The sequence below is a fragment of the Orcinus orca genome, chromosome 19 (assembly GCF_937001465.1).
Source record: "Orcinus orca chromosome 19, mOrcOrc1.1, whole genome shotgun sequence".
NCBI classification, from domain to species: Eukaryota; Metazoa; Chordata; class Mammalia; order Artiodactyla; family Delphinidae; genus Orcinus; species Orcinus orca.
The window spans coordinates 45,137,105-45,387,380 of record NC_064577.1 but is presented as its reverse complement, the minus strand read 5'-3'; the positions used below and the strand labels follow the sequence as shown (position 1 = coordinate 45,387,380).

At 47.7% G+C, this 250,276-nt stretch overlaps 5 protein-coding genes across 22 annotated transcripts; 3 read left to right on the top strand and 2 right to left on the bottom strand.

Moving 5' to 3' along the window:
• Positions 1 to 21,356: 21,356 nt before the first annotated feature.
• Positions 21,357 to 64,362, top strand: FAM117A (family with sequence similarity 117 member A). Of its 9 annotated transcripts, none has more exons than XM_049701511.1 (10): positions 21,498 to 21,625; positions 32,184 to 32,268; positions 46,757 to 46,926; positions 50,490 to 50,799; positions 55,363 to 55,458; positions 56,741 to 56,851; positions 57,272 to 57,406; positions 58,584 to 58,785; positions 60,164 to 60,314; positions 63,136 to 64,362. In XM_049701511.1, exons 3-10 carry the CDS (start codon positions 46,880 to 46,882, stop codon positions 63,434 to 63,436), a joined length of 1,353 nt encoding a protein of 450 aa, XP_049557468.1. In that variant the 5' UTR covers positions 21,498 to 21,625; positions 32,184 to 32,268; positions 46,757 to 46,879; the 3' UTR covers positions 63,437 to 64,362. The 9 variants fall into 9 exon arrangements, with proteins under 9 accessions (XP_004282688.1, XP_049557470.1, XP_049557466.1 ...); XM_049701510.1 differs by lacking the exon at positions 21,498 to 21,625 and adding an exon at positions 21,720 to 21,853; XM_049701509.1 differs by lacking the exon at positions 32,184 to 32,268 and having other exon boundaries at positions 21,494 to 21,625.
• Positions 64,363 to 66,459: 2,097 nt separating this feature from the next.
• Positions 66,460 to 73,107, top strand: SLC35B1 (solute carrier family 35 member B1). Of its 5 annotated transcripts, none has more exons than XM_012537772.3 (9): positions 66,460 to 66,580; positions 67,655 to 67,758; positions 68,368 to 68,473; positions 68,766 to 68,796; positions 69,388 to 69,545; positions 70,891 to 71,017; positions 71,756 to 71,862; positions 72,030 to 72,183; positions 72,875 to 73,107. In XM_012537772.3, the coding sequence occupies exons 2-9, from the start codon at positions 67,727 to 67,729 to the stop codon at positions 72,925 to 72,927; spliced, it is 768 nt and encodes a 255-aa protein (XP_012393226.1). In that variant the 5' UTR covers positions 66,460 to 66,580; positions 67,655 to 67,726; the 3' UTR covers positions 72,928 to 73,107. The 5 variants fall into 5 exon arrangements, with proteins under 5 accessions (XP_012393226.1, XP_004282689.1, XP_033266813.1 ...); XM_004282641.1 differs by having other exon boundaries at positions 66,514 to 66,970; positions 68,343 to 68,473; XM_033410922.2 differs by lacking the exon at positions 66,460 to 66,580 and adding an exon at positions 66,620 to 66,644.
• A 15,844-nt stretch (positions 73,108 to 88,951) lies between these two features.
• Positions 88,952 to 156,933, top strand: SPOP (speckle type BTB/POZ protein). 4 transcript variants are annotated; one of them, XM_033410704.2, is made up of 11 exons: positions 88,953 to 89,132; positions 126,137 to 126,185; positions 136,193 to 136,335; positions 136,961 to 137,082; positions 138,986 to 139,137; positions 139,261 to 139,388; positions 146,194 to 146,371; positions 149,204 to 149,259; positions 149,757 to 149,879; positions 153,903 to 154,045; positions 155,313 to 156,933. In XM_033410704.2, the coding sequence occupies exons 3-11, from the start codon at positions 136,258 to 136,260 to the stop codon at positions 155,455 to 155,457; spliced, it is 1,125 nt and encodes a 374-aa protein (XP_033266595.1). In that variant the 5' UTR covers positions 88,953 to 89,132; positions 126,137 to 126,185; positions 136,193 to 136,257; the 3' UTR covers positions 155,458 to 156,933. The 4 variants fall into 4 exon arrangements, with proteins under 4 accessions (XP_004282690.1, XP_033266595.1, XP_033266593.1 ...); XM_033410702.2 differs by lacking the exon at positions 126,137 to 126,185 and adding an exon at positions 108,301 to 108,470; XM_033410703.2 differs by lacking the exon at positions 126,137 to 126,185 and adding an exon at positions 108,301 to 108,474.
• Positions 156,934 to 172,509: 15,576 nt separating this feature from the next.
• NXPH3 (neurexophilin 3) lies at positions 172,510 to 178,134 on the bottom strand. Of its 3 annotated transcripts, none has more exons than XM_033410900.2 (3): positions 176,624 to 178,134; positions 175,470 to 175,643; positions 172,516 to 174,244 (listed from the first exon to the last, which is right to left on the bottom strand). In XM_033410900.2, the coding sequence occupies exons 1-3, from the start codon at positions 176,675 to 176,677 to the stop codon at positions 173,540 to 173,542; spliced, it is 933 nt and encodes a 310-aa protein (XP_033266791.1). In that variant the 5' UTR covers positions 176,678 to 178,134; the 3' UTR covers positions 172,516 to 173,539. The 3 variants fall into 3 exon arrangements, with proteins under 3 accessions (XP_004282691.1, XP_033266791.1, XP_049558502.1); XM_049702545.1 differs by having other exon boundaries at positions 175,470 to 175,539; positions 176,624 to 178,125; XM_004282643.3 differs by lacking the exon at positions 175,470 to 175,643 and having other exon boundaries at positions 172,510 to 174,244; positions 176,624 to 178,122.
• Positions 178,135 to 223,266: 45,132 nt separating this feature from the next.
• Positions 223,267 to 242,908, bottom strand: NGFR (nerve growth factor receptor). The gene is made up of 6 exons (XM_004282644.2): positions 242,688 to 242,908; positions 235,266 to 235,407; positions 231,597 to 231,956; positions 227,778 to 228,030; positions 226,174 to 226,334; positions 223,267 to 225,497 (listed from the first exon to the last, which is right to left on the bottom strand). Exons 1-6 carry the CDS (start codon positions 242,751 to 242,753, stop codon positions 225,196 to 225,198), a joined length of 1,284 nt encoding a protein of 427 aa, XP_004282692.1. The 5' UTR covers positions 242,754 to 242,908; the 3' UTR covers positions 223,267 to 225,195.
• Between the last annotated feature and the right edge of the window lie 7,368 nt (positions 242,909 to 250,276).

The window sequence follows — 250,276 nt, the reverse complement described above, 5'->3', positions numbered from 1 at the left end:
GAAGCTGTAGCTCCAAAGAATTACCAATTTAGTTCTGTGGTGAGCACATTCTGTATGGGTTTGAGAGCCTTGGGTGGCCCGCAGGGTGAGAGTGTGCGCCATAGCAGAGCCGGAGAAGCATTGAACCCGTTAGCCCAAGTGACCTCTCGAAATGCAGATGCTGGAGCCAGGAGTTGGGGGAAGGGGGAAGAGGAAGGAATATTTTTAGTAAAGCTGGAGCTCAGAAAGGCGTTGATTTTTAAATAATCGTGAGAGCGCCTTGAAAGGAGAAGTTTTGGAAGATGTAAGGCTAGAAGAGTCATAAGAAAAGGCTGGGAAGTGGACAGCAGGCATTGAGGATTTAGCCTCGCTGGAAGAAAAGCCTTGAGAAGACCAAGGCTTGGCCCAGAGCTCATGGGTGGAATCCAGCCCAGCTCAGTCATTAAGTTAGGATCCTGGACCCCAGTTTCACCTGAGGCTAGCTAAGATGGAGATTTCCCCCTGGAGCTGAGCTAAGGAACAAAGCCGCAGAAGGTAAACAACTGATTAATGTGCTGAACAGAGGATTCTGAAGAATTGAAGTTCCAGACCCTTGGTTAGTACTCTCCTTGGAGATATCCTGGGCTGGTGTTAACACAGGAAGCTTTTAGTATTTAGTGTTTAGCTTTTAGTGTTTACTATAAATACCTTTGAATAATTTACTTAGGTTGAATTGTACATAAGAGCTTGTTTGGAAAGGGCTCATGTTTCTTCTTCTTTTGTATCCCCTCAGGACTTAAGCATTTAATTTCACACTATTACTGTTATTTTGCACTTACTGGAGTGTTCCTGAGGTTACTCTTGGATGTTGTGGCTCCCCGACTATTGGTAAGGAGCTCTAATGTTAAGAGCATATCTCATTTTTTTTATACCATCCTTAATATTACCCAGAGCTGGGCTTCCCTGGTGGCACAGTGGTTAAGAATCCACCTGCCAATTCAGGGGACACAGGTTCAGGCCCTGTTCTGGGAAGATCCCACATGCTGCTGAGCAACTAAGCCCATGTGCCACAACTACTGAGCCTGTGCTCTAGAGCCCGCAAGCCACAAGTACTGAGCCCACACGCCATAACTACTGAAACCCGTGCGCCTAGAGCCTGTGCTCCACAGCAAGGGAAGACACCACAGTGAGAAGCCTGCACACCGCAGCGAAGAGTAGCCGCGGCTTCCTGCAACTAGAGAAAAGCCTGCGCGCAGCAACGAAGACCCAACGCATCCAAAAATAATAAATAAATAAATAGTACCCAGACCACGCTCTATGTACAGTAAATTCTTGCTAGTCAATCAGAATATGTTTACTGTTTCACAGTCTCTGAATGTATAGCACTCAAAGATGGTGAAGTATCCCTCCCTAGAAATTAGTGTTTTAGAATAAAATCCTGACTTAGCCATTCAAAATACAAACACCAGCATTACAGATGTTCAACATTAGTTAATCCCTTACACCGAATTTTCAAACACTGCAGGTAGCATTAAAAGAGTTTACAGTTTCCTTTAGACATGATTCTTGTCCTGGGAAGGTGTACCCTCTGGCAGAAAGATGAAAAAACTAACACCAAGAAGGTAGAAATGTGATCGTAAGAAAGGTGTATACTAAAGATGAAAGTCAAACAGCTAGGGGTGTGTGTGTATATATATATATACATATATATACATATATATATTTTTTTGGCTGCATTGGGTCTTCGTTGCGGTGCGTGGGCTTCTCGTTGCAGAGCACAGCCTCTAGGTGCATGGGCTTCAGTAGTTGCAGCACGTGGGCTCAGTAGTTCAGTAGTTGTGGGGCACGGGCTCAATTGCTCCCTGGCATGTGGGATCTTCCTGGACCAGGGATCAAACCTGTGTCCCCTGCATTGGCAGGCGGATTCTTAACCACTGCGCCACCAGGGAAGTCCCTTTTTTTTTTAGCTAGGTATATTTAGAATGGGGAAGGGGAAATCCTAAAAGCTTTTTGCTCTCTTCCTTTCTTTTTTTGAACCAAACATAATCTTTACTTTGAGTTTTATTTTCATCATGATACAGTTATTGCTCAAAGCAGAAACTGATGTTCGTTTCAAAGCCTTTTACCAGTTGCCCCCTGCCCATACTCGTACGCCAGACTTCACATGGGTAGCTCCACTGCTCTTCCTGTTTTATGCTTTCACACAGGCTTTTCTTCCTGCCTTGATGCATCTCGCAACCTTCTTTAATATTTACTTTCTTCGGAAGGTCTTTCCTGATTTATTCTTCCTAAGGTATTAGGGCATAGTGATTTATGTTATTTTGCACTTACTGCTTTATGTGTACTTTTCCTTATACAGTTTGGTAGATGTTCTGTTTCCCTCTCTCCTTCCCTAAAAAGTAAGAGGAACATAACTCCTCTTTGTTTTACTCATCAGGTCTTCTAGCGTCCAGTACAGGGTTTGATGTCAGATCTGGATTTGAATTTTAGCTCTGTCGCTTTCTGTCTGCATTGCTCTTGGACAAGTTATAAAATTTACCTGTGCCTGAGCTTTCTCATCTGTGAAGTGGAGATGCGAATAGCCACTTCACAGGGTTGTTATAAGGATTAAAGGAAATGATTGTTATAGAGAGCTTAGCACAGTTCCTGACAGAGTAAGTGCTCTTACTCTGGCAATAAATGGCTGTTGTTACTGATATTTATTATTCCAGTTACCCTAGTTATGGCAGTAACATCTTAATGTTTGTGAATATAGCTTTATATGGTCTCGATGTTTGATTACCCAGGCATTATATGTCAGGCATTGAGTCAAAGCAAGATGGATAAAACATCGTGTTTCCCCAGGCCAGTAAGCTTGTTGTTCCAAAACACTATAAGGGTATTAATGGAAAAATAGAAAGATGAGCAAGGTTCAGAAGTGCTACAGAGGAGGAAGTGGACGGTTTTATCCGGAGAGTTTAGGAAAGGATGCATAGAGGAGGTGAAACGAGTAGAACTTCATAGGACGAATAAGTTTGCCAGCGGACAAGGAGAGAGGGCTTCCTCTGCAGAGGGAACAGCATGTGCAAAAAGCACAGAGGTGTGGAGCAGCACGGTGTGTGTGGCTAAGGGCATGACTGGATTTGGAGTGGTTGACGTAAGAAGAGGCATGAATGGTTTTGGGAACCAGTTCATGCAGAGCCTTGAATGCCCTGCTGAGGAGCCTGGGCTGGAGGTGAGGGGGAATCTCTGAAGGACTTTAATCAGAGGAGTCCCACGATTAGACTTGAACTTTAGAGATCTTTTTCTGAAAGCTGTGAGGGGGACTGATCAGAGTGGCAGGGAGACCAGTCAGAATGCTTCCATAATAATACCCTTACCCAGAGCTGAGGAGGAACCAAACAGGGCAGGGGTAGCGGGGGTAATCTTTTGTGTATGTTCTTATGAAGTTTCTTTCTCATACCTGTATCTTGTCTCCTCAGTTACATTTGAAGCTCCCTAAAAGATCCTTCAATTTCCTTTCAAATGCTCCCCTTGCCAGTAAAATGGTGGGTACCATATTTCAAATACAAAGTGTAGTTGTCCATTGTTTGCTTCAAAGGCCTGGGAGTTCCTGGAGGTTAGGAGCCTTGCCTGGCTGGCCACATCGTCTCCAGCTTCTCCCTTGCTGGCATCTAAAAGGGCTCGGTAAATGGTGTGGCCTCTGCCAGGTGTTGGCTCAGTTAGGAAAGACTTGCACAGAACCAGCCACCCTCTCACCTCTAAGCCTCTTTTTGACCAGGAGGGGTTAGGGATAGCAGTTTCCTCTGTGTGCAGATAACTGTCCTGTAAGGTGGGAGAGCATGCCTTGACCTTTTAAAGACAATGCTAGTGTAGCCAGGCCAATCTCGCAACTTCTGAGTAAAAGTATTGGCCTAGTCTCTGTCCCTCTGCAAGAATCTCAGAATTTGCTGATGTGACCATAATTCATATTAAAATCTTTTCACTCACAGCTGCCTTAAAAACAGAGTCAGCAGAAATAAACAAATAAGTAAATACTTTTTTTTAATTGAAAAAAATAGAATCAGTGAGGTCATTAGTGGTCCCTCCTTTCTTACTCTTGCTGGAGATGGCCTGAAACTTCTCTTACCTTCTTGGTCACTTGTTAATTTGGTTCTTGGATCACCTTATCCACCACCCACCCCAGCCCCGCCCTGGGGGAAGGTATTGGACAGATCCCAGCAGGCTCAGTCACTGTTGCCCACCTCTGTAGCTGGGGTTATAAATAACGGCCAAAACTAAATAGTCAAATAACTGCATTTTGAAAATTGCTAAAAGTAAAAAAAAAAAAATCACTCTGATCCTGATTCAGTAGCAGTTCTTCTCCCACTCCTGCCCTTCATCTCCCCCTTTCTTCCACTTATCTACCTCCCTTTCCCCATCCAAGCTCCCTAGGGAAGCCAATCTGAGCACAAAGCCCTCATACAATGAAGACATCCTTTTCCTTATTTGACAGGGCCAGAGCCTCCAGGGCTGTAGTTATAGTTACACAATGTTGTTATGGCAGCAGAGGCCTCAGGGCAACATATGTTCCTGGGTGGTAATTGGGTTTGCTTTAACAGACTGTCTCTCCCTGGGTTCTCCATGCCCAAATTCACTTATCAAGAAAACCAGGGAATTGCTGTTATGGACGGGCCTTCTTTTTTTATTTTTAATTCTAGCAAAACCAAATTCTTTATTCCCCAGGATAGAATGTACTCAGTGATCATGGGTTGAGACTTTTTAGACTGCAGACATTTTCATTTATTCATTCAACTTATTGAACATCTGATAAGTGCTAGGCATTGGGTAGGAGCTGAGTGCACACTGTGAATAAACACACATGGTCTTTTCCTTCTCCAGCTGACGATTTAGGACAAGTGTGTATAGGAGGGGGCTGGGGGAGTATGACGTTCACCGGCACCAACCCCCTCCACCTTTTCAAAAGTTACTAACACAGTATAATAACACTAAATAAATGTCTGAAAAAATAAGAGACATCCTTAATCTCACTGGTGCCATAGAGCTATTTTTATTTTTTGCATATTGCCTTCCAATTTTTCTCCACATGTGTACATTTTATTACATGTACACGTTTTCTATAAACGCACTCATTGTTTACGTGAAATTTCATATTTTTTACACATTCTCAATATTTCCCATGTTTCTCTGTAGTCCTCATAATTGTAATTGTAATTGCCGTGTGCCATTGCAATGTGGCTCTGTGACATAATGTGCCCTCACTCCCCTATTTGGGATTATTGAGCGTCTTTTAAGTCAAATAATGCTGCAGTGAGAGTCTGCATGCATCTGTAGCTCTCCTGTTTTTATTTCTGCCTCTTATACGTTGCTTTATTTCTTTCCCCAAAGACTTGCCCAAATTTAAAGTGTCACCATCATTGTAGGAGGATACCAATTTTAAGATGTTCCCAGAACTGAGTGTTACCACTTAATAAAATCTTGCAAGTTTAGTAAAAAAATGAAAACTGCACCTCAAATGTGCTTTTCGTTTTATTTCTAGTTAGGATAGACTTCAGTCTTCCATGTGTTTCTTTACTAGTCCTGTTTCCTCTTCCATGAAATCCTATGTATTACTCATTTCTCTACTGAGGTCTTGATGATTTTCTTTTAAGTTTGTGTGAAAGATGCTTTGTCTGAGCCACATTCAGCTATGGAATCAGTGTTACTAAGAAAGCAGAAGATTTGCTTCATAATGATTTCTCTAGTTGTTTCTCCTCACTCTTTCTCTCTGGCTTCCCTATTACCTCTAGTGGTAAACTCTTTGTCAATTATGCATGCTATTAAGAAGGAGAATGATATTATGAACAGAATGTGTAGATGACATGGATGAAAGCAGTGGGGAGGCAGGTTATGTCTTACCTCAGCAAGAACTGAGGGGCCGCTTTAAAAGCTGTAGTCACTCTTGCCCACTGTAGAAACTTTGAAGATGGTCGTGTTGACACTACTTTCCTGATGACCTAGGAGAAACTGAGTACTAGGAAAAAAATTCGCAAACCAGTCAACTTCAGGAGGATGAAAAAATGACCCTGCCTTCTGCCGTTTGTAAACTGAGGGTCATTTCATTTGTTGGGAGATGCTTTCCCAGGAACTGGGGCCAGGAATGGTTCTCTCTGAGTCACTTACACATGCTCAGTCAATCTCCCTTGTGACTAATTGTACCCAAATGTGAATCAACTGCCAGGGTGAGGGATGCGAGCTACAACTAGGAAAATAATTTCTCTATTTAAGGTAAATCAGCACATAACATGGTCCAAACTCACAACCCTGCTCTTCTTAGTCTTGCTGTAACCAACTGCGATTACTGACCCAACCCAATCTCAGAAGTTAAGGATGATTTTCTTACTAGTCTGGAAATTACTTGAGGATGAGTGGGCATCTGGTCATTTTTTTTACCTGCCTAGCCTTGCCAGTAGATGTCACTACACCAGACCACATTCTCCAAAGATAGGCCTGGAAGGAAAGAGAGAGCTTCAGAAAGGCCAAGTCCAACCATCATGACCCTATTCTCCCATGGCTTCCATTAATAACTCCAAACTATCAGGAATATGTATATACATGGTTCCAGACAGTACTAAGGCCTGAACTCAGAAGGCCAAGACCTCAGGTTCTGGGCAGAGTCAGAGTTCTTATCCAGAGGCCTTCCCCAGATTGGGTGGGGCGCACAGCTGCTGTAGGAAGGGTGGCAGGGTGAGAAGACCATTTAAATGGGGGGGGTACACATGATAGACTTATCAAGGAACAAGAGCCATAGGCTTGGGGCTGTTCCAAATGTCACTGTGGGGCTGATACCTCAGGCAAAGCACTCCACCCACCCTCCACCCCTGCCCCTCTGTCCATACTGACAGTGTCCATCCCTTGCCTGAGGGCTGCCAGGCTGGGGCCAGTTCATCAGCTTTGGGCCTCCCCAGGGCCAGCCAGACATAGCCACACCATGCCAGGGAACTGGGAAAGTTCCTAACAGTTCAGACTATCATTACTGTTCCCCTTCAAGACAAGTATAAGCAGCATTAATAATCTGGGGAAAAAAGCTCTTCTGTAAAGACTTTGGTTCCATGATCTTCTGTAGGATAAAGACTGCAATCCTTACCTGGCTGCAATGACCGCATGATCTGCCCTTTGGTTAATTCTCCAGCCCGTCCCACACAACCTCATTCTCTGGGCTTTAACCTCATTGGCCTTCCTGCAGTTCTCAGGAGTCCCCTGGTTCCTTCCACCTCAGGATCTTTGCACATACTCTTTACTCTGTCTGGAATGTTCTTTCCTCATTCTCTTCTTCACCTCTTTCCACTAATCCTTCAGCTCTAAGGTCAAATGTCATTTCCTCAGGAAACTATTTCCCGAAGCTTCCAGACTAGACCAAAGCCCTTATTTCTATACTGTTACAGCACCCGGCGTTTTTTTTCATAACATTTGTCTCAGTTTATAATTATATATCTATTTATGTGACTGTTTGGATTCTTTGCTTCTGTCCTCCCAACACATACCCAGACTAGGTTTCATGAGAGCAGTGTCCATTTTACTTACCATTGCATTCTCAGCACCCAGCACAGTACATAGTGCTTAAGAGGTACTCAGTAACTATTGGATGTATGAAAGAATGGCAATAATAATGATAAATGAAGGAAGTTAGACAACATAGCATTACTCTCGTACACACATTCATATAGCATTTGTATATGAAATATCGTGTCTAATTCTGGTCACCCAACTCCTAAGAAGACATATCAGAGTCCAAAGAAAGTTATCTAAATTGGTCAAGGGGAAAATGGAGGTTACCATATGAGGCAAAATTTTAAAGATTGTGGAAAGATGGAAGCTGAGACTATGATCCGTGCATATGAAAATATAAAGGGGATAGATGCAGATTTATTTACCAAATCCGAAAAGTCAGTTCGAAGGAAAATCTTTCAAAAACTAGACTGTGGACTCCCCAGAGAAGAGACTGTGTGTTATTTATCTCTATATTCCCAGCACCTAGCACGATGCCTGGCACATAGTAGGAGCTCAAGAAATGTATGTTGAACTATTTTGTTGTTGAAGCTTAAAAGAGGTAGACTTGGGTCTGGGGATAAAGTAGAATACGATTTTCACTTGGGAAATCCCAGAGGCAGAAAAGTATGAATAGGGTCAAGAAGGGTTCCTTTACATGTATGGACAATAGCTATACAATAGACTATTTCAGGGACATTAGGGCTATTTAAGGCCCATCCCTTGACCTTTTGAGATCATCCTTATGAAGGGCAATTACCATACACTCTCACAAAATGCATCTTCTCTCCACCAACAGGGACAAAACTCTAAACTATAAAAAGCATTGATCTCACCCTGCCTCTCACATTGTTATCTCCAGTGCCCTCCAGACTCTTGGGCACATGCCCTCTTGGTTCCCTGGGCATATTCTACTCAGGTTTTCACCAAAGAAGGGAAAATCCCAGAAGGTGGTGCCCTTCAATCAGAAGTAAAAATGGCTGCATCTCTCAGGGCAACCAGAGCCTGGGGCTGGTATTCCTGAGCCCACAGCAGGGAGGCCAATAGCCCTGGTTCCAAGAATCCCTGCAACCAGCCTCCCTGGCATTTAGCCTTCAATCCCTGGCACTTACCCGCCACCCCCCCCCACACCCCGGCCCCTTAAGCAGGGACATTTCAAATAATTTTTCTTAGAGCCATGGAGGGTTCAAAAGAATTCTCGTACATTAAAAAAATAAATCCTCCAAAAACAGCTATTGAGCTGCTCATCCTCACTTATTTCTTCCCTCTCCCAGCAGTGTGTGGCTTAAAGTAAAGGTTGAGGATTTGGTTGTATGTTCATTTCCCAGCCAGCTCTGCTGGTCTCATCCTACCTGGTACCAGAGCGGTAAGGGCTGTATCATCTCTCAGAGATGGGCCCCAAGGCACAGGCATCAGGAAAATACTTAGACTCTTGTCAATGGTGTGCTGATGCATCATGGAAACTAGTCCCAGGGGCTTCCCCTGTCTGACATTCCCCCCCACCCCCTTCCAGCAGCCTATAAATCACTAAGGATTAAATACTGTCTGGAGGACCCTTCTCTCCCACCCTTATTCTGGGGCTCCCTGCCAGGCAGAAGGCTGCAAACTAAGCAGGGAGAAAAAAAGAGAATGGGCAGCAGGCAGGGGTGCCCATCATTTATCAACCAAATGCAGCGGTCAGTGGCTCTTTCCAGCAGCTCTCTGGCAGGCTGGGCAGGCAGTACAGCCAGTGTTTTGTGTCAAAATGGAGAGCACAGTCCGGCAAGAGTTCCCCTTATTTGGCTGTCCCACCCCGGACGTAGGGAGTCAAGGGGTGAGCCCCTTTCTTTTTTTTGGTTTTGGTGGGTTCAGAATTAAACCACACTTTTGGTCCTGGATAGAGTCTGACTTCCTTCCCACCCTTTTCTGCCAAGTCTTCCCTAGGGCCTCCTCTTGTAGCTCCTCTTTTGACCCCAAGAAGAGCTTTCTCACTTTACTTGGCACCTTACAGAAGTTTAAGAGTCCAAGTTCCAGAGCTCTGGCAGTCTTTCTTAAAGGGCAGCACCACTGTTCTACCTCCTTTGATCGTCTCTGGTTTCTCCTAAATGGAAATCCCCCAGCTTCCCCATCTCTCTCCTTCCCCAAGGTAGGAAGCTTGGAGAAAGGAAGTGCATTTAGTCCATGCTTTTTTCAAGGAGGAGTTCCAAAAAATGTTCAACTCCCTCACCAAGAACAGCTGGAACCTGCCAGACTCACCTCCATAATTTCTGAGCACTGCTTCTCTGTGCTATAAACAAAGTCAGAGTTCTAGAGAGTTTAGGGCTAGGGGAGGGGACAGGGAGGCAGGGAAGTGGGTTATAGGATCTGGTCTGTATTCCTAACTCTGACCTTCAACTTCTGGATAAGGGTGGACCTCTAGGTCTGCATCCCTCTGACCTAGTCCATTGAACCCCCCAGTAGTGGTTATACACAGTCTTTGAAAGCAGATGAACCTGTCTTCTCTAGCTAGATAACCTCCAATACATTTCCTAACCTTTCTGAGCCTCAGTTTTCTCACCTGTGAATTGGGGATAGTTACACCAACTGGATAGGATATAATAACTAGGACTGAGGGTTAAATGATATTATGTGTGCAAATTACTTAGCCTATAGGAAGCTCCCAGAAAGCAGAAGTATTCTTTTATGCTGTGTAGTTGGGGCATAAGGTCTATAGCATCCTAATTATATGACCTTCTTTCCGGGGCCCTGATGTTAGTGTCTCCACAGGTGGCACAAGCTTCTTGGGAATTCTGAGGAATGCAGACCCACCACAGATTCAGAGATCCCAGGAAGAATTTTTGGGGAAGAATTCAAAATTGGGTGTATATGGCCAAAAAATTAACAGGGTTGAGATCTAGACCCTGACTTGACATTCTGGGCAAACACCCAGTAGGTCAGAGAATTGGATGGAGCTTCTGGGTGGGACTTCCAAGGAAGGTGCCAACTTGTATGATACTATCAGAGTGGCATGGAAGAAGTAAGACCAAGCTGCTTCCTACCCCAGCAGAATACACGCTACTTTGTAGATTACCAGGCCTTTGCCCAAGTTGAATAGAAGCAGGGGTCACAGAGGCCACTGGTGGAATGTACTGGAACATTCCAGGCCCTTCTGCTGCATAACAATGCAACTCCTCGAGGCTTTGAGCCATCAGGGTCTTCCAGGACGAATTGGATACAAGGTCCTCACCCTCCACCATGCATAGCAAGAAATCACCTGCTCTGAAAGGAGCATTATTCTAAGTGCCTCCAACTTACTAAGTGGGAGGAGTGTTAATCCAGCCCTTTGGGACTTTTTCACTAAATAGAGAGACTTGGCTGCCAAGGCCATTTTGTTGAGCCAGAACCTTCTTGTGGAATAGATGTGCTGGGTACAGGATATCCACAGGAAAAGCCAGGAATAGGCGCCTGATCAATCAGGGCTGAAGAGTTGGATGGGATGTAACCAGGCTTCATTTTTTTCAGTCAGAAACAGATTTACAATGAAGCTAATGAAACTTAAGAGTCAGATCCCCTCACTTACACAGAACCCTTCCAAGTCCTCCCTAATTCTATAATTATTTTACTATTTAACTTAAAGAGGAACCCCCAAATTATATAAGTATTAGACCTCACAGAACCTGGAGCCTTCCCTACTTTTAGTCTGCAGGGCTTTTATTTGTTTATTTTTATAGTGTTGCTTTATTTATTATTTATATATTTGGCTGCTCTGGGTCTTAGTTGTGGCACGTGGGATCTTTTAGTTGTGGCATGTGGGATCTAGTTCCCTGACCAGGGGTCAAACCCGGGCCCCGAGCATTGGGCGCGTGGAGTCTTAACCACTGGACCACCAGGGAAGTTCCTGCAGGGCTTTTAGCCTCACCCTTCAGGAGTGATCAGAAACATTAGTTGGAAAAACAACCAACATTGCCTCAACATCGCCGGACGCAGTGGCTTGCACTAGTAGCGGACAAGAAATAACAGAGCAAATGGGTCCCTTTGCTCAGAACTGGGGAGAAAGGACAAACATATATAAAATGACTGAAGAGGAATTATGAAGCTACCCATAAGGTAGCACAACATAATGGGCTAAAAACCGAATACTTAAGTCCTGGGGGCATCATTAGTGCCTCACAGGGTCAGCTGAGTAATGCTAGAAGGACCTGAGGTCTGATTGGAAGTTGAAGCTGGTGATGAAGATGGTGGAATTGCAGGGAGGGAGGGGGAATATCATATCCAAGTTTCAGAAGATAAAACTGAGGATGCATCTGTGGTGATATTTTACAGTTGTCTATTACAAAAGCCCTTTAGATAATATTCTTGGCTCTGAAAACAAATTCTGAGCCTATGCCCTAGGACTGAAGGAAATTAAACTAGAGACCAACTTTCACATCACTTGTCCCTTCTGTTATATTTATAATATATTTGTACTGGATTTCATGGTACTTGATTCCTGATTTGGCGCATGGTGTGAGGGGAAGGGAAAAGGATTAGGTGTGGAATTAGATGAAGAATGTTTAGGGTATTGTAGCTTATTTGCTCCAGAGGTCATTGTATTTTTTTTTTTTTTTTTTTTTTTTTTTAAGTACGCGGGCCTCTCACTGTTGTGGCCTCTCCCGTTGAGGAACACAGGCTCTGAATGCGCAGGCTCAGCGGTCATGGCTCACGGGCCCAGCCACTCCGCGGCATGTGGAATCTTCCCGGACCGGGGCACGAACCCGTGTCCCCTGCATCGGCAGGTGGACTCTCAACCACTGCACCACCAGGGAAGCCCGGGTCATTGTATTTTTGAGGCTGACCTGGAGAAGGTAAATGGGGACAATAGCAGAGGAGAGAGGTCTAAAGGGGGTGAAACGAATAGGCCTTTTGGTTTATATACAGTCTCCTGAGAATGTATGCAACCAGCATCTCCTCTCCAGAGACTTTACTCTCTGAGGGGCCTGGGAGTGTGTAGGGGATGCAGACTCTTCCCACCGAGGTACTGCTCTAGAAACCAGATGGTCCCTCAAGGTACCCATAATCACATGACACAGCAGAACTAGTTTATTTTAATTCATTTTTTGTGAAGCACCATCTGCATGCTGGTCACAGTGCTAGGTGTAGTAATTAGCCTGAGGACAAAGACACGCCTGTTCTCCTCAGGAAACTTACATATTTTAGTGAGGAGGACACTTTTTAAAAATGAAGAATGCTAACCTGGGTATTTCATAGGTCAAAGAACCAAATCTTATGTCTTTCACAGTGAACTTTTATGGATATCATGGGGGTAGGTATATCTTTTTCATTAGATGTTCCCTTAAAAGATTAGCAGGGTCTGACATACATCATAAATCTCTCATCCATAAACATATCTAAATCCTTTTTTTTAAACAGCTTGATTGAGGCATAAATTATATACCATAAAATTCACTTATTATACATGTATAATTCTATGATTTTTATTAAATTTATAGAGTTGTGCAACCATCACCACATTCCAGTTTTAGATCATTTCCATCACCCCAAAAAGTTCCATTGTGCCTGTTTGCAGGTCATCCCTGCTTCTGCTCCTAGCCCTAGGTTCCATTGTGCCCATTTGCAGGTCATCCCTGCTTCTGCTCCTAGCCCTAGGCAGCCACTGATCTGCTTTCTGTCTATAAATTTGCCTTTTCTGGATAGTTCATATAAATGGGATCATACGATATGTAGTCTTTTGCATCTGGCTTCTTTTACTTAGCATAATGTTTTTTAAGGTCCATCCACATTGTAGCATATATCAGTAGTTTATTCCTTTTTATTGCTGAATAGTATGCCATATAAATCTTTTGGAAGTTATTTATTTATGTTTTGAGGCAACACTGACCAGGATGCAGGAGCCCTGGTCTCCTGTCCTGCCTCTGATTTGCCAAGTGGCCTCTGGCAATTCATTCCCTTGTCTCGGCGCCCACTTCTCCATTTGTAAGATGAAGGGACTGGATCATATACAGTCTCTAATGTCTCTTCCAGTTCTTCCAAAAAGATCTACTTTGTATTTTTCATGGAGCGCCACTAGGTCCTGTATTCCAAAATTTTGATGTCTCTGATCCCACATTTACCCTTTACCTATTTTAAAACATCCAACAAATCCTTTATTGTTAAAGATGAGGAAGTTTCAGTTTTAAAAGGCTGCAGCTTAACAGGAAAATTTGATTCCCACCGAGAGGAAAAGAAGAGTTAAGGAGTGAACATCACCCAGTCTGAAAGAAGGAGAATGAACAAGTGAGATAACTAAGCAGAGGATAGAAAGTAGTGGGATGCAACAAGGGACAAAGTGTGTCAGAGTACTGAAGGTCAAAATCCAGGCCACGGTTACCTCGGGAGTAATGGGGCAGGGATGCAGGGAGAGGGAGGCCACCAGAGTGGGAGAGAGGTTGAGGGCTAGGCCCCCCTCCCTACTCTGTTCCCATAACCTCATTCGTTCCCTCAATACTCCTTCCCATTCCCTCTCAGGCTGCTCTGCTCCTTTAGCTCTGACCCCATTTCCTCAGGATCTCATTCCCTGAGGAACTGGGCCTGACATTTCAGACAGAGGCTGAGGGAAGGAGGTAGGTCAGAAAGAGACACTGTGTGTCTGTGTCATTTTTTCATTTTTATCATTTTGGAACCCAGGGACCAAAGACGTAAGTACTCAGACATTTACCAGGAAGTTCAGAGATAGTCCCCCAGGTACCAAGGAATGTCAAGACTTCTCTAGTCCCTGCTGAACAAGTGCTACTGAGTATCAGATTCTGAAGGGTAAAAATGGTGATTTAGAATTTCCATTCTTGTTGGTTATTATGGCATAAATGCACAGGGTGAGGGTCAAGGTGCCCTGGAAGTAGGGCCGGACAGCGCCTTTGGAACTGGAAAGCTGCTCTTGGCTATGACAACCCCAGCCTTCTCTTAATTCAGTAGCCAGCAGGATAAGGCCTCCCTGTGGATCCTCTGATCTTCCAGAATTCTCCACAGCCTTTCATCCTTGGTAGTCCCTCAGACTTCTGCAGCTTTGAAGACCCCAGGCCTTATAGGGACTGTTTGTGGAGGGGCTGTATCTCTGACTCACACTTGTAGGAAAAATAACTCCAATTCCTTGAGTCTTCATTTATTTGTGACACCTGTGGACATCCCAAGATCAGGCTGGAATCAAGGGACTAAGCATTTGCTGTTGGAACCCTCTAAGGCAAGTAATTCTCCCATAGATGAAAAACAATTTATCGATATACTTGGTGTAGGTAATCCTCCACTTTTGATGTTTTTGAGTGCCTGCCTCTGACCTCCCTGAAAGCAGGACCCAGCTCATGTCTCAATCAGAACAGCATCTAGACCACTTCTGCTTACAGGCTTCAAGGCCTGCTGGGCTGTGAACTCCAGAATAGGAAGTATGTCTCTGAACGTTATTGTCATTCCTTAGTGCCTAGCTCTATGTCTGGCACGTTGTGGTCATTTAAATAAATTTGTGACAGGTGAATTAATTAGTGACAATTATGTTGATAAAGATGATAGGGGGACAGTGACAAAGGTTTTCTTGCAAGCTAGAAGATGCTTTGTAAGGCAAGACATCTCCCCTTAGCAGCATGCAGCCTTCTCAAAGCCATGGCCTTTTTAATTGGAGGAAACAGACAGGGGTTAATCTTCAGAAGAGGACTTTATCCTCCCATCATGCCCATGCCAGGAGAAGCTATCAGTGATAGAGAAGGGAATAAGAGACAGCTGGTTGGGCATGATACCTGGGTAAGGAGAGGACAGGGATCTCCTCTACATGCCTGCCTTTGCATTCCTCCGGCTAGGTCAACTTAGTGTCTTTTGCCAGCTTATCAAGAAGGACCACGACTCTCTGGATTCAGAAGATCCAATTCTTCAGCTGTGCCACCTCCACCAACTCTTCTTCCACTGTCCAGGCTCTCTACTCCTGGTACTTCGGCTTTAGAATAAAATTTAAACTCCATATCCTTGAGACTACCCACATTACCCTTCTCTCCAAGGGAAGAATGCCTCTATCCAATAATATGCCATTTTATCTTTTTTAAAAAGTTAATTTATATTTGGCTGCATTGGGTCTTCGTTGCTGCACGTGGGCTTTTTCTATTTGCGGAGAGCAGGGGCTACTTTTTATTGCAGTGTGCGGGCTTTTCATTGCGGTGGCTTCTCTTGTGGAGCACGGGTTCTAGGCGCGTTGGCATCAATAGTTGCAGCACACAGGCTCAGTAGTCGTGGCTCGTGGGCGCTAGAGCACAGGCTCAGTAGTTGTGGTGCACGGGCTTAGTTGCTCCGTGGCATGTGCGATCTTCCCGGACCGGGGCTTGAACCCATGTCCCGTGAGTTGGCAGGCGGACTGTTTTTTTTTTTTACTTATTTATTATTTATTTATTTATTTATTTTTGGCTGAGTTGGGTCTTTGTTGCTGCCTGCGGGCTTTCTCTAGTTGTGGTGAGTGGGGGCTACTCTTTGTTGCAGTGCGTGGGCTTCTCATCGTAGTGGCTTCTCTTGTTGCGGAGCACGGGCTCTAGGCGTGTGGGCTTCAGTAGTTGTGGCTCAGGGGCTCAGTAGTTGTGGCACACAGGCTTAGTTGCTCCGCGGCATGTGGGATCTTCCTGGACCAGGGCTCGAACCCATGTCCCCTGCATTGGCAGGCGGATTCTTAACCACTGCACCACCAGGGAAGCCCTGCAGGCGGATTCTTAATCACTGTGCCACCAGGGAAGTCCCGCCATTTTATCTTCAGAACAGCTCTGTGAGGTTGATGAAGCACAGTTGATTCTGCCATAGAGAAAGGAAGCCATTTGTCCAAAGTATTTCAAGATTCCTCACTCCAGGGCTTTTACCTCTAACACACACTGTATGGCCCAACCACTAAAAATCACACATCATCTTCTAAGACTGCCTGAGAATTTACATGTTGGGTCCTAAAATGCACAAAGTTGTCAGGTAAGAACAGATTTCAAGAGACTAGCTGGCTCACACTTTGGCTCTCAGGCAGGTTGGTGGTCTAGAAGTTGAGTGTTTGTTGGGAAAACACTTGAATCTGAAGTCAAAAGACCTAGGATGTTAGTCCTGGGTCTGCCTTTTACTAAGTGGAAAATCTTGGGCAAGTCATCTAGCCTCTGTGACTTAGCCTTCTGTAAAATAAGGACAATGATATCTGCATTTTCTACATAATATCTGCATTTTCTACCTATTGTACATGTAATATTCTACCTATTTTTTTTGAATTTTATTTAATTTATTTTTTTATACAGCAGGTTCTTATTAGTCATCAATTTTATACACATCAGTGTATACATGTCAATCCCAATTGCCCAATTCATCACAGCACCACCCTCACACCCCCGCGGCTTTCCCCCCTTGGTGTCCATACATTTGTTCTCTACATCTGTGTCTCAATTTCTGCCCTGCAAACCAGTTCATCTGTACCATTTTTCTAGGTTCCACATATATGCGTCAATATATGATATTTGTTTTTCTCTTTCTGACTTACTTCACTTTGTATGACAGTCTCTAGATCCATCCATGTCTCAACAAATGACCCAGTTTCATTCCTTTTTATGGCTGAGTAGTATTCCATTGTATATATGTACCACATCTTCTTTATCCATTCATCTGTCGATGGGCATTTAGGTTGCTTCCATGACCTGGCTATTGTAAATAGTGCTGCAATGAACATTGGGGTGCATGTGTCTTTTTGAATTGTGGTTTTCTTTGGGTATATGCCCAGTAGTGGGATTGGTGGATCATATGGTAATTCTATTTTTAGTTTTTTAAGGAACCTCCATACTGTTCTCCATAGTGGCTGTATCAATTTATATTCCCACCAACAGTGCAAGAGGGTTCCCTTTCTCCACACGCTCTCCAGCATTTGTTGTTTGTAGATTTTCTGATGAAGCCCATTCTAACTGGTGTGAGGTGATACCTCATTGTAGTTTTGATTTGCATTTCTCTAATAATTAGTGATGTTGAGCAGCTTTTCATGTGCTTCTTGGCCATCTGTATTCTTCTTTGGAGAAATGTCTATTTAGGTCTCCTTCCCATTTTTGGATTGGATTGTTTATTTTCTTAATATTGAGCTGCATGAGCTGTTTATATATTTTGGAGATTGATCCTGTGTCTGTTGATTCGTTTGCAAATATTTTCTCCCATTCTGAGGGTTGTCTTTTCGTCTTGTTTATGGTTTCCTTTGCTGTGCAAAAGCTTTGAAGTCTCATTAGGTCCCATTTGTTTATTTTTGTTTTTATATCCATTACTCTAGGAGGTGGATCAAAAAAGATCTTGCTGTGACTTATGTCACAGAGTGTTCTTCCTATGTTTTCCTCTAAGAGTTTTATAGTGTCTGGTCTTACATTTAGGTCTCTAATCCATTTTGAGTTTATTTTTGTGTATGGTGTTAGGGAGTGTTCTAATTTCATTCTTTTACATGTAGCTGTCCAGTTTTCCCAGCACCACTTATTGAAGAGACTGTCTTTTCTCCATTGTATATCGTTGCCTCCTTTGTTATAGATTAGTTGACCATGGGTGCGTGGGTTTACCTCTGGTCTTTCTATTCTGTTCCATTGATCTATGTTTCTGTTTTTGTGCCAGTACCACATTGTCTTGATTACTGTAGCTTTGTAGTATAGTCTGAAGTCAGGGAGTCTGATTCCTCCAGCTCCGTTTTTTTCCCTCAAGACAGCTTTGGCTATTCAGGGTCTTTTGTGTCTCCATACAAATTTTAAGATTTTTTGTTCTAGTTTCGTAAAAAATGCCATTGTTAATTTGATAGGGATTGCATTGAATCTGTAGATTGCTTTGGGTAGTATAGTCATTTTCACAATATTGATTCTTCCAATCCAAGAACATGGTATATCTCTCCATCTGTTGGTATCATCTTTAATTTCTTTCATCAGTGTCTTATAGTTTTCTGCATACAGGTCTTTTGTCTCCCTAGGTAGGTTTATTCCTAGGTATTTTATTCTTTTTGTTGCAGTGGTAAATGGGAGTGTTTCCTTAATTTCTCTTTGAGATTTTTCATCATTAGTGTATAGGAATGCAAGAGATTTCTGTGCATTAATTTTGTATCCTGCAACTTTACCAAATTCATTGATTAGCTCTAGTAGTTTTCTAGTGGCATCTTTAGGATTCTCTATGTATAGTATCATGTCATCTGCAAACAGTGACAGTTTTACTTCTTCTTTTCCAATTTGTATTCCTTTTATTTCTTTTTCTTCTCTGACTGCCGTGGCTAGGACTTCCAAAAGTATGTTGAATAATAGCAGTGAGAGTGGGCATCCTTGTCTTGTTCCTGATCTTAGAGGAAATGCTTTCAGTTTTTCACCATTGAGAATGATGTTTGCTGTGGTTTGTCGTATATGGCCTTTATGATATTGAGGTAGTTTCCCTCTATGCCCACTTTCTGGAGAGTTTTTATCATAAATGGGTGTTGAATTTTGTCAAAAGCTTTTTTTGCATCTGTTGAGATGATCATATGGTTTTTCTTCTTCAATTTGTTAATATGGGTTATCACATTGATTGATTTGCGTATATTGAAGAATCCTTGAATCCCTGGGATAAATCCCACTTGATCAAGGTGTATGATCCTTTTAATGTGTTGTTGGATTCTGTTTGCTAGTATTTTGTTGAGGATTTTTGCATTTATATTCATCAGTGATATTGGTCTGTAATTTTCTTTTTTTGTAGTATCTTTGTCTGGTAATATTCTACCTATTATATGCCTATCGTGAAAATTAAATGAGATGATGTAGGTGAAAGCTGTGAAGTACTAGACAAGAGTTAATTTTAACATCTCAGCCAAATGCATCTTTGGAGACTCTTTATGTAAAATGTACATAGTAATCCTTCTATGTTCATAAGAAAGTTTTAAAAGAATAGAGATTAGTATTTCATCTCTGGAGTCAGGCTGCCTGAGTAACCTTGGGCAATAAGTAATCTTGCTTCAGTCTGAAGACTCAATGAAGAGGAGATAATACCCATCTCATAGGTATCATGATGAGAATCAAATGAGATAATGTATGCAGGATGCTTAATATATACCTGGCATGGAGAAAGGAACTCACTGAATGTTATCAGCTACTATTACTGATTTTATTAATGAAGATGTGAGGCAGGGTGGTGCAATAAGATCTGATAGAGATCTGTGCTAGGAATCAAAAAGATTTACCTTTTGGGGCCTTAGTTTCTCTACTTGCACCATAATAAGAATCCATGGTTTTCTTTTTCCAGATTGTCATGGGGATTTAAAAAAAAAAAAGTATATGAAGACTTTGAACTAATTGGAATTGAGGAATGTTATAAATTGGAAGATATTTTTTAAAAACTGAGTTAAGTTTATAAAGACTGAATTTTCATCAGTTCATCAACTTTTGTTCATTCCTACCTGCCTTTGGTAAAGTTGTCCTCTTCATGGAAAAGGAGTACAGCATCTCCCTGTCAGTAAAAAAGATTTCAAATGTCAGACCTTGAAGTAAATTTTTCAAATCTGCAAGGATATACTCTTTGCAAAGAAAACCTTTCTTTAGGACGTTCCATTGCCTCAATTTGTTCTCTGTACATAGGCTGATTTTAATATTCATCCAGTTCATGAATTTCCACTTTGGGTATTTTCTGCTTTCAATATTTAATCCCAAGAATGACCTCTCCTTGCCTTGCAGCACGCTCCCAGATTACCTCCTTTTCTCTGATTAGTTAGTATGGCTTCAGGGAATACCTTCATTTTAACTTTAAGCCGGGCAAAAACAGAAATAGAAAGATAAATCTGTAGCAAGATCAAAAATAGATATCATGGCTAAATATAAACCTGGAGGGAATTATCTAATTATTTGGATGGTCCCTTATCACAGACAATCCAGGGTTGATTGCCTTTCACTTTTTCCATATAAGAGAACAAAATGGTTAATGAATACCACGAGTAACAATTTTTTCTTTTGAAGAGTAATAATTTTAAATAGTAACTTAAACCCTCTTTTCTTCCCCAAATCTCATCATGTATATTATAGTATATGATTTTCACAACTGCGTGCATTCTTTTTGGGGACCGTCCAGTCTCATTTTGACTTGTAGGTCAGAGAGCATTGAACTGGGAAGACCAGGACTTGCTTATGGAGTCACTGTGCAAATTTGGTCAACTTTCTCAGTCACTTTGTTCCTTCCACTCTGCTGAGCTAGAGTTGGAAGGGACGACTCTGCTCCTTTTCAGTCTCAATTTAATTTACAGGCTAGCAGCTGCTTTTTTTTAGGTTGGACCAACACCAAGTAAGGACTTGGAAATGTGAAGAAAGACAAATGTGGTGTCACTTGAGGCACAGTAGCCATTAAGTTCACGGATATAATGCAAATCGCATGCAAATGTTATGAAAACTTGGCATTAATTTGTAGAAACTTACTTTGGAGCTTGCAAGCAGCGTTGAGATCCTATGAGGATTCAAAACTAATGTTTTTAGGTTAAACCAAAAGTAAGGCTTTTTGAAGTTATTGGTTTCTCCATACTTGCCAGGACTCAACTGCTGAAAGTTTGACACTCCTCCCTGCCCCCCATAATGATTTCACTACGGCTTGATTCCATTTTACACCCGGTCCCGCCCCCGCTTAGCCTGACGTCACGTGATATCGTATTTGCATACTACCTGGGACTGGGTGTAACGCTCCCCTTTTCTGCGTCTTCTCATTGGCGGCGCCGGAAAACCAGCCCTCTTCCGGACGGACCAATCAGCGGACCCTCGGACGTGGGACAGCAGGCAGGGGTGGGGTGGAGGTGGGGTCTTAGGTTGGATCGCTAGGCATATCGACCAATCGTCCTCTGGTGTGGGAAGATCAAGCCGAGGATTGGTTGGGAGGAGGGGTCTGGGGATCCGTAGGCCAATGAGGGCTCTGGGCTGAGGGGGGCCGGTCTCCACCTCCTAGGGCAGATAAGCAGCAGCAGCGGGGGTTGGGGGGCTGTGTGGGGCTCACTGTGGGGCCGAGGCAGGCCGGCAGTCAGGCGGGCGGGCGATGGCGGGGGCCGCAGTGGGCGGCAGAGGCGGAGGTGCCTGGGGGCCGGGGCGCGGAGGGGCAGGGGGGCTCCGGCGGGGCTGCTCTCCCCCAGCCCCCGCCGGCTCCCCCCGGGCTGGGCTGCAGCCGCTCAGGGCCACCGTCCCCTTCCAGCTGCAGCAGCCGCACCAGCGCCGGGACGGGGGTGGCCGCGCAGGTGAGTCGGGCGTGGAGTGGGTGCGGGGGGGTGAGGGGAGCCGTTGGGGGAGGGGGGCGCGTGACTGGGGGGAGGGGTATGGGGAGAAGTGTGAGGGGGAAGTGGATGGGGCGAAGGAAGAGCAAGGGGGTCGCGCAAAGTCTGCGAGGACGGAAGGAGCAAAAGCAAGGAGTCGTGAACGCGGAGTGCACCGCCGGGACAGAGTGTGCAAGGAGTCGGGGCCGAGAGGTGAGGGAAGGAACCTGGCAGATGGAGGCTGGCTTTGGGGGCGTAACCGAAAAGTGGGCAGAGGTGTCGTGTGGGGGTGAGTGGAAGATGCAGGGGTGGCAGCGAGGTGTGAGGAAGGAGTGAGTTGCGCGTGATGGGGGCGCCCTGTGTAGGGTTTGAGCTGGAGCGAGGAGCCGGTGGGCGCTGGATGTCTGCACGGGAAGGGGGAGGGGCATGGAGGAGAGCCCCGTGGAGCTATGTGTTAGTTCTCCAACTTGAGTTTGGCACCAGCATCCCGTTCTGCAGCTCTAGAGTTCCTTTTCCCACCACTTCACGTGGGCTTCCCTTTCTGCCACCTCCTGGAGCTGATTTCTTCTGAGCCGTTGGAATAACTTAGTTTAACGGCTTTTACTACCGTACAAACGCTCCGCTCCTATTCCCTACATTCCTTTTGGTTGGCCCAGAAGTTGTATGTTCCCAGATCACTGACCTGCTTAATATGGCTTCCAACCATTGCGTGTGTGTGTGTGTGTGTGTGTGTGTGTGTGTGTGTGTGTGTGTGTGTGTGTGTAGAACCTGAGTAGTTTGCCCCCTGCCTTTCCCTCCTCCCCCCATCAAGGCTGTTTTGTCCTGGGCATGTCAGTCAACGTGGCAGTGGGGTGAGGGCTACATTCAAGTACATTGTGGCAAATACCCACACTTTCTGAACAGCACCAAAAAGATGTCTTGATAGCAGCTTAATAATGTGGTCGATATGGGGAAACTAGGGGAGAGCAAGCTTAATCTTGCTTTCACACTCAAAGTTGTAATGGATCCCCTGCAAATGCAGGCAGTTAGGAATGGGAAAAGGAACCTACTTGCATGAGGAGGTTGGCAAGAAGTTGAAAGTGAGACTTGCATTTGATTCACACCAAATGTGAAAAGATCACTGCACACTTCCAAAGCCTCAGGGTCTACCAAACGCACAAAAGTCATGGTCCCTGCCATCTGATGGTTAATGACATTCTCTAAAGCAGAGTTTCTTGAGCTTTTTGTGATTACTAAACTTAGTTTCAGCACACCCCCTCCTGAAAGTGTAGCTGCTACGGTGCCTTCCTAGGTAGGAATGGGATTAAGAGGGTCTCTGAAGTAGAAAATCCAAGTCTGTCTGGACTTCATTGTAAATGTTAGCATTGCATCTTGGAACGCAGAAACTTGGTCAAATCTGGTAGCAAGATGGTAACCAACTAGTAAAAGTATACCTAGAATCTGTAGAGCAGGGCAATGCCCAGATAAACTCATGCCTTTCATGAACTGCTGTAAAGCAAACCAGAAGACTACAAACCTGTTGGTTTTGTTTGAGCTTCCTTGGAGTCCAGGGAAGTTAGTAGAACAGCAAGCACCTGAACCTTAGTTGCTTTTAGTAGAAATCAACAGAAAGCCTGCCTGTGTATTAGTTGGAAATCTATTAGCGGTCATATTTTAACAGCAGTTATTTTGTGTCTACTATAGAACTAATATTTAAAGGACAAACACTGGTGGACACTGTGGAAAGAAGAGTGTAGCTTTGGATGACTGGGTTCTTCACATAGCCTGTTCCTTTTTTAGGGCCAGGGAACCCAAGATACTGGTAAAAACATAGGAAGCTAGAGCTCTGCACAATTTGTTGGGTGATTTAAGGCAGATTGGGTGATCTCTTGCTTATGGATTGGGCTGATGGATTGTTTCTCCACTTATTAGTATCCCAGAGACCCTAATAAGGCACTTACCTGGTCTGTAGTGGGATTATCTATAGTTCTCAGTGAGGCAGGAGAGAGGAAAGACAGGAGGAGGAAAGAGTGGCCTGAGCCTGTGGAGTTCTTTGTGGCCAGACATTAAGGAGATGTTCCTGGCCTTTGGTTTGGGAGCACATCAGGTCTTCTGAATGTTAACTTTTACCTTTATGTGTGTTCAGATTGTTTCCATTCCTCGGCCTTGAGAAGTGGCAGAAGTGGTTTCCTTTGGGCCCATAGGATGTATGTGATAGAAGTAAAAGCCTTGCAGTCATAAACCCTTAAGAGAATGGCTTTGCGTGCCAGTTACCTGGGTGTCGAATCCTTTTACTAGCTGTGTGGCTTGGAGGAAGTTAAGTAACTTCTGTGCCTCAATATTCTCATCTGTAAAGTGTGAATAATAATATCTACATCGTAAGAATCAAATGAGTCAGTAACTATAAAGTGCTTAGAACAGTGCCTGGCAAGTAGAAGGTACTCTGAAGTGTTTGCTGCTGCTTATATTGTTGTTATTCTCTCCACCCAGCCAAGGTGAGAGCACTGTTGGCCAGAGCCCATTGCCTTTTCAGGCTTCAAAGAGCAAACCCATATTGGTCTGAAACCAGTACTGCAGGTTTCAGAATTTCAGGGCCTCCCCTTGCACTTTTATTCGCTCATCTTTTAAAATGAGCTTTCTAAACAGGGCTGTGAAACCCAACTGTTTAAAAAAGCATGTGAGCTGAGACGGAGTTTTAGGAACAATTAAGTGTCGTCACTTTCTGTTTCCCATCTCAAAGTGACGTAGTGCTCAGGGCTGTGCAGTTATCTCTCCACCACACACCCTGTTGTGTTCTTGACTAGGTATATTAGATGTTGTTTTAAAAAAAAAGAGTTATGATGTAAAGAGCAGGATTTACCTTCTGTGGCCATTTATCTGTAAGGGATGTCTTCATAAAGTGAGGAATGGCTTCATTTTTACAAGCCTGGGCGAGGGGTGTGGAAGGTAGAAGAGAGTGGAGAGAAAAATGAAGGTCAACTCTAAGATGCTAAGAGCTACTAGTGGGTAACAGAAATCCAGGATAAATTTCTTACTGCAATTTCCCCTTTAATTAAATTCTCGTTTATGTCTTTAGTCACTTGGAGGCTGCTGACTTTTATATTCTTCCAGGACCACTGATGATGGACAAAACGGGGCTAGGAGGTGAATTGTTCTGGGTTCCAGTCTTACCTATTCTGTTCAGTGTCTCCATATCCATGTCCAGAAGCTAATGTTCAATACAGCTTTGCAAGTTCTTCTCTAGTGGACCAGCCCCACTGGCCAGCTGGGTGCTGGGGGAGTCCAGTGCCTCCTCTGCCCACCAGACTCTTCTTAAACCGGGGTTTGGCATTATGGCCTGCAGACCAAATCCAAGCCTCTGCCTGTTTTCGTAAATAAAGGTTTATTGGAACACATGGAGCCCTGCTCCTTCATTTAGGTATTGACTGTGGCTGCTTCTGCACACTGACAGAATTTGAGTAGTTGCGCACAATGACAGAGTTGAGTAGTTGTGATAGAGACGGAATAGCCCACAAAACCTAAAATATTTACTACATGACACTTTTCAGAAAAAAATTGGCCTACTCGTTGTCTTCAACGATGTTCCTGACCAATACTCCTATTAAAAAGATGAGTTTCAAATGTGTGTAGTTACACCTCTGCAGAAAATCCTAAGGGGGTAAAGAAAACTAAGAAGCCTGTATCCCCACTCATATTTTAGGGAAAAAGAAAGGGGGATCATCAGCTTCCAGTCAGTTCTCAATCTTTATAGAAGATCAGCACATGTGAATCCATGCTGCCCACCCCCACCCTTGTCAGGTGACATGTGTTCGGTAGATATAAACTAGTTTAGATTTACATAAAAGCTTAACTGTTAGGCAAATTTGCATCTCCTCCCCTCTTACCCTCCTTCCAAATCTAACAACCCACAACTGCAGTGAACATATTTCAAAATCAGTTGGAAATTACTTTAGGCTTATCTCCTGTTTTGGATTTTTCTCCTTACCTTTTATTTTTCTGAACAGATCATTGAGAGCTGGTGGTAGTCATGGCTGCCCTCAAGTACTGACTTCCTCACAGGGACATAGGAAGGGTTTATTTCAAATGTCCATTAGGTTCTCCAGGATGGTTGTCTCAATGAATGTAAGGCAGCATTGTTACTAAATGCTATTGGTAATTATTAAACTCCTTTCCTTGCAGTGCTCTTGTAAACTTAGTCCTTAGGGGATGGGTGTTTCGAGAGGTATGGAACCACATAAAGGAGGTTGCTTATTAGAAGCTCTGAGACGAAGCCCTCATCAAACCATGGTCCTTGGTTTGAAACAGCCTGGAGATTAGAATAGAGTGTAATTTTTCTATGCCACGGAGCCATCTTGCTATAATGAAGCTTGGGCTGCAGTTAAAATCCTTTAAGAGCTACAATTGTGCTTTGAAAACCTGTGATTGAGGCAGCTTCTGTTTGGGAGGCATCAAACACCAGGCACTTCCCAGCCTGACACTGCTAGCTTGCTTTTGACAGCTTTGCTAGCACTAGGCACATGGTCAGCAAAATGCCCTGCTGAAATATCTGACTCTTAAATGTTATCACCAATGATGGCATCTTGAAACTGGGGGCTAAGATGCCTAACTACTTTATCTTTTTGGTACCCAAAGGAGAGTGCGTCCATGTGTTCTTCAGTATTTTGGACAGTAAGGGATTATACATACGGAAGCTCTCCACAGGTCACATAGAGCGAGGATTTTTTAAACCATTTGAGGTCAAATGGAGAAGGGCTGAGAACAACAGTGGGGTGTGGCTGTAAGAGGGCATTGTTCTCTCTGGTTCTAGATATAGATTGTCCTCTAGAAAATTTGAGGCGGGATTGATTGCAAAATTTTCATAGTTGTGGTGGCAATATGAGCGTTGCCAAAGTGGTTGGTGGGCTTTAATAGCCAGAGAACACTTTACCTTCATTTTCTGCTAGTTTATAATGAATGATGTGATGGGCACCAAGGCCACACTATTCCTTGGCTCTTTTTTTTTTTTTAATCTATTTATTTTATTTGTTTTAGTTTTGGCTGTGTTGGGTCTTCGTTGCTGCGCACAGGCTTTTCTCTAGTTGTGGCGAGCTACTCTTGGTTGCAGTGCGTGGGCTTTTCATTGCGGTGGCTTCTCGTTGTGGAGCATGGGCTCTAAGCATACGGGCTTCAGTAGTTGTGGCACACGGGCTCAGTAGTTGTATCTCATGAGCTCTAGAGCACAGGCTCAGTAGTTGTGGCACACGGGCTTAGTTGCTCCGTGGCATGTGGATCTTCCCGGGCCAGGGCTCGAACCCGTGTCCCCTGCATTGGCAGGTGGATTCTTAACCACTGCGCCACCAGGGAATCTTAATGGAGCATCATCCTCTGGATTCTTACAGCTCTCACATAGAGCCTTGGTGCCAAAGGATTCAGACTTTAGGGTGTGACATATTCTGGGGGCAGGCCTGGTTTTTGAGTTCTTATTGACACTATCATATATATCAAATGCTATATGACAGTAGCTCAAATGCTTTACTAGACTTACCTGGGCTTACTCTTATTCCACAGGCAGCTTGGAGCCCTTTGAAAAGGCTGGAAGGGAAAACCTTGTGTTTCCTTCCCGTTTCAGAGTGAAGGTGGGTGACCACCAGCAAGTTAGTTTAGTGAGACTGGACTGTCTCTTCGTGAGTTAGTAAGTTTTATCCCCCTCTGAGATGGATAGAAGAGGGAGCAGGGAAGAGTGGAAGCAAAGCAAAGTTGAGTGGGGAATCTGGTCAACTTTCCACCTCTGCCTGAGTTGAGTCTTCACAGAGGGCTCCATTATTTGGTTTGCTGGTTTATGAATTAACCAAACATTAGCCAAATCTAGTCACATTGTTGGGTCCAAAACAAATCCTGATCTCAGAGAGAAAAGCGTTTTGGATTATATTTGAAGCTGTAAATTATCTGTTTCCAGTTCCTCTCCAGTTGTGTGGAGCTTGTGAAGGGGCTCTTGTTCTTGGGAACAGCTGTCTGGTGGGAAGCTCTGCACAGCTGGCTGCTCTCACCCAGGATTCAAGCTCATGGTCCTCAGTGAACCTCCTGGTTTTGAAAACTCTTCCTGGCACTTTGTTTTCTCCTCCACACTTTTCCTCAGGGTCGCTACAAAGCTGAATGCCCAGCTTGGAGTCATTTAAATGTTTATTCTTAGGCCCTGAGTACGCCTCAATCGAATTTTACTGTGTGGGAGCACCACAGCCAATCAAGGGTGGCTTCAACGAACTTAAAAGAATGCTATCAAAGTATTTCATAATAGAAAAACTTACAACTCCAGCCCCTGGGGAACCTGGAACTGAAGTCTGGACTGTGTGCAGACACTTAACCTGCCCTGCTCTTGAGCCCCAGACAGCTGACACCAGGGGTGGCGAGTGCCTTGGGCTCAGCTCTGCCTGCACATTCTAAAAGGGGGGAGGTTGGGGGAGGCCTGGGAAGACTCCTCCGGGGGCTTTGGTCGACCTGAAGCGGCAGGCTTCAGGGGTGAGGGAGTTTTCTCTCAGAGCCTGCCTGAATGTGGCTTCTTAGAGTTGGGCAGTATTTGGCAGGCAGAGTGATAAGTTTGGGGTGTCTCTTCTCTGACCCTGTACTCCCTATCTTGCAAATGGTGGGTGGCTTTTCCGGGGGGAGCTTTGTTAATGAGCGTAGGTCTAGATTACCACCTGCTCTGCCGCTTGCATCCCTCATCATCTGATCCTAAATGAAAACATGCAGGAGAGCATGGAGGTCTAACCTCCTCAAGAGGCAGAGGTAGGATTAAACATACAACTCTAAAAGCAAATTACTAACATGTGCACCAGTGAATAAAAGATAAATTCAAGCTGGAGGAGGTATAGAGTGAAGGAATATTCAGTGTTAGTTAGGGTTAATTAGAGAATTACTGAGATGTCTCTAGTAGGCTTTTTTTTTTAATTGGCCAGTATATTATTCTCCCTACCATTAAATTAAATTTTTACTCTCTCCCTTCCCTTTTGAAAGTGGCACTGGTGTGTCCTTGTTTAGTCAGCTGTGTACTTTAACTTTCTCAGGTCTCTTTAGTCCCTTCTGCCCCATGCTGGAAATTGTGTGCCTGCCTTTTTAAAAGGTAGGCACCTCATGTTTCAAGTTCAAGTGCAATGGAACTCACCCTGCAGCTTGAACAGATTTGAGTGTTTTTGCAGAGGGAGGGCCAGGGCAGATGGGGATTGTTGTGCTCAATAAATGCTTGTTGGATGGAGTTGCTGGAAAGGCAGCAGGGGTGGGGAGAGTGAACCACACTTCCCCAGGCTCATTTGAAATGGTTTTTTCCACTTCTGGCCCCCACACTCTGTGCCCCCTTTATAATACCCCTCTTTAGCTACTTACAAGGCCCCCCCACCCTGCCCGAAGTGTTAGTGTTCTCTCTTCAAATCACTGGTCTCCCATTCATCCTGGTCATTGGGCTCGAAGCCCAGCTGGTGGCGAAGACGTGGCATTTCCATGGATGTCTTCGCTAGGCCTGTAGGTTCTGTTCGCCGCACACTTAAAGCCAGAGGGTGAGCTTGGGCCGTTAGTTACCAGGTTGATCCATGGAAACAGCCAATGTTTAGGATTTTGTTGTGATTTTGTAAAAGAGCCAGAAGACCTGGCTTTAGGCTTATATGTGGATATGGGTGAGAGGCCAAGGAGACAGATGAATGCGGGATGTTCTTTCACTCCAGGTAGATTTGCACCAAATTCCTAGTAGTGCTATAATGTATAGCAAAGGAAAGCAGGAAAACAAAATCTGAATTAGCAGCTTTTCTAGACCAGGGTGCAGAATTGCCTATTGGCTTTAGGGTGGTTTTAGAGGTATGATCAGGCAGGAAGCCCCCCTTCCCAAGCCAGGCACCATCCTTTATATGAAGCACTGCTGATTCCTCTTCTCTTTTCCCCACCAAATGGGGGAAATGCTGGCAAGAGATGCTCACTGTCATTCCCCAGGCCCTGATACCTACACTGTCATCCATGGAGCCTGTGTTCCCCTGCCAACCACGGGCCTGGTGGCTTAGTCAAAATGGTTTTATAAACCTGCTCAGTTGTGGGTAACTTTGAACAGAATGAAAATGTGATTGCAAGGAAAGAAAGGCAGCTTCTCTTCCCTCCTCCCCCCTTCTCTCCCCAACCTGCCACACTGCCTTCCTCCTCCCCCCTTCTCTCCCCAACCTGCCACACTGCCTTCCCTTTAAGAGTTTTCTGTGCTCTATGCGTGTTTGATCGCCCACACGGCTTTGAGAGAGCTGCGGCTGATAACACATGCGCTCCCTGCCCTACACCTGCAAGCTGGCTGAGAACCTGACGCCCAGCCCCTATTTGGGGATTGTCTTTGTAACTCATGCCCATCAGATATGACACACAAATTGGAGTTGAGGGTGGAGTGGATAGCATTTGGCATGACAGAGGGGATGCAACCAGAGAGCTTTCACAATATCATGTCGTCTGGATTTCGAAGTTGGGGAGAGGAGGCCCACGTGAGGCCATCCATGTGGTATGTGCACATCTTAATGCTGAAGGCAGCCCCTGGGCTCTTTCTCATTAGAACCGTAATCCTGGGGAGTTTTGTGTTCACAGGAGAAGTCTAAAGCAGCTGCTTCTGTGGAAAGGAAGAGTCTGTGGATCCCAACCCTGGAAGGCCCCAAAATTCATCTGCATTTTTCAGGGAAGCTGAGAGTGTGGATAGTGTTAGTTTTGACAACGCGTTCTGCGTGTTTAGCTCTTTGTTGCTCGCAGTCGGTACCCTGGAACGTTTCTCATTCAACCTTGCCACAGTCCTGCAGGTGCAGGTGGCATTTGCTTGTTTTTGCAGATAAGGAAACTGAGGCCCCGAGAGGAAGTGACTTGCCCAAGACCATGTGACTAATAACGCCCTTTTGCTCCTGATCCAGGGCTCTTCCCACATATGTGTGCAGAGTCTGTGGGGAATTTCTCCTCAGGCTGGCATCCTCTGCTGCCTGCCTAGCACACACCCGGCCTATTTCCCTTCTGCTTATATACCTGTATTCCAGGAGCAAAACTTCATTTGTTTAACTGACCAGAAGAGAATTGGAGAGGAAAATGGGCTGCAGAGAAGTCTGTTTGTTCCTTCAGCACCCCATAAGTAACTATCCACTTGGTTCAGCTGATTGGAGGGTGATGGTTATTACATTATATGTGTGATGTGGTGACAGCTTTTGAGTGTTTCCAACTGGTTGTAGATATGCAATTTCCACGTGGAATGAGAAGCTAACCAGGGACAGCTAGGGCCCAGGAAGCAGGGTTTTCCTGCCTCGGTGGGGTCATGGTCATGGTTACTGAGCTTGGGGCCATGTCAGGGAGATACTCTTAAGATGGAGCTTACAGGAAAGGGTGTTTTTCTTCTGTGTGACTATGTGGAACCCCCCAAAAGCACTCAGGAGTAAATGTGGGTGGTGCATTTCTGTGGTGGGGGGGGCTAGGTGCAGGTGGCATTGTGTCATAGGTGACACTTTAGTCCTCCATGTAGGGGATGGCTGGTCCAGACCTCTCCCACCCCTGCCATACTCTGCCTGGGCGTGTCTCCCTCTCCTAGCTTTAGGTTAACTGGGAGTGGAGTCGTTGTGATACGTGATAGTGCCTTTATGAGACAAGTGTGTGCCCACTAAGGGGACCAGAAGGGACTTGAACTCAGGAGAAAGTTCCAACTAGGGACGTGGTGTCATGGAGAAGTGCCTGACCTGCTTCATAGAGAGGGTTATGGACAGCTTTTACCTCCTTATTTCTCTTACAAAACCAGATTTCGTGTAGAATTCTTGAATATTCTAATAACCATATGCTTATGTGGAACCTTCCTTTCCCAGTTATTTCCCAACTGCATGAGGTAAAGCCCCATTATAACAAATATTATAAAAATGATTCTACATAATAAAGCTATTTCCATGCTTCATCTAAATGCTTTTATTGTTGTTTTTTGTGGTTTTTCTTGTTCAGAGGAAAAGAGTGACCAACTACCTTATGTAACAAGTACTTTTCCTGGTCCCTGTCCGTGTACTCGTTCATCTCTAAATCAGAACACTCGAGGGCTTGCTGTTTGCATTGGAGGCAGGGAGCGGGTAGCAGGGCTGTGGACCCATCACCAAGTAGCACGGCCCCCTTACTTTCTTTTCGCCTCGAACCTCCCCCCCTCCTGTCCCTCCTGATCGTTTACAGACAGACCACCACACAAACCCCAACAAAGGACAGTATGTGTATGTATCTGGATGTGAGCGTCTGTGTGTGTGTCTTGAGTGTGAATGTGTGGGTGCTGGGTGTGAATGTAGGGGAGAGCATGTGTATGAGTGTGTATGTGAGGAAAAGTGCATGTGAAAGAAAGCAAATGATAAAGCAAATGGGTCAAATGTTTAAGAATAGGCAAATCTGGGTAGAGGGCATATGGGTGTTCTGGGTACTGGTCTTATTCTTACATCTATATGTTTGAAATTATTTCCAAATAAAAAGTTTTAAAAAATGAATATACGCTAGACTAATTTGACTGTACCAGGAGGTCTTTAAAGTTTCTTCTATCATCCTTATAACATCTCTTATTCTCCCCATTTAACAGAAAGAACAACCGAAGCCCAGAGAAGTTAAGTGACTCGTCTTGAGTTCATGTAGCACACTGAGGCGGAGGCAGGATTTGGGCCCAGGTATTGACTGTTATAGTAGGAGACTGCAGCTTGTCCCTGCTGCTCGAGCTGGACAAGGTTGGCATCAGATTCTGAGAACCATTGGGCACCTGCGGCCGTGTGTCTGAGCCCAGTCCGTGCCCCACATTGACCCAGCAGCGGGGTTAGCAGGGTTGCAGCAGGCTGCTGATCCACACTGAGCATGTTCAGGATGTCCAGGTACCTTCTAGGGAAGCCTGCTTCCTCATTCTGAGAAAACTCTCACTCTGCTCTTCACTCAACTCTCTTCATTTTCTTAAAATACATGAAATCGGAAGACTCTCATGTGCCAGAGCCATAGACTAATACTACTTCGCATTTTTATGGTAGAGATCCAAGGGGAAAAGGAGTCGAGTTTTGTCTAGAAAGCAATGTCAGGTTATGGGCCAGGCCAGACAGCTTTTTTGCCTGTGTACCAGTCGGTCTGTTGTGCCCACCGCCTTGTGAATGTACAGGAGCCTGCGGAGTTACAACTTCATACACAAAGGGAGGGCTTCACTCTTTGTCAATGAAAACTTTCCACTAACCGCAGGGCCCCAGAAGGGGTGGATCTGGTAATCACCGCTAAGCAGAGTTAGAGGTTCAGACACTACTGTTTGTTCCCAGCCCCTATTCTCTCCCTCCAAACTGCATGCTCTGCATCTATCTGTGCTCCTTGAAGGCACTAGAATTATTCCTGACATTTTTGCTTACTGACATTTCCCACCAGCTTCCAGAATTGGGGTAAGTGAATGAGTCTGACTCTACTTCTTAACATAGAAAAAACAGTTTTTGGAGAATCTTTACTATGTGTCCTTTATCTAAAATGCCTCCCTGCAGCCGCCCTAGAATGTGAGACTGTGGTTAAGTTAGCATCAAAGGATTTTTTCATGGATTCCAGCCAGTTCTGTGAAATAGACCCATGAGCATTTACTATATTATTACACCAGTTTATACAGTTAGATTGTTTGTCCTTAAGCAGTTATCAAGCTATATAGGCTGTCTCCAGTATTCTCTTGGCTCTGTCCCACTCCAAAATCAGCGCCCGGTGGATGGCATCCAGAATCCGGACAGGTTGCAGGAGGATGAGAAAAGGCTGCCCCCAAGTCTTACTGGGTTGTCTGCAGTGTAGAGGTCTGTGTTAGAGCTGCCGTGCAAATGGCCAGAGCTGTCTGTTTGGAGGGGACTGGGACCACTGCGCTTTCCCTTCCAGTTCTTAGAGGCATGGATGGGGTGTCTTGGTAATTAACACCCCAGACTGTTTCCCTGGATCATATTCTCCTCTTGCTTCAGGAGGATAAGCCTTTTCTTTACCTGACTTATAAAAGAAGGTGTCATTACTATTAAGCAGCTTTTGATTTAAGAGCAGATACAAAGCCCATTGTAAAAGGGGAAGATGGTGTAACTCACCATCCAGTGGTATGTGTTGCCATGTTCTCCTTTGTGCCTGGAAGCACATGTGGAGAGGTGACCTGACAAGCATCCTTCTGTTATGAAGTTATCATTGGTCTCAGGCAGACATTGAGGGTAGGAAAAATCTTCCCAAGGTCATACCTTTCAAGGCTCTTTCTAGAGGGACCATCTAATTTGTGTTTCAGACAAGGTTTACCCTGGAGGCACTATATGGCCTTTGAGCCTCCCTTAGGAGATCTGAGCAACCAGCAAGACCAGGGCTTTAGAGCAGGGGCTGCCCTGGAATGTTGCCCGGCACACACTGGGGTTTTTCTACCAGGCCCAGCCTGGGAATTTGCCTGGGATTTGGGGTCAGGGTGGATCAGTTCCAGAATGCCAGGGGCCAGGTAGGGAATCACTAGGTGGGATGTAGTGGTCTCTCAGGTATTTCCTTTTTGAAACTGGGGACGCAGTAGAAGTTAAGAGATGGACATAACCAGAGAAGATTTTGCAAGTGGGACAAAATGATCCACGCAGGTTTTCAAAGCTTTGAGGGTTGTGCAGAGTTAACCCTAATAAGATTTTAGACCCTGAAGGCAAGGCAAGTTCTGTGACTATACCTTCATGGCCCTGAGGGACATAACTGTGTAACTGCTCCTTTAAGCCCCCCTCCCCACCCCCCAGCCCAGAGCAAAATGAACCAGAGCAGAGGTCCTGACAGACCTACTGAGGTGTAGCAAGTGAGCAAACCTGCCCTCTGAGCTCTGATGTCTACTCGGCAGTTACCACGTGACCAGCCCTTCTGCCTGTGGCGAGCCACAGGTAAATTGAGCACTATTTATACTCTCCTGCTTGGGTGAGGAAGTTTGAGAGATGGTCTGGGAGCGCACAACACAGCTGTCTGATCAGCCTAGGTAAGGCATATCTCCTTTTGACTTGGTGCCTTTTTTTCCCCCTTAACTAATTTTGCCCCGGATAACAGCATGGGCTCTGGGGCTTTCAATTTAGCTGAATTGGTCAGTAGCCATCTCTTATTTACCCTTTAATAGTTGGAGAATTCTAGAACTAGAGGAGGCTCAAACTCTCTACGTACAACCTTCTGCCTTCTGGTGGGTGAATATTGAGACCTCTGGGGGCATGTAATGATCTCTCCCTGGAGCTGTTCAGGGGCAGACTCTACAATCTCCCTCATTCATTCTGATGAGCAGGAAGTTCTTCCTTTTATCTAGCTGGAATCTCTCCTATTCTAATTAAGTCTCTTCTGCCCTTCCTTTTTACGCTCATGCAGAAGAAGACATAAATTCTAATTCACTTCATCTTCCTCTTGGGATCTAGCTACCTTCGCTTTAGCTATTTTTACCCATCTTCCCTGGGATCTCACTGGTTTCTACGTTCCTGTAATGAATGAGCAAATGGATGCCCAGGGTAACTTGGTGGGGCATATCTGAGGTTATATCCAACTCCAACTGTGTTTCTGGATCATAGGAACTCTTTAATTCTTTGCACAATCTGGGTCTTTCTCCTGGGATGACATACCACTTTTTTTTTTTCTTTTAGTATTTTTGGCTGCATTGGGTCTTAGTTGCCGCGTGCAGCCTTTTTCTAGTTGTGCCGAGTGGGGGCTACTCTTCATTGCAGTGCGCGGGCATCTCATTGCAATGACTTATGTTGCTGCAGAGCCTGGGCTCTAGGCACGCAGGCTTCAGTAGTTGTGGCGTGTGGGCTCAGTAGTTGTGGCTCACGGGCTCTAGAGCACAGGCTCAGTAGTTGTGGCGCACGGGCTTAGTTGCTCCGCGGCTTGTGGGATCTTTCTGGACCAGGGCTCGAACCCGTGACCCCTGCATTGGCAGGCAGATTCTTAACCACTGTGCCACCAGGGAAGCCCGACATGCCACTTCTTTTTTTTTTTTTTTTTTTTTTGCCACTTCTTAATTTAAAGTCTCCTTCCCTTAGTATCTTTATTCTACCTTGTACTGATTTACATCCTTCAATTCCTTGCCTCCTAGTAAGCCTCATTGACTGTTTCATTTCTTCTTGCCCACCTTCTCTTTCCCCAAATTAGAAGACCAGAACAGTGAACCAATTGAATTTGACTAAAACCTGCCAAGATTGAACTGCTAAACAGCTTAGATCCTTGCTAAGGAGTAAAGTTAATTCTGTCTTCCCAAATTCCAAATTAAGCCAGTTCTTTTTTTTTTCCCTCACAGCTTTATCTTGGAAAGTTTTAAACCTGCAGAAAAGTTGTAAGCCCAGTACACATCCATTTATCTTTCACCTTAGACTCATTGATAACTTTCGGCCACAATTGTCTAATCTCTCTTCCCTTCTTGTGTGTATTATGTATATGTGTGTCTCGACATATACATATGTGCATCCATAGGCACTTTTTCTGGTGAACTGTTTGAAAACAAGTTGTGAATATCTTGACACTTTGCCCGTTACTTCAAGGGCATCTCCTGAGAATAAGACCATTCTTCTACATAATGATAGTATCATTATTACACATAAGGAAACTATAATTCCATATTATCTAATATCCAGTTCATTTTCAGATTTCCTCTTTGTGGCTTTTTTGTTTTTATTTTTGATCCAGGGTCCAGTCAAGGTTCTCATTTGGTTATGTCTTTAAAAAAATCTGTTTAAAATTCCCCTCCAATCCCTGTCTTTTTGTTTTCAGGTTTTTTGATTACTGACTTATTGAAAGTGTGGACAGCCTTCTAGCTGTCCCACATTCTGGAGTTTTGTGACTGTTCCCTTTCAATGGCACTTGACTTGTTCCTCCATCTCCTGTATTTCCTGCAAGTGGGAAGTTAAGTCTGGGGCCCAATTCGATTCAGGTAAAACATCTTGGGCATGAACATTTCGTGGGTGAAGCTGTGTACTTCATAATACATTGCTTCAGGAGGTACACAGTGTCAGAATGTCCATCACTACTAATGCTAAGTTTGATCATTTGAGGTGGTGACAACCAGATTTCCCTTTGTAAAAGTACATTATTCTCTTATATGTGGTACATTATGTAAGTGTTCTGTTCCCCACAGTGTTTCTCCCAGTTGTTTTGGCATCCATTGCTGACTCCTCCTGACTGAGCTGTTACTTTGGGAGCTGCATAAAGCCAGTTCTAAACTAACACTGAAGGACATGAGTATTGATGTGAGTTCTAAAGAGGAGTAAAAAAATTTTCTTTGGGCTTTTAGAATCATTGGCGGGAAGGCAGCAAAATGAGGCCATCAAATTCTGTCAAACTCTAGGTATTCACACATATGTTGCTGTCTGGCAGTTTACGTAAGGTCAGGGAGAAGGCAGGCTGGATGAAGCTAAAAATAAGTCATGGTTTGTTCACAAAGCAGAAATTATTTTGACTATTTGAACATGATCTATAATTCTATTCTTATTTCCTTTTTTTCTTTCACTCGATTTCCACTGTCCTCACTAGAAAAGGGATCCCTCCTTTTTAATTGTCTTCCTCCACTTGCCCTACATGCCCAGTGGGTAAAACAGTGTCCCCGAGACCCAGGTCTGATTGTGCTGGTTCCCAGTAGGGAAAATAATAGAACTCTTCCAGTCCGTGGGGAAGTTCCTGAACCAAGGCAGCCAGACAGTCATGACAGTTGAGTCTGACAATGAAACACAAGGGGGGAAATGCACTTTGAAAGTCTTCTGTGGGGGAAGAAAGGCCTGTGTCTCAAGTTGCTCTGTGGCGTTGGAGAAATCAGTTCACCTGTCTACACGAGGGTGTTCCTGGGCTCCCACCCAGAGAATCCCTGAGAGTGTGTGGGGCGCACACATTCAGAACAAAAATCAGAGTAGGGTTTCAATCACAGTTGTCCTCTCACAGGATTTACTGTAGATGAGCCTCCCCAATCTCTGGTTCTTCCTTCACCTCTTTTATCTTTAAAGAGCTAAGTGGACATCATGATTTCTCCTCTACTTGATAAGAATCAGATTGTCGTCTGAAGTGAAGATACTGAAGGGTTTATGCCTGTCCTCTGAGTTTATAGCCACCCAGAAATTCATCCCTCCCAGGTAGCCAGGCGGTGAGGATTGCTGTTAGATGGAGAAGGCTAGGCTATGGCTACTTATGCTGTTCTTAACAAAGGCCAAATAGATCCCAAAGGAAAGCATGCTCCAATCAGTGACTGCTAGTATCTTGTCCTGTTTTAAGAATGTTGAAATCCTTCAGAACTCCTCTTCATAGAATTCAGATAAAAGGTGAAAAGTTCACACCACTTCCTTTCTTTCGAACTGCAGCTTCTTGAGAATTGAACAAATGTCTAAGTAACTGCTGTCTACTCTTCATACGCGCGCACACACACACACACGTACGCTTTGGGATCACCCTTTCCCTCCTTGCTGATAAGAAGAGTTAGGGTGTTCCTCATTTTTTCCCCATAGTGACCCCTCCAAATGGGTTTCTCCTGACCCTTCTCTCCAGCTGCCCATGGATGTGGTCTGCATCCTGGGGAGTCAGACACACAGCAAGAAAAGGTTTCACCTGAGCTACACACTTAAATATGGAGACAGTATTAAATACAGAGTTAATATTAAATATGGAGTTAGTATTAAATATGGAGTTAGTATTAAGGTCCTGGCTGAGAAGTTTTTCATGTGTATACAAATATCACTTTTTTTTTTCTCTTTAGGTAAGCCTTCTTGGTAAGGGAAATGTGCTGTTACTCCTTTTTTCTTCCTTCTTTTTAATCTCACTTCTTTAGTTTCTTCTCCCTGTTATGATTGAAATGAGCTATTGCTTGGGTTTGAAAGAAGTGTTTAAAGCCCCAGGTTTAATTTTCCCAGCTGGGATGGATGGGGTCTCCTTGGGCTTTCCAAGGAGGGCTTCTAACTCTTGTACAGTCATATTGAGGATTTCGGTTTGACCACAGCTTCCCTCCAAAACCCACATGTCCCTGAGTTAAGCAGTTAAGCGGCGCAGGACCGCAAGCAGCTCAGAAGACTGCCTGCACTGTTTAATCCCAGCACACATACTGAAATGGAAAAGTAATCCCTGTGAAGCTGTGAGGAGGAACTTCCCCTACTTACTGCAAATCTGGTATTGGGGAATATTTAGAAATTCTGCATCCCTGTTTTACTTTGCTCCCCTCCAGGTTATCATTCCCCCCGCCTCCCCCACCCCCAACAAAAGTGCTGCATCACAGCTAGGAGACGGGACAGGACAGGGCCTGCTCCCTCAGTGTCTAACCGTCTGCCCTGCCTCAGCCTCCTGGGTGGCCCTTTCCCTGCCTACTTCTCCTGAAGTGAAGATCAGTGGCTGAAAAAAGCATATTGTTAGAAAAACGTGTAATAAGATCTCATTTTATTAAAAATACATATGCACACATAGGTGCACAGGGAGAGATCAGGAAGGATGTGCAGAATGGTGATTTCTGAGTGGTGGCATGCATCGTTTTTATTTTTCAGTTTTTGCTAATCTGCATTTTTAAATTTTCCTTTAACTTCCTCCTGTCTATGTACAGCTTCTGTTATAATGAGAGTTATTTTAAAGAGGGAAGGCAAGAAGATTAGTGCTAATAATGGCTCAAAGCCCAGTGACATGAGAAAGTGACTGGTAACTTGTTTGCTGAGCCTGCCAGTTGCTGAGTTTTTGCCACCTGTGAAATCTCATTGGCTGTCTCTCTTCTTCCTTCTGTAGTCCTTCTTGGGTATTTTGCGGTCACTCAGCCTCAAGCTAATGGAGGATGGGTGGAGAGTAGCCTTGTCTGGTTTCCCAGGTTTCTCTCTACTGCATTGCCCCAAAGATAGTAAAGTAAGTGAAGTAGCCCCCCTAGATTCCCAGCCAGGACCCTCTGGTCAGCGGCTGGTCTCTCCTTGTAAGCTGCTAAGCCTCCACCCCACAGTCTATCTCTGGCCAAGTTGAGAAGGGCAGCCACAGATGCCTCACTTCCTGTGTCGTCTGCTGCCTTCCTCCTTTCCCTGACCCCTCCTAAGAGCTGTCGCCCTCCTCCTTCGGGTTCCCGCAGTGGGGGTTTGCTGGTGTGGTCAGGCCTGAGCTGATTTCCAGCCAGGAATATGAGGGAACAGCAGAGACCAAATGGTGGTCCTTCTGAAGAGTCAGTGGCTGGAGGAATCCCCTGGAGGTTGAGCTGGCAGCCTGGCCCTTGGGGCTCGTATCGGCCTGCCCCACTTCAGCTTGGTCAGCAGCTTCTTGTCCTGCTCCTCCTGTGTCTGCAGTGCCTATCACAGGGCTGGTTTGTGGTGGGCACCCAGAACCTGCTACTGAAGGAATCAGTCAGTCTACTGTGGTGTGCCAGGCCCCTCGTCAGCTGTTTGTGTGTTTCTGCCCTATTCACTGTCCCCCAAGGTGCAGCAGACACTTGACCGCTGGTCCACTCCACTCAGAGCCTGCTCTCCCCAAAGCCATACAAATGTAGCAGTTGGGAGACAGGGCCAAGTGGCTCCGGAAGATAGCACCTAAGGCTTCTTATCTCTGGTGTGTGCTGTTTTGTTTTGTGTTTTCCATTTGCCGTTGCCCAAGAACCAAAGCATCCTCCACTGCTCAGCTGTATGGTGAAATGGCCTGGCCCTGTGCCAGGGAGCTTCGCCAGGTGGTTGGGCTGTGGAGGCTGCTGCATGCGATGGGCCGATAATACCCCACAGCGCTGTAAACAGGACACCCCACCCTCCCGCAGCCACCCAGCCAGGGCCCCGCAACTTGCTGCTTTGTCTTGGCCTGTCATGATAGGAGCGTCTCTTCTCAGACAGGGCAGCCAATTGTCCTGTTTCCCAAATCTGAGAGGGGTACTTTCCAGAAATGAAACCAGTTCATCTTCCGACCACAAGCAACCGTTGTGACTTCTCAACACTTCTCCTTTAACCATAATCACACAATTGCAGGGCAGAACCCCATCCCCAGATCTTTCCGGTGGGTGCACCCATGAGGGAGGGATAAGCCCAGGAGCCCCTATTTCAACTGCACTCACTTGTGAGATTTCTTAGAGGATGTTCCCGACTGAGGGAGGTCTCGGTGCTGACAGCGCTGCTGATGCCCACGCCTCCCAGCGGCTCTCTTTCGCCTGCATCATTCACTCTGGGTGCTCTCCTGGCTGGGTTAGACCAACACTAGGAAAGGAAAGGGCTCTGACTGAAGCTGTGGGCCTTCCCAGGGGACAGTGGTGGCTGGAACTCACCCTGCATGTCTCCTCTTCCTTCCCCACCCACACCTTCAGTCCTAAAAGATTGTGGTGTGGGGAGGGGCTGACTGATTGGTAATTGGTAATTGGTTTGACATGATCTATCTAATGAAGACTTTAAAGCCTTTTTGCATCTCATCTTTCGTTGTTTACAGCGTCCCTGAGAGGTAACTGAGGCTGGGACTGTGCTCCTGCCTGCCCGATGGGAGAGCAGGCCTGGTGAGGGGGGAGGGCATGAGGTGTGGGCTGCAGTCACGCCACAGTGAGGGCAGAGCTGCAGTCAGAACCAGATCCCTCACACCTGAGCCCCTCCCAGATATTCGGGGGCCACACTGCTCCAGCCTGTGGCCCCTTCGAGAATGGCACAGAACATGTCAATGTCTGGCTTTGGCTTCAGTTTGTGTTGCGTTTGGAGGGAACCTTGGTTTCGCCCTTAATCAATTCTGGTGCCCAAATTAGCAGGTCATCACCAAACCATTTGGGGTGGGTTTTTTTTAATAAGTGGTAGATTAGTTTTCCTGTCAAAATCTCATCTTTTTATTTTTATTTTTTTTTGCGTTACGCGGGCCTCTCACTGTTGTGGCCTCTCCCGTTGTGGAGCACAGGCTCCGGACGCGCAGGCTCAGCGGCCATGGCTCATGGGCCCAGCCGCTCCGCAGCACGTGGGATCTTCCTGGACCGGGGCACGAACCTGTGTCCCCTGCATCAGCAGGCGGACTCTCAACCACTGTGCCACCAGGGAAGCCCAAAATCTCATCTTTTTGAAGTGCCCCCTCCCTTAGTTTCTGGGCGTGAAGGAAACATGCACTTTCATCACCTCAAAGGGTCTAAGAACGTGGGGGTTTGGGAGGGGAGCTGGGGCTTTGCTGAGCGCTTTGAGACAGAAGGGAATTCCGTCACCTTGCGGCTGGTCAGGAGCTGGGCCGGCACCCTGTGCTAGGATGTAGTCACTGTAGAAATAAGTCTGAGGCCCAGCGGTCTCATTTAAGGAAAAGAAACTGAGGCGAGTCCTCCAGTTTGTCTTAGATGCAGCAACATCCTTGCAGGCCTAGCAGAGAGGAGGGGGCTGGGTCAGAGGCAGCTGGTTCTCTATTGGGGTACTTGGTTTCTCCCCATTCGCCCTTCCTTCCCCTTTTTCTTTTTTTTGTATTCGTGTTTTTGTTTTGTTTTGTTTTTGTATACGGAGGAGCAAGTCAGAACCGACAAAGCGCTCAGAGTCTTTATGAATAACTTAGGTCAGATTTGGATGTAGAGTTGATCAAAATGGGTGGTTGGATTCTTATACCAAATTCCAGGATCCTGGGTCCTCCCCAACCCCGGGGGTGCTGGGGAGTAAAATGTCATCTCTGATTACTGCCCTTGAAATTGGACTCCTCCTGTAACTCGCGAATGAGGTGGGCTGTGAAGGGTATCGATGGGAAGATGTAAAATGGGCATATGGTTTACTAGAATCCTTCCCACTAGGCTTCAAAGGCTTCTCCAAAACACCAACCAACCAACACCCCAAACAAAAAATTGCTATGTGGTCTCCTTCCTTACTCCCTTCCCTGAAGGAGCTGCCAGGCATTTCTTCCTTCAGGTATGTAGGCAGGTGTCCTGCACCCTTGGAGGTGTTCCTGATGCAAAAGGGCCAAGAGCCCTGTGGACTGATGTAGGAAGAAGGAGGCTTGGATTTGGATGTAGGACTGCCTCCTGACTTTCTGGGCGACCAAGTCCAATCTGAGACTGGACTTCTCTGTGCCTTGGTCTCCTTATCAGTCTTTCTGGAGCCCCTTTAGGAGAACAAAAGACTGTACACACACAAGTACTTTGTGAGGAGGGGGCAAAACTTGAAAGTATTATACAAACTTGAAAGTATTATACATACTTAGGGTGCAAGGCACACAAAGTTAGAAGGGCATACGTAGGGCCTCAGGATGGAAACATTTCTAAAGGAGGTTTTTGCAGCAATTTCTGCTGAGGGGCTGAGAGAGGTGGCCCCAAGAAATCTTTCTCCCCAGTGCTTTTTTCTCAGCCCTGGAGTCCCAGCCCTCTTTCTTCCGACAGCAGTGAAGGAGCTGTTAGAATCATGGTGTTCTGGCCTCTCTGCCAGTCTCTGGCTCATCTGCTTCCCACCTGCCTCATTGCTTTTCTGTCATGTAATCTTGTAAACTTGCCTTCAAGGGCCCCTGCCTCAACAGTGGGCTCTTAGAGACAGTTTGGGAGAACCACAGGACAGCATTTTGGTGTCTGGCCAGGCTGCCGGCATGGGTCAGGATCTCCCAGAAGTATCCAGATTGCCACCTTTTGATCTTAAGCCCACGATAGAAAAACGAGTGGTTGAAATGCCGGTGTAGGGGATGCAGTTGGGGCTTGAACCCAGCGTGCCTGTCACTAACTTTCTGGGTGACAGGTGCAGGGAGGGGAGGAAAGAGGTTGGGCCTCCCTGAGCCTCAGAGAGAGGAAAGGGGGCAAGCAGCTCAGGGGGATTTACTCACAGGGAGCAGGGTGAGCATGGATGTGCAAGGCACACAAACTTAGAATCCAGGTGTAATTAGAGCAGGCTCTCCCTGATAGTAACAGGTTTTTGATTTTATGAGAATACTTAGGCATCTGCCAATCTCCAACCCTATGCTCTAGATGCTGTGTGGGGTTCAAAGATAAATTAGACAGCCCTTGGCCACAGGTTGTTTATTAGCTGGGATTTACAAATACTTGTAATCCAATAGAGACTGGGAAGTACTAGAAGAGTACAAAGTACTGGGGAAAATCAGAAAATCCTGAGACATTCCTTCCAGGGGACTCAGGAAGCTCCGTGGAGGTGGAGATGTTTAGGCTGGCCCTGATGGATGGATCACATTTCAGCCCTGAGCACATGTGCAAAACCTCAGAGGAGGGCAGGCCCAAGACATGGGTGGGAAATGGTGCATAGTGTAGTTTGTCCAGGACATAGAGATCTTGAAGAGGAGTGGCGTGTAAAGGAAAGGTAAGTGGGACCAGAACACAAGGCCTATGAGTACTGTCTTTGAAAGAAAGCCTTTGAAGAGTTTAAAGAGTGTTAAGTCATTTAAAAGGGTGTGTTGTAGGTCAGTATATATTGATTTGGAAAGGTGTTTATGATATAAGGTAAAAACTCATTGCAAAATAATATGTACAGTATAATCCCATTTTTCATTTTAAAGCATACACACACACGCACACACATACATGCATGTACATAGAAGGCAAGGCCCCCGAGGATATATATCTCATAGTATTATCCGTGATTATCTCTGGGTCTTGAGATTTGCAGTTTTTTCTGTTTGTTTGCATATTTCTTGAATTTTCCACAATTCACAGTACTTTTTTTTTGGCCGCAACACATGGCTTGCAGGATCTTAGTTCCCTGACCAGGGATCAAAACTGGGCCCACAATAGTGAAAGTGAGGAATCCTAACCACTGGACTGCCAGGGAATTCCCCACACTACTTTTTTTTTTTTTTTGCGCGGTACACGGGCATCTCACTGTTGTGGCCTCTCCCGTTGCGGAGCACAGGCTCCGGACGCGCAGGCTCAGCGGCCATGGCTCACGGACCCAGCCGCTCCGTGGCATGTGGGATCCTCCTGGACTGGGGCACGAACCTGCATACCCTGCATCGGCAGGCGGACTCTCAACCACTGCGCCACCAGGGAAGCCCCCCCCACTACTTTTATAAGTCATTTTTAATTTGTATTTTTTTAATTTATTTATTTTTTAAAATTTATTTATTTTTTAAAATAAATTTATTTTTATTTATTTATTGACTGTGTTGGGTCTTCATTGTGCATGGGCTTTGTTGTGGCGAGCAGGGGCCACTCTTCATTGCAGTGCACAGGCTTCTCATTGCCGTGGCTTCTCGTTGCAGAGCACAGGCTCTAGCCGCGTGGGCTTCAGTAGTTGTGGTGCACGGGCTTAGTTGCTCTGCGGCATGTGGGATCTTCCCGGACCAGGGATCGAACCCGTGTCCCCTGCGTTGGCAGGAGGATTCTTAACCACTGCACCACCAGGGAAGTCCCTTTAGTTTGTTTTAAATGAGCACATACTATATGATGGCTGAGGAAAATGACCTAGAAATATGTAAGGAATTAGATAAAACCTGAGACTAAAAGTTATCCATGCAATAACATTTATGATATTCAAATTGGGGTGGGGGAAACCTCTCAAACCTCCAATAATATGGGAGGGGCTAAGCAAACTACTGTGTATCAACTTGGTGGAATATTATGTAGTCTTTAAAAATGACAGATATGTAGATTGTTGATACTTGGAAATGGGTAGAACAAAGCAGAATATCATGTAATACATTTCGTATTCATTATACTATGTCAAAATGTGTGTAAATATTTAAATGGATTTGGAGAAGATAGTATTATTAGTGTTTCTCTCCTTTTTTTATTGTGGTAAAACACACATAACATAAAATTTACCATTTAACCATTATAAGTTTATGATTCTGTGACATTAAGTACACTTACAATGTTGTGTAACCATCACCACTGTCCATTTCCAGAATATTTTCATCACCCCAAGCAGAAACTCTGTGCCCATTAAATAATAATGCCCCATTCCCTTCTCCCCCTAAGCCCCTGGTAACCTCTGTTCTACTTTCTGTCCCTATGAATTTGCCTATTCTAGGTACCTCATATAAGTGGAATCATACAATATTTGTCCTTTTGTGTTGGTTTTATTTCATGTAGCATAATGTTTTGAAGTTTCATCCATGGTATAACATGTTTCAGAACTTCATCCCTTTTTGAGACTCCATTGTATGTATAGAACACATTTTGTTGATCCATTCATCTGTCAGTGAACACTTGGGTTGTTTCTACCTCTTGGCTATTGTGAATAGTGCTGCTATGAACATGGGTATACAGATATCACTTTGAGACCCTCTTTTCAATTCTTTTGTATATATACCTAGAAGTGGAATTGCTGGATGGTATGGTAATTCTATATTTAACTTTTTGAGGAACCTGCCAACCTGTTAGTGTCTTTTTAATATAAAGCTCTTCAAGTTTATTTATATCTACAGTCCCCAGTTCTTTTGCTGTGCTTAATGCACACATGAATTATCAAGAGATTAGTACAGATGTGAAAGCATTTTGCTCTGCTTAAAGGAAAGAGCCTTACAGACCTTAAGATAGTCGTGTGTTTTGAATGTGGCTGCGGAAAACACGGTCAACCCAGATGACTGAAACTTACAGATGATTCCAGAATGCTTAGACTTTAGCAACAGTTTCAACTTTTACCTTCCCCCAGAAAGCTTTAGTCAAGGTAAAAAGAAAAATAAGTGGATTTGTAACTGGTTTATTTTTGTTCTATTTAGCCAGAAGTCAGAGACAGAGGAGAGAACCAAAAGACTTGGATATTCTCCTGGATCCTGGATAGTTGAAAGTAGTTATGTCGTTCTCTTTGTCTCAATCACCTAGGTTCCCTGGAGCTAATGGTCTTGAAGGAAATAGGAAGAGTCCTTCAGTTAACTGGGTTGAATTTGTACATAGGAGCCTTGCAATCAGTGCTGGAAGAAGGCAGGAGATAAAAGGAAATAAAAGGCAGGATAAAAGATGGAGGAAAACTTGGTTTTTGTCCACTTCCAGTTACTTCTTTAATGATGGGAAACAGTCCTGCTCTCAGGAAACTCAGTGCGGAGACCTGGGAGTTCACAGTCTGTAGTCCATTAGGAACAGGAGAAAGAAGACATGTGTAAAGTAACCCCTCGTCCAGTGTGAAATGGTGTAAATTGTTTCCAGTGACAAAGACCAGCTGGATAAGTCAGGAGAGCTTTCATCACGCTGTATGTGCTTTTATGGGCTGCTTCAAATTCTGTAGGAGGGAGGTAAATATAAGTGAAGATGCAGCAGTCCGGTGAGGCTTCCTAAAAGAGGGAAGGTTGGTTACTGTGTCTGCTGCCTTCATGCTGACGTCCAGGTGTGCGGGCTGTGCTCTCTTCCAGCCAGCGTCCCGTGTTCCGTGGCCCCAGAAAAGCCAGTGTGTAGGCCTCAGCCACCCCAGGTCCGGCGTACGTTCTCCCTGGACACCATCCTCAGCTCCTACCTTCTGGGCCAGTGGCCACGAGATGCTGATGGGGCCTTCACCTGCTGTACCAATGACAAGGCCACCCAGGTAATGAAGCTCTCTGCTAATGGGATAAGGGATAAAGGTGGGGTGGTGGGCTGGCCGAGGAGGCCTTGGGTCGACTTACCAATACTCAGTCATTGATGTGACTTGTCCTGGGTTTTGGCTGTACATACGCACCATGTAGCTTTTCATCATCTCATGTTAACCAACTTGGTTCTCTTCGTAAATTTACCTGAAAATGAGTTTGCATTCCACCTGACTGGTGGGAGAGAGAAGGCAATCTGGGTTTATCAGTTTGGCTTTGAGTATTCATGTGTGGGTATACAAGAGTTGATTTTGGAATTTATCCTAGGTTTTAATAAATGAGATTTACGTTGCTAAAACAGACCAACATTCAAATGAGTATGCATTCCCCAGACAACTGGAAGAGGTGGCCCGAAAGTGTGTTGAGCCAGGATAGATCCCACTAGAGTAACAGGAGTGGAAAGTTCTCAGATAATGGAGAGTTGATCCCTAATCAGCAGCCCTCCTGGGATTTCGGTAGACCCATTTGAGTCTGATGGAGCCCAGGTCCCCTCTTCAGGGTTTTTCTCTTCATTAAGAATCCTAAACTTAGAAGGGATCTCTGTAATCATCCAGTCCATTGGTCAGCTTTTGAGTAAGGTAGTGTTAGCCTGAGCAAGAAGTCATCTCATGTGTGAAATTTTACAAAGATATCTCTTCATCTGACTTAGGACTTCAACATTTTCAGCAGTTAAGTTTTTAAGAGTCAGATCTTCTCCCTTTTGATGCAGTTTAAGCCCATTCCTGTTCAACTTCAGAACAAATGAGTTGTTCTCAGGGAAGAGGAAACAGGGTGGGGAGAACACAGGCTCAGAGGAGAGGCAGCCCATGTCCGGGGGGATGCTGGGCCAGTCACTCTTCCTTTGCATGTCGCTGGAGTATGCCCGCCCCGCCTGATTGGAGGTGGGGTGCCGGCCAAATGGGAAAGGGTTTTGTGCGCTCGCTTCCCTTGTCCTCCTCTGCGGAGCACATCTCCCAGTCCCTTTTATTTATTTTTTAAATGAGATCCATTTTCAAATGTTATTAGTGAATGTTTGAATGCCCAGTACTGTTCTTGGCATGTCAGAGTGGAGAACAAGGAAATGAGAACAAGATTTGACCTTGGTGCGTCTGGATGCCAGTTCCATGAAGGCCAGTGAACAGGGAGCCAAAGGATGAGATGGGGCCAAATGTCTGGCACAGTTTACAGGAGGGGAATTCTCATAGGAATATGCCACCTTGGACCAACAAGAGTTGCTGCAGTTAAAATTAATGGCACTCTTTTTTTAAATTAATTAATTTACTTATTTATTTATTTATTTTTGGCTGCGTTGGGTCTTCTTTGCTCCGTGTGTGCTTTCTCTAGTTGCGGCGAGCGGGGGCTACTCTTCATTGCAGTGCATGGGCTTCTCATTGCGGTGGCTTCTCTTGTTGTGGAGCACAGGCTGTAGGTGTGTGGGTTTCAGTAGTTGTGGCACGTGGGCTCAGTAGTTGTGGCTCACAGGCTCTAGAGCACAGGCTCAGTAGTTGTGGCACACAGGTTTAGCTGCTCCGCGGCATGTGGGATCTTCCCTGACCAGGGCTCGAACCCGTGTCCCCTGCATTGGCAGGTGGATTCTTAACCACTGCGCCACCAGGGAAGTCCAATGGCATTCTTTAGATCTAGGAACAGACTGTGAAGGGAGAGTACGCTCCGGGTAGCACACCAACTTCCCGGAAGCCCCAGACACTGTTGTTCCCTGTGTCCCCTGAAAAGGGCAAGTAGGATAGGTTATACTTCCCCTTCATGTGCCTGAAGCACCACCCCTTTCTCTTTTGAGAGCGTGTTTAGTCCAAATAATGTGTCTAGTCATGGAGGGCTTCCTGGAGGAGCAGGACTTGAGGTTGCTTTGGTTGTGTAAGTTCATGATTACATCCCCCTTCGTCAGATGGCAGGCTTCCATGCAGCCCACCTACCTATCCCCATATCCCCGTCACTGTCATTTCCTGCTACCAGCCTTCTAGGAAGCCTCCATCCCACTCCTCAGATGGCGTTCTCTTTGTCAACTCAAGGCAGGGTTGGCCTCAGATGTTCCCTGGCCGGATTTAGAGGCATGGGCTCTAGGCTGTGTGTTTTGCTCAGGCTCCAGCTGCAGGCCAGATCTTTTATATAACAAGTCCGGGCTTCTTGCCACAGCAAGACAGAGGCCAGCGATGCGCCTCCGCGGGTCTGGCAAGGCCGAGCTGTGCAGCTTTCCTCTTTCCCTGGGCTGGGCTCCAGCCCTCGAGGAACCCTTAGCAACCTGTCAATATTGTGGCTGCAGTCAGGAGGTGGGAGAATTCTGATCAACGTGGGCATCCAAACCCCAGTATGTGCTCTGCCCATCTTTCATTCCTGGCCTTCTGGGAATTTTCTGCTTCTAGGTTTTGGGCTCCATTCAAATTCTCGCTTGAGCACCCTGGTCTGGCACAAGCTGCCTCCTTCAACGTCTCCCAAAGAAATTGGTGCTCCTTCCCTACTGAGCACGGCTACATCACCCAGAAGGGACTGGAGATGAGGGAGAGGTTTTATGGGGGAGACACAAGGGGGTGCAGAGAAGAGTGGAGGGAAGGTAGGAGGCAGGATCTACCAAAGTCCTTGAAAGCTGTTAAGTCACTAAAAATAGATGATGCCAGCACATTTCCTTAATTCCTTTGAGCTCGAGGGGGGCTGTTCCCACCCCTACCCCCACCTTCTGCGCTTTCTCTTCTAGCCACACCAGTGAAGTACCTCCACTGCACCGGGCAGGCCCTCACTTCTGCTCTCTTATCTGTGCCCCCGACCCAGCCCCACACACCCCCCAGCCAGCCGCCAGAGTGTGTGTTTGGAGACCTCATCAGCCTGGCACTCCCAGGGGCAGGACTTGCAGTAAGGACAGCAGCCATAGTCATGGTGTAGGCCGAGCAGCTCGGCTCCCCTCTCTGAACCCCCTAGAGCAGGCAAGAGCCCCGCATGTTTCATATCAGAACACCTGCCATTTAGATAGCCCAGCACACTGCGTCCTCAAGGCTTCTCCCAAGGCAGAAGATGGGTTAAAAGCTCTCGGTTCTCGAATTGCAGCAGGCTGCCAACAGTCCCAGTATTCCCTCCCTGGGCTTAGCTGTGTTTTAAGCCCTTAGGCAGGCACAAAGGATAGCACGGGTGGTTCCCAAGCAACTTGCAGTCTGACATGGAGAGCGGGCTTACCCAAATATTTGGGGCAAGTGAGGAAGAGAGGTGGATGGATCTTATTTGGGAAATTGGTTCTCCTAAGGAGGTGTGAATGTGGTCATCGGGGAAGGAGGGCTTTGGAGCGGCTACATGTTCTGAGCCAGGATGGGTGATGGGAGCAGGATGACCAGGTCTCCCAGAGGTCAGCTTGGTGGGTGTAAGGAACAGCTTGGGTGCAGTGGGTGCTGGGTGCAGAGGGGCCAGTCAGCGAGGACTAGGAAGGCTCTTGTGTGGTGTCACCATCATCTGGAGGTTTCTTTGTGTCTCGGAGGACTTTGTCAGGATCGTCCAGGTAAATCTGAACCTGTTTTCCTCTCTCCTGACTGCCCTCCCCCAGGTCAGCTGGTCACTCAGAGCTGGCCATCAAGTGCTGTGGGCCGGCCACTCCTGGCACTGGGCCCGGGGCCGGGACAGGAGACGGCAGCACATGCTGGTGGTTGCAGTTACCCCCTCCCTTCTTGCTGGGAGTCTTCTCGCACTCTTCTGGAGGGAGGAAGTGGTCTCACCACAGCTGGAATGACTGTTGGAGCCAAGTTCCCCCGCTGGTGTTCTCATCCTGGAGACAGATGGGACCCTGGGTGCCTGCTCTGCCTGGCCCCCCGTTCTGCTCATCCCCAGCCCCATTTCCTCTGCAGGCTCCAGGTGAGGTAGGGATGCCCTTATGAGAGACCTTTTTGCTTTAGGCCTGAGTTACCCTTTGGGAAAAAAAATTAGCTTAAGTCCTTGACCAACTTCATGGAGTGTCCTGAAGGGCAGAGGCAGAGGTGGCATGCTTTGTTTGGGAAGACTTCCCTTTCTGTGACTTTCCCTACCTGTGTGCTGTCCTCCTCTTTTTCCCAATCCAGTGCCTCAGCATTTGGTGGTGACACACGATTCAGTCTGCTTATGATGGGCCTTTCTTTGCGGGTGTGAGGGCCTGGGCACAGTGCCTATTTCCCAAACCGGTGAGCAGGACCAGTTGTTCAGTATATGGTTTGACATCAGCATAGAATATTTGAAAATGGGTCCATGATGGAAAGTCTGAGGGTTGCACAGTCACCGTAGGGCCACAGATGGTGGCCTTGGCCACCTGCTGCTAGAGTTCTCAGCGCTGGCCGGCAGACCACCCTCAGAGCCTTTCCTGCCTCTTTTTCTGGCCAGAGTCCCAAGAGGCTGATTCCCTGCTGAATTTCAGTTCAGCAAGTAGTTACTGAGCATATATGTTAGGCCAGGCACCACGCTGCTCTACACATCCGCATAGGTACACTGGGTTATGTTCCCAGGGCCCAGCCAAGGTCACTGGAAACAGCAAGGACCAGGACTCTCCTGTCTCAGAATCTGGGTAGAGGCTTAGTTGAGTGGGGGGCAGAGAAAGAGGTTCCACTTTGGAGGGTTTGGGCTCCATCTCACCCCTGCCTTCTTGTTAGAAAGCTGTCCTCGCCCTCACCCAGTTATCCCACATGTTGCTCTGGGACTTCAGAATCCCAGGCAAAGCTTCCATGGTCTAACCCACATCCAGTTTTGCATAATCCGAGCATCATCTGCATAGTTGGCTGACGCCACTATGGCCAGTAAGTAGCCCTGCTTCTCCCTTAGCTGCTCCCCCCGGGGCCAGGGTGTTAAAATAAATCTGTTCCAGTGTGTGAGTCCCTTTGACAAACATGACGGGCCTGCTGAGCTCAAGCTTTATCCTGCTTCCAGAGGACTGTCTGGAACAACTACATACGGTGCTGTCACACAGCCTGGCTTGACCCCCATTGTGCCATGAAGGGTCACTCTTTGAAGGGTAACCTTCCTTAGCTGTGACTCTTCTGTGCTCCAAGGAGACCTTGGCCCAGATGTCTGTGGTGAGACCCAGGAGGGAGGGGCCTGTCCACCCAGGGGCACTGGAAATAAGGGGTGGGCATGGTCCCTTTCTTGATGCTCCTAGGTCACCTTGGAGGGGCCAAAGCCCATACCTGTGCATGTGCCTGCCTGAAGAATACTCAAGGCCAGCATGTAAACAGCTTCAAACACAGGATAACCTACTGTATTAGGTTCCTGAGGCTGATGTAACAAATTACCTCAAACTTAGTGGCTTAAAACAATGGAAAGTTATTCTCTCATAATTCTGGAGGCCAGAAGTCTGAATTCATTCCGCTCGCTAGGCCAAGATCAAGGTGTTGGCAGGGCTATACTCTCTCTGGAGGCTCTCTGAGAGACCCATTCCTTGCATCTTCCAGCTTCTGGTGGTTGCCAGCATTCCTTGGCTTGTGGCCACGTCACTCCAGTCTCTGCCTCCATGGTCACATTGCCTTACCTTCTTCTGTGAGTGTCTAATCTCCCTCTGTCTCTCTCTCATAAGGACACTTTTAATGGCATTAGGGCCCACCAGGATAATCTTTGCATCTCAAGATCCTTCACTTAATCACATGTGCAAAAACTACCATGTAAGGTAACATTTACAGGTTCCAGAGACTAGGACCTGATTTCTCTGGGGGGCCATTTTCAACCTGTCACACCTACAGACCTCGTCTCCTCGTCTCCTCACCCACTGCCCCAGCCACGCTGGCCTCCATATCATTCCCAAAGCCACCAGACTGGCTCCTGCTTGGGGGCCTTGGCACTTGCTATGTCTTCCATCTGGGTCACTCTCACCTCTGATATCTGCATGTCTCACTCCTCATCTCCTTTATGTTTTCAGCAGATGTTCCCTTTTCACTGAGGACTTCCCTGACATTTAAAATCATGTTCCCCAGCCCAGCATTCCTATTCCCTTTCTTTGCTGTATTTCTCTCTTAGTACTTATCACTGTTTAAACTGTGCCTCCAGCTAGAACGTAAACTCAAAGCAGACGAGGATTTTTGTCATTTTGTGCCTTGTTATGTCCCCGGCAGCTGAAACAGCGCCTGACACACAGTTTGCATTCAGTAACTCTTTGTTGAGTACATGAGTGATGTGTACCCTGAACCCATCTGATCAGAGAAGATGCAGAGTGAGGCAGCAGGCCTCATGAGGTGGACAGCTAGGAAGGGCTCAGGGAACGCTGGGAAGAGCTGGTACGGCGGGCCGTCTTAGGTGGTTAGACCAGGCTTAGAGGTCAAGGGATAAGGAAAAAAAAGGAGGTGGAGCTACATTTGCCTGTGGGACAGAGAGCCCACGGATGGAGGGCAAGATGGTGATGTCTATGGCCAGGGGTGGGTGTTGAGGCAAAGCGATGGCCTTAGTAGCACGGTTTACAGACTAGGCAATAGTTGCTGGGAGATGCTGGCGAGCAGATTGAGGTGAGATGGACTGAGCAAGGAGACGATCCCAGCTGCCATGAGTTTTCACATGCATTCCAGCCTCCAGCGATAGCCTACACTTCTCCTTCCACCCCCTCACGTATCTCAGAAGAAAGAGGCAGTTGAAGAGTTTGCAAGAGATATTAGTAGAACCGGTGGCGACCTGAATGTGGCTGCTTTTACCTCCTTCTCACCACCCACCTGTGAGTTCAGTATCTTCCCGGAGGAAGAGAAACAAGCATCAACACCTTAGCCTTTGTCACCCTTCCTCTGTAGTCTCTGCCACCTTTCCAGGGACAACAAGCTTGTGTGGAACTCAGCTTTGATGAGCAGACCTAGTTATCTAGAGGTTTGGCTTGGAGCCCTGGGAGGGGAGGAGTGTTCGTGCATCTGCTCCGTTCAGGGGGCTGTGGGCTTCTCCTCTCTTTTCAGTATCTGCAGCAGACTTTTCTGAGGCTCTGTCTGCCAACACCCTGATAGGCATTTGGAAGTAGACCAGCTGCTTGGTTTCTACTGTCAGAGCCAGCTCCACCTTGAGGCTTTGGGGTATAGGCCTGAGGATATGCTCTCTGCCCTTTTTCTAAAGAAGAAATAGTGGGGCCACATCTCTGGAGGGTCTCCCTTGCGGTGCTGGCCTCAGGGAAGGGAGTCCAGCAGTTGTCTCACCCTGACTGTGTCGCACGGCTGGGTAAAGGCCCTGATTGGTGGGCAGCTGGGAGAAGGAGGAGGCAGGAAGCCTCGGCACCCCCGTGGACCCTCTCCTCTGCAGCTGTTGTGCAGGGCAGCCTACTCCCACAGCCCCACTCAGACTGCCATCACCGAGCTCTTCTTAACAGCTGTTGGGTGGTGAGTTGTTGGGCTTTTTCCCTCTTATCCTCCCCCTTTTCTGTTTGTAACAACCTCTCGGGGGAGGTCAGCGGATCTGTTGGAGGAGACAGTTCCCAGGCCCTCATGGTTTTGGCAGCTTGTGCAAAGAAGTTAGAGAGGAACTGGTTCCACCAGAGCCTTTCCCCTTGGGCCCCTCCCTTGGAATGGAAGTAGGGATGCTGGTGGGGGGGGGGGGACTGTGTCCTTCTCTGCCTCGTGCTTAGAGCCAACCACTTCCTCCCTCTGTTAGGGGCTCAGGAAGTGGGTCTACAACTCCCCCTGCCTCCATCATGGGTCCTCTGTCTTCTGTGCAGTGGGGGAGGGAGGATGGCGGACTGAGAGTCAAGTTCTCACAGGGGCAGAGCAGGGCCCAGGAGAAGGAGCTGTGATAAAGCCAAGAGGAGTCAGGAGTCAGGGCTGAGTTCAGAATTCTGGCTCCCTCCTTTGCGAAAATCTCCCCTCCCTATGTATTCAGGAGGACTTTGGGGACCCTAACCCTCTGTGGACCGGGAAGAATCACAGAACAAGCTTGAGGTACTGCACTGCACAGAAATCTTCTGCTTCGGTTCAGGATAGAGCATGGGGCATCTCTGTTGAGCTTTTTCCTGTCTTACCAATTAATGATTCCTTAATGGAGTCCCGTCTGGTAACTTGTCTTCATCAGGCTCCCAGGAACCTGGGCCCGTGCTGGGCACATAGATGGGGAGGGAATCGAGGATGCCAGTGTTGCCCTGAGCCTCCAAAATGTGCTCTTTGGGAACTGGTTGGGAGAGGGAGGGACCATTCTGGCCCTCACTGCTGGCGAGAAGCACTTGGAGTAGCTGGGGCTATAATCCATGTGTAAAAGTCAGGAGAGAGTAAAGAGCAGGTTGGCCTTATTGGCTCATCAGGGAAGGTTTCCTGGAGGATGTGGACTGGGAAAGAGGCAGTGCAGGTGGAGAAGCCTGAAAGAATAAAAGGGGCTGGCAGGGTCCAGGAGGTTGATGAGCAGATGAGAGAAGACTTCAAAGAGCCAGCACCTCTGTCTGGGAAATGGTGTGTCTGTCTCCCCAGAGCCAGCCTGAGAAGCTGCTCTGTCTCGCTGGGTTTCTCTCCCTGCAGACCCCCCTGTCCTGGCAAGAGCTTGAAGGTGAGCGGGCCAGCTCGTGTACACACAAGCGCTCAGCGTCCTGGGGCAGCACAGACCACCGAAAAGAGGTAACTGCCCCCTTTGACTCCCTGGCCCGGGAAGCTGCCTCTCGTCTACCCCCCAGCACCATGGACACATCCGCTCCAAAGTGGACCCACATTTCCAGTCTCATCTGCCTCGACGTAGCCTTTTCCTAATGAGATGGCGCCTTCATAGCGGCCTCCCAGCCTCCTGGTGGCCTGGCTTCATGAGCCCAGACCCTCCTGCAGGCAGGGGCTTGGCCCTCCAGCAGCCTAGCTCAGGGTGGGGGTGGCCATTGTTCTCACTTCACTTTGACGTTGGATCCAGATAAGCGTTTCAGAGACTGGAGAAAGAGAGCGAGTTTCTGGGAGTTGGAAGCCCCCAACCTCATTTACTACTTAACTACTCATCCAGCCTTATTTTTGAAAGAAGAGATAAATAATGATGTGTCCTCAAACACTTCTTCCTGGCCCTCCCTCCCTCTCATGAGGGCCACAGGGGTTGAGGGTGAGAAGAGAAAGCCATAGACTGGATTCCAGGGCTCCCAACCCAGTTCCGCCTGGCATGCTGTGGGGAGCCCCCAGGAGGGCCAACTCACCAGGGGTCACCCTTTACAGGGCAGTAGCTTCTGCCCTCTCGGTTGTAAGAACAGAGAGAGAATATGAAGTATTTAAGGCTAGTGGGAAATACAAAGTATTTACAATTTGTAATTATCAGAGTATTTACACTAAGGACCAGTAGGTCCAGAATTACAAATGCGACTGGGACAATATTTAAAATTGTTGATGATACTCCATAATTGTTACAGGATGTGAAGTTGGGACAGAAGCTGATATTCCTTCTGGAGAGGCTGCTCCTTGCTCGGTGCAGTCTACTTTAAAATGGGGGGAAATCCTTCCATCCTTCTTGGTCCCAGGGCCTTTGAGATAGCTGTGAATGTATTTTGAGGAGTGAATTCAAAAACATCATTTTCCATTTCTATTAATAGAGTAGTATTCCATGCCTTTGGAATCTGTGAAAGACAAAAATGGTTTCAGTGTTGTATATTTTTAATTTTTCGGAACGTGAGCCATCTGTGGAATACATGGTAATTCAAAAAATCCGATAATCTGGTTACTATGGTGTCCAGCTTGCCTGATGAGCCTATCATCACAGTTTTGAACACCACTGAGGTATTTTGAGATGGAATACGTAAAAGGAAGATTAACTTCCATCTTCCTTTTACGTATTTTCACGGGCTTCTGGCAAGAGCCACGCCTGGGAGGGAGGACCCAGTGCACTTTTGCTTTGCTTCACCTGCCTGTCCTCTCCCCCTCTCCCTGCCGCCAGATTACCAAGTTGAAGCAACAGCTGCAGAGGACAAAGCTTAGCCGCAGTGGGAAAGAGAAGGAGCGGGGCTCCCCCCTCCAAGGGGACCATGCTGTGCGGGGAGCACTGAGGGTACGTCTCTTCCCCAGCCTTCACCCCTCTGTCATCCTCTGTGGTGGGCCCCGTGGGGTGGGCGGGTCCTGTGAGCCCTCCTGCACTGCAGGGCCTGTGGCCACGTGGGTGCCGGGTGAAGTTTTGGTGCAACTTTGGAAAGGGTTTCTTTCTGTGCTGCATGTCTCTGTCCTCCATCCCCACCCCCCGCACAATTGAGGCCATGATGCAGACTCTAAAAGCACACTCTGGACCCCTCAAAGCTCTGCCTTCTGGAGAAAACCCCACTGAATGGACCTATTGCAATTGGTAACTGTCCCTGAATTCTCCTCTACTCACTTGGTTTTGCTGTGTAGGCATGACTGTTACCCCCTGGTCAGAACTGATAACTGCATGGGGCTTGGTGGGGTTCAGTGATGGCTTCATTTACCTCCTCCTCAGGCGTCCCCTCCCAGCTTCCCCTCAGGGTCCGCTGTCCTGCGACTGAGCCCCTGCCTGCACCGGAGCCTGGAAGGGCTCAACCAAGAGCTGGAGGAGGTGTTTGTGAAAGAGCAGGGTGAGGAGGAGCTGCTGCGGGTGAGTGGGGGCCGCACCCGGATGCACAGATAGGCAGCGTCTTGCTGAGTCTGGACACAGGGAGTTGGGACTCGTGCTGTCTGGGGGCTCACAGGCTGTGCACATGTCAACAGAGAAACATGCCCAAACCACCCCATGGGAGGAACACAAATTGAGTTTATTAGACTCAGATGGACTTGACCACAAGAACAGCAGAGCCGGGTGGGTGAAGTTGGGGAAGACATTGGGGCATTGAATGGAAAGAGAAGGGGCCAGGGGTCAGCAGGGAGGAAGGCACCTGGCTGGGAGGAAGGGACTAGGCATCACTCTTCAGCCAAAGCACCAGCTCAGTGTTCCTGGCATACTCATCACTGTCACTGTCAGCGTCACCCAGCTGTGCCTCAGTTCAAGTGGCCCCAGTACTAGAGTTATGCTTCCCTTCCCTCCATCTCTACCTGGTGACATGCGTTCATCCTTCATGCCCAGTTGCCTTTGTGCAGCCTTCTCCCCCGCTCCACTCCCAGGCAGAATTATTTGCTCCCTTTTCTGCAGTCTCAGGCACATTTTTATACTGACACAGGACAATTGCGGAATGCCAGTTGGGCAACATTAATATAATTCTAATGGGCACACTCCTCAGTTTATGATTTACTTGCTGGTTGATTTTTAATGTGCATATATGTAGGATTTTACACGTGCACACAGACTGGTGATCTGTGGACACAAGTACCATTGAATGTTAAAAAAAATGAGGGGGGTGTATTTAATACATGGAAGTAATCTGCACATTTGTCCTGCAACGGCCTATAGCTGTTACAGTGTCCTGGTGGTTTGCCCCCTCTTGTGCCCCCATGTGTTATTCACCTTTGTGTTCCCAGAGCCTGACACACAGGAGGCCCCTGCCCTCGTGAGGCTTACAGCCTTGTGGGGGCAACACCTTGATGAAACCATAAAATAAATATGTAGTCATAAAGTTCTATCTATGAGGGGAAAGAATGAAGCACTCTGGGAGAAGCAGGAGGAGGTGTCTCTTAGATTGGGGGCTGTTGGGAAAGTCAGTGACATGAGGAAATGGTGTCCTGCTGTCACTGTGTGTTGTGAGTCGAGGACAAGGACAATGGCAAGGGGATGACCCTAAGGGTTACCGCAGCCCTGCCAGCCTGCAGAGACAGGCCTGACCCCCACTCTTCCTCGGCAGATCCTTGAAATCCCTGACGGGCACCGTGCCCCAGCTCCCCCCCAGAGTGGCAGCTGTGATCATCCCCTCCTCCTCCTGGAGCCTGGAAACCTTGCCAGCTCTCCCTCCATGCCCCTGGCATCCCCCCAGCCTTCTGGCCAGACTAGCCGTGAGGAACACCAGGGTGCAGCCGAGGAGCTGACGTCCATCCCCAGTGACAAAGGTGAGCTGGGGAGGCCCAGGCTGCGGGGCCCACATGGGGTATGGGGTCATCTCCATGCCCTTTTCCAACTCTCATCAATTTCTGGCCACGCATTTTTTTACTTACTAACCAACTAGAATATCTTTGGGAGTCATCTATATTCCATACGTTATAGTGGTCCTTGATATAGATTCTAATTTATAATTTATATGAAGGTTCTGCACTTACAGTTTTGTTTAATCCTCACTGTAATCCAAAGAAGCAATCCCTCCCACCCCCATGTTTGGCTGAGGTTCAGCATGCCGTTGTGGAGAGCCCATGAGCCCGTTCAGGTGTCCACTGGACCCGTCACCAGCAATACACCTCAAGGCGGGTGTGAACGCTGTAAATAAAAGAATGTGGTCTTTTGCCCAGGGTCACACAGTTTGACCCAAATCGAAACCCAAGCTTTCTGACTCCAAATCTCCACTTTCTATTCTGCCGTGGCTGCGTCACTGAGAGGACAAGATAAGAGTCCCTCCTCCCCGTCATAATGATCCTGACATTCTAAAGCACTGTTGCCTGCATCACCTAACTTGATCCTCACAGCAACCCCATGAGGTAGGCTGGTCAAAGGCATGATCTAACAATACCGAGGTAAACAGAGCATAGAAAATAAAGAATAAATGTGAGATAGATAAAGTCAATATTTGCAACCTCGGCAAAGTACATTTGCTGTGTGGAAAGTGAGAGGAATCTTATCCCACAAGTTGGGTTGAGTAAAGATTGCTTGTCTGAGTCAGTGCAAGAGCTCTTCCTGGAAGAAGGGATAGATATTCAAGACATGGAAGGGAAGAAGCTGTGGTATGTTGGCAGGCAGGGCGGTGCAGTCTTGGAAGAAGGCAGAGATAGAGATGTTAGGATTCTTTCAAGTCTGAGACTTGGAGTTCCAGTCGCAGTCTACCTCCGGGGAATATGGAATTGGTATTAGACCCAACTTTTCCCTCAGTTCAACTGTGATTTTTTTTATCCTGTATAACAAGGTCTGTATTTTTTTTTCCCCCTTACAATTCTGGTTTTATTTTCTTTTTTTTTAAATTTTATTTATCATCATTATTTTATTGGGCCTCTTTTTATGGTATTTAATTTTTTTAATTGGAGTATAATTGCTTTACAATGTTGTGTTAGTTTCTGCTGTACAGCAAAGGGAATCAGCCACACATATACAAGGTTTGTATTCTTGTAAGGCTGCCTCAAAGATGTTTTAAGGTAGAGTGTAGACAAACAACCTGGATTAACATAACCACTGCCACCCACCGTACCATATCTCCCAGTCCTGCCCCTTTACACCAAGGTCTGAGTCCCGGAAAGCAGAGACCTTCCTTTAGCACCATGGGACTCAGCCTTACTCTGTTTGCAGCTTCCCCTCCAGGCCACCCAGCCTTCCTTGAAGAGGGCAGCCCATCTCCAGTCCTTGCCTTTGCCTCCTCCCCTCGGCCCAATCACAGCTACGTCTTCAAACGGGAACCCCCGGAAGGCTGTGAGAGAGTGCGGGTGTTTGAAGAGGCCACGTGAGTACCTCAGCCGGTCGTGAGTTCCTCAGCCAGTCGGTGGGGGTCAGGATGTGCGAGGGAGGGACAGGGATGCGGGCTGAGCCCTGTGGCATCCCACCTGATAGGCCTCTCTTTAGTCTGACTCCCTATTGTCCTAGAAGCATTGTCAGCTGTAGATGATCAGTATTGCAGTCTTTCCGTGACCAAACTTGTTGACATTACCTCCTCTGAGCACCTAAGTCTTTGCTTATCATGATCTCCATAGAAACCTGCTCTCTGCCCACATGCCAGCCACAAGCGCAGCAGGAGCTGGAAAGGAAAGAGATCTGAAACCTAAATCCTTTGCTTCTTCTATTTTTTTCCATCCCCGGGGAAGGTGTGAGAATTTGCTAGACCATAATCAGAGAGAGAACATACTAGTAATTCTCTTCAGACAGAGCTTAGAAGCGCCTCATGCCCACCGGTGTGGCAGGGGGAGCCTAAAAAGCTTTCGGATTGCTTCTGAGTCAAATCTTCACCCTGCAGCTGCAGTGGTTCAAGTGTCATGAACTCCCAGACAGAAATTTCCAGTCCTTGCAAGTAAGGACTATGGAATATTCCCAGACCAGACTGGACAATTCAGAAGTCATTCTTAAGTTGATTTCTTTAGTACAGTTCCCTCCCGTTAGCAGAGAGAATCAAGAGCCAGAACTTTCCAAATGTCCCACGGTCCCCCTTAGCAGGAGCTAAGAAGAGAGTTCACCATATTCCCACTGCCGCTGTAATATACATCGGGGCCGATTCACATTGGAAGATGTGGATTCGATGGCAGTGAGGAACTTTAGTTATGGTGTGTGAGTGGAGATTTAGCTTGCACAGGGTGTGGGGCCTTGATGGCTCCATCTGTATCTCAGATAAGGGAGAGGACAGCCCATGGTAGTAGCAGGAGGCACTTATATAACCCAGAGTGGGAATTATGGAGAAAACCAGGGGCACTGAGGGTTTGCTCCCATCATCACTGTTGCCTGGCATCTCTCCAAGAACCCTCGATCCTCTGGGGTCGTGTGTGGGGAAGAGGCCAGATCTCATAGCTCAAGCAGACTCTGGGCTCTTGTACCCTTCCCCAGTCCACAGTATAGCTGAGTAATTACAACCTGGAATTGCTTGTGGCAGTTAGGCTGCTGCTTGTCTTTATTCTTCTGTAGGCTCATAAGGACAGAAGAGGTTTAACGTCATCTCATCCAGCTTCCTGCCCCTATGTTAACCCTTTGAGAGAGGTGGTGATCCATCAGTTACTTTCTTAGATATCCGGGGATAGATATTCTCAGCTCATTGGTGTCTCTTTATTGTATGAACTTTCCTACTGGGAAGTTCTTATGTTTAGTGGTTCCTCTGCCACATTTTCCTCTTCCTGGCTGCCCATCGTGTGAGATTCCCAGGGAGGGAATCAAGCTATTCAGGGTCACGCTGGTTGCCCTCACGTCCTTCGAGTGTTACTTGATCTCCCCTGGGTCACCCTCCTCGTGCATGCATGCACACACTGAGAGCATTCCCTCTCCTGCCCATCCCCCACCTCTTCCTAAAGTGGGATTCTTTTAAGCCCTTCTCAGTCAGGGGGCACCTTGCTGCTGCGGAGTCCTCTGGGACCCCAGGCTTCCAAACACACCCTGCACACAGGCCTTAGCTTCCCTCTACCTCTCCTCCCATCGCTCACGCTGGGCCAACATCCGCCCTCCTCTGCGTGCCTCGCTCTTCTTCCTGGGTTTGGAATGATTAGAATTCTACAATTAAAATAGTAATCAATTTGTCAAGCTGTACACTAAGTGCATTCTTCTGTATGTATACATTACACTTCAAGGAAAAGTTAGGCGTTGGGAAGCATTGGTGCAGAGCTTGACTGTCTTCCCACAATTTTGTCTCCTTGCCCGGAATCCTCATAACCAGCAGCTTCTCAGGGCTCTTCACCCTTGAAGCATGGCCAGACATTCTTCTTCCTTTTTTATCATAAGGATTCCTTACTCTAGAACTGTCTGACCTGACCTCTTTTAATCCTTTCATTTCCCCTACATGATCAGAAGGGTAGGGATTCTTTCCATGTTAGAGGTGAGGCAGGTTAGGCCAGGAGCACATGGTGAATTAGAACCTAGATCTCCTGAGAAGGTCTAGCTGCTGTCCTTTCCTCCCAGCAAGGGTTTTGAAAATCACACCTTTCAAATCTGCTCAAGAATTAGATTCTTGAGGTCAGTAGATTTCAATGGGGGATACTTTTCCCCCCAGGAGACATCTGGCAATGGTTGTCACAATTTGGAGTGGGGTGCTACTGGCGTATGGTGGGTAGGGGCCAGGGATGCTGTTAAACATCCTATGATGCACACGATAGCCCCCACAACCAAGCATTATCCAGGCCCAAATGCCAGTAGTGCTGAGGATGAGAAACCCTGCTTTAGGCTATAAAAAGTCTAAGTCACTCTGCTTGGATCTCTGCTTTCAGGCAAGTGGTCTGCCCCTAAACCACTGTTCAGTGATGAAATCTCTCAAATTAAAAGATCTCTCGGTCTCCTCTTCTAGAATCACACTGTCAGGAAGTTCTCCTTCCGGTCTAGCTTTAATCCCTCCTGTTTTTAGCTCAAGTAGATTTCCTGTTGCTTAGCCATATTTCTAGAACGTGGAGAGCTGAGGGGCCTGCTGAGCGCTGGCGGTTGCTCAGCAGCCGGTCGTTGTTTTGGTCAAGTCACCACCATGTTTGAACAGAGCCCTAGCTCTCTCGCTCCCCTGACGCTGGGACACCTCTCGCCCCTTCTCACCGGCTGTTTGTGTGCATGCACACATGTATGTCTGTGTTTCTCTCTCCATCCTCCAGGTCCCCAGGTCCTGACCTGGCCTTCCTGACTTCCTGTCCTGACAAGAACAAAGTCCATTTCAACCCAACCGGCTCGGCTTTCTGCCCCGTCAGCTTGATGAAGCCCCTCTTCCCCAGCATGGGCTTCATCTTCCGTAACTGCCCCTCAAGCCCAGGGTCCCCCCTTCCCCCGGCCAGCCCCAGGCCACCGCCTCGGAAGGATCCAGAGGCCCCCAAGGCCTCCTCGCTGCCATTCGAGCCTTGGCAGCGCCCCCCACCGTCAGAAGAGCCCGTGCTTTTCCAGAGCTCCCTGGTGGTCTGAGGGCCCCACCCCCACTTCACCATGGAGACCAGTGCCTTGGTGGCAGGCCCCTCCCGAGCTCCCTGAGACGGGGGATGAAGGAGCCCTTCCCTCCTGGCCTTTGAGCACTTTCATGTATTGTGTCAAAGCCCTGGGTCCTCTTCCCGATGGACCCCTGCCCCTTCGAATGTGAGGGGACCTGCCTCCTCCACTAGCAGCTGGGCAGCTCACGAGTCACACCCGTGTTCTTGTCACCTTTCTCACTTGGTGGAAAACTCACCCAGAAGGTCTTGGGTCCCCCACCCCTGGGTGTGAGTCCGAAGGACTGTGTATGGGGCCCTTGTCTTTATCATGGAGCAAGCTGGCCATGATTAAAGGAGAGCGGACACCACAGATTTCCTTACCTCTCCTCCCCAGGCACAGACGAGGAGACCCGATCCTCTCAGTCCCATCCCCCTACCTCCCTCTCATTGGAGGAGCTGACCAAAGCAGCCCGAAAGGGCCATAACACTTGACCAATCCAGCTGCTGGCAGAGGGGGAACCAAGCGTTTTCCTAAGTGGCATTTTCATCTCGCTTTCACCCTAAGATTGTCTTAAGCAGCAGCCCAGCCTGCCCAGCCCCAGGTGGGTAGTAGGGGAGAGGGAGAGCTGGCATTCCTCCGGGTGGCAAGTGGTGACTCTCCACCCTCCACCTGCCCCAGGACTGGGTTGGATTAGAAAAATGCCTATTTTTCTTGTATCGATGTAGAAACTCTATTTTCTCCCAAAGACACTATTTTTGCAGCTGTTTGAAGTTTGTATATTTTCCATACTGCAGAGCTTACACAAAATCGAAGAAGAATGTTAATGTTCAAGTTTTATTATCCTGTGTTTAGAAGTTGTGTTTTTTTGTTTGTTTTTTGCAGATCTTGATGTTAATAGACCAAATAAATAAGTATACCCAGCAGCTTGAGGTTCTGTTAAATATTTTTTGGGGGAGGGAGCAGGATGGAGATTGAGGGTATCATATTAATCACTTCATCCTTGTCTTTAAGAGGAGCCTTTACTTAATACATAATGTTGGGGGGATGGATCCAGAGTCTGTGTCCTCAGGACAGCAGGCTTGCATTCTCTACTTGGACATAGAAACAGTAGGGCCAGGGAGAGTCTGTCCAGAATGAAGAGTGTGGCGGAGGTGGGGTGAAGGAGTCAGTGGGGAAGTCATCCTTTCTTGGGTGAGTCTGGAAAAACACCCTAAGGGAGAGTGGATTTTAGCAGGGACATAAGGGTGACCAAGGGGAGACAGTTTGACATTGTGGGTGCTCCTTGCATCAGCAAGGAAAACAAGATGAGGGAATGGCATTCAGATCGAATCTATGGGCACAGTTTTAGGGAAGCTTTAGCTCCTTGTGAGTATTCTTTGCACATCAGTGAGTGCCCACAACACAGAGGGCGGAAGAAACTGTTCCTCAGCTTTATAGTGCCCCCCGGTAAGAGCTCTTAGGCTTTTGGGGAAAATGAGAATAACCATCCGAACATTCTGATAGTGCTTTGCAATTTACAAAGCATTTTCACAAAAGACACATTATCCCCACTGTATGGGTTAAAAGTTGACTACCCCAAGGGCAGTCATAATAACTACAATTATATCTATCTATCTCATAAAACCTCAAAACAAACTCTTAAGCCAGGCTATCCCAACTACCATGTATTGGCTAGGTAAGCATCAGATACACTGTAAAATGCTTTACATAAAATGTCATTGAAATATCACAAACCATCTGATGTGATAAATCCCACTGTACTAATGAGGGAAAGACAAAAAAAAAAATTGATAAACCTTGCCCCCAAAACACAGGTACAAAGCGTGGAAGCTAGGACTGGGAACCAGATCTTTTGAATCCAATGCCTGTGCTTCTAACCACAGTACTCTACCGCTTGTTACATTTCCATTAATTTCTGATGAGGAAACTTGACTCAGAGGTCAAGTGAATTGTTTGAAGTCCCAGCTGGTAAAGAGGCAGAGCTGGGACTGGAACCCCAGCTCCGTGCCCTGGAATCGTCGGCTAATACAGTAAAGTAAACCACTGGGCAAGAGAACAAATGTGTGGGGGTCCCCCTCCCCAACTTATATAAAGGACACAGGGGGTTGCAGACAGACCCTATCTTCTACTTCTTACCCCTCCCCTGAAAGATGTTTGGCCTACCCCCAAAGTCTTAGTGAGTCAGGCCCGGAGGGATGGGTGTGGTGCTGCCCCGAGTTTCCTTCCTTTGCGTGAGGCTGTGCCAAAGGAGCAGGCTGCTAGAAGGGGAGAAGAAGTCTCTACCCAAAGAGCAACCCAGAGTCCAGTGATTACGGCGGGGCTTGAGCCCGGTAGTGGCAAGCCTTGGGGTCAGTCCGGCCCTAGTTCTTGGTGTCAGCACGTGGAGGTGCAACACTGGGATGAGGGAGGGGCTCCAACAAGGAGCTCATCAATGCAGGAGGGTTTGCTCCCTTGTCGGTGAGTTGTAAGACCCTGAAGAAAATCCACTTCGGCAAGCTTCCATTTCCACCTTGAGGATGTGAGGAAATAAGATTAGAGTTGAGAAAGAGTAATGACTAATAAATACCTTAAACTTGCACAGCACGCTTTACAGTTTATAAAACCGTTTCACAGCCTCAGCTCATTTGATCCTCAGAACAGTCAAGAGGCGACAAGGTGGCTATTATTAGTAATAATATAGACTAGGAAAACTGTAGCTCGGAATTTAGGTGACATGCGTAGGTTACCCTGCCTTTAAGTGACAGAGCTGAAACAAAAGCTCTGCCGCCCTTGGGAGCCTAGTGATGTGCCCTAGGAGGAGGACGGCTCCCCAAAAGCCAGGCCTTGAGCAACGCTCTTCTTGTAGAGGGGTTAGAGTCAGGGACGCTGGGCAGCAGCTAGAGGGCGCTAAGGCTGCATTGCGATTTCCGGGCGTCAGGACCCAGCAGAAGCCTGACAGCCGACCGGGAAAAAGACTCTTGGATTTGCCGGGCCGGCGCACTCCTCCTTCCCGCCCACCTGTCTGCCTTTGCACAGCGCAGCCAATTGGTCACCTCCACATCCTTATACGTCATCATTCCACGTCCACCTATCTCCTAGGCCATCCCGTCGAGCTCCGGGTCTCAGTTGTCCTCGGAGTTGCCTGGTCGGAAAGTCTCGAGGGTAAGGCGTCACCCTCGGGACAGCGGGCTCCCCTGGCCACCAGGGACGAGATCAAGGCCCCAGGGTGGGTGTCCTTTCCTTGGAAGCGGGTTCAGGGTTCTGAAGAGTTTCCCCTCGGCGGTCCTGAGCTGGCAGTTCTGGCGGTGGCTGCTGAGGCCCTGCCCAACGGCGGTCACATGCAGCTCCTATGAGGCCCCTGTCGCCGGTCGGCGATGTCCGGCTGGACTTGTCGCCGCCGCCGCTGCCGGCTGTGAGCGGGTCTCCGGTCGGGTCGTCCGGGCGTCTCATGGCCGCTAGCAGCTCCCTGGTGCCCGACCGGCTGCGCCTGCCGCTCTGCTTCCTCGGCGTCTTTGTCTGCTATTTCTACTATGGGATCCTGCAGGAAAAGATGTGAGCGGATCCCCCGGGTCGGAACGCAGACTTCCGCCCCCCTAACCAGTCCGCCTTGTCTCCCCAGCCTGTGGTCAGGTTCACGGTCCTCCCGCCCCTGGCCCCACGGTTCCCTTTTGCACCCCCACGCCGCCCCGCCCTCCCGGCATCCTGACCGCCTTTGCCGCTGAAACCTCCCTAGGTTTCCAAAACGCGAAAGTTGGTCTCTGGATTCTCGGGAGCTGGTTATTTTTCTTCCCTTGGTTGCTCTTTTTTCCTGTTGGTTCTAAGGAGCTAGGTTTCACAGGCTTAGGTTTCCATGACCTGTGCCGGCCCCTTTTGGGAACTCCCAGATGCTTGCAGGTAGCGGATTCCTTTGCCCTCGGCCCTGCTGCTATAGCCCAAATCCCTTGTTCTGCCCGGGATACCTCGTTTCACCAACTAATTTTTCACGTTTCCTCTTGCTCCATCCTGTACGGATATTTTTTCCTTCGGCTACGGGATCAGCAGCCTGGAATGTCTAGATTTTAGATGCCATAAAATCAGCTTCTGATGTCAATGAGCCCGGTGATCCTTACCAAACTCTCCCTACGTCTAGAGAGGCTAGAAAATTTCAAAGTGTTCAGTGGCTCTGGATTAGTAGGTAGATGGCACTGAGGGAAGTATACTAATTCCTCCCCTCTTTCTCATGCATTTCATTCTTAGAACAAGAGGAAAGTATGGGGAGGGAGCCAAGCAGGAGACGTTCACTTTTGCCTTAACTTTGGTCTTCATCCAATGCGTGATCAATGCCGTGTTTGCCAAGATCTGTGAGTACTTAGATAGTAATCTGTCGTGTGTCCCCTCCCCTTTGTATCCTAGGCGTTAGGTCTAAGTCTCAGCACCCTCAGCCCCTTTAGTGCTTGCAACAGCCTCTCTGTTCGATTGAGAAAACTAGTGGCTTTGGAAAAGGGTGAAACCCCATTTCCTTAGATTAAATCAACTTGTCAGTCAGAAATGTGCAGGGAATGGGTCTTCTGTGTTCCAGATCCCCATGAGAATACTTAAAGCTTTTTCCTTTGTCCTTTTGATTTTCCTTTATGTGTCAGCTTCAAGCATGTTTTGAGCATTCTCTCTTTGTTCCCTGGGGGCTAGCAGCAGGGATAACTAGTCCCTTGAACTGAATGGACACCCTACCCCCACCCCTGCCCTCCATGAGGTCTTGTGTTAGGGTTAGGTGGGATTGGAGAGTTGGAGAATCTTCAGAGATTTCCCAGTCTAAGAGGACAGAAATAGTTTGTGCTTCTCATCTTATTTGACAGGCAAATTCCTTTCATGTGGCTTCAACTTTTGCTCAGTGGTCCATCCTAGGCCCACCAGCTTTCTCTTGTATGTTTCTTTTGTCTTCTCCCAGTGATCCAGCTTTTTGACACTGCCAGGGTGGATCGTACTCGGAGCTGGCTCTATGCTGCCTGTTCTGTCTCCTATCTGGGTGCCATGGTCTCCAGCAACTCAGCACTACAGTTTGTCAACTACCCAACTCAGGTGAAACCTTAGGGTGGAATGAGGGTTGGCTCAGAAGTTGCTTGAAAAGGATGAAAGATGCTTCCCTCTGGCCTGTGACTTAAATAAAAAGAGAGTGTGTTTGGGAAGTTAAGAGTGTGAAGAACCATAGATCTGAGGTTTAGTGGTGGTGGGCTGGCCGTGGTAGGGCTGCTTTCCGAGGCTGCAGTCTCTGGTGCAGGCCTCGCACTTAACTCATCTTATCGTAGCACCTAGTACAGTACCTGGCACATCAAAGACGCTCAGAAATTATTTTTGCTGAATTTAATTTCAGGTCCTTGGTAAATCGTGCAAGCCCATCCCAGGTAAGCAGAAGAAGATGGTCGCCATCTTCCTTCCTCACTCTTCCTGCAGTGAGCTTGATCCTCCTCTGCTAGAGCTCTATGCCTCTGGGCTTTGTCATCTCACCATAGCTATCTCTCGGGTTCCCTCCATCCCTTCCCCCTGCCCATCCTTTATCACTTCCTGTGGTGTTGGGTGTTCATTAGCTGGTAATCCTCACTGAGAGCCAGAGGCTGACCTAACCTGCTTCACATAGTCAATCATTTTGGTGTCCCATGTGTTCACGTTGTCATTAGACACCCTAAATCCCATTTGATCATCAGTTTCCTTTTCCTCAACCTGTCACTCTTCCCTACTGCCCCTCCCCTGCCCTGTTCCTTCCTGGAACTTTCACCTTTGTTCTCTACCTCTTCCCTTCCTTATACTCTTTGCTCAACCTTGTTGCTCAGTCGTCTCTGTCTAGGTGCCAGCGTTGCACCCTCCTTTTGTCCTCTGTCGGCTTTCCTTCTCAGACATTCTTTTTTTCCTGTGAGTCTTTGGCTCCTAGAAGGAGAGTGTTGGGCTCATCAATGCCTATGGGTGCCTGAATTTTCCACTCTGTTTCTTCCCTGTAGTCATGCTCCTTGGAGTGACCCTTTTGAAGAAGAAGTATCCAATGGCCAAGTACCTGTGTGTGTTGCTAATTGTGGCTGGAGTGGCCCTTTTCATGTACAAACCCAAGAAAGTAGTCGGGATAGAAGAACACACAGTTGGCTATGGAGAGCTGCTCCTGGTATGCAATTCTGTTGGGAAAGGAAGCCTTTTCCAGTAATCTTAACAGAGGAGTATCCCCACCTGTGCAGGCAGAAGGCCAGTTATATGTTTTGAGGGAGGTTGTGATGTTTCTTGCCCCACATTTCTGGTCTTTGTCTCTGGCTGCAAAGCCCTTGGCTCTGCTAAGGCCATAGTGGGGAGCCTAAAATATTTCACTATGGGTCAGCTGTCCTTCTGGGGAAGGGATGACTCTGAGGCCTGTGTCTAAATGCTGGTGTGAGGTTCCAGAGACCTGAGAGCAAAGAGGAAAGGAGTAGTGTGTCTCTCACTGTGGCTTTCCAAGGAACATGGAAGCCAGGGTTAAAAATAATACTATAGGGCTTCCCTGGTGGCGCAGTGGTTGAGAATCCGCCTGCCAATGCAGGAGACACGGGTTCGAGCCCTGGTCTGGGAAGATCCCACATACTGCGGAGCAACTAAGCCCGTGCACAAACTACCGAGTCTGCGCTCTAGAGTCCGTGAGCCACAACTACTGAAGCCCGCGCGCCTAGAGCCCGTGCTCCACAACAAGAGAATCCACCGCAATGAGAAGCCCGCACACTGCAACGAAGAGTAGTCCCTGCTCACCGCAACTAGAGAAAGCCCGTGCGCAGCAACGAAGACCCAATGCAGCCATAAATAAATTAATTAATTAATTAATTAATTTAAAAATTACTATAGTAGCTATTACTTACTAGGTGTTAGGCACTTTTCCAAGTGTTCTACGTGTAAACTAGTTAATTTTTACAACAATAACCTTATAACTTAGATAGCATTATCTCCATTTTACAGGTGAAGAAACTGAGGCAAAGAAAAGTTAAATCACTTGCCCATGGTCACATGGCTGTTAATTGGCAGAGTTAGTGGCTTACATTGCCCCGGATTCTAATCCAGGCAGTGTGACCACAGAATCCAGTCTCTGGAGCCCTATACTCCAAGCCAGGAGGCTAACATGCTGGGACTAGATTTCCTCTCTCCAGCTTTAGTGGAAGAATGAGTGTGGCTCACCATGAGCCGTTCTAGGCCCCTGCACGCCAGACTTCACGGCATTGTGTTGGGAAGCGGTAGGCTTCCTGCCCTGCTCCAATCACATTACATCCATGTGGCTCAGATCGCCTGTCGTTCTGAGTGCCTGAGGGGAGGAGGGAGCTCACGTGGTCTCTCCCATCCTCCACCTGTGGACAAATGGCAGCATTTTGTTCTGAGGACTCTGTCTTAAGGCAGCGGCTTTTCTGAGGGGTCTCAGAAAGGTGAGAGTTCTGTGTCCTGCGTTAGGGAGGGTCCCGGTGGCCTTCTCACTGCAGGCTGTACTCTTTCTTTCCCAGCTCTTGTCTCTCACCCTGGATGGGCTGACCGGCGTTTCCCAGGACCACATGCGGGCTCACTACCAAACAGGCTCCAACCACATGATGCTGAACATCAACCTTTGGTCGACATTGCTGCTGGGAGCCGGTAAGGAGCAGTTCTGCTATTCTTTCTACGTATCAACAGAGGGCAGACTGCCCTCATCCACATAATCTCTAGCTCTGGTGCCAGTTGCTAACTTTGCCCATCAGTTCTCAGATGCCTTTATGTCCAGGCCCCTGAGAAGCCTTGGAGAAACCTTCACCAGTTGGCTCTACTTGCTACTTGTTACTGGCACAATCGGGTAGACCTGTGCCAGGTATCATGGGAGGACACACAGTAGTAAAATGCTGGGGTGCCCTGGGAACTCGCCCTCTTCTGAGGGAGATGAGACACTGGTATGTGGTGAATACTGAATATTGTTCAAACATGGATGTATTTGCTTTTAAATCAGTGCTTCCTAACTTTTTTCAAATCTGGGCACACACAGGGAGTATTTTTCATACAACACACTAGGGTTAACAGAGGAGGCTTCTGATGGCTGGAATCGAGCAGTGCTTGGGGCTGCCTTGAGCTCGGGATGTGTGGATCAGTATCTTCACAGCATCTGAGGTTTGCTGCGTTCAATCACTTTGGCAGAAGTAACTCATTAACTTCCAAGTATTTCCCAGAAGAGTCTTTAGTTAGTTTCTCTTATCAGAAAAATAGGAGATGCCTGATGGGACAATACAAACCCACTCCATATGTTTTTCCATGGCCTCCTTCAGAGTGCTTTAGCAGGCCTCTGCAGGGGTGTGAATACAGGCACACAAGATGCACCGTTCATCTTTTGACGTTTCTTCCTAGGAATCCTGTTCACTGGGGAGCTCTGGGAGTTCTTGAGCTTTGCTGAAAGATACCCTGCCATCATCTATAACATCCTGCTCTTTGGCCTGACTAGTGCCCTGGGCCAGGTGAGTGCCTTGATGGAGGATGGCTTGGCTTCCCCAAAAGAGACTGGCCTGGCTGCGAGAAGAGGGGTGGCAAGATTAGCCGTGATGTCCTGTTACAGACTTTAGACCTCTTGGCAGATAGATAGCCAAGAACCAGCCTGACCTAGTCTTTCCCTGTCTTTCTCTAGAGCTTCATCTTCATGACAGTGGTGTATTTTGGTCCCCTGACCTGCTCCATCATCACCACAACTCGAAAGTTCTTCACCATTTTGGCCTCTGTGATCCTCTTCGCCAACCCCATCAGCCCCATGCAGTGGGTGGGCACTGTGCTTGTGTTCTTGGGTAAGTTCCGTCCAGAGCGGGCAGCTCTGGACCACACAAAGGGACAGTGACAGAGCGTTATTCTTTTTCCTTAATATTTACTTGTATATTTGTGAAATTCATTAGGTTACTTTAGAGAAAATTTTTTAAAAGAGAAAAGGAAGCATTACCTCTACTCTAGCTTTCCTAAGGAACATTTCATTTGAGTGATTTCTTTCCAGTGATTCTGCTTTCCCCAGATACTGAGCAGGGTAAAATTATTATACTTATTCCCTACTCATTTATGCTGCTGTGGGTAAGCTGAGAGACCTAGCTTAGAAGTTTGATTCTTAAATTTCTTTCAGTCTTGCTGTATTATTATTTTTTTCTTGGCTGCACCACACGCAGCATGCGGGATCTTAGTTCCCCAAGCCGGGATCGAACCTGTGCCCCCTGCGGTGGAAGCGTGGAGTCTTAACCTCTGGACTGCCAGGGAAGTCCCTGCTGTATTTCAAATATACATGTAATTACCAGTATCTTGGTGATTTTTTTTCATTTGATACCAATCTCTTTTCTCTGAGGAGCTTTTATAAAACCAATGTTTGAAAACTAGTTTTATTTAAAGCTCCAATTTTGGAGAACCAAGGCTCACCCCCACCCCCCCCCACCCCCAAATCATTTGTAGGCTTCATTTCTCCCCATAAAGTTAAGCCCGTGTTCTCTCTCTCTATAGGTCTTGGTCTCGATGCCAAGTTTGGGAAAGGAGCCAAGAAGACATCCCACTAAGAAGAGAGAGACTACCTCCACTCCAAGAATATTTTAAGTTATTTTCTCGAACAGTGACATCTTTTGGGAAAATGGACACAATAGAGATAAAGGACTAGGTCTCAGTCGGCTATTTTGTTATTTTTTTTTTAAGGAAGCAAAATCACGTACTCTAAAAACAGCATTTGGATTTTAACAAGACAGAGTGCCTGTTTCTGTTTTTGATGGCCAGGAGCACAGCCTCGCACAAGTAAAGAAAGAAAGAGGGGGAAGAGGCAGAGCTTGGTGCTCATGGCCCAGGCTGCTCCCTCGTGGGTGTGGTTAACCTGGCTGGGTGGCCAGTTCCCCCAAGAGTTGCTGTGCTTGTGGCTTCTGTTCCCACAGGCCAAGGTCTAAATATCAGGACAGGTAACTGTCAGAGCCAGAGGATGTAGAAATCACTTTCTCTCTTAAAGCTCTGGTGGGCAAATATTTCTTAAAAAACTACAGATATATTCTCCCCTTGAGAAACTTCTCTCAAGGTTGAGCTAAAATGAGCCCAGAGCCTCAGAGTCTGCTGTGCGTTCACATTTCCCCAGTGCGTCCCCTTCAGCCAAAGCTCAACCAAGTCCAGAGTGGAGACCCAGTGTGTATGTCATGAACAGCTTTGGAAGGTCTGATTCCCTTTCTCCACCTCCGCGTCTGTTCTTGGTCCTCTCGGTCCCCTCCTGGGAAGGCTGGATTAATCCTTCCTATTCCCCTGCCCCCTTCAGCTGCTAAAACATTGCAGTCCTCCGCCATCCTGGCTGTGCCCTGGTGTCCCCATGCCAGCTCCTGCCTGTTGAAAGGGATGCTGGTGGAAGGCACGGTGGCTGAGTCCTGGCATAGAGCCGCCGTTGTCGAATTTTCTGTGTGGCAGTGGGAGGGGAAGGCGGAGCATGGAGCAGAGCCACCTGCCCAGTGCTGCCTTCAGAGTTGGAAGTCGAAATCCTCCGTGGACCAAACTTTACACATGAAAGTGCATTTCCACCAGCTGCAACTTTCGCTCCATCTGTTCAGCAGCCCCAGCCCCTTGGCTCTCCAGATGGGAGCCCAGCCTCCTTCCTGCGCGGCTGCCTTCCCACCCCCCGCCCAGCCTTTCAAGACCTGCCTCACTTGCACTCGTCTCACTCTCTAGGGGCCCGAGTTCACTGCAGCTCTGCCCCCAAAGGCCCCCTCTCATCTTGAACTCCTCCTTGAGAGAAGAGGTTTTAAATACAACTGGCTGAACTTCCTTCTTTTCTCCACCCTTTTGTTTTCTCTGTTTCTCATCCTGAAAGGTGCATCAATTAGCTCCTTCCCTGCTGGACTGATAGTTCTTCCAAACTGTCTTCTGTGGATTGGTTAGGTGGTGAGACCACGTTACCAGGGCCAGGGGCCTATAAGCAGTCCTCACGTGGGCCTGTTGTTTTAACCAGAGACGTGTTCCCAGCTATCAGGCCAGTCCCCTCCACCTCTACCCCCTGCCATCCCCAGCCAGGAGTCTCAGGTGTGCCTCATACCAGTCACCAAGAGCAAGAAGGATTTCCAACAGCTCAGCCTGCCTCTCACCTGATACTAGAGCAAGCGTGTCCTAGGTGAACCAGGAGCCCAGGTCTGGTATATTCATTCAGTCCTGTGTCTATTCATCTAACCCTTCCTTCGGTGTGACATGTCCTGTGAACATGTTGTGAGTTCAAAGTTGAGTAGGACCAGTACTTACCCTCTAGGGTGTTCACGGTCTAATAGGGAGACGGGTAGAAAAATCACTGCATCTCAGAAATGCAGAGCTAACAACGAAGGAAGGTGTCTGGGCAAGGTGAGGCTTGAGCTGGAGAGAGCACGTAAAGATGAAAGGAAGTGGAAAGGCAGCTTTGGCTCTACCGCCAAGTGGGAAATGGGGTTTTAAACTGCCTGCTTCTCCCTGTGCTCCTGCTTCAACTCAGTTCAAGTGAGAGCACAGGAGCAGGTGAGTGGCTCTACAGGGAGGCGTCATTTCAGCTCAATTGCAAGATATTTTAAAATGTTGTGTGAGCTGCCAGCTCGTTCGGGGTGGCGTACTCACCTACAGGATCACAGGAACTGAGAGTGCCAAGTCAGACTCGGCGTTGGTAACACTCTGCTAGGTTATAATGGTACCGATAAACGTGAAATACCAGGCAAGTTCAAACAGAAGTACTGTTGATCACTAACCCTGGGCAGCCTGATGTCTCAGGTTTCTAAGCATCAAAGGACTTTCATCTGCAGTTAATTCTCAGCTATGTGTATAAGGGAGGGCACCAGGACACACATTTCCCCAAGCACTGTGTTCTTTTGGGGTGTACTGTACTTAATGTCTATTTTGGTCAAACTATCTGGCTTACTTCCTTAGGTGTTTGTGCTCAGGTTCGTGGTAGAGTGGTTTTTCCATTTCCTGTACACCTCTTAGCCTAGGGCAAGGGGAGCGATGCACAAATGTGATTTGGGGTAAAACCATAGGGAAGGCTATTCTGCAATTAATCATTATAAGGAAGAAAAATTATATGTTGTTCAAAGGACTTAAAGGCAGGAATTAAACATTCACTGTGTATAATCTCTAAAGTGAGTTCTTTAGGATTGGGTGATGTGTTTTCTCACAGCCCTGTAACACCCCTGTGAAGAGGACTGAGCAGGCATCTGCACCTTTTATAAATGGAAAAACAAGTTAGGGAAGGGGGCAACTTGCAGTAGGTCCCTGGGTGTGTCCCAGAGAGATTAACTAGAACTCAAGGTTCCCCGAGTTCCAGTTGCATCTTGGACCTATGCCCTTGGAGGGGGAGAAGCCAACCTCCTCAGGAGGCCCATTGCCTCTGCCGTCTGGTCCCACTTGTCGGTGGAACAGTTTGCACACTTTCTGAGTGGTGCTGGTCACCCTCCCCAGATGTCCTGGCAGAGAAAGTGTCCTGGGTCTCTGCGGGATCATTCAGCCCTTCCCACTGAAAACACACCAGCTGTCTTTAGGAACAGCAATCTCATATTTATTGAGCTCCTTCTTTCCAAAAGCTCTTTTAGTTCATGGCATTTTATCCTTACAACACTCCTGGGGAGAGCTTAGGCCAAAAACAAGTCTCCCCGTATACGGAACAGGGAGCCCAAAGTCCACCAAAGTGCATTGGCTGAAGGTCACACGACTCCGTGGCAGGGCAGGGCCCAGAGTGAGCCTCCACTTAGCACATGTCAGAGGTCAGCAAGCTAAGGCTAAGGCACTGGTTTCCGGCTGTTTGGATTTCCTGATCCAGTAGAATTTTCAAATAATTTGGGGGGCTGATATAAGTATGCTGGCTTTTTATATTTTCAAGTAAGGACTTAAAAAAAAAATCTAATATTATGGCTTACAAAAGGACACTTTAAGTCCAAAAATTTTAGGAAAGGCTATCCACCTCGGAATAAAGAATCCTTCTTCCAAAGAAATGATAGTTGGAAATCATACCACTATATAGGTACTAAGAAAAATTGATTAACTGCAGAAAATGTTCAACATAAAATGTCATCCTATGGTAATACATTGTACGCATATCACTATGATTGCTGGCTTGAAACACCTGGGTCAGTTTGGGGCTTGTATTCCATGATTCAGTCTACTGAAGCTGAATGTCGCATAAGCATATGCTGACAAAGATGGAAGCAGCAGGCGATGAGGTTTTGCATCATTTAGAACATTCTGAGAGTCTAAACCAACATCTGCCTGACCTTCTGCCTTCCCTCTGCAGGGTCAAGAGGAGAGCAGGCTCTAAGGGCTGCGGGAGGGAGAGAAGACGCGGCACCTCCACTCCAAGGTCTGCTCCCAGGATGTTCAGGCCGAAGCTTTTCATCACCCAGCTCAGAGCACCCAGAATTTATCCTGGAAGAACTTCCACCTACTGCTGAAAGCTAATTTCTGACAGTCCTCAGACTGGGAACCAGGGTGCTCTACCTGCCGTGGCAAGAAGGCTGGAAAGGAGAACAAAGAGGGTCTTGGAACGGGGAGCGATTTCATCCCGTGCCTTCCACTCGGCTGAGGGACAAGTCCACAAGGGCTGGTGGGTTTTCTGTCCAAATATGCCCAACTCCTTGTTATTTCTGGGAGAGGTGGAAGAGGGAAGAGGTTCAAGGCATTCTCCAAGGTGGAGGGGGGGACAGGATATTTCTTCCTGCCCACTTCTGTGTTTTGTCATGGTGTGTGGGTGGCCAGAGCTAGCAGAAGCATCATGTTTTAGCTCAGGGGCTGACTAGACACCATTTCCTCCTACTCAGGACCCTGGAACTGCCACATTCAGACCATAGCCCTAGAGGGAACGTCACTCTTACACGAAGGCTGAGAACTCCCTGAAATTTTAATGTACGAATGTGTGTGTAACACAGGTGCTCGCACATATGTCAAGCTAGTAGGTTAGTTTTGCTGTAAAAAGGGTCCACAGCTCTCTTTAGATTCTCTTAGGGGTCCACTGTAATCATGGCCTCATTTAATGAAAACTGATTTCCCAAATAGAGTTATTGTATAACTGGGCAACACTATAAAGTATGAGAAAGTATCATCTCCAGCTCTGTTTAGATGGAGGGGTGAGATTGAGTTTGCAGAGAAACCCAAGGAGGGTAACGCATCCGATTTCATTTCTAGTTTTCTCCTGGCCCCTCCAACACACTTTATCTAAGGTTGTCAGGTTTAGCAAATAAAAATACAAGATGCCCAGCTAAATTTGAGTTTCAGATAAACAGCACATACTTGTTGAGTATAAGTATGTCCCATGCAATATTTGAGACATATTTATACCAAACAATTGTGTCTTGTTTATCTGAAATTCAGATTTAGCTGGTGTTCTGTATTTATCTGGCAACAGTTTGTGGCATTAGTCTTTGTCACCCGTTCTCATGGGCTCCTCTTCATCTAGGAAAGGAAGGCACTCTCAGATGCATCACCACTTGCAATTCCGTGCCCAGGGCTTCCAGATACTTTTGTTCAGGGCCAAAACATTTTGTAATTTCCCTCTTGGCCAGGGGGAGATGCAAGCCCAGACCAAGTCAGCAGGGGGCACCATTTTCTTAAAATAGATCCCCAGTGGCATTTCAAGGGCCTCAGAAAGGGGAATATTGAGTTGAAGTTTCTATTTGCTGCTTCCGTCTTCCCTCTGTAGCTTCCCATTTCTCCCCACCCCACCACCCTGCCAGAGTCATCCGTGTGAAGCAAGACTCTGATCCTGTCACTTCACTCCTTAAATCACTTCCAAGATTCCGTGCTTACCTTCCTAATACACTAAAAAGCCCTTCCGGGTCCCACGGGAGTCTTTTCCCGGCTTCAACTCCTGCTGTTTCCACCCTACCTCATCCCACCCTCCTCATACTTCCGGCACCCCACCCCACCCCCATTCACCACCAACTATTTGCAGCTTCCCACTATACTATTCACTGTCACGCCTTTGCACCCACAGTTCCCTCTGCTTGGAATTCCCTTTTCCACCTGATGCTTCTAGCGGCTCCATTCATTCAACACATTTCACAAGTGTGCATTGAGATCATCCCTGTACCAGGCACTCTGCTGTGGGCTGGAGATACTTGGAGGAGGGAACCGACTGGAGCCTTTTCCTTATGCATCTGACGATGGGGGCAGGGGAGAAACAGTATACAAGTCATCAAATCAACAAAGTCCTTGGACTTAGTTCAAGGGATAACTGATCTGACTCCCTTGAGCAGAGCTGATGGTTCCCTCCTTTGGGTCTTCTGATGGCTTTTCATTCTAAGGGTCCCAAATTCTAACACGTGCACGATGGTGGTAGTGAACGTGGATGAACGAAACGAACCAGTTTAACTCAACAGGGAAGTGGGTGAGGTGGGGTGTGGGTATGTGACCTATGACACTGAGAGCACATCCCAGCTAAAGGGGACAGTGGTGTTTTACCTCCTCCAGATTACTGCCAGATGTGTTATTTCAAAAACAGATGGAAATATTGATTTTTATGTGAACTCTGACAATTTTTTAAATTCCTTGCCAGCTAAACTAAACGTGTCTACAAGTCAGATTTGGCCCATGGCCACCGGTTTGCCACCTCTCATATTGCAACACTGTATCACTGTCTTGTGTCTGATTAGTACTTACATATATTTTCTCCCCCAAGACTGTGTCCGTGTGTCTTTAGCCCCTAACAGTGACTGGCACAGGGTAGGTGCCTGTCAGACATCAATAAGTGTTTGTGGAAGGGTGGAAAGAAGGGAGGGAGAAGGAGGCAAACTGGGAACCACAGTTTGTTGATGGAAGTTCTTATTCCCACTGCTTTGGGCATGGGACGGATGGAACAAGAAAGCCTGAAACAATTTATTGCTGAGTGTGCACGTGTTCATGAGTGTGAGTTCCCACGTTAGCAGGTGTGACAGCTGGAAAATGTGTCTAAGAACCATCGGCTCCTTTCTCAGTGAGCTCCCAAGCCATCCCACCTCATTCTCGGCGGATGAGGGGGTGGAGAAGAATGCAGGGCTCACGGTGGACGCCTGGCTTCCTTCCAGGACCCGTAGTCGCTGGCACGGAGATCAGAAAGAGCTTATAGAGGCTTCTGGCACCAACTGATACATCCTCAGGGGAAGGTGTCTGGCAGCTGCTGCCACCCACTCACTGCCTACCCGCTAGAGTGCCCGCTGCATAGCAAGCAGTTGTGGGGGTCAAAGTAAAATGCTCCCTCTTCTCACTTGTCCAAAGTGAGACCATCAAAATGACCCTTCACCCTGCATTGGGGGGATCAAAACTCCCAAGTTGAAGAGAAGGGTGGGGATGGCTTAGACTCCGCATCGCAGCCCCCAGAGACAGAGCGGGGGCTTGGCCCCTGGAGCAGTCTGCTGGTCCTACTAACGGTATGCTGTCCTTTTTATCAAGAGAGGGTTCTGCCTTGTGCCCACACAAGGGAGCATTCTTGCTGCCCCAATGAATAAGGACATATCTTCAGAAAATAGATATCTGAGGCTCAGAACATATATTTTGTCTGATTTACAGGAGAAGTAACCAGATCAATCAGGAATCAGAACTTCCACCTTGGCCCTGAAATCTCTTGTGAGACCTGAAAAATGTGATTTTCCGAAGCGGAGAGGGTGGAGGGTGGAGGGGCAGCCTGAAGTACATTGGAGTCACTCTTTAAGCGGGATTATGGAAATTTCTGTCCCATGATTCTCTCTCTGGTGAGAGGTATCTTGAAAGCCAAAGATGCATCGTCCAGCCTCCAGTGTGCCCCTTGCTCGCTACCGGCGCTTGGCCAGCCCGAAGTTTTGAAGCAAGACTTTCCAGGAAGCAATCTCTCCCACAGGCAGTGCTGACTCAGCCCAGACTCCAAGCTCTCAGGCTGGTCCCTGGCCCAGAGTAGCCAGCAGGGGCAGAGACGCACAGGGGGCTGTGATCCTGGGCTGTGTGGGTGCTGCTGGGAAGGGGAGATCGGGGTGCAAGACAGTGGGGCACGGATCCTGAATTGTTTAGGCTTTTGCTAAGGGAAAGGGGAGGAGACTCAAATAGTGGCTCGAGTCCTCCGAGTTCCAGCATCCTTTGTCAAAAACTATCTTTCCTAAATTTCCAGAGGCAGGGATCGTGGCCAATTTAGTACCTTGAATCTGGGAGTGAGAACATTCCTTGTCTCATTTTGAGTCTGCCGTGGGGGGGTGTGACTGCCCATCTCTCCGGGGCCTCCACCTGACTCTCCAACATCCCCTTTCCCCAAAGGACCCCACTTGGATTAAAGGGAAATGTGTGCCCCCTCCCTCCTCTCCACTTTACAAATTACCTATGGTTCCTCCCATCTCTGCTGCTCCCTGTTTCCCTCCTGCAGCCTTCCTCCTTCAGTCCTTCATGCCATTTTCCTCTCTCCATACTCCTCCCTTCTCTCTCTCTCTCTCAATCTCCCCCAGTTCTGACAGCGAATCCTTTCCCTGGCACAGGCCCTCGACTTGCTTGCCAGCTCTGCTGGGTTACTCTTCTCATTTCTGTAGCTTCTGTCCAATTATCTCTCTGGCCAAGCTCATCGGGAGCCCTCTCCTCTGGCCACGCGCCTCCTTCCTTCCTGCTGCTTGCTAGCAATGCTATCACCCACGATTCATTCCCATTTGGGAATGGGGGTAGAAAGCTGGTTTGAATAAACTGGGAGGTGTCTGGCAATCTATTCTGTGTTCTTCTCTGAAGGCCCCAGCAGAGTTAAGCAAAGCTTAAGGAAGAGGACACCATTTCCTAGACCACTAAGGGCTGCAGGATCTAGTTCTAACGAATGGGGGACCAAAAGCTTTTTAGAGTCAGCCGGTCCTGAAAAACAAGGGCCCAGTGACCGGGAGGACTGGAAGTCTTGCCACGGAAAACAAAGCTGTGACTCAAAGGCATCACGTAGATGCTTTCTTGCTCATCCACGTTCCTGAGTTTAATGTCGTTGGCTTGGGAATTAACTTTGAGACTTTTCCAACACAGATAAAAATAGAGCTCATAAATGCCATCACTGGTACTTTCCGATAAGGTGGCCTTTTAAGGGAAGACTGGGCTCCCAGTGGATGCAGTGAGTCAAGGAGCCTCTCAAGCAGATTGTTCAGGGTTCTCACAGGCTGCCGACCAGCCTGTGACCAAACAGAGGATGCAGGAAGAGGAAGCTCCTGGAGGCTTCTGTGCCTGAAACGATAGGATCCAAGTTCCTGAAAGGAATGTTTCTTTCACTAGTTAATTCATTTATTCATCACACAAGCATTTATCTGAATACCTATTACATGCTAGGAATGCTTCCCTGTGCTAAAAACATAATAGAGAGAGAGAAAAAAAAAAAAAAAGGGAAATCCCTACCCCCAAAGAGCTTGACATCTAGTGAGGGACAGAGAGGGAATCAGGCAACAACGATACAGGGGTTGCAGTGAGAGGAGAAATATGGGAAGACCTAGCTCAGGGCTAGGGGACATGCACAGCTTCCTGGAGGAACAGACGGATGAATTGAAGCTGGAGAATCAGCAGAGAATTAACCAGGGGAAGGTGAGGGTAGGGGCAGGGAAATCTGTGGAGAAGACTGTTCTGGGAAGAGAGAGCAGTATGTGCAAACAGAGGGGACTTGGTTTACTCAGGGAATTGAAAGTAGTTCTCTGTGTGACAGGAAACCTTACTGCTAGGTGCGGAGGGAAGCATAAGAGACCACCTGGAGACTAAGGCATAGGTCACTGGTAAAGAGCCTTTCACCTCTATTAAGGAGTATGGTTTTTATATTGAGGGCAGTGAAGGGTGGAATGCAAATAAGTGACTCAATCAGATTGACTTTTTAGACATCTCACTCGGGCTGCTGAGCAGTCATGAACTGGAAGGGTGAAGACCAGAGGTTGGGAGCCCAGGGAGGAGGCTGCTGCAATCCCAGAAAGGATTGGGGAGGTGTCAGTGGAGACAGAAGGAAGTAGGCAGAACTGGGAGATAACTAAAGCATGGAACTGTCGGAACTTGGTGTTGAATTAGAAGTGGGATTGAGGAGTCAAGGACCCTTTCCCGTTGCCAGGCTTGAGCTATTGGTGAGGCAAGAGAGCACCGGAGGAGAATCAGGCTTTACATCTGCTGAATCTCAGGTGCCTATGGACCATCCAACTGAAGATATCAGGTTGATAGTTGGATATGTAAGTGGAGCTCAAGAGAAAGACCTGGCTCGAGATAGATTTGGAATATTCTTTAGCAGATGGATGGCAGTGGAGCGGTGAGAATGAAGGAGCCATCTCAAGGCAAGAGAGGACAGTGTGAAGAGGAGAGGAACTGCACACAATCCAAGGAAAGCTGATATTCAAAGGATGAGCCTGTCAAGGAGACTGAGAAGGAGTAGCCAGAGAGGTAGAAGGAAAAACCAGGAGTAATGGTCGTCTGCTGTTGGCCCCCTGCATTCATTTCCTCCTTCTGCCAAGAGGGCCCTGAATTTCCTTTGGGGAATTCACTCCTCCCCTGTTCTCAGTCCTGCGGTTTGGTTCATAGGGGAGACACGCCGGCTGGCTATTCCTAACCCTCCTGACCCACTCCCCGCAGCCCTCCCACTTACTCTGTGTACTCCAGCCACACTAATTTTCCTTGAGTTTCTCAAAAACTCCACGTTCTCTCTGGCCTTAGGATCTTTATCTGCCTGGCCTGCTTTCCTCCTCGTTCCCCTTCTCCACGCTCTTTGCCTACTAACCTTCCTTTCATGCTTCCAACCTTCTTTGACATTCCAGACAAGTCTAGGGTTTTCTGTGGTACATTCATTCATTCAGTATGTACTAAGCACCTTCTGTCCATGTGTCAGCACCGTGCTGAATGCTGGGACATTATGGAGAGCAAAAGAAACAAACAGGCTGGAGCCAACAATGGATTAGGAGAGATTGATAATAAACAAGTAAATACACAAGACAATTACAAATTATTGTTAGTGTTGTAAAGGAAGTGAACAGAGCACCAAGATACCAAGAAGGTCCTTATTTTAGATAAGGCAAGTGGTCAGAGAAGGTTCTCTGGGGCTGTAAAGATTAAACTGAGACCTGAAAGAAGAGGCAGAACCAGCCAATGTGAAGAGTTTAGGGGAAAATTGTTCAAGGTAGGGGGAATAGTAACCACAAATGCTCATGGAGGAAAGAGGCTGATGGGCTCTAGGAATTGATAGATGGCCAGAAGAAGATGAAATGAAGATGGGGAAGAAAAGAGCAACGGGGGACATAGTTGAATGTGAGACTCTTAAAAGTAGTGGTACAAAGTTTGGGTTTTATTCTTGGTACAATGGGAAGCTATTCAAAGTTTTTAAGCAGGGGTGAAGCATGATCTGACTTAAGTTTTAATTAGATCGCCCTGGTTGCTGAGTGAAGAATAGATTGAGGGACAGCAAAGAATTAGGAAGACCAGTTAGGACCCTCTCGCTGTGGTTCAGGCCAAGGAGGATGTTGGCTAGAACTTGAATGGGACTGGGGAGATGGAGAGAAGTGGATGGATTCAAGGGATACTTTGAAACTAGAATTTATGGGAATGCCTGATGGATTAGAGGTAAGGTATTAGGGGAGAAGAGGACTCAAGAATGGTGCCCAATTTCTGGCCTGAATGAGTGGATAGAGAACCAGACTGGCTTGGCTTGGACTGCCCAAGCCCCCTTTGCTGCTCCCCCTTCCTTGGAACCCCTGAGGCAAATCTTCAGAAGCCCAGAGCTTGAGAGGCAAACATTGTTCAAAAACCACTGGGCTGGAGAATCAGTATGGTCCCTTCCGGTTTTGAAATTTTTAAATTCTAAACTGAAAACTTTGTGAATAGGGACACTATTTCTATTTCTTTTGATTTCTCCTGTAGTTACCTCCGTAGAGCTCTGTACCTGGGGAGCACTCAGTAAGTGCTACTTGACTGTTCATTTGGGCACAGACCTTCCATGATAGAATTTTAGTTTAAATTCCCTTTTAAAAATAGGATTCTAATGTAGAATAAACTTTCAGTTGAAATCAATTCACCTTGATAAAGTAGAGCCATGGCAAGGATAATCTAAAGTTGTAAAATCCGTAGTAATTTCTATTTGAGTGGAGGCAGAGAAAAAAAAATGTTTTTCCTAAACAACTTATCTACATTTAGGTAAATGTTATTTTAGGGCAAATATCAAGAGGTAGTGGATCAAGCCCATTCAGAATAGGGCCAAGAAACCACTGAACATAATTCGTAACAGTGAATAAAATCCATTTTTTGGTAATATATTCTCTCTTGAAAGCAAATATTGACCCTCTAAAACTTAGTTTGAAACAGTGACTTTAGGTAATTCTTAGAACCATTTTAAAGATGAACAAGATGGAGATGGAGCTGCGTGGCCAGTCCAGGACAAAAATCAAAGACAAGGTGGACTCAGACTTGCCATTTCCTCTCTTCTCTTTCCCACTGCTTCTCGTCGGCTTGATTCTCCACTCTTCAGACATGATCTTTCCCAACCATCTGAAAAACTCAGAACTTCAATATCTATAAGCACATTGATCAAATCGTCAGATAAGCACACTATTCCAAGCCTTTTATAAAAGAGGGAAGTAAAGTAACAGAATGTCTTTTATATGCCAAGCACTTTTGAACGAACATGTCATATGACGCTGCTTACTACCCTATGATGAATGCCCTGTTTCAAGGATGAGGTGGGAGGGTTGGTGGTCCAGCATCTGACCCCCTTCCTGTTTGGGATGAGTACCCTGCTGCGGACAGCGTCAGTGAGAAGGAGTGCTGAACGTTACACCGTGGACACCGTGGCAAGCGAGACCTTTCTTCGTTTCCCTCCTCACCGCCCCTCCCCCCTCCCCCATGGTGGTCAGGGCCCAGGATATGGTCTAGGATTAGTCAACAGGGTGCTGCTGCCTGGGCTTTGGGTTTGCAGCCTGAGGCACACAGACGGAAGAAAGGTTAAACGTCCTTTTGCAATGGCAGCAGCCGGAGCCATGTGTCTGCTGGTGGCACTTTGTGGCAGTGCCCAGCGGTTGGACCTCCTGGCCAGAAGGTCCTACTAAAGAAGGTTGTCGTTCTTCCTCCACCAGCCCTTGGTTTCTGCCGAATTTCCAAGACTGATTCTTCAGCTCCTGACAATTCTGGGAGCCAGAGATATTTCTTCAGTAAATTCCAGTTGGGGCTGATATAGCCAGCGTTGGGGCAGTTCTTACAACCAGAAACCTGACTGATCTGTGAGGAAACAGACCCTGAGGTCAAGGAGCTTGTTCAGGGACCCTGGCTAGCAAGTGTCAGTGTTCTGGCCGAGAAGCCCGTGCTGCTCTCTTTGATTCCATGCTTCCTGAAGAATTCTAAAGAACGGCATAAAGGAAAGGAGCAAGGATGGCACACCAATTAGAGTGAGGCTTGAAGACCAGCAGGCATGTGAACACTTACCCCCAAATCCACATTCAGTAATACATCCGTAAATAAGTGGGGTCTATTCTATTCTGTGTAGAGGGACTGTGCTATGTTCATATATTATTTCAGTTAATCCTCACAACATTATGATATGGTGAGCATTATTTTCTCCATTGTTCATATGGAAAAACAGGCTCAGAGAACCTCGTCCAAGTTTATATATAGAAAGCGATAGTGCTGGGTTTGAACTTGAGTCTCCGAGGTGGCTGGAGCTCATTCATTAAGCCACAGCTGCTTCACTATGAAATTTAATCAATCAATAAATGTTTCATCGCTGCCAATTTTCTACTAAACCCCATCACAGCCCTAGCACAACCTCATCAGTGTGTTCTTGTTGGTATGCTTCCTTGAGTGTGGTCTTACATCTGTATCCCAGGGGGTGTCATCTGTCACTTTAGACAGGACCATGCCCCTACTAAGGATCTTCCTTCCTGAATTTCCACCTCCTATCCAGGCACTCATCTTCTATTCATTCCTGCCTGCCTCTACCTCCCCTACACCTTCAAGGGAAACCATACCTTTGCTTATTGGACTGTAAAATGGAGCTGAAGATCCTCATTGGCAGAATAAATACCAGACATCTAGGGGTCTTTGGGACAGATTCCTTGCCCAGACCTGGCTCGTGATGGCCAAAGAACACTTTGTCATTTGTGTTTTGGATTAAGAAAACAAGTTCTGTGTGTTTCCTACCATCACAAAGAGCAGTGAATTGAATTGGTACCATTGTAAGGTTGATTGTTGTTGCACAGATAAAAGCCTTATTAAGTCCCTCGTGAGGGGAGAGAAGAGGGGGTTCCTTGCTTGTTGTGGTTACAACAATGAAACAGTAAATGGAGGAAATAATGAAATAACTGCACTTCCTCCCCTCCCAAACCTCATCAAGAGGCTGGGTGAGTTTTTAATTAGTGCTGCGTTTTCAATAAATCCATATCTGTACGTGGTACTGATTCTTTCCTGGATAAGGAAAGATAATAATGAGAATCCTATTTTTCAGCCCCACACTAAAGGGATGCCTAGTGTATTTAATCATGCTGTAGAAATCCTGGCAGCTTTCTCTGAGCCCAGCTTCTGCTCTAATTACATTTCTAGATTTTAGTAAATTGAAAGGGAAAATGTAGGAACAAAATAATTAAAACTGAAGAGGAAGTGCATATTAAAAAGGAGAAGCTGTTTAAAATTCTTCCACACAGTGCTTCCAAGGACATCTACAGTCATTTAATCAGATCCACACCAAATCAAAGTCCTTTGTACAGAGGCTGGTGGGATCACATCTCAGGTGGGCGGTATGGTCCCCACAGTAGAATGGGAGCCTCGTCACACCAGGCTACAGATGGAGATAGGACTCTTATGTCCTTCTAGCTCTCTGGAGATTCAGGGCCAGCCTGGACAAGCTGCTGGCGCAGACTCACCAGCTCTGAGGAGTCACTTCCCAGGTCCTAGGCAGAATCTGACTAAACTGTAATGATTAGCCCCAGTTGTAAGGTAGCTAAAGTATGTTGTCCGTGCCTCCAGTTTCCTCCTTCTGCACCCCTTCCCACCTCCATGCTCCTCCCTCCAAGCAGTACCCCTTTTCTTTCTTCCCTGCCATCCTGTGAGATCTGAAGTCAAAAGAACAGGAACTGAACAGTTTCAGTGACACCAGGAATCAGTTACTTGTAACTGGTTACTGGGTTGCCTGGGGGGCACTCTGATTCTTCCCAAGGACCAAAAACCTCGCTGGCTTCAGCTAACAGAATGAAATATTTGCTGCTGCTGATGAGTGAAATCTAATTGGAAAGTTTCAGGCACCAGCCTAATAGGTGACGAAAGTGCTTTTTGTTTTCAGTGGGGCAGGCACCGTAACCACATCACTGTTGAATTTAGGATCTCCATTTCTTGATCATTTTGGCTGAAATATGGGTTGAGCAAGCTTAAGGAGTTTAGAGTGTTTTGTCTGTCATTCCTAGGACATTTTAAGCTGTGGGATTGTAGGGTGTGCTTGCATATTTGAAAGTGGAAGGCAGCCTGGCACTGTCACAGCCTCCCCTGTGGCTTTGCTCATGGGCTCCCAGCTTTCCCTGCTGAACAGACTCACCAGCCACCCAGAGCCAGGATGCATGTGGCAGGAGACAGTTCCACAGAAGCAGAGCTTCCGGTAGCTATCCCCAAGGCAGGGCCCACACTTTGTCACCCCACGACCCATAGATTCATCTGGTTGCTCCTTTGGATACGATGCCTTCTCGTGCACTTGTGTGCATGTCTACGTAATGGTATAATCTCAGTATGGAAAAGAGACAACGCCTGTTCCAGATTATTTGGCTTGATTCAGTAAGAATAATTTTTTTACAGTTGAAGCTAAAGGAAAGAATTGTAACAATAACAAATATCCCATCACTGACATTATGACTCTAACATAATAACATGGAGATGACTTTTTTCTCCCAGGGCCAAGATGCTCTGAGACTTCCTGTTTTTTTTTGCCGGCACTGCACTGAATGCGGGATCTTAGTTCCCCGACCAGGGATTGAACCCATGCCCCTTGCAGTGGAAGCGTGGAGTCTTAACCACTGGACCACCAGGGAAACCCCTGAGACTTTTTTCTTTTACTCAACTCAGGAATCAACCATAGCCCTTGGGGAGCTAGGATGTGAGACCAGTTGGGGACCCAGGTGTCCAAGACAATAAATTGTCACTAAATCAGCTTCCTTTCAGTTAAGCCACCTATATGCCTGCCTTCCCTCAAAAGAACGGTCCTTCTCCTTTCTGTTTCCAAATGCTCAGTTTTATGTTACTTAAAAGAGTCTCTAACATCATCATAAAGTCTAAAAAATATTTTACTGACAGTTGGTTAGAAAAAAATGAGGTAAAGTCGTTAGTAAACCACACCCTGCTTGTAAGTATAACTTGCTGTTGTTAAATGCCTTTATTGTTACGGCCACCCCACTCCCACTCTTGGTGTGCCTCTATTTCGTCCTCGCACCTCCGCGAAGCCTGCCGCGCCCTGCACGCGACCCCCTCCGAGTTCCCGCCTCTTTCTTCTCAGGCCCCTCCTTCCCCTCAAATCCTCGGGGCCTGGTGAGAACCGGGACGCATGCGCACTAGGGAAGGTAGGCGGAGTCTTGAAGCAGAGGGAGGAGAGGCATGAGAACCCAGAGAGGGGAAGGGAGGGGAGTAGAGGGGGCGGAGGCCGTGCGGGGTGGGGCCTGGCGGGTACGCGCTCGCTGCGTCGACGTGCTGACGCCATGACGCCCCGGCTGGTGTGTTTCGGTGTGTGTGTGTATGTGTGAGTGTGCGCGCTCCGAGTGTGTGTGTATTTGTGTATCGGCGGTTCCGCAGGTCCCGGATGTTGCGGACAGTATGAGGCGAGTGCAGGGGGACGGGGACCAGCAGCTGTCGCCGCCGCTCTCAGGTGAGTGGGGGGAGGAGAGTCGAGGAAGAGGGTTGTCCTGTCGGAGTGGGGGCGGGGCGTCTCCCTTAAGGGGTGACTGACCCCCCCGCACTCCCGCCCCCCCCCCGCCTCACATAACTCTTCTCTGCCCCGTTTCCCACATGCCGGGTTACGTGGCCCGCGAATGCCAGAGCCTAATCAACCGTAAACGCGCCCCCGCCTTCGGCCCCCCCCATAATTTTCCCAGCCCCATCCCCCTTGCCAAATAGTGAGCTGTCGCCTGCGGCGAGATGGGTGACTGCGCATGCGCGAGTGTGAACGAGCCAGGGGTGCTTGTTCGCTGCCCTCGGGGCGCATGCGCATCGCTGTGTTGCAGGGACCTGCGGGATAAAGAGACCCTTGACCACGCGCCTGCCTTCTTCCCGGGCAGTGGGCTAGACTTGGTGCCAGATAGTGAGCCTGTTGCTTTTATCCAAAAGGGAGAATTTAAATTATTTAAGGGAGTTTATGGCAAAGCACCGTTCGCATCTTGTGTTGTCCTAGGGACTCCCAGGCTACAAACGCCTCCCAGAGCCAACATGCCCCACGCTGACCCTTCTTTTGAAACTGTCACTGCAGCTTCTAGTTCTAGCATTATTTTTCTTTCCTCGGATACTCCCATCGTCATGTTGTATCCTTAATGCAAACTTCCCCTAAATTTAGGAGTAGGTGCCCCAACCCATTCAATTATTCTGGCAGGGGATTTTGGTAGCCTTTCTAAGGAGGACTAGGGTCATAAAAACGAAAGTAAGGGGAGTTTTCGTTTAGTAAAGTTATTTATTATTCTCACAGAACTAGATAAAGAGCGAAGGGTATAGGGCTTAGAATAGTAATTGTAAATCAAGACGTCAGGGTTCTCTCATCTCCAGCCCTCCTACTTTGTGTGACCTATTTGCCTCTTTTTTGGTAAAAGATCTTCCTTAGCGCTTTCGTTTTAGCTGTACATTATTGATGCTCTGAACAGCACATGAAAACAAAAGCAATCTGAAACTACTGGTGGACAATAAATTACCCAGTGGACGTTTTAATTTTAAGTAACAAGAGTGGTGTTTCTTTCACATTTGCAAATAACAAAGAGCAAATTTTTAAAAATTAACTTTAAGGTACAGTAATATTTCAGTGATCTAGAACCAGGGTTTTCAGTTGGCAGATTACACGTGGTCCCTTAATTTACTCCTTCCCGTGTTGCCACTGCTTTGGATACTTGCTGCTTCTTACCTCTGCCATCAGAACAGAGTGAGGAGTTAATAAGCTGTTAACAAGCAAAAGGTTTGCTGAATAGTATTGAAATGAATAACTAAATTGTTGGGGGTGTGTGTGTGCACATTTTCTGTGTTTTTCAGTTGTCTTTGCCAACCTTGTCTCCTATCTGGATAACTTAGGAATGGGACATATTAGTGAGCCTTATTTTCTCTTCTCTTTCCTTTGTGTTCTTTCTTTGGTATTCGCCTCTCAAGGCTTTTTTTTTTTTTTTTTTTTTGCTGCCATTCTTAACTCTAGGACCTTATGTTCTTGGGCCTTAAAGTATATATATATTTTTTTCACTTCTCCATTTAACTCTGGCCTTCTCATGGTTCAGCTGTCTTTTGTGCTGTTTTCTGTTGCCATGGTTACAGCTGGAGCCGAGAGAGGACACTGAGGAAGCGCAGGAATTTGGGGGGGCATATATTTTCTTGTGTCCTGTGAAAGAGCTGGAGACTCATCTTTTTTTTCCTTGTGTGAAGACTGAGGAGTGTAAGTTATTGTGACAGCTTCACACTTAGGCTGGGGGTGGCTAGTGTCCATTTGGTACTTTGGGACTTCTCCTTTTAGAGCTCTTCATAGTGGTTAGTTTGGTGCTTGGAGATGTTTAATGTTGCCTATGTCCAGACTTCCATCAGGTAGTGTGGTAAAATCTTGTAGTAAAGCTATGGAGGTAATAAATGTCCATTTCTCTTCTCAGTAGGCTTCTGTCCTGTAGGATGCTTTGTTTTTATCTGATTGAATTCACTGAAGTCTCATGTAAATTTTTCATGGTATGAAGACATGAAATGCTTTTAGGTTAAGATAATATTAATTACATAATTCGAACTGGTGCAGAGCCATGTTTAAAAAAATAACTCTTTAAATGGGTAACACATGTACATACATATGAAATAAAACTCAAACGCTACACAGAGAGAAGGAAGAATCTTTCTTCTGTCCTCCTTTCATCGTTCTAGTTACCTCCCTCAAAGGAAATTGTTGTTACCTGTATTTTGTTTACCTTTCGAGAGGTAATGCTTTTATAAGCATATACAACTATGTATTCGTTGGTATTTTGTTTTTATTTGTTGTTTATACAAATAAGATACTGTACCCACTATTCTGCACTTTGCTTTTTTTACTTAGTATATCTTGGCTGTCATTTCATGTAGTACATAGAGTACCTCTCCCGTTTTGAAAGATGGCAGATACTCCACTGTATAGATGTACCGTCATTCAGCCAGCTCTTATTGGATACTTAGGTTGTTTTCAGTGCTACAATTAACTCCTCGTATGTACTTTTTATGTACATGGGTGTCTGTTGGATAAATTCCTAGTGGAAGGATATATGCGTTTTTAATGTTGTTAGATATCGCTAAATTGCTTTCCATGGAGGTTGTATTTATATTCCTGCCAGCAGTGTATGAGTCTGCCTCTTTTCTCACCAACACTGTATTATCAAATTTTAAAAATCTTTGTGCAGGGGACTTCGCTGGTGGCCCAGTGGCTGAGAATCCACGCTTCCACTGCAGGGGGTATGGGTTTGATCGCTGGTCAGGGAACTAAGATCCTACATGCCGCACGGCGCTGCCAAAAAAAGAAAAAAAAAAGTGTGCACTCTTTTGTCTAAGTTTTTAAAGTTCATTATGTAGCTTGTTAAGATTCATTACACCCAGGAGTTGTGGATAAATACTGTCACTGTTTTGCAGATGGGGGTGGTGGTGATAGACATTGTTGGACTGAAGAATAATGTCATGAGAATAAAGTTGTATGCCTGGGTAACACGGGAAATCCATTAACAACGCTAGGAAGACATGTAGAACCGATATTCTAATTTCTCCCTTTAACTCTTGCTGCTAGTTTCTCTATGTGAAATTCTGTAAGCCCATAAGTGATGTTTGATGATCTCTTTTTGATAGCAGTGACTCAAAATTGTTTATACGAGCGAACTGCCATTCTGTTGAGGAGTTGAAAAGCTAACCCAGTTAGTTAAGGTGCTTTTCTGAGTGCCTGCACAGAATACTGCTACTGGTACTTTTATTTTTTTTAATTTTTATTTTATTTACTTCTTTTTTTAATGGGATAGTTGTTTTACAATGTTGTGTTAGTTTCTACTGTACAGCGAAGTGGAGTTCCCTGTGCTATACAGCAGGTTCTCATTAGTTATCTATTTTATACATATTAGCGTATATATGTCAATCCTGATCTCCCAGTTCGTCCCACCATTCCCCTACTTGGTGTCCAGACGTTTATTCTCTACATCTGTGTGTCTGTTTCTGCCTTGAAAACCGGTTCGCTACTGGTACTTTAAAAAAGTCTGCTAGGGGCTTCCCTGGTGGCGCAGTGGTTGAGAGTCCGCCTGCTGATGCGGGGGACGCGGGTTCGTGCCCCGGTCCGGGAGGATCCCACATGCCGTGGAGCGGCTGGGCCTGTGAGCCATGGCCGCTGAGCCTGCGCGTCCGGAGCCTGTGCTCCGCAACGGGAGAGGCCACGACAGTGAGAGGCCCGCATACCGCAAAAAAAAAAAAAAAAAAAAAAAAAAGTCTGCTAATTGCAGAATTTGTGCTTCGCTATGAGCTGTGAGAAAATAGAAAAGAATTAAAAGATGTCTGTGCTGGAAGGAGCTTACAGTTTTATTGGAAAACCAAATCTGAATATATCAAATTATAAGAGAACAATTAGAAAACAGAACAGGAACAGAAATATACTGTGCTACATGCTGAGAGGACTTTGTAAAGAAGCGATTAAGATTTAGAGGCGCGGTCATTTGGAAGGCCTTCCGGGAGGAAGTACATTTTGAGCCCCCCCCAACAACTGCTTAAGTGAAAAATTTTAAACATACAGAAAAATTGAAAGAACAGTACTGTTATCACCTTTATACCAATTATCCCCTAGATTCAACAATTTTTCATGTTTTCTATATTTGCTTTATCTATGTATGTGTCTTTACATATAATATATAAATCTTTATATTGTAGATATCATGACACCTTAATACTTTAATGCTTTACTTTAGATGCATCTTTTTAAAATAAAGACATTGTTTTAGTTAATTGTTCTTACATTGTCACAGCTGAGGCAATTAACAATACTTTCCTAACACCATCTGATATCCAGTTCATGTTCAGATTTTCCCAGTTGTCTCCAATGCAACGCTTGTTAGCTATTGGTATTTTTTTCTCCAAACATGTCTCTTTAGTCTCTCTCTTTTTTTTTTTTTTTTTTTTTTTTGCGGTATGCGGGCCTCTCACTGTTGTGACCTCTCCCGTTGCGGAGCACAGGCTCCGGACGCGCAGGCTCAGCGGCCATGGCTCACGGGCCCAGCCACTCCGCGGCATGTGGGATCTTCCCGGACCGGGGCACGCACACGTGTCCCCTGCATCGGCAGGCGGACTCTCAACCATTGTGCCACCAGGGAAGCCCTAGTCTCTCTTTTTTTTTTAAAAGTCTTTATTGAATTTGTCACAATATTGCTTCTGTTTTTTTTTATAAATTTATTTATTAATTTGTTTTTATTTTTGGCTGTGTTGGGTCTTTGTTGCTGCTCGTGGGCTTTCTCTAGTTGAGGCAAGCAGGGGGCACTCTTTGTTGTGGTGTGTGGGCTTCTCACTGTTGTGGCTTCCCTTGTTGCAGGGCACGGGCTCTAGAGTGCAGGCTCAGTAGTTGTGGCACACGGGCTTAGTTGCTCTACGGCATGTGGGATCTTCCTGAACCAGGGCTCAAACCTGTGTCCCCTGCATTGGCAGGCGGATCCTTAACCACTGCGCCACTAGGGAAGCCCCCTTCTGGGTTTTTTTTTGGTTTTTTGGTTTTTTGGTTTTGGTTTTTTGGTCACGAGACGTGGGATCTTAGCTCCCCGACCAGGGATCGAACCCACACCCCCTGCATTGTAAGGTGAAGTCTTAACCACTGGACCGCCAGGGAAGTCCCCTCTTTAGTCTCTTTCTCAATCTAGAACCCTTTATTTAGGAGCCATGCAGTATTGCCTTTTTGAAGAGACCAGGCCATCTGTCTTATATAACATATCACTTCTGGAATTTTCTGAGTGTTTCCTCACAGTTTCATTTAATTTATTCCTTTATCTCTGTATTTCCTACAAACTGGCAGTGAAGTCTTGGTTAGATTCAGGTTAAACATTTTTGGTAATAATACTTCATAGGTGATGCTATGTACCTCGTATCACATCACAGTAAGAGAAACATCATGTCATAATGTCTGACTGTTAATGGTGATGAATTTGTTTGTTCAAGATCATAAATACCAGCTCTCTCCACTGTAAAGACTCTTTTCCCCTTTGTAATTAGCAAGTAATCTGTAGAGTGGTGACACTTTGGCGTGATAGTGTTTTACTTCTCCAGCAACCTTTCACCTTCTGATGATGATCCTTGCCTGAATCAGTTATTTCTTTGGTTATTACAAAATGGTAATTTTCGAATTCTGCCATTCCTTTGCCTTCCATCTTCTGTAAAGATTTCCCTCATCAGTTAGGAATAAATCATAATTTCTTCCCAAAAGTTCAGGTAAATTCTTAATTTTCCCTTTAGCAATTTTCTGAGTAAGGAGTTGGTATACCTTTAATGATAGCAAATGAATTGTTTCTTTTTCTTGCTCTCTTGGTTTTAGTATCATTATAAACACGTGGATTTTAATTTAGTCTATGTTTTACCAATAATTATAGCCGTTTTTTGATACTCAAAATGTCCCATATTTGACCTGTGGGAACCCTTAAGCTTGGTGTCTGAATGCTTCTAGTAAAAGAAGTCCCTGGATCATTTTGTATTTTTCTTGTCTCAAATGTCCCCTCGCCTCACCTCTGTACATTTATATATACATTAATTACGTTTTCTTCCCTTTTAATGAATTATGTTGTTCATCTCCCTAGGGAGTTTCTGGCACCAAATTCTAAAAACTAAAGGTGCCTTTCTTTTAACACAATGCACCTAGTGTTTGACTAACTTCTGTGCCACTGGCATTGCTGGATTCTGAATCTGAGACCTCACAGATTTCTTATCTTGAATAGTCTTTGTGAAAGACAGGTAGTATCTCTGAAGAGGGCATTGCTTTCCACCCCAACATCGTTAATATAAGGTTAGCTATAGAGGAGACTGGGGAGTTTCTTCTCTCATGAGCAACCTTGCTTTTTTTCTGAGATTGAAAGGTACACAGGATGAAATTTAGAAACTGATCATTTGTATGTAGTATCTTGGGGATATGGGGTTTTGATTGTTATAAATCTTTGTGTATATATGTATATATGTACAAGTATGTGTTTGTCTTTCCTCCCTTTTCCTCAATTACACACATTTCTCCAACACAGTTGGACTGTTATGTAAGATTATGCTGTAATAGCATGTTTTTTTCATTATCACTAGATTTCATCATAAAAAAGAGACAAATTTTTCTTAATTAGGGGAAATTTTCAGATAGGCCGTGAACTCTGATATCTCGCTGTCTTATCACAGGTTGTGGAACAGTGCTGGATCCTGTGGATTTTTATCGTGTAGTATGGACTCAGAAATGTTGATGCATCCACAGTGTTTTCTGAAAATCCATCACACTAATGAAGGATAATATAAATGAAAGATACAGTGGAACTACATTCTAAAACTGTTTTGGGGCTAAACTAATTCCTGCCTTAGCAGAAAAGGATTTATAAGATTCTTACCATTTAGTGGTATTTTGAGTAACTTACTGATTTCAAGTTACTCAGAGCCTGACAATAACAGTATTCTGATATTTATCTGAAATTCATTTTTCTTTTTACCATCTTGTCATATTTACTTTCAGATTTTATAAGGTTATTCTTAACCTAGTTTCATAACAATACTGCCTCCATATTAAATTCTGGTTGTGTATTCAGGGAAGCACACCTGTTTCTTGTGTTTGTTTTCAGTCATGGTGAATCACTCTGAAAGGCTATGCTGATACATTTGCTCCTAAGATCCAGTAGCTTCTTTTACTTTTGTTTTTGACAAGCTCCCATTATAGGAAAAAAGATTCTGAAGTTTAGCCTCTTTAGGGAACACTTGGGCCTTCATGCTTACAACTATGGTCATGTTTTAATAGAATTGGCAGGAGTTGTTTAGTTGCTCTGTGTTGCAGAGTTGGTCATGCTGCTTTGGGAGAGCTGGATGCAGACCGCAGAATGGGAATTTTACATTCGGACAGTAACTGTTGCTTGACTGTGAAGACCTTTATTCTTTTTTTTTTTAAACACGTAAAAAAAATTTTATTTTATTTATTTTTGGCTGCATTGGGTCTTGGTTGCTGCGTGCGGGCTTTCTCTAGTTGTGGCGAGCGGGGGCTACTCTTCGTTGCAGCGCACAGGCTTCTCATTGCAGTGTCTTCTCTTGCTGCAGAGCACGGGCTATAGGTGTGCAGGCTTCAGTAGTTGTGGCACGTGGGCTCAGCACTTGTGGCTCGTGGGCTCTAGAGTTCAGGCTCAGTAGTTGTGGCACATGGGCTTAGCTGCTCCGCAGCATGTGGAATCTTCCAAGACCAGGGCTCGAACCTGTGTTCCCCGCGTTGGCAGGCGGATTCTTAACCACCGCACCACCAGAGAAGTCCCAACAACTCTTTTTAAAAAGTTTTTTTATTTTTTGGCCACGCCGTGCGGCATGCCGAATCTTAGTTCCCTGACCAGGGATCAAACCCACACCCCCTGCAGTGGAAGCACAGAGAGTTAACCACTGGACCACCAGGGAAGTCCCAGAGACCTTTATTCTTTTTTTTTTTTTTTTTTTTTTTTTTTGCGGTACTTGGGCCTCTACTGTTGTGGCCTCTCCCGTTGCAGAGCACAGGCTCCGGATGTGCAGGCTCAGTGGCCATGGCTCATGGGCCCAGCCGCTCTGCAGCATGTGGGATCTTCCCGGACCAGGGCACAAACCCATGTCCCCTGCATTGGCAGGTGGACTCTCAACCACTGCGCCACCAGGGAAGCCCCAGAGACCTTTATTCTTGACTGTTGCTTTCTAAGAAGCTGTTGGCATAAATCTTCAGGCTGTGGCACCAGCTACATCAAAGGAGGGCTTGCAGTAGTTCTCTGAAGACCTCTAATTCCTCCTATCAATCTGACTATTTGTTTGTAAGAAAAAAAAAGATGTATATGTAATCATTCGTCTCCTTAATTTGAGATTTACATAATCCTTTTCTTGGTATTTAGAAACAGGTACTACTTTCTGTTTCTATGACTTTGGCTACTTTTAGATACTTCATGTGAGCGGAATCATGCAGTATTTGTCCTTTTGTATCTGGCTTATTTCACTTAGCATGGTATCTGTGAGGTTCATCCATACTTTAGCATGTGTCAGAATTTCCTTCCTTTCCAGGGCTGAATAATACTTCTTTGTATGTATGTAATTACATTTTGTTTATCCATTCATCCACCAATGGACACTTGGGTTGCTTCCACCTTTTGCTGTTGTGAATAATGCTGCTCTGAACATAGGCGGGCAAATATCTCTTTGAGACCCTGATTTCAATTCTTTTGGGTATATACCCAGAAGTGGAATTGCTGAATTATATGTTAATTCCATTTTTACCTTTTTTAAGGAAGCTCCATACAGTTTAATGTAGTGGCTGCACCATCTTGCATTCTTACCAGTAGTGCCCAAGGGTTCCAGTTTCTCTACATCCTTGGCAACACTTGTTATTTTCTTCTTTTTTAAAAAAATAATAGCCATCCATAATGGGTATATTTTAATTTGTTTTTTAACTTTATCTTTTATTGAAACTAAATTTAAACTTTAAAGTAGGATTTTTTTTTTTCCTTTATAGTGTGTGTTTCTTGTGAGGTAATAGTTACATCCTGTATTTTCTTCTACAAGTTTTAAAGTTATGCTTTTCACATTTAGGTTTCTAATCCACCTGGAATTTATTTTGATGCTTGGTGTTAAGTAGGGATCTAATTATTTTCATAAGGATAACCCAAAGTAGGGATTTAATTTTCTTTCCATAGGATAACCTGATATGCCACCATCATTTATTGAATAGTCATATTTGCCCCCTACAACTTGAAATACCACCTACATGTTTCCAAATATATGAGGATTTGTGTCTGTGTTCTCTATATTCTGTACCATTGGTCTGTTTACATATCTTGTGCTGGTACTACACTGCCTTAATTATCATAGCTTTATAATAGTTGTTCATATCTGGTGGGGCAGGTCTCATTACCTTGTTCTTTTTCTGTTCATCAACCTCTCTGAAAAACCCTGTCAGATTGGTATATTGCAGTGAAGCCATTTGCTGTCTAAATTGTATTGACATGATATATAATGGCCTTCTCCAAAAGAGAGAAAAAAATCAAGCCTCCCTTATCTGCAGCTGGTCATTAAGTTTGTCTCTTATTCTGAATGAGCCGCTAATTTCCATTCAATTTTTAGTTTTGTTGGAGTGATAATTTTTTTTTATATGGGAATATGGTCTTCAGATGGAGGAGAATCTTGTTATAATTTGTTGTCTCATACAAGGACACCAGATGAAACACTTCTGGTAACGGCATTGAGGTTCTGTGGTGTTAAGGCTTTCTTGATCATAAGGAAAAGAAGCCTATTTAAAATAGCTCATATAAAAGATTTATCAGAAGGAAATAGCTGTCGTCGAATCCAAGGAAAAGGTGAACAGCAAGGCTTCAGAAAGGGCTGGCACCAAGACAGTTCCAAGTGCAATACTTCAGCAGTTAGAGTTAATGGAGTCTAGTGTTCCACCATAAACAGACTTCAGTATCCATGAAGCTTAATTCAGATTCCTGAGCAATATCTGATTTGGTCAGTCTAAGGCTTGATTTCCCCTGGGCCAGATATCTGCCCCAGGTTCAACTCTGGTTGAGGATACAAAAAACAATTTGGGGTTGGAATCAGAGGCAAATTCTCTTAAGCAGTGGTTCTCAAAACTTTTTGATCTCAGAACTCTTTACACTTTTTTTTTTAATATATATTTGTTTTATTTATTTATTATATTTTATATTTGGCTGCGTCAGGTCTTATTTGCAGCACACGGGATCTTCACTGTGGCATCTTTTGTTGCGGCACGCAGGCTTCTCTCTAGTTGTGGCGAGCAGGCTTTCCCTAGTTGAGGTGCGCGGGCTTAGTTGCCCTGCAGCATGTGGAATCTTAGTTCCCTGACCAGGGATCGAACCTGTGTCCCCTGCATTGGAAGGCGGATTCCTTACCACTAGACCACCAGGTAAGTCCCTCTTTACGCTCTTAAAAATTATTGAGATTTTCTTTATGTGGTTTATATCTAGTGATAGTTACTAAATTAGAAATTAAAACAAAAAACATTAAAAAAATATTAATTACTTAAAAAGCTATCATATTAACACAAATAATATATTTTTATGAAAAATAACTTAAAAAAATTAGAAGAGTGACATTTTTAGATTTTTGCAAATCTCTTAAATATCCAGCTTAATAGAAAACAGCTAGAATCTCATATCTGCTTCTGTATTCAATCTGATGTGATAAATTGTTTTGATTGAAATACATGAAGAAAATATGGCCTTAAAGGGCTTGTAGTTGGAAAAGGGAGGAGTATTTTCAGACAATTGTGCATATTATTCTCTGATACTACACCAAAACTTGATAATTGGTAGTTTGTTTCTTCACAAGTTAGGCTGCAGTGTGGAATCTGAAATCATACGATGTTACTGTTACATTAAAATTCATTTACATGAATTTTATAATATCATGATACATGATTTTATAATATCATGCATTGGCTGTTTAGGAAATGTTGGTTCATTGAGTTAAGCAGATCTTCCAAATGACACGTTTCATAATATAATACCAAAAAACCCACATTAGCTAATATCACTGTCCTTCTTATCAGAAAAATTTGTAAGTATTGGGCGTCTATTAAGCAGCTACAGTATTTCCAAAATTTTAATTTTTGATTGAAAGCTTGGACTTTATCATTGGCAACAAATACTATCAATTGTTTTCCTTGAAGGGACAGAATCACTTCATTTTCAAGAAAATGCCTGCTAAATATTCATGTCTGAATAACGACAGTTTGCCCTTTGTTCCAAGTAAAAGTAGTGTTCCATGAAAAAAGCAGTTAGTTTAGCTCACTAATCAGAGTCACAGTTGCTTTTCCTGGAGACAACCAATGTACTATCCCGTGGAAGTGCTTTTTGCGTACTTCCCATTTCATCACGCAGAATATTTAAAAGACCTGTACAAGGGCTCAGATTTAATAAAATTAGTAATTTTTATTGCTTCATCAAGAACATTTTTAAGTGAAATTGACTTTTTAAAAAGATCACTAGTCCATGATGGTAAAAGACACACATAACTCTAGTACAGTTTGATGCCGTCACCTTGATTTAAGCTAAGGCATCCACAGTTATACCCATTATTGATTTTGTATCACCAGTGCAAATGCCAACACAATGAAAAAGGCAGTAGTTTCTTAGTATTATGAAAATAGTTTCAACTTAACAGACTCAATGAAAGGGACTTTTCAGGGATCTCTGAACTACACTTCGGGAACCCCAGTGGGTAGGGAAACAAAAGTCTATTATTTGAGGTACAACAAGTGCTTCATGGTAGAGTTTTACTGGATTGCTGGTAGTGTTACTTAACATCATTTAACATGATGTAGAAATGAGTGGGATACTTAAAAGATCATAAAAAGTTTCAGATTTCTTGTTGAACAGAAATATTTTCCTAGTAATTATCGTTTTCAAACAGCAGAATTTAAGGTATTCAGATTTTTAGCCAGATAGTCTTTCAAATATGTCATAATCTTAGGGTAACCCATTTTAATATGGCATATGGAATTTATGTCATCATAGTAGCACGTGCAGCTTAACATTTTTTTCAAGCAGTTGAGTACATTAAAAAATCTGAGCTCCAAAAATTACATTTGGGAAGATCTTGCCTTTTCAGAAAAAGCATGGAAGGGAAGGTTAAGGCTAGGAATCTGCTATTTCAGCTTTAAGTCTTTTTGGTCATTAAAGAGTCTTGTGAAAGAGGACACCCCCTCCCCCCAAATTTAAATATGTTTTATGACAGAGAAGGGGGACTAGTGGTGTTAACTGACTTCATTTCAACAAATATCTATTGAGTAATTATAAGCAAAAGAGTTTGTAAAAGGTGGGGGAGGGTATGTTCCGAAATGAGTGGGGAATTAAACCAGTATTATGTGTTTTGGTGTTTAGAAGAGGAAGAGGGACTTCCCTGGCGGTCCAGTGGTTAAGACTCCTCACTTCCACTGCAGAGGGCACGGGTTCGATCCCTGGTCGGGGAATTAAGATCTCACAAGCCCCATGGCGTGGCCAAAAACAAAAAAAGAAGAGGAAGAGACCATTCAATTGGGAAAGTTAGGGTGGGAGGACTATCTTTGTGAAGGTTACATTTGAGCTGGGTTTTGAAGGGTAGGTATTTTAAAGGCTGGAATTTTGATAGGCAGGAATAAGAAGGGAATTCAGGCAGAAGGAATGTCATGAGTAAAAATGTGGAGGTGAGGAAATGCAGTGTTAGTATAGGGTGCGTACTGGAAATAATGAGCAGTGTAGTGTAGCTGAAGCAAAAGACACATGGGAAAATAGGAGCAAGACAGGAAAGTAAATTGGCCCAGAATGTGGGAGGTCTTCTACCAAGGCCAGGCAGTTAGGGTTTAATGTGGTGAGTGATGGAGAGACTTTGAAAGTTTTTGATTGAAACAATAACATGATCAGAGTGTGCTTTCAGAAAATGTATTTGACCTCAATCATTTATTAACTCATTCATCTAAAAATTTTTAAATTGCTCTGTGCCACTTAAGCATGAGGAATGCTGTATATAGTGGTGAACCAAACAGAAAATCCCTATTCTCATGGAATTTACATTCTAGGAAAGAAACTTCAACAAATAAACAAAATATAATTACAAATTACTGTAAATGTTATAAAGGAAAGGAATAAATCACTATGGGGGATAATGGGGAAATTAAATTTAATTGAGGAATCTGGGCAGGCCTTGCTGAGGAGTTAAATTTTTAATAGAGTACCTACCTTGTGCCAGATGATGTTCTAGCTGCTGGGGATGTAGTTAAGGAACAAAACAGACAAACATCCCTGCTCTCATGAAGTGCATATTCAGGCAGTAAACAAGATAAATAAAATATATGTTATGTTAGAATGTGGTAAGTCCCAAGGAGAAAAATAAAGCCAGAGAAAGAGATGCTGAGCGTTGAGGTGGAGGTGGGGATTGCAATCTTCGATAGAACGGCCAGGGAATGTCTCACTAAATCACTACAATAGTAATATTTGAGTAAATATCTGTAGAAGTAGAAGGTGGAGGAGTAAACCAGAAACTCCAGGCAGAGGGAGTAGCAAGGGCAAAAGCCAGGAGGAATGTATGTGCCTGGCATGTTCAAGGCACCAGCAAGGAGGTCAGGATGGGTAGAGTTAGGTGAACAAGGGAGAAAGTAGTAGAAATAAGCTTGGAGTGGTTCGTAGGAGTGCAGGACCTGTAGAGCAGAGGGTGAGCCCTGAGCTGCACGCCAGAACCACCCGGGGAGCTTTTAAAGCTCCTGAAGCCTGGGCTGCACCTCATACAACCTGAATAAGCATCTTTGCAGGTGGAACTCTGGCAGAGGGAATGGAGAGAAGTAGATTATTTGAGAAGTATGTCAAAGAAAATCTGTTTAATTTTAGAGTGAATGTGGGGGTTTAGGGAGAAGAAAGTGTCATGGATGACTCCCAGATTTCGGGCTCAAGTAATTGGATGGGTAGAGGTGCCACTTACTGAGATGGGAGTGGGAAATAGGAATGGGAAGAGTAGGTGTGGGATTTGGAGGGAAGATCAGAAGTCAGGAGTTCAGTTTTAGACATGTTAAAATTTGAGATGTGAATGAGGCTGAGTATAAATACATTAAGTAGGCAGAAATGTGAGTGGAGCTTGACGTAAAGTCAGAACTTGAGGTGATAAATTTGTATATAACCTGCTTGTTGATGGTCTTAAAAGTATCTAAATGACATCATATAGGATATATTTGATGGGGAAGGAACTGAAGGTCTGGGAAGTTTAGCCTATCCCAGTAATTTGAATAAGAATTGGTGCTAGTGTGAACTAGGATGGGGGCATTGGCACTAGAAAAGAAAGAGCAGGTTGGAGGTTTGGGGACCTGTGGAGCCTGTATGTAGTGGGGATGGGCAGTAGACAAGGAATGAAAGATAGCTTTAAGATGTCAGTCAGGCCTGGGTAATGGTCGGTCTGTTAACAGATATAAAATAGTCAGGAGGAACTGGTTTGGGAAAAATGATAGTGTTTGGCTTTGCATATATTGACATTTAAGAGAGGCTGCTTAGCAGGCAGGCAGTTTAATCTATTGCACTGGGTTTTGGAAGAGCAGATGAGCTTTGAAACGTAAATCTAGGTTTTATTTACATAAGATTGGTTCACCATGAGAGTGGAAACATTTTTGAAAACACAACATCCAAAGTCTTTATCATGACCTGCTGGGCCCTCTGTGATATCATCCCTTCCAGTTTCTTCTGCAGTTTTCCTTTGTGCACCATGTTCAAGCTGCACTGGCTTTCTTTCTGTTCTTCCAATATGCCCAGCTAGGTCCTCCTTCAGGGCTTTTGTACTTGTTTTCTCGTCTTGAGTGTTCCCTTCCTCTTGGTAGATGGAATAGAAGTTCAGAGAGAAAAATTCGGAAGTTAGCATCTAGGAAGTAGAAAAAATTCCAAGAGATCCTTGCTAAGGTATGAGAATGTCAGTGAGCATCTGAAGTGGAATGGCTGTGGGAGCCATTGGAGTTGAAATCCTGTCAACAAAAAGACACAGAGTACCATCTTGGTCTTCATGTACTCCAGTATTCACATCTGTTGATCAGAGATGCTAACTCAGTGGACTTCCCCTCTGCCTTGTTGGTCTGATGATGGGGTGTTGGTGGTGGTCGTCGTCACTGACCTTTGGAATATAACTTGACTTGACGATGACTTGACTCATTGCCGTCCTGTCACCACTTATGGAGATGTCTGTCCTCTGAATAGGTGAAAACTTCCTTCAATGAAAATTATTGGTAATTATTTCAGAAACTTCTGGCGTGAAGAAACAACATGAAAACAGCAGGGAAGTTGATTACATGTTGACTTTGATACATTGTTAAGGATTACTCTTCATGAGCTAGTGTGTCACTTCTTAAGTGGTAAATAGTTGTATGTTATTTCAAATCTACACTATATTTTTTTCAGAGTGAAAAGATTTGCTTTTTTCTGATTATTAAATCATGGAGAAATAGGAAAAAATAGAAACAACTTTAAAATTTTCATGTCATTACTAATACTCTTTTAAAGTAACTACGTAGAAATATGTTGTATGGATGCATCATATTTTATTTGGTCTGTTCCCTCCTAATGAACTTCCTTTTTCTCCAGTTTTTGCTTATAAATTATGCTGTGATGAATCTTTATACACTGATCAGATTGATTCCTTAGGATGGATTCCTAAAGTGGACAGAATTGCTGTGTTGAAGATTATGTAATGTTCCATATTTTCCTAATTATTCTTTTAATATCTTTATAGTTGAAAAGATATTTAAACAACATTAAAGGACATTTTTTTAAATTAATTAACTAATTATATATTTTTTGGCTGCGTTGGGTCTTCGTTGCTGCACGCGGGCTTTCTCTAGTTGCAGCGCGGGCTTCTCATTGCAGTGGCTTCTCTTGTTGTGGAGCATGGGCTCTAGGTGCACGGGCTTCAGTAGTTGTGGCTCATGGGCTCTAGAGCGCAGGCTCAGTAGTTGTGGCACATGGGCTTAGTTCTCCAAGGCATGTGGGATCTTCCTGGACCAGGGCTCAAACCTGTGTCCCCTGAATTGGCAGGTAGATTCTTAACCACTGCGCCACCAGGGAAGTCCCCAAAGGACATTTTAATAAAGGAAAAAAATCGATTTTAGCCTTTTACCAGCTGTTTTCCTCTTCTCATCTAAGTTGTTCTGTTTTGATTTTTAAATACCTATTCCATGTTCTCACTACACCTACAAAAAAGAGAATTTGGGGGTAGGGAAAAACACATACAAAGAACAATTACAATTCTGGGCATCTTATATTATCAGATAAGGGATCCTAAGTAACATTTGTTAAGTGCTAAGAAGTAACAATAAATATGATAGGAATTCAGAGTGAACTGAGGTGATTAGGAAATGCTTCAAGGCAAGGTGGAACCTGACCTGGATCCAGAAGAGTAGTATTCAGATACGAGGTAGGAGAATGTTCCTGGCCTTCAGAATGGTATGAACAAATTTGAGGAAGGTGTGTATCAACTGACAGATAGGCTAGAGTATGCGGCTAGACTAATTGGAAAGGAGGGTTCATGTTGTGGTGCAGTGGAGAGCCTTCTATTGGAGTTGTTATATTCCAGAGGACTGATTTTATTTTTGGTACATCTGAAGTTGTACAGTAGGGAACTTTAAGATAAAGCAGATATGTGGCCCAGTTTAAGCAAACTGAATAGTCAATTTTTTGCAAGAAATATAGGTTATTTATTTATGTGAGTGAATTATTTAAATAATGAACTTCCCGTAGATCTTAAAAGTTCTTATCACATACACACACACACACACACATTTTTTTGGTAACTGTGTAATGATGGATATTAGCTAAACATATTGTGGTAATCATTTCACAATATATATGTATATCAAATCATTATGTCGTACACCTAAAACTAACACAGTGTTATATGTCAGTTATATCTCAAAAAAAAATGAACTTCCCAATACTTAAATATTCATTTTATTATATAGTTTGACAGCATGTTGCAACTTTTGTGGATCTCAGTTTCTTCTGTAAAATCGAAGGGTTTAGACAGGGTGGTTGCTGAAGTCTTCTGGCACTTGAGATGATTACATAAACTCTCAAGAATACCTTGACTTTATGAAATAAATTGGCCTGCAGTTAGGCTGGTACCCACTTCGAGCTCCTTAGGCACAATAATGCACCCCCATGTCTGTGGGAGCAAAAATCCTCAGTTGGATGATCTCTCATGGCTTACCGGGTCTAGACCGATTAAACTCATTTGTTCTCACCTTTTACTTCTTTATAACATTTAGAGACTTTCATTTGAAAGAATTTTGTGGCCTAAGATTGAGCCTCAAATGGATGCTGTGAGGTTGATCATATCCAGGTGCAATTTTGGATATAAATCTATAGGAAAAATTACATTCTAAAGTAGAATGTTAAGGATTTCTTTTTTTACTGTCTGTTTTGAATTATTTACACCACTTTTCACCTCCTTTAGTGTGGATAATTGAGAATTGACTAGTACTTTTTAAAACTCAGACTCTCTCTTTAAAGTACATAATCGTGTTAAAGCTAATTTGTGGTATACTTCAAGTATCTCCCTCCTAGCATCACATTCTTTTCACTGAAGCATATTTGACCAGTGTTGCCTTTTAGAGGGAACCAAGGTCATAAGCTGACTGACTAGCTCTTCGGACAAGCCTTCTCAGGATGCTGTTAACTTTTTTGGGCCTTTAGGATTTAGGATCCATTCCTCAGTTTTTCAAGTAAACTTGTTTCTTCGGTGCACCGGAGTTGACTGGTCTCAGAGAAAAGTGGCTAGCCAAACTCACATTGGGCTGACAGGTAAACCAGAATGACGTTTTATTAAGGTACATGGTGAGGGTTTTATTAAGGTACATTGAGGGGCAGTCTTTTCCATGACCTAGAAAATGTGTCTGCTCAGTCCCTTCCCCTCCTAGTGTCAGAGTATTATTAAAAAACTAGGCGCTGTGGTTGAGAATCTGCCTGCCAATGCAGGGGACACAGGTTCGAGCCCTGGTCTGGGAAGATCCCACATGCTGCGGAGCAGCTAAGCCTGTGCACCGCAACTACTGAGCCTGCGCCCTAGAGCCTGCGAGCCACAACTACTGAAGCCCACGCACCCTCGACCCTGTGCTCCACAACAAGAGAAGCCACCGCAATGAGAAGCCTGCACACTGCAACGAAGAGTGGCCCCTGCTCACCACAACTCAGAAGGCCCGTGTGCAGCAATGAAGACCCAAAGCAGCCAGAAAGAAAGAAAGAAAGAAAGAACAATAGCTGATGTTTCCCGAGCACTTATCGTGTGTTAGGCTCTGCGCTAAGCGTTTTACTTGTATTTAACTCATTTAATCTTCACAGTAACTTTATGATGGAGGTATTCTTACCTGTGTTTTACAGGTGAGAAGTCTGAGGTACAGGGAGTTTTTTCGAGTATTAATAACTTGCCTGAAAGCATATATTTTGTTCTGTATTCTGATTTTGGTGGTTGTTACATGTGAATTCTGTCAAAAATTTTGTACACAAAAAGGTAAATTATACTGTATATAAAAATGCTAAATACATAAATAAATGCATCCAGAGTTCTGTGGATACTTCTGTTATCCTTTTAACGGGATCTGTTTAGAACTTTTTATAATGCCAGAGTCTCATATTAACAAACTTTTCTAAACTTTCCCACCAGTTCTCTGACCAACCTGACAAATAAGAAAATGGGTGGATTTAAATTTATCCATCCTCCCCCTACTTTGGTTATCTACTACTTGAAGACAGAGAGGCAAGAAAGGGTCTGAAGAGTCTACAGATTATACTGACCCAGTCTTCTTTTCCACCAGTAAATTGTGAATGATTTTTCACCATAGATATCTACAGTATTTTTTAAAATAATTGTAAACAATTTCTTTTTGAATGTTTTCATCTCCTTCACGTATGGTAGGGATTGAAATAAAGGTTATAATTTCATTCTAGAATAAAGAATGAGGATAACAGTATCTTAATGCCAAGAATAACAAAAATATTTTGAATTAGCTAAACTAACAACAGTTGGGAAAGTCAAAGTTTATAGACATGAGATACTTATAGGAGTGATTGGGTTAATTATAAATTATGTGGCAGTCTTAAAGACACTGAACATGTAATTTCAATTTTTGATAATTTGTTATGCAGCAGTGGAAAACGAAGACACCTCCCTTCCTCCGCTGGCCTGTGCCTTGACTGCTGTGCCTTGTTTGGAGCGCGTGCTCATTAAAAACTCATACAGTGGGGGACAGAGGTCAACTGCTGCTTACTTTTGGAAGTCATTTGTATTACATGATCTGACTGGATGAACTTTTCTGGCAAGTATGGGCAGTAACCAATAAATATGCACTTTGGTTATCAGACTGTCTACCAGCCAATTATGACCAGTTACTTATGTCATAGTAGTTTGCCATTTAACACAGCAGCCCTACTAATAGTGGCTTTAGTTTGTTCCTGACAGTGTGTGCAAACTCAGGGTTAAATTGAGTGTCTTCGGATTTGATTTTTGGTTTAGTTTCAGGTAGTCATTTTTCTGTCTTAATCCATTGCCACTTAATACCAATCTCAAGTCCAAGAAACAGATTCTTGTGTGTCTTGGAAACTGTAGATTGTATTGAAGGGCGTAATTGTTTCATCTCAGTCTGAGGCCTGCCTCCTTTATTATGTGATTGTAATATTTGTTTTTTCTGTAGTTTATAATTTTTTTTTTGAAAACTGTTAACCTAAAATTTTTATCTTCTAATCTGTGGAGTTCATTCTGGTAGATGGGACGTTGAACTCCATTAGGTAGAATTTGCTAGCACCTAGAAGACTTTAATTCTTTTCAGCTGCAACCAATCCTAAAGGGCCTACAGGTAAGGGTATGTTTTTGGTTGTTGTTAGTGGTGGAATTTGGGGACCTCCCATGTGATTTTCTGATAAGGTCATGGGCAGGACCCTTGCCAGGTAACCCTTATATTTGACTTCGTGTCCCATTTACTTCAACTGCCCCTCCCTTTCCTAGTTGATGCCTTGTTGGATTATCTGCTCTGAGCCCAGTGTCTGGAGTTGGGCCCCATTGATAATTTGTGCTGTAGTCAGAGCAAGGGTTGAGAAGACTTCCCTCATTTTGAAAGATGCTTCTGGCCCTCAGCATAGGACTTGCTGTGTTTGGTGAGTTTTACGTGTTAAGTGTATGTAAGGTCGGCTTTGATTTGAGTGCTTCGTGTTGATCCTTAAAACTGAGGCTTTTTTTTTAGTGATCTCCTGATAATAGAAGAAACTGGGGGCAGTTTTCTTAAGAGATTTAGTGTTGTGTGTGGTTGGTTTACTTGGATGAGGAAAGGAAAGATTATGTGTTGGGAATAATCTCATAGTGGGTGTTCCTAAATTATGTTTAACCACTTTTCTTATAAAATTAGAGGGAGCTTCTGCTGAAAACATACGGCATTAGATATACCTCATTTCCCTGGTTCTAAAATTTTTTAAAAATTTATTTTTCCACACTTCAGTGTAAGACCAAAGTTGTTGCTCCCTCCCCACCATGTGATGGCATACTACAACTGAAGATGTAAGAAATACTTAAAATAACGAATTATAGAAAAGTAAAATGAGAACTTTTATATATGTTTACTTTGTTTTTAGAAATCATGTGCTCCTCCTGGAGTTGCCTGATGTTTATATGGTCCTTTGCAAATACTTCCTGGTAAACTAAGATGATATTTTCAACGTGGATGACATTCATTAATTTAATTAACAGTTACTTATTGAGTATCTACTCCATGCTAGACATTATACCAGTTATTTAATTAAAAAACACTTTAAAAATACCCAGGAGTTACTTCTGTGTGCTCTGTTAACGCTTATCAACTCTGAGATCATGTACTATTCCATTTAACTTGGGAATAAACAGCTGAATTAATAGGGAGCCTCTGGCAGTGAAGAAGATAAGGAACTAAATGGATTTTTCAGTGTACCGATATCCGTCTCTGGGTGAAAGTGGCCAGGTTATATGCGGAGGAATTTAGCCATACATGCTATTAAATCCACATCCTGATCTAAGATAGAACTTGATCTCCTTGGAATTAATAGAATCTGCAGTACAAGTTGCTCACTCTCACCTACTCTTTGTGCTTCCTTGTACTCAAAGCTGTGGGAGAATTGAGCATTCAGTCATGTGGATGGGGAGTATATACTGGTACAACATTTTGTTGAGCACTTTGGCATTATCTATCAAAATAAACAGTGCTTAGACTTGGGCTTGCTGCATTTATGTTCAGATACACCTATCTGCTACATTGTTTGCAGTAGCAAAAACCCAGAAACCACACAGCAGGGTACAGTGGAATTCCTTGCAGCCTTTAGAAAGATCAAGGTATGTGCGTGCCTCCAAGGAGTATGAGTGTGTGTGTGTGTGTGTGTGTGTGTGTGTGTGTGTGTGTCTGTGCTGGTACATGCCTTTTTTTGGTTTTGTGTGTTTTTTTGCTTGTTTCTGAGGCTACAAAAGAAAACAGTGGTTGTCTTTAGGCTTAGGAAAGAGGGACTTGGGTGTCTGGAAGGTAACTTTTACTTTTCAATTATAGCTTCCTATAACTTTTGAATTATTTATACTGAGTACATATTGCTTTTATTTTTTAAAAAGCATATGTGTAGAGAGGCAGATGTCATTTTAACAGTTTTTCCAAAGGGTCATAGAACTTTAGTTCTAGAAGGGAGCTTAGAGAGCCTTGGACAGTTGCCCTCGATTTAAATATAAGAAAACTTAGATTTAGCAAAGTATCTACAAAGCCTACACTAGAATTCAGGTCCCAAGGACAGCAAGAGCTTATAAATACATTGACTTGTTCCGTTCTAACAGTTTATTTAACTGATGTCCGTTTCTCATTGTGAAGAATTGATTTTGAAAGACCCAATAAAATGTTGACCTTTGTGAGACAGATCTTCGTGTAACTACCTCTGGCAATAAAAGGTAAAGTGGTAGTGTTAACTCTTACCTACATTTGGTAACTTTTCCTTAAAAGTGAGTTTATTTATGAGTTCTGTAAGTTTTTAATATTTGAAATGAATTTGTGTCTAGAGTCCAAAGCTTCCCTTTTTTATTTGAATACTAGCTGACTATCTAGATTTTTTTTTTTTTTTTTTTTTTTTTTTTTTGCGGTACGCGGGCCTCTCACTGTTGTGGCCTCTCCCGTTGCGGAGCACAGGCTCCGGACGCGCAGGCTCAGCGGCCATGGCTCACGGGCCCAGCCACTCCGCGGCATGTGGGATCTTCCCGGACCGGAGCACGAACCCGTGTCCCCTGCATCGGCAGGCGGACTCTCAACCACTGCGCCACCAGGGAAGCCCTATCTAGATTTTTAAAACTGATTTTACTGAGCTTTTGTTCCATCTAGTTTCCAGGGATGAATAGATGGAGAAATAATTTTTGTGTCTTCTAAATGGCTTCCTATTTAAAGACCAAGTATACTGAAAAGGATGGTAGGGAAATTGTTTAAAGGAGGAAAATTTATATATTGAGGAGGAACCCTCAGTTCTTGAAAATATGAGTTCTTCTTTTAACTATAAGTTGAGTCTTTTCCTGGCTCTTCAAGGCCAGAAACATTTTCTTTTAATTCAAACCAAGCAAAGAAATTGGTAGTAGTGAGGCTGGTGATTTAACATGGGACTGGACATCCAAACTGTATTCAGTGAATATTTTTTATGGTTGATTGACTTTAGGGCTTAAGCAATGGAAACACATTTATTAATGCTCAGAGTAGTTGTTGGACTTAGGATAAAAATCTGTTTTTTGCTGTGACTCTACTAGTTGTATAGGTGGGAGAAACTTAGTCTTCCAAAATTTAAATAATCCATAAGCTCTCCCAAAAAGGGACCTCTATTTGATAATAATTTGATTCAGCTAATAAGATGACTCGTTGCTTTGAAGGAAAGGGTTTTCAGGAAATAGAGTAAAAGAGCCTTTTTACAGCTTGAGGATCAGAGTCAAATATGTGCAGCTTTAATCAGTTAAGGTTTGGTTGAATTGAAAGGAAGAAGAGGTTACAGAGGGCCAAGAACAAATAGAGTTGCAAATTTATATTTGTAACCTCACATCCTTGGGGAGGAATCCAGTTTCTATAGCCACTTTAATTCTGTTGCGAATGTAGACTGAGCAGTAGAATTGGGTATCCTGACAGTTGACTTAATTTGAACAGTCGCATTAGGTAAGACTGGAAAACAATCTGTAAAACATTTTACTGGATGTCCATTAAATCCTTTTGTATCTCTAGAATATTTTGCTAATTCCTTTATTCACCAGATGTTATGAAGCACCTTCTGTGTGCCAGGCACAATACAGGATTATCTGGGTACAAGTCCCTTGCCCTCAAAGCGTATTCAGGCTCATAGCCGAGAACTCCCTTCACTTTACTCAGATCACTTCAGCCTTTTACTCCTGAAGAATTAAGCAGCATTAGCAAGTTTTCTTGGTTTTTTACTATCACCCAAAAGGCATTTGTTGCAATTTTTGTTATTATTTATATCTCCATCTCCAAAAATGCTTTTACGTCTACCTTTTATTTTTCTACTTGTAAGCCAGTTTCCCATCTCAGAAAACAGATCTCAGCTCCCAGTCCCATTATGATCAGTTGTTTCCCTTAACTGATAGAAAATAAACTGTGTACTACAGAGTAAGGCCTAGTGGTCAGCAAAACTAGTGATTTCTTTAAGGCAAGACAGAGTCTACAGGCTTGATATTATAATTTTTAAAAAGAGAAGCCTAAGTGGATACAATAAGAAAAGTTTCAAAGATCAAGGATGGCTTTGTTAAAAATTTTTACACCCAAAAGAAGAAAGAAAGTTTAATCAAGTGTCTGTTGGACCCAAACAAGAAAAAGACCAGGGGCTGCTTCTGACCTTGAACTGGGCATTATCTCAGCAGAGCCCCCACTGTCTAGGTTCTGGTTTTCAGACTTGCAGGACCAGAATGTCAGTATTATAAGTGCACTCAGAAGATGATCAGGCTCTATAAACTGTAGACAGTGTAGAGGGTTAATTCACACAAAACAAATCCATGGAAGAGTAGGGATGGGGCTGCTACTTTTGGCTGTGGTCACAGAAGGCCTTTTTTAATTTCTAATTAAAACAAAACAAAACAAAACATTTATTTATTTATTTTGGCTGTGCCGGGTCTTAGTTGCGGCGTGAGTGATCTTCACTGCGGCATGAGGACTTCTTAGTTGCGGCATGCATGAGGGATCTAGTTCCCCGACCAGGGATCGAACCTGGGCCCTCTGCATTGGGAGTCTTATCCACTAGACCACCAGGGAAGTCCCCAGAAGGCCTTTTTTAAAAGAGATGAGTGTTGAGCTAAACATAAATAACAAGAAGCAAGTAATGTGAATAACTAGGAGAAGGGTCTTCCAGGCTGAGGGAAGATAGCACTAAGACCCTGAGGTGGAAACAGGCTTGGCTTATTTATAGAAAGAAGGCCAGTCAGTGTGTTTGGAGTGAGGGATAGGTGATAAATTTGGCATAATGTACCAGTTTTTATAAGACCCTATAGGGTCAGGTAAAGAGACTGAATTTTGTTCTAAGTGTGGTTAAATGGAAGAGGGACATGATATGATTTACCTTTTTAAAGTTCATTGTGGCTACTGTGTGGCAAATAGATTGTGCTACAGAGGAAGCTGGAAGATCAGTTAGACACCAGTTACCGCTGGTTCAGATGAGAGAAAACTGCACAGAAATGGGTAAAATTTGACATGGATAAATGTGGACTGTATTAGGAAGCCGGACAGCTGACAGGACTTGCTGATAGTTGCGATATGAGAAGATAGGGGTTTTGGCTTGAGCAACTGGGTAGAAGATAGTGCCATTTAGTATTTTCGTCATGTTAGACTTTTCAGATGAATATAATTAAGGAATGATAGAAATTGTGCTTTTTAATTCTGTAAGCTTGTGGCAAAGGAGAGAGAGATCTCCTGGGGAAAAGACACTGGTTTTTTGTAAACTCAGACTAGAAAATACTCTGGCATGTTAGAAAAGTAGACATTTTATTTTTAAAAATTAATGATTAGGTGCTAAAATATGGAAAGTCCTTAAAAAAATGTGAGGACATATGATTTGTTCCCAGGGTCTAGTCTTGAAAGTAGGCATGAGCCTATCAACAGTTTGCCCAGGTGTCATTAATAATTGTGCTCAGAATTTGTTAGAACAAAAGAACATAGTTTTCAACAGAGTTGCCACTTGAAAACGAAATCAGAATCGAAAGTTAGGGTATATATATATATATATATACACGCACACGTGTATATATATATATATATATATATATATATATATATATATATATATATATATATATATGTATCTTCTATCGGGTATTTTTCCAGTTCCTCCGTGTTGAATAATACCTCATCTAAGAATCACCTAGCCACAGGAATTAAAGTATTGGATTAGAAGTTGAAAGACTTCAGTCTTAACTCAGCCCCCTTAATAGCCATGTAACCATGGTAGATTGTAACCTCTGAGCTTCTGTTTCCTTATTTGTAAAATACTTGCCCTGCACGCCTCACAGAGCTGTTAATAAATCCCAAATAAGATCATGAATGTCAAAGTACTTGGAAGATGGTGAAGCGTTGAATACTGCTTGTGAGGGAATGGTTATATAGCTTAAACCATTTATCACGAAACGACCTTAGAAGTCCCTTTAAAGAAGATAAGGAAGCGCTGGCTTTGGCAGCACGTCTGCTAAAATTTGAATGATACAGAGAAAATTAGCATGGCCAAAAAATTAAAAAATAAAAAGACAAGGAAGATGGGGGTGGGAGTGCTCCGGTTGTATCTCTACTGTGAATCTTGAGATTATGGTTTCCATTAGGCTGTAGTACTCAACTGTACAGACCTATTCTCAGTGGCCTTATAATTCTTAACCAAAGGGACTTGTGAAACAGAGGACCCTAGATAAATTTAAATGTTATGAGGATGATAAAATGTAAGTTTGGTTTTGCTGTCTTATTTGGTAGTTAGAACTTTATTCCTATCCGTAATGAAAATGAAAGGCAGCAAAATATTAGTATTTTTTACTTTTAAGTTATTTTCCCTTTATTTGCTCTTGGGCTATGGAGAGGCATTTTGTTCGATTTACTTGGAGTATCTTTTCCTTAAGAAGGGAAAAGTATAAACATGCCAGAGGCTTGCTAGCAGTTGAAAACAGCTGTTGGTCAGCCAGAGAAAAGAAGGAAAAAAACAGGTTGGGGAATGGAAAAAGTGAAGCAAGAGGGAGGAAAAACAGATTTGAAAGGGGGGAAAAGCATTAAAATCATTTCCAAAAGTCTCAAGTTTTCTTTTTAAAAATCTGTCTTTGAGTTTAGGTACTATACTTTGAGGTGGTTGAAGGAGAGGTTGGTCTTAGAGGAGAGTGAGTAAAATTAGGGAAAGTGGGAGGACAGGTGTTCAGGTTAGAGGTAGATGATGGAGAGGAAGGAGAAGGTGTTCTGTGGAAATATGGTTCCTTGTGAGGATTGACAGTCTCTGAGGATATACTGGGTTAGGATGAGTGTTATCCTTATTTAAAATGTACTTTCTTACTGAAGTATATAACGTCAGTCTCTTTACTCCCTCTGCTTAAGTAACCCCGGTGCTGTGTTCCCATCAACTGGGGAAAATATTTCACCAAGAGCTAAATTTTTTATTATTGAGAAGATCTGGACTGAATTCATTGGCTTTTTTGGTTTGATTCAGACTACTCTGATGTCAACTTTTTAAAGCTTTTCTAATCTACTTTTCCCTCTAAATTCATTGTTTTTGGGGACTTCCCTGGTGGCCCAGTGGTTGAGAGTCTGCTTTCCAGTGCAGGGGACCAGGGGTTCGATCCCTGGTCGGGGAACTAAGGTCCCACATGCCCAGGGGCAACTAAGCCGTGCGTACGCTCTGGAGCCTGTGTGCCGCAACTAGAGAGAAGCCCGTGTGCCACAACAAAAGATCCCGCACCACAACGAAGATCCCGCATGCTGCAACTAAGACCCAACGCAGCCAAATAAATAAATAAATATTTTTTAAAAAAAGAAAAAGAAAGCCGAACAAAAAGTAGAGAGACTGTGAGACCTTCAGCTGAAGTCCTCTTCGTTCACTTTCTCAGTCCTTTTTCCCACCTCACTCCCCAGAGACAATCTATGACCATAAATTTAGTGTGCATCCTGTGCAGAGTGTGTGTGTGAATGTATAAATAAATTCTATTGCAGTCATTTTTTCATTTATTCTTGTTTTTCAAGATCTGTCCATCTGGATACATGTAGATCTAGGTCCCTCATTTCTGCTGTTTAATTTTTTAATTTCTCTGTATGTATATTTCACAGTTTTCCCAAACCCCTTCGATGGATATTTAAATTATTTCCTTTTTTTTTTTTTGCCATTACAGACAGAACTTCAGTGAACAACTACCTCATGTGGTGTTTTCCTCCTCCTCCTTCTTCCTTGTTATTGCTTGGGTGGCTTGATTTTTGTCCTAAATATCTTATTTGAATTCTCCCATTTGGTTTACCACTTTGGTATTCACAATCATCATTTGAAGGAAAGGGAGGGATGAGGAAAACCTTCTCTAACTTGAAATGCCAGTTTTCTTTTACTAAGGCCAGAGGCTCTGAAATGTTCTTTTCCTGTGGATTCTTTTTTTTTTTTTTTTTGCGGTACGCGGACCTCTCACTGTTGTGGCCTCTCCCGTTGCGGAGCACAGGCTCCGGACGCGCAGGCTCAGCGGCCATGGCTCACGGGCCCAGCCGTTCCACAGCATGTGGGATCTTCCTGGACTGGGGCACGAACCCGTGTCCCCTGCATCGGCAGGCGGACTCTCAACCACTGCGCCACCAGGGAAGCCCATCCTGTGGATTCTTTATGGACTCTGATAAATTTGGCAACCTTTGCATTTAACATTTTATATTTTTATTGTCTCATATCCAATAGCTGATTTTCATAAACATCAGTAACTACTCACGTTTTCCCTTTCTCCGTTATATGTTTTCTTTCATTACTTTTTAACTCCTAGAATACTTCCCACTCATTAAATGTAGGACTAGTATTTAGTTGGTTGATCGCCAACCTAGTTCATTCAATTCTTGTCTTACAAATTCATCATGAACCACATGTAGCTGATACTTCTGAAGGAGTTTCTTGGAGCATTCTTAGCCAAATTAGACATTTTAAAAATGTAAGCCTTTGGGCTTCCCTGGTGGCGCAGTGGTTGAGAGTCCGCCTGCCGATGCAGGGGATGCAGGTTCGTGCCCCGGTCCGGGAAGATCCCACATGCTGTGGAGCGGCTGGGCCCCGTGAGCCATGGCCTCTGAGCCTGCGCGTCCGGAGCCTGTGCTCCGCAACGGGAGGCCACAACAGTGAGAGGCCCGCATACCTCAAAAAAAAAAAAAAAAAGTAAGCCTTTACCTTAGATTAGAATTATTACAGATAAATTTTGTTCAGGGACCATATGTTTCAATGACCAATGGTTTTTTTTTTTTTTTTGGCTGTGTTGGGTCTTCGTTGCTGAACGTGGGCTTTCTCTAGTTGTGATGAGCAGGGGCTACTCTTCATTGCGGTGCGTGGGCTTCTCACTGTGGTGGCTTCTCTTGTTGTGGAGCACGGGCTTTAGGCTCGCGGGCTTCAGTAGTTGTGGCTCATGGGCTCTAGAGTGCAGCCTCAGTAGTTTGCGCATGGGCTTAGTTGCAGCACCACATGTGGGATCTTCCGGACCAGGGCTCGAACCCGTGTCCCCTGCTTTGACAGGTGGATTCTTAACCACTGCGCCACCAGGGAAGTCCCAGTTTTCATTTATATTTTTTTTTCTGGAGTCTTTAATCCACTATACTTTAGTCATTATTGTGAGGTTGGGTGTATTTTTTAAATTTATTTATTTACTTATTTATTGGCTGCGTTGGGTCTTCATTGCTGTGTGCGGGCTTTCTCTAGTTGCGGCGAGCAGGGGCTACTCTTCGTTGCAGTGCACGGACTTCTCATCGCGGTGGCTTTTCTTGTTGTGGAGGACGGGCTTCAGTAGTTGTGGCATGCAGACTCAGTAGTTGTGGCTCTTGGGCTCTAGAGCACGGGCTCAGTAGTTGTGGTACACGGGCTTAGTTGTTCCACAGCATGTGGGATCTTCCCGGGCCAGGTATCGAACCCATGTTCCCTGCACAGGCAGGCGGATTCTTAACCACTGAGCCACCAGGGAAGTCCCAGGGTGTATTTTTAATTTTTATGTTCTAGGGTTTTTTTTTTTCCCCACTTTAAAGGTGGATCCTGTTCAGAGCTTTGAGCACTTGGAATGTTAAAGTGTTACAAATGAAAACCGTTACTCTTCTCTAATAATACATTCCGCCAGCTGAAGTGTTTGAGTAGGACTTCCTTTCTTGAATATATCAACTATCTTTAAGAATTTATGTGCTAAGTATTTTTAAAAGTAATTGATAAGACCTTAAAATGGAAATCTTAGTAATAAATATAACTGTAGAATATCAGGTGCCTGTGTATTTTCTTTCAGATTTGTTTATGTCCTAGGATATGGTTCATGTCACAAGTTATTGTGGTTGGAAAGTAACCTTCGGATCTAGGCTTATTCTGCCTTTATTTTAGGTGAAGTATTCCACCAAAAGTATAAGCTCTATCTGTATACTCAGAAGTATGTGTAATCACTCAGTAGGCAGTGAATTGTTCAGTGACTTTTCTTCCTTATGTTGTAATCAATAAGTTTGAATGGAGTTCTTTACCTGCTCTTTATCCTGTCAATCCCATGTTTTATGCTGCAGAGAAATGTTCCTATTTTAAATCTTTCTTTAGAATAAAAGTATGTTCTTATGTGGAATACTAACACCATGGGGTTTTGTTTCCCCTTCCACTCTGGAAACTCTGCTATAAAAAGTTTTAGTTCCTAAGTCAAAAATAATTTTTTCTTTTAACTGTAGTCACCGTCTTGGGATATTTCATCTGGATACATAACAGAAGACTTTACTGTTTCTGTGGGCATCAAAATATAATATAAAGAACCTTCTTCTTGAAATTATATTTTGTTTGCATAATTCTTTATTTAACACACCTTTTTTCCTGACTTTAAAGAAAATATGCTCATTAAAAAAAAAACTTTAATGAAAAGTATAAATAAAGGAAGCAATCACTCAGTCTTCATTGCTACATCTTGTTGAGTATTCCCTTAGTGGTTACGGCAGCGCACACCCGCACCAGCAGTACAGGAGAGCTCTTGTCTTTTGTCTCTCTGGGCTCTCCCAGCATTGCCGTCATTAAAACATGCACTGCACATTTGCTTTAGGGGAAAATACAGTTTAGTTTGTATCAACTTTTTATAAGTCTTACCTGTGACTCAGTACTAATAAGAGCATAAATCTGAAACTTGTTAGTAAAACAAACTTTGTTAATAAATTTGACTTACAGAGAAGGGAAGCCTTCTTTTTTTCAAATGTATAAAGTTATTGTCTAATCTTTCAAGGATAGAAATCCAAAAGAAGAGGAGATTAATTCAGTCATTTATTAAATAAGTATTTGTTTCTGATCTTCCACTTGCCAGACACTGTCTGGGTACAGCAACAAAACAGACAAGAGTCTGCCTTCTTACATCTCAGGTAAAGTGTGGTAAATGACTTTGTGTGCTATAGAAAAAAATGAAGCAATGCAGGAGAAATTGGATTATGGCTTGGGGGGAGGGGATGACATGCTTAAGAGTGTCAGGGAAGGCCTCACAGAGATGGTGGTTATTAGGGAAAGCCCCAACAATGGGTAGGGAGTGTGCCAAGAGAATATCTAGGGGAAGAGTTATCCAGGTAGAAAAAAGGGCAAATGCAAAGCCCTAAGGCAGGAATGAGCCTATTCTGTCTGAGGAACAGCGGCAGAGAAGGCCAGTGTGGCTGGAACACAGTGAACTCGGGAGAAAATAATTGGAGATGAGGCCAGAGAGGTGATGAGGTCCAGATTGTGCAGGGCCTTTTCAGTTATTGTAAGGACTTTGGATTTTACTCAGAGTTGAGATGGAAATCATTGGAGGTTCCATCAGAGGACATGATTAAACTAAAAAGGTAATACCAAAAAATACTTGTGTCCTGGCTTTGCTTTTTCAAAAGCTTTTGTTTGTATCTTATAATAATTTGGATATTAACTAATGGCTCCTGGTGAGTAGTCATACATAGATTTAAACATTTGTGTCAGTACCGAAAATTTCGCAGGAACACAGATCTTAGGTATTGCATTTAAATTCAGAGAAAGACTGTATAATAGGAAAGCCTGTCTATAGATATTCATTCCTGGGTGGCCCTGCATTTATTACTGAGTTCTCATCCTGAACTGTCTTTGAAAAAAAAACATCAAGGGTATATTCTGTGCAATATACTATATACTATATATATATATATATATATATATATATATATATATATATATACTATATACTATATATACTATACAATATACTCTATATATATATATACCCTTAGACATTGGAGGAGATATATACACACATGCACATATACTCTATTGGGTAATTTTATTGCATATTTTAATGCATTTTAAATTATGATTTTATTTTAATGCATTTTTATTTTGAAATATAACCCATAGAAAAATACACAAAACATAACTGTATAGTTTAAAGTTTAATTATAAAAAGCAAGTACTGGCTTCCCTGGTGGCGCAGTGGTTGAGGGTCCGCCTGCTGATGCAGGGGACACGGGTTCGTGACCCGGTCCGGGAAGATCCCACATGCCGCGGAGCGGCTGGGCCCGTGAGCCACGGCCGCTGAACCTGCGTGTCCGGAGCCTGTGCTCCGCAATGGGAGAGGCCACAGCAGTGAGAGGCCCGCGTACCGCAAAAAAAAAAAAAAAGCAAGTACTTATATAACCACCAGTTAGACTTAGAAATATACGGTTGCCAGCACCCAGAAGAAGCTTGCTGTGTTGTGTGTTACTTGTAGAGCGTACCCCATAGCCAGGTGTCACTCATCTGACATTTGTGATAGTTTCCTTTCCTTCGTGATTTTACTACCTGGGATTCATTGCAAACCAATAGAACTTAGTTTTGTCTGTTTTTGAACTTTATATACATTAAATGGAATAATACTATATGTGTTCTTTTATGTCTTCTTTCAGAATCTAACTATATGTTTGTAAAGTTCATCCATGTTGTTACGTAGAACCGTAATTTCATTGCCATGTAGAACCCTGTCATGAATATACCCCAATTTGTGTATCCATTCTACTGTTGATGTTTTGCCTGTTAGGAACACTGCTGCTGTGCATGTTCTTATTTATGTGCACTGATGGACATGTGCAGGACTTTCTCTGGGCCGTATTTGGGGGTAGAATTGTTTCGTTTTTAACAAACTGAACAATGGATCTTTAATTTTTTTTTAACATTTTTAAACATTTTATTTATTTATTTTTGGCTGCATTGGGTCTTCATTCTTGCGCTCAGGCTTTCTCTAGTTGCGGCGAGTGGGCTTCTCATTTTGGTGGCTTCTCTTGTTGCGCAGCACAGGCCCTAGGGCGTGCGGGCTCAGTAGTTGTGGCGCACGGGCTTAGTTACTCCTCAGCATGTGGGATCTTCCTGGACCAGGGATCGAACCCCTGTCCCCTGCATTGGCAGGGGGATACTTAATCACTGTACCACCAGGGAAGTCCCAATCTTTAGTTTTATTAGATAAGAAAAAACTGTTTTTCAACGTGGTTGTACTCATATGTCTTCCTACCAGCAGTGTGAAAGTGCTCCTGTTCCTCCCAGTCCTTATCGGTATTGTCAGACTCTAAATTTTGCCAATCCACTAGGCCTACAAGTGTTCATTCAAGCAAATTAACTGAGGAACCGAAACCTTAAACACAGTTGGTGTGCAGTAAATAATCTGTTAAATGAATTCGGCCTGACTCTTGCTACTCTAAATCTTCTGATCGTGACTTGTCCTGTTTTAGAGTCAATAGTTTAGTACAGCTTTTGGTGAGGGCTCATTCCATTACTGATGGTAACTAAACTTGGTTAACCAAAGTAAGAGGAACTTATTTGTACCAGTGTACCAGTTAAAGATAGCATTTACATTTTCAGGAAAAGATTCTGTTTTTGTTTTTGAAATGAAAGCAGCAAAGAGGAGGTAGTAAATTTTTTTAATTTAATTTTTATTGTTAATTCTTTTATTTCCTTGGCTGCGCCTTGTGGCATGTGGGATCTTAGTTCCCCAGCCAGGGATCGAACCCCTGCCCCCAGCACTGGGAGCGTGGTGTCTTAACCACTAGCCACCAAGGAGGTCCCAAGATGCTGTTTTTTAAGAATCACCTACAGTGTATGCAGTACTTCATTTTCCCACAAAAAGGAAGATAGCACCAGAATTTCCTGCCTAGGTTATTTATACTCCTAGAACCCTTGCAACCACTCTTATCCCTGTTTCTGTTTTGTTTTTTTTTTGTTTTTTTTTTTTTTTTTTTGTGGTACGCGGGCCTCTCACTGTTGTGGCCTCTCCCATTGCAGAGCACAGGCTCCGGATGTGCAGGCTCAGCGGCCATGGCTCACGGGCCCAGCCGCTCTGCGGCATGTGGGATCTTCCCGGACCGGGGCACGAACCCGTGTCCCCTGCATCGGCAGGCGGACTCGAAACCACTGCGCCACCAGGGAAGCCCCTTGTTTCTGTTTTGAGTGACTTTGTAGGCTATGGTAGATTATTTAGGTGGGCGGGGGGGTGTTTAGCTAAGATGCCTCACCAGTCTTCAACAGCCACCTCAGTGTGGCAGCTGTTTATTAAAACCATAGGATACATGGCTTTGTTTAAACGTATCTTGCTTCAGTGTAATTGACCCAGAGCACTTTTTTTTTCTTTAACATCTTTATTGGAGTATAATTACTTTACAAGGTTGTGTTAATTTCTGCTGTATAACAAAGTGAATCAGCTGTATCTATACATATATCCCATATCCCCTCCCTCTTGAGCCTCCCTCCCACCCTCCCTATCCCACCCCTCTAGGTGGTCACAGAGCACGAAGCTGATCTCCCTGTGCTATGCAGCTGCTTCCCACTAGATATCTATTTTACATTTGGTAGTGTATATACGTCAGTGCTACTCTCTCACTTCATCCCAGCTTACCCTTCCCCCTCCCTGTGTCCTCAAGTCCATTCTCTACGTCCGTGTCTTGATTCCTGTCCTGCCCCTAGGTTCTTCAGAACCATTTTTTTTTTTTTTAAGATTCCGTATATATGTGTTAGCATATGGTATTTGTTTTTCTCATTCTGACTTCACTCTGTATGACAGACTCTAGGTCCATCCACCTCAGTACAAATAAATTTCATTTCTTTTTATGGCTGAGTAATATTCCATTGTATATATGTGCCACATCTTCTTTATCCACTCATCTGTTGATGGACATTTAGGTTGCTTCCATGTCCTGGCTATTGTAAATAGTGCTGCAGTGAACATTGTGGTGCATGACTCTTTTTGAATTATGGTTTTCTCAGGGTATATGCCAAGGAGTGGGATTGATGGGTCATATGGCAGTTCTATTTTTAGTTTTTTAAGGAACCTCCATACTGTTCTCCATAGTGGCTGTACCACCAACAGTGCAGGAGGGTTCCCTTTTCTCCACACCCTCTCCAGCATTTATTGTTTGCAGATTTTTTGATGATGGCCATTCTGACTGGTGTGAGGTGATACCTCACTGTAGTTTTCATTTGCATTTCTCTAACGATTAGTGATGTTGAGCATCCTTTCATGTGTTTGTTGGCAATCTGTATATCTTCTTTGGAGAAATGTCTGTTTAGGTCTTCTGCCCATTTTTGGATTGGGTTGTTATTTTGATATTAAGCTGCATGAGCTGCTTATATATTTTGGAGATTAATCCTTTGTCAGTTGCTTCGTTTGCAAATATTTTCTCCCATTCCGAGGGTTGTCTTTTCGTCTTGTTTATGGTTTCCTTAGCTGTGCAAAAGCTTTTAAGTTTCATTAGGTCCTTTTTGTTTATTTTTGTTTTTATTTCCATTTCTCTAGGAGGTGGGTCAAAAAGGATCTTGCTGTGATTTATGTCATAGAGTGTTCTGCCTATGTTTTCCTCTAAGAGTTTTATAGTGTCTGGCCTTACATTTAGGTCTTTAATCCATTTTGAGTTTATTTGTGTATATGGTGTTAGGAAGTGTTCTAATTTCATTCTTTTACATGTAGCTGTCCAGTTTTCCCAGCACCACTTATTGAAGAGGATGTCTTTTCTCCATTGTACATTCTTGCCTCCTTTATCAAAGACAAGGTGACCATATGTGTGTGGGTTTATCTCTGGGCTTTCTATCCTGTTCCACTGATCTATATATTTCTGTTTTTGTGCCAGTACCATATTGTCTTGATTACTGTAGCTTTGTAGTATAGTCTGAAGTCCAGGAGCCTGATTCCTCCAGCTCCGTTTTTCTTTCTCAGGATTGCTCTGGCTATTCGGGGTCTTTTGTGTTTCCATACAAATTGTGAAATTTTTTTGTTCTAGTTCTGTGAAAAATGCCATTGGTAGTTTGATAGGGATTGAATTAAATCTGTAGGTTGCTTTAGGTAGTAGTATAGTCATTTTCACAATGTTGATTCTTCCAATACAAGAACATGGAATATCTCTCCATCTGTTTATGTCATCTTTAATTTCTTTCTTTAGTGTCTTACAGTTTTCTGCATACAGGTCTTTTGTCTCCCTAGGTAGGTTTATTCCTAGGTAATTTATTCTTTTTGTTGCAGTGGTAAATGGGAGTGTTTCCTTAATTTCTCTTTCAGATTTTTGGTCGTTAGTGTATAGGAATGCAAGAGATTTCTGTGCATTAATTTTGTATCCTGCTACTTTACCAAATTCATTGATGAGCTCTAGTAGTTTTCTAGTTTTCTGGTAGCATCTTTAGGATTCTCTGTGTATAGTATCATGTCATCTGCAAACAGTGACAGTTCTAATTTTTCTTTTCTGATTTGGATTTCTTTTATTTCTTTTTCTTCTCTGATTGCCATGGCTAAAACTTTCAAAACTATGTTGAATAATAGTGGTGAGAGTGGGCAACCTTGTCTTGTTCCTGATCCTAGAGGAAATGGTTTCAGTTTTTCACCACTGAGGACGATGTTGGCTGTGGGTTTGTCATATACGGCTTTTATTATGTTGAGGTAGGTTCCCTCTATGCCTACTTTCTGGAGAGTTTTTATCATAAATGGGTGTTGAATTTTGTCGAAAGCTTTTTCTGCATCTGTTGAGTTGATCATATGGTTTTTATCCTTCGATTTGTTAATATGGTGTATCACATTGATTGATTTGCATATACTGAAGAATCCTTGCATTCCTGGGATAAACCCCACTTGATCATGGTGTATGATCCTTTTAATGTGTTGTTGGATTCTGTTTGCTAGGCTTTTGTTGAGGATTTTTGCATCTGTGTTCATCAGTGATATTGGCCTGTAGTTTTCTTTTTTGTGTGACATCTTTGTCTGGTTTTGGTATCAGGGTGATGTGATGGTGGCCTTGTAGAATGAGTTTGGGAGTGTTCTTCCCTCTGCTATATTTTGGAAGAGCTTGAGAAGGATAGGTGTTAACTCTTCTCTAAATGTTTGATAAAATTTGCCTGTGAAGCCATCTGGTCAACCAAGAGCACTTTTTATAAAGGGTTTTTTTTACATAGAAACTTGATAGTAATTCTTTTAGCATTTTGTGAAGTAGCTGGCAAAAGTGGTCACTCCCCTCTTGTAAATCTTGTAAATCTTGACACAGGGCAAGCCACTTATTTCATTTTTGCTGTACTCATAGGCCAGTTCATTAGAAGAATCAGCTTGAATTTTTCTGACTTTAATTTCTAAGTATAATCTTTTTGAGAGATGACTAGAAAATAGAGCTCTCAGAACTAGTGATGAGATATAAGAATGGTAATTTTGACTAGTAAATCCTAGCTAATGTATCACCTGCTTTTGTAAGATTTTCCCTTTTCAGAATAGCCTAAGTAAGTAAAGACTTGCATGAGATTCAGAATCTTGTTAAGTCTGATTCATCGTCTCTATTTCCAGCAAAGATTTCCTGTTAGACAAGACAAATTAGAGTCTTCCTACTGACTTGGTGAGTTTTTACATAGTTTAATTTTAAATATAGTTTAAGATCATGAGGACAGAAGTGGAATGAAATGCATAGAAATATTTATCATGACTTTAAAAAATGCACATCTTGTAGTGCAATCTACTGTTTCATTTCAGTACAGATAGTATGCATAGTTGGAAGTCATGTAAGGTGAGCATGTAAGTTTTTTTTTTTAAATAATGAGGATTACAATCAGTGTTAAAGAAACATTTTTCATAAATGGTTTCAAAAGAGGTTTTATTCTAAATATTCTTTCCTGGAGTAAACAATAGTTATTTATTCAGATCTTCTTTGGTGACTAGTACATACAGGATAAGGCTTTACAATAATGATGGAGAGGAGAAAAGATGTTTGGATTTAAATTTTTTGATATTACATGATATGGAGACTTTAGAGTAAGGTTATTTTTCTCCTGAGAAAACATCTTCAGGGAAATTTGAATTCCAACTTATAAAAGGAGATACCTTAAAGCAATTCATGGGCTCCCTTTTACTCTACATATAAAAGGAGTTTGATTCTGAGCAGGTTGCCTTTGTGTATGAACCTTAGAGCTCATCTCTCTATGGGTAACTTAGACAACTGTTTCTACCATTCTGGCTACCATCTTAAAAGTTTTGCTTTGTGGCATGAGATTCTTGCCTCAAATGCTTATGTATGTTTTTACACAGTTTTATTGGGTAAAATAGGTGTTATTGCATTTTAATCTTTTAAATTCTGACAAAAATCATTGGGAGCCAGGAAATTGTGTTAAGACGGACATTCTGTCTAACTTTCCCCTGTTTTGTCTGCCTGTGTGGTTTTACTTTTTCCTTGCGTCATGAATTTTGTAATGAACACTTCGAACTGAGAACTTCCTGCTCATCCTTTGTCCCATTTAATTTAGTTAGAACCTTAACATTAACATAGAAATTGGCTTATTTTTTAATAACTTTGGAAGAAGGGAGAATTTATTTTTTGCAGGTGGTTTCTAGGTAAGGAACATGGGTCCATGTAAACAATCATCAGATTTCTTTACTGAAGACCATACTTAAAGGAGAAGAGTAAAGCATACATATACCTCAATCTCTCTTTCATAGGTAGGGGGAGGTCTGAGTGTCACTCATAAAGGTAAGAGTCTCTAGAGAACACTGAATTCTGTGCTGCTAGATAGTATGTAGTAGTAAATGCTGAAGAGGATTGGTTGCCCTTGTAGTAGACCAAATCCTCTGGAGCAGGTGGGTCTTTTCAGCTTCTAAGTTAATGAAGTTATTCCAAATTATATACCTTAAGACCAGTTTAGAATTTATTCTTTGGTATGCATTCCTTGAGCCCTTTCTGTAGCCAGACTGTGTTAGCAAGAAATATTTTTAAATGGCTTGACTGAAACATCGATGGCCAAAGAGAACTGCTTGTTGAATTTGGCTTCTGTAAAGGCCAGAGGATCCTGTGGGGTTATGCAAACTCTGCCTATTTGTTTCATGAAATGACTCTTTTGTTTCTGAATTCCTTGCAAATTAGACATGCTTAAATTGTATTAAGGCCAAGGCATTCATCTGTTTACTATTTGATTTTATAAGGTTCTTCATAATTGTAGTTGAGGGGAGAGAGAAGGTGAAAAACTGTCTCTCAAATCTCAAAACAGCTTTGGGAATATAATTATATAATAAAGAGAGTCTTCTTAGCCATAAGGTTTTTTCCCTCTTCTTCCTCTTCCTTCTTCTTTTTTAAAATTCTGTTCCAGCTCTTGTTTTAGAATAAATTTTCTCAACCTAGAGGAGAAGTCTTTGATAACATGTGGGATGTGTAAAAATCTTCATCTTTCCTAGGTTTGCTCTTTGTGGCCCCAGAGATTTTTGCCCAAGCCATTCAGTGGAATCAACACATTATTATAATTTGTGAAAAGAGAGGAGTTGCTGATTGCCTCTGCCTATCTAATTTCATTTCTAAAGGTGTTTTCCTTTGGAACTGAGATCCACTTTGAAGTGAAATAGCCCCTTTATAGTCAGGTTTGTTTGCTGATCTGGATTCATGTCATTCTATTTCAGACATCTCCCAGATGATGCATTTTGAAGGTGATGTGTGGAGACGCTTAATCCTGTGAACCCTATCTGCCTTTTTTTTTTTTTTTTTTTTTTGAAGCAGTTGGAGGAGGGTTTTTTTTGTTTCCCTAGCAGGGGGTTAGTAACTAACAACAGCAGCACATCACCTGATGGAAAGAACCCAGACCTTGTGAAACCTGTGCCTGTTGCAGCCATCATGGTTTATGCTGCAGGACCCTCCGTCCAAGTAGAGGCAGGAATTTTTTCCTTCTATGTTGTTATGTAGATGTAGTCATTTGTGCCTAAATTAAAAAGCAAAACAAAAACTCAGTAAGTCTTTTTAAGGTCTAAGGAGATGCAATCCTACAAGTCTGCTGAATGGCACCTACCTCTTTCCAGGACAGACCTCTGCATTTGGAGCAGAGCGTGCTGTCCCTGGACGTATTTTTGGGGTAGGGAATCATGCTAATATGTCCATATCAACAACTCTTACATAATGGATAGTTTTTAGGGGGAGGGAATGATTCCCTAGCCCTTAACTTAAATTGGCAATAAATTTTTCTGCTCTTTGATTTTTTTTTTCTAACTGGAAAAGTTGCATCCATATTGAGAATTATTCCATATTTTAACCTTTGAGCTGATTGCTGAGGTCTCTTTGGGGACAAGGACACTTTGTAGTTATTTATAACCTATAGAGAAGGGCAGTAAGGCTGTGAACAGCCAGCACGTGATGAGGTTTGGGAGCCAGTGGGAGCAGTCTGCTGTTTACTCCTCTGCTTTCCACGACTTGAAATTCTTTCATGTATCTTCTTGTTCCTCTTCATTTTGACTTTGGATGGACTTTACTAGCTGGGGTATTTCTATAAAACTCTTATCTTGTAACACTTAGATTGAGGAGAAGAAGGAAAAATAGCCTTTTTATGTACAAAAGCATGTCTAATCCTCACAGTCATTTCAGAGTCTATGCTTGCCTAAGAGATCTGTAAACTGGGAAAACCTTGAAGGTACTGACATGCATATGTAATACTATACTTGTTTCTGAGTTTTCCTTGTATACCGTAGTTTCTTCTAAGTTTCCCTTATACACAACAGTTGCAAGAACAGTTGAACTCTTAGTTAAATATTTGGCTATGGTAGAAAATAAGTTCTGCATCTTAGCCTGGTATAGAAAAAACTTAATGTGTCTATACATGTCTTAAAGGTATGTCTCCCTGTCTCTCTTTATATCTGTACACATGTGTACACGTGTATATATTTAATGTTAATTATTGTTTCTCTGCATGTCAGTTTTAAGGGAATCAAACCCCGTGTCAGATATGAAAATTATAGATCAAATCTAAATAAATCCTAAGAATCTGCCTCATTTTTATCAGTATACTGGAATTTTACTGTATAGAATTTAACTTGAAATAACTGAGAGGTCCTCTGTTTCTGACAGCTGCTGTAATGGTTCTTTCAGGATCGACTTATCCTGGAAGATGTGCTTAGATTACTATTGTCTTATGGGTTCAAGAACTTCCCATTTAGCCCTGCACACTTCTCTTTCTCCCAACTTTTCTTGGATTTTTTTTTTTAATCAAAGAAGAATGTAGTTTTGGAATGTATTAAATTAGTTCTTCAAAATAGGAGATCAACTGATAGTTTTCTTTTTAAAATATTTTCTTGTTTTAAGAGTATGCTTGGATTCCTATAGCTGTTACTCATTCAGCAACTCCCAAACTTTAATCTTTTAACTAGAGCTCATTAAGGAAAAATATGATCCCAAAAGATAGTAGTCTAGTTAGTCAACAGCAATTTCATTGAACAAATATTTATTGAGTGCCTATTATTATACCATTTTAGGCACAGGGGGATGCTGTTCTCTCATTGTGCTTAACTTCTAGTGGGAGAGACCGTAGACAAGTGAAAATATAAAAACAAGGTAGTTTCAGATAGTGGTATTAAAAAAGAAATTTGAATAGGGTAATGTGATGAAAGAGGCTAGAAGTGGGGACTGCTTCAGATCTGGTGGTCAGGGATGACCTCTCTGAGGATATTACATTTGATAGGACACCTAAATGACAAGAAGGAGCCAGCTGTGAAAAGATCTGAGGGAAGAAAGAGCTTTCCAGGCTGAGGAAAGAGGCTGATGTGTTTACCAAGTAGAATTAAAGGCCTGAGTGACTAAAGCATGGTGATTGAGAAGGGTAAGTGTTAGATGAGGTCAGGGAGGTACACTGAAGCTTCGGCAGCCATGACAAAAGGGAGATTTTATTTGGATAGGAGTGGAAGTCACTGAAGAATTCCCGTCTTGTTTCTCATAAGGGTCTGACTTATAAGCCATCTCATAACCAAGAAGAATTCATTGTGAAGTCTGCTAATTCGTTTTAAAATATTTTTATTCATTATTTGAAAAGGTAATATATTCACATGGTTCAAAATTCAATAAGTACAAATGGCAACAGTGGAAATTCTCCTTCCCACCCAAGTACCCAGTTTCCTTCCTTGGAAGTAACCAGTGTCCCTAGAGTCTTGTGTAGCTTTACAGACAGAGATAGCTTACACACACACATATATACATACATACATACATAAATATTTCTGCCTCTTTAGGTAGAAAGAGCTTCCCCATTCCTTTTTTAAATAGCTTTATTATTACATTGTATCATAATTTATTTAATCAATCCCTTATTGATGGACTTTCAGGTTATTTCCATGTTTTTGTGATTACACATAGTGCCACATTGAAAAACCTTTTATATTTATCATATTAAATATATTAGTAGGATAAATTTCTAGACATGGAATTGTTGGATCAAAGGGTATATGCATTTCTTATTCATTCTGATATGCATTTCCCTTCATGAAGTTTATAACAATTTATACTCTAATCAGAAATGTTCTCCTTATCCTGGGCAAGTGTTATCAAACATTTTAATTTTTGCCAATTCACTGGGTGAATTAATGTGTGGTTTAATTTGCATTTATGTTTTCACATATTTAAGAACCATTGATACTTACATGTCTGTAAACCATTGGCTGTTCTTTGCGCATTTTTCTGTTAGGCTATTGACTTTTTTCTTCTTGATCTTTAGATTCACTCAATTCTAACTCCCTCTGTTAAGGAATTTTTAAAAAATACAATGTTACATGTCAGTTATATCTCAATTTTAAAAAAGCAGTCATCTTTAACTTGTAAATTTTAGGAAACATGAACCTGACATGAGACATGAGACATGATAAACCCTAGTCTTTCCTTTGCTGATTGAAGTCTCTCTTGATTGCCCTTGGTTTCATTTTAAGAAGTGTCTCTAAATTAAAATAAACAGAAAAGAAAAAGAAAAAAGTGCATTTAGTGTTTTGTTAGAGTAGATTGATCTGCAAAAAGTTTACCCATAACAAATATTCAGAAGTCATTCAAACCTTGCAAGAGAGGAAGTCAGTATGACCTGTAATAATCTGTCCTTGGGGTAATGAGAAAAGTTATTACCTCCTGGGCTGTATATGATTGAGGACACTGTAACAGAAGAAATACAGACATTCCTTTGAGGTCCCAAAAGTTTCTCAAAAATGAATATACCCAAATCTTTCTATAGTTTTGGGGGGTTTTTTTGTTTTTTGGTTTGTTTTTTTTTTGGTCAAGTCTTTTTGGCATCTTCTGTTTTGGAAAATGCAAACGTCTCTCAAGTTTAAAATAGTTACAACATTGGGATTTTTCCTTACTTGGAAACTGTACCAGGCTTTAAACCAAGAGAAAAAATAGTTACAGGCTTTAAAAAGTCCCTAACAAACCATTCTTTGGCAAGAAACCATGTTCCCAGCCATCTAGTTTGTGCATGTTTGTGTATTATATTAAACAACATGAAATTGTCAGGATTTAATAGAGTGAACAGGAAAATAAATGGTGGTATATAACAGATATGTTCAGCCTCTGAGTTGTCAGCATACTGGGAAGTTTGCTAAGCCTGGGAAAATAAATTTCTCATTAGAGAACTCGGGCAGTCTTGTTTTAACTTGTTTGAAGCCAGGAACAGTATATTTTGGTGCTAGTTGTCTCCTACAAAGGTTCTCAAACCATGACCCTCAAATAGACCTCCTATTTTCTAAAATTGTTTTTCTGCTGGGCATCTGCGGCAGTTGGCATGAAGTGCTGAAGAGTTCACGTACAGGGAGGCTACTTTGCTTATGAACACTTTGCCCATGGTGCCTGCTGTGAGTGAAATTAATTAGATTTGTGCTGTCCTAGTCGATTTCCCTCCCAGCGATTGTGTGGTTAGACCTCCTCAGAGTCTAAAGCCGATTCTCCAGTTCTACTGACTGCTGGGTTGGACACTTTTAAAAATTGGAAGAAAGGTTGGTGATATTTTAAAAGAAACCAAATACTTCTCTACAGAATAAATGAGAAGCAAAAATGATAGGTAAAAATGGCCAAGACCAAGGTTGTATTTTTTTCCTGGTTGTGATAGTGAACCATGGTTCAGTAGCAACAGTTAAGCCATTAAAATAAACTGGTTTTTAAACTTGTCTTTTTCTTAGGCTTAGAGAATTCTTAACTTGTTAATTGTTAGATAAACTTGAAGTATTTTTTTAAACTTCAAAAATAAACTCAAATTAGTATTTTATGATCTATCAATATAGAGCTGAGCCTGCACCTCACACCTACAGAGCCAAGTTTTATGCTCTGAACTAACATGTAAAATTCACATCTTCATTCCAACCCGCTCAAAAGATAGTTTTAATTGGGAATTTTGAAAATTCATTCTGGCTCCTACTGGCAGTAATGGTAACTGGGATTTGTAAAACCGCCTAAGGTGCATTTACTCACTACTAGATAAGTAAACAGTTTTGTGAGAATATGTTTTCCATCAAATGCAAGTCTACCTTGATCACAGGTCTCTTTTCTTGATATTATCATGAATCCTGAATTGCACAAACCAGGGAGGCCCAAATTCCATTGCAGTGCTTAGTTTAAGTGAAATAGCACATCATGTATATAAGACTTAATTTCATGTGTGATTACATGGGATGTTTTAACTATAAACACATGTAGGATAGTGTTAAAACCAATGGGGACTCTGGTAATACTGATGGTATTACTCTGTGAGGGTGCAACTATATCTTATTACTCCTCCTCCATGTTTATTAAGTGGCCAGTGAATGTGAGTTGAGTGATTTTTTTTTTGATATTCATTTATACCTCTTTCTACGAAGGATTTGAGGCAGTTTCCAGAAATACTTAATATATCAAACAGTAAAATAAATCACTTCAGGGAATTATAGCAGAGTGAATAACAATGTTAAGAAAATAATAAAGCTATTCGGACTTCCCTGGTGGTGCAGTGGTTAAGAATCTGCCTGCCAATGCAGGGGACACGGGTTCGATCCCTGGTCCAGGAAGATCCCACATGCCTCAGAGCAACTTAGCCCATGTGCCACAACTGCTGAGCCTGTGCTCTAGAGCCCGCAAGCCACAGCTACTGAAGCCCGCACGCCGCAACTACTGAAGCCCACCCAACTAGAGCCCGTGCTCTGCAACAAGAGAAGCCACCGCAGTGAGAAGCCCGCGTGCAGCAACGAAGAGTAGCCCCCGCTCGCCACAACTGGAGAAAGCCCACACGCAGCAACAGAGACCCAATGCAGCCAAAAAATAATAAAATAAAATAATAATAAAGCTATAGTAGAGGGATCATATGAGCCTATATAGAGTATAGCATGTAGAATGAGCATATGAGCCTGTAGTTTCAAGAGATGGGTCAGATTTGTCTCAGGGCTTCCTAGTAGCCAAGCAAAGAGAGCAGCATTATCAGATATAGATTCATATTGTCTGTCCATAGCTGAAAGCAGACCAGGTGTTCAGGAAAGAAATTTCTCCCTTGTATATTGTAAACCAGACAATGTATGATATGATGGAGTAAGTACATCCTTACACTATTCCCACAATTAATAAAATATATTTTATTGTATTTAAGTTTTTTTTTTTGATATGGATCATTTTTAAAGTCTTTATTGAATTTGTTACAGTATTGTTTCTGTTTTATGTTTTGATTTTTTGGCCGAGAGGCATGTGGTTGGTATCTTAGCTCCCTGACCAAGGATCAAACCCACACCCTCTGCATTGGAAGGTGAAATCTTAACCACTGGACCACCAGGGAAGTCCCAATAAAATATATTTTAAAGATAAAGCAGAACAGTACAAAGGGTAGTATATACTAAAATAGCTCTCATCCCAAACTAAAAGACATTCGTCATATTTGCCTCAGGTCATCCTAATTTTTAAACAAACATGAGAGATCAACTTGAAATGTCTTACATCCTTTTCCCAGCTTCATTCTTCATCCTTGCTCTCCCATCAGGAATCTGATGCATAGCTTGTCAATGATTTTCTTCACTTCTACTGTATGCATATATCTGTAAATACTATATAAATCTTAAATTTGCATAAATAGTGTACTGCACATGACATTCCAAAACTTGCTTTTTTTCATTAGTGTCGTGTTAGATCTCACTCATCTCCATGGTGCTGTAGATGTAGTTCATTACTTTTAAATCCTGAAGTAGTTTTTCATTGTATGGAAATAACCCAATTTAGTTATCTGTTTCCCGCCTAATGGATTTTTAGTTTGTTTGTCTACAGACAAACTGCCACATTGAACGACCTTGTCCATGTCTTCTTGTGCCCGTGTGCAGTTTTTCTAGGACAGTGGTTCTCAAAGTATTCCAGGGCATATCAGGGTCACCTGGGAACTTGTTAGAAATGGAAATTCTTGGGCCCAACCTCTGAATCAAAAACTCTGGGGGGCAGGGCCCAGCAATCTGTTTAGCAAGTGATCCACCTAAAGTTTGAGAACCACTACTTTAGCACATATATAGTTAAAAGTAGAATTACTAAGTCTTAACGTATAAGTAGGTTAAACATTACTAGATATGGCAAATTCCTACCCCAAATATACTTAATAATTTACAGTCTCACCAGCAGTGTATGAGAGTTCCTATAGCTCCATACTGTGGGACAGAGGAACAGAGAAAGCAAGAAGAATCTGGAAAATCAGATACCAGTGAAGTGTAAGTGGAGAGAGATCTCTAATGATACAGAGAAAGGAAAACATCTAAGAAAGGGATAAATGTTGCCCTTACAGAGAGCAGCTAGCAATGGGTTGATAAATAGAAGACTACTCATGTTTTAAAAATTTATTTTTGGCTGTTTTGGGTCTTCGTTGCTGCACATGGGCTCTCTCTAGTTGTGGTGAGCGGGGGCTACTCTTCGTTGCTGCACGTGGGCTTCTCACTGCGGTGGCTTCTCTTGTTGCAGAGCACGGGCTCTAGGTGCGTGGGCTTCAGTAGTTGTGGCGTGCGGGCTTCAGTAGTTGTGGCTTGCGGGCTCTAGAGCGCAGGCTCAGTAGTTGTGGTGCATGGGCTTAGTTGCTCTGAGGCATGTGGGATCTTCCCGGACCAGGGCTTGAACCCGTGTGCCCTGCATTGGCAGGCGGATTCTTAACCACTGCGCCACAAGGGAAGCCCAGAAGACTATTTATTCTTAATAATAAGTTTGCACTGAAGTGTAGGAGAAGATGAGACAGTATTTGGAAAGGTAACAGAGTAATTTTCCTTTAGGAGTGAAGTATTTGTACCCTCAAGGGAAGGAGCCCACGTACAGTGGTAAAGCTGTATGTGGTGTTCACCGTGCTGTCTCCTCTTTAGGTAGCCTTTTCATGGATGTACTTTAAGTACCCTTTGAGTAAACTCATTTGGTAAGATAATATTAAATAGTATTGTGCAGAAGATTAAAATAGGGTGATATCATTGTGATGAGACTGCTTTAGGTTAGGTGATCTTCTCTGAGGTTAACATTGAATGCTAAGAAGCCATTTGAATGACAAGGGTAGAGAATTCCAGGCAGGAGACACAGTTTCCAGTCTCTGGAAGGTCAAATGGAAATAGTAGGATAGTATACCATTAATCTAATAAAATTCTCTTGCTTCTTGCATCATCCAGGGTGAAGAGGAACAGAAGTCTTTGTCCCCTGACTTTGGAAATCTTGTTTAACCTTCAAACTGGCGATGTCAAGGGTTCCAAGTCCTCCACCTCCGGCAGAAATGTCGAGTGGCCCAGTAGCTGAGAGCTGGTGTTACACACAGGTAGGTGCTTCTTGGGAGGATTTTGGGGGACGAAAGGAATCAGATTTCTTTTCTACGTTGGCTTTCCTGCTTTCTCTGGGTCATACCTGCCAAACAGTTAGATAAAGTACTTGTCAGCTTTCCATGCCTTGGTTTTCCATGGGGAATCTGAATGCCCTAGGCATTCACGGGAGCTTGAAAGGGGAATCTTTGAAACTGGATCTGCTGCCTACATCCACCTTGATGGAAGTGTATTCCTCTGTTGGGCAATTTAGGGGGAAACCAGGTTTGAGATTGCAACCCCAGGCAGTGGTATCAACATCTAAATCATCAAACAACTGCTCTGAGCAGAGGTTCATTTTAGGTGTGGCTTAATCACCTGCTTTCCCAACCTTGTCCATGTTTTTCTCACTTTCCGTCTAGTGTTTCTCAGAAGCTGAGAAAAGTTATGAAAGCAGTTGGTCACCGTGAGATTTCTTAAAATGTAGATGAGAGACAGAAAAGGCTGAGCCTCCATGCTGGCCCAACAGTGCTGTCTTCCTATGGGATTATGCAGAGGGAGGGAGGGGGAAAATTATCTGATCTCCAGCCTGTTTTTCAGGTTGCCCACTTCCTATTTAATTGCTTCCTGGTTTTCTATCAACAGATCAAAGTAGTGAAATTCTCCTACATGTGGACCATCAATAACTTTAGCTTTTGCCGGGAGGAAATGGGTGAAGTCATTAAAAGTTCAACCTTTTCATCAGGAGCCAATGATAAACTGAAATGGTGAGGAAGACTACATTTAGCTATAAAAATTTTTCTATAAGTTGCTTGTTTGCTTGGCTTCACAGGATACTGACTAGAGTGGAAGATCCTTGATGGCAGGGACTTTGTTTTGTTCTTAATGTATTCCCTGGTGTCTGATACATAACAGATGCTGACTGTATATTTGTTGAATTAATTCAATGAGTATATCAGGGGATCAGCAAACTCAAATGGCTGTAGGGTAATGTAAATGTGTAAAGAGAGCCAGTGTTGTAAATAACGTCCATACGTGGTATGAGTGTTGACCACTTGGCAAACTAGTGAATGTCCTTCTAAAAGAAGTGGTGGCTACTCAGCTCCAGCTGACTAGAGGCATGTGTGAATAAGGGCTGACCAGCCCTATTTTCTGATTTTTCAAGAAAAGCAAGAGATCTAGATTTTAATGTAATATCTCTTGACTTTTAGATTGCCTGTTTTTAAACAATAAAGGAGATTTATTTACTCATGTACCTGGAATGCCCATGGTGTAGGATGTCTTTGAAGGTAGTTTGATCCAGCAGCCAGCCCAATGGTTAGATTAAGGACCCCATCGCTCTCTGCTCTGCCCTGCTCTCCACACTGTTTGACATTTCAAGCTTAGCTTCCCTTGTGGTTGAAGGGTGACTGGCAGTAGCAATGAGCATCACCCGCTACCATCCCACAAGTTCTTTGAACTTGCTCTGAACTGTGTGGCCAAGAATGCACTGATTGGTTTAGATCTAGGTTCCCTCAGTTGATCCCTGTGGCAAGGGGAATAGGATCTGGAAGTGGGGGTCAGTCCTATCCAAACCATGTGTTTTCTTTAGGAGGGGCAGGCAGTTATGGATACAACCATATGCTCTCTACAAAGACCAGAACACATATCTGTGAACCACCATTTTTGACCTCTGATATCCCACTGAAAAGTTTTAACAACTCTCCTTTCGTTTAGTCCTTTTTGGCCATGTACGTAAGCAGTGTACTACTAGGTGCTGAGAGAAGGCTTATTCTTAGGCATTGTATTTAAATCCGCATCTTTAGCACAATTGTGTAGTGATGTATGTGGCATATGCACTTCCTGGAGAAGCACTGAATTGGGCCACCTGTTTGAGAGAGGTGCTATAACACTGGCAAGGCCTAAGGATACATATGGCCTGTGTATTATATGTGGTAGAAGCCGTGTTTGAACCACATGCAGTTCAGCTAATGACATTTACAACTTAACTGAGTTGAACCTATTCTGTCTGAATTTTGTTTTGATCCATTGGTAACATATTGGCATCTCTAACTCTGTTTAGAAGTCTGGCTTAGAACTCTACCCTGTGTAATGGGAGTTTACTTTTGTCTGTGCTTCCTCCATGCTGCCTCCTTTATTTTAATCTTAGAATATTATTGCCAGATTGATAAAATATCTATAAAAGATTATTTACTACTAACATATTCCTCTAGAATTCTTTTTCTCTCCCAAGGTGGTATTGAAAGGCTCACTGACTTTTTTTTCCTGGTTTCACTGCAATCCCAGCAAAATAAGGGGCTGCTTTTCCTGAGATTGAGGATTAGAATAGATTGAGCCTAGGCTGAATTTTAAAATATTTTAGGGGAAAAAAGACTGATTTGGGAGATTATGAGGAAAGAGGAAGAGATGCAGGGGATGTGTTGTCAGATCCTAGGATGCCCCTTTATTGTTTACTTTTTAAAAGGTGCCTCAGGTTGCTCTAGAAAAGTGATTTCCAAGTAGTCATTCGCTGAATCAGAATCTCCTCTATGGGGCCTGGGTTTTTTTTTGTTTGTCTGGTTTGTTTTTTTAACATCTCCGTCTCGATTTGGATGTTCTAGTTCCCTCCTGTCCTTTCATGAGCCTACAAACATGGATGCTTTCGACATTTTTTTTTTCTGTTTTGGGTAGGTGTTTGCGGGTAAACCCAAAAGGGCTAGATGAAGAGAGCAAAGATTACCTGTCACTTTACCTGTTACTGGTCAGCTGTCCAAAGAGTGAAGTTCGAGCAAAATTCAAATTCTCCATCCTGAATGCCAAGGGAGAAGAAACCAAAGCTATGGGTAAATGTTATCTTTGTTCGACTCTTTATTTTCACATATGGCAACTTTACATATTGACAAATTGTGGATTTGATACGGTTTTTTGAGTAATCCTAAATATAACTTTTTTTTTTTTCACTCCAGAGAGTCAACGGGCATATAGGTTTGTGCAAGGCAAAGACTGGGGATTCAAAAAATTCATCCGTAGAGATTTTCTCTTGGATGAGGCCAATGGGCTTCTCCCTGATGACAAGCTTACCCTCTTCTGTGAGGTGAGTCCTTTTACCCTGCTGTGAGAGTAGCAATTCCCAGACCTGATGGGTATCAGTAGACATAATTGTATTGTATCAAGGATGGTGAGTGAGAAAAATCCCCAAGTGGAGTGGTGCTGCACAAATGCGATTTGTGTGACTGACTGAAAAGCTGTGCCGTGATTTCAAGGTTGTTGGGCATCTCAGCTTTCCACCTGTTACTTTCTTAAAAACAAAGGTTGTGCACTATCTTGGTATGTGTGATTTTTTTAGCTGCTTGCGTCAGAATTCTGGCTTTTTCCTTGTGGATTTTTTCAGAAAGCATTTGGAAGGACTGTTAACTTTAAGCTGAGGAGAATGACCAGCAACTAGATATGTAAATGTATTTGTTCCTTGAGCTTTCTGGCTCCTCCTTGAGTATGAAGTCCAGTGTGTTTGATAGAGCACTTTCCTTTTCTGCTTTTCGAACTGAATGACTCTTAACCGGTTGTTGAGTGTCTCCAGTTTGTCTTGCTGGTAATTGTGAAATAGGAAGGTGAGAACCATTTTTTCTAGAGTGAAGGTTAAAAAGGTTAAAGCTCTCTAACTCATAGTTAGCTAACAGAGTTATCTGTACTCAGTTAGGAGAGTCCTTCTCTCCCCAACGACCTAAAGAGCCTTTTTCAGGTTTATAGGAGAAGCCTTGAAGTAAAATTCCCAAACCGAGAGTGAGTTGAAAAATGGTTTCTTTAATGAGTATATACACATTGGTCATTTCATGCTGTTATCAATACATATATAAATACTCATAAGCTCACAGTGTAAGAAATGAATAAAATCTCCAGTCAGCTGGGATGTTGGCATTCCCTGTACATCGCATGGTCAAGGAGCTGCTTCCTGAGCAATACCACTTTATGAAAATGACCACTGTGCCTTCATGGGGAAGGTGCAGGCAAGTTCCCCAACTAGCAGTGTGCTCTGTCAAATAATAGGCATATCACCGCCTGCACAGTAGGAAACGTGTCCCTTAGGAACCTTGCCCCCTTGTAGACGAGGCCTGGCCAGCAGTAGCCAGCTTCTTTTCCAAGTCACAGCTCATTGAATATTTCCACGGAATAGTTGCTGGTGATTAGGAAATTTGGGAGCTATAGTTTATTAAAATATCACACTGAATACATAAAATATAGTTTGCATAATAGCTACCTTTTCTCCTTTTTAATTGCTAAGTAAAAGAAGGAAATACTAGAGTGATGGCGTCTGTAAAAATACGTAAAATTTTGCAGTTGTTTTTTGTCTGATGGACTTGGAATTTGAATTCTACATAAATCCAAGTAGTTATAGATCATACTCAGTTGCCCAAGTGGAGAAATGAGAACAATTAGGTGGTTTTATGTGATGTTGGATGTTACATAAACAAACCATCAATTTAATATTCACCCACCTTAGAGATCCTATATTTCAGGAAAAAATTAAAAGAGTGGAAAACTCTAATTTCTGTTGGAAATGAAAGCCAATTTTTGAACAGCTCTCTGAAGGAAGAGAAATCGCCTCTAAATAATGCATCTGGTGCTTTAGGCAACACCAAAACCTTTACTGTAGCATTTTCAAGTCCACAGTGGGTCCAGCCTTTTCTTACATGCTTCCCCTCTATACCATCACCAGATCCATTCCATCTGCTCCAGCCCTTGTATTGACATTCTTGATTTGGAAACCAGTTGGCCTGCCCTCACTTGGCAATCTCTCATCCTGTAGTTAAGTCCGAGGTGCACTCTCTCTTTGCTTCCCCATATGAAATTCTCTTAGGAGAAATCCTGTGGTTAAGTTTAGAAATGCCTTACTGACTTAGAAGGGAAGTGAGATGACACTTTGGAAATGAGGAGATGTTGAACAGGGAAACGTCTGTTGGGTTCTGCTGATGCCATCGGTTTCTTACCATCGGACCAGGTGTGCCATCTGTTCCTCTCACACTTCTCTGTTGGCCACAGGTGCTGAGTGTTGCTTCTTGTTCTTGGGCTTGTGCCTAGTGAGACTCGTTTCTGTTCCAAGGCTCTCTGTGGACTTAGTAGCATTCAGCATTGCAAGACAGTTGCGTGGGGGGTGTGTTTTGAATGTGTGGGTTTTAAAAATGTCTGCAGCTCATCTAAGTTCTTAGTGCATTTCAGAGCTGGATCGTCCTTTGGTGCAAATTCTATCCTTCTGACCTGTGCTACCTCTATCAATGGAATATTTATAAACAAATTTATTTTGTTCATATTTATTTATTATTGGTTTAGTTAGTATTTTGTTATAATTTAGAGGCCTTTATGAAGTTGATGTCCACATACAAATTTAGGTTATGAGTACTCCACTGTTCCATTCCTTACTCGGTCTTTGGCCCAGGCACTTCTGTCCTGTCCTGATGTAAGTAATAAGTACAGTTGTTTTGTGGATATTTTTGGTCTGTTCCCAGAGGCCACAAGAGGGAATCCGAAGGTGAAAGACTGAGAATCACACATTTGTGTGTTTGGGTTGTATTTCAGTGGTAAAACCATTAATGAAACTCTGAAAAATGCCGACTGAGTAGTCTTGTTTGTAATGTGCTGCACTGGGTTCACTTTTGATTCTCGGTGATCTTTCTGTCTGACTATTAGGAAGTATGGCAGTTCTTCCAAGTTGATGTTGCTTAGTTAACGCATTCCCTGAATTGTCTCTTATCACAATCCTTTGAGCTAGGTTCGTTCTTTTCTCTTCATTTCATGTTACTGGGGAGAGAAGCAGTGCCTAAGGAGGTCAGGTAAGTTTACTAACATTGTGCAGCAAATTAGTGTCAGGGCTATGTCAGCTCTCCATTTTCCATCTCTAGTCTGCTGTGCTACACTAAGTGAAACTGAATGCCATTTACCCAAGGAAACATGGGCTCTACCAGGTTTTCTTTTGGTAATGAAAGAGAGAATCATGAAAGCTTTACACTTTTAATTTTCTCTGTAACAATTTGGACCACAGAAAATCTACTTGAAATGTTTCAGCTTCTATTGATCTTCTTTCCACTTATTTATATTGAAAACAAGTAGCTGTTAGCAATAAATATACATGTATTCCACCGTCAATGTATATGCCTCTGACAGGTAGAAGATTCCAGTGCCTCTTTGTAATGTTGCAGTTAAAGTTGAAATATTAAATACCATATGAAATATGAAATACCAAATATGAAATATCTCAATACTAGTTAACTCTTCTTTTTTTTTTTTTTTTTTTTTTTTTTGCGGTACGCGGGCCTCTCACTGTTGTGGCCTCTCCCGTTGTGGAGCACAGGCTCCGGACGCGCAGGCTCAGCAGCCATGGCTCACGGGGCCAGCCGCTCCGCGGTATGTGGGATCTTCCCGGACCGGGGCACGAACCCGTTTCCCCTGCATCGGCAGGCGGACTCTCAACCACTGCGCCACCAGGGAAGCCCCTAGTTAACTCTTAAAACATCTCTTTCCTTATCAAACACAGAATATCCGTTCAAAGCCTGGGAATATGTATTTTTGCCAAATTTTAAATATGTGGGTCTACTAATTTTTCTTTTTATCATTTTTTAAATGGATTATTTGGATATATTAGTTGAACTTATGAAAATGCTAATAATATTTGATCTTGACCTACAAAACTGGTGATTAAATATCTGTTATCATTATAGGTTATAAAACCTGATAATGTAGTAAACCTACCACCCAACCCAACAACATCACCAATAACTGAGAACTATATATGCTTCTCCCCTGTCCCTTAGACCTACTCAGATGATGATAATAAATAGCGCTTTTGAATTGTTTATCATTCCCCTGTTCATTATTTGCATGCCTGAACAATATATTGTTTAGGTTCACTTGTTTTTGAGCTTTATGAAAATAGTGTCAGGATGTATGTAGTCATCTAGGACTTGCTGTTTTCATATTATGTTTCTAAAATTTATTTATATTGTGAATGTAACTATAATTCTTGATTTTTAGTGCTGTACAGTAGTTTGTTGTGTATTCACACAACCGTTGATTGTTTATTCATTCTCTTGCTGATGGACATTTATTTATTTATTTTTAATATTTATTAGTTGGCTGCTTTGGGTCTTAGTTGCGGTGCATGGGCTTCTCTAGTTGTGGTGCGTGGGCTTCTCTAGTTGTGGCGCACGGGCTCAGTAGTTGCAGCACATAGGCTCTCTAGTTTAGCGCGTGGGCTCCAGAGTGTGCAGGATCAGTAGTTGCGGCGCGTGGGCTTAGTCGCCCTGTGGCATGCAGGATCTTAGCTGCCTGACCAGGGATCGAACCCACGTCCCTTGCATTGGAAGGCGGATTCTTAACAACTGGACCGCCAGGGAAGTCCCCTGATGGACATTTAGTTTGTTGCTAGTCTTTTGATTAGAAATAGTGCTGCTGCTATAAACAATCTATATGCTGTCTGTTTATTTTTTCTTGATTGTTTTAATTATACAGAAATTAAAAATATATTTCTAGTGGTTTTACCTTGACATTCTATGTTTAGACAAAGTAAACAAGAAATGACACAATCTTTTATGAAATTTTATGTCTTTTATGAAATTTTCTTTTTTAAGAAAAGGAATTGACTTTAAAAGTGAGGCCCTTTTACAACTTGAAATTTAGAGGGTTATACAGCCTTCCTGAGACATTTTCATGCAGTCATTTCTAAGACATAAATGTCACAGTCACGTCATCTTCACAGCTGCAATTTTGAATGAGTCTCCGTGGTCAACTTTATAGGCATTAAAAAAAAATCTTTAGTTTTTCTCAAAATGGTATCATTTTAGCATCATCATTTGCAGAGGAAAACAATCCCTTTCTAAGTTAAAAGTTTGGGCTCTGAAGACTCATTTGTGTATGCCATTTAAAATTTATTTTTAATTAAGCGTATTTAATGTTGGTAAGAGGTGCCAGACATTCAGAGCTCTGGAGACTCCAGGCATCCATATATCTGCAGAACAAGTCTGGCTCAGACAGTAAAGGTACATTCTCCTTCCTGCTGTGTTCCTGTCTGTGTCTGAAGAGAGGAATTGCCCCAGTGAGAGGAGTCACAGTCTTTGGGCTGCACTCATTACCAAGTGCACGTGCAACCAGCACAGAGTCCACTGGTCACCACAGTTTGCAAATCAGCTTGGCTCTTGCCAGTTCATTTTACCCAGTCTAGTAGATTGCCATCAAGTGTTAATGACTTTGGGCTCCTGTCAGCCTGGTTTAATTCAAGCTTAGGAACCCAGTGCCAAAAGCGTTCTCCATTCCCTTCATTGGCCATCCCAAGCGATTCCTGCCTTTCCCTATGAGGAAGTTGGATTTAATTGGTCTTTTCCTTGGTGCTTTGTTTGTTTGTTTTTAAATCAGCAGTATTTTGAAGCTAAAACTGGAAGTAGGCTACTTCTACTTTCGGTGTTAGTATTATATCAAAGAAGTAAGGGTGTTAATATGAGAAAGTTGCTGAACCAAATTAGAGATCTTACATGGGACGATCTCTGTGGGGTGGTTTGTGTTGGGTCCTGGGCTATTAAAATAATGTTATACTCTGGCTCTAATAAACGTGCTACTGATGCTAAGCACATTCATAGTTCATTAGCTTGGTTGCTTCATTGCCCAAGACCGTAACAGCCAGCTTTAAACAAATGAATAAACTTCATGACCTGATAGTAAATATCTCACTCCTACGCAGAAGGGACTACAGGTCACTTGGATGGGGCATTAACTTTGCCTCTGGGTTTATGACTGCATTTAAGGAAGGGATGACTTGCCTCTTGAAGGTTAAAAGAAATTTGGGTCATTTAGGACGCTCCTCAGCTGTCTTTCTCATCTAACTCATAGGAATAGCAAGAGTGGGGAGCTGATTCTCAGGGTTTGTGAATTCTGCTTTCATTTGAACATTTCTAACCTAATGTGATACAGGAGAGGACGCATAGCCAGGGTTGTCAGGCGGAAGACTGATCTGTTCCGTCTCATCTTCAGTTTGGTCATTTACATTTATTTTATGATGTTATATGGTTTATAAATCCTTGTATTTTGTATCCTGACAAACTTACGTGAGCTTCATTGATCCATCTAGAAGTTACCAGGGTTTTTCTCTAGACTGAACAGTTAATTCAACTGGTTAAACCATGCTGCTGCTGAAGCCAAGCGGCAAGTTGGATTCCTCTATAAACCCGTTGTCGTCATTCTGTTCCACGGCTGTAAGTGCATGCCCAGCTGGAGCCAGTCATCTTGTATGTCGTTGTCACCAATGACCGAGTGAGGGTATAAATGGTGTGGGATACCCACCCAGTTATCACTACGCAAGATCTTGCAGGCCCAGTCCTGTTCATTAAACTAACATTTGTGAGGAAATGCCCTATGGAAGCTGCATTTTATTTTTATGTTCCAGACCCAACTGAAAAAAGTGAAGTGCTTTTAGGCTTACTAGAGTCTTTTCTCTGGAGAGTTTAGTTTAAATGGTAGTTTCTATAGAGTTCTTTATATTTAACCTTTTGCTTAAGGCAGAATAAGGTAAATACTTGAGGTTTAACATTTGTTTTTGTCAGTTTTTTCCCTCTGGGGGTTTTGCCCAGGTCTTCAGGGCAGGGAAGGAGGAGCTTGTTAGAAGTTTGGAAGAGAAGGAGATCTGTGGGGCTCTCTCCTTATTGTCCTGAGATGGTGTAGAATAAGTATGATCATGATAGTTTGGAAATTACTTGATCCAGAGGTTAAAGACTTCATTTGTGAAGGTGGTTTCAAGAGAATATGCCTAATGTCAGTTTCTAAATGTACCATAACAACAAGGTAAAAGTCATTTCTCCTCCTGCTGGGAAGAAAATTCCTGGTAACAAAAGCTTTGGACTGTGTTTTCTTATCTTTCACAGGTGAGTGTGGTGCAAGATTCTGTCAACATTTCTGGCCAGAACACCATGAATATGGTGAAGGTTCCTGAGTGCCGGTTGGCGGATGAGTTAGGAGGACTGTGGGAGAATTCCCGGTTCACAGACTGTTGTTTGTGTGTTGCTGGCCAGGAATTCCAGGCTCACAAAGCTATCTTAGCAGGTTGGTATTTATTCATGGGGAGCTTTAGTTGTGGTTAAACAAGGAAAAACAGTAGGCTGCATAATCACCTTTTGAATAACTTCAACTTTTTGAACTAGTCCAAAAAAACTGCAGCTAAATATATTTTTATATTGTGGTGACATTCGTTGTCAAAACCAAAAAGGCTACTCTCCATAAAAATGCTACTTCTTTTTTTCTCTCTGTAGTGGACTTAGGCCATCATTTGCAAGGAATGGATGATGATGTGTATTGGATGCCTTTGCACCTGGAGGCTAGATGTCAAAACACTGGTTAAGAGCAGGTATCAGCCCCTAGACAGGGACTTAGGATGTAATGGAGAGGATTCTGGACTCAGGACTAAACCACCACGTAGCCAAATCCCCAGCCCTGGAGGTCTTAGCCCTCTCTTCCATACAAGCTTACTAGAAGAATGAGAATGTTGCCAGTGACGTGGAAGATCAGGTCTTGTTCTAGTAATAGGCCCTTGGTCTTTAAGACCAGAAAGACTGACACACAGCAGGAACTGTTAAGGCAGACTGATGGCCTTACCTCACAGGAAGCATAGCTTTCAGCCACAAAGTTATATTCAGTCCAAGAGATGTAAGAGGAAATCACATGAACCTTCAGGTAACAGATTTCTTACCAAGACCATCAGCCCTGTCATTCTAAAGTACACACCTGGCAAAACCTCTGTCTGGCTCAGTCTAACCATCTTCCTGATCCCTCTCTCAACTGGGTGTTACTGAGACTTGCTAAAGGAAGGCATTAACTCTTGTGTTCGTGCCTCTGTGCTCAGCTAGGCCCTCCCCAAGACCTCTTTCTACAGATGCGTAGTCAGCTCCTTTTCTTTTTCTCAACAATAGACACTTCACACCTTTAGCACTCTCCTTTAATCTCCAGCTCCTAAAAGACGACCTTGCTACTTCTTCCAAGAGAAAATCAAGGCCCTTCTCCCTGGGCTCTTGCCTCTCCCTTGCATTTTCTCTGCATTCTCAGTGGAGGAGGTGTTCTTCGTGTCCAAAGCAGACTACTTTCTACTGTTGTTCTGTCTCATGCTGCCTTCTCAGAAGCCTTACTCTGCCAATTAGACTCTTGTTCTCCGGTATCGTTGCCATCTCTTTCTCCTGTTGCCTGTTCACGCTCAGCCTGTAAACACGCTCAAGCTTCTCCCTCTAGTTAATTCTCTCTTTATTTCCCAGAGCTAAGTTTCTTGAGTTAACATATTCATTCTCTCTATTCTTTCCTCCCACTTACCCTCAGTTTGCCTCCATGCCACAAAAGCGGTTCTCCAAAGTTACATGACCTGCTAGTTCCTAAATTTGAGGGACTCTAGTTTATATATTATTTGACTCCTTTCTTCTGGTTTCTCTGGCTGGCTTTCTGGCTCCTTCTAATGTGTGGCCTCCCTCTTCTTCACCCATCCCTTTAAACGTTGTTATTCCCTAAGGGTCTGCCTTAGTTCTCTTTTCACTCTACTTTAGTCTCCCTAGATCATTTTATTTATTCTCATAACATCAGCTTCTCTCTATCCACTGATCCCTCTAGGCATATTGCTGCCTTGGACCCTTCCCTCTTTATTAAAAGCACCAGCCCTTTAGTCTTCAGCTTCTGTAATGTATTTATATAGTACCTTATAGTCTATAGCCTTGCAGAGATAAGAACAATGAGAACTGATATTCTTTTGGAATAGATTAAAATATTGAGGTTCAGAGGGTTACGTGATTTGCCCAAGATTATGTGGTTAGAAAATGGCCAATCTAAAATTAGTCCTTTCTGACATAAATTAGGTCAAAGTTCCAGGTGCCTGTTAGCTGAAACTCCTTCTATATATTCCATCTGTCCCTCCTCTCTTCGATAGAGGTTGGTAGTCTCAACTTTCACCAAAACCCCTGATTTATTGGACATGATAAAATTTGACTTCTTAGCCATTTTATTACTTTCATGGTTGAAATTAAGTTTAGTTATTTTTCATGGTGTTCATTAGACTAGAATGGGCATGGCTTAGAACACTGTTTCTGAACCTTTTTTTCATTATTCCCACCCCTAAGGAAAAAATTAAGACATTAAGGAATAAGATTTTGTCTAGTTGGGTTAAGATCTGAAGGGCCACAAATGATTGTGATACCTAAGATTGTTTTCACCTCTTTGGGGCGTTACCATCTCTGTTGATAATGCATGGCTTGGAGGAACAGACAGCCTGCCATAAATAAGCCTGCACTTCACCTAGCTAAGGGATGCCATTGAGCCCTGTTCTTGACCTCCTTGCTGTGTGGTCCCTGGAAGCGGAGGAAGTGTAGGTATCATTGTTCCAGGCAAAAATGCAGGTATTAGGACACCCTGCTTAGACCATGAAGGAGCTTCCATTTGAACCCCAAGATCTACTCAGAGGATATCATTGTCATCTAACATAGGTAATTTGAGTAATCTCCTTGAAATATGAATGGTTGGAATGAAGCCAATAAATTATTTTGAAAGAAGTGATTTCTTATTTTCCCTACGTATTATATAATAATTATTCACTTATTGTATAATATAAAAAGAAAGTAATTTTATAATTCTGGCATAATTTGATATAAAAGACCATTTCTGTAGTAGTGGGACAGGAAAGAAAATGATCTCTTCTTCTGGAGTTCCCTGGCAGTCCAGTGGTTAGGACTCGGTGCTTTCACTGCCATTGGCCCAGGTTCAATCCCTGGTCGGGGAACTAAGATCCCACAAGCCACATGGTGTGGCCAGAAAAGAAAAAAAGAAAATGATCTCTTCCTCATAACAGAAGAACCAAGAGATTTTGGTGTGATAACCATATCTGTTTGTTTTCCTTTCACTTTGTAGCTCGTTCTCCAGTTTTTAGTGCCATGTTTGAACATGAAATGGAGGAAAGCAAAAAGGTATGTAACAGGATAGAGATACCTCTTTTTAGCTAGGTGGCTAGAATCAGATCATTTCCCAGTTTGGCAGCAGATTTATTTTCCTGGTTTTTTTTGTCTTGTTATGTTATTCAAATGGAGTAGAGTTCCCCGAACAGACAATTTCTGAGAGCAGAGAGAGGTAGTCTGGAAGCATTCTAGGTAAAGCAGAAACACTGTTCCAGGCAGGTCATCCAAATAGTCTTGGGTGAGGGTATTAGACACGTGTTTCTACTGAGGAAAAGAAAGGTGAAAAATCAAAGGTATAGTTGTCTTGCTATTGTATTTGAGAAAACAAAGGTGGTACATATGATGGGAGAAAAGGCTGTTACAATCAAATAGGGCAAAGAGAACTTTCCCATTCGTGTTAGATTTAAAATGGTATGAGCTCCTCTCTTCATCAGAGCTTAAAATCATGAAAATTGTCTAGGGATTCTGTTCCGTTGGAATGTTTCTCATTTTTAGTTTCTTTGGCATAGAATCGGGTTGAAATCAATGATGTGGAGCCTGAAGTTTTTAAGGAAATGATGTGCTTCATTTACACGGGGAAGGCTCCGAACCTCGATAAAATGGCTGACGATTTGCTGGCAGCTGCTGACAAGGTGAGATGAGAACAGGACAATAACAACAAGACTAGGAGTCTTGGTGACCTCTTGAGTTTCATGACTGGGCTTTTATGTTGCTTTGTGGGCAGGATGAACATATATCTTAGTTACGTTTTTTTTTTAATATTTATTTATTTATTTGGTTACACCAGTCTTAGTTGCAGTAGGCGGCCTCCTTAGTTGCAGCGCGTGGGCTTCTTAGTTGCGGCAGGCAGGCTCCTTAGTTGCAGCATGCGAGCTCTTAGTTGCGGCATGCGAACTCATAGTTGCGGCACGCATGTGGGATCTAGTTCCCTGACCGGGGATTGAACCCAGGCCCCCTGCATTGGGAGCGCAAAGTCTTATCCACTGGGCCACCAGGGAAGTCCCACATATATCTTAGTTTGGCCAGAACAGTCTTGGTTTACACTCGTGTTCCAACACAGTTACTGATAGCGCCCTTTTTATTTTCAAAAGTATCCTGCTTTGAAGGGCAAATTATATGGTCATCCTAATTATGGAGAAGAAGGATGAGTTGATGTTTACCTCTCTTCTCTTGCCGATCTCAAATTTAACCACAGTGATTTTAAAGATTCAGATAATACTAACATTTGGATTTATAATTTGGCTTTGTAATTTACAAAAATATTCTTGAGTTCATTAACTTTTATTTAAACTTTGTCAGTAAGAGAATAACTTTTACCTAGTATCCTGCTTATTAGCATTTTCAGCTTTTATCTTAGAAGTTATTGAAATATACCATATTCAGAATTGAAAGATGACGAATAGATCTTTGGGAAAAAAGATACTACTACAGTAAATGTATGCTTTGATTGTAAGACACGTTTTAATTTGAGAAATGTTAAAGTGTGAAAATAAAAATGTAGATCTTAGCCTTAAGGAAATATGGTTATTACCTAAAACAACAGGCTGGTGATTCCCAAAATAGGGTTGAGGGGAAGAGGTTAATGAAACACCAAGTCAAACTGGGTTTTTTTGTGTTGCTCTTTTATAGCAGGACCTTTCTCAGAACCTTTAGTATGTCAGTGTGTACTGTTAGTTTTCTAAAAGAGAATATAATAGACAAATTTCTCCAATTTAGTTAACCCTGGAGTTACTTTTCTCAAGGATCACCTCTGGGGATTAGTGTTCCCCAAAACACACTTTGGGAAACTGACTTTCATTGTGTAGATAGACCAGAGAGAGCAGTGACCTGTTCCTCCAAGGCCCTGTGGTCTGAGGAAACGTGACTGAGGGGTGGGGGTGGGCGGGGGGTGTAAAAGTATTGCTATTTATCCTGTGGAAGCTTCTCTTACATTGGGGGGCAGTTGAGGCAAGGGTGTTAAAGGGCTTAAACCCGGCCAGCAGTAGACCCCGTGAGAAAGATGGTTCTCTGCTGGAGGTGCCTCCTTTTCCTGCCGTGATGCTGCAGCGCCCACCCGAGGGGCACAGCTGGCTCTGGCCTGAGAGCACTAGAGCCTTCTCAGGATTCACTCCCGGGAGTAATCTCCATCCTTCTCCCTTAGCACCCCGGAGGAGAGTGTTTGTGTTTACAGTGGAGGTTTTATCTTTATTGATCATCTTTTTGGAGTGTTTGTAGAGGATGAGGCATGTAAACCCAATCAGTGCTACCGGTGAAAAGGATTGAATAATAGCTGCACCTTTCTTATCACCTTTCAAGACTTTATTAAGTACAATTAAGCAATGTGAACATCCTATACCCTTCCAGTCTAGCTCAGTTCTGACCAGAGGAAACTTGCCTCCAGTGGAAACGGAAAGAAAATATTCGCTGTGAGTTCTGGGGAAGTAGAATACACAGCCCAAATGGCTGCTTCTTATAAACATGAGTTTATAATGATTCTGCCTCATCTGCCCTCTGATTTTTTTTTTTTTTCTTCTTCTTTTTTTGGCCTCACCACACGGCTTGTGGGATTTTAGTTCCCCAAGCAGGGATCGAACCCAGGCCCTCGGCAGTGAGAGCACAGAGTCCTGACCACTGGACTGCCAGGGAATTCCCCTTCCTCTGATTTTTCAGTGAAGCAGTCACTTGTGCTTATACATACCAGGCATTTATCCCCCTCATTGTCTAGCTCCCATAAGGATGAGTAGCATCACAAGGTCCAATTTTTAGACAGAAATACTAAAACTCAGAGTTGTACATTCTCAGAGCCAGGGTTAGACATCTGTGTCCCTGGGTTTTCATTCCTACTCCTCAGCCAGAGAGCCTACTGGGAACCTATTGTAAGTAGAGAGCAGGGGGTCAGCCTGAACTGACGTTCTGAGGTTGGTGCTTTTCAGTACAGTGTTAGTTAAAGCAGTTGAATCACAGCGGTGCTCTAAATTTATGAATGAGAAGTAACGGAAGGGTGCGTTTTTCAAATTCCATTCAAAATTTCCCATTAGACAGTCCTTGCTCTAAGCTTATTTGAAAACATTTTTACCTTTACACCTCCTTGTGAGCTTCAGGAAAACGGAATAAGAAAATTTTCATGGAAGGATCTAAACATCTAGAATTTACCCAAGAGGCTAAAACAGCTTCTTCTAAGTTTTTCCAGTCTCCTGGGGACATGTGTAATTAGACCAAAAACAAAACAAAACACATAGCCCAGGCCTAGGAGACAAACTTCAATCTCCCAGGTAAGGACTGCCATTAGGCAGGTTTTTCAGAAGCATAATTAAGAAAAAAACCTTTGTCCCCAAGGGACGAAAATGGCTACTCTTGTCTAATTATGCAGTAGGGATCAGAGCTATTCACAGTAAAAGTCCTTTTAAAAGAATTTTATTGAGAAAGGATAAGATGAATATTCTGTGCAGCACTGTATGAAGACTGAACATTTACTTAACCTTTTCCAGTCTTTTAAAACAAAAACGGCAGCCTAATTTCTTTCTTGTGTAGTGTCATTCCTGTTTTCCATGGAAACTGTTTTCTAGTTACTCAAATGTAAGAAATTAAAGCTGCACCCAAAACCAATAAAACTCTCTTTTTGCTGCAGGAGATCACAGTGCCAGCAGATATGCCTCCTCACCCAGAATTCATAACAATAAAATTGTCTTGGTTTGATCGTCATGATTCAGCCTGAAGGAGTGTTGTGTCATTCAGTTCTCAGGCCCTCAAGATGGGACCTGTATGGAGACTGTGGATACCCTCAGAGCAAATCATTCTCCTATGAGCTGATTAATGACATTTTATTTTGTGCCTTCCTTTATCCCTTCTTCCCCCTTTTCCCTGAAATTCCTTAGTAGGTTCATAATATATTTGAGAGCAAGTAGCACAGTTGCATCAAAACAAATCAGGTAGATCAGATGTGCCCAATGTTAACCTAGGCCTTCATTTCCAAAACATTTATTTATACCCTTTACTTGGAAAATAGGAAGTTTTTAGGCTGAAACTGGATCCAGGGTCTCTGTTGCTTTGTTCTTCTACCCTAAGAATCTTAACCTCAACCCCGATAAGATAGGACTCCATTTATCCTTTTCTGTTGAAAAGGAGGCCTTTAGTTGACACTCATTCAGGAATAACTAGTGGTAGAGATGCTGGTGAATGTCACCACAGGGCTCCTTTTCACAGCCTGATGGGACAGTTGGAATATCCTGCTGGGCTGGTGACAATGCTTAGGTAGAAAGGACTGTGCTGCACCCTAGTCTGGCTCTAAATAAAAGGATTGCAGAAATTTAAATGTAATGTCCCTGTCGACTTGAAGCAGAGAAATACCTCATTGTAAGGGTAGATGGTGATGGTTTAATAGACACTTTAATGGTAGTCGGGGTAGGGGAAAACTTGAAGATGTGGGTCTATTCCATAATTGCCACTTTTCTAATAGACTTTAGAACTTGAATGGCAGCTATGCAAGGTATCTTGGCTGTTCATTTCGGCCTTCGGAGTGTGGTTTTGTTTTATAATTGCAGTAGCAGCATTTTCGTGGTCTGTGCAGTTTTGTTAAGGTATCCAGTTACGTGATGGTACAGCTGAAGAAAACAACTTCAGTAGCGGTCAGTCCAGAGCATTCCTGCTCTGACGACAGCCACGCTTGTGTTTTACAGTATGCCTTGGAGCGTTTAAAGGTCATGTGTGAGGATGCCCTCTGCAGTAACCTCTCCGTGGAGAACGCCGCAGAGATTCTCATCCTGGCTGACCTCCACAGCGCAGATCAGCTGAAAACTCAGGCAGTGGATTTCATCAACTAGTGAGTTGTCATCTTCAGAGTTCTTTCAGGGTAGTTGGGTTAGTTAACGAATGAGAAAGGAAGACTTTGAATTGGTGAGTGAAACAGGTGAGTAGCTTCATTAAGCTTCTTAGTAGTAAGTAGAGAGTGTCCATCTTTTCCTTCAGCTTGACGGTGTGAAAAATGGTTCTGCTTTCATCAGTCTAATCTGATTGGTGAGTGAAGTGTATTACTACCTTGCAGGATCAGAATTGATGAAAATGACAACTTGCTGGTCTGAAAAAGCTGCGTCCCCTAAAGCGATAGTATCTGTACTTCACACTCACCGGCTTAAAAAAAAGACATGCAGATCTGTGGGAGAGCAGAAGTGGATTTTTATGAGTTAGTAAGAGTGTCCAGCGGTCGACTGCAGAACGGGGGAAAAGAGAAGGCATGATCAGGAGACGAGGTCGTAAAATAACTGTTTTGAGAAAGAAGCGTAAATTCCAGTAGAACTGTTCCTTCATCCTAAATGACCATATTACTTTCTGAAATAATTCTCAGTGGGACATGTTATACTCCTTTGCCTGATGGGGAGCAAAAGTTGGAAAAAACCCCAGGAAGAGAAGCAGGCCTACTAATAAAGCCCTCAGAACAGCAGTTCTGGGGGGTGAGAGGTCTAAGAGGTCGCAGGGTAGGTGAGTAAACATTACTTAACGCAGAAAATGCCCTGAAAACAGGAAGTGATGTCCTCTAAGTCTGTAAGATTGTTCCGAAGCAAAGTGTTCCTTGTCCTGAGTGCTCACTCTGTGCTGGACGCTTGCTTGGTGCTTTTTAGATGTTAACCGTTCAGTGAAGTGTGAGTATTAGCCCCTCTTTTTCGATTATCAAATAGGCCCCAGGCCGTGACCTGCTTTGTGGTTATGGGACTAGTAAATGGCAAAGCCAGATGGAAGCTCAGAGCTGTCTGACCCAGAGAAGTCTTGCTCTTTCTCTTTATCAGCATCACCAACGAATATGAAGAGCATTGATGATGCAGAGAAGAGCCTGAGGAACATTTCATCTTTTGTAATTGAGAACATAGCGTCTCAGAGTCCTAGTTTTCAGAGTTACAACAGTCGTAACCTGGTCACCTGTCTGCACATTTTCTAACAAGCAAATTCTCATGCATATTAAGGGTTCTGTCTGAGTACGTCTTGCATTGACACCCATAACAGCAAACCCTGGGGAATTCGGCTGTCTGGGTGGCTGTGTGATTCATCCTCCACTCACTCATCCTCTGGTAACCCATCTCTCGCATTTCTCCTAGTCATGCTTCGGACGTCTTGGAGACCTCCGGGTGGAAGTCAATGGTGGTGTCACATCCCCACTTGGTGGCTGAGGCGTACCGCTCTCTGGCTTCGGCACAGTGCCCGTTCTTGGGACCCCCGCGCAAGCGCCTGAAGCAGTCCTAAGATCCTGCCTGTTGTAAGACTCCGTTTACGTTCCAGAAGCAGCAGCCGCTGTTGCTGCCACAAACCACCAGGTAGACAGCACAATCTGTGGAGCTTCTACTCCGTTGTGGGGGGAAAAGACTGCATCGTGGCCCCAGACTTTTAAAACAGCACTAAGTAAACTTGGGGGAAATGGGGGTGGGGGGAGGGAAGGGCCCGGGACTCGGGGCTGTTCAACCTAATGAAAATCCTGTTGCTGCGTCACTGTGTTCTCTTTGGCCTGGCGGAGTTTGATACTGCGGGGATTCAGTTTAGGCGCTAGCCCTGAGGACATCCCAGCGGTGGTACTTTGGAGAAACCTGTCTGCATCTGACTGAGCAGAACAGATCGTCAGGTGCCTGGAGCAAAAAGAAAATTTAAAAAGGACATTTAGTTTTAAGAGAAGGGAAAAGGAAAGAAGAAAGGATTTTTGCAGAATTTCTCAAAAATCAGTTTTTGGATTCCAGTAGTATTTATGTTGAGAGAAGTTTTAGTACATCCAGCTGTGCTAAAACTTGGGTATTTGTGAGAACTCACCACGCACCATGCAAGCATCAGAAGAGCTCTCTTGTTGTTAGCACTTATTGTTTGCAAGAACACAATACTTCCCGTTACCCTTTTATGAAAAACAACAAGGAGAGGTGAAAGGGGAAGGAGACGATTTGATCTAGAAGATGAGTATTCTGATGTGGTAGCTTTTGGAAAAAAATCTTTATTTGGTGTTGAAAACTGGAAAAAGTAATTCATCCAGAATTCATACTGTCTTGACAAAAACTATGGTTCTGTTTTTAGATATTGTGGAAAATGTTTTTTGGCATTTTTCTCTGATTTTATTTCTTCTCCCCTGTTCCTTTTTCTAAAAAACAAACACACACAAAACAAAAACAGAGCAAAAAGACGAGAAAAGGAAATTTTATTATTAATGCTGTGTGGAAAAACTCCCAGCCCAGATTGCTCAGCTGTTCATACCTGACTTGCCACCTGCATAGGAGCCAGTCCTGTTCCTTCCAATTCGCCCCTCTTCCTACAGGGGAGAACTTCCAAATGTTAATTTTTTTCTTTTTGAAAATATAAATAATGACTATTTTGTACTGTGTGGTATCTCTGGTCTTTTGTTTCACTCACCTGGCTTGTCTTTGGGGTCTGAGTTCCTTAAGGGATTTTGAAGGCCTAGTTTGATTCTTTAGCTTGCAGAGATTATGCTCCAGATGTCTAAGCGGTAGGAATTTATTGCGTCTCCCTAATCTCAAGTTTCCTTTGTGAGCTACCAGCATCCGCCAGTCCCTTGTCCTTCTTATCTCACAGTCCACATCCTACTGAGGGATCAGGGAAGTGGGCTCTCCTGCACCCTACATGTTTTAAGACCGAATTCCCAATCTCCCTTCTCCTTAAGTAAATACAAAAATATCAAGGGGACATGAATGTGGAGACTTAATAAAGGGAAGTTCTTATCTCTGACTGGTTCTGTCACTGACTGGATGTGTTTGCAGAAAAGTTAATGTCCAAATTCCCAGTGAGCTCACAGGAATGCTCTGGGGCTCCTCCTCTGCCTTCCCTGCAGCAGTGCTGGACAGGGCAGTGGGATACACTGGAGAACCATTGGCCATTGGGCCAAGGTGTGTATTATTTGACCTATTATCAGTCTAATCAAAGGCAGGATTTGCTTATTAGAAACCACTCCTTTGCGCTTCTCGGTTTCCTCCTAAGTGTCACCTGTGTGAGCAAGTGCCCAGTTCTCCATGTCCTGGCTGCTGTCCTGTGCCTCCTGAGTCCTCACTTTCCAGATCAGCACGTGGACCTGGGGACCTGGGCGTACCCAGGGTCTCCTGTACGCACACTGTCTCTCAGGTAACTGCACTGGCTCAGCACTGCTCACGTTTCAGCAAACCTTCCTGTACAGTATCTCATTTGAACTTCCCAACAACTCGATGGGTTGGGTAGGATAAATGAGAGATAGATAGCATCTTCCCATTTTATAGGTGAGAGAAATTGAAACCCTGAGGGACATGCCTAAGGTTACAAAACTTGAGTGAGAGTTCTTCTAATGTGATACCCTGAAAAGATTATGTAAGCAACTGGAGGAAGTTCCATTTCTGAAATGTTTAGGTACGCAGTCTGAGGTAAAGCTTTCTTTCTGTGGGGATGGCAAGAGCAGAAGCTCTGGAAAGGTGCCTCAGCTGGCCTGTGTGTCAGAGGATCCAGGAGGACAAACCGGGCTTCAGATTTGCCCTTCCTCATTCACAGAAAGCTGTGGATTGGGGGCTGGTAGGTTCAGGGAACATGTCCTCAGGAGGGTAGCAGTTCTGGCACCAAGCTTCTGGCAAGATGAAAGTCTCTTCTGGGATTTCCCAAAATTTACGGGATTTCCACTGTGGGCTTTACTGTTGGGTACAAAGCAGTTAGGATTTCGGGTACAGGTGAAGCTGTTTGATGCCTCTCCTGTCGTTATTCTTTCTGGACGTGTTTGTTTCTGTTTAAATGATAAGAGTTGAAGCCATCTGGTTATGACAACATCAGAGCCCCAGCATACTGTTCATAAACCTCCCACTGCCACCACCCCCTCCCTGAGCTCCCCCACATCTGAAATTTAATTCAAGTTAGCTCCACAGTCTGGGGCATGTGCTGTCACTGCAGAGATGTCCGTGCCAGTGGAACAGTTGGAGATTTCAATTCCACAAGGATATGGCTTATTTATCAAAACAATATTTCAGGCAAGTAGTTTCACAGAACCTTTGGAGTTGCAGTTTCAGGTCCAAATACTGTATCTGGCATCATTCCCCAACTTCCCTCCTTCCTTATTGTCAGCCCCCCTCTATCTGGCCATTCACGGAAAAATTTTCTTGTTCCTTATGTAGAGATTAAAGCTGTGTTATTAGGCATTTCAAACACCTTTATGAGGTTTAACAATTCAGGTAAGAGATGCCTCTCTTTTCCTTATCACTGGTAAGTCTGCTGGGCTTTTAGGCCTTTAAGAGGTTCCTCTTTTTTTTTTTTTTTTAAATTCTAGCCAGAGACATCAAGATTCTTTCTTAGGCCAAAAGATCTCTAGCTTGACCACCACTCTGCGCATTCATTTATAATTCTGGCTTAAACCTATTGTAGGTTCTCCATATTGCGTGAGCCTGTGCAGATGAAAGGAAACAGCCTGTATGTTTATGAGCAAAACAACAGACGGAGTTGAGCTGTACTTTGAAACTGACTGTTGCTTTGTTCTGGCTCTTCAACTCCTATAAAAGAACAGCAACTAAATCCCCCCAACGTGACTATATTGGATCCTTTGGTTTATCTTTGTCAAAGACAAATTCTTGGCTGGAGCCCAACCTTATTTTCCACAGCTAATTATCTTTTTAATCAGCCCGGGCCTGTGTGTTTCCTTTATCTCATGATTGTTCCCTGAACCCTGCCCTGTATCATTTAGATTCAATTCTAATGGCTCGCTGACTAATCCAGCATTCAGGTGAGTATGGTCGGACTGCTCTTTATGTATGTGTATGCACAAGGTAGATGTGTTTCCCCCCTTTTAATTTCAGAAGTGACCTTGCCACCTTGGGGACTTTGACCCAATAGGTGGACACCTCCTGGAGACAGTAAGCAAGGAAGCAAATGTAGGATGATCAGTATTGGGGATAATGAGCTGGGAGAACCAGAAGCTTTGACCTCCAGATGAGAGCGGAAACTTGAATGTTGTCGACTGATGGGATCTTTATGTGGCTAAGCTATTATAATGCAAGATATCATTCCCCCTCTGTAAATCCTGTAATGCTGGAGTAGAAAGTGGCATCTGGAATACTCTTTGGTTCTGATTCCTGCAGCTCTAGGAAAAGAGAATTTTAGACTTGAGGGAATTCAGTACAAGCAACAGAAATGACTAAGGAGTTGAAGGGGATCAACCTCAGGGGGAAAACATTATGAAGATAAAATAAGCATTACTCCAGTATGGGAATGTTGCACCAGGACCTGTAGCTTACAGATCTCGCGGGAGTTCTGTACGCTCGCCGGCTTGTGTTGTGCAGCTCCCGCTCATCCCAAGGTGATAGAACCGTAACATCCTCGAGGTCACTCAACCTGGCTCTGAGCCAAGAAGCAGCAGAAGGCAAAGGAATAGCTTTGGGCCTTAGGCCCCCAGACCAGAAAGAAAGTGGAAATCTAAGAATTTGCCCAAGTGGGCACCCCTGCTCATAATGCTCAGTTGAAATGGGGTGAGCTTTAGCCCCCTCAAGACCCTGGAAGGTGAGCTTTTGACAAACGTCAGGGAAAAAAAGGGGCCCCCACATAACTCATCTTCTTTTCATGTCTGAGAAAACACATCCAGAGAAGTGAGATGACTGCTCAAGGTCACAGAGATGAAAACTCAGGCCACTGACTGAGCAAACAGTGCCTGAGCACCTAGAAAGTGGCAAACACTGTGCTAGGCTAGGTTTGAGGTGAGGGGTAGGATTTTCCCTCCACTAATCCAGTCTAATGGAGGAGACGGGAGTGGCCCACAGAAACAAAGCCGGGGGGTCATAACACTGAGGACTGAAAAGCTATTGAATTTAGCAGGAAGGAGGTCAGCGGTTACCTTAGAGCAGTTTCTGTCAAATGGTGGAGGCAGAAGCCAAGACTGATGAGAAGGTAAGCAAACATGGCTCGAGTGTAAGCCACTCTTTCCAGAAGTTTGGAAGGGAATCTCTCCCACCCACTCTTAAGAACTTAACATCTCAATTTAGTCAACACATTTATGTTTGTTTAGAAGTGATGGTATACAGGTTGTTCCGTAAAATTACAGACACTTCAGTGACTGATGTTTGTAATAAAAGTCATGTCTGTAGAATAATTATAGCTTCAAATTGAGAAAACAATCAGCGTCAACCCTTACACAGTTTTGAGAATGATTTCCTCAAGACAGACACATGTTTCTATGCTTCTTTAACCTATCCATCTTCCAAGTAAAAGTTGGCTTCACATTTATTATAGACCCTTAAAATGTTTTTCTGGGCAGTGGTTTTGTTCAGTGGCGTGCTACTTAAAGGTATAACATTTAGTTCCCCAAAATGTCAGCCCTGATTGGTAGCATTTGCTAGTTTCCATGGTGTAAATACCCCCACTATGGCCATTTCAAACCCTGAGGTGACATTACCGGGTGCAGAGTTGGAAGGGGTGTGCAGCTCCCCACTGTCGAGTACTGCCACCATACAGATGGGGTAAACGAGTAGAACCTCAAGCCATAGGCAATGGTAAAGTGTAAGATAACTAGGAAGAGATGAATTTTGAGTATTTATTACTTTTGCTGTTAGTTGTACATTGATACAATTTAATTTTTAATTGGCCATTTAACAAACATCTCTCAAAATTTCTGAAAATTTTAACGAATGGCTTTATAGAGCCAGTGTGAACTGGTTCCAGCACACCACTGGTGTGCTTTCAAATTTGCCCTCCAACATCTGTGCTTTGTTATTTCCTGTTATCCTACAGCACTTTAAAATGCACTTACTAGTTTAATGGTAGAATGAAGTACTGCCTTTTTGGAAATTTATAGATAGATTGATATTGATACATGAACCAATAGTCATATTACACATTTTAATCTCTCTGGGTAAATAAACATTTTTTTGCTATCTCTTACAGGTATTGGAAGTGTTTATTTTTATTGAAACACTAATGAAAAGTAGGCACATCCCCTGATAAATCCAATGTAATCTTCAGTCATTCCAGGGAAGTGGTCTCCACAGTGTATCATTCATGTCTCCATTACCTCTATTCATGTCTCCATTACCTCTGAACAACAGTTAAAGAGGGAAAAAAGAGGGCGTTTGAGCATGGTCAGCATACCAATGGGTGATCCCCAAGGTCTTCTACACCCGCTGAAGTTTAAGAACCTTGCATTGGTTTTGCCTTTCTTTTTTTAAATAAATTTATTAATTTGTTTTTATTTTTGACTGTATTGGGTCTTTGTTGCTGCTCATGGGCTTTCTCTAGTTGAGGCAAGCGGGGGCTACTCTTTGTTGCGGTGCGTGGGCTTCTCATTGTCTTGGCTTCTCTTGTTGCAGAGCACAGGCTCTAGAGCGCAGGCTCAGTTGCTCCGCGGCATGTGGGATCTTCCCGGGCCAGGGCTCGAACCCATGTCCCCTTCATTGGCAGGCGGATTCTTAACCACTGCGCCACCAGGGAAGCCCTGGTTTGGCCTTTTAAGAATGAATTTTTAGAGCCCTTTCTGTTTTCTTTGCTAAAAATTTATTTATACCATATATGATGTGCCAGGGACTGTGCTCGTTTCTAGGGATAAACAGTGAGTAAAACTAACTGCTCCCTGCCCTCATTGGACCTGACGAGTCTAATGGCGAAGAGAGTGTCCTTAATAATCTCACAAAGACATGACGTCAAGCCATGGTGAGTGCTCTGAAAGAAATGTGTAAGGCACCGTGAGAGCCTGGAGTGGGGAGTTAATCTCTTCTGGGGCATCCAGGAAGGCTTCCCTAAGAAAGCAACTTTTGAAGTGAGAGCTGCAGGATGAAGAGCTGTCAACTTGGTGAAGTTGGAGAGTCATGTTCCACACAGAAGAAATCGCCTGCATGGAGCGCAGACTCAGGAGGGAGCATATGGTGCCTGTGTTCTAGGAGCCCAGAGAAGGCTGGGTGGCTGGAGTGTGGAGAAGTGTGAGAGCAAGCTAGAAGCCAGACCTGGCAGGACCTTCATAGGTCACATTTAGAATCTGGGTACTTATACTAAGAACAGTGGGGAAATCATGGAAGCTTTATTAAGCAGGAGGGGGTGACAAGATTTTTATTCTAAGATCTTTGGCTTGAGTGTAGAAAAGTTGATGTTGAGAGTGGGGATGGAGGAAGGCAAGAGGTAGCAGAACTTGAACTACGGAGGTGGCAGAGCTGGAGAAAAAAATACATTTGAGAGAGGTTTGGGGGCAAATTTGTTAGAACTTGCTGATTGGATAGAGTAAGGACAAAGAGGTGAGTAGGATGGATTCACCAACATAGAGACCAGTGGGAAGATAAACTGGGAAATTAGATCATTAAATTCATTTTACTTGTTGCTTATGAGATGCCTTGAGAATTCCAAATGGAGGTATCACATGGGCTATTGAATTTTTGAGCCTAGGATTCAGAGGAGAGATCAAGACTGGAGAGATGGTTCTGGGATATACTGGTTTCGAGGTGTAATTGTGAAGCCCTTGGTGTGTTGGATCATCAGGGAGTATAGAGTGAAGAGAGAAGGGGGCCCGGGAACCTTAAGGAACCTAAAGCTTCCTAAACCTTAAGGAATGCTTATATTTTAGGGCCAGTAAAAAAAGATAAGCCACAAAGAAGGAAAAGAGTTGGCTAGAGATAGACAGGAAGGAAACATATGTCAGAGAACAAATACAAAACTGTTAGAAGTGTCAAATGCAGTATAATAAGAGAAACGATAAAATCGCCCATTGGAGGTAGCAACATGGAAGTCATTAGTGAGCTTAGCTGGGGCCATTTCAGTGAAGGGAGCCAATCTGGGTGAGGTGAGGAGTGGGTGGGTCATGAGGAATGAAAAGTTCGGGCAAAACTGGAAGAAGGAAATGAGTAGAGGGAGGAGCTCCATTTGTTTCCTATAGTATGGAAGAGACATGAGCACATTTAAAGCTGGCGAGAGGGATCCAGTAGAGAGGAAGCAGTTAAAAGCTTTCAGGTCCAGTAGAGAAAGGACCATCTGTGCTGGGAGGTTCTGAGTGGTCTGGGAGGAGAAGCGGGTGGGTGGGCATAGGTAGGAAGAGGAGGGACACCCTCTCTGGGTATGAGGAGAGTCCTATAGAACGTGGGTTTGTCTCATGGTAGGAAGTTGAGCAAGCTTGCATCTGGTGACGTGTACGTTTTTGAGTGTTAAGTAGGAAATAAGATCAATGGCTGAGAATCCCTGGGATAGCGTCGAGGCTGGGAGGTGTGATGAGCCTAGTGGCTGGGGAAAGGTTGGTGAGAGTGCAGGCAGCGCTGGAGGTCTAGCCAAGGTTGGTGTTCAGAGAGCACAGTGTCTGGAGTCAAGGAGCCCGGCTCTGATCTCCTGCCACCACTCACGATCCTGGCCAAAGCACCTGCACGTATAAGCCTTAGTTTTTCTTCTGTAAAATGGGTATTTCATAGAGTTCCCCTGGAAATTAATGAGTAGTACATATCAAGTCCTTAACATGGTGACTACCGTTCATGAGCTCCAGAAAGGTTAACTGCCACTGATGCTATTGTTATTGCCGTGTACTTCTTGTTGGTCCTACCCTAAGCCATATGTAGCCTTTAGAGTCCATGGCCTTTTAGGATTTCTTGGAATGGAAGGTAAATCTGCGACGAGACCCTGAAATGGGCACCTTTGGGAGTGTGGGGATCTTCTGAGCCAGAATTCCCTGTGGGGAGAGGGAGAGCCATCCCCTGGCCAGCCCTGTGTCCTGCGAGCTCTGAGGTTCTCACCTGCTGTAACGCGTGGGGGAGTCTCAGGAAGAGTCAGCCTGCCCCAGACCTTTCAGTCACCTGGAACAGCTCTTCATCTATGATCATCACCATCATCTTTGTTATAATCTCCAAAAGCTAGGAGTGCTTGACAGTAGGCATTCCAGAGAGGAAGGTAAGAGGCAGGGCAGAAGCACTTCGGCTTGGAGGTGTGAAAATAGGGACTGGGGAGAGGATGTAACTTGAGGACCCTGGAGCCCAGTTTCTTGGGCAGCTGCTGCCTCCTGAGGGGCCAGGGGGAGAGGGATGATGCACACCTGCTAATTCAAGGCCGTCTTTTCTACATGGTTTTCCTTCTTTGGCTTCTTTTCTTTTTTCTTTCCTTTTCCGCTCCCTGTCCTTCCCTCCTCCTGGAGCATGGAAGCTTCCATGATTTCCTAGACATTTCTCTCCCCTGTCCCCAGTACTGCTCACTAGAGTGACGTCTTGAGCCTGATCCTGCAGCATTAAAAAAAATAATAATAAAAACCTGCCTACAATGAGCCCTCCAGTGCTGATCTCCGCTGAGATGTGACAGATGGCAGCGCCTGACTGAGCAGCGGCAGGCCCCTCCTATCCCAGGCCTGGGAGCTGCCGAGGCTGGTAAATGGGGCATTCATATACCTTTCCACACTCTTGTATCCTCCACCTTCCCGCGATTTCCCCAAACGGCATCCTCCTCATTTCTAAAGTGCAGATGCCGCCTGTCGGGGTTTTAGCTGCCCCTTGACCTGTGTCTTCCCTTCTCCTCCTCTCTGTCCCTGTGAAAGACTCTCACGATATAGAGCGTTCAGAGTCCCTCTGCGAGTCGCAGATTTACTGCCAGGCCCTGTGCCTACCCCATGCCCTTGGCCCTTCTCAAAGTGTAGAAGAAATGGGTCACGTAAGGCCCAGTCCTCAGGGAGTCACCCTCGGGGCTACAGTCCAAGATGGGCCTGTTTCACACACCCAGTTCCCAGGAGTACCATCCAAGGACCACAGGCCATCCAGGCTGATGAGAAATTGATCCGTTGGGTGGAGGTGATAAAGGCAGGTGAGGTGAGGGTGGGGCAAGTAAGGCAGGAGGGGCCCCTGCAGGCTGCCTCAGCCGCCTGGGGAGTACACTTGGCTGACTGCTGTGGGTCTTTAACTCTGCTTCTAAATAAAGACCCTTTGGCCCCCTGCATTCCCCGAGCCTTGTGTCGTGTTCACCAGTCAAGGTCCCCAGGGGGAGTACCCAGGGGCTTCTGGAGTGCAGAAGTGGGGGATTCCTGGCCCAAGGATCAGTAGAAATACAACCAAGAGCTCCATTTCTCAACTGGAATCAAAAGTAGATTCCTTTGTGTGAGTCATCTTTTGTAGACTTCTGACCTTCCCTGTGGGTATTTTTTCCTGCGCATTCCTGCCCATGGCCATACTTCTCCCTCCCTCACACCCAGGCTTGGCCGGGAACAGAGAGGGCTATAGGCTGGGACTGTACTCAGGGCCGCTGTGCCAAACACGGTTCAATTGCTTTACCCATTCCAGCTCACAACAGCCCTCTGACAGGTAAAGACCACCCCCCCCCCCATTTTACAGATGGGGAAATTGAGACACAAAGATGTTCAATGACTTGCTGAAAGTCTACAGTTAGGAAGTGGCAGAGCAAGGACTTGAATCCATGCAACTTGGCTCCAGAACCTGTGCTCTCAGCTGCTGCTCTCCACAGCCTCCCCCAGGAAGAAGGAGAAACCAGCCCTCTGCCCCTGCCCGTGAGCCCCAGCCAGACGGCAATAGCCCTACACGGACCCGGAGCCACCGCTGCCAGGGCTGTTTCTGCAGGAACCATGTGAGCAGGTGGGGGAAGGACTGCCATCCAGGCCCAGAGGGCTGAGGGGACCAGAACGAGGTCACACGGCAACCAGTACTCAAACCCAACTCTCTCCAAACGCACCCTAGCTGGGGAATGGCCTTGCTCTGAACCCAAGGAGGGGGAGCCCAGTCTCCCTGGGGCTGTGCGGGCCATCCTACCCCAGGTGGGGCCACCCCTCAAGTCATGAAGGGCATCGGATCAAGGAAGCCTGGGGTCAGGAAAAAGCAGGTACCGGGTTAGGAGCCAGAAGACCCTGGCTTTTCCTGTGACGCTCAGTGCCCCTCACTGTGCCCCCGGAGCTGAGCCAGGTCTCAGAAGACTGTTCTAGAGAAGACAACACACAATATCGGGACAGCTGGGAGGAGGGGTGTGCCAACACCCACATGCTGCCCTCCTCCTCTGCTGTCCTCACCCTTCCTGCCCACCCTCTCCTCCAGCCAGGAGGACCTGGGCTGCTGGAGTGAGAACAGTGCAGCAGATTGTCCCCCTGTTGTCACTTCCTCTCCCAAGGTGGCAGAGTGAAGGCTGTGATCATGCCTCAGCACACCGTCCAGTGAGGCCCATCGGGGATGACTCCCCAGGGAGAGTTTGGTGTGCAGGACACCTTTGAGAAGATATGCCTCAAAGTAAGGCCCTCCTGTCTCTGGGGAGCCTCCAGGCCAGCTGGACAGGACACACAGCCCCTGCGCTCACAAGTCTTCGATGTGATGGGGAATGACGGCTCCTATGTCTCGTCTCTAGTTAGTCTGGGGGCACATCCACATTTCCCGCTGTGACAGTCCCCAGGTTGGCAGTTACATAGCACTCCAGACTCAACCTGGGTCAGAGGTAGGAGCAGTCTCTTTCAAGAGGGCCGTGGATGCTGGGGGATAACAGAGGAAGCAAGGTGGAGTGGGGAGTTGCGGCTGGATGCAGGAAGAGAGGCAGGGGGTGGGAAGGCGGGAGCCAACAGGCCTGGGTACCGCGGAACACGTTCGACTGCAGTGCTCCCGGCTTCAGCTACGGAAGGAGAAATTTGGGGGTGTGGAGTGGTGGGGCCTCACGGCTCCTACCTTTTCCCCTTGAGTTTTTTCTTCTTCTTGGGGTTTCTTGCTTCAATTCTAGCCACTGACATCCTGCTGACCGCAGTAGAACATGTCCTTTAAGGCTATGGCTCAAGTGCGAACTGAACCTCTTCCCCCAATGATCTGGCCCCATGGAGACCAGCTGGAGCTTTCAGAGACTTTATTAAACAATATTTGTTAAATGAATAAGTACTAAGGGAGAACTGAAGGGTATTAACGTATTAGGTCCACAAGGCTTAAAAACAGCCCAGCTCATGGAGTCTGGGCTTCTGCGTCTGCCCTGCCAAGGGTTGGCAGGCTCTGGCCTGGCCTGGGCTACTGCCTTCTGCCTTCACAGGGAGAAGCCAGTTGAGGGCCAGCACCACGTTGGGGGAAGGGAGCTCCTTACTAGACCCCAAGAAACCACATGGTTCCTCTGCAGCCCACCTAAGTCACCCCCTTTCGTCTCCCTCCCCAGATGGATAACACCTTGAGTTCACAGGGGCATTGCTTTTCCTTGGTGGAGACAGAGGTACCCCTGTTTCTTAAGCCAGGCCAATTAGCAGGAATCAGAACTGTACCTGCTCCTACCCAGACTGTCCCGGGCAGGGCCAGCGTCTTGAGGGACTCAGACCTGAGCTTACACAGTCTGTGCTGGTCTCAGTGTAAGCACAAAACCGACACTGACAGCTTCAGGTTCAAGTGGCTGGTACTCTGCTCCCAAGGGCCTCACTCCCCGCTTGGCAGTCAACCAACCAAGCCAGAAGCTGCTTGGGCCACACAGGCTGCTCTGTACGGTTTGTGCCCACCCTGGTGGGAGAAACGCTCTACAACCCCAGGTTCCCAGAGTGATGGAAGGGCAGCCCCTACTCTGCCCTGTCAACGATCCCCCTCCCGTTACAGGCCCCCTTCTGCACTGGACTTCCAAAGCTGTGTTGCTGCAGGTAATTAAAGGGTTTTAATTAAATTAGGATCCCATCTGGCTGGGATCAGTCAGGCCCTGAACAACGATTTTGTGTCACCAACATCAGAATGTGGATGGGGACTCAGATGTGTGGGGGCTGAATTTGGGGACTGGAGGCCTTTCAGACAGGGCTAGAGGATGCTTCTCAGCTTCTTGGGAGCCCCCTGCAGTGCAGCAGCAACTTCTTCCGACTCGCAAATGGCGGCTGTGCGCCTCAGTGCTGGAGAGGGGGCAGAGAACCAGAGCTTTTCCAAGTTCCTTCTTGCCCGTGAGCCGATAAAAATCTCTCTGAAGTGCGGCAAGATATGTGAGCATTTTCTCATTTCTACAGATGAGGAAACTGAGGTCCACAGAAGTGAAGTGCTCAACCATATCCACTAAATCAAGTGGAGCTGGACTAAACTGCTAGAGATGGGGACCCAATAAGAGGAATTTGATAGAAGTAAGATAGAAATTTTTCTCTCACATGAAAGTCTGAAGGTAGGAGCCTAGGGCTGGTATGGTATTTCTATTCCACAAAATTTTCAGGGACCAGGACTTCTTCCAGCTCATGGCCACTTCTAGGGCATGGCTCTTATCCCTCGTGGTTTAAGATGGCAGGTAGAGCTCCAGCAATCACATACATGTTCCAGGCAGCAGGACAGAGGATAGAACAAAGAAGACGGGGCAAAGGGTGTATATCAACTTCTTAAGATCTCTGGAAGTTGCCACCTAACTGGCTTACTGGCTAGATCTTAGTCACGTGGCCACATCTAGGCACAAGGGAGGCAAAGAAATGAAGTATGTTTTTCAGGCAGCCAAGTGCCCAACTGAAAATGGAGAATTCCATGACTGCGGAGAGAGGGGAAATGGATATTAGTGGTCTCTGCCGCACTTATTATGGGAACCCAGGTCGCCTACCTCCAGCCTGGGGCCTTTTTACCTCTCCACACCAGGAGCAAGGCTGAAGTTAACACAGACCCCCATCTCCAGAAGCAAAGAAGAAGAGGAACATTTGCCGAGCAACTCATTTAGTTTTCCCACCAATGCCCCAAGGTAGGTAGTAGATCCCTAGTTTTTCACATAAGGAAGCTCTGGAAGATTATGTCATTTGTCCAGGGCACCCGACTAATAAGTTACAGACTCAGAATTGGGATCCAGATATATCTTTCTGCAACCCTCATGTTGTCAGTTCATTGGTTCAGGAGGTGCTAGCTTGTCCCTTGGGACCATCTAGCCAGGCGGCCCTGAGATGATGAACTGGGAGGCTTTGAACTAGGCACCTTAGCTTGGGTGGTTTTCAGGTCAGCCTTTGAGCTTGGCAGGCCGACAGGAAACAGGGGCTTCTGTGGAACCAGAACCCAGCGCCCAGCTGCTGAGTGCCGTGTCTCCTCCGGCATTTGTGCCTTGGTGATGGTAGCAGCTGCCACTCCAGGACTTTGGTATAATTGGCAGGTGCTGTCCCCCGCCAATCTCGCCTCCGCCTAGCGGGGCTGGTGGTGCCTCTCCCTGCCCGTCACCCCAGCCCCTGGTTCTCCTGGCAGTACCAGAGGACTCAGAACCTTCGGAAGTAACATTTCTCTCTCCTACTCCCAGCCATGACATTGGATCACTTCCCAGCACAGAGCAACTGGTTCATTGTGTCTCCCACGACCCCCTACACATACCCACTCAATAATCCAGCGCCCTGGTCACTCCATGACCTTCAGCTGCCTCCACCCCCATACACGCCCTTCCCCCAGCTTCCCTACCCACCTACCACCTCGTGCATCTCTGAGCAGTGGGCCTCGCCACACAAGTCTGCCACATGCAAGGTCACCAGCATTCCTGCCAAGGATGGGAAAGTGGGTGACTCAGTTCCTGCTTGCTCATCCCTGGGAAGTGGGTAAGGAGGGAGGGAGGAGGGGCCCAGGCACCCATTTGCTTTTGCCTTAAACTTCATCAAGAGGAAGACTCAGCATTGCTGCCAGCTGACCTAACATGTATTCCCTCTTATTAGCTTCACAGACCGCTGGGAATATTCACTCCATTAGAGATGGGGGTGCCGAGGCCCAGGTGGGAATCCTTGCCCAGACGTGCGCAGGGCTGAGGGCAGAGACCACCTCCAGGTGTTCCGGTGCTTAGAAAAGAATAAGCTTTCCCCACTGCGTCCAAATTGCAGTTCTTGCCCTCAGAGAGACTCCAGCCTGATGAGGGAGGCACAGATCCTAGCTTCAGAGGCTCTTCGATCTGATGTGGCAGGTACAGACCCTGGCTCCAGGGGCTCCCCAGTCTGGTGGGGAGATACAGGTCATGTCCCCAAAGAGCCCCCAGTCTGGTAGGCTTGTCCCAGAGGCTCCACTCGAACAGAGGAGCCAAGGCCCCTGCCCTGGGGCGGCCCCCCAGCCAAGTTGAGCAGATGGCGGAACAGGGCCACGGGGCCAGCAGGCCAACCACTGAAGGGCAGTGGGAGGGGGCAAGGGTTGGGGGTGAGGATAGGAACCTAGAGCTTCTTCCTGGGACAGGAGACAGGTTTGTTCCTGAGGAATCTGCTCTCCTGTGTTTTTGTTTTGTTTTGTTTTTGTTTTTACGGTATGCGGGCCTCTCACTGTTGTGGCCTCTCCCGTTGCGGAGGACAGGCTCCGGACGCGCAGGCTCAGCGGCCATGGCTCATGGGCCCAGCCGCTCCGTGGCATGTGGGATCTTCCCGGACCGGGGCACGAACCCGCGTCCCCTGCATCGGCAGGTGGACTCTCAACCACTGCGCCACTAGGGAAGCCCTCTCCTGTGTTTTGAATGGCAAGAGTGGGAGGTCCAAGCAATTGATGGGAACTGGGGGTCTATCTGCCCAGGAGATGCCTAGACATTGCTCACCAAGGGGGAAGAGGTTGGCTTCTTCAGAGCCAGATGCTTAGATGGACCCCTTCCCTCTGTGGGGACAGGGGGGACAGGAAGTATCTGGTGATGGCAAGACTAGTAGAGCACAAAGTCTATTCCAGCAGAATTATGATTCGGGAGGAAATCTGTTAGCAAGGTCCTAATTGAGACGAGCCGCCCGTGTTACTGGGGAAGGCGGAAAAGGGGGGAGAGGCTGCCGAGTGCACGCAGGCAAAATGAAGTTACTGAAATGAACCCCCCCCCCGCCCCGTGCAGGCAGAACTGTGTGCCAGGCAGGCCAGCCCTCCAGCTGTCGGCAGCATCTGGCTCTCTACAGGAGGAGAGGAGCGGGGGGTGGGCCAGAGGGCCCCCCACCCTGCTGACAGTTCAGTCAGGGGGGACAGAGCAGGGGCCCAGCGCAGCCACAGGACTGTGGGAGGGGCTCGTGGTCGGTTTCCAGTGTGTGTCCACAGGTGGGACAACGCACCAGAGCCCAGCAAGCCCAAGCCCCCCATGGCAGGCAGGGCCCGAGCCCTGTCCCTAGGGTGGGGAGGGAGAGGGTGGCGCGAAGGAGCTGGGGAGTCTCAAACCTCCGCTCAGGAGAGACGCCCCGCAAGCAAGGTGCGGTGGCTGGGTGGGGAAGAGGCTGGGATAGGAGTGTGGGCTCAAGTCACTCACCCTTTCTGGGTCACTTCCTATGAGGGGGACGACAGCAAGGTGGCTTCTGAGACCCCACCCAGCTCTGCTCTGCGGTGTGAGGGCGATAGTCCGTGCTGAGTGCTGCTGGGCAGGGGAGACAGGCTGCGGGTGGCCAGAGCACCCTACCCTCACGCTAGGACTCTCCTCACTCTGGCTACCTGGCCAAAAGGGACCCAGGGGGCCCGCACGCCACCCTCCCAAGAGAGCAGATCTCCAATGGCCTCCAGAGAGGGCACTGTGATCTTGGTAGCGGGGGCCCAGCCTTCCCCACATGGAGCTCGAATGGAGTTAGCCCAGCTAACTCCCAGATGAGGTGGCCCGGGCAGCCCTCCATTCTGAGGCCCTCCTATGGGCTGGGGCAGGGGCATGGCTGCTTTCAAGCCCCTTCCGTCCCTACCCCACCCTGGCCTGTTTCTCCCCGAGCATGTCATCAGACTGAACACCCAATACCCCTGATTCTCTGAAGGGACCCTTCCCAGGAGACTTCTGCAGGAGGAGCCGCTGGAAATCACGAGGAGAAGCATCAGAGGTGTCTCCTCGTCCCAGGAAGCCAGGGCCAGAAGGGAACTCAGAGGACATCTGAGAGGCCCTCAAAGTGTGGTCCCTGGGCTGGGACCATCAGTGTCTACCTGGGCACTCATTACTCGTTAGAAAGGCAAATTCTTAGGCCCCACTCCAGACCTACTGAATTAGAAACTCTGGGGTAGAACCCAGAAATCTGGGTTTTAACAACCCTCTTGGTGATGCAGAAGCCCACTCACATCTGAGAACCTCTGGGTTCCCAAATGGCAAGCTCCTCATTTTATAGAAAAAAAATGAAACGAGAACCAGAGAGGACAATGGACTTGCCCAAGGCCACAGAGCAAAATACTGACAAGAGTGTTGGGACCCCAGTGGGCCCATCAGACGGATATCCAGGAAGGTGACAGGGAACACCTTATGTGGCCCATCCCACCTACTACCTCTTCCTCCCCAGCTACTTCGCAGATGCCACCCTCACCCCCTACCAGCCCCGGCACAACACCGGCCCAGCTTTCGTGGCTGGAAAGGGGGTGGAGAGGGAAGCCCTGGAGCATGAGCTCCAGTAGCTGTTGGAGCCCTGCAGCTCTGGACTCCAGCAAATGTCCTGTTGCCATCTGAGAAACTCTGGCCGGACCACGGGGTGCCTGTGGCCCTCCCCACCCCCGCTCCCATACCCCTTCCCAATAACTCAGAGTCCAGTGCCCAGGAAAGCTTTATTCCTTGATCTGAGAACGAGAGTCTGCACACAGAAGTCAACAAACTGATGATTTCACAAAACCTCCCCCCTCCCCACCCCCACAGACAGACACTACGGGACAGGCCCAGCACACCCGCCGCGGTGTGGCCTCACCCTGCCCCGAGCTGCAGATGGTCCCATGGGCCACAGGGGAGGCAGCATCTCTGTCCTGGCAAGACCTGGGCTGATGGGCAAGGCTGGCTATGGAAGGCTCACTCGCTGGATAAGGTCGTTCCCCGAGGAGCCAGCAAGGAGTGGGATGCACGTGGCTCACGGGTGGGCTTCCACGTGTGGTCTTGGTGCTGCAAGAATTACGATCGCCCCCGTCTCAGCTTAAGGACAAGGGTCCCCTTCAGCACAAGGGTGGGGGTGGGGAGCAATGGCAAGAGAAGGAATTTTGGGAAGGGGTGGCCTGGCTGGGGGCAGATGGTCTCTCTGTCAAGACATCGAAGACTCCACAGGTCACCACTTCAGCCTCAAGCCACAGTCCAGGATGAGGGCTCGGGTCGGCCCACTGGGTGGGGCTGGAGAGTTCCGGTGCTGGCTCCCAGGAAGCCCCAGCTCCGCCATCCTTCAGTGCCCGCGTGCTGTCCTCACCGATGAAATAGCCCTCTCCTTGCTGTGTTCTTCCGCAGGATGGCAGGGAGGGAGCCAAGGTCTTGGGCTCCCCTCCATGACTTTATTGGTCTGCTTGCTCCAGGGGCCTCCTGGACCCAGCATCTCTCTATTGCTCCGTGGGGAAGCCCTGGGAGGCCGCCCAGAGAACCCACTCCTCGGCCAGCGCTCCTGTGTCCTGGTTGCTCCACAGCCTCAGGTTGGGGCCAGCACCTGCGCCCCCTTCCCCGCCACCTGAGGCTTGGCCCTGGCGCCCTCTCCACCCCCGCGCTCCCCGCCTGAGGCCCCTTCCTCTCCCTGCCCAGTATCCAGACAGATGGCTTCCTGTGTGGGCAGGCCTGTCCTTCCAGTCCTGGCCTGGCCTCTGTGGCCTGCCCAGGGTCACCCGGAGGGGTAGTAGGGAGTATCGCTGTGGTAGTTGTAATCCGGGCACACCTTCTGGACTAGCCTGTAGTCTGTGCTGTAGAAGGCGATGTAGACGCAGACGACTTTGAAGGGCTGGGAGCAGCTCCAGGTGGCTGAGCTCTGAGCGTGGTCTCGGGAGCAGGTCTTGGCTGGGTCGTGGGTGCAGAGCGAGATCCGGCGGCCCCGTTCCACCTTCTCCCACTCCATCCGGCAGTTGAAGATTTTGGAGGCCTTGGCTTCAATGAAGATCTGCTGCTCCTGGTGGAACTCTACAGCTTTACTGGGGGGCACGAGGCTGATGGAGATGTTGCCCTGGCCCGTGGCATTGTGTCGGAAGTGGACGCTGAAGGTCCCATTGCCGTGGTCCACGATCTTCCCCGTGACGAGCAGGTTCAGGGCTACCGTCTTGATGTTGGAGTAGAAGTCACCCCAGCCAAAGATTTTCTTCACTCTGGCCGACGGTGGGGGGCTGTGGTTCGGGCGACTGGGGGGCTGCCCGAGGACCCCCCATGCCTCCCCAGGTGGAACCAGCAGGCCTAGGAGAGTAGAGCTGGCCATGGGGCGGGACTTCGGTGACATGTGGCCCCGCTTTCGAGGCATCCGGGGCCGGGGCTGGCTCTCAGGGTCGTCACGCTCAGGGTCCTCTGAGCCAGGGGGACCATCATCCTGGCCACAGATGACCTGTGGAGGGAGTTGGGAGGAGAATGAGCACCTGGGTCCCCAGAAGACCCAGGAATTCTGGTTCACTGCCTCCCACCACCGGCATCATCTCTCTGCCCTCCCTTCCACTCTGACTTGGGGCTGAGGGGGCCCTGCACATTGCCCACCTACTCTGGGGGCTGGGTATGCACTCTGGCCTGTGTCGTGGTTCCCTCTCATGTTCTGACACTCAGGTCACCCCTAGCTCCTCTCCCCGCTGTCCTGCCTCTGGTCACTGTTCAAAGTCTTGGAAGGATGGTGGAGAATTCTCTCCAGTAGACCACGGCAGCAGAGGTACATGGCCCCAGCTCCTAGGGAGCCCAGAGTCTAATGGGGGAGGCCCAGCTCCCGATGTTGGGAGAGCCCTCATCTGATAGAAGCAGCTGTGATGACAGAGCACCCCTTTCTTATAGGAGAGGTAGAGTCCCCCACTCTGTGAAATTCCCAGGCTGATGGGGGAGGTACAGTCTCTGCCCTCAAAACGCCCCAAGTCAGATAGGAAAGCTCCATCTCTATGCGGAGAGAGCCCCTAGTTTGACAGGGGAGGTACAGCCCTTGCCTTTGGGGACTTTCTAGTCTGTTGGATGAGATACCATCCCTATCCTGGGGTAGTTTCTACCTTCAGAGGCGAAGAGAACCAACAGATGATGGAAAAGAAAACAGAACCCAGCGAAATTCTCTCTCAAGTACACATGCAGTTTAGGTTTTGGCAGGAGGATTTGAGGGAGACCTGGGGTGAGTTCCATACCCAGGAGGGCCACACTCTCCTCCGGGGACCACTGGTGATAACTTGCCAGGACATTACTTATACTAGGAGGTAGGAGTTCTTATTATTCCCACTTCACAGATGGGGACACCAGACTCACAGGTTACATCACTACAAGGCTGTCACACAGAGTCAGACCTCCCAAGCCACTGCACTCCCGGGCGCACAAGCCAGATGGGTCCTTCTACTGGGATTTCATCCAAGCCCCATCCCCACCCAGGATCTCCTGTAACTGCGGAGGCCTGGCTGGCCTCTGCTGCACCAGCTCTATTGACAGGCAACATCTGGGGAGGCTTCCTGAAGGAGCTGTGGGGAAGGCCAGCAGGACAGCCTGACGAGCTCAAACACAGGACAGCTCAGGAGGGCATCAGGGAGTGAACCGGGTTTCCTGAGGACAGCTGCCTGGTGTGGGTTTGCTCAGCTTCTGAAGAGAGTACTTACCTTACGTATCTCGTTATGAGCACCGGGGCACCAGCTCACACCTGGGCAGCATCTGGATTTGCTGGTGACCCTGGGATGAGGGTGGGGGATGCCTGAGGTCTGGAGGGCTCCAAAGGGGTTTGTGGTCTCTTTTCTGGCCCTGGCCATGCCTGGGGCTGTGTGCGGTGGCCCTGCCTGCCAGGACCCAAGGGTGGGGCAGAGGGACAGTAGGAGGGGAAGCTCTGAGGGCTGGGCTCAAGGCGGCAGACCTGTGTGTACTCGGCCGCCGGGGGTCACAGCTGAATGGCTGGAGGATGGGGAGAAGGGCCCCGGGTGGGGATGTGATAAGGGAGGGCTTCTTCCACACGGTGGCAAAGATAATTATTGTTTTGAGGAGAAGGGCAGACCCAGGTGTGGGGCTGAGGCTTCTCCAAGACGGGATTGGTGGGTGGCGGTTTGCCACCCGACCCAACTGGTGGGTCGGAGGGGAGCTGAGCCCTGGGCTGGGGTCTGGGGTCGATTCCGCGCGTCCTGGGCCGCCAGGAAGGAGCGAGCGAGCGCTCGGGGAGCGGGCTCTGGGCGCTCCGCTCAGCTGCCGCGAGAGCCCGGGGCGGGAGCCGCCTGCCCAGGTCCTGTGGGGCTCCGGCTGCGCGCAGCCGGGAGAGAAGAGGAAAACAACAGGCGGGGAGGGAGGGAGCGGGAGGGAAGGCGGCAGCGAGGGACGCGGGGGCCGCCCCGCGCCTGTACTGGCTCGTACGCTGATGGACCCAGAGCGCGGGGCCCCTAGGTCAGGGAAGAGCCCACAGCTCTGATGACTCTGGCAGGTCATCAGCTCCACAGCCATCCCCCACCACCCTTCCGCACGGCCCGGGGCCCGGGAAGGGGTCGAGTAACCCTTGGCGACGGCTGCGGGCATTTTCCCTCGTGCCCGTCGCACCTCCCGCCACCAGAGGCCGAGTGGGTGGGCCAGCCCAGCACCCTCTCCCCGCCCCTATTAACCCTTACTGTCCAGTCTCTGGCCTCGGCCCCGCCCTCTCCCCCAGCCTCCAGGCTTCCGCTCCATCCCCGGGATGCTGAGGGGAAGGGAGAAAGTTTTCGGGCTTGGAAGCTTCCCGCGCTCTCCCCCAATCCTCCCGGCCCCCGCCCCTCCGCGCCGCTCCCCGCGGACCACTCACCAGATAGAGGCTGCCCTGCACTAGGAACACGAAGCAGCAGCGAGTCAGTTGCATCTTCCTCCTTTGCTCTCGTGCCCCTTTCTCTCGTCTTTCCCCCTCAGGGTACCAGGCCCTTCCTCACCCCTGCTCTTTCAGGCGCGCCGTCCCATGCTCCAGTCCCAGGCCACTCGCGGCCCTTCGCCCTGCCAGCCGCCCAGGACCGACCCCGCCCCCTTCGGTCCAGCTGTGCAGCCGCCGCCCCCCTCCCCTGGTCCAGCTGCGCGCGGCACGGCCCCCTCTCGAGGTCCCAGATGGGTGCCCCGAGCGCCTCGAAGGGCCCCAGCTGCGCGGTGGCTCCGCCGCTCCAGATATGCCCCCTCGGTTCCAGCGGCGCCGCTCTCGCCCAGATGTGTTGGGGACCCGCGCGCGCGCTCGTCCCTGTGCTAATTCCCCAGACCAGACGGCCCCTCCCGCCCCGTCGCGGCGCGCCCCCTGGCGGACGCCCCTGGCCGCGCCGAGACCCGCCGCCGCTACCCGCGCAGCGCCCCGCCAGACTGGAGCGCTTCTGGCGCCCAGGCGGCTCCCGCTTCCTCGTCCCTCCCACCGGCTGCGGCGGCGGCGGCGGCGGCGGCGGCAGGTACTGTGAGCCCAGCCGGTACCTCCAGAGTTAACTCCTCCCCTGCCGGCCAGCAACCCAGGGACCTAGGACGCGAGGGGCAGGATGTGGGGGCGGAGTAACTGGGCGAGGAAGGGAGAGGGTGGTGGCCTCGGGAATAGGGACACTACTTTTTCCACCCCTCTGGCAGGGCGCCTGTCCCCGGTCGCGAGCATTGGGGATCCGCTGCCCTGCCCTGAATCCCAAGAGACCTGGAATTTGGAAAGGTCATTTTTCCCGAACTCATTACGAGAGCCAGAAAAGAACGTCTTCCTTACTGTAGCCTATTCCCACAGCCCAAAGTCCACTTCTCTCCGCAAGAGTTGCGTTTGTGCTGAGGGAAGTTCTTCTAGGTGTCTAGCCTGTACTCCTTTTGTTCAGGAGTCAGTTCCTTTCCTCTTCTACGTTACTCAGAGGGGCAGGGATAACCCTCCCTGCCTCCCCCCAATACCTCTCAGTCCAGTCGCTGTAACAGGAAACTTTTGGCTGGAGCGCTGGGCTGAAAAGGCCACTAGGGTCCAGACTGGATTCTGGGGCTGGGGTCAGGGGTAAGCCTCCTGAGAAGCTGGGGAGCCAGGTGGGCAAGGCCTCCCTGGAGGCTGTACCTCCATTCTTCACTACTGCCCTCCCTGTGATCCAGGGAGCCCCAGGCTGGGATGTGGGGCTCCTATGCCAGCAGGGTCTCTATCTCCGGTCTCTGCAAACTTCCCAGGCGAGGAGGAAGAAAATGACCCTCATCCAAGATTCCCAAAGGTGGGGCCCATCCCCCATCCCCCCCCACCTCTGGGTTTTCTTCCTGGAATTGCAGGGCCCCTTTAGTCCTTAGAAAAATCAAAGGTCGGATTCTAGCACCCAGCACCCCTCAGAGGCTGTGAGGGTGAGGAGGTACCCCAGCATTTGGAGCAGCCCCAGCCTGGGCTGGGCCCATGGGGCAGGATGGGTGGGCACTCCGCTCTGGCCCTCGAGGCCCAGCTTGGTCTCTGGCTGCAGCCCCCAGCACACACCCAGCCTCCTCCCCCACCATCTGCCAGGCGGGTGCGCGGGGAATGCAGATGAATGTTAATATCAGCCTGGGCCAAGTGCGATGAGGGAGACAGATTCTGCAGAGCGCAGACAGCATCACAGAGCCCCCTGCATTCCCCAGGCACCCTGGGCAGTATGGGACGCAGCAGCCCTTCCCTGGTGGTGGCGGTGGGGGGGTGTGCATGTCTAGTCAAAGACCCCCCTCCCCCACCCAAAGCCTGGGGAGGGAGGAACCGATAAATCCTTGTCTGGCCTCTGAGCCTCTGGTCCGGCTGGGAGGAAGAAGCTGTCGGCCTGAGCGTGAGCAGCTGGTTCCGGCCCTCAGCTAGGCAGGTGTGTAGCTGGGCCCACTCCTTGTCCATCTCCAGGAGGTCCTATCCCCAGGAGAGCAGTGTGACCCAGCAGAAAGAGCACAGGTCTTCAGGCCAGACAGCCCTGGATTCCACTCCAAGCCTGGCTGTGTGACCTTGGGCAAGTTGCTTTGGTTCTCTGATGCCAGTGTCTTGATCTGTTGTTGCAGGAACTAAATGAGACCGAATGTGCAAGCGAAGCACAGGCGCAATGGCTGGCAGGCAGTCATGGCGTTCGATAAAGGGAAGCTCTTGCTTTTCTACTACCCACACATTTGCTCTGGCTGCGCCTCCTGCCAGGCTGGCCTTCACTGCCCTATTGGCTCTTCCTGGCTGTCACTTCCTTCAAGTTTCCCCTCTGCATTCATCCATCATCCATCGGCCAAGCCTGTCCTCAGTGCCAGGCACCAGGCCAGGGGTTGGGACACGGAGACGAATTGGACACCATCCCTGCCCTCAAGGATCTCACTGCGTAGCGTGGAACCGAGACACGAAAATCAATGAGTATAACTCAGTGTGGTGAGTAGAATAACAGATCCCTCTACCAGGCAGTATGGATACACTAAGGACCATGCGGGGTGGGGTGGGGTGGGGTGGGGGGTGGCGGGGGCGGTGGGGGGATCGGAGAGGGATGGCTTCCTGGAGGAGGTGATGCCGAAGGACTGACTGAATGGTCAAAGGTCTGGAGGCCAGAACAAGAAGCAGTTTGTTGTTACTGGAGCTCAGTGGGGAGGGGAGGAAGTTGGAGCGGCAAGCTGGGGCCAGCTGGCGGAAGGTCCTTCCTGCAGGTCAAGGGGGTTAGGACCTTGAAAATCGTTTGAAGGGTTTTAAGGGGGCTGGTGAGTGTAGTCAGATTTGCAGTTTAGAAAGCTTTTGGAAAATTCACTGGAAAGAGGAAAGACTTGAGGAAAGGAACCAGTTAGGGGATAAATGCAATGGTCTGGGGTGAGAGAGAGGGGTAGACTGAAAACATCTTTAGGAGGGAGGCAAATCAGGATTGAGTTGTTGCTGAAATGAGGAAGGAAGGGAGACAGAGAGTCAAGTATGATACCCAAGTTTCTGGCTTGGGCAATAGGCAGGATGCTCGCTGAGGTGGGCACTACATGCGAGAGGATGTGTTGGGGGGTAGAAGGTGGCTTCTGGGGAAGTGGGGAGGTCAGTATCAGTCATGTCAAATCTGGGTGCTGTTGGCCAAACAAGGGCAGAAGAGAGTCTAGCTGGGGGTACCGGAGGTGTGGATGTGAAAGAGGAACAAGGGGCTTGGATGGAGGACCCCTGGGCACCCTGGCATTTAAGGGGTGGGCAGAGGAAGAGCAGCCCCCAAAGGATCCCAGACAGGAGCCGGCAGCCAGGGGCAAGGAGGGCGTGTGGGCTGATCCTGGAAGCAGCAGAAGTACTGGGGCTCTCACACTCGAGAGTGCCAAGCAGAGGTTATTGTACACATGCAGATGCTAGGGTCCCACCCCAGGGTCAGCAGATGGGAGCTCAGAACCAGGCATTTTTGCCCCCTTCCCAGGTAATGCCGATGGAGGTGGTCTCTGGACTTCACTTTGATAAACTGGTGTATGGGGAGTGTCAGGAGAGAGGGAACAAGCAGCAGCTCAGAGGAGCAGAGCAGCCTGGCAAGGCAGAGACACAAAAGTGACCACAGGTTTGGCCGAGATTCCTCCGGCAACTGTACCCAACCTCGGTCCTTCCACCTGCTCCCAGGGTGGGGAGACAGATGGCAGATTCAGTGAACTCTGTGCGCAGCTGTGCTGGAGGTAACCCCAGCTGTGTCTGCCATGCAGGCTCACCTCTCCTCTTACCCCCAACGCCCTCCCCACCACACCTTGCACACAGCAGATGCCCAACGAAAGGGGAAGAACTCAACCTGCTAGTACCGCCCCGCGGCCCCCAGCCTCCTTGGCACCCACTTGCACCCTGGATGTGGGTCGGTTGGGCATTTGCTTAGCACCCCTGATGCTTTCGCCTGCCTCAGTCTCACCTTTGGAAGAATCCTGTCTATATGCCTCCCCTCCTCCCTACCACCCCAGTGCTGGAGGAAAGAAAACAACAGAGGGGTGCGCGGTCGGCGCTTATTGAATAAATAGGAAATGGGGCTCCTGATGGTTTGAAAGGCAGAGAATGGATGCCCTTGAGCCGCTTGGAGCAGAGAGGTGCGGGGGAGAGGGGGGAGTAGTTCATTACTGCTAACAATCTCTCATGTTTACCTGGAAAATTGCAATTTTTAAGTGTTATGATAGAATGCTACATAGAGGGAACCAGGGGAGCCCAGAGGAAAACCCTAATTCTAATGAGGGGGCCAAGGACGAATCCCAGAGAAATTGGTCTTGTGATATGTGGATCAGCTCAGGTGGGAGGGGAAGGAAAGAACCTTCCAGGCAGAGGAAGCAGCTCATGCAAAGGCCAGAGATGAAAGAAAGGCTGGGAATGGGGTTCTGATGAGGACAAGATGAAAGACTCGTTTGTTCCACAAATAGTTATCGGGTGTCTACTTGTATGTCGGGTCCTGGGCTGGGTGTGAGGGTACAGCTGTGATTGAGAGATGGCAGTCCTTATTCGCATGGAGAATTGGGGCTCTGGGAGAGACAGAGATTAAATAGCTAAGCATACAAAAACACAAGCTCTGAGATGCTGGAAGGTGGTATGAAGGACGAAGATCACCAAGTTCTGAGTAAGAGAGAAACCAAGTAGGGGCCCACTTTACCTGGAAGTGGTCAGGGAAAGCTCTGTGAGATGTGACGTTTCAGCTGGGACCAGAAGGGCGAGGAGGCGTCGCCAGCCATTGAGCTGGGGAGGGGGCTTCCAGGCAGAGGGAACAGCGCATGCTAAGACTCAGAGACTCGGGAGAGTTTGGTGCGTTGGAGGAGCCATAGGCAGTAAGGATTGTGAAGGAGCGGGGAGTGAGACAGAGCCAGAGAGATGCGCCGGGGCTGGACAGCTCAGGGCTCTATGGGTCTAGTGAAAGGTTTGGGGCTTCCTCCTGTGATTAAGGTGTTTGTTTTGTATTACAGGTTTTTAATTTACAAGTTTTAAACAAGGGGCAGACTTGCACTTTAGAACGATCACTCTGATGGCAGAGGATTTAAGAGAGTGGGTGACACTGGAAGCTGGGAGGTGATGATGTCCTGGGTTAGGGCAGAACCCCTTGGGATGGGAAGGAGGGGATGGCCTTGACAGACATTTAAGGAGTGGAATGGAGAGGAGTTAGGCTCTAGGACTGGGGTTGAGGGGTCAAAGATGCCCCCAGCTTTCTGGCCCGCGGGACACAGGACGGAGGGCAGGTTTGTGGGAGGATGCAGAGCCCCACCCTGAACAGGTGGCGTCAGGTGCTTCAGGTGCAGAAAAGAGCTGGGTGCAGAGTGGAGTTCCCACTGAAGGGACCAGACTGGGAGGCGTGTGAGCCTCGAGAGTTATCAGAGGTGAGAGTGGGAGGAAGTCGCAAAGGACAGAGCACAGCGAGGGTGCAGAATGGGGCTGCCAGGGCCAGTCATGTAGGGAAGAGTGATGGAAGAGAGGGGGGATGGGGCAGGGGAGGGACAGGGGAGCCAGGAAGCAGGTGGGAACCCCCTGGCCTCAGAAGCCTGAGGGAAGCTACTCACATCCCACACTGTACCTACCTCCTGCCTCCGGCTTTGAGGGGTCATTTTGTCTATGCCCCTGCCTCTCACAGGTCTCTCCAGCCAGGAGGGCCCTCCTGCTCAAAAGGCTCCCTCGTGTGCTCTTGTTGAGAGGAAAGGATAAGGACGTGGGGTCCAGCCCTCCTGGATTAGGGTCTGGCTCTGAGATCGGCTGTGCGGGTGATCTGGGAGAACCTCTTGTCTTCCTTGGGCCTCAGCTGCCCTGTCTGTAAAGGGGGATCACACTGCCCCTCTCCTGGGGTGAGGACTTGGTGAGGGTGAGAACGTCTGGCTCTCTACTGGGCACATGTACACCCTGGTCCTTTATCTGCATCGAGCTGGTGGAAAGTGCTTTGTAAACAGTGAAGCACTTGAACAAAAGGAGTCTGGCCGTGCCCCTTCCAGCTGCTCGTCAGTTATCTTCGGAGGTGGGAAGCAAGGGGGAGAAACAGGGCCTGAATTGCACCGCTAGACTGCAGGGCACCTGGCAGGGGCCCCGCACCTGGCACCAGGTCATCTGTTCTCCACCTGTCGGCTGGACACAGGTCGCCGTGGTCAAAGCCAACTCCCCGGGGGATGATAAGGAGACCGCGCTGGCGTGTCGTGTCGGACGTGAGTGGGGTCAGCGCGCCGCCTGGTGGGCACTTGGGACGCTGCCTGCGGGCGCTTTGCGCCGCGAGGAAGGCGAGGATTCACCTGACCGCCGCGCTGCCCCCTCTCGCTCGCCAGTGCCCGGTGCCCAGGCGTTTGATGACAACGCCTTAAGACAATGAAGGGCCTGTGCTGCTCAGAGACGTCGTTGCGCGATCGAGCTCTGGAGCCAGATCCCCTGGGTCCCAGTCCTGCGTTTGCCACTGTGTCTTGGGCAAATGATTACGCCTCACTGTGCCCGGTTTCTTCATAGGGATAATAACAGTATAAATTTGTTGGGAACGGCGTCTGGCATATAGTTAGTGCTCAATAAACGCCGCCTATTCTTATATACGCATTCAGTTATTCAGTCAACCACAGGCTTTCACGTCGCTGTCGGACCAGGAGGCAGCTCTGGAGCGAAAATAGCCTCGACTGAGACGGGGAGGGGGGTCGCGCCCCCTCGGGCACGCGAAGGGAGCCTCGAGTTCTTTATTTGTGAAAGGGTCAGTACAACATCTGTAGTGAGAAATTCCCGCTTCCTTTTCACGGAAGGGGTTCAGGGTGGGCGTAGAGGCCACGCTCACCTGCACCCTGGCCCTCGGGTTCGCCTCCATTCCGGCCCGAATTCAGGGGCGCGCGCCCCTCTGGACCCCCAACGGACACTGGGTCCAGAGCCCCCCGTGGCAGCCTCCTCCGGAGGTCGAGGCGTCCACCCCGCTGGGTCCCTTCCCCTCCTCCCCCATAGGGCTGGCGGGGCGCATCACCCCCTCGCCCTCCGACGGTCGCCCGGGCGTGCAGACGGCCTGCCTGCACCTTCCATTTCCAGGCCGATGGTGACGCCTGGCGGCGGAAGGAAGGACAACCGGAACCTCCACTCAAGGAACTCCTATCTAAACTCTTGGGCACCGCTGGGTGGGGGCGGGGCGTTGGGGTGGGGGAGATGAGGAGACAGTGTCAGGGGGATCCAGGAGGTTGAAGGGCTTCCCAGAGCAGCACTGACCTGAGCTTCTGTTGCGGAGATGCCATCAAGACCTTCCGATTCCAAATCTGATCAAAGGGGCAGGGGGAGTCGAAGGGCACTGAGGAGGGGGGCAGGGTTGGGGTGGTAGCCAGATGAGACCCCAGAGAGTTCGGGAGGAAGACTTCCCTAGTATTCTCCCTCCACCCCATTTGGGGTCATCACTGTTCCCCTTTGGTGCCATAGCCCTTCCCACATTTCAATATAGGGCAGAACATGGGGGGAATGAGCCTGGGAGTGGCCACAGGCTGAAAGGGACCTCAGTCAGGCCACTCCTGGAAGGGTCAGCGCAGCCATGAAGAGGCAGCAGGAAGGACGCCACTGGGGGTGCTTTTCTGACCCCTGTTCTGCCCTGGACCACAACGGCTGCCCACACCTCCCTCACACAGACTCAGCACTGGCTTGATCTGCAGCCTTTCAGGCTTGGGGGTCGGGGACTGACCTCAGCCCGAAGGCATAACCTACTCACTCCTGAACGCCAGGCCCAAAGTCAGTCAACTCTGGACATGGGATTCCACAGACTCTGCCAACTCCAAGTATACAAAATCATCCTCTTCACATCCTGAGCCACAGTCTTGTGGCGTCCTGTGTTCCTCCCTCCTTGAAGGGCGTCACCATCCACCTCATTAGAATCTTGGTGCCAGCCTTGCCCCCTGCCTCTCTTCCCAACGTCCAGATGCCTCTCCTCCAACCCACTGGAGGCTTCAGGATTCCATCATTGCTCACTGGGACCACAGCAGCCCGGAATGGTCTCTCCCAGTCATTCCTTACCTACCCCACGCCAAAGGGAGATTAATTTCCAAGATGCAAATTAGATGATCTCCTTCTCCTATTTCAAAGCCTGGGAAGGCTTCCCACAGCCCCAAACTAGACATGCATATTGAGAACATTCATGAAATGGTACCAACATCCTCTCATTTAATCACACAACCTACTGAGGTAGCTTCTATTATTACCGCATTTTACAGATGAGAAAACTGAGGCTTCAGGAGATAAGCTGGCTTCCCTGAGGACCCGTAGCTAATACTCTTCAGAGCTGAGATTTGGACCCAGGCGGCCTGGCTTGCTGAACCCATGCTTTTACTCACCACACCAGTGTGTCCTAAAGTGAAGTATTTGTTGTGTTGGCTGGGAGATTCCTTTAAAAAAAAAAAAAGTAGTACAGATGAACAATTTTAATTTTCATAGAAATGTTTCCTTTTAAGGCTTTTGTTCTATTTTCTTTTATTTATAGCAAGGGATACTGGTTTCCCATTTATGGAGGTGATACAAAGTGACCCTTTAAAATTAATTTATTTTAAGGAAAAAGAGTAGCTAACTGAAAGCAAAGTACTAAGTACGTGACAGCCTGGGCGGAATGTGGAGCTGGGAAATGAGCGTCGGTGCACTCGCTGCGACGCTGTGCTTCTCAGGAGAAATGGCAGACTGCAGTACACTTGCATGTGCTCTGTCCTCACTTGTTACGGACCAGGGTTCTTGACGTCCTTAATCAATAGAAATTGACCAGAGGCCAAACAAGAAATTCAGGCAAGGCTTTATTGGGACCCCTGCTGCAGCAGGGGGGAGTGAGAACAAGCAACAGATTCCCCTGCTCACTCGCTCCGAAGGGAGGGCAAGCTGGTTCCAGGGGTCATGCCTGAGGGGGGGGCTTAGGGGGTTTGCCTACCCCTTCCATGGTGTTGTGTGCAGGGGGCATGCCCAGTACCCTGCTTCTGCTCTCCGTTCTTCAGAAGTGGCAATCGGGATTTTTGGTCTTTTTGTATCTTTTTGTCCATAATTTGCCCCAACTGTACATGCACGCAGTTATTTTTAGTCCCTTGTAGTTTCTTTGTATTTTGTCCAGGTGCAAGCATGGCAGCAAAGGGTCCCAGATTCCAGGTCCCAGCCTGTCTCACGCTTCACTCTGCAGACTGCCCCTTGCTTTCTCTTCTCTACCGACACTCCTTTCCTGGGGCCTCTGAACCACTTGCAGCTCTCCAAACACACCAGGCTTTGCCTTGCCTCCGTGCCTTTGTACACACAGTTCTTGCCACCTGGCGGCCCCTTCCTCCGTGGCTGTCTGGTGAACACCTGCTCTCCATTGGACTATTCACCAACCTCAGGCAGCACTCCCTTCTTGAAGCTTTTCTGACTCCTCTCCCACCATTGTTCCCCCAGAGTCACCTGTCCTCACTTTGTTCTCCCTTCTCTCCCCAGGCTGTGAATTCCTAGAAGACAGGGACAGTCTTCTTTGGTCCAATGCCTGACACTCAGGAGGAGCTCAATAAATGTGTATGCAATTTGAATGAATGAATTCCATGGCAAGTCAGGTGGGGATAAGGCAGATTCCAGCTGGGAGGAATGGGGTGGGGGATTACAGCCTTTAAGGAGAAGGTGGGTATGGGCTCTTGAGCTGGATGTCGATGGCAACATGGAGAACTGGGGAATTCAGTCTTCCAGACGCAGATGTAAGGATCTGTATGGGAACTTATTTATTAAAGGGGAATGTCAATTTAGGGGAAAAGTCGATTTATTTAATAAATGATGCTGCCATATCGGTGACCCATCGGGAAGAAAATAAAGCCAAATCCTTCCCTCTGACCTGACAACACCTACAAAATAGACCCCTGATGGATTAAAGTTTTAGAGTGAAAAATAAAAGCTAAAAATATTAGGAGAAAAGTTAGAAGAATAATTCTTTAACCTTGCGGGAACAGGAAACCCAGAAGCCATAAAAAAGAGAGAGAAAGGAACTTCCCTGGTGGTCCAGTAGTTAAGAATCCGCCTTCCACTGCAGGGGATGCAGGTTCGATCCCTGGTCGGGGAACTAAGATCCCACATGCCACGGGGCAACTAAGCCTGCGTGCCTCAACTATTGAGCCCGTGTGCTCTAGATCCCATGCGCCACAACTAAAGAAGCCCGCGTGCCACAACAAAGAGCCCGTGTGCCACAATGAAGATCCTGCATGCCACAACTAAGACCCAATGCAGCCAAATTAATTAATTAATTAATTAATTAATTTAAAAAGAAAAGACTTTCTCATTAAAAAAAAGAGAGAGAGAGAAAGATTTGGTTACAGAAGGAAGTATTTCAGAGGGACATAAGTTTCCACAAACAAAATAGAAAGGTCAACAACACACTGAAAAAAAATACCTTTGCAACATGTGTAATAGACAAACGGTTAATATCCTTACTATGAAAAAAATTTTATAAACCAATAAGAAAAAGGCAAAAAATAAAAGAGTGGGCAGAAGTATAAACAAGCAGTTGACAGAAAATGTATATGGAAAGTCAGTCAGCCTCAGAAGGTGTCAGAGAAATACAATTTAAAACAACAATGAGATATGTATTGTTAAAACTTATTTTATTGACGTATAGTTGATTTACAATGTTGTGTTAATTTCTGCTGTACAGCAAAGTGATTCAGCTATACATATATATATTCTTTTTCATATTCTTTTCCATTATGGTTTATCACAGGATATTGACTATAGTTCCCTGTGCTATACAATAGGACCTTGTTGTTTATCCATTCTATATATAATAGTTTGCATTTGCTAATCCCAAACTCCCAATCCATCCCTCCTCCAACCCCTTGGCAACCACGAGTCTGTGCTCTACGTCTGATTTTGTTTCTGTTTTGTAGATAAGTTCATTTGTGTCATATTTTAGATTCCACATAGAAGTGATATCATATGGTATTTGTCTTTCTCTTTCTGAATTACTTCACTTAGTATGATAATCTCTAGGTCCATCCATGTTGCTTCAGATGGCATTATTTCATTCTCTTTTATGGCTGAGTAGTATTCTATTGTATATATGTACCATATTTTCTTTACACATTCGTCTGTTGATGGACATTTAGGTTGTTTCCATGTCTTGGCTATTGTGAATAGTGCTGCTATGAACATAGGGGTGCTTGTGTCTTTTTGAATTATGGTTTTTTCTGGATATATGCCCAGGAGTGGGATTGCTGGGTCATATGGCAACTCCATTTATAGTTTTTTGAGGAACCTCCATGCTGTTTTCTATAGTGGCTGCACCAATTTACATTCCCACCAACAAAGTAGGAGGTTCCCTTTTCTCCACACCCTCTCCAGCATTTGTTATTTGTAGATTTTGTAATGATGACCATTCTGATCGGTGTGAGGTGGTACCTCATTGTAGCTTTGATTTGCATTTCTCTAATAATTAGTGACGTTGAGTATCTTTTCATGTGACTGTTGTCCATCTGTATGTCTTCTTTGGAGAAATATCTATTTATGTCTTCTGCCCATTTTCCGATTGGGTTGTTTATGGTTTTTTTTGTTGTCGAGTTGTATGAGCTGTTTGTATATTTTGGAAATTAAGCCCTTGTCAGTTGCATGAGATATGTATTTTTTAAACTAGTAGACTTTATTTTTCAGAACAGTTTTAGACTTACAGAAAAAATTGAGCAGATAGTCAGAGAGTTCCCATAGGCACCCCTCCCCCCACCCCATACACGGTTTCCCCTAATATTAACAATTTATATTAGCATGGTGCATCTGTTACAATTAAAGAAACAATACTGGTATATTATTATTAACTAAAGTCCATACTTTATTCAGATTCTCCTAGTTTTTACATTCTTCTGTCTCAGGATCCCATCCAGGATACCTCATTACATTTAATCTCTTTAAGCTCCTCTTGGCTGTGACCTTTCCTCAGACTGTGCTTTTTTTTTTTTTTTTTTTTTTTTTTGCGGTACGCGGGCCTCTCACTGCTGTGGCCTCTCCCGTTGCAGAGACGCGCAGGCTCAGCGGCCATGGCTCACGGGCCCAGCCGCTCCGCGGCACGCGGGATCCTCCTGGACCGGGGCACAAACCCGTGTCCCCCGCATCGGCAGGCGGACTCTCAACCACTGCGCCACCAGGGAAGCCCTGTGCTTATTTTTGATGACTTGACAGTTTGAGAAGTATTGGTCAGGATTTTGTAGAAAGCCCCTCTGCTGGAATTTGATCTTTTTCTCATAGACGGGGGCTATGCCTTTTGGGGAGGTTGACCACAGAGGTAAAGCGCCATTCTTATCACATCATATCAAGGGTACATACGTAATAGGGAAGAACAAACCTGACTCCATATTGGATCTGTTTCTTTCACATTAACCTTTGTATTATATTGTTTTTGCTACAAGTTAATCAGTGAAAGGATGTTGCCCAGAGCTTAAAGTATACACAATGGCTCATCTCTGGGAAACCTGCCTCCATGCCTGAGCCTTAGCTCACAGGAAACATCCTGCCCAGGTCTGCAGGAAAGAAGAAATTAACACATCCCCTCCAGAGTCTGGCCGGAACCAGGAAATATTTGCAGCGACTTATCCCCTTTTTAACTTCACCTCCTCACCTCCCCCTCTTTGTTCTATAAAAGAAGCTGCGTCCAAACCCAGCCAGGAGGGCTCTTTGGGACGCTAGTCCACCATCTCCTCCGTCTGCTGGCTTTCCAAATAAAGCTGCTATTCCTTGCCCTGAACAACTCATTGTCTCTTCGGCCTGTTGTGTTGCAAGCAGGACGAGCCAATTTGGACTCGGTCACAGACACTGTCAACGTGACTTATGACAGTTGCTGACCTTAATTGCCAGGCTTTTTCCCTGTAAAATTATGCCTTTAGAAGGAAGTCGTTATGTGCAGCCCCCAGGTAAGGAGTGGGGGATTATACGTTTCTCTTTTAGGATGAAGTATCTACGTCATTTACTTGGAATTCTTCTGCACCGGAGATGTCTTTCTTCTTTCCCCATTTATTAATTTATTCAATCATGTATTTAAATCAGTATGGACTCATGGATATTTATTTTATACTTTGGGTTATAATCCAATACTGCTTTATTAATTTTGTTGCTTAAATTGCTGTGATGTAATTTTTACCCTTTGGATTGGAAAAATTAAAAGATTGATTTAACCACCAGGGCTGCGGCAGCTGAGGGGTGCTAGCTGCCCAGGGTGTGTGTGACCCGCCGACCCTTTGGAACTGGAGTTGCATTTTCTGACTGAAGCACTGGAAGGAAAAAGAACATGAGCAGAGCAATGTATGTAGTCTAAGCCCATTTTTATATAAAAAAGAAGGAATATCTAAAAGTAGAAATCTCTCTCTCTCTCCCTCTGTCTCATGGCAGCCATACTGGCCCACCCTCAATCCATTCTCCCAAGGGGTCCTTGTGCAACCCCTTCCTATGCTCAGTGGCTTTTTGGTGCCCTTAGAATAACATTCGAACAGTGGCCTACAGTGCCCTCTATTGGGCCTCAACTCAAATGTCCCTCCTCTTGCAATTCCACCCAAAGCAGCTGGGTCCCTGACTCAGAACCCATCAATCCCAGCCCATCACCCCACCATTTCCCCCCCAGAGAACTCATCACTGCCTGAAATATTCTTATTTACTCTCTATTGCCTCTCCTCCCGCTTCTAGAATGTAAGCCCCTTGAGGGCAGTGGGCATCGTGGCTGTTGTCTTATTTTCCTCAGTAGCCCAGGCTTAGCACAGGGCCCGATGCACAGCAGGTTTCAATCCTACCTATTGAGTGAACAGCCTTAGAGCAATAAGGAAAGACAACACTCCTTCGACCACGTTAGTGATCTCAGGGGTGTGGGGCTGGAAAGGGAGAGAGGAGATTCTCGACTTTTTCTTTAGATACCTCTGGTTTGTTTAGCTGTTACAAAGAACATGTAGTACTGTGGTTTGTAATTAAAAAGAAAATCCAATAAAGTTAATTTTAAAAAAGAAAAGAAAAGAAATAAATTGAAGTTTTCATTTCCTGGGGAAAAAAATAAGAAAAAAGCCGAAGGCTTTACGTGGGAAATCGTTGGTTGTTGGGGAGCACAGGCAGTCTCCTGAGTCTGGGGGACGGGGGTGCTGAAGAAGATTGGAGGGTATGGTGTCTGAGGAGGGGGCTGGTGGCGAGACAGGGAGGTTCTAGAATTGTTATAGGAGGGGTCTGGGTAGAAGGGGTGGGGGCAGAGGCGGGGCTGGGAGACCTGTCTGGAGTTGCCCGGATGTAGGTCGATTCCGGGTGGTTGGTGGGGAGCATGGCGGTGGGGGTGACTGGGAAATCCCAGGCCATCCCATGGCACCAGCACTGGGACTTAGCCAGCCCCGTAATCCAGTCCCTGGCGCCAGCCCATTTTGCGGTCAATCATCTCCCCTCTCTTGGCTTCAGTTTTCCCAGCGACAAAATAGGGATTGAGGCAGGAGTCGCCAAGGTTCTCCCAGCTCGGATGACCACTTCAATGGGCGCTGACTCCTGGGGCCCTTTAGGGAACTTGTGTTTGGGCCTGAGTCCTGCGGGCATCCGCTTTCCCCCAACCATTGCAGAGCTCTGGACAGGCGGCCTCCGCCTCTGGCCAACAGAGGGCGCTGCGGCACCGCAGTACTTGGTTGGGCTCAGCGCGTCCCTGAGCCGTTTGCTGAAGCTGAGGTCCTCCTGGGTGTGCCCCGCAGTCCGCTGCCTCCCCATCCGTCAGATTCTTCTCTCCACAGCCCTGGTCACGACCGTGTCCACAGGTCTCGGGTGTCCGGTTCTCTGAGCCTGGGCCGAAGTGGGCAGACTGGATTTGGAGCCTGAAGGGGTTCAAGAAATCATTCCTTCCATGCCCCTGCGTCTAATCTTCTGCTCCCCTGCTCTCTCCCTACAGCCCTCCCCAAGCCCAGAGCTGGCTGGGCTCCAGCCGAGATTTTCCCTTCTGGGATTCTGGCCATCTGGGCCATGCTCTCTGGAGCTACTGGGCACACGGATAGGACGAGAGGCCCTCAGCAGAACATCCAAGGACTCCAGCTGCCTGTTGGCCAAACCCCCAGCAGGCCCAGGAAAAGGGGCTCCCACTGATTCCGGGAGCCGGGCTGTGTGATCTGGAGGAATTCAGCTGCCACGCACACTGGGGAACTCCATGTTTCCCTTCCTCCCTGGACCTCTGCTGCCCCCAGGGCTCTCCCCAGCAGGACTGGGGGGCCCCGTGAGGCTGTTGCACCAGAGTATTTGGTGCGCGGTGGTGTGAGTGAGGCTTGGCCTGCTGCACGGAAACACGTTCCAGGTCAAGCTTTCCAGCACGAGTGTCCGGCACTCACGGGATGACATGTGGGGTAGAGAGTGTCTCTCCATCCAGGTGCTCTGGGCTGGGATGCTGAATGGATATGTGGGGTGGGGCTGAATGACCAGCATCCTGGGCCAGTGTGAACAGAGGCTTCACCCCGGGCCGTCACCCTGTCTCCCCCTCCCCAGGTGGAATCCTGTTCTCAGGGTGGTACCTACGAACCTCAGTCAGCTGTGGGGATTGGGCCAATGGGCAGCTCCTATTCAGGGTGCCCCACACTGTCATCAGTTGCTGAGTCCAGATGGAACACAGGCCTATGTGCTGTAGGGACACAGTCAGGGATGTGGGCATGTGCAAATAAACTGTATCAGGAAGTCGTGGGCTGGACATTTGATCTGTCTGCCCAGAACTGTCACATCCTGATCGGTGGTTAAGACTGCTAAATCCAGATTCAAATCTAGATTCTGATACTTGCTCGCTGTGTGACCTTGGCAAGGAAGCTCCTAAATGTTATGTAAAGTGGGATAACAATATCTCCAACGACACAGGATGGCTGTAAGAATTAAATGATAAGGTATGTGGTAATAACTATAATAGTAAACACTGAGTAGTGCCAGCAAACTCTTCTAAGCATATTACGTGAGCTAATTCATTTAATCCTCACAAATGAGGTCTATCCCATTATTATCCCCATTTTGTAGATAGAGATATAACCCTTGCTGTGAAGGAACTTCTAGTCCAGTGGGGAGACAGAGAAGTGAGCAAAAATCCTTTGAGCAAAAATAATCTTTACTGTTCAATGAAATGAGAATTTAAGGCCATAACTGTTCAAGTTCTAATTGGCTTCTCATAATCCCCAACAGTGAGACCATTTTACAGACAAGGAAACTGAGACCCCGAGAGGCTGCAACAATCACCCAAAGGTGCACAGCAGAAGGGATGGAAGCAGCATTTTCTGATTCTTGTGCCTATTCTCTTCCCCTGAAAATGAACACAAAATATCATTTAAGTCGAAGTGCTCACCATGTAATTGCAATTTTCAGAAAAGTCTGTCCCCTCCATACAAATGAAAGGTTGCAGCCTCCAAGCCCCTAGGCATCCCCTGTACAGATATTTAGGACCAACCATGTCTCTCCACCCCACTGCTCTGCCTTTGGATGTTCAGAGTGAGGAACGAGATTACTTCTGCCTGGTAAGATTAGAGAAGGATTCACCTAGGAGGTGACATTCGAGGTGGGACTTGAAGGATGTATAGGAGTGTGCTGGGTGGACAGAGAAAGAGGCCCATCCAGGAAGAGGGCACAGCACAGCACAAAAAAAAGGTGTGAGTGTTTATGGTGGAGGAAGGCAGGGAGGTGTTCTTGGTGGGGAGCAGGGAGAAAAAGGTCAGAGGCAGGGCCACCCAAGGAAGCTGTGTTTGGGGACCAATAAGGGGAGGAGGCCTGGGGTGAGAGCAACAGAAATGATGCAGAAAATGCAGGATGGAGCCATATTTCAGGGAAGACAAAACTCTCAAGGACCGCTACTCTGACTGTGCTACTCTTACCACCAGGGACCCACTGGTGGTAAAACCACTGAAAACAGCCACCTGACCCGCGCTGTCTCCTCCCAGCCAATCACACGGGAGCACCCTTGCTAGTCCTGCCCACTTGGGGGTCTGGGAGGGATCTATTGCTCAGGGCACTTCACTGGCAGCTTCTGTGTGCAGCCCCCCAACTCCTACGTGAAGCTGAGTTGTGTTTGCTTGTGCACTGGGGCTGTGGGGGCATGTGTGTAGACAAATGTGTGTGAGTTTTGAGTGTGTGTGAGGACAGAAGCACGGGCATCTGTGCAGTTGCATGTGTGAGGTATACTCAGCGCGTATTCCACAGGGCAAGGGGGAGGGTGCACAGGGATAAGAAACAGGACTCTGCACTTTTTTTTTTTTTTTTTTTTTGCGGTACGCGGGCCTCTCACTGTTGTGGCCTCTCCCGCTGCGGAGCACAGGCTCCAACGCGCAGGCTCAGCGGCCATGGCTTGCGGGCCCAGCCGCTCCGCGGCATGTGGGATCTTCCCGGACCGGGGCACGAACCCGTGTCCCCTGCATAGGCAGGCGGACTCTCAACCACTGCGCCACCAGGGAAGCCCAGGACTCTGCATTTTTGCATGTAGGTGGAGGCTGGTATACTCTTGTGCCTGTGTGCGGGAACAGGTGTGTGTAGGGAGGGGTCTGTGTGTGTGTGACTGTCCTTTAGGAGACACCTGGGTCAAGGGGAGACAGAGAGAAGCAAACTCCTAGAAAAGGCTCAGCGTCCTGTGAGATCCGAATTCCAGGGTTGTTTAGAAATGGCCAACCAGGAGGCACATGCAAATCAGATGTACGTGATATGCAAATAAGAAGGCTTCTTCCTGGTCTGGGCTGGGGCCCCAGGAACCTTCCCGGAACGCTGGGGGCAGAGACAGTGGAAAGTGGGGCTCTGGGGGTGCTGGGAGCGGAACTCCTTGTCACCTTCGTGTCTCCCAGCTCCTGGATTAAGGCTCAGAACCCCACGAGACCCCATGGCCATGGGATGCTTCCAGGTGTCACCCTGCCTAATTTCCAGATGTGGGTGCAACAGGGAGGGAGAAGGGTGAGAGGAGCTGGGGGAGCTGGGTGGGAGCTCCCAGGCCCACCGAGGAGAATGGATGTCACAGTGACAGCTGGCCCGGCCTGCATTCGCTGGTCAGGCACAGTTGTTCAGGCGCCAAAGTGAGGGATCAAGGGCAGACAGAAGGCCTGGCAGTGGGCAGGCAGGGCCCCTGGGGTCTTCCCTGGTGCTCAGAGCACAGACTGATGGAGCTGGGGAAGCCTCACACAGCCTTCTGCTGACACCTCCCTGTGTGCAGGGGACTCGAGGTCCAGGGAGGGCGGGCAGATTACCCAGCATGACCTCGTGGGGCAGACACTGGGCCCAGTCTCCCCACTCCCCCGGGGGGTCTGCATCCTGACTCACGCACACATGTTGCAGGAGCAGTCACACAGCTGCACCTCACACCCTTGCAGACCCTCCATGCAGCCTGTGCACAAGCACGTCACCAGCACTGAGGACCACGCCCCCATGACCACGCCCCCATGGTGACCACACCCATCTCCCGGGCCTGAACACAGGTACCAGGACACCTGCCCAAGGATGCGCACACAGTCCCCCACCCAGCCCTCTTCCCTTACACCCGTGCACATGTCTGCAGACAGGCCGGGGGCAGGGGGATGCATGGGGGTTTCCTCACCCCCACCAGCTCCCCAACACACTGCACTCACTGCTGGGCATGCTGCCAGCCCTGCTTCCCTGATCCAGTTTCAGATTCACACGCAGTTGGGGGTCCAGCTGCCTCCAGAGGAGGGGGGGTTGGTGTTTGCCTAACTCCTAGGTCATTTCTCCAGGTGATAGGCCTCTCCCCTGAGGGAGGGGCTGCCTCCTTTCCTCCACTGGGCTCCTGAAGGCAGAGGCTGTGTCTTCCCCGTCAGACAGACTGCCCGCCCCGCTCAGAGCCTGCAAAGGGCTCCGCACGATCCTAATGGCATGGGATGAGTGGACAAATGGCCTCGCCCCATGACTAAGCCAAAGGTCAAAGGTCAAACCTCATGCGTGCCAGGAGGGGATATCCAGCCGGACCAGGACGAAGTCCGGCCATCCCGGCGACAAGGGCAGGAGGTAGCCCCCGATGCCTCGGTCACAGGTCCCTCCTGCTGCCCAGCCAGATGGAGCCCTGGACAGCAGTGACCCAGGGCCTGTCCAGGGGCTCCTGCCCGTCCTTCCAGGAAGGCTTCCTCAGTGTCAGCCTCACATCCCTCATGCTCTACAGCATTTCCTCTCATTTGGCTTTCTGGCGCTCTCACATGAGGTCTCCTGACCTTACAGTTTTCTAAGATGATTGTCCCTGTTGGAATAAAAAAAGACTGAGGGCCAGAGGGACGGCAATGACCACCCCAGGCCCATCACCTTGTGGGTAAACAGGCTGATAGAATGGAAGAGCTTTGCCCTAGGCCCACAGGAATGGAGGGCAGAGGCTGGGGGCTCTGTCTCCCAGCTCTTGTTCCTAGACCCTCCTTGTTCTAGCAAAATCTCTCCAGGGTCTTCTTCCAACCCTGGTCCTGCCCCCTCAGGCCCCTCCTGAGGATGACTATGGACCTTCGGCTTCTGCCCAGCGCCCACCGGGGCCCTTTTAGCAGTCTCCCCTGACATGGGCAACTGAGTGAGCTTACAGCTGGGGGAGCGCAGGCAGGTAAGGTTGGAGCTGGGGGAGGGTGGTGAGCCCCAGCGGAGACCCTCCATGGGGAACTGATCCTCCCCTGGCCCGGTCACACCCCAAGAGATGCTTCTGAGATAGAGCGGGTGGTCCTGCCACCCTGGGAGCTGTGGGCTGGCTTCAGGAAATGGTGGGCGGCTGGCGAGTGTTTCAGAATGACATGACCCGCTCCCTCTGTTCCTGCCCCCTCAGGAGGGGTGGGGAGTGGGCAGGCGCCTGGCTGCCCTACTACAGCCCCAGGACCGGCAGGAAACAGACCCTCTCTTAGGGAGCCTCCAGCCTCATGGAGAAAACATTGTCCCGACCTCAGGCATCTGGAGTGTGGAGGGGAGACACAGCCCCTGCCCTCAGGGAGCTCAGGTCTAAAGCAGACAGCCCGTCCCACTTTCCTTTAATAATTCAGAAACCACCACTCTCAGTGCGGTTTGTGTCTTGTCTGTTTTTCCCCACCAGCTAAGATCTCCTCGAGGCCCTCACCTGGCTTGCTCGCGGCTGTCTCTCGCCCCCAGCAGATGTGTTGAGATGTGTTGGACTGAACAGGGCAGGAAGAGTCACAGTGCAGCTCAGGGAAACCCAGTGTTTCTCTGCTCTGCAGGTCCCATCAGTTGCCAGGAACTACTGGTTTTCCTCCATAAAACATAGGCTTGGCCCTTGCCTGGGCTCCCTGCCTCCCCTCAGGCCAGCCTTTCCAATTTCGTCTCCTCACCGCAGCCAGAACCCACATCTGAACTGTCACTTCTGGGCCCAGACCTCCCATGGCTCTCCATTGCCCTAGGCGACCATGCCCAGCTCCTTCTCTGGCATTCAGAGCCTTTCATACCTGGTCTCACAGGGCTTCCCTACCTCATCCCAGCCTTGAACGTTCTCTCCAAGAGCCCCAAGCCTCTCTTCTCCCTCTGCTTGCCCCGGGGATGAAGGATGCCTGCTCTGTGCTCCTGTAACCTCATGTCTCTCTGAGCGTTTGTCAGCACTGCGAGGTCTCGGTCACGGGGCCTGGCGGCCACTCACCGTTAAGTCTCCGTCTGCTCAGCAGGAAACAGACTCAGAGACATGGACAAGTGGGTGCTCCCTAGCACCCTGGCCCTCCCCACGCTGCCTCTTATCCATCTGTCCAGGCCCCCAGCCAGCCCGCTCTGAATGCCTTCTTGTCACCCGTCACAGCCTGGGATGATCTCGTTTGCTGATTGCTGACATGTTCCATGTCTGCCCCTGCCACTAGCGTGGGAGCTCGAGACGGCTGGGGTCTGTCTCCGCCTGGAGCACGCCGGCCCTGCTGTCGCCCGATCAGTGGCTGGCAGCCCTGTCTGAGCGCTTACCGTGGCCCCTGTGGGTCTAGGCCCGTTTCTTTGCACGAAATGCATCTTTCTTCCTCTGAGCCCCAGGGAGGCAACTCCGACATTCACTGCCATCGGACACACAGGTCAGCAGAGACCTCGGTATCTTGCCTGGGGACACGCTGTCAGCGGGTGGGGGACTGTGTCGGGAGCCCAGGCTTCACCCGCTGCATGTGCCTCGTCCAGAACAAGGGGACGCCCTCAGGACACCAAGGCTCTGGGGCCTCCTCCAGACCCTGCCTCCGCCACTTCTGCTCCTGCCTTTCCTGGACGCGTTTCCTGTTTCTCTGCTTGGAGATCAAGGGGGAGCAGATGGACAGCAGTGACCAAGTCAGAGAGTGGCAGCAAGGTCAGACAGCAGAAAGAACTTCCAAACCCTGGCTCCTTGGGGACAAGACCCGTGTCTTGTTTCTAGGAAAATGAATGAAGCTGCCCCCAGGGAGCAGGGAAAGATTCCCCTTGTCCAGCCGGAGAGCCTGCTGGGTTGGCCGAGGGGCGGGGACATCCGGCTGGAGGCAGGGGAATGGCAGAGATGAGTGTATTGGGGACTGCTTGGAGCCCTGCTGGGAGAGAAGGGGTTAAGCCCCCCCCCCCCCCCCCGGCCAGCCTGCTTGCTCAGGCCTCTGACCGGGGTGTATGCTTTGGCTCAGGGAGCCATATCTGTTTGTCTGAGGTGTCCCCTTTTTGTCCTCCTTCCCAGGGCTATTGGCAGGCCCACTCTCCCACAGGCCGGCCAGCTGTGCAGCTGTCCGGGGTTGTGTCTGGGGCGATGGGGCGTGAGAACATCTGGGGCTGGGTGTGTCGAGCAGCGAGGCAGTGGGGCAGGGCCCCTGGGCCTGCTGTGGTCACACAGAGGGTCTCCCACCGCTCTGGGGGACACACCGCTGTGCCCCCCGGGCAGGAGAGCCCACACGGGATTTTCCTTCTCAGGGTGTGAAGGCAGAGGGAGGGTGCTGGCTCTGGGCTAGGCGCACGGGAGGGGCACGTGCTGATAGCCTTTGCTATTAGAGAGGATGTGATCTGGGGACAGGAAGGCTGCTTTCAGGCTGAATCCGGGGGCACTCTCCTGTTTCCTCCTTTCTCTGCTGGGGTGTGATATACCGGCCACCTTCACCCCCCCCAGGCCTCCTTGGACTCACCAGACTAGGTCGGAACCCAGATCTACGCTCATACAATACCCTCTTCTCTCCTCCGACCTCATATTCCAGATGGAATTGATGATTTGGTTGATGTCTGTGTCCCTGACTCGTCTCGCAGATCCCTGAAATCCCCTCTCTGCTGATTCAGTATTGCGTTCACAGCGCCAAACTGTGAGCGTCTGGCTCGTAGTGGGGGCTCAGTTTAGAGAGGGGGACAGGCCTCCCCGGCTGTGTCCATGGCAGGATAGCGTATCTTTCCCTGGCTCACAGAAGTTCACGTTCATGGCTCCCCATCGCCGCCCCAGCCTGCCGTGCTCAGCCCTCCTGCATCTGCCTTCTAGCCTGGTCCTTCCATCTAAAGCCTTGTGGTCGGTCAACAGCCACACGGTTCCCCAGATTCACCTCGGTCAGGTTGTCCCTCAGCGAGAGCAGCCCTTTCCCTACCCACTCCCAACCCTGGTTGCCTTCAAAATCCCACCAGACTCAGCTCAGATCACCCCTCCCTTCAGAAGCTTTCCTGGACTCTCCTAAAGGTCTAAAGTGACTTCTTTATGGGGTTGGCCTCACCCTTGAGGATGGGGGTCCCAGCCTCCCCACCTGCCCCTACCCCCCCTACCCCCCGCATGCCTCGTGCCCACTCGCAGCTCTTTGCTGCCTGGAAGGCAAAAAAAGAAGAGTCCATACTGGCCCCTGCCCAGGCTCTCACTGCCACAGTCCAGAGATGGCAGAGCTTTGAGGAAGGAGGGTGGCCACGTTATAAAGACCCTCAGTGGGTGGCATGGGCAGAGGCAAGGCTAAGGGGACACCCCCTGAGTCAAACCCTTGCGTATAATCCCTTCCCCGTGAGCATGGTCAGAACCTGTGACTTGCTTCTAGCCCATAGAGTATGACGAACATGGAGGGGTTTTGCAGCTGTAGTTAAGTTCCAAATCTTTTGATTGTGAGTTCTCCAAAGGGAGCTGATTCTGGGTGGGCCTGGCTTAACCAGATAAAAGCTCTTAAAAGGGAGAATGAAGCCCTCCCTGAGGTCAGAGAGATTCTCTTGTTGGTCTTTCTTGAAGAAGTAACCTGCCCTGTAGTGAGAGGGCCTGGGAGAGGGCCACCTGGCAAAGAACTGTGGGCAGCCTCTGGGAGCTGAGAGCAGCCTCTGGCTGGCAGCCAGGAAGAAAACTGGAACCTCAGTCCTGCAGCCTTAGGAGCTGAACTCTGCCAACGACCTTGCGAGCTCGGAAGACACCAAACTCAGGAAGGAATGCAGCCTGACCGACCCGTTGACTGCAGCCTGTGAGACCCAAGCGGAGCGTCCAGCTAAGCTGGACCCAGACTCTGACCCATGGAAACTGTGAGCTAATAAACGGTCATCGTTTTCGGTTGCTGAATTGTGGCACTTGTTACGCAGCGGCTAGCCCAGGTGGGCTTGAGAACAACGAGGCTCAGGGAGAATGCTGGGGGGAGGGTCATGGGCTATGAGAGAACCTGGAGGAGAGGGGGCTGAATTCAGGCCTTCACATCCCACCTGCCGCTGGTTTGACCCGGCCCAGTCCCCACCCATCTCCACCTCCAGACCTGGCCTGGCTGCATCGGGCGCTTGGTCCGGTGAGTCTATGTGGAATCCAACTGGTCTCAGTGGGGGCCTTGGCGGGGCATGGGGGGGCGGTGTACATAGTTTGAGGGTCCCAGTGTCTCTGGGTCTCCTTGAACTCAGACCAAAGTTGGCAGAAGGATAACTGTATCCCAGATACCCTCCCAACCCTAACACCAACTGCAAGGCCCCAGATTACCAGAGGCAGGTGAAACACGGATCCTCCCCCCATCACCCCCTACCGAGCCCTGGCGCCCGCCTGTGGCCCAGACGCCCCGGAGCAGACAGCTGCTACTCCCTCAGCTCTGCTACTGTCGTTGGGACCAGGCAGAATTTGGGGGGAAGAGTTCCCAGCCTCCATGGTGGGTCGGCAGCTGGGGCTCCAGATGTGGGGGAGCCCCAAGCCTAGGGATAGCATTACACCCAAGTGGCTAGTCTGCTTTCCCAGGAGGGATGTCTGGGATTTGAGAATCTGGGAGGGGGCTACTTCTTACTCCCCCCTGCCCCCAGCTCTGCTCCTAGGCCCCCTCCTGGCTATGGGTAACTTGGAATCAGCTAAACACAGGGTTTAGCAAGTGGGCCTGGGTCCCCAACCAATAGGCGTGCAAACCACCACCCCCTTTGGGTCCTTCCTACCCCTGAAGGGAACCTGAATCAGATGTCCCCAGACCTTTCCGGAAGCCTCCAGCCAGAGCAGCTGTGAGAGGAGGCTGAGCCCCTCTCCAAGCCCTTCCTTTTGTCCACAGTGAATGCGCCAGGATTTGGTTTCTCCACTCACACCCCCTCCCTGCCCCCTGGCCCAGGGCTCCCATCCATCCTGTCTCAGTCTGGGCCTCTCCAGGATGCAAAGAGGCCATCTCAAGTTCCGTTGTTAGGGCGCCTGCCCTTTGATCTGTCCCCTCCTCCTGCCCCAGGGACCCCGAGGTGCCCCGGAGAAAGCTCCGTTCGGGGACAGCACCCAGAGATAAGACCTGGGATGGAAGGGAGCCCAGGGCACGACAGCACCCAGAGATAAGACCTGGGATGGGGGGGAGCCCAGGGCACGACAGCACCCAGAGATAAGACCTGGGATGGGGGGGAGCCCCTTTAAAGGCAGACTTTAAAGGGATGCTGACAGCGGCCCCCTCCCAAGCGTACCTCTGCCTGCCTACCTGGGCTCCTTCCCTCCACGCTTGCCTGTGCTCTCCCCAGGCCTCGACTCCCCAGGCACTCTTGGGTGAAAGATGTCCGTGGCCTTTCAGTGGAATCCCAGACCACCTGCTGCCAAAGAATCAGCTGGGACTCAGAGGCCCAGCCCAACTGAATCCAATCTCCATCTCCCGTAGGGGGCAGGGGGCTGGGCTTCTGAATGTTCAGCAAGTTGCCAGGTTGACTCTACAGGCCACAACAGTTCTGACCCCCAGAATCTTCAGGGGCACAAGAAGGTATCTCCCATGAGACACCGCCTCTGCTCCCCTGCTCTCGGCACCACGTGGGGCACCGGGCGGGAGCTCTGGGCTCCTGGGAGGCCTCCGAGGCTAAGCCTCTCACATAACAGGGGCTCCACTCAGCCTTCTGGAGGGAAGAGGCCCTTCTGGGCCCAGGAAAACCCAGTTGTTCCCACTTTTCTGCTACTCCCAGGAGCTGTGAGCCTCCAGCAGGGTCCCTTGACCTAGGCCCCTGCAAGCCCCTCTCTCCCCTCTTTATCTTTCTTGCCGGGCTCTCAGAGCAGGGCAAGTTGCAAGCAGTTCAGAGTTTGAGCTCCTGGGTCACACAGAGCCAGATTCAGCCGTGGCTTTACCATGCACCAGCTTGTGCCCCAGGGTGATTCACTGGGCCTCCCGGGGTCTCCTTTCCTCAGCTCCACCCTGGATCCCACGCCTCTTCCATCTGCTCTTCTATAGCCATGTGACTTTCTCTCCCTTGCTCCCCTTTCTCTCTTCTGTTTCCTACTGGCATGAGCCCCCAAACCCTGCCCTGCAGTCCCCCTCCATGCCCGGCACATTTCATTCTGCCTAACATGTCCTCGCCCTCCTGCACCCTGGCAGGGTCGTCTTAGACTCAGCAAGGAGGCATGTGTGGAGAGGGAGATCATCAGAAGTCTTGGTAAACGGCAAGATTTTTTTTTTTTGGTGTGCCGCGTGGCATGTGGGATGGGATCGAACCCGTGCCCCCTGCAGTGGAAGCATGGAGTCTTAACCACTGGACCGCCAGGGAAGTCCCAGATAAATGGCAAGATTTAAAGATGGCGTAACAGGGATTGTGTTCGCCCACCTTCTCCAAACAACCCAAAATACCGGACAGGATATGTGAAACAATGTTGTCAAGGCGCTGGACATCAGGCGGTGAAGGCAGTAATCCCTGAGAGATAGGAAACTGGGCCCTGAGTCTCCCCAGCTCCTGCCTGGGGAGGGTTTTCAGGCTGTGCACGGGGAGAGACTGAGGCAGAGCCTGAGGGGCTCCTGCAGAGGAGGAGTGGAGGTGGGTCCAGGGAGACCAAGGAGTCTAGAGTTAACAGGAAATGGTACCTGAGAGGAGAGACCTGCTCAGAGGTCACCCCCAGATCTGCAGAGGAGACCCCTCAGGTGTTCCGCAGAGAACCGATCAGCGCATGTGGGTGAGAAAACCACCCCTGGCCAGGAAAGACAATCCAAAAGGATTAGAGAGCAGTGTCCGTCAAGGAATAGTGCCTGTTCCCACCAGCGAGACTGGAAAAAGCCATAATTCATGCAGTATTGGGTAGACTACCAAGGAAGGTGTTACTTCAGTGATGGGGAATGATTAGACTGAGTACCGCTCTGGAACAAAGTTGGAGAGCTAATGCTACCTGATTTCAAGACTTAATTATAAAGCTGTAGTAATCAAGACAATATAGTATTGGCACAGAGATAGACAAATAGATCAGTGGAACAGAACAGAGTCCAGAAATAACCCACACATATATGGGCAACTGATTCTTAATAAAGGTACAGAGGCAATTCAGTGGAGAAAGTGTCGTCTTTGCAATAAATGGTGCTGGAATGATTAGACAGTTCTATGCCAAAAAACCCCCAAGCCAAAACCCAAAAATCTTTTTTTTTTTTTTTTTTTTTGTGGTACGCGGGCCTCTCACTGTTGTGGCCTCTCCTGTTGCGGAGCACAGGCTCCGGACGCGCAGGCTCAGCGGCCATGGCTCACGGGCCCAGCCGCTCCGCGGCATGTGGGATCTTCCCGGACCGGGGCACGAACCCGTGTCCCCTGCATTGGCAGGCAGACTCTCAACCACTGCGCCACCAGGGAAGCCCCCCCCAAAATCTTTGACTCATATGATACACGACATACAAAATAAACTCAAAATCTGTCATAGACCTGAACGTAAAATTATAAAACTTCTAGAAGAAAACAAAAGATTTTTATGATATTGATAAAATATTAATTATTAATATTAATAAAACATAATTCATTTTATAACCTTGAGTTAGGCAAACATTTCTGGGATATGACACCAAAACCGGGATTCATAAAAGAACAAGTTGATACATTGGACTTCACCAAAATAAAATTCTTCTTTTCAGGAGATACTGTTAAGAGAATGAAAAGCCAACTCACAGACTGGGAAAAATGATTGGCAAAACACATTTCTAAAAAAGGACTTGTATCCAAAATATATAAAGAACGCTTAAAACTTGACAGTAAGAAAACAAGCCAACCAATTAAGAAATGGCCAATGATATGGACAGACACCTTCCCAAAGAAAATACATAGATGGCAAATAAGTATATGAAAACACACTCACCATCATTTGTCATTAGGAAATTGCAAATTAAAACACAAATGGTATATCTATTAGAATGGCTAAAATTTTAAAAACTGACAGTACCAACTGCTGGCAAGGATATGGAACAATAGGAAGTCTCATTCAGCGCTGGTGGGATTGCAAAGTGGTACAGCCACTTTGGAAGACAGTATAGCAGTTTTATACAAAGCTAAATATATGATCCAGCAATCACCCTTCTACGTATTTACCCAGTTGATTTGAAAACTTTATGTCCACACAAAGACCTACATGAAAATGTTTTTAGCAACTTTATTTATAATTTCCAAAAACTGGAAGCTATCAAGATGTTTCGGTGAGTTAATGGATAAACAAACCGTGTACATCTATTCAGGGGAATATTATTCAGTGATGAAAGAAAAGTCATGGATGGATTTTAAATGCATATTTTTAAGTCAAAAAAGCCCATCTGAAAAGGCTACATATTGTATGATTCCAATTACATGATTCTGGAAAGGCAAAACTATAGTGATAGTAAAAAGATCAATGTTTGCAAGGAGTTTGTGAGGAGGAAGGAAGGGTTGAACAGGTGAAGCACAGGGGATTTTGTTTTAGGATAGTGATACTGTAATTCTGGACACATGACACTATGCATTTGTCAAAACCCATATTACCTTACAGCACAAAGAGTGAACTGTAATGCATACAAATTTACAAAATCATCTAGGAAGTTGAGAGCTCTCAGGAAATTGTTACTGAACCAAACTTGGGTCCACTCCCCCACGTGTAGCAAAATCAATTTACTGACACCAGGTTGTGGTGAAGGAAAGTGCAGTGTTTATTGCAGGCGCCAAGCAGAGTCCAGGCAGCTAGTGCTCAAAAGACCTGAACTCCCCAATGGCCTCCAGGGAAAGGTTTTAATTTTGTTATTTTTAAAATATTTATTTATTTATTTGTTTGTTGGTTTGTTTAGGTTGTACCGGGAATTAGTTGTGGCGTGCGGGATCTTTAGTTGTGGCATGCAGACTTCTTAGTTGCGGCATACAGACTTCTCAGTTGCAGCATGCATGCCGGATCTAGTTCTCTGACCAGGGATCAAACCCAGGCCCCCTGCACTGGGAACGTGGGGTCTTACCCACTGGACCACCAGGGAAGTCCCTCAGGGAAAGGTTTTTAAAGACAGGCTGAGGGAGGGGGTTGTGGGTGTGTGGTCAACTCTTGGGCATTTTTCTGATTGGTTGGTGGTGAGGTAATCAGGAGTCAACATCATCAACCTTCTAGTTCCTTCTAGTTCCAACCAGTCTGGGTCTATGGCTTGTGGGCAGCATACAGTTAACTTTTTCCACCTGGTTTCAGTATCTGCAAAACTGCTAAAGGATATGGCTCAGAATATTGTCTATAGCTGTTTAGGAGGAACTAAGAGTCCTTGATTTTGTTTAATGGCAAAACTATTATTATTTTGTCTTGCTTGACTGGTTTCCTTTCTTTCTGCATTTTCTCACATTTCTGATTAAACTTATTCTTTGGAACTTGGGGAAGGCCTAGGAGGCTAAACAAGAGGCAGGCAGAGGACATGGGAGGGGGTCTGTCCTGGGAAGGCCCCACAGGGTCCTGCTCAGTTACAAAAGAATGCAGATTGTGACAAAATAATCTATTACAAATGTATGAAACAACCCACTAAAGGAGATGGGGAGAAAGAGTTCTGGGAAATATGGGAATGAGTTTCATGTGTAAGACTAAAGTCAGAAGAAACTGTATATTAGCAGTGGTTCTAGTTGATAAAGTTATTTTCTGGAGGGGTACAGGTTCACAATTCTGATACTGGTACGTATGTATACTGGAATGAGCAACTAAATAAATGGACAGTGATTGTAGGAGCCGGGTTTCTTACTGTGTAGTGGTATAGGTGAGCAAGGAGAGGAGGCTAGAATGACAGAACAATTTGTGGATTAGCGTTGGAGCCATTAGTATAAACTCATGTTTAGCTTAAATAGATACAGATGGTTATATATAGAAATATTTACAGATATATCTATATACATGGGTTAGTATACATATATTTCTTTGCTATGTCAACTGAGAGGGCCCAGAAGAAACCACACCCATTAGAAATGAGCACACTTAGACACAGACCTACTAGAGAACGGACTTGAGGATATGGGGAGGGGGAAGGGTAAGCTGGGACAAAGTGAGAGAGTGGCATGGACATATATACACTACCAAACGTAAAATAGATAGCTAGTGGGAAGCAGCCGCATAGCACAGGGAGATCAGCTCGGTGATTTGTGACCACCTGTGGGGGGGGATAGGGAGGGTGGGAGGGAGGGAGACGCAAGAGGGAAGAGATATGGGAACGTATGTATATGTATAACTGATTCACTTTGTTATAAAGCAGAAACTAACACACCATTGTAAAGCAATTATACTCCAATAAAGATGTTACCAAAAAAAGAAAAGGAGCACGCTTCATGTCCAGATCTTGGTTTCTAATACCATTCTCCAATAAAAGGAACTGGGGATTCTTAGAAAAATGATTGCTTTTAGGACTTGGGCAGGAAATACACAAGATGAGCCTGAAGAATCTTGCAGTGCCAGAGGTAAGAAAATGCTCAAACAAAACAAATAAACAACCTCCCCACACACACAGTCATGAAGATATGTCAAAGGAACACAGGACCTAACTGAAGGAGCTCCCAATGGCCAAAGCTGGAATAATTTGCACAACAAAATCAGTGAAGTAGTATTGGATTATAACTCAATGTATAAAATATCAATAAATATCCATGAGTCCATACTGATATAAATAAATTATTGAGTAAGTAAATGAATGGGGGAGAATAGACAAATCTCTCATGCAGAAGAAGTCTAAATAACATATACCCTACTCTTGAGGTAGAGCATAGTTTCCCATCCCTTAAGTGTGAGCTCCTTCCAGAAAGTGCAGTATGAAAAGGTGGGGGGGAATATGTAATTTTACAGTAGAAACACATGACAAACATTACCTCAGCTAGGTGATCAAGGTTAACATCCCAGTGATAAGTAACGCTAGTATTATGTACTCTTGACACAATGTGATAAAAATGGCACTCCCCCCACAAACCCATAACCCCTGTCTAATCATGAAAAAAACATTAGACAAATCCCAGTGGAGGGACATTCTACAGAATACTTGACCAGTACTCCTCAAACTCTCAAGGTTATTAATACAAGGCAAGTCTGAGAAGTTGTTACAGCCTAAGAAGCCTAAGGAGACTAATGTAGTGTCATGGATGGGATATGGAAACAGAAAAAGGACATTAAATAAAAAGTAAGGAAATCTGAATAAAGTATGGGCCTTAATATTAATGTAGCAATATTGGTTTATTAATTGTAACAAATGTTACAAATATTAATGTACCAGGGAAAACTGGGTGTGGGATATGTGGGAACTCTCTGCACTATTTTTCTGTAACTGTAACACTATTCTAAAATTAAAAGCTTATTTTTTAAAAAATTATGTGTTTTATTTATTTATTTTTGGCTGCATTAGATCTTCGTTGCAGTGTGCGGGCTTCTCATCGCGGTGGCTTCTCTTGTTGTAGAGCACAGGCTGTAGGCACGCGGGCTTCAGTAGTTGTGGCTCATGGGCTCTAGAGGGCAGGCTTGGTAGTTGTGGTGCACGGGCTTAGCTGCTCCGCGGCATGTGGGATCTTCCCAGACCAGGGATCGAACCTGTGTCCCCTGCATTGGCAGGCGGATTCTTAACCACTGCAGAAGTTTATTTTTTGTAAAGACAAGAAAATATTTCTAAGGCCTATATCTCATAAAGGACTTGAATCTAGAAATACATAAAGAACTCTCAAAACAGTAAGAAAACAAATAGCTAGTGGGAAGCAGCCGCATAGCACCAATAAAAAAGTGGGCAAAAGATCTGAAGAGATATTTTTTTAAGGAAGATATATAGATGGAAAATAAGCATATGAAAAGTTGCTTAACAATATTAGTCATTAGGGAAATGCAAATTAAAACTACCATGAGATACCACAACTTACCTATAAATGGCTAAAATTTTAGAATTAGAAACTGATTATACTAAGTGTCAGCAAGGATATGGAGGAATTGGGACTCTCATACACGGTTAAGGGAATGTAAAATGGTACAATCACTTTGGAAAACTGACAGTTTCTTAAAAGTTAAGTATACACCTACCATATGATCCAGCCATTCCACTCTGACGTGTCTATCAAGAGAAAAGAGAATATAAAAAGATATACAGGGCTTCCCTGGTGGCGCATTGGTTAAGAATCTGCCTGCCAGTGCAGGGGACACAGGTTCGAGCGCTGGTCCAGGAAGATCCCACGTGCTGTGGAACAACTAAGCCCATGCTTCACAACAAGAGAAGCCACCGCAATGGGAAGCTTGTGCACAGCAATGAAGACCCAACGCAGCCTAAATAAATAAATAAAAGAATAAACTATTAATAAATAAATAAATAAAACAAAAGAATAAACTATTAATTAATTAATTAATTTTAAAAAAGGTATACAAAGACTTACACATGGAAGTTCACAGCAGTTTTACTTGTAGTAGCCAAAATCTGGAGACAACACAAATGTTTCATTCAACAATTGAGTGGATAAACAAACTGTAGTACAATGCAATATTATACTGCAATAAAAAGGAATAAACTACTGATACTGCCAACAACATGTATGAACCTCAAAATAATTATTCTGAGTGAAAGGAGCCAGACCAAAAAACAAGCAAGCAAAAAACCTGGCACATGCTAGACGATCCCATTTATAGAAAACTCTAGAAAACAGAAACTAACCTGTGGTAACAGAAAGCAGATCAGTAACTGCACTGGGGGTAACGGGAAGGAGAGATTTAAAAGAGCAAAAGGAGGACTTCCCTGGTGGTGCAGTGGTTGGGAGTCCGCCTGCCAGTGCGGGCGATAAGGGTTCAAGCCCTGGTCCCGGAAGATCCCACATGCCGCGGGGCAGCTGGGCCCGTGCACCACAGCTACTGAGCCTGTGCTCTAGAGCCCGTGAGCCACAGCTACTGAGTCCGTGGGCCACAACTGCTGAAGCCCGTGTGCCTAGAGCCCATGCTCTGCAACAAGAGAAACCACCGCAATGAGAAGCCCGCGCACCGTAACGAAGAGTAGCCCCTGCTTGCTGCAACTAGAGAAAGCCCGCACACAGCAACGAAGACCCAACGCAGCCAAAAATAAATAAATAAATAAATTTAGAAAAAGATATATATTAAAAAAAGAGCATAAGGAAACTTTTAGGGGTGATGGATACATTCTCTATGCTGATTATGGTGAGAGCTTCACAGTTGTATATATATGTCAAAACTATCAAGTTGCATACTTTAAAATATGTGCAGTTTATTATATGTCAATTATACCTCAATAAAAAAATTTAAAGAAAACCAAAAAAAATTCTTCAGTAGAAATTTATAATGAAAATTATTTAAACACTTATAATTTAAGCAATATATGCATATGGTTAAAAAATTAAACAGAAGAGATTAAAGAGAAAAACAATTCTCGCTGTCCCAATCTGAGGTCCTCCTCTCCGGTTTTTTTTTTTTTTTTTTTTGCGATACGCGGGCCTCTCACTGTTGTGGCCTCTCCCGTTGCGGAGCACAGGCTCCAGACGTGCAGGCTCAGCGGCCATGGCTCACGGGCCCAGCCGCTCCGCGGCATGTGGGATCTTCCCGGACCGGGGCACGAACCCGTGTCCTCTGCATCGGCAGGCAGACTCTCAACCACTGCTCCACCAGGGAAGCCCTAAAACTGCTTTTTGAATTATATACGTATATATATTAAAAAACAATACAGAGCTCTGAGGGAGGAACTTTTGTTATTGTTGCTTTGGTTTTGGAGGGGTGATGTAGATAAAGAACGAATTCTTGTTGCATTTTGAGCACGTTGAGCTGGAGGTATGAGTAGAACATGCAAAAGGTAGTGTTTACAGGCAACCAGAAAGCTGAGGAAATCAGGAGACAGATGGTGCTGAGGTAACAGACTTGGGAGCCATTTAGAGTGGGGACATGAGCCAGGAAGACAGCAGGGCTAGAGAGAATAAAAGGCCCAGAAGGGGACCCAGTGCTTTGGTCCTGGGGCAGTCATTGGGCAGAGGAGCAGGTGGAGAGGTAGCTGTGTCCTGGCAGCTCAGGGGGCACAGCGTTTCGGGGGCAACCAGGCCCTTGGAGCACAGGGGCAGGGAGGCTGGGAGAGTGAAGCCTGGGAGCGCCCACGGGGTCCCACAAGGAGGGAGGCCAGCTTGGGGCGGGACGGGGGTGGGGAGGTGGAGGTCAGCAGGGTTGGTTGAGGGTGGGAGGGAGGAGGCGGTGAACTTCTTTCTCCCAGCATCTGGAGTTGGGGAAGGCGAGAGGACAGAGGCTTGAGAGGGTGGCGGGCTCAGAGAAGGTGTCCTAGGATGCGGGAAGCGGGAGCGTGTTTATAGACTGAGGGGACAGACTCCGAGAGAACCCAGAGCACAGGTGGAGGGGCTTCTTCGGGCTCGTTTCCATATATCGTAGAAAAAGTCTTACTCCAACTCTTAAAAACATTTTGGGGGTTAAATACCCATAATTCCACCTTTCAACTTGCTCAACGATTCAGTTTTAGTCTGATGTAAAGAAGTTTTTCCCGGCAGAGAGAGAAGGGGGCTCCAAGGAGGTCCCGTCCCAAAACCTCTCTTCTCAGAGACAGTAGCCTAGGGGGCCGGGTGGGGGAAGACTGGGCGCTGAAGACTCCAACAGCCGCAGGGGATTTAACATCGAATTCATCCCAAGTGAAAAACAACATTGCCGGGACCGCCCCTTCTCCAGGCACCTCTGAACCCGCGCCTGGAGGGGGCGGGGAGGACCTTGTGCGTGGGGCCCCGCGCGTGGGGGAGGCCGGGCTCTAATTGAATCCAGGGGCCTCGAGACCCAGGCCAATGGCTTTTCCCGGCCTAATTAGAAGGATTTTTTTGTTTTTTTTTTAACCCAGTTAACAAATCCATATGGTCTGCGATTCATTTCTCAGGATCTTTACCCTCCTGAAGTCGTAAATGTCGAGGGCGTTTTAGCACCCGAGGATTGGGAAGGGGGAGGGCCCACAGGCCTAGTTTTCCCGGCTGGAGCCTCCGGAGCCGGGTCCAGGAGGAGGCCCTCCAGCACCGGGGTCCTACCCTCCCCCAGCCGCTCAGCCACCCTGCTCCATGGGCCAGTCCTGGCAGGCGCCTCCGCCCCCACCCACGCCGGCCGCTGGGTCTCCCCAGGCCTTTCCTCCGGCCAAAAATTCCCGGCCCAGCCCTTCTTGTGAGCCCGTTTCGGCTCACACAGGTCGCCATCCCTCTGCCTTCCCCACCCCTGCCCGGCATCGAGGCCCACTGCTCTTCCTCTCTCTGCCGACTCCAAGTGCGACCTGTTTCTGCCATCAGATTGGGAACTGACTGGAGACCAGACTCATGCCTTTCCCATCACTCTGGGGGCTTCTTAACAGTTGTTGCCAGGAATTTTTGTCTGCTCCAAATTGCAGAAGACACCGAGGTTAGACCTAAGGCGGGCAGAAGGGAGAGGGCGGCCCTTTGCTATTTATATAGGGATGGCCCTGGGTGCCAGAAAGACTGGAACCTGGGAGCCAGACCCCGGAGTCGCCTTCCACAGGCATCACTGGCTGGCGCACGGCCACCACAACCCCCACCCCGCCCCACCCCCGCCAAGGGCCTCAGGTCCTCCTCATCAGAGCCAAGGCAGGGAGGGAGGGAGACTAGGGGTTTGTTGAAAAAAACAGGAACGAGGAGGCCCTTCTGGCCAGTGGCCAGTGACCTTGCTCAGGGCCTCCTAAGCTAGGAGATGACTTTCGGAGACCTGGTGAGGCAGGAGATAGATGGGCTCCAGGTTAGACATTTACAAATGGCCTCCTTGTTTACATTTCGTGGGGCAGGAGAAAAGTGGGCCTCGGGCCAGACACTTACAAACTAGCCTCCTGTTTGCATTTCCTGAGACAGGAGATAGGTGGGCTCCAGGTAGGCATTTGCAATCAGCCTCCTGTTTACTCTCCGAAATGGAAGTAACAACAGGAACAGGGTAAACACCCAGGCTTTGTCTCCTGTGGACACCTAAAGATAACAGTCATGGCGGGAACAAAGAGGGGCTAAACCTTGTCTGAGTAAAGGATCAAGAGATCACCTACCACCCCCCCACCTTGGGGCAAGGGAGACACTACAAATGCGCCAAAAAAAGTCTCCTTGGGGGTCAAAGATCAGGGCACGCCAGGCCGTAATGAGTCTTGCTTTTCCCAGACGCCTTTGCGGTGAGATCCACCTTGGCTGACAGGTGTGTGTGCACCTGGGGTGGTGGGGTGGGTCCTGAGTCAAATTAGCCGGGGGGGGGGGGGTACGACAAAACAAGACAATAAGACAATTGGCCAGAGGGAAGACAAAGACCCAGAAAACTGCCCCTTTATAAAGGATTTAAACTTCCCAAAGGCACGACTCTCTCTGAGTTCCCGCGCGCGTGTGTGTGTGTTTCCCCACGTACTCTGCTTTTCCAATAAATGTTTTACTTTTCTCGTTACCTTCCACCTCCTAGTCAGAATTCATTCTTTTTTTTTTTTTTTTTTTTTTTTTGCGGTACGCGGGCTTCTCACAGGCTCCGGAAGTGCAGGCTCAGCGGTCATGGCTCACGGGCCCAGCCACTCCGCGGCATGTGGGATCATCCCGCACCGGGGCGCGAACCCATGTCCCCTGCATCGGCAGGCAGACTCTCAACCACTGCGCCACCATGGAAGCCCTGAATTCATTCTTGTCAACGCAGGCAAGGACTGGAGATTTAGGCCCTAGCCCCTGGCCTCTGAGGTCTAGCTGTTAGGGCTGCTGGTCAGGGAACTAAGATCTTGCTTCCAGCTACCGTTTGCTGCTGCTGCTTACTGTAAAGCTACCACTCACTGCTGCGTGCATCCGAAATCACTAGGAGTGCGTGGGTGGGGAGAAAGGAGCCTGCTTTCTGTCCCTGAATCCTCCAGAACTTGCTGGCTTCAGGAGTTTGTTTGTAGAGAATATCTTGCCCTTGAGAAGCTGCCCCACAAAGGGGACTCTGAGAAGAGTCCAGAATAATGGAGGCCCAAGGTCACAGATGGGTTCCCATCTCTGCTGTGCATTCATGGTGTGACTTTATGAGTCACTATATGTCTTTGAGCCTCAGTTTCCTCATCTTTACAATGGGGTGATTGTACTAATAGTTGTTCATCAGGCACAGCGCTGGGTGAGGGGGTAAGAGCCAGTCCCTTGTTCTCAAGGAGCTTACAGTTCAGGTGAAATGAAGAAGGAACTTTAGTAAAACTCTGAAAGAGGTTGGAGTGGGGAATGGAGGGGGAGAGCAGTCCAGAAGGCAGACAGGTGTCTCATGCATTCGTCTCCAGTCCTGTGTCAGCTGCAGCCCAGCTCAGCGATCATCCGTGACTTTGCTCGCCCCAACCCTACAGCCTACACCTAGCCCCTGCATGGAGGCCCAGGCTCTGTCTGTCTTGCAGATTGGCGTCTGTGGGTGGCTTCTCCCGCCTCCACGTCAACAGCCGAGAATGGGGGAAGGTGTGAGCTGCTGGCCTGGTTGGAGCCAGAGGGACAACCCGTGAATGGCCTTTGCACAACCGTGTCAAGCTGGATTAAGTCACAAGGCGGACTCCCGTTAACATGCTGCTTTCTCCATCTTCCCGCTCTCTTTATCATATCCGAGTGCAGCTGGGTTCCAAGTTCCCTTGGAATGGCAATGCTCTGTCCTCGCTGGATGGTGTGATGGCCCCGTGTGGAAGTGGGTCCAAGGAGGTTGGAGGGAGATGGGCTGGACTTGCTCCACGGAGGAGGAACGCAGTCAGCACTCCATAGGCTTTCGGGCACCTACTGTGCACAGGCACTGGGGGGGGGGAGGGTTGCAGAGATGAGTCAGCTTATAGGTTAATGAAAGGTAAAGCAAGGACCCAAAATGGAGTAGAGTCCATTCTCTGCAGTGCCAAGGAGATATCCTGCCTGCAATGGGAGAGGGAGATCTGGGAGGAATTCCAGGAGGAGCTGGGAAAGGGATGTGGCCACAGGCAGATCTGGGGAGAGGGCCCCCCAGGACGTAGGCGCAGCAGTGAAAGCCCCAACTGGGAAGCGTAGGCTGGACTCAGGGGACACAAGTCATCCAGTCTGGCTGAAGGGTGGGAGATAAGGCCAAACAAACTCCTGGAAGGGCAGGGAGGGTTCCTGTGGGGGCCTCTAATGCTGGGGCGGGGGCGGGGGATGACAGTGATTCAAATATCTGTGAGCCAGGGTTGTGCCAGGTCTAATCGCACATACATATGCTTTAAGTTTTACAGCAAACCTCCAAGGGAGCTGCTACTTATTCCCACTCTACAGCTGAGAAACAAAGGCTCAGTGAGAATGTGTGACTGCCTTGCCCAAGATCCCAGGGCTCGTAAGTGGCCAAGCTGGGATTTGAACCCAGGACTGTGTGACTCTAAAGGTCACATTTGTGTCCCTTGGGTACTGGAGTCCAAACAACCAGCAGCAAAGGTGGGAAGAGTGTTCTGGCCTTGGGGCTTCATTTCAGGGACCCGGGGAGGGTCCCTGTGGGGTTACCCAGCAGGACCCAACAGAGCCCAGGGTAGGGAGGGGCAGGAGTGCCCAAAAGGGTGGACTTGTGCAAACCCCAGACTGAAACCCAAGCTCTGAGGACTCTCAGTGGCCGGTCAGAGAGGTGGGCAGTTGGGGATGGGCAGAGGGGCCCAGGCAGAGGTCCCCCAGGGTGGGCCTTGGGTTGCAGGGTGGTCAGGCTGGTCTTCTGCCCCCTCCACCAAGCCTGGCCCGTGTGGCTCTGTGCCAGGCTCCCTGTGACGCCAGCCTGCTGCAGCCTGGATGGGGGGCCGGGGGGAGAGGGGAGGGGGGTGCTGGTTGCGCATCAATGTGAAGATACCGGGCTCTAAACGGGGATCCCCTTCCTTCCCCTCATGGGCTGCAGCTGTGCCTGCCACTCTTTGCAGGAGGGGGCAGGGGATTCTGGAAGGGGGGTGAGCCTCTGGAAGTACCTAAATGGGGTCGGAGTTTATCTTCAGCCCCCATTCCCCATCTGAATTCCAGTCCCCACTCCAGCCTCCCTGCCTCCCCAGACCAGCCCCTTGCCCCCGCCCTTCGTCCTCACATCACCCCCAGCACAACCACCTCCACCCTCATCCCGGTGGCAGCAGAGGCAGCCTGGTGCATTGCAGGGGCGGGGGCGGGGGGCGCAGAGGTGGGGGCAGGACAGGAGACAAGGGCGCTGGGGGTAGATGTGGCTCCCAGGTGGGCTATGCCACTTCCTATCAGGTGGCCTTGGGGAAATCTCTGGGGTTCAGTTGTCTCATCTGTAAAGTGGGTCCAATAATACCTCTCTGGGAGGACTCATGAGCCCATCGCGTGAAATTACAGCTGTGAAAGTGCTTTGTCAACTTTAAAATGCTGGACGGATGTCATCTGTTAACACTAAGCATGGTCCCCAGAGGCCCTGGCTAACAGGCAGCTGTGTTGCTCACTTCACCCACCTCAGTGGCTCTGGTCGGCCCCTAGGCCCGAGGGTCCCCAGGGGCTCCAGGGCCTCTCCTCCACCGTGAGGCCAGACGTGGGGCCCCGAGTCCAGAGGATTGGGCTCTGGCTCCCACCGACAAACCCCAGCCCACCCCACCTCCACCGTCATCCTGGCCGCAGGCTGGACTGTGGCTGTCCCTTTGTCCTCAGTGGAAGCTCTTCATTGACAGAGGGCTGCCTGGCGTTCAGGGCATCAACTCCGTTTGGTCAGCCTGAGATAGCCTCGACGCCAAGCAGACGGCCCTCCTGCCAAGGGAGGCATGAGCACGCTCCCAGATAGGGGGCCAAGCCCCTGCCCCTGGCGCCTGTGCTCCCTCCGCTTCCCCTGGCTGGCCAGGCCCCACAATCTGGCCTAGACTACAGCCTTCCCTCGCCGCCCCGCCCCTCACCTGAGTCACCACTCTGGGTTTGCCCTGGTCCAGGGTTTCTGGCAGCCTCCCTGGAGAGGCGTGAAGCAGGCCCCAGCCTGACAGGCATGTGGCACTCTCAGGGCACGTGCCCAGCCCATGTGTTACCCCAGGAAGAGGTGGGGCTTGGTGCCCGGAGCTGCCGAGGTAGCTTCTGCATGAACCTAATGTAACTCTGGCAGCTTCCTCAGCCCTGGAAGGGATGGAGTGAGGCTCTCGCTCGCAGGGCCTCATGGCTGCTTATTAAAGTCTCAGAGAGGAGGCATTTCAACAGAGGATCTAGGTTGTGGTTCTCCCGGCAGATTCCAATCCCACGTAGAGTTGTTAGACAATTTCCCTCTTCGTTTTAACTGAACTTTGAACTCCTTGAGAACCAGGCACTAATTCTTGCTAATTAATCCTGCATCAGTGGCAATGAGCTGGAGGTGAGGGGTCTGAAGAATGGGTGGGGGTAGAGGGCAAGATGATCGGGGCAACAAGAGGGGCGGGACCCTGAGGACCAAAGCTGACCCCTCTTCAGCTGGCCTGGACCCTCAAGGCCACACGGAAGGGCTCAGCTGGTAGAACTAGGCTGCAGAGTCCAAGATGGGAGGGACGGCTCAAGGCAGCCTGGCTTTACCCCTCAAAGCTCCCTGACCATGGAGATCACGTCCTCCCTCTCCCTCCCCCCAGGGAAGCCCCTCCTTGTCCCAGGGCAAGCCCTATCTCCCTCTCACAGCCAAGCTTCTAGGAGAGTTATACAGGGGCGTCTCTACTATCTCACCTGCCAGCCTCTCCTCGGACCACTGCCGTCCGTCTCCTGCACGCTCAAGATCCAATCCATTGGCTCTCCCCAGCCTCTCCCTCCCAGGCCTCCCTGCAGCACGTGCATTGGGAATCACCTGCTGTTACTCCTAGAAACATGCTCCTTTCTTAGGCTCCCTTGATGTTGCAAGATCCAGGCCTTTCAACACACTGACTGGCCCCTCGAGATCATCTCTGCCTCCACATTCTCCTTGGTCACCTAAGCAGGACTACCCCCAAGGGCTCTCTCTCCCAGGGACCTCACCTAGTGAACGGCAGATGATTTTTAAGTATTCCACTGTAGCCCTCGAATTTCCCTGCTCCTGATTTAAATTTAAAAAAAAAAAGCCACCTGCCTTTCTCTTCTGAATGTCCCACAAACTTCTCAAGCTCAACATGAGAATTTTCTTCTCCCAGTTTTATTGAGATATAATTGACATACAGCACCATATAAGTTTAAGGTGTACAGAGTAATGATTTGGTTTACATATGTCATGAAATGATTACCACAATAAGTTTAGTGAACATCTATCATCTCATATAGTTACAAAATTAAAGAAATAGAAAAAATGTTTTCCTTGTGATAAGAGCTCAGGATTTACTGTCTTAACAACTTTCATATATAACGCACAGCAGTGTTAATTATATTTATCATGTTGTATGTCTCTTTTTTTTTGTGGTACGCGGGCCCCCACTGTTGCGGCCTCTCCCGTTGCGGAGCACAGGCTCCGGACGTGCAGGCTCAGCGGCCATGGCTCACGGGCCCAGCCGCTCCGCGGCATGTGGGATCCTCCCGGACCGGGGCACGAACCCGTGTCCCCTGCGTCGGCAGTAGGACTCTCAACCACTGCGCCACCAGGGAAGCCCTGTATGTCTCTTTTTCTATGAGTTTGTTTGTTTGAAGTATAATCGACCTACAACACTGTTAGTTCCTAGTGCACAACACAGTGATTGGATATTTCCATACGTTTCAAAATGATCATGTTAAGTCTAGTTACTATCTGTCACCCTACAAAGATATTACATAATTATTGACTATATTCCCCACACTGTACATTCATACCTGTGACTTTTTATTTTAATTTTTTTTTTTTTTGCGGTACGCGGGCCTCTCACTGTTGTGGCCTCTCCCGTTGCGGAGCACAGGCTCCGGACGCGCAGGCTCAGCGGCCATGGCTCACGGGCCCAGCCGCTCCGCGGCATGTGGGATCTTCCCGAACCGGGGCACGAACCCGTGTCCCCTGCATCAGCAGGCGGACTCTCAACCACTGCGCCACCAGGGAAGCCAGACTTCTTTATTTTATAACTGAAAATTTGCACCTCTTAATCTCCCTCGCCTATTTCTCTCCTCCTCTCACTCCCCTCCCCTCTGGCAACCACCTGTTTGTTCTCTGTATCTATGACTCTTGTTTCTGTTTCAGCATGGACATCTTGATCTTCCACGAGAGCCTGGTCCTCCTCCAGGGATCTCTCTCTGTGAACAGCACCATCATCCCCTCGGTCGCTAAAGCTGGAGACTGGGAGTCATGTACTCTCTCTGCCTTACTATTTCCCATCTGCTCCTGTGCCAAGGCAGGTTCATTCTCTCTTTTTAATATTTCCTGAATTGCTCCCCTCTTTTCTTCCCCACTGCTAGCTCCCTTGCCCGAAGCACCAACCTCGCAGGTGGTCTTCCCTGCCTCTCCTTCCAGAACAGACAACCTCTGTAGCTCCCTGATCAGTCCAAATTCCTCAGCCTGGCATTCAAGTCCTCGCATAGGATGTCCCTGCTGTTTCATGGCGATTCTGACCAGAAAGACGCACTTGGTCTGCGGGGGGTGGCGTCTCGCTGAGGTTGCCTGGTGAAGAGGGAAGAGCCCAAGTGTTGATCTAGGCTGGAGCCTTATATTTGTTGTTTTTGGGGTCCCCTTTTGGTGACTGTGCCTCAGTTTCCCCCACTCTCCCAGTGCCTCAGGCGGGGCGGCACCCCTGCTCCTGTGGATGGAGCATGTGACATCCACCTTACCCAATCAGTGATCGCCATTCCCCGGATGGGCCAATCAGAACCAGGGACGCCTGGAGACTCGCCGGATGCTCACGGCATGAATCTGAAGGTGCGCAGCCGTCTTATCACCGCAAGGAAAGAGTCTTGTGCGAGGGAAGGAGGCACGAGATGGAGAGGGAGAAACTGGGTGGTAGGATGTTGTTTGAATCTCTGTATCAAGCTGTGCCTAGAGCCAGCCCTACCCCTGCACCTTTCACTTCAGACGGACAGTGAATTCCCGTAAACAACCCTGAGTTGGGTTTTCTCCCTTTTACAACATGAGAAATCCAAGCTGGTACGCAGAGTGAAGAGAGGGGAGCTCCCAGGTGACTGGCTTCGGAGCCCTCGGCATCATCTTCCGGGAGGTCACCGTGTGATCTCCTGTGGGTCCAGGGTCGACAAATGGAGGCCTGGCTGCCCCGTGCCCCTGGCCCGCACATCTGATGTGGACCGCTGGCATCCCAAGGTGCGTAGGCGTAGAATGAGAACCATCTGGAGTGCTGATTGAAGCCTTAGGCCCTGGGGTGGGGCCGGGCCCCTGGAATGTGGACGCTGAGCCCCAGGCCCAGGCCAGAGAGTGTTGAGGGCTTCTCAGGAGGGCGACAGGCTCCTGGATGACACAGAAGGACCCCTAGATTCTATGAGTCACTAGAAGATAGGAGGGGGATGGGCGCATTCCCAGACTTTTCCAAAGGGAGCAGTCCCCACCCAGGGAGGAGACCCAATCCCACCTCTCCCAGGAGCCCTTTGGGAATGTTGTTGGAAACAGCTGGAGCAGGAGTTGCAGGGAAGGGAGCGCAGGAATGGGGAAGTGCCCAGATGCTGTGGGAAGAGGGCAGGATTGAGTGCCCTGGGAGGAATGGGGACTGAGAGTTGGAAGGTTCCTTAACGTCCTTCCATGACAGAGCCTTAGAAAGATGATCCTGGCCTCGCCTCTGAGATGATTGGAGGATTGGAATAGGTAGAATTGGGGTGTGGAAAGCCCTAACTTTCAGTGGGGCCTGGGAGGAATCACCCTGCGCGTGGAGATGAACAGCCCTACCCCGGGTCTGCCTGGAGAAGAAGAAGGCCCTTCTCAGTGAGGACGTTGCATCAAAGATCCCCAAGGATGTGTGCTGAGAACTGGGGGTCTCTGATAGAGTTGGAGGGTGATCTGGAGCCTGGGGTGGGGCCCAAGGGAGCCTGGTGTAGTCGGGAGGGGTCAGCATGAGGGCAGGGGCGTTGGAGGGAGTCAGGGGGCTGGAGGCTGAAGGAGCCCTCCTGGCCTCAGCTCTTCTGAACCCAGATGCCTGGGGACTCAGTCCTGTCCTCTGGCCTTCTGCCCACCAGCTGCCACAAAGCTGAGAGGAATCTGCTTTGCATTATCAGAGGAGCTGCCTCCCCCAGGCATATGGTCAGCAGACCCCACAGCCCAGAGCATCATGGGAGATGTCTTATGACCCCAGCTCTGGCTCAGCCCCTTCTTTCCCTGGAGCACAGGCTCAGTGGCCCCCATCAGGCCCCTCCCCTCTGGGTGGAGAGGCCTTTCCTATTGTTCCAAGTCTCATCTCAGCTTCATTGCACAGGATGAAAGAGGGGAGGGAGCATTAGGGGAAGAGAAGGGGCCCTGATGAGCAGACAAAGATGGTATCATTCTGTAACCTAGAGAATGAAAGAGACAGTGGAGAGGAGAGAGCCTTGGGGATGGGGAGGGGAGAACAATAGGCCTCGGGCCCAAGCAGACTGATGATACAGGAAGAAGCCAGGGAACACGTATCTGTCCTCTGAGCCCACTGGGGGCTCAGAATGAGGTCTGACTCTAGAGCTAGCTGCCCGACGTGGCAGCCATTAGCCAAATGTAGCTACTGAGCACTTGCAATGGGTCTAATCCGAACTGGGTTGTGCTGTAAGAATAAAATACACGCTGGATTGTGAAAACTTAGCAGAAAAAAAGTAACATATAATATCAATAATTTTAAAATGTTGATTATATGTTAAAAAGATATGTTGATATATTGGGCTAAATAAAATGTATTATTATGGTCCTCTCACCTGTTTCTTTTACTTTTGTAATGTGGCTACTAAAAAACTGAAAATCACATATGTCACTTGCAGTATATTTCTATCGGACAGTGCTGCTTTAGACCACATTCATTCATTTATTCAACAGATTTTTATTGGGTGCTAGCCGTACACCAGGCAAGGTGCGCAGGATTAGATGGTGAGCAAAACCAGACCCTGTCTCTGGTTTCCTGGAGTTTACAGTAATCAAATAATCACTCAGACGGGTGCCTAATTGCAAAGAGAGATAAGTGGTCTAAAGAAAAGGAGTGGAACTTGATGTGCTCTGAACCTGGACTCAAGAAACTTGATTTGTATCCAGAGTGTGGTGAGAGCTTTTCCCCAAGGAAGCACTGAACTGGGAGGTAACTTGAGAAAGAAGGGGAAAGAGTCTTACAGAAAGGACAACCTATGCAAAGGCCCTGTGGCTAGAGGGCCCTGTGGCTTGAAGCTTGGAGAATTGTGAGGGGGCTGGTTTGGGGAAGAGCAGAGACTGAGGAAGAGGACAGCTGGAGCAAGGCAGTGAGTCTGGAGGGATGGGCAGGGGCCTTACGCAGCCTCCGGGGCCACATTAAAGATGGGGAGCCGATGAAGCATTTTTGCCCTTGCAGGGGAATTAGAGAAGGAAGGATGGAGGCTAGGCTGAAGGAGGGCAGAGGGGGTTTCTCCACAATGTGGTGGGGGAGGTACGACTCTCTGGTACGATGTCTTTCAGGCTCTCTGCTCCGCTACCCCCAGAAGCCCGAGGCCAGTGTCAGTCACCTCCACATCTCCTACCCAGTCCTGCATGCTATGCGGAGCTTTCTCAATGCCCTCTTCTCGCCATCCCTGTGGCCCATCCTTTACCTCTGACTTCCACCTCCTGGCCCACCTAACCTGCCCACCCTCACCCTCCACACTGCAGCCAGAGCTGGTGCTTTCTAAGATGGAAATCTGTCTACGGCACCCGCTGCTTAATCCCCGTCAGTGGCTCCCCACTGTTCTAGGATGTAGTCCAGATGCTTTAACGTGTCTCTTTGTAAGCCCTTCCCCATCTGGCCCCACTGACCTTCCACTCACTCTCTGGGCTCTAGGCACAGGAGCCTCCCCAGGCCCCATGGGCTCTATTCTCTCTCTTCAGGGCCTTTGCTGCACTGATTCTTCTGCCAGGAACTCTCTCCTCCCCTGGCTTGTCGACTCCACTTCGATAGGGCTCAGCTTCAGTGTCTCTTTACTGGCAAACCTTCCCTAACCCCTGGTAGGGGTGAGTCTGGGTTGGGGCCCCCACTCACCCCTAGCATGGCACTGCACACCATACAGGGGCTGTCTGCTGCCACCCCCTCAAGTACATAAGATCGTGGAAGACAGGAGTTTGTGTCTCCTTATTCCCACAGGCAGCGTCCAGCTCTCCCCCACCTAATTAGAGGCATTTCCCCCATGAGAATGGGGGCTCTTCTAGGATAGGAATTGTGCCTTCCCCACCAGATTAGAGGTATCTTCAAGTCTGGGGCTGTGTCTCCCCCATTAGGTGGGAGGCTTCCTCAAGACAGTCTGTCTCCCCCATCACACTGGGGGTTACCCAAGACCCAGGATCATTTCCTATACCGGCTCTAAATCACTGCCCCCTCCCCGCCACCTTCCTCACAACCCTCACAGCCTGGGGGTGGGAGATGGAAGACAGCTTCCCTCCACCTCATGCCTAACTCTTGGCTGGGGCCCGGCTGGCCCCTCCCAGGATCCCAAGATCAGGAAGGCTTGTTTGCTGTTCTTTCTGGGAAAGCAAGCCTCCCGTGGCATTCCCTAGCAACCACGAGTCAGGCCCATCAGAAGACCTGGCCAAGCCACCAGCAGAGGCCGAGCAGCTCGGACCAGCTGCCAGGCCAGCCTGGGAGAGGGACACAGACCCGGGGCCTGGAACCCTGCAGCTCCCAGACCAGGCAGGGCTCAAAGCCAGGCTGGTAGGAGCTGGGGTTGGGACCTGCCTGGGAGAGCCACAAGGGAGGGGCCTGCCCAACTCCAGGCCGGACCAGCCAGGCTCCCGCCAGGCCATCTGGAGCCAGACCTTGTGTGTGTGCTTGTGTGCTGGGGGGTGGTGTGCCTCCCAAGCCGTGTGGGTGGCTGCGAGCCGTGGGGTTGTGACCTGGCCCTCCCAGCAAGCCTCTGGCTCCCCTGTGGTCAGTTTCACTCTGACATCTGGTCAAGTTCACAGCTGGCCAGCTTCCTGCATGGCCGTTTTTACTTTCCCTCTCCAAAGTCTGGCGGCAAGGGCCCCCACTCCCTCTCTATCCCATTTAAATTAACTCCATGGTGACACGTGTGAATTTGCTGGATTTCTGTTAAAACTTCCCCATTGTGTGTGGGGAAAATAGGACAGGAACTCACTGAGTTGGAAATTATACCTGGGTCCCTGCCCCACACACATAACCCCCCACCAACTCAAACCACGTGTGTTTCCAGAAAATCTCTGCACGATTTTCCTTTCTTTGCTATTTAATGTTCATCATTTATGTTTTATGTGTAGGTTTCAGGAGGGCCCAAGAAATGATTACACAGGATGCAAGGGGCAGGTGACAGGGAGGGTGACAAGGAGCCTGGAGTTCACAGCCCCCAGCTGGCGGGGGGAGGGGGCAAAAGGGTTCCACCTCAGCCCAAAGGGAGGCAGGAGGGGCCCCAGAACCAAACACATGCTGAAACATACGTGCAACCTCCGACCCCCTCCCCCACTGCTGGGGAGGAAAAGAAATACCTCAGACTCTGTCCCACTCCCCACATTCACAGGTAAGGGGCCAGCAGGTGAGTTTCCTCCTCCCATCACAGATTCAGGTCAAAGAAATACCATCTACGTACAACGTTCCCAGTGCCTGAGAGACCCCTGGGCTGGGGAGGGGGTGGCTGTCCGTGCACATCCTGGTCAGGGCTCGTTCATGCTAAATAGACGGGGCGGGGCACACTCATTCCAACATCAAGCAAAACAGAACAGGCCAGGAGGGGCTCCATGGCCCCTTTCCGGTACCAAGCTAGGGAAAAAACAGTCCTTTGTAGGGTTCTCTAAACTTGGGAGAGACCCTCTATGGGCCACAGTCTAACTCAATTCCTTCTTGCTGCATTCCCACGCTGGTCCACTTGTCTTCATTGCAGCCTCCAGGGCCCAGCCAAACCCGTGCTTGCAGGGAAGGGGTGGAACGGGGGAGCATTCCTCCACGTGCAGGCCGTTGGAAGGCAGGCGCCAGCCCAAGCCTCAGCCGTCCTTGGCCTGCCAAACCCGGGGGCGAGGGAAGACAGCGAGTAGAGTTCAATTCCCTTCAATGCTTCTCTGGCAGCTGCCCCAGGAGGATCCGGCCACAGCCCAAGAGGAAGAACTCTTGGAGAGAAGCGAGATTTCTCATCCTGTGTGTGTGTGTGCCTGTAAATCTCTGTGTTGCAGGTGGGGTTCCTCAGTCCCCCAGGGCTGACTCCAGGGGAAGATGCTGCCTATACTGGCTCTGGGTCTGTGCGGGGATGGTGGGTACCTACAGATGAGCCACACCACGGATGCCACACTGACATGCCTGAGGGGACAGGCAGAGGGAAACAGCACCCCTTGCCACAAACCCCAAACCTGACTGGGGTCAGGATGGGTCAATGGGCCAGGCCTTGGGTGAAGCGTCCCCTCTCCACAGGGGCTGGACAGGCCTGGAGACGGTGAAGGGCAGACTGGGTTTGGCTTCGAGACATTTCCCAGAGGGTCGCCTGGCCCCCCCACTCCCTGCAAACCGGAGGCCTGCACCCCTCGTTTCGGGAGACAGCCCATCTTTGGCCTCCCCATTTCTGGGTGGCTTTGGGCAAATCGCTGCCTCTCTCTGGGCCTCACTCTGCTGTTCGTAAAATGAGGGGGATGGACTAGATTTCAAGCCCCTCTTCCAGCTCTATCAAACCTCTGATCCTCTTCCTATTAGGCCAGAGGGGAGGGGGGAGGGGGATGAGGGAGGTTGAGGCCACGAAGGTGCTCCCTCGTTCCCCAAGATCACAGTGTAGAGCCCATGGCTCTGGTTCCTCAGTCTCTCCCTCTGAGTCTCTGGGACCCCGTCACGCCCTCAACACCATCCCTGGTGCCAGCCCCCCATATATGACAACCTGCTAAGGTGGGAGGGGCTGGCCCCCCTAGAAGTGGGGGGAGAAGGCGGCAGGAGGCCTGAGATGGCGACAGGGCAGGGCAGGGTGGGAGAGGCGGCAGGGGCACTTCTGGCGCTGGAGAGGGAGTGTGATCGGAAGCGATGGGGCCACACAGGAGAGTGACAGGGCTGTGGTTTGGGGGCCCGGGCTCCGAGGCCCTGCCCAGAGGCGCGCAGCTCTGACGCTGGCCTGTGGGGTTGGCTGGAACATCAGTCTTCGGAATGTGGGGGCAGGGCAGGGGCTCCCGGGCCGGCTCACACCGGGGACGTGGCCGTGGACTCGCTGCACAGGCTCTCCACAATGTCGGCTCTCTGGATGCGGCGCAGGGCGGCCAGGAGGGTGTCAAGGGTGGCGCTGTCCTGGGCGGCCCAGCTGGCCAGCAGGGCGCGGACCGGGCAGGCCTCCTGGGTGAAGGAGTCTATGTGCTCAGGCTGGTAACCCAGCTCACCGGCCAGATGCCGCCAGGTGTCCCCCGCAGAGCCACTGAGCAGCTTCTCCACCTCCTCCCGCTTGGCCAGCGGCAGGCTGCTGTAGAGGCCTCCGTCACCCTTGAGGGCTGCCAAGAACCCAGGGGGAGTCAGGCGCTACCCGCTGGACACCCTTTCCCCCACCGTGGGAGTGGGGGCCTGGAGTAAGACCCAAGAAGGGCCGAGGCATTTCTCCTCCCGATCTGGGGAGGACCCGAGGGTCTAGAAGCAGAGGGATGCCCGAGATGCAGTCCTGGATGTGGGCAGGGCTGTGGAGGCACCTGGGGGATGCTGACTCACCCACAGCTCCAGAACCATCCCTACAACCTAACCTCCCTGCCCACTAACCCCCTCCCACCCCCAGCAATTAATCAAGGCTCAGGAGACAGGACTTCTGGCCTCAGACCCAACTGCAGCAAGTGTACTGGAGCTGGGCTATGGGCCACCGATTAGGGGACATAATTAACTACTTGTTCCCCAGAAGTCCTGGGCAGGAGGCTAATTGCAGCCACTTTGGGGAGTGATTAGCCCTGGGGGACAATTAGCTGGATGAGTCTAGATGCTCCGATTTGTCAAAGCTTCCGTTTCCCAAGTCATCCCCACCGGAAAGGGCCTCTCCTACCCATGCCCTCCGCCCGCCTCTCCCATCCTTCCACACAGCAGCCCGCAGCCAGCCCCTCTGCAGTCCCTCCTATAGCCTAAGCTTAACCACCCCTGTTCTCCCTGCCTCGCCCCCCCGGCCCGCCGCCCGGCCCCACTGCTTACCCTGGCCTGCAGCTGTCTGTGTGTGGGACTGCTGGTCATGCAGGCTCTGGCTGTCCACAGAGATGCCGCTGTCGCTGTGCAGTTTTTCTCCCTCGGGTGGGGGCGTCTGGTTCACGGGCCGGCTGTTGGCTCCTTGCTTGTTCTGTTTGCAGCTGTTCCACCTGGAACCAGAGGACAGCCCCAGTCACGGGGCTGAGGGGCGCACGGGCCACGCCGCTAAGGTATCTGTGCTCTGGCGTGTGGGTGCCGGGAGCCCAGGGGGTGTCCATCTGTAACCCCGCGCGCCACGGGAGGCTCTCCTTCCTCTACCTGTCTGCCCCTGGCCCACACCGGAAACACCGTGACGGCAGAGAGGCACCCAGGGCTTGGTGTGTGCGGCCGGTGTTTAGTAAATGTCCATGGGATGAATGGTGCACAAATAAATGCCTTCCCTGGAGCTCCACTTTTCCCAGTCTACCCTTCTAAAGTACTCCCACGTGTGTGCAGGGGTATGTACACGGATTCCCTCTGCTGTTATAAGCAATAAGAAGAAATGAAAAACAAAGCAAATGTCCATCGATAGGAGACTGGTTAAATAAATTATGATCCGCCCGTATTACTGAACGAGCAATTATAAATAATCAGATTATCTATATGCTCTGAGGAAAGCTCTCCCGAGGGAGATTAACTGAAAGAGTAAGATGTAGAATATGTATAATGTTATCACATTGATGCTTTAAAAAAAACAAAAACCTGCACGTGTATGTATAGGTTTTCCACACATGTGTTTATAAATGCGTAGAAAATGGCTGGAAGGGATCCATTCCAAACAGATTCCCAGGAGGACAGGGGTAGGATTTGGGGAGATAAAAAGAAGCTTTACTGCTTTTTGCTTTACAAGACATTGGTCTTCTTTGCATTTTCCCCAATAAGCACGTTATTACTTTGATGATTTTTTTTTTTTTAAGAATGGAAAATGCACTTAAACATTTACAACGCATCCTAGGACTTATCCACATCCCGCATTTCTGGCTATGGGCGCCATCAGACCCCATGTGTGACGTGGGAAGGAAGAGATACACGCACACGTACACACAGGTAACGGGGTTCAGGGAATGAGGACACAAGCTGCTGGTAAAGGAAGCTCTGTGTGCAGGGAGGCAGGTGGGGCAGAAGAATGGGGGCGGGGAGGTGCTGGCACCAGGAGAGGACAGGGACGATCCCCTTCCGTACCTCCTGTTGACCTGCCACACCCTGGAGTGGAGAAGCTGATGGTAAGTGAGGATGAGCTTGGTTTGGGGTTGAGTTAAAAGCGCGTGTGCGGGGCTTCCCTGGTGGCGCAGTGGTTGAGAGTCCGCCTGCTGATGCAGGGGACGCGGGTTCGTGCCCCGGTCCGGGAAGATCCCACAAGCCGCGGAGTGGCTGGGCCCGTGAGCCATGGCCGCTGAGCCTGCGCGTCCGGAGCCTGTGCTCCGCAATGGGAGAGGCCACAACAGTGAGAGGCGCGCGTACCGCAAAAAAAAAAAAAAAAAAAAAACAAGTGTGTGCATTTTCAGGTCATGGTCGCAGCAAAGCCCTCCTTGAGGGTAAAGATCTGGCTCCCTGGCTCCCGTTCCCCCTCTCACCTCTTGAAGGCGATGTAGGCCACGAGGCCCACAACCACAGCAGCCAGGATGGAGCAGTAGACAGGGATGAGGTTGTCGGTGGTACCTCGGGTCACCACGGGCTGGGAGCTGCCCATCACTGTGGTCGCCACATCTGACACCGTGCTGGTTACGAGGTCTTGATCTGGCGGTACCTCAGGCTCCGGGGTGCCGGGGTCTGTGCTGTCTGAGCCCTCCGGGGGCGTGGCCCGTGTAATCCAACGGCCAGGGATCTCTGGGAGAAAGGGCTACAGGAGTGAGGGCCCACTCCCCCCGCCCCTCTCCTATGCTCTGACCCTCAGAGCTTCTCCCCCAGCCCCCTCCTTGCCCCAGATGCTTGTATGTCCAGCGGCTACACACAGGAGAGAGGGCTGGGATTGGGTGTATGATGTCACGATGGTGGAGAAGAGCAAGGGCCTAAGAATCAGGAGCGCTGGGTCCCCTTCGGCTCTGCCGCTGACTTGCTGTGTGACTCTGGACCAGCCCCTTCAACTTTCAGGACTTCAACTTCCCCATGAATGGGGATATGAAAAGAGACGGTCTTTAAGTTCCCTTCCATCTTGGGTATAACTGTGATCCTAGAATTCTACTCTGCCTACCCTGGGTACCCAAAAACCCAGCATGGAGGTAAACACACAAAGAAGAGAGTGGGCCCTAGGACGCCTCCAGCTGGAATCAGGCTAGGGAAATGTAATTTCTCTGGCCACAGGTTGCCCCAGTGGCGCCGGTCACCCCTGTCCTAAAGAAGGATGAGGGTAATCAGGTCCGGCAGAGGGGTACCTTCCCCGGCACCGGCCCCTGAGAATTGGCATCCAGCCTCCTTTCTAGTCTCTGGTGTCCTGGCTCTAGGCTCGGGCAGGGTGGGGAGGTGCCCAGCTGTCTTGCTTCCCTCTAGCTGGTCCGTGGATAGTAGCTAGCCTCTATTTCCTGCCCTGCGTGGCCCCCACACGGTCTGATCTTGCCACCCAGAGATGACAGTGTCAGATAGCCCAAACCCAACTTGGGAAGGTCGAGGACTGCTGGTGGAGAGAGGGCCCACAGAGCAGGCACTGCCACTGCCTCAGGGGAGGGAGACTGCCCTGTCACCCGCCTAGGTTCTCTCATGCCAGCTGGGCACTGCCAGCCTCCCTGCCAGGGGACCCAGCAGCCCCTGGCACAAGTGGGTGGGATTTTCCATTCTGCCACCCAGCCGGGGGCAGTACCTGGGGTTGTGGACTCTGGACGACCTGGGGGTACCTGTCTGGGCAAAGTTGCCTACCCCTTCCTTCCTCGCTTCCCACGCCTGGAGCAGGGAGGGAAAGCAGACAGGACAAGCTGATGGGGTGAAGGGCAGGCACTTTGCTCCCCAGCTCTGCCTCACCTAGCCCCCAGTTTGCCCACCCAAGCTGGAGTCGAAACTGCCCACCGGTTTCCTAGGCCTCCTTGGCTCAAGGCAAAGATGCTTCAAAGGCCCCCATTTTCAGCACATTCTGAGGAGTAAGGTCCCCACATGTGAATCTGGAATCCATCTGGTTGGCATTTGGGAGGGGGCTGCCATCTGCTGCCCTATCCCACCCCTCCCCCATCTCAGTCCTGGGAAGGAAGGCGTGGAAGAGGTGGGGCAGGGAGTGGAGGAAACACAGCCCTCCTTCTGGCAGCCCCAGACAAGGCGCTGGCCCGGGGAGGGTCTTCTCTTGCCCGGCTAGGGGACTGGGCCAGCTGGAGGGGCAGCCTGAGCCCCGAGGCTAAGGGTGCAGCTCTGCTCAGCTGACCCGAACCCAGAGGCTGAAGGCATGGCTGGGTGGAGGGTCACCGAAATCAGGCATCACAGAGATTTGAGAGCAGTGGGGAAAAGCCGAGAGACGGCCCAGGCTGAAGACAGCGCCTTCCAGGGCGCTTTCTCCTCGTCTCTCCGATCCCCCGCCCTGTTTGGGGGTGGGGATGAGATCCAGATGTGGCTGTGTCCACTAGCATTCCAACCCACTAAGCCCTGGCAGGTCCTGACAGCCGTTTCCAGAATGGGAGCTGTCAGACTTGGGGGTGGAAAGAGGGGCCAGGTTACTCCTCCTAAATCCAATTTTTTCTGCTTGGGGAGGGGGGCAGGTTCTGCCCCCAGGGTGGGTGAGTCACCATGTTGACACCGGAAGTGTTTATGCAAGGAAGTACCCTGCAGTGGAGGGGAGGGGGGCAACCAAGCCACCACAAATCAAATTCCATTTCCTGAAATGTTCCCTCTGCCCTGGAGCTGACATTTACCCGTTCAGAGGCTAGAGGGTGAGGGGAAGAGGGGCAGGGATAAACGCACCCCTTCAGGGTGGCTGGGAAAGTAGAGTGGTATCTGGAAGGAACGTGTGAACGCCAAGAGGCAGAGCCCACCCCTCCCCCAGCCAGCACCTTTCTTTGCTCTAACCGCACCCCTAAGTCCCCCCCACTAGCTGGTGCCGACTTGCCCACAGAAGCGTGCCACCCACCTGCCTGCTGCAGGCGCTGAAACTCCCTCCCTCCTCTGCCCTGCGCCTGACGCTACCTGCCTGTCTCCTGGCCCAGGGCAGTGGCCACCGGAACCACCACGTTCTGCACCCCACTTCTCCACCCTGACCCCACATCCCAATGGAGCAAGCTTCACACACACGCCTGGCCTCAGCCCCGCTTAACGGCCCTTTGCGCCCTGAGCTCCCTGCGCCAGAGATCACAGGATGTGGAAGGCTGGCGTGTGTGTGTCAGACTGCAGGCTCCCCACGGCAGGGGATCTATCTCTCCCATCCAACTGGGGGCTGACTGAAGGCAGAGGCTGTGCTGCCCCCACCAGAATGGGGGGATCTCTTGGGAACTAAGTGCTGGGACTGCATCTCCCTCATCAGACTGGGGCAAAGGCTGTCTCTGTCCCGTCCAACTTAGGGCTCCTGAAGGAGGCACTGCGTTGCCTGCTCAGAGTGAGAGCACCCTGAGGGTTAGGCCCCAAGGGGAAACAGCTGAACGGGGGATAGAAAGTAAAGGCATTGTCAATCTCTCCCCCAAGATGGATGTCACCAACCAGGGACCAAAACGGTTCTGCCCTGACTGCCACAGTGCTTCCTCCTCCCATCCCAGGAACTGCCCCTTCTGGCTAAGAAGGGCACACCCAGCTCCCATCCACCCAGGAAGCTGAGGGCCCTCCATGTGCACCTGCCTCATCCTCGGGCTCACAAGCCCCAGGCTTGCTGTTCCGCCTCTATCTGTCCCAAAGCCCCTGTCCGCACGACCTCCTTAGTGTTCCCTGGGTCTAACTTCGTCCTTGACTAAACTGTACCAGTGACTGCTGACCCCTCCCCCACAAGTTGAAGTGAGCCAGCCCCCGGCCCAAACCCACAGCAACGGTGGAAACCGCGTGCAGCGAGGAAACTGAGGTCCAGAAACTGAAGTGACCTCCTTGACGTCGCTCAGATAGTAAGTGACAGGGCAGACTCCATCCCAGGTCCCAGAGCCATAAACCACTATGGGCCTCAGAGACAAAAGGTCCCAACTCCTGAGGGTCCTCAGACCCCCTTCTCCAGTGCAGAGAGTCTGCCTCAAGGATCAGACGTGTCCTATCTGTCCTATTCGTGCCGCTCATCTACCACCCGTCCAATTCCCAGCCGGCAGCCACAGATTAACAAAGCCCTGGGAAATGAGTGTGGCCTGGGAGGATGAGGATGGCTTAACAAACAGCCCCAAAGGGTAAACAGTGGGTAGGGTCCATTGGTGGGAAGGATCGGGAGGGTGTCCACTGGCCCCGCAGAACACGGCAGACCCTTGCGGACCCCGGGGCGCCCCCCACCCCCACCCCGCAGCCCCGACGCTCACCCTCGCACTCGGCGTCGGCCCAGCGCGTGCACTCGCGCAGCTGGCGCTCCGTGTCCTCACACACCGTGCAGGGCAGGCACGGGTCCACGTGGTTGGCCTCGTCGGAGTACGTGCCGTCGGGGCACTCCTCGCACACGGTGTTCTGCTTGTCCTGGCATGAGAACACGAGCCCCGAGCCCGCCTCGCACACGCGGCACGCCTCGCAGTGGCCCGTCGTCTCGTCCTGGTAGTAGCCGTAGGCGCAGCGGCACACGGCGTCGTCGGCCTCCACGCAGGGCGCCGACATGCTCTGCAGCCCCACGCACTCGGTGCACGGTTTACACGGCTCCGTGGCGCTCACCACGTCCGAGAAGGTCACGCCTGAGGACAGACGGACGTGCGGGGGGAGCCGCGCCCCGCGTCTAGCCGCTTGCCCTGGGGGCACTTGGGACGCAGGGGCTGGAGGCCTTCCCGCCGCATCCCGGGACACCCTCGTTCTACCTCGCCCCCTCACTGACTCCCCCGCTTTTCCCTCCGGGCCCGGATCCCCGGTGTGTGAAAGCTGGTGGCACCCGACTGGGAAGGAGGAAGGGGGCCAGGAGCCCGGGGGTCCAGGAGCCCGGTGCTCCAGGCCCCGGAAGCGTTGGCGCTGAGGTTTCAGGGGGTAACCCAGCTGGTGCCAGTAAATTTCTTAGCAGATTCTCTTAGAGAGTTCCCAGCATGATTAAGGAATAATCTGAGAGTGGTTCCCATCCAGCCCTCCCCACAGGCCAGAGTTAAGCTGTGAACCCAGCCCGGGCAGAGCCGGCCTTCACCAGGCAGGCTCCCACCTCAGCTGCCCTCCCATGCCTCTCTGCACAGGTGGGGGCTCAGGTGTGGCCTGAATGGGAGCGACTAGGAATAGACAACAGAATTTCCCACCCATGGCGCTACCCCAGCTGCTGAAGGGCTTGGCTCTAGAGGGCAGGGATGGGACTCCTGGCAAGAAAGGTACTGCAGGAGGGATTGAAGCTAGAAGGAAGGGAGGACTTGCATATATAGTCCTCTGCTCTTTCAAAGGACATGAAGGGAAGATTTCCAAGCTCACTCTTGATTCACGCTCTCTTAATTAATGGATGTGAGCTCCAGAATAAGGGGAGGGATGCCAGGGTCTTCTCCGCCTTGTGCAAAGAGTGGGGAAGGCACAGAGCCAGATCTTCTTCACCCCTTCCAGCCCAGGGTGGAGAACTCCATGCCAAACTGAATCCAAGAGGATGTATCCTTGCTCCCACGGCAGGAAGAGCACAGATTTAGAACCTGAGAACTGGGGAGGGAGGATTGCTCAGAATGTGGAAACAGGTAGAGAGATTGGGATCCCCATGGACGGAAATCGAGGCTCGCTGTGGGGGTCCTCTCTTAACTTTCCTTAATGCCATCAAGAGACAAGATGGAGCACAGGGTCATTATCTTGGAGGTTGGGGTTGGAACTGCAGAAGCAAAGAAGGAAAAAGCAGAGAAGTAAAAGGGGCAGCAGTTGGGGGGGAAGAGAAGAAAAGACAGAGATGGGCCTGGAGGAAGACTTCAGTTTCAAGTCAGTTCTGGCAGAGGGACTCCTGTGTTTCTCTCCTAGGCATCAGGCAGATCTGGATTCAAAACCTGCTTCCATCACTTTATTAGCTGTGTGACTCTGGGTGTTTTACTTAACCTCTCTGAGCTTTTTTCTTTCTCTGTAAAACAGGGAATAATGTCTCCACTCACAGGGTTGTGATGAGGAATAAGTGAAATTCCTCAGTAGCACGTGACACACAGCAGGGATCCTGTAAAGGTTGGGCCCCCTGGGGTGGGCAATGATCAATTCAATGAACTTCAGTAGCAGGGATATTAGTCAGACATCAGAAAGGACTTCCAAACCAAAACAGCCAAGGCAGGAGGCCCAATTTATACCAGAGGCTCCTATCTGGGTGGCATGTGGCAGCAGGGGTGGGTCTAGTCACATGGGAGGGGAAGGGGAGGGCCCTGCCCATGGGAAAATACAGAAAATTAGCAGCAAACTCCTGGGAGAGGGTTTTGGTGGGTGGGGAAAATGTGGTCTTTTTTGGGCAGAGAATGAAGGCAGGAGCTTAATGGGTTTCCTTGCGGAAACGTTTTGAGGATAGAGGGAAAGTCCACTGGGGTCTCCATCCCATAAAGCGGACTTGTAAAGGCAGCCTGTTAACCCAGCTGGGGTGCGGGGAGGGGGGTGAGGGGGAAGGGGGAAAGGGAGGGGAGTAGAGGGTGGAAGTGGGAGGGAGCATTCCGAGCTGGTCTCTGCTCCTGTCTCCCCTCCCCTTCCCCAGAGATGCCCTCTCTCAGCCTCTTCTATCCCACCGCTTGTTTTGACAGAAGGGACTGGGGTCCCATCCTGGGAGACTTCGGGTCCAAAGAGAACAGGCCCTGGGCGGAGTCTAGGAAATAAGAGAGGCAAACGTGGGAGGTTCCAGGGTAGCTGATGGTTGGCCAACCCTGCCCTGGGATGGAAAGAAACCCTGTTAGGCCAGGACCAGGGAGGCGGCCAGATGGCAAGGTAGCAAAGGCATTATGGGATGTCCAGCCTCCCTACCTGGCATCCCTCTGCTGGGGGATGGAGTTACAGGATCCACTAGTACAGAAGTAGGACAACAGAGTGTTTGGGACACCAAAGAGTTGGGGCTGCCTGCAGGACAGATGGGCTGTGTGCAGTGAGGTGCCTCGAGGTAGCGGTGGTGGCGGCGAGGCATTCAAAGGTAAGACAGGCTGGCGGGGGCGTTTAGAGTTCCCAGTTCCTGTAGCCTTGTCCCCAACATGATTAAAGAACAATCTGGGTAGAGTTCCCACTGGCCCTCCAGGTGGGCATTGAGTGCCAGGTAGAAGGCAAGATCTAACTGTCAACAGGAAAGGTTTCCAGGCAGAGTCAGGAAAAGGGCCCATGGCCTGAAAGCAACAGAAGGGGCGGAGTGAATCCAGCAGAGATGAGACTCCCGAGTCAAGCGCAAGAATTTCAGACCCCAGACCTGCCATCTTCCTGCCTCCCTCCTCCAGCACCTCTGGAAGATGGGGTTCTCTGCCCTCCCCAGGGAAATCCCAGGTAGGAATGGCCACAGCGCCCCTCCCCCCTCTCGCACCCGACATCACCCCCCAGTAAGGACATCCCTGTGGTGCTCCAACCGCCGTCCCTGCTGCCTGGGGAAAGCTCTGCTTCCTCCGTCAGAGCTGGAGAACAGCTGGCCCCGGGGGGAGGGTTAGCCACGCCCTCCCAGGATCCCCCAAGGTCAGTGTCCAGGGCAGCCAGGATTTGACCCTCCTCCCCTCCCCACAAACGCACCAAGGGTAAGTGGCAGCCATCGATTTTGCAGTGCAGATGATATTTTTAGCTGGTTTTAGCATCAGCTACTCCTCCCTCCTGGCCACACTCTTCTACCAGGCCTCTCTACTTGGGGGCTGGGAAGGGGCACAGCCTGGGGATCCCCCATCTGGTCCCCCTCCTCCCTCCGCATACTTTCCTCATCCATTCTGAGCTTCCCCTCTCTGCCTCCTATGCTGGGTCAGACCCACTTCTGGCACCCATACGGTTGTGGGCAGGAGTCCCTGCCAGGGCGCAGAGCACTTGGAAGGCCTCTACTGGGCATGCCCTCCAGCCCCCTTGCCCCCCCTTCCATTCCGCTCCCCTCCCCCCACCGGACACCCTATACTCACTGTCCAGGCAGGGCTCACACACGGTCTGGTTGGCTCCGCAAGGCTGGGCCACGCCCTCGCCCAGGTTGCAGGCTTTGCAACACTCACCGCTGCGGGTGTACAGGCCCGTGGGACACACCTCCTTGGCACCTCCAAGGGACACCTGGGTGGAGGAAGACCAGAAGGTCAGACTGGCAAGGGAAAGGGGACAGGGTGGACTCCGAGGGAGCAAACACCCCCTCCTGCAGCCTTCTATTGGAACCACCTGGGCTGGGATGAGCTCACCAGGGAGGCATTTGGCACTTGAAAGCTGATGGGGAAGAAAGGCAGAGCGGGAGAGCACGGCCCTGCAGGCTGCTAGGGGTGTGAGATCAGAGCTTCAGATGCTGACCTTCTGCAAAATTCATCTTGGGGTTACAGTAACTCCTGGAATCCCAAGGATACACCATGTGGGGAAGGCAACCTGAGGCCCAGCAGAGGGCCTTTGGGCAGCAGTCAGGAACCAGCAGGCAGGTTGCAGCTTACACAGGGCTCCCAGCCAAGGGGGCAACTAGAAGCTGAAATCTAGTCCAAATGCCGCTTGCTAAGCTGCACATCTCCAGGGATGCGTCTACCCAGAGGGGAGTCTTTTTCTATCAAAGTCTAGCAGGACTCTACTCCTCACCCTTAATCCTACCATTCCACATATTAAGTATCAAATGGGAGGTGTCCAAGAACAGAAGCAGAGGGGTGGGACCTTGGGTTCAAATCCTGGTTCTGCTCTGGGAGTTCTGACCTTCTCGGCTTTCCTGCTCTGAGTCTTCATCTCTCTAGACCGATAGAGATGGAGACAGCTCAGGGCCAAAGCAAATGACCAGCCGGTCATCGAGAGTCTGGCGCCAAGACAGGAGAAAAGTACGCCTGTTACCAATATGAGAAAGTGGCTGCTCTCACCACCCAGCAACCCCGCTCCCCCAGGGTTTGATTTCCGGCCACCAGCCCTCCCCTCTCCCTGCGCCCCATGCAGCCAGTGGGAACAACACTGCAAACAGGGGAAAGGAGAGTCAGATTCCCGCCGCCGAGGCATCTTTGCTCATGGATGGAATGATTTAGCACCAGATTCCCTAGAGGGAGGGGTTGCTGGCAGATTGCTTTATATTTCTGTTCCTTAAAAAAAATCTTAATGTCTAATAAAACTCCAAAGCCTGTTTTCCTGGCTCCAGACCGTGTAGCTCCCATTTGATGCTCAGAGGAAGTATGGTTTCTTGGATCATGGGACTAGAGAGGAGCTGTAAAGGTCATTTTGGGCATTTCGCTTCCATGTTGGCCAGATCATGGCCCAAAACACTCCTTTCCCTTCAGTCCTTTCTAATATCCTGAGGTCTCAGTAGGGTTTGGTGGAGGCAGGGGGATGGACAGGTTGGATCAGTCTAGGAGGCAGCCTATGGTCCTCAAGAAACCGGTGGGGAGGGTGCAGGCAGCAAAGGAGGGGAACCTTGGGTGTTGCCACCATCTCCTCCCAGGTGGCAGGAACACAGTGCTGGGAACATCTGTAGACCAGAAGCCTAGGGGCGGGGGGTAGTCCCAGATACAGGCTTTCCCCCAGGAGGTGAGCAAGGTTCCAGAAAGGTCTGTTCAGATTTCTTTTCATCCTTCAGGGCTCTGCTTAAATGTCACTTCATCAGGGAAGTGGTCCTGTGGCCCAGCCCCTCCCTGATCTGACAAATCAGGCAGAGTTGCCCTGTCACATGTCCCCCCTGTTCACTCTTCTTGTCTGGTCTGACACTCTACAGAGTCCCCCACTGGACTCTCAGGTCACTGAAGGCAGGGACTGTGGTCACCTCAGTGCCTGAGACGGTACCTGACATGTATTAGGGACCCAACATGTATACTTATGGAATTTAAGAACATAATACGATATGGCCTCAATTAACTAGAACTCCAGGGCCTGACTTTCTGGATACCTGAGTTTCTGGAAAGTCATGGCTTTGCTGTTCTTCTCACCTAATGTTTTTCACTTTAACCACGGGGGCTGCACCTTCCTCTGTCTCTGGAACGTACCTTCACGGTTTCCCCATGACTCAGGGACTCAATATTTACATCCGTGAGTATTCTGGGATGCAATGCAGTGGAGCCCTGTGTTCTTTATCCCAAATTACCACACCTTTGTCAAGAGAGTTCTCCTGTCAGCTTTTCTTATAGTTTTTTCTGCCTCCTCCCTTCCTGTTAAAGTATCAGTTTTCAGTTCTTCCTGCTGCCAGTGTGACCCGAGCGGCCCTCCCCAGTCTTATTTATTAGGTCGAATTGAATTTTAGAAAGTGTGTAACTAGCCCTGGGAGGAAGGAGAATAAAGTGAGTGTAAGGAGTATGGGAACCAGGAGGGGGCCGTTCTCAGAGTAAAAAGTCTACCTTCCTCCTCAGCTGCCTTCCTTGCTCTGAATCCTGGTTCACAGCTTAGAGCTGGGTGACCTGGGACAGGTTTTGAATTTCTCTGTGCCTCAGTTTCTTCATCATTAGGTAACCACGACAGTACCTGCCTCAGAGAGTTGCGGGAGGCATTAAATAAATGAGTGTTTATTCACTTTGGGACCCCTCTTTTCTCTTTTCCAAGGTCTTCTGTGGCTTTTGGCTGTGTTCCAGTTAGTTGAGGTCAGTAGAGACCTGGGCTCCAGATAACTGAGGCAATCTGACTGTGGCAGTTGTGGGCAGAGTGGGAGCCTCGCGCAAGCCCCTCTTCTCAAAGCCTGCTCTCCCTGCTGCAGCCCATGGTCCTCTCTCTTCTCCAAAGTCTTGCACTTGGGAGTCCAGGCCACATAATTAGTAACCATGTGTTTCCTGTGCTTGTTTTGTTTTCTATTTCAAAACATTCCAGATCTGCCACTTAGTCGTATGCTACTTGGGGTAAATTCTCAACCTCTCTAAGCCTCAGTTTTCCCACCTAAAACGTTGGGTTGGTGATACCTACTGTCTAGGTTTCTGTGAAAATTAAAAGAAATAATTTACACAAATCTGTCTGATGCATAGCTGGATTTCAATAAATGTTGGGTATCAAAGAAGTATCTTTTTTTTTTTTAAAGAAGATGTTGGGGGTAGGAGTTTATTAATTAATTTATTTATTTTTGCTGTGTTGGGTCTTCGTTTCTGTGCGAGGGCTTTCTCTAGTAGTGGCAAGCGGGCCCAGCTGCTCCACGGCATGTGGGATCCTCCCAGACCAGGGCTCGAACCCGCATCCCCTGCATTAGCAGGCAGATTCTCAACCACTTCGCCACCAGGGAAGCCCCAAAGAAGTGTCTTGTCTTAGGGAGAGTGAGCTGCTGAGCCGGGGGGTAGGTAGTGGGAGAGGAGAGTTGAGCCATCCCCAAACAGGGGAAACCATCTCAGAGTAGGCAGGATAGAAATGAAGAGAGACCCACCAAGAAGCGTCTGAAGAGGGTATGGGGACCAAAGGAGGATGGAGAACTGCTAACTAATTCAACTAGTGACTGAGCACTAAACTAAGAGTTTCCAATGAGACATCGTCCCTGACTCCTGAGATGAGCCACAGTCCCATGAGGGAGAGGAAACATCACCCCGAACAACTGCTCCAGAAGCCGAGGAGGAAAGACTTGAGGGATTGCCTTCATCCCCTGTCTGACAGCTGTGGAAACTGAGGCCCACAGAGGTCATTCTGCTAACTGGCCTGATGCAGCAATCTGGCCACAACCTCTATGGGTCCAAGGCCAGGCAATCTTGGGAAGCAGGGAAGGATGACTAGGATTCAGGCTAATTGCTCCAAAATGATCAACTTATCAAAATGATAGGCACATTTGCCTGAAAGTTATACTTATTACACTTATTCCATTTTTTAGAATGTTTGCAATTTTTTTTGGGGGGTTGCCATATCCAGGCTTTCTAGAAACTAAGGTGGAAATATCCTTCGGTTAATTGACTTTTTTTAAAAATAAATTTATTTATGTATTTAATTTACTTTTGGCTGCATTGGGTCTTCATTGCTGCACGCAGGCTTTTCTCTAGTTGCGGCAAGTGGGGGCTACTCTTCGTTGTGGTGCGCGGGCTTATTGCTGTGGCTTCTCTTGTTGCAGAGCATGGGCTCTAGTCACACGGGCTTCAGTAGTTGCGGCAGGAGGGCTCAGTAGTTGTGGCTCGCGGGCTCTAGAGCGCAGGTAGTAGTTGTGGCGCACGGGCTTAGTTGCTCCGCGGCATGTGGGATCTTCATGGACCAGGGCTTAAACCCGTATCTCCTGCATTGGCAGGCGGATTCTTAACCACTGCACCACCAGGGAAGTCCTGAATTGACTTTTAATAATTAAATTTTAAAAACTGGACAAAACAGAAAATACACCAAAACAGTTGAGAGAATTTGAAACTATAGGAAGGCTTCAGTGTGATGAGTCCTATCCATTCACAACAGCTTCAGCAAAAGGTTCCTTAGGTGAATGGAGCCATTGGCCACCATCATGGGGTTGGCGAGTTTTCAAATATGCAAAGGGTCTTTTGAGACCCATGCAAGCCCTGGGGAGGCACTGGCACATGTCCCCCACTCCTTTAGATGGGGTGGATTTGGGGTCGGAGACAAGAGCTAATTACTGAGGAGGAAGATGCATAAAGACTTTGAAAGGGGGCAGGGGTCTGAGTGGGCGGTGAAGGGGCTCAGTTATAAATTTGTGGTGCCAGGAGCATAGGACACGATCTAACCTCCAGGTCCAGTGGTGGTTCAAGGCCACGTGCCCTTCCGTGATCTGGAAGGTTGGGTGGGGGTATGCCTGGCATAAGGAGGAAAGAGTAAACTCCAAGCCAAGCATCCTGGGTTCCAACAAGGACGCCACCATAGTAACTGGGGGGCTTGGTTTCGTGCCTGAAGATTAGGGAGATTCAGCTCCCTCAACTGTCAAATGGGAATAACTAGATTTACTCTGCTGGGGCCTTATACGGATTAAATAACACAAGCGAAATTACCCAGGGCAGTGCGTGGCACACGGTAGGCACTCAACCAGTTTTATTATTCCCGCTTCCCCACCCCGCACCCCCAGGGAAGAATCTAGGCGCGGGAACGGGATCAGACTGGTACAGCAAGGCGGGGACCCCTTCCCTCCCGGCGTCGCCTCCCCCACCCGGCCGCTCCCGTCCTCGCATTTGCTGCCCTCGCTGCATCCCTATTAGGCGCATTAGCCAGCCCGGCGGCTCCGGTTACAGACGTCTGAATGACAGAGTGCCTCCATTACCGGCGTGGCCCGCCAGCCGACCCGCCGGGACGCGCTCTGGTTTCAGCACTCTCGCCGCGGCCCAGGAAGAAACTCGGACCGCTGCGGTGCGCAGCGCCAGCCCATAGACAGCAGCCCCGCGGCAAGGCGGAGGCGAGAGCCGCAAGGGCTGCAGGCGACAGATTCTGCGCTGGGTCCACCTTCCCGAGCCCCCAGGCCCTCCACCCCCAGATCCCCTCCTTCCTCGCCTTTTCTTTATTCGGGGGACACTCTCCAGCCCAGATCCGGAGCCCATGCCCTCGCCCCTCCAGGATCCTCACAACTGGCCGCCCCAGTCCCCCCTCCATGCCTCCCCCCCCCGCCCCAGACGAGATGCATCTCTAACTCGCGGCGTTAGTCAGCAAACGTGCCCGCAGTCACTCCCAAATCTCCGGACGAAGCCGGAGGTACTGCTATCCCACGGAAACCAGGCTGAGCTTCGGGGATGGAGCTAGTGCCCGGAAGGGGTCTCTGCTCATCCCAGCCCCCATATTCCGCCGGCCTGACTCTGGGGTTGGTGTCACGCCCGCCTGCCGCCGAGACACGCAGCTCTTATCCCGAGCTGGATCGCCGGTCTGCCCCTTAAGAGGTACGGGGAGTACTGAGCTGGGAATCAGGTGAGGGGCAGTCTAGCTAGGATTCTGTCTCAACTCGCTTGTGGGATCTTGACCAATTGGTTTAATCTCCCAGAGCCTCAGTCTCCTTGTCTGTAATGGGGATTTGGGGGCGCAATGCTCAGATGAGAGATGAAGATGGCAGGGAGAGTGAGGACACCTCCTCCATTGCCAAACCTTCCAGGGCACTCCCTTCATGGCCACACAACGGGTCACATCTCCTGAATGTCTTGTCAGAACTACCGGGCAGATTTCGATGCTTACGAGGACCCACAGTCCTTTGCCGAGACAGAATCCGAGGCGCCTGAGCGCCTCCGTCTTGTTCGGTGCCCGGCGTCCTTCATCGAAAGCTGGGCGGGGCGCGGGCGGAATCCCGACCCGCCTGGGCGCGGAAACGGAGCCAATCATCAGCGCGGCGCTCGGGCCGCTTAACTGGGGGTCTGGGTGGCGGGTGCGGCGCGCAGCCCCAGTCGCGCGGGGAGCTGCGATGGTTCAGCCCTCGCGCCGCAGCGCCTCCTGCGGGTTCCCTTCGCCTGCGCGACCCCCGGCTGCGCGCTGCCGGGACCGTCCCCACTTTGCGCGTCCCGCCTCTCTGCACCCCGAGAAGTGGTGGCGGCGAGAACCCGTCGGACGACGCTTGCTCCGTCCCATCCGGTCCGTGGCTTTGCTTCAAACCGCTAGAATAAGTGCGTAGGAGAAGCCCACTAGCCGCGGGGGAACCCGGGAAACGGGTTCGCCCCGGCGAAGTGGGCACTCCCTTCCCAGCCTCGGACCCCAAGCCGCAATTCCGCGACCCCGCTAGGCCGCGAGAAAGAGCGCGCGACACGCGCGGGAAGCAGCTGTGCTTCAGCTCTCTCTTCTCGTCCTACTGTCTCTTGGCGGACAGGTCGGGGTCCGCTCTCCCTTCTCCGTCCCTTCATTTTGCTTCCATCTCTCTACCTCCCTCGCCGTCGTCCCTTTTCTGCCGTCCCTAACCTACTTCTCTCTCAACAGAGCCCCCCTCCACGAACCTCCCCCTCCCACGCCCCTCCCCCCCATTGTCTGGCCGGTCCTCATTGTCCGATGCCCGGTCCCCTTTGCCTCCAGTCCCTCCATCCTCCTCTTACATTGTTCCATCCCCTCGTCCCCGGTTCCCCACCCCAACCACACTCTCTCCTCACTTCTCTAGTTCCCGTCCCATTCCTCCTGCTTCTTTAGCCTGGGTTCCGTCCCACGACCCTCCAGAAATCAAGATGCTCAGGGGGAAAGTCGCCTCGAGCTCCCAGCATTCAAGCGCCCTCTTCCGAAGAACCCAGGCATCCGAGAGCCCCACGACTCGCTCCTGAGAGACCCCTCCCAGCTCCTGCACACACACACCCCCATGGTACATGAGGACCCGCATAGGTGCGCCCCTCTTGTCCGCATCTCTACCCTGAATCTCAGGGTCGCCTCTTCGTTCTGAGAACCTTAGGCGCTCCTCCGTGGATACTGGCATCGGCGCTCCTCTCCCGCCATCCACCCCCAGCATCTGGGATCCCAACGCTCTTTTCTCTTTTCCCTCGGGAAAACCTGAACTCCTTGGGGTTCCGGTCCCGGGAAAGGGAGCGGGCTCCCCTCCGGCTAGCACTCACCCCCAGGAGCAGCAGCAGCAGCAGGCGCGGCCCGTCCATGGCGCAGCCGGCAGCACCTGCCCCCATCGCCCGCCTCCCGCGGCAGCGCTCGGCTTCCAGTTCAGCCCTCTCAGTGGACAGACACGGCTGCGCTGCGCTGCGCTGCGCTCCAGCGTCCGGCCCGCAGACCTGGCGGAGGCTCGGCTCCCTCTGGATGCTAGCGGGAGGTGCTGGGAGAAGCCAGTGCGTCGGCCCCGCCTCCTCCCCGCCCAGCCCGCCCACCCCCCGGAACCGCGCCCGCCCTCCCCGCAGTCTCCGGGAGGGGAGAGGAGGGAAGGGAGAGCGTACGGGGAAACGCTCCCGCGCGTCCCGGCCCTCAAAGCCTATCCCCCACCCCGCCCCGCTACCCGGCGCCCGGGCCGCGCTATTGCGCGTCCGTCCCGCATGCTGTGGGCTCGAGTCGTCCCCACTGCGGCTCCCTTGGGCTGCGGCCCCTCTCACGGTTCACTCTCTTGCCCATCTTCTCCTGCCTCCGGCTTCAGCTTCTTCCCCGGTGCCCTGCTCCCTACCCAGCTTTTATCAGCAATAATGCCCACTGCCCGCCCGCCTTTCATCTCCTGGTCTATACCCCACCCCTCCCTCTGCCCCAGTGGGGGGTTCTCTCTCTGCAGAGGCCTAGGGGAAGGGGAGGGGAGGAGTAGTAGGTGGCCTGACCCCGACCGCACGCAGCGGGACGTTCAAGGTGGAGACATCATTTGAATTCTCAAAAGGTGGGTTTGAGGGGGTCGCAGGTGTGCACACACACAAAAAGGAATACACACACTCCCAAGCTCACATATATATGTGCTTATGCATTCACCTATGCCCACACCATCCTCACGCAGTCCTGCAGACCCGTGCATTCTACACCTGCCTGTGCACCTCCACATATGCACACTCATCGCCCATGTGCTCATGACATTCAGACCTATGTACTCACCTACACATTCACACATACATGTGTATGTGTGCAGTCACCTCCTCGCAAGCCCTCACATGTACAGTCTCTCACACAGTGCACACACACATTCATGAACACACACACTCACACTCATATGCACACACAGATGTATCCTCAACAATTGGCCTTCACTAGATTGTGTTTCCATTAGCTGATGAGCTCCCTGCAGGCAGGGATGATGGTTTCTTATCTGAATGCGTGGTACACAGTAGGTGTTCAATAAAGGTCTGTAGAAGGGAATAAATGTAAAATTGGTTGGATGGACTCACATTCATGTACCTGTCCATGTACTATGTAGGCATCTCCAGGACCACACTCACCAATGCCCTAGAAACCTTGGCAGGTCCAAATCATAGGCCCTGGCGACCCAGAGAGCACGCCACCAGTCTTTCGGTAGGAAGCTTTTCCACCTCCACCTTGATGCTCGCTGCCTGCCTGTCCCCACCCTTTCCCAGACAGGAAAGCCTTGGAGCACAGAGCTTTGGGGTGGGGGGTGGGGGGCAAGTCTACAAAGCCCATCCCCTCACCCTGATCTTGGCCAGGTGTGGACCTCAGTTTCGAACTGAAGATAAACTGAGGGTGTAACTGTAGATACCCTCCCACCTTACGGGAAGAAGAGGGAGATTAAGACACTTGTGAAGAGCTTACTGCTGGTAGGTGATTTCCCAGATCAGCTGAGCTAATTCATCCATTCATGGGGGAAAAACTCTGTCTGCCCTGTAAATTTCTTTCCTGTGTAACCAACAAAGTCCAGTGGATATCCCAGAAAGGACAGGTAGACATCACTGTGGCCTTGACCATGAGCGTGAATTAGCCACCTCCTTGACTGGGCATAAGAGGCCAGGCAGCTAGCCCCTCTTCAGAAATCCCTGAGGATTCCCTCCTCCCAGACAGGGATTGCCTCTAAGCTGTCTCCTCCTGCAGCTTTTAGAGCCCTGCCTTTCCTCTCAGCTGAATTCATGGAAGGCAGGAAGGGGCAACATTAGTACTAAAAGCAGTGTTGAGCTGCTTACTACCAAGGGTATCGACAGTATGGCATTAATTTAAATACTCTTTGTTATTAATTTATGATCCCGGTTACTATTATTGCTAAGGTTATGCAGCTCAACACAATTTAATATGACCCACGCCACCATGGCTGGGCCTGGGTTATTAATAATTTCCGTGGTCTTGATCATTTAAGCCTTACTCCAACAATTACAAACAGCAATTGTTACTATTATTATTACAGTATTTCTATGATTAAGCCCCAGCACAAGACCACGATGTAATGCTGAGTGCTGGTGGGGAGGCAGCTGTGAATTGTACAGAGAAAAGAGCACTGAACTGAGAGTCAGACAGGCCTGGCCACAAATTCCTACACCTCCCACCCCACTCCACCCCCACATCAATTACTCCTGCATGGTCTGAGGTTACGTCATCTTTCTCAGCCTCAGTTTCCTCATCTATAAAATGGGAATTAAAAAAAAACTTCTATCTTGAACGGCAAATAAAGTTCATCAAAGAAGAGACTCAATCCCCTTCATTCAACATGTATTTATTGAGCACCTACTATAGGCCACACCCTGTTCTAGGCACTGGGGATACAGCAGTGAACAACAGCAGCTGCCTTTATGGAGCTGATGTTCTAGCATGTTAGTGATTTGATATGAAGGATTATTTTATAATGTGCCATTAGATAGATGGCATGGCTGTGATCAGAGTGCTCCTTTGCTGGGACCACCACCATCACAATCTCCACCATCGTCACCATCACAGCCACCTATACCAGAACCAGCACCACCATGACCACCATCACCACAACACCAGCATCACTACAAGAAGCACCACAGCTACCACTGCCATCACTATTGCTCCCCCAATCATCCCCATCACTATCACGATTACCACACCATCATCACCACCATCACCATCACCACCACAGGTGCCAGGGCCATGGCTGCCACCACTTACCTTTTGACATCTGCACCACAAGCAGCAGGGATTCCTGTTCCTAATGAGCGCTGAATACTCGGGTCCATCCCTCTTCCTTGGAACATTACTGGAGGCTCTGTGACGCCACTGCCTGCCTGACCCTAACTCCCTAATTGTCATGATTCCTGGCCACAGACATGAGTATCCTTCAAAACTTTCTCTCCGACCCAGCTCCCTTTCCCTTAGTCCTCAGCACTTGCAGCCACACTGTGGGAGGGGGCATGGGGAGAGGGCTTTGAGGAGCTGGCCAGCAAGTAGGACCAGCCAGGCAGCACCAAGGGGGCAGCAGTTTTCATTGGAGGGCTCCCCAGAACCATCTCCCGTAACAGAACTGCCTGTATAAAGGGCCCCTCCCCCCACCACACACACACCAAGTCCTCCTGGACCTAAGAGGAACCCTACGATGAAAAGGTGGAGAATCTCAGTGCAGATCTACATGAAGCTGGGAGTGGTAGTGGTGGGTCAGACTGCATCTTCAGGAATTGAAGTGGGAGGGGTTTGCCCCTCCCCTCTTCATCTCACCATCCCTCCATCTCCCTGCCCCTCCGGGAAGGCAAGCTCTTAACACACACTCCCAGTCCTTCCTTTCCACTGGGACCCCTCACCTCGGGCACCTGCAGGACATTGCTCACGGCTCCCTGTGCCTCTGGCCAGCAGCCCCTGGGGAGCCAGCCTGCAGCCCCTGGGGAGCCAGCCTGCAGCCCCAACTTACTTCCAAGCAGAAATGTGGGCGCAGACAATGAGAACTCACATTTATTGAGACGTCCTGTGAGCCAGGAGATCCACACAATTATCTCCCTTAATCCCCACTGCAATCTCATGACGGAGGTGCTGGGTTCACCATACACAGATGAAGAGACTAAAGCTGGAAGAGGTTAAGCCACTGGCTCAAGGACCCCCAGAAGGAGGCAGTAGTTGCCATAAGTGGCCCTCCAAAGCCACACGTCTCAATGTTAATCTCCCATGTCCCAGCCACTCTTCCCCTCCAACGCAGCCCCTCCAGCCTTCACTCCAGTGAGTTCGGGAGATAGAACCTTCATCTCAGAGGGGCTGCACTCGGCCCTTCCATACAACTGCTCAGATACCCCCTCCTGACACACATTCACAGAATCTGGGTTTTGGCCGGGGTAGGATGGGCTGAGGCAAGCCAGGGGATGATCTCCGTCTTTTGATTGAAGACGTGATTTCCAAGCTCTTCTAGCGAGCACGCGCTTTTCCTGCTTTGGGAAAATCGCCTCTCCTATCCCTCAGTTCCAGTGTCCAACCAGAGAAGCAGTGAAGGGAGATGGACAAGAAGAGAACAATTCCTGAGGGCGAGGGGGAAAAGGAGGTACCGGGCCTCCCCCCGCTGCATCCCATCTGCCCCAGGCAGGCGGCCAGGCAAGGTAAGTGAAACCCGCCTGCCCCCATTAAGAGCTAGCTCAGTGGCTTTGAAGCGTGATGCGGTGATTACCTCTAAGCTGACTCCTTCTGGGCTGCAAGGGAGACCTGGCCAGTAAGGGAGCAGGGTCGGGGCTGGGGACTGGTTTGGGGTCAGCCCAGTTGGATTCTGGAACTGCATCAGTAGTGAGAGGAGTGAGAGGAATTAATCAATTTTGGAGACCAGTTAGATTAACTGGAGCATCAGAGTAGGCCAGTTCCACAGTGCCCTCCCCCACTGTCTGCTCCAGCCTCAGAGGCTGGTACTCCCTTCCTGCCTCCACCCTGTCCTTCAAGGGGCCCCATCTGATGCACATTACTCAGCTTCTCTCACCTCTGAGCCCTTCTGTGGGTTATGCCCCCATGAGAGTTGCCTTCTCTCTTCCTTCAAGATAACTGTAGAGTTGGTCAAAGTCTTCCATTTTCCCATCTGCAGTCTTTCCTTCAAAGGCCACCCTCCCTCCCACATGTCCTGGTCTGTACCCATACCTCTTGTCAAAAGATTCGTCAAACATAGGCAGTAGGGACTTTTTTTTTTTTTTTTGTAGCTGTGTTGGGTCTTCGTTGCTGCGCACGGGCTTTCTCTAGTTGTGGTATACAGGGGCTACTCTTAGTTGCGGTGCGCGGGCTTCTCATTGCGGTGGCTTCTCTTGTTGTGGAGCACGAGCTCTAGGCGCACGGGCTTCAGTAGTTGTGGCTCGCGGGCTCTAGAGCACAGGCTCAGTAGTTGTGGCACACGGGATTAGTTGCTCTGCGACATGTGGGATCTTCCCAGACCAGGGATCGAACCCCTGTCCCCTGCATTGGCAGGCGGATTCTTAACCACTGCGCCACCAGGAAAGTCCAGGCAGTAGGGACTTAATTTCCCCAGACTTTGTGTCTTGGAGGAGAGGTGCCCAGAGAAGGCAATGCTATACCCAAGTGCCTGAATGGAGAGAGTCCCAGGCTTTGTGGTAAGGGCCTGGGGGGGAGTTTGGGTACCCCGTGCCTCAGGGCAGCCACCTTCCCTGCTGACTTGGGGGCCTCCCCTCTCTCCAGCCTCTTCCTTCACCTCCGTGGCACATTTCCCCTCAAGTACCCAGCCTTTAGGAAATTCCTCTGGACCCTCCACTTTGATCCTTCACAGCCCTGAAGGATTGCAGAGTTGCCCTGTAGTTCTGAAGGATTCAATCATCCCTCTCACTTTTTTTTTTTTTTTTTTTTTTGCAGTACGCGGGCCTCTCACTGTCGTGGCCTCTCCTGTCGCGGAGCACAGGCTCCGGACGCGCAGGCTCAGCGGCCATGGCTCACGGGCCCAGCCGCTCCGCGGCATGTGGGATCTTCCCGGACCGGGGCACGAACCCGTGTCCCCTGCATCGGCAGGCGGACTCTCAACCACTGCGCCACCAGGGAAGCCCCCTCTCACTTTTTATCCTGCATCCAAGGACAGTTAAGACATTTTAAAGAAAACCTGCGTAGGGCTACACCCTGCTGGCAGAGCATGAAGGTGAGAGGATGAGGCATCAGAAGGCCCAGGCCTACCATTTATTCGCTGTGTGGCCTTGGACCAGTTCCTTCCCCTGCTCTGAGCCTCAGTTTCCTTCATCTGTAAAATCGGCATAAGATTCCAGTCTCAGAGTTACTGTGAGGAATCAGAGGTCTTCAGTGTGTGTGTGTCACGGGAGCTGGGCAGATGTCAATTATGCTCGTTCTATTTGCTGCCGCTGCTGATGGTGGCATCTGGCCTGCAGGCTGGAGACCGGATGAGGGGTGAGATGACATTTCAGCACTGGAGAGCCAGGCTCGGGGGGCCTTCCTGCTGCTGATAAGAGCCAGAGCTGTGACAGGCCTTGGGCTCCGGCACAATTCCCACGGGAATTGCTGGGGGAGGAGACATCCCAGGCCCCAGCTTATCTGCACTCTGGCGCGTCTGGGAAGTGGGGTCAAGTGCGATTGTCTGGGTTGGTTTCCAGCAGAGGAGGGTAAAGGGCATAGATGCACAGTCTGTTAAGTCTCGCAGTCAAGAGAAGACCCCCGAGAGGGAAGGGAGAGGAGCTGCAGAGGAGGATCCCTTCCCAACCCCACCCAACCCACAGCCCGGTCCGCTGGGCTGGGGGACCCCTGAGACAGAGCTGAACAGTTAAGAGCAGAAGGCCTGGGCCGCTAGCTCTTCTCGCACTGACTCTCTCAGTCCCACCCACTCCACCTGCTGACTGAGGAGACCCCAGTCTGACGGGGAGATAGAGCCCTCGCCCTGGAAGTCCCTCCACTCTGAGGAGAGGACACGGTCTCTAGGCTGCAGCCTCCTGTCCCCCAGGAGCATGTCTAGGATGTGGAGAGGGGCCGCCATCCTCTCCTATCATCTCAGGGGCCGGGGAGAGGGAAGATGGCCCAGGGCCGTGAGGACCTCCTAGTCTAAGGGGTTCCCCAATCAAACAGGAGTGTTTCGCACCTGAGGCAGGAGCACAAGCCAGTTTCCAGTTACTTGCTCTAGGCTGGGACTCAGTTAGAAGTGGAAGCAACCCCCCCAGAGGCCATCTGCCATCGGGGAAAGCGAGACCCAGAGACGCCCAGGAAAGGCTCCAAGTGGGTCCGCGGCAAAGGAGGGAATTAATGGGCGCAGTTGAAGCAGCTGCAGCACGGTGTAGTGGAGAAGGCCCTGGGCCGGTAGGTGGGAGATAGCGCTCTCACCTCAGCGTCGCCCCAGCCCCCCCGTGGAACCTGCGACCACTCACTGTGCCTCTCCAGGCCTGTTCCCACCTGTGACATGAAGAAAGCTGTCCCTCCCAGGCTGCCCCTGCTCCCGCACCCTGTGGAGTCTGAGGCCGGGTTCTTGTGCGGCCCAGCCCACAGGGAGCCCTGGGGAGGGGAGGCAGGGGCGGGCGGGGCACCTCCTGGAAGAGCCGGCAGAGGAAAGCGCTGAGTTGGCACTCAGAGTCCCGGCTACGCCCACTCCTATTCCATTATTCATCCCTGTAAGAGGCTCTCCCTCCTCCTTCCCAGCCCAGGCCCACTCTCAGGAAAGGCCTACACCCCCCATTCAAAATCCCCCTCGCAGCATACCCCCCTCAGCTGGAAACTCTTAAGCAAAAAGGTCGTCAAGATGATTAAATGCGAACAGATTTTCAGCTCTTTTTCCACTTTAATTAAAAATGGGCTCTCCATTCAGAGGCAGCTGAAAACGAGAGAGCAGCTCCCCGAAGACCCCTGGGCCGAAAAGTGGGGGAAAACTCTCAGA

Bases quoted from the DNA above. Each gene is read 5' to 3' on its own strand.
- NXPH3 (XM_033410900.2), bottom strand. From the start codon at position 176,677: ATGCAACTGACTCGCTGCTGCTTCGTGTTCCTAGTGCAGGGCAGCCTC. The intron at 175,644-176,623 runs GTGAGTGGTCCG...GGGTCCTGGCAG, and splicing joins TGCAGGGCAGCCTCTATCTG to GCAGGGCCACCGCACACAGC. The intron at 174,245-175,469 runs GTAAGTACTCTC...CTCCCTCCACAG, and splicing joins CTCATAACGAGATACGTAAG to GTCATCTGTGGCCAGGATGA.
- SLC35B1 (XM_004282641.1), top strand. From the start codon at position 66,768: ATGAGGCCCCTGTCGCCGGTCGGCGATGTCCGGCTGGACTTGTCGCCG. The intron at 66,971-67,654 runs GTGAGCGGATCC...TTTCATTCTTAG, and splicing joins GGGATCCTGCAGGAAAAGAT to AACAAGAGGAAAGTATGGGG. The intron at 68,797-69,387 runs GTAAGCAGAAGA...TCTTCCCTGTAG, and splicing joins ATCGTGCAAGCCCATCCCAG to TCATGCTCCTTGGAGTGACC.
- FAM117A (XM_049701508.1), top strand. From the start codon at position 21,731: ATGGGGCGAAGGAAGAGCAAGGGGGTCGCGCAAAGTCTGCGAGGACGG. The intron at 46,927-50,489 runs GTAATGAAGCTC...GCCCTCCCCCAG, and splicing joins CCAATGACAAGGCCACCCAG to GTCAGCTGGTCACTCAGAGC. The intron at 55,459-56,740 runs GTAACTGCCCCC...CCCTGCCGCCAG, and splicing joins GCACAGACCACCGAAAAGAG to ATTACCAAGTTGAAGCAACA.
- SPOP (XM_004282642.3), top strand. From the start codon at position 136,258: ATGTCAAGGGTTCCAAGTCCTCCACCTCCGGCAGAAATGTCGAGTGGC. The intron at 139,389-146,193 runs GTGAGTCCTTTT...TATCTTTCACAG, and splicing joins AGCTTACCCTCTTCTGTGAG to GTGAGTGTGGTGCAAGATTC. The intron at 154,046-155,312 runs GTGAGTTGTCAT...CATTTCTCCTAG, and splicing joins GCAGTGGATTTCATCAACTA to TCATGCTTCGGACGTCTTGG.
- NGFR (XM_004282644.2), bottom strand. From the start codon at position 242,753: ATGGGGGCAGGTGCTGCCGGCTGCGCCATGGACGGGCCGCGCCTGCTG. The intron at 231,957-235,265 runs GTGAGTATAGGG...GTCTGTCCTCAG, and splicing joins GTGTGAGCCCTGCCTGGACA to GCGTGACCTTCTCGGACGTG. The intron at 226,335-227,777 runs GTGAGAGGGGGA...CTCTGGTTCCAG, and splicing joins GCCTACATCGCCTTCAAGAG to GTGGAACAGCTGCAAACAGA.